This window comes from Epinephelus moara, chromosome 22, assembly GCF_006386435.1.
Source record: "Epinephelus moara isolate mb chromosome 22, YSFRI_EMoa_1.0, whole genome shotgun sequence".
Taxonomy (NCBI): Eukaryota; Metazoa; Chordata; class Actinopteri; order Perciformes; family Serranidae; genus Epinephelus; species Epinephelus moara.
In genome coordinates this window covers 20,742,172-21,030,096 of record NC_065527.1, presented here as the reverse complement: position 1 = coordinate 21,030,096, position 287,925 = coordinate 20,742,172, and the positions used below count along the sequence as shown (strand labels likewise).

Genomic DNA, 287,925 nt, shown 5'->3' with positions numbered 1-287,925 from the left:
TCAAAGTACCGGTATTTTCCAAATGCAGTATAGTACCGTTTGGAATACTCTAGTACCGCGGTACTATTTTAGTACCGGTATACCGTGCAACACTACTTTATATTTACCTGTCCTTCAGTATAAATGGACCTACATTTGTATAGCGCCTTTCTGGTCATTCAACCACACAAAGCGCTTTAATATTACATGTCACATTCACCGTAGGAGGTGCTACCTGCTACTCAGCTTAAATGTACTCACACTCCCATGGAACAGCAANCTATTTTAGTACCGGTATACCATGCAACACTACTTTATATTTACCTGTCCTTCAGTATAAATGGACCTGCATTTGTATAGCGCCTTTCTGGTCATCCAACCACACAAAGCGCTTTAATATTACATGTCACATTCACCGTAGGAGGTGCTACCTGCTACTCAGTGTCACATTCACCGTAGGAGGTGCTACCTGCTACTCAGCTTAAATGTACTCACACTCCCATGGAACAGCAATCGGGAACAACTTGGGGTGCAATATCTTGCCCAAGGACACTTGCGCATGTGGACTGGAGGAGCTGGGGATCGAATCACCGATCACCACAGCCATCAAATGTAAGGCATTCTGCCCACAATTTGGGTGGTGTCATGTTTGACTGAGATGTGTTTCAGCATATAAATAACCAAGGTAGTGCAATCATTCTTTCTTCAAATCAGAAACATTGCTAAAGTTCAACATTATTTATCTCAAGCAGACCTTTAAAAAGTCACCCATGCCTTCATCTCATCAAGATTGGATTACTGTAATGCCCTGTATTAGGGGCTCAACCAAAAGGCCAGTTCCTGTCTCCAGCTTATTCAAAACTGCCTGACTTATAACAAATTTCAAGAGACAAAACCACATCACCATTGCCCTTGCAAAGCTACAATGAGTACCTGTTGGGTATAGCACTGGGTTGGGTATAGCATATACTGATACTTTTTAAGCCCTACATGGCCTTGCTCCTACATACATTATAGATTTACCCCTGCGCTCCTCAGGTAGGAACCTCCTAACTGTTCCCACAGCCCATCTAGTTACAAAAGGAAACTACATATTTTCCTGTTAGAGCCCTGCAGCTGTGGAACTCCCTACCTGAGGAACATAAGTTAGCAAACTCAGTATCTTGTTTTAAATCTCTCCTTTCTACAGAAAGGCTTTTTTTAACAGTAAATCTGCTGTTTGTCTTGTTTATATCCCTTTTTTATTTTTTATTGTACGCATTTTTATATGTTGTAATTTATGTTTCTGCTATTTTTATCCTGACTTTGTATACTATTTTATCTTGTTCTGTAAAGCACTTAGTAATTTATTTTTGAGCTATACAAATTCAGTTTATTGTTATCATTAGTATTATTATTATTTAGACATGAGAGTAGTATCAATTTTCTTATCTAGCTCTTAGCAAGAAAGCAATGATGCATGTTTCCCAAAATGTCAAACTATTCCTTTAACTTGAAGTCTGATTTTTAATGACTGACCACATACAAAATTTTATATGTAAAATACTGTAATACCTTTAAAAAATATAAAGCCACAGACTGGTGATATTACAAACCATAATTACGTTTTTTTTTTTTTTTTAACTGGCCCACAATTCATTTTAAATACATTCATAAAATATAATTAAATGTTTCGCCATTTAAAAAACAGCCAATCAGATTGTTGCCTTTAAAATAAATAGACTGTTAACAGTTTATACAAAGTAGCAACACAAAAAAGTAAAATAAATAAAAAGCATTAGATGCCCAGCGAGCTAAATGGAAAAAAACTGACCTGTGACTAAAGCTAACATATCTATCTCACACACACACACACACACACACACACACACACACACACACACACACACACACACACTTATTGCATTTAATCACATCGGACATGCACACGTGTGATGTTTGACATGATGTAGAGCTTGTCAGGCTGCAAAGTGGAACATGCAGAGGCTATTTAAACAACCACCACAGACTGACGAGATGTCTGAATCCTAACTGGCTTGCTGGCCAACCGACTACCTGAGTTACAGGCCTTTGATTGATTGATTGACTCTCTAACACAATAAGTGACTGATTACCACCAATCAAAATAAAAGCAATTGGCTGAAGAGTGCCTGAAACTGACAACTTGAAGATTGAATGACAGGTTTGTTAACTACTCAGCTCAGCAATCCTTCTCCGATCACTGGAGGCTAGAGGTTACATTTGTACAACGCGTACTGTCATTTCATTCGAAACAAAGATTTGAATTCATGCGCTACAAAGCAACTAGAATCAACAGGGTAAATTTCACATCCAATCCGACTGTGCAAAGATAACACACATTTATATGTGATGACGGAGGAACAGGAGGGATGAGAGTATTGTGACTCTGGTGAAGGTGTGTTAACAGATGCAAGACGGCAACATGCTAGTAAAAAGATAAATATTTTAGAGCACAAGTCGATACACAGAGCATGCATTGCTGTTTGGGCAAACCCAGCACGCTGTACATACCGTGTGTATGTACCTTAGTTGGAAACAACCTCAATTATTAATATTCACTTTTCAGGCGCTGAAACTCAATAATTATGTTTGGTCCAACAGTAACTACAGGGTGTGTGTGATGCAGCAGGTAGTTAACTTCTCCCACTAATAGAAAAACAACATCACATATGTTTAAATAATCACTGCAGCTATAAAATGCTGAAGGGAAACATGATGCAGAAGAAGAACTGAGTCCATGTAGTTCTGTTGACGGCTGTTTAGGGTGGATGTTGACGCAAACCTGCTAAATATTTCAAGAAGGTAAAAGTACTGGTGTCCTCTCCATATTCATTCAGCAGTGAGCAGAAACAGCTACAGAAAATAGAAAAACAACATATTAAATAAATTAGTATTTCAATAACTACTGCAAAATATATCTGCAAAAGGCCCACTGCTTGCATTGCGTGCTAACTGTGTGTCATGTTCACATTTTGGGTCGGCAACAGCTCGTTTTTCGTGTGTCAAACTCTACTGCAAATGTAACTGGCTGACACCTGGAGTAAAGCAATTAATACCAGTGACTCTCAGGCAAAATCTCCCCCTCCATCTTTCCCATTTCTCTCCCGCTCTCCTTCTCTGCTCACAACTGGAAGCTTTCAGCAGGAAAACCCGCTCTTTAATAATTTGTATTCATGTGTCATTGCGCTGGCTACGGGCACTTTTGGCTCTCAGATATGGCTGCTGATCCAACAGGCGCACTAAAACACCATCAGCTGAAATGCAACGAAACAAGCATGACAGTCAAAAACGAGTTATCAGCAAAAATAATCAGCTAACAGCAAACACACAGCGACACGTGTAAAACGTTACACCGACGGTACCGTGTGAGCAACAGCCTGAGAGAGCAAAATGTGTTAGTGTCTCACATGCATGGATGGATAATGAGACAATGGGCCCCTGGGCACAAACAAGTAAAAGCTCCCGCTCCTCCTACATAGGAGCAAGACCCAACATTGAGAGAGACTTTTTCCATTTCTCTGTTGCAGGGTTGCAACCAGCAGTTATTGTCATTGTTGATTACTTTCTTGATTAAGTGATAAGTTGTTTGGTCTATTAAATATTAGAAAATTCCGAAAGCCTAAGATGATGTCCTAAAATGTCTTACTTTTGTCCACCACTCAAAGACTTTCAGTTTAATGTCATAGAGGAGTAAAGAAACCAGCAAATATTCACATTTAAAAAGCTGGAATTAATTTTAAATTAAAATTACAAACCAATTCATCGATCATCAAATTAGATGGTGAAAAATGTTATAGTTGACGACTCATCAATTAATCATTGCAGCTCTACTGTCTGTGGTCGTTTGCATCTCTCTGTGGTCATTTTTGCATCTCTATGGCCATTTTGCAATCCTTTTAGGTCATTCTGCGTCTCTCTGAGGTCACTTTGCATCTGTCTCTGGTTGTGTCTGTTTATTGTGGTTTAGTCTTCTTTCTCTCTCATTGTGACCGTTTAAATTACTTTTCATAAAGAAATGTTGACAGTCACTTCACACAGAAGCTCTGGCCCAGGCGCCCAAGATGTTAGAGGCCCCAGCAGGTGCTTTCATGCAACATGCAGCACACATACACCCACTCACACATGCACATACATCCCGAGGCTGGCTAGTGGCTAACATATGTTCATCGTGGTTGAGTAGCAACAACCTGTTTGGCACTAAGATTACTGACCTCCTCCTGCTTTTCTCCAATGTTTCCTCACAGCAGGAGAGACGAGTTTCAAGTCTTCCACGTCTTTGTTTGAGTATGTATGTTTGTTTATCGTAAATCCGTCTGAAGAGCAGATATGCGTCTGCTGTCACCATGTGTTAATGTGTGTGTCTAACAGCCCAAATCCCCACCGCCACATCAGAACAGTTGTAGTAACACGTCAGGTCCCCAGTCCATAGCTGTCTGAGCCACTGCGAACACGGCCGCCCCGAGCGTAGCGGACAGCCCCCACACTGCCATCTTCACCATCCTGTTCCCCTTCCCCCACAGCTGGCCTCGGTCTCGGGGCAAAGCTGCTTCCAGACCTGTGTGTCGAGAGGCTACGAGCACAGAACAAGGAGGAGGGGTCAGACTGTGAGGAGCGGAGACATGCAGGGGTCAAGAGGATTCATGATGCTGGAAGCTGAACCAAAAGGAGGATCAAGCTGCATTCTGTTACTAGGACTGAAAACAAAATGGGGGTCAAGGGATGTCAAAACACACGGAGCAGAGAGAAGGAGGGGGCAAAAGTGTTAAATAACCAATCCTGCTCCATGATCTTTACTAAGCATTGCTCTCACTTTAATTAACTAGAGGCCCAAATAGTTATAAACTCCACTTAAAGTTTCACTTCACACGTCAACCAACATTCCTCCCATGTAGACAGCAGGTTGTCTCTTACTGACTCCCATTTATTGTCTGTTACGCACCTCATCCTGAATGCTGCTAATTGAATTTTGATGAAACTGCAGGGAATGATGTGCATCAATTTTAATATTACACTGTTTGGCCTGAGGGGAATATTACAGCATATTTTTTGATTGCCTGTATATCACAGACAATATGTCAGACACCTCTGATCAGATTGCCAGAAAACCGACGGGAATAGAGCCACTCTTTGTTCTGTTCTGGCATATTTAAATATGCACTTGATTGGTCTGATGGGTGTACTACATCAGTTGTTTACTTGTTATTGATTGGCCCAAAGGGGGCAGCGTTTGTGGGGGATGACATATTTATTGCCTTGTTCTGAGGAGTTGGGTTCCTCACTAAGGCACCAAAAAATGTGGAAAAATGTGAACCTATCAAACAAATTTCATGTTTGAAATGTTTGTTTTTTACAATCTCACAGTCGATAGTCACTCATCCCAAACTTCAAAGAGCATCCAATAATAATTCACTTTTATTTCACTCATCTGCACGTGTGTCTGTGCTGTCTGTGCATCTGCAGTCCTTCTTCAGAGTCAGTAATAAAATTATAGTTACTATTTTTACCGTGTCTGGAGGTGGTGGAGCCCTGGGCCTTGGTGAGGCGTTGGAGAACAGAGTCGGGCCTCTGGTGGAGGGTGGAGAGCTGAAATGCTTGGAAGGTGCTGATTGACAGGCTGTAGAAAGATAACAGAGGAAGGGAGGGATGGAAAGAGGAAGGGAAAGTTAGTCAGAGTCGGGTTTAAGGTGAAGCACGGACAGCTGGTTTGACATGAAGGGATGGATTGAAGGATCAGCTGATGGATAAAGACGTGCGAGCGGAAAAGTGAGAGGCAACGTGGGAGTTTTGCTAACTCAGTTGCTCCTGTATATAGGAAGCTATAGGAGTAATGCATTATGGGACATCGTTCAGTCAAGGTCTTGTGTAAGTGATGTCACTTCCTCTCCTGAACAATGACTGTGAGTAACACTGAAGGACAAAGAGAGGGAGACTGATGAAGAGAAAATGGATACACTGAGAGAAAGTGTAGTTGTGCATCTAATGTTTCCTCCTCAACAATAAAAACACTCTCTCACACACACACACACACACACACACACACACACACACACACACACACACAAACACTAAATGGCCTGTGCATGTCAGCAGCACTATGTCTGTAAATGTTTGTAGAGCACCCCCTCTTGGTGACTGAGCGAATTACATCACACCTCCAAAAGTCAATATAACTGGTGGAATGTAACAAAATAAATTTACTCAAGTACTGTACTTAAGTTCATATTTGAGGTACTTGTGTTTCACTTGAGTATTTACTCATCATGGCACTTTATACTTCTACTCCACTACAGTTCAGAGGGAAATATTGTACTTTTAACTACACTGCATTTATTTGACAGCTTTAGTTTACAAGATTTTTACACAGGAAACAAATTAAGAGTTTATAAAATGTGATGCTTTGTTGAAAATTAAACTACCCAACAGTATATTTTCAATGCAGAGCTGAAGCAATTAATCGATTGACTAAATTGGCATATATTTTGATATTTGTAATTTTCCTTGCAAAAATGAAAAACATTTCATGGTTCTAGTTTCTCAAAGGGGAAAATTTGCCAATCTTTCTTGTAATTACTTTAGTTTATTTTTAATAATTGAGAGGGAGAGTTCTGTATTAAATACTTTTACTTTAAACATTTCTAAATACTTAGTTTTACTTAAGTTACACTCACAGTGTGGTATTCATACTTTTCTAAAGTAAAGGATCTGAATACTTCCTCCACTGCTGTTCAATACACACCACCACAAAATATCTGAGTAAACTTGTGGTTGGACTTTTGTATTTGAGTCTTGTGTCTCAAACTGTTGAGCAAAAAAAAAAGTAAAAGTACAGGAGCAATTTAAGTAATTTATTAGCTGTTTGACCCACACTAACAGACAATAGTGATTATGGATCATAATCGTTTGTCATTTATAAGCAAAAATGCCAAAATTTGACAAGTTACAGCTTCTTCAATGTGAACACTTACTAGTTTTCTCTGATAAAGTCATTTAAAGATAATATGGGAGAATGTGATGAGCATTTTTTACAGTTTTGTGACATTTTGTAGACGAATCAGTTGATTGTGTAATCAAAAAATCATTTACTGATTCATTTATAATTAATATAAGCCATTGTGCATCAAGCTCTGCCAATGATGGCAAGAGAAAAGTAACATGTGTGCCTGTACTTTTATATTTTGCCAACTTGCCTGGACAGATTTAAGTGAATCGGAATGCAACAAGTAAATTTTATTTATGTAGCACAGTGGGTTTTACATCCTCTGTCCTTAGACCTTTGATTTAGATCATGTAAAACTCAAACATATGGATGTATGTGCTCACAATAATGATTAATACTGAAGTATGTGACCCAGCATGAAACGTTTTTAAGCCTCATGTGTCCATTAAGCACAAATCGCTGATATGTTCATTGAAAAGTATTAACATTATCATTACTAATATCCATTTTTATTTCAGTTCTTGTCCCCTCACCTCTTGCGAGACTGCAGTGCTGCACGTTTGGCGAGTACAGATGGAGGGTACTGCTCAAAGAGGTCCTGGGCCTGACCAATCAGAAGTTCGTATGGGAGGTCCTGGGGGATGCGCGAGAGGAGGTGGTGGACCATGGCCATGTCGCACTCTGTCTTCTTCACCTCCTTCTCTCTGTACAATACAATCTAAAGACAGGAACAGGAGTTAATTCTGAACAAAGTGCACTCTGATTAACCTTGGAGCAAATGTAAATTAGAATCTACATACTGGGCTACTTCGGTAATACAAGTGAGGCAGTGAAATAGGCAGACGAAGAGTTAACCCCCCATGCTGTGCGCTGCACTCAGCCTTGGAGGAAACATGAACTACATTCTGCTTTGTTGTTTCAAACACTTCAAACAGACCTCTCCCTCTGCCCAGCCCCTGCACACAAACACTAAAACATCCTCAACTGCAAACGAGCAAAATGTGCTCAATTGTACAACTAATCAACGTGCCGTTGAAAAGGCCTTTTCACACTCAAACACTTGAAAATAGGATGCATGTACACACACATAAATCACATACATGTTCCAGTAGTTAACATTTTCCACAAAACAGCTGGTGTGAACACACAGAGGAACAAGTTTCACAGAAAAATGAGTGTAAACAGTCACAAATCAAAATGCTTTCCCCTTGTAATCTGCTTCTCCTTCTGAGTCAAACATGAGTCGGCTCTCCTTGTCATTCTGTTTCCTGATGCAGTCCTCGTCCTTTTCCCTCTCTTCCCTCTTTTATCTCTCCCTCTGTAACCCTCTGTCACTCTCTCTCTCATCTGTTCATTAGGAGGTATCTAATTAACTAGTCCAGTGACTCCACAGTACTCTGCCTCACTGTGCGCATGAGTATATGAGTGTGTGTGTGTGTTTGGCAGCATGTATTCACATGTGAGTGTCCTGGATTACTGACAAAACAAAGTCGCTGCCTCTTGTTCATTTCCTGTCGGCGTCTATGCCTTCTTACCGCGGCGGCGAGGTAGATGGGCATCAGTGGGTGTGAGGCTAGGAAGAAGTCGTACAGTCTCATGGTGTGTTTGAAGTCTGACAGCACGTGGCCGTACCATGTGATGAGCCAGGACAGCGCGAAGATCGTTCCCACCTCCGCTCTAATAGAGAAGGCAAATATATGAAGAGATGTAAACAAACACAGGCCACTAACAAGGACTGTTTCTTTTTTATCTTCTGTTTGTGTAAATAATCTTGTTCAGTTTACAATATATATATGTATATATATATATATATTTATTTACGTTTATGTTTGTTAATAATTCCTGTTTATTTAACTATATATTTGTTAATACTACTGTTTAAATTTCTTATATTTTCACGTATCTTTCCTCTCTTGCAAGGAGCACCTGTAACATAAATAATTTCCCCTCGGGATCAATAAAGTATTTCTGATTCTGATTCTGATTTAACCAGGAAAGCCTAGCTGATATAACAAGCTCTTTCTCAAGAGTGTCCAGGCCCAGATGAGCAACAGTAAGTTACAGATAACACAAAATACGTAACAAGAGAGCAATATGAAATAAAAATGCAATTATAAAATCACAAAGTAAATGTCTGGTGGGAATAATATGAAGGTATATGTACAGATTACACTGTTTTCCTATCTTCCAGACAGCAAGTGGCTTCAGTTCATTTCAAGCTGCTCACATCACAAAGCACAAATAACTCTGAATACTGCACACACTGTAATTAAAATGAATAAAACCAATGGCTGCATCGAACACAGAACAATCATTGTGAAAACTAAAGGCACACCAACAGGTGTACAGTAATGTCAAGGATAAGCAACTAGTTAGTGGGATAAAATGCCCCCCCAGAAAGTGTATTATCTGGCTAACCGACAGAATACACCAGTGCAGTCGCAGTGTAGATCCATGTCTTTCCAGACTCATGGAATATATGTAGTAAAGACTTCGAAGGAATTTAATAAAAGTAATGGTGAAATGTAAGTTTTCACTATATTGACATGTATATTTCAAGTAAATAATTTCCAGTGAGAAATATGCCACCTTCACTTACAGACTATTTCTACAGAGGAGTCGTCACACGGTGCAACAACAGTCACCTAAAGCTCAATGTCAGCAACATCAATGAGCTTGTGGTGGACTACCAGAGGAACAACAGAACAGAACACAAAGTTGTAGCCATAACAGTAGACAAAGCTTTAAATATGGACATTGCTGCAAAGATGCTACATATTCTAGAACATGGACACTTCACACACATCTTCAACCCAGCAGCGCAGAAGATCTACACAGTCAGCACAGTTTCAAGGTGAGCACCCAAGACTAGTGTCACCAATTCAGTTCTTGACCAAATGTCTTGTCTACTGTTCCTGAGTTATGGCGTTGAATAATGGCCAGAAACATTGTGATGTCACAATTAACTTGACCTTTGACCTTTTGAATGAAAACTGTAATCCCATTATCACTTCCTCCTGTTAGACATTTGTGTGAAATTTTAAACTGTTGACTTATGGCCAAAAACTTGTTTTTTGAGGTCACAGTGACCTTTGACTTTTGACCACGACACCAAAATCTAATCAGTTCATTGTTGAGTCCAAGTCCAAGCGTTCCCGAGATATTGGTGTATAAGAATGGACAGATGGACAACCTGAAAAAATAATGCCTCTGTCCGAGGCTGTTTCCGTCACAGAGGCATAAAATAATAGTCAAAGCAGAAGCTGAGATTCGATGACTTTTAATCCCAGTATGGTTCGAGCTCCAGGTATGTTGCATCTAATGATTCCCAAAATGCAATTCAACTGTGTGTTTTGGTTGGACCCTCCCTGAGAAACATAGGCCTAATGTTTTTTTAAATGATCAATTGAATTGGGTATCGAGAATCATGGATCTCGCTGGTCTTGTTATCGACAACTAAATTTATGGTATTGTGACATGCCTAAATATGACTAGTATTTTTCTTGATTTATAAACTGATCTTAATTTGTTTGGCTTAATCCAAGGATGATGAAACACAGCGATTTCTAAAGAACGGCCTTGTGAATTTTAAAGAATAATCCATTTTCTTTACCTTCACATACTGTTTAAAACCCTCCTGTGCTCTTCCTCTGTATTTCTTTGTTGTGTGCAGACATAAATAGGTTGATATTGTTGACAGAGTCTCAAGTAAATTGGATATTCTTAGAGGTAGTTGATAAATATTAGATAGGAACATTCAGGGAGGAAGAGGGATGGGTACAAGAGGAAGCGAGTGACAGGCGAAAGGAAATGGGTGGGAAACGTGATGGACAGGGGGAGGGGTAAAGAGAGGGCGCAAAGGGCAAGGAGCGCGTGTGATGAGAGGGACATAAAAGAAATATGACGAAGTGGGAGAGAGGGTGAAAACAAAAGGAACAAAAAAGAAGTGGGAGCGACAGAAAAGGGAAAGAAGAAAAGAGGCAGAGATAAGAAGGCAGGTAAGGGGAAGTGGAAGTGCTCAAAAAAAAGAACGTTCCAAACTTTGAAGTTGGGTGTTGTTTATCCTGCCGTTTTTCCGAGAGTGCAGTGTCTTGTTCTTTTTTTTGTGCTTTTTGTGTTTGTGTGAGCTTGTATGTGAGTAGACGGGTAATTTGCAAATATGGAGGATGCCAGCACAGCATCAATTATGAACAGGCAACAAGACAGCAAAGGCACTGTCAACACACACGGGCACGCACACACACACTTATGCACATATACTGAAATACCTTTGAGGACAATTTATTGAGTTGCAAACGTCCCAAATCCTAGTCGTTGCCACACACCCCAACGTTAACCTACAGTAACTGGTTGTATCTTAGATTGTTTTTCTGTTGGTGTTTCAATAAAAAGCAAAAAGATCATGAATCATTTTTTGGCTAATTACACCTCACAGATAAAGGTAAATGTGGTGCACACCTTGGTGGGACAGAAAAGACTCGGAAACAGCTGTTGGACCATCTGACATGAGAACTCCCAAATGAGACCACTACTGATGTACTGATGAGTTCCAGTTCCAACAAGACACTGAGCTCTTTGTCTTTCTGTGAAGCTCACAGGTGAAGATCAACACATCGATGCCCTCTAGTGGTGATTACTTACATTACAGCATGTCCAAAGTGACTTACAAAGGTACACCAATCAGCCAAAACATTAAAACCACTGACAGGTGAAGTGATTAACATTCATCATCTAATTACAAATGCAATGTCCTGCTGGGAAACCTTGATTCCTGGCATTCAGGTGGATGCCACTTGACAAACATCACCCACACAACCACCGCTGCAAAACAAGTCCACCCCCCTCAAGTACGGCACCGTTCGGAAATGGCCCGAGGAAAGAGACAAAAAGCTCAAGGCATCACCCAGGCCTCCATATTAGCCAGATCCCATTCCAATTGAGCATCTGTAGGACACGACACTACACCATCTTGCAACCCACAGGACTGAAAGAATATGCCACCAACACCCTGGAGCCAGACATCACAGGACACCCCCAGAGGTCCTGTGTCCATGCCTCAACAGGTCAGAGCCAAGTCTGAACCAAGGAGGCTTGACCCTGGATCAGGGGTACCCCTAGAGTAACAGCACATCTCATGGATGCTCTAAGCATTGTGCATTCAAATTTGAGTATGTATTTCTCCTCAAAAAGACAGGCAGAAGTGCTTCTTGTATCAAGAAATGAGGCATAAGTGCTAGCGATTACTGGGCAGCAACAGCACGTTTTAAAATTGAGTGTATGTGTGTGTTGGTGTGTGTGCATGTGTGAGTAAAATGAGCACTTTGATGATAGATGGAGCAGATTGCACATTTGTCATTCCCACGATCAATCGCCAACACTCACAGCCGTCTGCTGGCTTGGATGTGCACTTATTCAGACAGTCCTTCCATCCTTCCGGTTTTCTCCTTCTCTCTGTCCTCCACGTTGCCTCCCTCTCTCACCTTATCCTCCCTGTCCCTTTCTTGAGTTTCTTTCATCTTAATCCTTTCTCACACTCCTCTCTCTGTTTCCTCCCTCCCTGTCTCTTTACTCCACTCTTTTTGAAATACTTCCTGCGTCTTGATCCTCTCATTATTGTTCTGTGTGTGTGTGTGTGTGTGTGTGTGTGTGTGTGTGTGTGTGTGTGTGTGTGTGTGTGTGTGTGTGTGTGTGTGTGTTTACCTGATCATGAAGTCATGGAGTTCTGTATCAACCTGTTCCAATATAGGCATCAGGTAGTTTAAAATGTGTTTAGTGCTGTCCATGGTAGGATCCATGAAATCCCTACAAACAGAGAAAACACACAGACGTTAAAGAAATATTACTGCAAAATAATTTGAATTCTAAGCTGATTAATATGCCTCAATATATGGATTTATTAAATGTGTTTTCAACCTGAGATGGTGATTGGACAAAGTGTCCAGCATGGCGATGGCCATCCGCTCCCCGACAACCAGCAGCAGAGTGACGGCCACATCATGGTAGCCTTGGTAGTAATGGAGCTGAGGGGTGCGTTTCAAAACCTCCAGTATGATGTCAATGAGCTGCTCCTGAAGCACAGATCTCTCTGCGGCTGGCATACCTGAGGGACGGCCAAGGATCATAAATATATAACATCTCAATACAGAGAAAAACACATCCAAAAACAATTTAGAAAGGCTCGTGACTGTCTGTGTGGTGAACAGGTAAACACAGATGATCTGACTCTATTCTGAGTGCAGATGTGGTATGCTGCATGGTATACCTTTAACTTCTTAGTTTTCTTGCACCTTTTAACAGCAAAAAGACAAATCAAATACTGACTTTGTTGAGCGGCTTAGTATACAGACAGAGATCAACAAGTATCTAATGTTGTGAGTCCAACTTTACTTCATTCCCCGCTGTTTCTTACAGTTGTTTTTTCTGATAATGTGTTGCTTCCTCCTGGCATAAATATTCATATATAGTCAAAATCACAATTACCTGGGACTGAACTGACAGCCTCTCTGTTAAATAAGACACTTTTATCTGTCTCTTTCCCCACATTGTGATTTTAGCTGACAACACAGGTGTCTAGTGACACAAGAATCTTCCCCGGTGCAGCTTTTACTCAGTTCATTAAATATTAAACCTTGTCAGATATCTGCATGTTGATATATACGCACGGGGGTTACAGTTTGATAAATGGCACTGTGAGCTTCACTGCTGTCTTCAGAGATACAACACAGACACACACACACACACACACACACACATTCACCTTTAGGGAACCGCTTCATGGACCTCCTGACATCCAGGACTACTTGGTTGTAGTCCTTGTGGTCCTCCCTAACATCTCGACCTATAACAGCAGAAATGCTATTATTACTGTTGTCAGTATTAGTAATGTTAACAGTAATATGTAGTATACATCTACCCAGTAAATACCAGTATCAATCAACCACTTACCAGGTTTATTTGGTAGATCGTACACATTGATGTTCAGTAGTTTAGGCCAGACTTTCCTCCTCAGTTCATCAGTGAGCAGTCCTCCCTTACTGGCTGCTGCTCTCCTCAGGGTCTCAATGTCGACTGGATCACTGTCAATTCAAAAGTCAGATTAGGACACTGTTCAGTTCGATGCACTACTTTTAAGTCCGCCAACACAGCAAAAACTCTGCAAGGTAACTGTGTCCATTACGAATAAACTCTCTTCAAGAGTTAAGTGCAATTTCTATTGATTTTAGTGCAGTAATGTTACATACCTATGACTCTTAAAGCATGATGTGACAATAAATTACCTACTGAAATGGATTTTTATGAAGCACAGAATGCTTTAAACTTGGGTGGTATTAAATTCTTCTACAAAGACAGAATCTGAGCATAGATTACCTGCATTCAGGATTTCAAGACTGACTAAATATAAAAGGCATAACATATATATATAACTTAAAAACTGAATCTAGCTCAAAGAATAACTTGTATAAAAAGCAAAGATCTCTTTGTGCTCAGCTGAGATCTGGTATTCCAACTTTGTCTGTTGACACCGGACGTAACATTAATCTGGACACAGAAAAGCGGATCTGTCACATGTGTTGTCTGAACAATATACAGTAAATTTCATTTTGTTTTCTACTGTCCTTTTTTATTATGAATATTTGGTTAGTAATATAAAAGTTGTAACAGATTTTGTAAACAATAGACGCACAAAAGACTGATAACTATTCACATATGAAATGTATAAATTAGCTGCCTGGGAGAAGAGGAAAAAATCTTGTTACTGAGATTGAAATCTGTAAATATTTGGTCGTTCCTTATATGAACATTTATTTGGGATATTCTTTTTGTTTTGTTTTTGGTTATTTGTAATTTTCCCCTTTCTTTTTGCACATTTTGTATATTCAAGACTGAGAAGGTTTATGAAAACTAATGGTGTCTTGTATTCCCATATGGAATTGGCAAAATGTTTGGCATGACACTAACAATCAATCTCATTTCTACATAATAGATTCTTCTAATGCACTTTTGCACACTTTCCCATTCGACGCGCTTTTTAAAAGGATTTTTTTGACAATTTCACACTCAATAAGTCAAATTCCATTCATTTATCAATTTCTTTATTCACTCCACATCTGCCTGACACTGTGGCAGCACGATGTGTGTCCACATGTCTAAGTCATATGGACAGAGAAAACTGTATTTCTTGTGCAATTAAATGTGAATTCACAAAATCAGCCTGCTCAGTTCTGCATTAGCTTTCCTGTGCCATTTCTCCATCAAGTCCCACATCCTTCCTGACACTAATGTCTTCATGATCCTCGTCACACTATTCCTCTGGGCTCATGTGAGTAATCTTCATGTGTGAAATTAGCTTAGCAAGGAGTGATGAAGGTCACTAACTAGGGATAAATGCATACCATCTAATTGTGGAACAGCAAACACCAGAGGGAGGAGCTTTCCCACCTGGGAAACACATCCTGTGGCCAACTGCTCTAGTGCTTAACGGAGGCATTTTGTATGATGGAAACTGTCGATTTTTTTTTTTTTTTTTTGAGATTTGTAGAAATATATCAAGGCAAATTTTTAAGGAAAGCTATTGTGGGGTGAGAACCTTGTATCTACTGGGCAAACCTGAACACCCAGAGTCTTGTGTTCATTCACTGTTCTGGTGCTCTTTCAGTTTTATTAATCACAATAGCTAAATTTTATGTATTTGTTTGTAAGTATTTCTCATAAATCTTCTCATAATAAATATAACTGCAATCCAGAACATGTTTTAACAAAATGTGACAAATTCCTGAAAGAGAAAAATTAATTAATTAATCGTGAATTGATTAATTAATTGATCTCTTCCTGGATGCCAATCAGAGCACAAGGAAGAGAAAGCATTCTTAACAAGCAACTGCAGCAAATAATTATCATTTTAACCTGATCAAAGCCTGATGGATCTCAGCCAACTTCTGTTTCCTCCCACAGTCCTGTTCTGTAAAAAAAGGACAGAGATGAGGAAGAAAGAAAAGAAATACATGTCAGAAAAGGAGGGATGAAATATAAAAGTGAACATTTTGGAGGAATTAAAAAGGACAGCACAGTATCATGTTGATGTCACAGAGGGTAGCAATCACATACTTGAGACACACATACAGACACACATTTACAAAAACAGTTTTTAGGTTTGGGACAAATAATAAACACACAATTAATGGATGTAATACATTAACTGTAAAGTGTCACTGTTTTTCTTCAACATTTAAAGCAGTGGTTCCCAACCTTTATCCTTAAGAGACCCCTTTCCTGGTGCTGAGTGAACTGATGACCCCTGACTAAGTGACTTATCTTATGGATATTTTATATTATATTCAATGCATTACAATAACAGCACAGAAAAAACTGCTAAACTATGCAATTAAACCAAACTGTGAATGCATAAACTGCAGAAGTTTGTGTAAGACACGCAATTTGGGTTAATTTTGAGCAGAATATGTCCTGTGAGTGTTGCATTAGAGATTAGTTTTCCTGATAATTTTACAAACCTTTACGTCTTCTTTTTTGACAAATTAAGTTTTTTCTTCTCCCTGATGCTTTCCCATTGTTCTATTAGCTCTTTGACTGTTTTAACGGTTTACTTTTCTAATGCTGAACAAGGCTGTGTAGCAGAAAGTGAAAGCTCTGTGACTATAGCTTGTGTTCACATCATCACTGCGCAGTTATCCTGTAAGTTTATATCTTGAATAATAAACTTACTAATCTTCTCTTACATCCTATAAAATCAAGACGACCTCGTGGCCCCAGTTGGACCCCCAAGATGGGAACCAGTGATTTGAAATATAACTTTTACAAGAACATTTGCTAATTTTGTAGAACAGACAGAATAGATTTGAAATGTTACCTCGTTCAGTTACTATTGAATGATTCTTTTGACTAACCCATTTAGTCATGAAAACAATGCTGCCATAGCAATGATGAATTACTAACTGATCATAATGACTCATTAATATAACCACAGTTATCATATGTGTGCTCCTGAATGCAGTGAGTTTGGAACACATTCAAAATAAGGTGTTAAATGTTAACATAGCTTAAAGAGTTCATCCTAAATTCAGTGTTGAGTGCAGCCACTTTCGTCTATTTATTTTGTTTTTGTTTCAGTGAGTAAAATCATGTCCATCTTCCTCTGTCTGTCTGCCAGATGCAACTTTCCCAACTGTACAAGTTGGCTGACAGGCTGCCACGCAAGCAGCAGTGGCATACAAGAGGCCAACGTTTACTTAGGCAACAATGTAAACAAAAGGGCAACAAGCGGTTAGATACAGGTTAGGACGACAGTTGACAACTCGTGATTCGTGTTATGTGGTTTGTGTCAGCTGGCTGCAGTGATAGTATTAAGTTCACTGGCATTTCGCCACATAAGACTCGACTGGTCAAATTTCTGTCTGACAACTACACGCACAGAATATAGATATATGAATATACAGGGTGGTTATGATGTTACAACTAGCGTTAGCTTTGCGTGGCTAGCCTGTATGTATGTTTAGAGTACGTTTATTAAACACTACCTAACGTTAGCTAACATGATCTGTTGATTGACTTACCTCTTGTGACAGATCCATTCCCATTCACTCCAGCTCCTGCGTTTTGTTTCTTTCTCTTGAGCCTTTTCATCCCCTTTAAAAGTTCACAACCAAATGACGAAGTCTGTGTTGTGCCATAAGCAAGTTAACAAATAAAAATATGTCTCTTAATAGGTAAAAACAGTGATTATATTTGGCTATACGTGAACGTTCCCCTCAACAGCTGTCCCTGAGAGAATCAACCTAACTTGGAATCTCCACGCTACGCGGTGATTGGACGGAAATGACATGTGACCCAGTGCACGACTACTATTGGCTGTCATCGACTAGCACTGCAAGAAGACTTGACTGTAGTTTTGTAGTGCTATTTGAACAACGTGGGCAGTGCTTATTGTATTTAGTTTAGTTTAGTTTTATTTTATTTTATGATGACTTTCACTTGATGATAACGTGATTAGAGACACAATTATTTAATCTATGTTTTCACCATTTTCATTTTCAAGACGACAGTACAATGCTAAGTAGCAGCTGACTGCTGGGAAAGATAGAATATTAGTGTGAACAATAAATAATAACATGTTAATGTGATGGACACATGATGGATGTAAATGGACCTCTAAGTGCATGTGATATGTGCAATGTTTTTTTCTTTTTCTGTCTCTTTTCTTAGTGAAAAAATATACCTAATCACAACGAGAAAAAAAAATAACACTGACATGAAGCACTTGCTTGTGATACACATGAAGCACTTGCTTATCACAACACAGCAAAAACACAGTACCTACTGAAATTACTGACATTTTTAAATTGGTTTATGTTTGATTAACCTTAATTTACTGGACTGGATTAAAGTGCAAAGGTGCGATCTGTGTTGCAAAGGCATGATTGTACTCACAGTAAAGCTATGTAAATAGAGCCATATAGTGCTGATGCAGGGGAAATCCATGGTCTGAATACTCTCAATTTGCTTCTGCAAACCAGTTTCCTGGATGTGGGGTGAAGGGTCATTTAAGGGCATACAGAAGCCTTACTGCAGTTTAATGCTGCCCTGAGTGTTGCCTCTCAGGTCATGACTGGTTGTCCAAACACCATCTACAGCTTTGGATCCAATAAACAAATACCACATTTAAGTAAAGACAGGACTTCTTCTCCAGACTACAAGAAGACCAAAACTGGAAAAGGTGTGATTCTAGGAGGAACACGTGCATAAATATGCAGTATTTGCACAAGTATTTAGGTCTAATGGGTGGATTTAATGGGTCGTGGGGATCCTTCAGTTACTTGCCTCCCGTGCACATACTATTACCAACAACTTAATCAGATGCTTATTTGTTAGTTGGTGGTGGTTGTGTTGGGAGTAATGCTGTCTGAGCGGCTAACCTCATGAAACAATCAGAATCGGATTTAGTGACTGTAAATAAGGTTTAATGCCAAGGAAGTTGCCTTTGTGTTTGATTGCAGGAGAAAATAACAATAATAAGCAAAGTCAAGGAGCATGAAAATAAAAGAGAAAAATCACAATAAAAATATGAAAAAAATACCATGAAAAACAAACAGTGTACTTATTTAGTGTTTATATGATCAATGAGTAAATAATACAACAAAATCACCATAAATGCATACATTTAAATTAGCTAAGGTATATTTCCTCTATGATAGGCTGTCAAAGGATTATGGGAGCTGTAGCTGTTGACGGTTGATGAAATCATATCCTCTATCAGTTATGTTACACACACAATAAATGTCATTGTCCATACCCCGCAGTTTATATGCAGCCTATGTTCATGGGCTAATCCGGAAGTGGGTTCGGATTTATGTTCGATGGGGGGATGTCAGTTGAAAACACAGACCTGGCAACCCTTGTGACAATTGCAATTTGAACTGTAGTGGTGATGAAACATCTTATCATTCATAAGCAGCACCGCCGACACGACTTGGGACTATTCCTTCAGCTCTGGGTGTAACGCAGCGGATGGAAACAAAGACACAAGTGACCGCAGGCTGACCAGTGATGTCAGGCAGGTAAAAACTGCGTGATTGAAGCCGCTGAAATGAGCGATAGAGCCGAAATGAAAGGGCCCGCAACCCGCCGGAGGAGGACGACCATCTCCGGTGCTGCTGGTGCTGCGACGCCGCCAACGGCCAAACAAGCCAACGGGAGCAAGTGGCACGATGCCGGGCAGAAACCCCCACAGTGTCCCGCTAAAGCCAAAACAGGCGAGGTGTCCAGGTATGCGAGTAACAACGGGAAGGTGGACAGAGAGGCGGACAGACACATGACACACAGTCCGAGGAGACAGAAGACTATGGTGGAAGAAATTAACGAGAGACTCAGGTAACGCTTAAAGCTACGGTGACTTACAGCTATTTTTCATATTAACATTAAAGCTGTGCTACTGTGTTCATTTACAGCATGTCTCATGTAGACCAGTGTTACTTATCCCCATGATATCTCGATTTATTTTGGATATTCTTGAGCTAATTACCTTTATCACAGAGGTTTAATTAGCCTGTCTGTCAGAGGGCTGTCCTCAGATTAAAGGGGGGCACTTTAATGACAAAAACAAAGATACTGTCACCTTTAATTGCATACTGATATACAAAATAACTTTGCCTTGAGGACTGGAAAATCATCTCCCATGTCCAACACCTTCCTTTGAACAAAGTAGAACTTTCTTATCCACATGTTAGTGGTATTTAACTACCACAGCTGTGGGTTAGAGCCAGGCAACATGGAGAAAATCAAATATCACAATATTTTTGACCAAAATACTTCAATATCAATATTGCAAACATACTGTAGGGTTGACTGTTGGTGCTTTTGCACAATTATCACAGAGATTTTTAATAAGTTGTCACCAGTAATGTGGATAAAATGAGTGAGTAAAGGCAAAAAATGGAACAGTTAGATCAGTTAAATTCAGATTATTACTTCTTGCATAGACATGTCAGTGTAGCACCTGGAAATAATAAGGAAATGTAGACTTACTTATAAAATGCTATGATAATCAGGCATTGTGGATTTAACAGTGGGTGTTCGTGTGTGTGTGTGTGTGTGTGTAAAGGGAGGTATTATTACAGCTGCTTTGCTTTCCCTGAAACTTTTACTCTGTGAAACAGAGAGGGGTAGCTGTAAGTCTGGATACATGTCAAGAGAATAAATAGTTTGTACAAGTGAGACAGTCACAATAGCCTGACCCTTACCCTAAACAATTTATGATAACACACCCACTTCTCCAGATAAGTCTTTACCTTTGAAAACATGCATTTCTATAGGATTGAAGCCGGCTCCTGTGCCTGCTTACTACGGTTTTGGCTGCACGTTCCTCTGCTGGTCTGGTCTTGCTGTTTGTGTCCTGGTACTCACTGAGGAAAGTTTACTCTGTGTAAACACTTCTTCCCTTCGTTACTGTACTGAAGCCACCCCTGTCTCTTCACCTCATTTTACCTGGCTTCCTTGTGTACCTGTCTCTGTTTAATACTGCATTATCCTCCACCTTATCTATCTGTGTACTTTCTCCTCTTACTTCTTTTCAGATTCTCCCTCCTTGCTTTACATTCTTTCCTTCCTGCTCCTTGATTGACTCAACCTTTGCTTTCATCTCCTCTCTGATTTGTCTCTGTCATCTGTGATTGTGTAAAACTTATTGCCTGATGATTGAACCCACTTTTCACAATCCCCTGTGGACAATTGGGTCAATACCTTTGACCTGAATTTTCACAACTCTTTGATTGCTTGATGCACTTTCAGTACTTTTCACTCCATTATATACATTTTGCTGCAATAAAAATGACTGAAGTAAGACAAACAGACTGAACATTTTACCTTATTAGATAAAACATTTGACAAAGTTCTCCACTGGGGACATAATTTGCAGTTGGGAAAAAAAGTAATGGTAATGGAAAGGTAATAATCACAATATACCGCAATATTTTTTTAATCTTTTATATTAAAGCAATACTCAGTATATTGCAAAACATTTGAAATTGCAATAATATTGTATTACGACTTAACTATTGTGATAATATCATATCGTGGAGCCTCTGCTGATTCCCACCACTAGCCTCTATGTTTAGAAGTGCTGCCAAATTCTTGCTTTACAGCCAGGAAAGTCTGATACAGTGCATGTGTCAAACAAACCAACACAAAACAGACAGTTAATGAATAGAAATACTTAAATGTTTTACGAGCATAAGGTCTGGTAAAATGTGCAGTTTATTTTTACCATGTTGGTCAGTACATGCCACACCCTAACTTTAACTGTAACCCTGACCCCACGAGTGACTATTGTGCAGCCTCTAAACTGAATACGAACATCATACCAACATCAAAATTAATGTTTAATTTCAAGATACAGTTGAATCTTTCCTTAGCAGTGGTTTGAGAGTGTCCAGAGGGTTGCACCCAGTTACATAATCCTCGAGCTCATGGAGACAAACAGGCAGAAAGGAATGCAAAGAGCTTGATCGACCCTAAAAACCATCAATTAAACTGTTGACTCTGTGTTTCCATGCAGTTGCCACGTCCTCCAGGAGTCTCTCTTGAGTTCGGCCAGTGGCTACAGCAACTACAGAGGAATCCTTAACTGGTGTGTTGTCATGCTGGTGAGTCAAACTACGTGTCCGTTCAGAAGTGAAAATGTGCTGCATTGTGACTTCCACAAACTGCATGTCATTAGTAATGCAGTACCCCGGCACATCTGTTGCTCCAAACGCCATCAAACTGTGACACACACATCTTGTCTGTTTGAGTTGTCTGTGAGGAGTCTGATAAGTCGTCTTTAACGTTATCTCATTACATACATGCACAGTTACTCCCACATGGCATGGTTTGCTGTTTCCTGTACATTCTCATTTCTACAACTTTGATTAAGAGGGTTGATTAGTTACAGTTAAAGAGTGTACTTTATGAGTCGAAATTTCACTCTCATCACACTTTTTGTCAGATGCACACATATTCTGGGTGTTCTGGTGTACCCACAGTGACTATTCCAAGGATTGCAGTGACAGACAAGGTGTATATATCAAGCACAAAATAAGGAACATCATCTCTAAGTTACAGGAGCGAGATGATTACAGGATGCAGAGTATGAAGCATCTATGAATACAAACAAACATAAAAAGTGTTGAAGTTTTAGTGTCTTCTTTAATTCGACCCATATCCATTAGTATTATATAATAATACTTTAAATCCTTGGTTATAATAGTCACATGGTTTAATAGAATATAACACCACTTGCAGTACTTGCATGCCTGATTGATGTTTTTCTACAGTATCTTCGGCTCAAAGCGGAGTTGGCATGCTTGGCCAGTGAAGTTGTTTTTCTATGAAATTCTAAAATAAAACATGAAGCCAAAAGATTAATCGTCTAGCAGGAAATTGTTATTTATAGCTCTGGGAAAAAAATCCCCTGTGTGCATGACAGTTTATGCTTACAAATCTTAAGCTTGCTAGTACAAACCAAGAGGAAAAACTTGAAAGCAGCAACAGAAGCTGGCTGCGAAAATATGTAAGAGCAGAGTAGCACTCTATATGACAATAGAATAAAGTAGCAGAAGCTCTTGTTAAAACGAGCTATGCTGCATATTAGGGCTGGGCAATATGAAGATATTATATTGTTACAGAGATATGAGACTACTATCATCTTATGTTTTGGATATTATATCATGATATGTCATAAATGGTGTCTTTTTCCCTCATTTTAAAGGCTGCATTAGAGTAAAGGGATGTAAATTTATCAACTTACCAGATTTTTCTATTTGTTTTAATGCTTGCCTTTACCCACTTAGTCGTTATATCCACATTATTGATGATTTTGTCTCCCAGTCCTAGCATTAATGAAATGCTTCTGAGAATTAAAAATATAGAGATATACATCAAGTATCTAGACACAGCTGAAAAATATTGTGATATGAATTTCAGGTATATCAGGATATCACCCAGCCCTACTAAATACACCGATCAGCCAAAACATTAAAACCACTGACAGGTGAAGTGAACACACTGATCATCTTGTTACAATGCAATGTTCTGTTAAGAAATCTTGGGTTCTGACATTCATGTGGATGCCACCAGACATGCTCCACCCACTAAAACACCAGTGCAGACCAGGCACCCCCCATTATTGCAACAGCACTCCCCAGTAGCTGTGGCTCTCCAGCAGGATAATGCACCATGCCATATTGCAAACATCTCTCAGGAATGGTCCGAGGAATGTGACAAAGAGCTCAAGGCATCAACCTGGCCTCCAAATTCCCCAGATCCCCATCTGATCACACATCTGTGGGACATGCTGGTACCCCACTTCACAACCCACAGGACTCAAAAGATCTGAAACTAACACCCTGGTGCCAGACACCAAGGGACAGCCTCCAGAGGTCCTGTGTCCTTGACAGGCCAGAGCCAAGTCCAGTCAAAGGAGGACCCACTGTGGACCGGGGGTACTTCTGGGGTACCAGCACATCCCTCAAATGTTCGATCAGGTTGGGATCTGGGGTATTTGGAGGTCAGTTCGACACCTTGAGCTCTTACTCCCGTTCCTCTTGTCATCTTGTCAGCATTTTTTTTTCTTTGGTGTGGTAGGGTGCATTGTCCTGCTGGGGGGCACTGCCATCAATAAGTGCTGTTGCCATGAGGGGGTTTATTTTGTCTGCAACGGTGATCGGGTGGGTGGAGCACGTCAAGTAGCATCCACATGAATTCCAGGACCAAAGGTCTCCCAGCAGAACATTGCACCGTAAAAAGATGATCAATGTTATTCACTTCACCCACCACTGTTTTTAATGTTTTGGCTGATCGTTGTATACTGTGCACATGTGCAGCCACTGTTCTAGACGAGGTTAAACGTTGTTAATGGGCCAGGATGTACGGTGGTCCGTGGCATTTATTGCAGGGACTCCGGCAGTGGCTTTTCTTTTTTTTTGCCTTTATTTGATAGGAAAGCGAAGTGTGAAGTGGGGAGAGAGAGAGGGAGTGACATGCAGCAAAGGGCCACAGGCTGGAATCGAACCCGCGCCACTGCGGCAACAGCCTTGTACATGGGGCGCCTGCTCTATCCATTAAGCCACCGACGCCCCAGTGGCTTTTCAAAACTATCATAAAACATAAGGATGATGGAACGCTAGTTGGTGTGAGATCTTGACTGTATTGCCCTCCCTGACCTGCCTGACCCCCATCTTTGACAGTTGTGTTAGATGCAGAATATTACAGTCTCTGTTCAAGTTGCAGTAGTGATCAAAGACATGTCTCTGTCATGTATGTATGAAAATATCCAGTTAGCTATAATCCTAATGAAACTGATGAAGACAGCCACTACAAATGGAGCTCTATACATGTGTGCAATGTGCATGCTTTGCATACATGGTTGCATGCACAAGAGTCATTTTTCCCTGCATTTGCACAATAATATGTCAGCGTATGTATGTGGCTGCTTTGTGGTGTATTTCTATGTTTTTTTTCCCAAATCAAGCCTAATTTTGCAGTTCTGTGACAGGATTAATCCCGTCTTTGAAAGTTTCTATTGCTGTGACGACCACGTCCTCTACTTTGTGGTCACCAGGGACGGCTGAAACCGCTCGGTTCAGACTGTTTTTAGGAAGCCTCAAGGATTAGGCTGTAAGAGTGTGAAGTGGAACCACAGTCACTCTGTGTGTGTGTGTGTCTGTGTGTCTGTGTCTGTGTCTGTGTCTGTGTGTCTGCAAGTCTGTGTGTACAGTTTAGGAGCTTAGTTGTGTAATTTGTCCTCAATAACCAGGACCGTCGGCTAAATTCTTAAAATGTCAGCTGCAGGAGCACATTTCTAGAGATCAGAGATTACATGTGTTGTTATACTTCCTTGATTTTTACGCTCTGGATGTTGAAGCTAAGTGTTTACAGATATTACTAATTCAGTTCATGCACAACCTCCTGCAAAATAATTTAAAAAAACAGCAGCACTTCTTCTTTCAATTCTCTTAAAGTGCTCGTGCAGTGGGCGTGCATGTTTGTGAGTGATATCAGACTGCTCTTGTTGAACAAGACTTTCTCCAGTTGTTTGGACGATGAATAAAAGTGCAAACTGTGTGCATTACTGATGTTTCCATCTGGCAACTGGGGAATCCATGAAGAGGCTTTGACTTAATTAGGGCGTTCATGGAAGCACTCTTGAATCTTGTTATCTAAAATGGCCCCACGTTTCTTGTTTCTTACAGCAGCCATTGTCAGCCTGTAATGACATGTCAGGATGACAAACAGCATCCAAACTGTCTTTGGACTGCTGGCATAAACCTGCCCATTTCAAGGTTTAAAGCACCCACTAAAAATACACACACACACACACACACACATACACACACACACACACACACACACACATTGTTAAGCAGATTTGAATTGGTGCTAAAACATCTGAGCTTTGAATCCACAAAAACATTAGTGTTTTAAGACACTGTGTGCCTGGATGATAGAAAGATAGGGTCAAACATTGATACTTTCCCTGATGAGCAAAAAGTCATGCCAGGATGTGGTACAAACAATTGATGCTTAATCTGGTTCGTATCATTGTTTCCTCTGATGTGCAGCCAAACAGACCATGTGAGTAGCTTAAATGACCACAGCAAAACTTAACGGTGCTAGCTGCAGATTTATCACATTCAGTTTCTGAGCATATACCAAAACTGATAAGACAGGTTTGCTCAGAAATAAAGGAAAGGCTAGTTTGCTAATTTAATTTACTGGTCTTTCAACAACTTATATAATGAATGCAAACTTCTAAGTGCTTATGTAGATGCAGTCTTTGCTGTGTGTTGAAGGAAAACCTCAAACAGAAGACCTGAACCAATGTAAAATGTTTGATCATTCAATCTTTGCTGGCACCAGGTCATCTCTCAGGTCTGCTTTGTATGTCGGGCTCCTGAAGTTCAGCCAATCCCAACAGCTCTTTCTATTTTTAACCTTACCTACCATGTATTTGATACATTGCTTCTATCCACAGCTAAGGACACTGAGATACAGTTTAATTAAGTTAAATTACTGAAACTTTATCACCATGTGTCATCTGGTTCATACAGTGTCATAACTGTTGTTTAAATCATATCAGATTATTCAAAGGTGGCATAAAAATGGCCTATATATTGTGAATTTTGTGTTACTTGGATATTATTTGATAAGCTGAGACATCTTGTCCTTCAAAATAAGGAAAAAAAAACTATTTTAATGTCTTATCATGTGTGTTTTATTACTGAGAAAATTGCAAATGATTACAAAGGTAATTAGATAAGAAAACGTGTTCAACTCAGAGTATAGATATTCTAATCTTTGGGTGCTAAAAGACTTGATCTAACAAATCAAACAGAAAGATATTCATTTTTAATTATTGACACAAGATAACATTCCTGAGACTGAGCGATTGAATGAGCTCTGCTGACTGCAAGACAGATAACAGCAGAAAAACACCTTACAGCAATTACAGCTGGACAGAAATGTTTCTGTAACCAGGCAGCCTGGGTTCAGTTACTAGACCCGCTGCTGAAGTGTCTTTGAGAAAGACACTGATCCCTGCTAAATCCCTGGGTGGTGCTCTGTATCTGACTTTGCACACTGACCTCCCTCAGCACAGGGACAATATACAGTTTGTACAGACAGGCACAGTTGTACAGTTAAATCATTGTGAAATCACATTTTGCAATGTTCTCTTTAAATGCTCTGCACAGGCCACTGTCCCAATAATGGCGTCCTAATACGTGATGGTCCACTCTTGTCCATGCTGAAGGCTACTAAGGCAAAGGTGACTGGTTCGGACAAAAGACATAGTTGAATCTTAACCACATTGCTGCAGGATGTTGGCAGGCCAGTGGGCTGAGGTGTAACATGCCACATAATTACTACAGCATGACCTTATCGCGTGTCATACCCTCATTGTACTCGTTATCTTATCTGTGTCTTTATGTATTGAACGTGCCATAAAATGATCTAAAAATACATGTATACATGCTATACATATGCAGTGTTGGCTCTGTGTAGAGGGGTTGGTGGTTAGGTTTATCTCAGATAGCTCAGATAGCCAGAGCTGGACTTGGACCTTGAACTTTAATACATAATATAATGATAAACTCATTTTACTTGACAGATTTTAACAGAGTTAGCAGCAGCAGGGTCAACAGATCATGTGGATATCACCGTCTAACTATGTATCGCTAATTTTGCTGTTTCCGTAAGTTTCTCAGCATAATGGCAGCTTTCACACAGGACAGGTGTGTGTACCTGTGTGTACTGTGTGTACTGTGGGCAGCGGCTCCTTAACCATCCAAAATCACAGTTGTTTTTCAAGGAAACATTTTGTTTTTGTTTTGAACAACTCACTGAAGCACATCGCAATCTGCAGACTAATCACGAGCAGAGCTGTGGGCAAAGAAAATGATAAGCCAGATTTATAGCAGATTGCTGAAAATATTATTTGGGTGTTAAACAAAGGCCAGATTTAGTGAACGGCCGAAGAGAAAACAACCTTGTTGATACTGTGAACTGTGCTCATTACCTCCTGTTGGCTGTTTTGTCCTCTCTTGCAGGTGCTTAGTAACGCACGCCTCTTCTTGGAGAACATCATAAAGTGAGTAAGCTACACAAACCTACATTAATGTTATGTATATACTGTGCACAAGCTGCTGCTGCTACAACTCACTCCCATTACATTACATTAACAAACTTCACAGGAACAGGATCTAGATGTCATCATCTAAACAAACAATTAGAAGCATGTTCTCTTCTCCTGTCTAGATATGGCATCTTGGTGGACCCAATCCAAGTAGTGTCTCTCTTCTTGAAGGACCCCTATAGCTGGCCAGCACCTTGCCTCGTCATCGGTATGGAGCGTTCATTTGACTGCATGACTGTTGTGTAAACAGATGTTAAATGACTTGTAGCGTTTGTCCTTCTGTAACCTCTGGATGGATGTTTAGGTTTAACTTGTGTTGTACCTGTTATTCTTGTACTTAAATCAGAGAACACTAGTCTTTATCACTGTAACACAAAGTGTTATTGTTGTGATAAAACATGTTTACAGGCTTTCCATGTCCCAAACAGGTGATCTGGTACAGGAGATTTATTAATCCAGATGGTCAAAGACAGTATATAAAAGCACTGTTAGCATGAGTTCCTGTCCTGAATAGTCTACCAGGCTGTTATTGATTATTTACCCAAAGAAGGTTGACTCCTGACATTGTCTTTTTTGCGGCAACAACTGGCTTTATCCACCCAGGTAAACAGGTTATGCAAAGGTGAATGAATATAGTTGTCCTCAGGAGGGATACAGTCTGACCTGTTGTACAGGGTAACAGTAAAGACAATCAGTTTGCTGTAGCTGATGAATGAGCTCTGTGTCTGCTCTGTGTTTCAGTGTCGAATGTGTTCATCTTAGCAGCCTTGTACACAGAGAGGCGCCTGGTTGTGGTGAGTACAGCGACTTGCACACACATTGTCCTAGGCTCAACTCTTGGTGACACAAATCTAATTCCTCAGTTCAGTTTGCTTTTGCAACATTTACTGATTAACTGCTGTGACCTTTGACTCCACCTGTGGATCACAAAGAAGTAAGGGTGAAATTATAACTGTGTTCATGGTTTTGTCACAGTTAGATGAACTGTTTCAATCACTGTTTAGGGATTTCTAATCAAGGATGTTTGCCTGAGACAGGGACATTACACATCCTGGAGTCTACGCAGTAAACTCAGTGTCACAGCACCTCCCTTCTTTATACCTGCTCTGAACTCTGATAAGAACGCCACTCCTGGTTCAGATTAGATTAGATACAAGATACAAGAACGCTTCCGACAAATGCAATATTTTAATTGTAAAAGGGACATTAGATCCAAGCTGTGTTTCTCTTATTAAAAGAACAAATAATGAAAGCGTTGTACAGTCACAGGTCAAAGGACGCTTCTGTTTTCCTTTCTTCATTTCTAGGGTACCATTTCCGAATCGACAGGACTTCTTCTTCACTTTTTTAACCTGTCATCATTGATGATCTTCCCCACAGTCACTGTGCTCACTGTGGACTCCATGACCCCAGGTACACACCAGATATATCCATGTTTACTTACTGTGATAAAAAGACATAAATAAAGCATTCAAATAAGAATTTTTTTTACACACACACCAGAGTGCTCCTTTCATCCGTTATTTATTGCTCTTAGTCAATGGTCCATTGTTTGTGTGTGTGTTCCAGTGGGTGCTTTGCTCTCCCTAACAATCGACACAGTGCTGCTTCTCAAGCTGTACTCCTACCAAGACACCAACAGGTGGTGTCGAGAAATCAGGCAAGCGAAAGCCAAGAGACTAACGCGATCATACTCATGTAAGTATATCAGCATGAACTGTCAAAGAAATGTTACCTACATTGTAAGCAGGCACACATGTCAAGTACAGGACAAGAGCAAAGGTATGAGAGGCTCTTGAGCAGGACCTTTAACCCCAGAGTTGCTGCAAGGAAGGTTTAAAAAATGGATTCACACACACACGAATATCAGAGCATATTAACAGGATTATTTTGTTTGGGTTTGTTTAATACTGTGCTGCTACTACCATCCAGTGGTGACAAGACAATCTGCAACTTTTGGCAATAAAACACTGTCATCCACGCAGACAGAGATCAAAGTTGTGTGTTTTAAAGCTATTTTAATCCTAAAAGCAACACGATGGCTTTATCTCCTCGCTGTAGCAGCAGGGATAAACCAACTACACACACAGAAACCCTTGAAATCCAACATGCTAATCGTCTGTTGTGCTTATAATGGAATTTGATGGGTTGTTGTAGAAAAATAAAGGTCTGGTAGTTTTTGAAATGAGCTCGTGATGTTGTGTGTTTTAGGTCCGTCCGTGGCGCAGTCCAATGGATCAGCAGTTCATAGTCATGTCTCCTACCCAGGCAACCTCACCCACAGAGGTAACTGTGATGTCTGCAGCAACATAAACAGTTTTTAAATGAAATACTGGAATGATCAATAAGCTTAAATTAACATTTTGTTTCTGTGTTTGTCTTTAGACATGTACTACTTTGTCTTTGCCCCAACGCTTTGCTACCAGCTCAACTTCCCACGGTCATCTCGAATACGCAAAAGGTTCCTGATGAGGAGACTTTTTGAAATGGTGAGAAAGAGAACACACACACACACACACACACACACACACACACACACACACATACATTGTGTATGTTCTCCTAACAAACATTTGGATAATTGATTGTTGACATTTGTGAATTGATGCCGATTCGTTCATGTCTGCATCACGATGCATCTAAGAAGTGATTATTTCCCCTTCTCTCTCTCTTGTAGCTTTTCTTCACGCAGCTGTTGGTGGGATTGATACAGCAGGTAACATTAGCATGACTTGAATCACACAGACAAGAGCTCAGAAAATTCTCTTAACACACACACATTGAAACACAACGTTCAACAGGAAGTCGTGGAAATATTTGTGTATTTAAATCTGTTTTTACCTTTAAAACAATGTAAAGCAATTTTCATTTGTGTTTCCCAGTGGATGGTTCCCACTATACAGAACTCAATGAAACCTTTCCAGGTGCGTACACACCACGGCACTGAACTGTATATGAAGATAAATAATCCTCAGGAGAGCACGAAGCAAGGGATCATAATTAATTTTGTGTTGAGGGCAAAACATTGTTATAAAAAAATGTTGTTGTTTGTGTCTCTCACAGGAAATGGACTTTTCTAGGATGATGGAGCGCCTCCTAAAGTTAGCTGTGAGTATCAGTGCTTTACACAATAAAAACAATAACCATAGTTAAAAAAGTAAATAAGTAAGTTAAAATAAATAAGTAACGAAGTGAAGAATATGCCAGCTAAAAAAAAAATTTAAAAAACAGATTAATAAGAATAAATAAATAAATACACAATAATCATAAATACAAAATTTAAAAAATAAAATAAACTGAAAAAATAAATAATAAAAAATAAAATTAGATAAAATACAATAAAAGACAGCTCAATTTAAAGCCAGGCTAAAAAGGTAGGTTTGAATTTGCTTTTTAAAATATCAACCCTTGTAATTGGGGCTTTTAATATATATTTATATTATTTTTATTTCAACACCTATTTTTTTCACATACTTGTGTACATAATAGTCCTGTTTATGTTTTACCTTTTGTGTCCATATTTGTTGTTCTTGCTCCCAAGCTGTTGTGCCTATTGAGGTATTAGTACATTAAGAGCAATGCAAAAAAATAGAAAATAAAAACCTACACATACTTGGCCAAAAAAAAAGGAAATTTTGATTCTGAATTTTGTCCTGTCATAATTTTATGAAGAGCAGGGTTGAGGGTGTGCACATCCAAGAAACTTTAACAGGTGCTGGATCAGAAGGTCAAACTAAGGCAAGAATCAGAAAAGAGATCCGCACACTCTAATCATATGATAATAATTATGCAATGTTTCGATATAACAGAGATCTTTGTCAGGCATTTCCAAATCAATTCCTAATGAAGATCTCTGTTAAATGGAAACATTGCATAATTAAAATTGCTTTGGGCTTTTAATACAGTGTTCGGATCTCTTTACTGATTATAACTTCATAATTAAAAATCTTAAAAGAAATTAAAGTGAATAATACCGTTTAATCTTGCAAATTGAACCCTGGGGTCGTCTTGTAACTGTCTCATGTGTATCAGGACTTTGTGTATGAGAGAAGGGGTAGCAACATGACAACTATAGTGTAACCACACCAACCCAGGCACCTCCTCTTTCCTAACTTATCCCCTGACCCTGTCCTTTCCTCTCCTCTTCTCCCCCTCACCTCCCCTCTGCTCTCCTCCTATCCTTGTCCTCTCCCAGGTCCCTAACCATCTGATATGGTTAATATTCTTCTATTGGTTTTTCCACTCTTCTTTGAACTTTGTGGCAGAGCTGATGCAGTTTGGAGACAGAGAGTTTTACAAAGACTGGTGGTGAGTCAGAGGAACATTGAGTCACTCATCAGCCATCATCCAGATCACTCAATGCCAAATTCTCACACTGTGCCATTTTTGGTCACTGCAGGAACTCCGAGACTGTCACATATTTCTGGTCCAACTGGAACATCCCAGTTCACAAGTGGTGTCTGAGGTGAGCACACACACTTTCTACATCTCTCCATGGCATTGACATCCCGTTCGATGTTTTGGTCTCGCATTCTTGTTGTAATCTGGGTAAAATAAAATCCAAAACTACAATGATAAAAGAAATCGAGGTGTGGGCAGGCATTTATCTAAAAGATAAAGATCAGTGTAACTTGTCGAGTGTCTGTGTTTGTGCTTAATCATGTCTCTGTGTGTTACAGACACTTCTATAAGCCCATGTTGAGGAGGGGGGTCAATAAGTTTCTGGCTCAAACCGCCGTCTTCCTGGTGTCTGCCTTCTTCCACGAGGTAAACCAGCAGCATTAAGTGTGACACAAATCACTACCAAAGTCTGACAGTTGTGAGGTGCTGCTGCTGAGTCAGTTTGAATATGTTTTTCAAAAATAATTCAGTGTATTTCTTTCTCTATCTTCTTCAGCTCCTGGTGAGTGTTCCGCTGAAAATGTTCCGACTGTGGGCCTTTATGGGAATGATGGCTCAGGTAAGATACATCGAACGGTCACAAACCATTTTGCCTCCTCTGCTGTAGACAAACACACTTTGACCTCTGCACTTTAATCTCCTCAGGTGCCTCTGGCGTGGTTTGTGGGTCGATATTTGAATGGAAACTACGGCAACGCTGCTGTGTGGATGTCACTCATCATCGGCCAGCCTGTCGCCGTGTTGATGTACGTCCATGACTACTATGTTATTCATTATGGGAGCACTGCGCATGTTCCCACAGCACACACATAAACATGTCTGAGTCATGTTAGTAACACACACACACACACACACACACATATATATACACCAGCCTGGACAACTCAATGACTGAATGCGGAGTAAGTTAAGGTAACTTTAATAGGAAACTCTGCTAATATGGACCTGTCTGTGAAGAGCAGCAACTGCAGGAAAAATGTTTTTGACTTGTTGATTTTTGCACTACAGAGAAATGAACCATGGTTTATCAGGATATGATTCCAACAACATGAGAAGTACTTGCTTTAAAGAGGTAATCCACCTTATGTCATCAGCCAGACCTTGAGATCTCGAGTGAAACAGCACTTGGATCTCTGGTATTGAACTTGATCCTTCACTGTCAGACTAAAAACAAGTAAATGTGTGGTGCTGAGGTTTCCTGAAGTGTCTAATATTAGTGGTTGATGAATCATGAGCTCAAAGATTAGGTGCAGTTTCTTAAAACTTTAAAAGCACTTCAAAAATGGAAACTGCTTCTTACCAAACACTCCTCAAGTTCCGGAAAATGCACCTTGTGTGCAAGAAATGTGAACCACTGCCGAGCGAGCGCAAGCCAAAGGAGGATCCTGCCTCCACAGAGCTGATGTGAAAATGTTTCTTTTTTTTATGTGGTCGAGAAGTCACTTTTTCCCAAAGGCAATAGAGAAATGATGAAGCTGGATAAACAGGCTTAAAAATTGCCATTTAGGATGTCTCCAGGTTTGAAAATTGACCACAGTGAGGTCTTTTTAAACATACATTCTGTCCTGTATCCCTGTCTTTCTGATGCAGTGCAGTTGTTCAGTATTACAGAAGTTTATAATAAAAGATGGTTAAATGCGGTAGAGGCTAAAAAGTGAAGGAGAAAGTGTAGACGGACGTTTATGTGACCTTAATTTGTACAGTCGTGGAACTCCAGGCAGCCTCTCCTCTTCTGTCAACTCCAAACATCAATGCAAGCTCTTGTTAATGCAACACTACATGCTACTGGTGTGATTTGTCTTGACTTTAGTGTCTTCTTTGTGTTGCATTTGCATCGGATTATTTTATACTTTAATTTTATGTGTCCGTCTGCAGTTATGTTGTGCCAAATTACACTTTATGTTGTATTTTATTTTCAATGAATGATTTAATGCAGTAGTTGATTTACTGATTTGAACCAATGAATGTTATTTGCACTTTAAAGCGATGCATGCCATTGACTAAAGCAATAGATTTCTACGAATGTATACTTTAAGTTATATCCATCGTGCGAGGAAAATATGTTTTGTTCAAATGAGTTGTATTTTTTGTAATTTGCATGTTGACATTTTGTTGTCATGTAAAGTTGGCTCAATTTTTATTTTTGTTCAAAGTAAAACAGCAGCAGCAGAGGTAATACTAAGAGTTTCAAACAGCCCTTTACTGCCAGAGGTTTTTTTTAGTATTGAAATTCTAAAGAGTCCATTTCTTGGTTGAAACTGTCTTAAAAGCTGCCAGTATGGATGTTGCCATATATTAGTTAAATTTTATGTTCTTTTACATTATTTTTTGTTTTATTTGTTTTAATTTTCTTTCCAAATACACAGTAACAGCTGACTGACCATGGTAAATTGGGAGTCTTTTCACTATAAGATTTATTCTTTCAGGGAGAACACTGTTCTTAAATTATAACACCAGTTACCAAAGAGACTGTGTGTTAGCATTTCTTATTAAAATTAACAAGTGCCTGCTGTAAAAAAATATGCTTCACTTCAAAATATAAAGAACTATAAATACCCAAAGTTTCATTTAAAAAGAAAAGACAGGCCGAATACTTACAATGGACATGAATTTCCTAATCTTGTATCATCTGTAGCCAATTGATTCAGAATGCTTTAATATTCATGGTGTTTAGAAATGTTTGGGAATTGAAGTCTTATTGCCCGTAATTTAAATTCTTGTCTAAATGCAACCTGACCCTTTAAGAGTATAATACCTTTTTGTTAAAAGTTCATTTTTAAAGCAGTGATTTCTAAGTTTTTGTAAAAAAAAATGTTATGTTAGAGGAGAGCCTTATTGAAGAGTCGTGCATTAACTTTATCATGTTATTGTTTTTTCAGTGCACACATGTCACCTTTAATTTCTGTCAGTCTGACACTGCGACCGTTAAAAATCTGTGTGAATTTTGTGAACTGTGCAATGGTGAGCTCATGACATTCGTCCAACCTTTTAATGTTTTAAATAGAGTGAACATCTGAGGATTATATCTAAGGCAGCACATGTAGCAATGACGTCTTGAGAACTATATTAACTACGGTGTCTCAGTGCAGAGAGCTGCTGTCTGGGCAGCAGAGTTTTGGTGCATTCTCCTCTTAGTTGTGGGAAAAACTAAAACACTAAACAGTAAAATTACCTAAGTCAGTTGATGTAAGAATATAATGGCAACATAAACAGAAATCAAATTATTAAAACTTTAGTCGTTTACTTTTAATTCTGCCTTGCTTTATTTTGTTTTTTCTGAGTTTCCTCTGAGTGTAACATGGAAAGCATCATCCCCACAGCTTTAAATGGGACTCTCAAAAACTCTTCAGTGAATATGTTGCATCTCCCACTTTGTTTTAATTCACCTTGCACTTCCTGTTTCCACATTAATGCACTGTGTCTGCTCTTGAAATAGGAGTTGAAAATGCTGAAGGTGCTGCTTTGTGTTGAACTGTATCTAAGTATTTTTTTTTCTTTTGGGGTTGTTCACTGCAATATGTAGTAAAAATGAATGTATTACTGATTTGTTCATACTGTACACAGAAATCCAAAGTGAAACAAAAATTATATGTTTTGGGAATGCAAATCATTTTCATAGCTGTCCACTTGAAATTATTTGTGTCATTTGATAAAGATTATTTATATATGATGAATGGACTCGTCTACTTCCTTGCCTTCAGTATTTAATATGTCTTAACTGATACTATCACCTTTAAACAACTACAGCATGCATTAACCGTGAGGACACGAGTCCATAAAAAACTTTATTGCGCAGGGAGCAACACAAGACAGCACTCAAAACTCATACTTCCAAAATTAAAATATAACCAAATTTTTGAATGTTTTTTTCAGAGTCTAAACACAAAACAATCTCACAGCTCCATGTCGAATCTGGGGGAACACTGCAGGGAGAGACTCTTCACTGCTGCAAGAAACAAACACACAAATGGACAAGTGTTAAGACAGACATCTAGACGTCCAACTATCCACTTTCTAATCTGCTTATTTGACTCTTAGTTGTTATCATGATGAAAATATTCCCATAAGTAACATTACTGTGACATGCAAACGCAATTAGGTGGTTATGTGTAGTGTTTGTTTGTGTGTTTCACCTTAGCCTTCTGGTTCTGTACAGGCAGGTAGAGTTTAAACTCTGCCGGGAGCTCCTCCTCAGAATACAGCCTGTCTGAGAAATACACTCTCCTTATGCGACAGTTGGCGTGGATCTGAGAGGAAAACAGGTCAGACATGAGCAACAGAGAGACGATACAGTCTTAGAAATTCACTGTGGGGATTCTACAGTAACGCTAGGAGACAGCTGGTTCCCCATCTGTCTCTGTTCACTAACCTGTACACGCAGTGTTTCAATGTAGTTGGTCCCATAGGCCCTCCTGGTGAAGTCCGACAGGTTGAACTGAATCTGGTTCCAGCCGTCATCCAGTCTCATAGGCATGGTGCAGATAAACGGCTTCACCCGTGTCGTGCTCTGATAGTTACTGGCTCGAAACCGCCGGCGAACATTTTTATCATCTAACACCTACAAGTTGTAAAAGATGGGGAGAAAGCGTTGAGTGACCATGAATCCTAGGACACATGCTGTAGGTTGTGCACAGATACACATGAGTATATGGAAAGGGGGTCTGTATCTGCAGGACTGCCTACCCTACCTGGACTTCGAAGGTGAAATACTTCTTGAGATTTTTGATGATCATGACCAGAAAAGGAAGCTTGATGCCCAATGTCTTCTTTGGGTCTGCGGGACATGTTATATATGTGGTACTGCAAGGAGTAGAAGAAATGAAAAGATGAGGGGTGCCGATGAGGTGTGTAGAGCTCGAATGAGCCGACCTGGGCTGAGGATTCAGTTCAAACACAAACTCACCTGACATTTGTCCCTTCAACCTCCAGCACCAGTGAATGGATGTCATTGTCTGTGATTCTTTTGATGTGACCATTCCTCACCTGCGAACAAACAGAAATATTGTTTTTCTTAAAGTTTATATGGAGAAATCAAGCTGTATCTCACTGGTAAGGAGCGCTGTCACCATAATAAACGTCACAGATATTAGTTCATCGCTGATATATCCATTTGATATATACCTCTGCCTGAAAATTACAAGATTGTATTAGCCTCTTAAATCTTTCATCAGTCAGGCTATAATTCAGATGCTGATGTGGGAGTAGTCAATCAACATGAAGTCTGCGAATACTGTCAGGACTGTCTACATATTAAAAGTGTTGTAAGTTAGCTAACCTCAAACTGTCTTTAACAAATTATGACGTTCTATATTTTACCATTCTTAACTGTTGCTTGGCAAAGCACCTTTGGGCCCACCTTGAACCCTGCTGTAGTTACATTTTACAATCAGTGGGAACCAGGAGCTTTCTGAATTCGTCACTTTATGTATTCGCCAGCATCATGGTAATACAAATTTCCATATTTTTTCAGCGCCACAAATCCCCAAACTCCCAACCAGGTAAATACCACTGTTTCAATCACTGCTGTGACCTATATCTAGTTTCAAAATATCAACAACGGACAATGTTAACTGGGAAGACACTTGAAAAAGCCATTGAGAGTTTGCCTCATAACTAAATCAGGGAGTTTGTCTTACTTTTTTCTTTTGCCGTTGCAGATTAACCCCACTTATTAAACTGAGTGTGAACGGCATATGCAACTATCACAGGCTTATTCAGTCGTTTGAACAATGCATCCGAAACACACTACTACAGAAAGGACAGTTTTCCGCGAAGCCCAACAAACACAACGCTAGCTAGCGTTAGCACGACTAGCTAAGGAAGCTCGATGCCCCACACAGCATTCAGTCTGAGTTGCTGCTCACCTTTTTGTCCCATATCTGCAGTGGTTTGCTGCCAATGCTGTACAATATAGACAAGAATCCACTTTGAAATGTGTTTTTAAACATATCCTAGTCGACCGTCGCTCCACACATGTGTTTACACCGCAGTAAAGCTGTTGCTAGCTAACGAGCGTTACGTTTGTTTGCGGATGTGGTTTCCGCCCCTGAAGCTACCGGCCCCGTGTGGAACAGAATAAACCGTTCCGCTGTCAGAGATTGAAACGTTTCGGTTGGATAAAAATCAGACTAGTCGTGTATTGTGATATTACCACACGCCTTTCCGTGGGGCACGTAAAAAGAAAGAAGACAAGTCGTACTTTCCATGTTATTTTGGTCTTGCTAGGGGAGCGGAACCTCTGTGCGCTACTCAGGCCGGTTCTTAAATGGTGACGCACCTCGGTCGCCGTGGTAACCAAAAGCCTGTCAAACGTTTTCTGAGTGTTTTGTATCAATCATCATTAAACTATATTCATATTATGCTATTATTAATTATGACTCATATCTTTATTATAAGACCATAATGTAAATATTCCACCGATGGTATGGACCGTATCACTGTTTATTCCCCTGTATTCGGTGCCTATATATTATAAAGATAAATCAACACGCAAAATAATGTGTCAAACAATCAAGTTGATTTTTATTCCGAAATTATTCAAGAAGTTGTTTCAAATGTAATTTTGAAAATATTGTGATAACTATTATCTTTTTATAGGACATAACTGCGTGTCACTATAACTTTTTCCACTTTTTAATCTCCTGTATTGAATTTGCCAGCCTGAGGCTGCATTAGCCTACAATGTGAGAACAAAGAAAACCCCCCAAAAAAGTTTTGTTTTTTTCCCCCCTAGATTTAAATGGAATATTAAAGCTTAATTTTCCCTAGAAGAAGATGCATTAAAAACGAAAAAAGTTTAAATCTCTGCCTCATTTAGGCAGTTCTGTAAATACATCCCTGCTTATATGGTCATAATTCTGCTACTAGCACTGCACTTTCATGAAGTTTTGGAGACACAGATTTGATGAGAATTGTCAAATTAATGAATTAATATTTTAATAGACTTAGAATAATGCAATTTGATGACTTCCTATATTACAGTCTCTCTGGCTGGTAAACACCTGCAACTTTCAAATTCTATTTGTTACAAAGGCTTTCCGTTAAAAGGTGAACCAGTCAAAGGTGAACCAGTGTATACCTTTTAGGGCCATTTAGTGGCATCTAGCAGTGAGAATTGCAGACTGCAAGCAGCTGAAACTTCTCTCTGGTTAGAATTCCTTTAGTATTCATTGTTGAGGAGGTTTTGACCAGGAGCTGAATTATCTGCAAATGTGTCTTCCTCTCCAAAACAAACATACCCTGTGATGCAGATGTATACCCTGAATAAAGCAGTTCACATCAGTGTTTCTCTGATGCTGATTGGCTCATCAGAGATGTGTGATCACCCTTTTCTCAGATAACTTAAGATGTTGACATTAGGAAGTTTTTATCAGGAGCCACATTAGCTGCAGAGGTCTCCTCCTTTTCGGATCAGGTAATTTCAACAAGTAAAAACACTGATTAAAGCAGTTTTCATGTTTTATGTTTACTGTTTGTTTTGTCCATTCTGGGCTACTGTAGAACCATGGTGGTGCAACATGATTATATACTAAATTTTTCAGTATATTATATTCCATTTCTGCCAATATATCCCCCTAAATCCTACACACTGGACCTTTAAGTAGCCTAATTTTCTCAGACTATAAAGCTGCTACAGACCCTCAGAAGACATTTGTTGTGCAGCACTAAATTGACTTTTACATGTTAAATTGTTGGAGTGCCCCTTTAATGTAAAAATACAAAAATAGCAAAAGTTTCTAGAAATAGACTTCCTACACACAACTATATTTCAGAACTCCTTTCACCCTCTAAATCCCACTGACGTGTGAAGTGGGACATCCTTCCTCTCTCTCTCCAGCACTTTAAACAAGTCGGGCCGGGATAGATCCGACAACGGTTTCAAATATTTGAACAAGCCAAGAAACATTCAATCAAACATTAGCCAGGACCTCTGAGAAATGACATCACCAGCAACGCAATATAAATCAAAAATCCTTCATTAGTTTCATATGAAGTGAAGATGAGGTATGTGCTGTGAGAATTTATGTGACATTTTGACATGAACAATACACAGCCTCACACACGTGCACCTGGGCATACACAAACACACACAATCTATGGAGTGGTGTCCATCTCTCTTCTTGTTTATGTGACTGTGGTTTATGAGGTGCTGCTTCACTCCAAATAGTATATCTCTGTTCAAATAAATGTAAAAGACCCCTCTCTCTCTCTCCACATGTGCTCTTTGTTTCTCCCTCTGTTCCTAGAAGTGTGTGTGTAAATTTAATTAAACTGGTACACAGGCTGGCAGCTTTATAAAAACATCTACAGAAACAGTTTAGATTTCTTCGTCTGTTTCTTCACCATTATTCTCCCGCTGCTCTTCTCTAACTGAGTCAGGTATTTATACAGAGACAAACAGAGATGGAGAAGGACCTTTTTCCCCCTTTCAGACACTTTCAGTGTGGGACCACCCCAGAGACAGCTTTATATAAACTTTATTGAAAACCTAGTGGGTGTTGGTCTCTCCGTCCTTTTGTCTCACCAAGACAAGATAGTGTTTTGGGCTTTAATTTTTGCACGTCTTTTTTGTCTACTTACTCAACTGTTATTTCGGATTGTGTTATAGCCGTCTTCAGTGTACACAGTGGTCTCAGAAAAAGTTCAGACCCCTTCACTTTTTGCACACTTTGTGTCGTAATTTTAAATAAATGACATTTTTGCACATTAATCTAGACTGAATGACCCACGATGACAAATGAAGCATGTTTTTACATTTTTTTGCTAATTTATTGAGAAAAACAAAGAAGAAATCTCTCATTTACGTAAGTAAACAGGTCTTAAATTCAGTAGTTTGTAGAGCCCCCTCTGGCAGCAGTTACAGCTTTAAGTCTTCTTGGGTAAATTTTGCAAATGTTTAAGAAGTTTATCCCATTCTTCTTGGCAGATCCTCTAAACCAACTCTGAACAGGACCAGGTCGTTCCAAACTTCTTCCATTTCACAAATATTGACGCCACTGTGTTCCTGGGAACACTCACAACTTCAGATCCTGATCCTGTCTTGCAAAATAATTGTCGCAGAGGTCTACAAAGCACTACTTGGCTTAGTTTTTGTAGTGAAATGCAGTGTGAATCAGAGGACCTCATATAGACAAGTGTGTGCCTTTGCCCAATCAATTCAATTTGCCACAGGTGGAGTCCAGTCAGGCACATCTCAGTGATAATTAAAGCAAACAGGATGCACCTGAACACATCATGAAGTGCTGCAGCAAAGAAACAGAATGATTCACTCTATTAATGTGGTCTGAATACTTACGTGAATAAGAGATTTCAGTTTTTGATTTTTAATAAAATTTGAAAAGCATGTTTTAATTTTGTCCTTGTGCGTACTGAGTTAAAATTAGGGCAAAAATGTCAAGTGTATTCAGTTTAAGTTACATCCACAACACAATAAAGTGTGCAAAAAGTGACTCAAGAATAAATGTATGTCTGCAAACCACAGATATGTTACATTTGTATGTTTCATATGTAGCAGATATGAGGTTTCTTTACATTTCAGTATTTAATTTAATGTTGTGACAATGCTGTGGTTAAAATGTGGTTAGGTTTAGGTGCTAAAAACATTTGCTGTCTTTTGCTTGGCAGCCATCTTGCGTAGATGTCACACCATCCACCGTCCTCTCCTCCTCCTGATGAGAAATGTAGCTCATGGACATGTTGAACGTCATACGTATATAATGTAATGTACAATACCATCATTTTATTCTGGCAACTTGGCTGGAATACGTTCTGAAGCCACTGCTGCGTTTCTTGTTTGCCTTTTTGTTTGGTCTATCTTTGATCACATATGTTGCCAACCTTTGCTTGCCTCAACAACCAAATTATTTGAAATCTTGTTTTATTGAGCCAGTACTTCTGTTTTCCTTCCACTTCCTTTCTTCCATCCCTCCCAAACCATTATTTTAAGTATACAAAAAAGACTGAAACAGTAAAACTGATTTAAAGCAGGGAGGCAGAGGGAGGGAAGGTAAAAGGGAGTGATCAAAAGAGGTTGAAAAAGGAGAGTATGGGAGGAAACTACAGGGGGGAAACTCTTCTCTGTTGTTTTCTATTCTAATCTGTATTTACTCCTGTATCCTACCTGTGGGATGAGGTATGAGATGAGAAAGAGCTGAGAAGGAGGTCCAGCTGATTGATTGTGCACTCTGCTCTGCTGGAGGACTCGTCCCGCCCAGAGAGGTTCACACCCCATCTCTCTACTCACTCTCCTCTGTCTACTAACTGACTACAGAACGAATAGAGGGAACAAAGAAGACGGAGAACAGCAACCTGCCACTTTATTATAAGGATACAAACATTTTAACTTTAACAAGTTGTGGGTGGACCTACTGAGTAAGGGCTTTTTCACTTCAAAAGGTATGTTTCAGAAACATTTTAAGACATAAAAAGTTCATTAAAATGTCACACTGTGGCTTGTTTTCCATCAGGGACTAGATTACTTTAACCCACGGATCCCTCTGCAATTTATTTCAGCTTCAGCTGTGTTTCTCTCACCTTGTGCAGCTTATTGATTTTTGATGGGACATTATGTGAAAACAGGAGCTTTCATTCATTAAAGATTACTAAATGAGTTGAAATTTACTGATGTAAAGTTTAGCTTAAAGGAATCTTTAAAGATTTGATAGTTGACAGCCCTTAAATGTGCTGGGCGCTGGGTAACAATAATCTGCACAAATCTGTTATTATACATTGACATGACATGTACAAGAGATGGTCAAATCAGGAACCAGAAAGCAGCATGCGTCTTTTAATCCAGGCCCTCTGCAATGTTTTATTCAGCTGTCTGTATGATGATGAAGAGTGGAAAGACCTTCCTCGGCAGGACGTGTGAACAGATAGGAGCTCATCCATCTCTGGTACTTATGAGGAAAGGAAAGACATTTTTGGAGTCAGTCAAAAAAGACTTTTTACAACATGCCGCAGGGCTGTGATTTAGAGAAAATCCATTTGGTGTTCTGCCTGTTTTTAGTGAAGAAAAACATAGTCCAGATCACTTAAATAGTCCAGATAAAAAATGAAACTATAAAACATTCACTCAGGTGCATGGATGGATTTTAGAACGGGCCAACCCATGCACAGACCCAGGGACCCAAAGTGTCAAGGCCCCCCTGACCTTCACCTGCAAAATGACCTGACAGGAAGTGACACACACACACACACACAAAAACCACACAAAGAGATGCAAAGGAACTGCAAAACACACAGAATAATTACAAAAAGGGGCAAAACAACCATAAAGAGACACAACATGACAAAAATATGCATAGCTACGACAAAGAGATGCAAAACAGCAACAACAACAAAAGAGGCAAAACCACCACAAAGTCTGTGTGTCTTTCTCCTATGTGGGAGAGGTGGTAAGGTCTTTTGCACATCTGCGCCCAGGGGCCCTTGTCTCATAATACAGCCCTGCTCAGGTGTCAAACTGGTAAGATTTCAATTATAACCTTTAACTGTTTTTCCTCAATCAAACTCATTTGAATTTGTTTAAATATCTTATTTCAAGTTACATTTAAGTGCTCATTTAACTGTCCTAGTCAAACCTGTCTTATTATCATTGTTCAGCTGCTCTTATAATTATCATATTTTTTAATTAAATACCAAAAACATGTCAACACAATTTGATTGTGACAGGAAAAGTTTTGTTTTATGTTATGTAAAAACTGTAAACTTATATTACACATACACTTGGGCATCTTTTGCAGCTGTAACAATGATGAAAGCCAAGATAAGTCTTATAATTCATCAAACTAATACGTTAGTTTGATGAAGCATCAATGTTCATTCTTGACTTCAAAATAATCTCACCAAACAATCAAACCATTATTTCTGAGCTCACGTGTCGACAGATTCATCTCCATGACAACAGAGCAAACTCCAACTGCTGATGAAGACGTGTAAATCTGAAAGTCCAGAGAAAAACTTCTTGAGTTGTTATTATTTTTCCAAACTATTGTACAACTTATTTGGGCGTTGCCTACAGAACAAATTTACATACACATTGCGACTTCACTGTATTAGTAGCTTACTCCCCATGCAAGTCTTATTTTCTACCATTTTAGCTGTCCTCACATCCTCTTAGTCAAACCAGTGTTCCTTTAAAAAGCATGGTTTATTTTTAGGTTAATGTATATTCAGCTAACTCTTGAAAGTGAACAGAATCTGCACATTGGGGATTTTAAACTCTCTTCTCCCATAAACAGGACGTGTCACATTCATCAAATATATGTGACTCATTCAGGACAAACGTATATCTCATGTTCAACACAACATGTGTCGACAGTGTGTTAGATAGTAGTGCACACTGACATGGTTCATATTAATGCTGTGTTTAAAGTAACAGACGAGGTCACGTACTTAACTTTGTTGAAAGTGTCACATCCTTTTAGAGCGCATATGAAGATGGATTCAGTCATCTCTACAGTACGAGAGGACGTTGTTTATAAGACGAGGATTTCTGAAGTCTCTCTCTCTGGATTAACTTCTGCTGATGTTGACCACTTTTCATCCCCAGGGGTCATTACTCTTTCTTTTAGTTTTTAGTATGTGTGTGTCTGCTCACTACGCTGGAATATGTTGAGTTGTTTTAAGCCAGTTGGAGCGCATTGCATCAATTTAGACTTGAGCTGTTTAAGTCTATTTATAACACAGTATCAACGGCTGACTCCAGGGTATAAGGTTAAGACGTCTGTCTCCTGCAAACATGATGGGAGTCCCTGTCATAAGTGGAAATTCCTGCTAAGTGATGGTTAAACATAGACAGCAACGCCACACATCTGGAAACAATCCTAACATGCTTTTAGCCTTTAAACTACAAACAAATGAGTCTGGGACAAGTGTCAAGTTTATCTCCTCAAAATCACAAAGGCACACATGAAGCAAAAGTCATTTCAATGCTATAATGACCTGTATAACTGCCAGTTGAGAAAAGCTAATAAAAGTCTCAAAGGAATTCAACACAGTAAACACAAAATAAAATGGCCCTGTATGCAGACGATGATGCTGAAATGCTTACAGCATCATTTCTTCATAGTTTCTCAGTGGAAACAATAACAGCTTGCTCTCAGGATAAAACTGATTCTCTATACATATATGAACAGTGCATGCATGGTTTAATTTCAGCCCATTATTTCCCGAGCTTGCAACTGTATAACACAGTCTTCATCAGTGGTTTGAGCTTGCTCAGTTTATTAGAAACATATTTATTACTGTGTGAGCTCAGTGGTTACAGAGTTTTTTTTAGGACTTCTCACCCATGTTGGTTTAAAAGTCAAGCAGTTTCTTTTCAACCTTGGAGACGTGTACACAGCTCTGCAGTAGTTTGCCTTTCTGTTTTTTGTTTCTCTGGTGTGTCACATTTGATGTCACAGACAGGCCGGAAAACAGTAGAAGGCAACATGGAAGCCAGTGGTTATTTCTGAAATCTTAGGTATGTCTCAAATCTTAGACATACCTAAAACTTTGCTACTTACTATTAATTTAGAAAATAAATGTAAAGCTCTTACTGCCACTGATATTATCACTAAAACTAAATTTGACTTAACAGAGATTTATAATGTGGCACAAACATATATAGGCCATCCATGCAGCCTTGTGTTTCCAGTTCTACCCATAGCAGGTTTGATATTTCTATGTTATGCACAAGACTAATATCTTCTTTCTTCACTTCTCCCACCACTCAGACCCTCATCTATTTGTCCTTTGCAACCAATGGAGAGCCTTCCCACCAGTATCAGCTCCCCTTCCACTACTGAGACCCTCCTGCCCCTCTTGACCCCAGATCCAGCTAACTGCAGTGCCTGGGACCAGCGATGGGGGGCACCATACCTGCATAGGTTGGCCCACCTCGATGTGAAGCTTTACCAAGACTTCTATGCTGTGTGGGTCTCTCTCATGGTAAGATGAGACACTGTTAGTCCACTTAAAAATAAACTCAATTAATCAGAATCAGAATCAGAATCAGAAATACTTTATTGATCCCCGAGGGGAAATTATTTATGTTACAGGTGCTCCTTGCAAGAGAGGAAAGGAAATAATAAGAGAAGAAGTTAATAAGAACTGAATAACTAGTATAATGTGACTTTACATTGTTTTAAAATACAGCCACGCTGGTTACCATGACTGACTCTGTATGAACTTTTCAACCAGCGTGAATCATCCATAGCTGTATTTAGAGCACACCATTCCTCCTACTGCAGGTGTGTAACTGTCTGATGCTGGTGGTCGGTGTGGTCCTCAACAGTCTGGCTCTCTATGTCTTCTGTGGGGCCTCCACTCACTCCTCAGCCTCTGTGGTTTACACCATGAACCTTGCTGTAGCTGACCTGCTGGTGGCGCTATCGTTGCCCGCTCGCATCGCTCTGTACCACAGTGGAGGGCGCTGCGTGGCCTGCTCCTACGTTCACACTTTCAGCTACTTTGTCAACATGTACTGTAGTATACTGTTTCTCACCAGGTGGGTAACTTATTCCTTCATTCATTATTTGAAATGAATGAACACTGCACAGCAAAACTCTTTTTACCTCTTCTTTTTTCTGTGACTCATCTCCTCTTTCAGTATCTGTATAGATCGGTACCTCGCTGTCGTCCATGCATCCAGTACTCTCCATCGATGCAGGACCACAGGGACAGCCAGGTGTGTCAGTGCCACAGTTTGGTTCATTGCAGTTGTGGTCACCTACTCGTTCCAGGTGAAGTCACATGCACGACAAACAACACAAATGGATAAGTTCACAGACGTTACATTTGCACATTCCATACCAGCCATTTCAGCTTTTTTAAAGTGATATAATACATGAGTCGACTTAGTCATAAGGAGGTGGAGGGGATGATGATATCATGGCATCTCTGCTTTTCCTGCCAGGATCATGCCCCTCAAACCAAGTATTTCAAGCCAAAACATAATCTTTCCTAACATAACCAAGTGGTTTATGTGCCTAAACCTAACCACACATTAACCACAGCGTTGTTGAGACATTCAACATACCATCTTCATAATAACATCCAAATGTAATGTATTCATTTTTTGTAGAAACACTCAATGCCAACATTTATTGGGTTGTTTTGTCCATTCAGGCTTTTCAAAAGCCTTAAAATTCAACAATCTAAGAAGCAAAAATCTGTCTGGTTGAACTGATAACAACTGAGAACAGCTTGTGGGGTCACCCAAGGGGTCTATCCTGGGTCCCTTCTTATTTACTGTATACATGCTAGGGTATAGGAGGATCTCAGGCAGGCGAACTCAGTGTTCTTTTTTAAATCTTACTTTTATGTCATGGCTTTATCTTAACAGGTGGTATTTGTTGTAATTAATCTTGTTTTATATCTTATTTGGGTTTGGGATTTTATTTACTTTATCATTTGTTTGTGCTCTAAAGGACTTGAAAGCTGCTATAAAAAATAATGTTTTGTATCACACTTGTGAAGATATTGAGTATTATTTGAAGCTGAAAGAGCACTTTAAGACTCAACGTGTATCCTGTTCTCTACAGACCACTGCGTTGGAGTTCAGCTCCTCCTGTGTGCTCCTCCCTGCCCTCTTCTACCTCACCATCCTCGAGTTCCTGCTCCCCCTCCTAGCAGTGGTGGGCTTCACTTTGCGTGTTGCCTGTTTTCTCTCCTCTAGCCACGGCCCAATGCCCCAGCAGAGCAGGGCGAGGAGGGCACGTGCGGTCCGCCTGCTGGCCACCGTCCTGGTGGTCTTTACCATCTGCTTTACGCCATTCCATGTCCGGCAGGTGCTGGTTTACTTTCGGGTCAAAGTCAGAGGGGAGGGACTGAGTCAGGCGGGGCACATACTTGCCTATCACATCACAGTTACTCTGAGCAGCCTGAACAGCTGCCTGGATCCAGTTGTTTACTGCTTTGTGACGGACAGCTTCAAGAGAGTATGGAGGACGAGGAGGGGAGTGAGAGAGGGCGATGGGGAGGCCGGGCACACTAGTGGGGGAGAGGGGGAGAGGAATTCAGTGAATACATGTCCAGGTACGGCGCTGGCAATAGCTCACAGCGTGGCTACACTCACCTTCACAACCTCTCCCATCTCTGCGGCCAACATGGAGCACTCCATTTAAGGACACCTGTAGGGAGTGACTCAACAAGAGTGATGGATACACAAAGAGAAAGATTCAGAGGGTGGAAAAGAATGAAATTCATCATCAAAGACAGAGGTCAAAAAACAGAAATTAATATAAATGCTGCAAATTTCTCTTTAGTATGGACAAAACACATCACTTCTAAGGATAAACATCACTTCGGGTCCTTTCGTTCGTCCATCCATCACGTTATCTCTCCATGTCCTTGTCTTTTATGTCCCCCATGACCTTGCTTGGATGTTGTCTTGAGACTGGTGAACAAATACTGGACCACAGAGGGATGCTTTTGCTGTGAAATCAGTGAGCTCGTACTGTTGGAAAGACCACATTTAATTGTGATGTTGAAAACAGAAAAAATGTTTTTGATACAGGAGACCTTGAATTACAGCTCAGTCTGCCAACTCACATGAAGTGCAGTACTATAACTGTACAGAGTTGATATTTTGGTGTCTTGGTCACTTTATTAGGTACACCTGTAAAATTAAAAGCAATTCATTATATAATCTCTATATAATCTCGATATCTTTGATATCAGAGAGTTGTTTATTTAACGGTATGTTTATTATTTAGTTTGTAGTTAACGGTGACATTCTACAAGACTAAATTATATTTAGAGGTGTTTCTAATGTTTTGCTGATTCCATTTACAAACATGGGGAGGAAAGAACATTTGCAACACATTTCAGTATAATGCAGTCCAATTCAACACCACCACGAACAATGACCTCAGTGATAAATATAGCCGAGTTGAAGGTCCAGTGTGTAGGATTTAGGGGAACATATTAATAGAAATGGAATATAATATGATATTTTCTTTGGTTTATCTTCACCTGAAAATAAGAATCGTTGTGTTTTTGTTTGCTTATGAGCCGATTATATCTACATAGGGAGCAAGTCCTCGTCCATGGAGATCATCATGTTGCACCTTCATTTTTCTACAGTAGCCCAGAGTGGACAAACCCAAAGCTGGCTCTAGATAGCGCCATTCACATTTTCACACTGACCACCATAGTTAGCAGCCCCTCTGGACCAAGACGAACAGCATCAAACAAACACCAACTTCTAATTTGTAACTGCTTTATTTAGTGTTTTCATCAGTTGAAGTCAAAGAGAAGGAGACCTGCAGATAATTCAGCTCCCGGTAAAATCCTTATGAACAATGAACACTGAAGGAATCCTAACCAGGAGTTCATGCTTGGCACATGTGAGAAGTTTCAGCTGATTGCAATCTGCAGTTCTCACCACTAGATGGCACTAACTCCTGCACACTACTCCTCTAACACTTGTAAGAAAGTTTTAACAAAATCTCCATATTATCACCTTCACAGCAGAAGACTATATGGCAGAGCTGTTGTACTGCATTGCATTGTGCAATTTTGTCTTGTTTCTTAAAATAATCTGTGACATATTCCCTGTATTTGAAGCTGCACCATGTAACCATAAAACTCCAGCATCCTGTCAGGACTCAGGACAGACCCAAAGGCAGAGCAGCAGGCAGGTTTGAGATTAAACAAAAAGCAATCTTTAATGACGCTAATAAAAAAGAACATCCAGAACAGGCAGGCAACAGAAAGTCCAAATGACAGAGGAACCAAAACTAACTGAAAATCAACCGCGATAATACAATGAATTCAGGTAAAAAGTCTGAACAGAACAATATACACCAGGCAGGAAACGGAGCAGGGAACTACACAAAGAACACAGGGATGAGCACAAGGAATGAGGGCAGACAAACTGACCAGGAACAAAGGGAAACTCTCAAATATATAGACACAGAAAATTAATCACAAGAACGAGACACAGCTGGAGTAGGAGGACACGGGCAAGAGGGAAATGGAGATAACAAGGGTGCGGAGGGGAACACTAGGGTGGAGCAAACAAGTAACTCTCTGTCCCTATGTTTCCTGCCTGTACCTCACTGTAACCTGTCCGATAAAGGTGAAAAATGCAAAAGTTGTATTTTAACACTCCATTATGTGCTGCCCTCCCAATTCTTTCACTATACTGTACTACTTGATTAGTTTTGCTGTGTAAAGCCAAAGCAGAGAAAAAACATTCATCTGAATCGCCACTAAAATGCAAAATGACAGAAAGAAGGGTTAGAGAGCGAAATAATGGGACCGTGTCTTGAGTCAACACATTAGATAAGTTAGAAGCAAAGCTCTTTTCAGAGGGATAAACACTTGTAACAGTTACTCTCTCAAGTACACAGTGAAGCTCTCTGTTTATCATTTTACAAGTGTCTAAATGGCGGGTTGCCGTCAGTGTCACACAGAGAACTTGGATCTCTGTAACACTGACTTTAAAGGGAGTTAGGAAAAACAACACCACTAAATGAGTTTCAACAAATGTTCAACTTTTTTCTGATATTTCAGAGGACATGAGATCGTCAGGAGTGGTTTTGTGGAACATTCAAAATATGATAAGTGCTTAATGTGGACATTTTGTGTTGTTTTAGACAGTGTAGTAAAAAAAAAAAAAGTTCTTTTATTATTTTTCTATTTATGTAAACTTGTAAAAGCACTGAACTGAGTCAAAGGACTAAAAACCAACGCAATATCTACACAAACTTTGGTTCTCACTGTACACTGGTATTAAAGGGATGACTTTCTGAATTTTTCATTTTCTTCTGTGAACTACAGCCTCACCAATATTGCTTGTTTTTGTCTTTTCTTACTAATTTATATGCTTTTTTCTTCCGTTTATTTCTTGCCATTTTTCCTGATATTTATGATTTGTCAAATATGAGATTCTTTTTTATTTGATTTGATTTGTTTTCACTTTATTATCAGAAAAAAAACAGGAATTTTTCTTGCACCCCAGGATGTCGACTGTTTCACATTTAGCGAAACATAAAAAATAACAAAAATACAAATGCCATAAATTAAATCAGACATAATGAAAAGTGGATGAAGTGCAACAAATTAATCAGTCTTATTACATTCAGTGTGCGAGCCAGGTACACTTCATTTTAAAACCTCTGTAAATGAATTAAACCTATGCCTTGCAGTAGTACAACTAGAGTTGTTTTGGCAGCTTTAACACCTCTCTTCCCCTTATTAATTTTATATTATACTTTTAATTGTGGGATTTACCAAGAGACACCCTTTTGCTGCTGTTGCATTCAGTGTAACTCTCAAACACTTAAACTATTCATGACTAAAACGGCCTAAAGTTAGAGCGAATTATTTTGTGTAGCAGAAAGATTGTAAAATCAGCTTGGATCAGATCTACAGAGCTCATCTGATTTGTTCCACCAGAGGACAGTGTCTCACCACAGCGATGTCTCACCACAGCAGTGTCGCACCCGCTAGTATGTAACAGTAAATGAAATGAACACTGACTGTGGTAACAAATCAAATATAGTAAACAAATTCTATCCCATGATTGGAATAAAAACATACATATTGAACACAGATATTGTCCTCTACTGCATGAAGCCTCAAGAAGGGACATGCACAACCAAACTTAATCCAAATTATTGCCCAACATGGACTTCAGCTGGAGTGACTAAAATAAGACGTGGTAAATATGTGTGGAAACTCTCAAAATGTTTTCATTTTTATTTATAATATATATATATATTAAAGAGGAGCTGCCCAGTTTCACAGATATTAAATAAAGTGCATAAAGTGCCAGTCACAGCAGGAATATAAGTGAAGTCATTAATTTGTGTGGTATTTCCCTTTAATCCCTCCAGAGGGTCAGCAGGTCATTATAGTTCATCTAATGTAATGTTCTGGTCCTGTAACTTTATACCTCTGCATCAGTACATTACAAACACTCACATACTTACCATCAGCTGGTCCTGCAGTCACATGATGAGACTGGGTAAAACACACACACACACACACACACACACACACACACACACACACACACACACACACCAGTTTCAGGTTCCTTCTCTGGTTTCCCTGTATGGAAAGAGGGAGGGGGGGCTGTGACCCTGAGTGTGTAAGAGAGAAATCTGATTCTGCAGGAACAAAGTTTTCTGATCTTCTTCCCCTCTCTCAGCGGTCTGACCACACAGCATCATGGGAAACCAGTTGGCTGCTTTGTAGATGCTGAGCTAAGATGTTTTTCCCGTGAAAAAAAAATAAAAAATGTTGAAGTCGGCCTGAAACTGCAGACCAGCAGGTTGCTTCACCAGCAGTCACATGAATCGTTATTATATGTAACACTCAAACTTTTCTTTTACTTAACCTCTGCAGTACTGACCACCTCACAGCACACTATTTGGTCCCTGTGAGAATAACACCGGTCAGTTTTAAACCATTATGTCAATGTTGAGTATCACTGTCCTACATTTGTGGGACAAATGGGCTTCACTTCTGCAACTTCACCACTAGATGCCACTAAATACTACACACTGGACCTTTAAGTACAGTTTTAATGTACTTGAGCTTTAGGGCGTGTGTAGTGTTTTTCTTTGGCAGTTAAGTGGCAACAGGGCACTGGGGGTGATTCTTATCCTAGAGCTTCATAAAAAGAGCGCTCCTTGTGCTGTTTTTATGACTCCGAACCTACCAACAAGCTTACAATGCACCCCATCAGTCAGTTACCAGAAATGGGCTTTTCTGTCTGTTGTAGCAGTTTCTCACTGACATATCAAACAGCTCCGGACAGACGGTAGAGGAGCAGCAGCAGAAAGGTTGCTGCTGCTCCTTGCCTTTCTGATAAGTTCAGTGATTTTCAACTAGAAGCACTCGGAGCAGCTGCACAAAAAAACTAGAGCACTCTGAAAAAAGACGTTGGGCGCTGTGCTTTTTGCCAAGCTTTTCTCTCCTTATTGGGAGCAACTGAAAAAGATGCTGATGCTCAGAAAAAAGCCCTTACTTGAGTATTTCCATTTTTCTGCCCCTTTACTTCTACTTCCATCTCACAGGAAAATATGGTACTTTTTATTTGATACCTTTAATTACTAGTTAAATTGCAGATTCTGATTTTTAATACAAAATATAATCAACTAATGAATTATGATGTATTATTGAGAATAAAGATAAGATCTGACTGCTACCTAGGGGTGTATGTAGTAACAAATAATCCCACATTAACAAGCTTCAACATTTAAGTGATGAACAAAATAGTAAGATTTTGAATGCAGGTCTTTTACTTGTAACAGAGTATTTATACTGTAGTATTATTACTTAAGTAAACGATCTCACTACTTTTGACAACTAAATCAAGGTTTTTAATATAACTTCTTTCTTTGCTCTGCCTGAAAGTGTCTGAGTGTGTTTTGTTTCTCTGTTATCAGTATTTCATGGGAGCTTATTTAATTGACGAATTCCTGCATCATCTAACATGCAGTGATAACACTGAGTGAAATTTACATGCACTGTTTAGATCTCTGTGTAAAATCAGTGGAATTAAGAGTCTATTATGAGAGAAAATGACCAGTTCTTACCATACACTGGTAATAACTTCTTCAGAACATTTCTGTCAACAAAATCTCTTCTGAACATCTGCATCCTGTCGTCCCACACATTGACTTAAATCCTTTTTAAACCATTTAAATAAAGTAGAGCGATAACAATCAAATCAGACCAGATACTTTGATGATATTGAAGATATTGAATACTTTTCTGAATTATTAATGATACCTACAGTCTTTCTGGAAACATCTTTCATGTATCTAAACTAGCAAAAGAGAGCACCAACCTAAAGTGCATGTGTATCCAATTTTCTATGAGGTCAACTTTAGATTAAATGTAAATTGTAAATACCTGAATTTAATTTCCTTTATATGTTTACGTCCCTATAGTTTTCTAAATGATTTATATTGTATCTAATTTTGGAAGTTTTGGGGTATAACTGTGTATTTACTGTAATTTTAAAACAATCAGACTTTGTGTAATGTGATTATGATTAAGCTTAACCAAAACCAAACCAAACCAAAATGTATGTGGAGCTTGTAATCATATTCCAATTTCCAACAGCATAACTGGCTAAACTCCTAACTTTAGCACACTTGTGATGCACATATTTGTACATATTCCTTACTTCTATTTTTTTTTTTTTTTTTTTTACATGTTTATGTAATGAGTTATATATTGTGGCAAAATTGTTACCTTTGTCAAATGCTGATGCTGTCCCTGGTTTTATATGAGAAGAGGAAAAGATCGCTAGCTGCTAACCTAATTTATGCAATGTAAAATGCCATAGGCTTGTGCTAATAACGTTAGCATATTATATTTGTTTGGAAAACGTGTTAAGTATAAGACAGTTGTTTTGTCAGTGAACCTTGTGAGTTGTAATGGGACAAAATTATGAACTGTTACCTTTGTCAAATGCTGATGCTGTCCCTGGTTTTATATGAGAAGAGGAAAAGATCGCTAGCTGCTAACCTAATTTATGCAATGTAAAATGCCATAGGCTTCTGCTGATAACGTTAGCTTGTTGTATTTGTTTGGAGAATCTGTTCAGTATAAGACAGTTGTTGTGTCAGTGAACCTTGTGAGTTGTTATGGGGCAAAATTATGTACCCTTACCTTTGTCAAATTATGTTGTTGTCCCTGGTTTTATATGAGAAGAGGAAAAAAATCACTAGCTGCTAGGCTAATTTATACAACGTAAAATTCCATAGGTTTGTGCTAATAACGTTGGCATGTTGAATTTGTGGGGAACTGTGTCCAGATAAAGAAGTGTTGAAATAAATACATGACATAAATATATGTGTATGGTTTGCTGTGAATCCCTTCTTCATTACTGATTGTTCTCACGTTTTGAAATGTTAAATAAAAACAGGAGTCATTTTTAGTTTAATTCTGAACAGATTTAAAGGTGCGTTCCATACAGTGTTCATCCAGAGTCCTACATATGAAGGCTCGAGCATATTTACAGAACATAGAGATATATACAGTCTTTATATAGAAAACAAAACTACTAACAAAAATAATCATCTTTTTTATAGCAGCAAAAAAGAAGAAACTAAAAGAGAAATATGTATATTTACATCTTTTTTTTTTTTTCAAATAACAAGGCATATTATATATAGTACACTGCGCATACTTGCTTTCCCATTCTTTAAGTATACTTCTTGATTTAATCTCTGTGAGGATCAAAGTATATAGGCATCTCTCTCCTCCGTCATTTACACACAGTTTACCAGAGGCAGAGCCACACACACACACACGCACTAACATACACTGAGTCTGACCAGGTTGGACTAACTGCATGGCTGCCACGCCGCTGCCACTGACAGCTGCTGGCTGGAGACATGAAACAGCATCACCACGTCGCCACATTCATTCAATGATCAGGACGGTGGAGCCAACATGGCTGCCACTGAAAAAGTGCAAAGGCCAAACTCTTGTGTGTGGCTCTGCCTTAAAATTCAAAGAGATACAAAATAAAGAAGACATTTTCTAGTTGAGTTAAAACACCAGAACAGAGACAATAAAGACTCGTAAATAACCTCCGGTATTGCAGCCATCGATTCCAGAGTTAAGTGTAAACCAGGTGATTGCAAAGAACAGAGAACATGAACCCAAAACAAACACTGAGATGACGTTTTTTAACACACTCCTGCCTCTTGCTTTAGATGTGAGCAGCAGAGACGACTGCTCACACACACGCACACAAACAACCCAGTCCACTCCTGTAACATCTGTGGAAGCAAATAAGAGACCTAAGTATTTACATCTTAACAGCCACTGAATATTTTATTTTGAAATTTAAATGCCACTGAATTGATCATATTGAAATCATTTATTCTGAAAACCATGTACGGTACCTTAATTTGTTCTAAATTTTAATGTCCTTGATTTGCAACTCCAAAAGCTGAAACTGCATTTGTTTTTTCAGCATTCACAAATACAGACAAAAAAATTCAAGTTGCATTATTTATTTATTTTTAAATCTTTAAGAAAAGATTCACGCTGCTTAAATTTGATTGGGCATATTAAAATCTAAAAGCCTGAATGTTTTGACCAATCAAATTTGACTGATGTTTTGTTATTATTAGCATTATTTTTAGATCTGAATTGGACTGATCGCATTTGAGCAACTTGAATCTATTTTTTTAAATAATTAAATTTTTTGGGGATCTTTGGGCTTTTGAAATTGCAACTCAAGAAATGTTATAATTTCAAAAAGGTAAAATGAGGACAAATACATGGTTTTCAAAGTCAAATATTTCAATGACTTCAGCATTGTTTAAATTTCAATAGTATTACGTAGTCAGTTGCTGTAAAATTACGAAAATAAAAATATTTTTGTCTCTTATTTGCTTCCATAAACATCTCCCGTAACAGCAAATAGAACAGCTTAATTTATTCTTTTGGAAATTAAGTGAAAAGTGTCCGTTATAGCCAAGAAAGCTCAAAAAAATAAATATCAACAGTATTTTTTTCTTTCTCTTGCAACACACCTGTTGTATTTTTGTTTTTTTTTCTCACTATGTGCAAGTTCTGTGCAATGTAAGACACCCCCTGCCCCCCCCACCGGCTTATCGAACATCAAAACAAAAATGATTTCGGCTGAAATCACTTCACATTCATTGACTTTGTTTGTTTAAAAAACATTTAAGTCACAAGATGGAATCAAAGTTAAGAACTCAATCTCCCAGCAGGCCATGCTGCTGACTGAACATTCCAGAGTCTACGGTAAATAAAAGGCTTGAGAAATGAGAATAAAGAAAACCCCCCCGAAAAATCAAAGACTTCAGAAACACTCAAGTTGCACTTCAAGTATTCGAGGCCTGGAGTTTCTCGACTACACTTTAAACAAGGAGTGTCGCTCAGGACGGCGCGCATCTCGCCTTCTTTCCACACACACCTCGTGCTGAAAGGAAACGAGATGTGTGCCGTCTGAAACTTAGCTCAAAAATGTGCAAAAATGTATTTAAAAAAAGAAAGAAAGAAAGAAAGAAAAAGTCACATGCTTGTTGAGTGTACTGACCCAGACGGAGCACAATGCTTCAGCTTAAAGAGTACATGTTGGTTTTTCTTTACACATTTATGTTCAAACAAAAAAGACACAAACACCCAGCCATGCATTAGAAAATACATCCCTGACCTATTAGGACAATAAAGAAAAGAGCTCGAGTGATTTGTACAGAGTCATACTTTGGTGTTCCACACATGCATATTGCTGTTGTCGCATGCAAACCTCCCAATCCCAAAGTTGTTTTTTGTTTTTTTTTTGCTTTTTTGTTTTAATCTTCATGTTTGTCATTAAACTGAAGTTGCGTGTCCATTATTCAATCCAGAATGTTTTATTGCCCTAGTGGTTTCAGAAGCCATTCAAAACTCTGGCATCTGTACCTCCTCGTCTTTCGTCATCGTCCCATCCCTGCTTTTTTTTTTTCGTCCCAGCACCACAGCCAGAGCAGGATCAACCCAGGAAGCTAAATACTCTCTATTCTACTCTGCTCTGAGTCTGACTGAATGTACCTGAAATTATGGAAGGAATCTATTCTGTTAAAAACAGGGTTAAACTCTGCACCGACACCCATCTAAGTGAAAAACAACCACATCATCAGTGAAACCTCTTCTAAAAACCAAAAATTAAAACAATCTTCTCTGCTAAATGCTCCGATACACACTAAAATTAAATGTTCTTTCACCAGTAAATTAACTCACTGCCATTTACATTTCAATTCCTTTCAGTTTGCATGTTTCAGCTGATTGAGGTGAAAGGAAAACCGACCCAAATCGCCACCACACACAACCCTGCAACCCTTAACGGAACCCATTATTGCAACGAAAAATCTGATTTGTCCAAAAACAGAAGACACGATAAATTGTTAAATTTTTCATTTCGTCTTTCTAACTACAAGTTTTTCTAAACACGTCCAGCATAATCAGCTATTAAAACATTCCAAGATTATTTTACCTTATCAGTCTATACTCAGCATCATTCTGTATTAGTAAAGGTTTAATTTATACAATTTGCATTTAAGTACTTGTTGTGATTAGCCCATTAGTCTTATCATCATCTGTGTTTAAATGTTAATAAGGTTGAAGTAAAGCTAAACTCAACAGTTTCACTTCCTCCTCCACCATCGTTGTTGCTGCTTCTTGCCTTTATTAAAACAGCAGATGCAGCATTAAGCGCCACAGGCATCTCTTACCACACTTTCAAATAATATATTCTGGTCATGGGTGGATTTTGGTGATTAACTTTTTTGTTTTTTTAGGTCATTTGATGAATTATTCTGAGTATTTTGTATCTTTTTCAGGAGACGTGGTTTAATTTTCCATGTTGGCTTTCTATAAAGTTGTGGTTTTCAAGACTTTAAGTTTGATTTTGACATCTGCAAGGACTCTGGGAAAAGTCTGCCTCCATTTTTTTTCTCACCCATGATCCACAGATTGGATTAAGTTAAGACATGCATTTCCAAATTTGTAAAAATCCAACTTTTGCTCGGGTTCAAGCATTTTAAAGACTACTTTGACATTTCAGGAAATACGCACTAAATATTTGTATCTATTTTAAAGTGAATACATTTCTCCACTCCTCCTTTTATCCCTCTATCCTCCTCTATTCTATATATCCATTCAGCATACAACACTCAGATGTAATGAGCATTGAAATTACAATATCACACTTATATTTGGCCCAGTATGGTGGAACCAAGACATCTAAACCAGGAGTGGAAATTCTCCATCGAGGCTAAAGCAACAAGCCTAAGCCTGTTATAAAGGTTAATAGTTTTCATCACTCTGTCTTTCTCACGTTATAAAACTCTTCTTTAAATATATCCATTAACCATTCTAATATTGTTGCGTCCCATTCCAGACTCTGATGATTACAAGTAGAGTTACTGGACCCACTGGACCAGAGGAGTGTCAGGAAGCTCCGTCCGAATTCGACATCCTCTGATCGTACTCATTTCAAAACTTTTCTAACTCAATGCTATTCGACACTCTTTCAAACAATGGCTCAACTAATGTGCAGTTAGTGACAAACATTGTGCTAACAGCATTTTCTAAAAAAATAAAATAATAAGCGAGAAAGTTGAGAGTGAAAGAGAACAACTCCTCCTCTCTCTTCTTCTCTGGTGTTTGGTTTGTCTCTGCTCCTCTAACATGCAGCATGTAGGTTAGTTTAGATTATTCCAAACAAACAGAAGCATCATTCTGGGCCCTCGATAAATCATGAAAATAATATTTGGGATTGTAATGCCCTGTATACTGCACATATTGCATCTGCGCTCTTTCTTGCCTGGAATTTCACTCAATACACATCCGTATTCTTGACCCTTAATGCACATACAACTTCTGAGCAGAGCCTATTGTCAACTTAAAGGCTAAATTAAAGACTTCAGCGCTCCTGCCATGTGGAGGAGGGTGAAAAAAATAAACATTTGCAATGAATCCAGGGACTCAATATCAATCATTTCCCCCCAGTGACCAGGCTTCGGGCTCTTCAGAAATGCCACTTCCAGGAGTCTCTAGAGTCTTAAAGCTACTGTCGACGAGTACTGTAAAAGTCCCGCAAATCCGAGTGTGTTGGGATTGTTTTGGTGAAAATGTCAACAGAAACACACACACTCTCTCGACGATCTTGTCGGCGTCATTTTAGCAAAGATGCGATCAGGCTGATTCCACAGTGAGGAAGAACAATTTTCAGCATTTCTGAATGATTGCAGCTTCGAGGACTAATGTTCATCAACAACGTTCATTATTAATGTGTTCATTCGATTGTGTTGAAGAGGTGTGTGTGTGTGTGTGTGTGTGTGTGTGTGTGTGTGTGCGTGCATGTCCCCTGAAGTTTCCTGCCCAGGCAGCTGCTCAGTAGCACCTCCTAGAGGCCCTGAGAGACAGAGACAACCTCTCCTTAAAACCACGACTAATGGATTAGTCACTTCTGGACGACCCTGACGGATCAGTCAAATGTCCACGAGGGCGAAAAGTGGAAGGAATTTCTGTGATGGCTGAAACAGCTCTGGGACCAGAATGCTTATTTTGTAGTTGGTCTGGTATAACACTGGTCCCTCGTCAGATTGAGGTGTTTCCTTCAGTAAATCAAGACACGGCAAAGCAGAAAAAAACCCCTGTCAATTCAAAAACAGACATCAAGAGTGGACCGCCAATTGCCCTCCTCTTTCTTTGTCTGTAAACCCCAGCACCACGAGGACGGTGATATCCAAATGTCTTTCCATCTGCGTTCAAATTTGAATTTAGTTGTTGTGTCGACTTAAGCCAGCCGATCACAGAGCAGACTCATTCTCCATGTGACAGGAAGTGGTGGTGGTGGTGGCCTTGCCCTTCTTGTTGAGTTTCAGGAAACTGGGTTTTTCTGCCACCACGGTGACAGCCACTTCGTTGCTGTTGGAATTTTCCAGCTTTGTCAGGGATCGTTTCTCCGAAGCTTTGGCTGATTCCCCATCCCTGTCAAACATAATTAAGATCACATCTGTTAGGACTGTATTTTGGGCTAAAAGGAATAGTGTGACAACCTGAGAAATGGGCTTACTCGCTTGCTTGCCAAAAGAAAGAGGCCAATTAAGCTGGGCTTAGACTACAGGAGTTTTGGGCCAATTTATCCCCAATAGCCCTACTGACAATTGGAGGAGAAATCTGGTCTGGGACCTTTGTCAGTACCAATGTTCGGCCCAGAATATCTAGTAGTGTGAGGCGTTCAATGTCTTAATTTAGGCATAAAAACTGGAAACAGTCAGAACAACTCCCCATTTCCAGTCTTGGTGCTAAGCTAAGCTAACTAGCGGCTTACCATGAAGACACAACAGTGGTACTAGTCTTTTCAGCTAACTCTTGGCAAGAAAGCTAATGAGTGTATTTCTTAAAATGTCAAACTGTTCTTTTAAGGGTTAATTTTCTTTGAAGTGGGGTTGTATGAGATACTAATTCATAGTCAGTGTATCACCTACAGTAGATGCCGGTCGGCATGGCCCAAGTTTGGAGAAGCAGGCTGGAGTAGACAGCTCTTTCTGACGGGATACTTTCTCTATGCTCTGTTCAAAGTTGCCAGACTCCTTTGAAGGAAACATTAATTTTACCTTGCAGAACACAGGAGCTGCTGGTCTATACCACTGCCTCGGTTGGTTAGTTTGCGTTATTGTGTGTCTTTGGTAAATCTGACCTAACCCTTAACACCAAAGTCACACAAATAAACCAACTGACTGAGGCAGCAGTAGAACCCCAAACCCCTTTCTTCTTTGAGGTAAAATTACTTTTGGTTATTGGCTTCAGTTCCCTGTTGGAAAGGGCTGTCTGACGGCAACATAAAGTGGTGAAAATATTATAAATACAGTGTACACTTAAACTGATATTGATGTTTTTTTGGTGGCTAAAATTGATTTTGCCGCTGCCCCTATCAACAACCGTGCATTGCTTAGCTTCCGTAGCAGTACTCCAGCCTGCCTCTCCAAAGCGTAGGCGTGCCAACCGCCATCTACTGTAGGTAACACACTGACTATAAAGAAGTACCTCATATAACCCAGTGTCAAAAACTCCGAACTATCCCTTTAATGACAAGCCAGGTAATGAGAGGCCAGGTGGTTTTCTCACCCGTTGGGAGTCGGGTAAATGACCAGGAAGAAGGCCGTAAAGAATCCAAGGAGGGAGCCCCCAGAGGCCACCATGGGAATGACACGGACGCTGCCAACAGCCTCCACGACAGCACCCAGAGCCGAGGCCACCAAGATCTGACTGATGTACACCTGCAAAATCACAAATGATTACAAAATAACACAGTGCTTTCAGCATACTATAGCATACATACATATATAAGAGTGTGCCACGAAGATTTCATGAAGACAACATGAACACTGACCTGACAGGATAAGATAGCACAGTCGATACCAAAGCCTCTGCGGGAGTTACCAGGACTGTGCCTGATGTACTGCAGGAGGCAGAGACAGTTACAGTTAATGAAAGCTACATATTTCAAAAATAGATTTACAGGATGTTAGAAAAATACAGACTATCACCAGAGCAAAACAAACAAACACAGATGAAACCAAGCAGCTGAATGTGTCTGTACCTCTTTCATTTCGTGATACTGTCCCAACAGAGCATACGGACAGTAGGAGATACTCATGGAGATGATGCCCATGCTGCTGATCATCACCATGGCAACATACACGTTAGGGAACATTGCCATGACAGCAGTTCCTGCGGAGGGAAGAAGAGAAAAAAATTACTTAGTAGACACTCACAGTTATTTTGTTTTACTGTGTTGCTGTGCTGTGGTTCATACCGATGGAAAATGCAAGTGTCCCCATGATGTAGATGACTTTAATGCTCAGGTCAAAGTTGTCCAGGTACTTCTGAAGGATAGCTGGAAAACATGTATATGGTGATTGATTAATACAGAGCTAACAGTCAGAGAGCTTGTTGAAAGTGTGTGAATGCATGTGCTTTCTATGACGTGAACCAGTGTGCTTGTGTGTTACCTGAGCATGTGGCAGCAGTCATGGCATATATAACCAGCCCCCAACATCCCATCTGAACTCCTTTGTGATAATCCTCCAACAAAGTTGAGTTAATAGGAGCCTGAGAGAGAGAGAAAGACAGGTTTGGTTTTTAACTGAGCTGTGAGACAGAGTTCAGTTCATCTTGAACCTGCTGTAGACAAGATGACGTGACACATGAGAATATTAGACAAAAGGACAAAGAGAAAAAGACATGTTTTGTGGTGACTTTTTTTTTTTTTTTAACAAATACTCAAACTACCAATTATTTAGGATGTTTCTGAGCAAACATTCAAACACATTTACACATGTTTAATGGCTATCAAATGTCTGATAAGATGATGCTGTAATGGAGCTATCATTTTCAGATTAGGGGTGACCCTCAATGATTCAATCTCAGAAGCCCGACTCCAACGCCAATCTCACAGTCAAATCGTCGCAGTTGTTGAAAAATGTGGTTATGAAACACAGGATCATTCCATCTGGGCTATATGGGGGTGCTGGATGTCTGATTTTACTTAGAATTGCTTGGTTTCTCCCAAAAAAATCACAATGTAAAGCTCATTTTACGTATAAAATAAATCAGAGCAGTCACACAAAACTGTAACGCTTGCAGAATGCTAAATATTTTTGAATGAATGATTATCTGTCAAAAACAGCAGAGGAGGCAAGCACAAAAAGCTGTTTGCAGCTGCTTACAGCACTCTCTCTCTCTCTCTCTCTCTGTCTAAGAATAAGTCGAAAGTTGTTTACAACCTCAGAAAGCAAGCAGTAATAAAAACTTAGGAGTGTGTTCTGTCTGTCTCTCTATCGATCACTTCTGCTCCCTGTCAGTACTGACAACAGCGCTGCTTTGGCACCTACACGCACGAACAAACACACCCATACCTACTCCCAACACACAACAAACAGTGCTAGATTAAATACGTCCTAATATAAACTAGATTCTTATGCCGAGTCAAGACGACAAATTGTTCAGTTCCGTGTTTCAGCTCTTTCGTGTGGTGTGGAAAAAATGGAAACTAATGTCATACATATTATCGTATATTAATCAAAGAGCAAATAAAAGAACAAAAACCATGATTTGACTATCAGTCAATAGGTGACACTGTAAATACTTAGTCCAGGACACCTCCGCTTTAGATATTACAGATTATGTGATGCGGCAGAGAACAAGTTTTCTGGTCAACTAATGATTCATCTCAATGTGTTTTGTATTGTTCTCAGTCTCTTTCTGAAATTTTACATCTCTAACTGTGGCTTGGACGAGCCATCACACCATTAAAGTAACTGAACTTGAGAGTAATGCGGGGATCTATATATACAGATATAGTGTAGGTCTGTGTGTGTGTGTTCCCCTACGGTAGGATCTCCATGGTAGATGACTTGTCCCATGAAGTCAGTGAAGAAGACGGCCTCAGCGATGATGGAGAACCAGGTGAGCAGGTGACAGACACACAGTCGCAGCAGCTCCTTGGGCATCTTCAGCATGGAGAGCCACAGCAGCCGCACGGTGGTCTCAACCTAAAGACAGATAACATCAGACAATATCCACCAAAAAATAAATAAATAAATAAGAGACAAATAACATGTAGGCAAGAATAATGGGGCTCCACTGTTGCCATGGTTACAGGTGAGTAAATTCCTCCTCACCTCTCCCTCTTCGCTCTCTGTGTCTCCGCTGGAGGAGTTGGTGTTTCCGCTGCGGTGTCTGTTCCTCTGTTTCTGCCTCCTCCTGTGTCTGGCTTCCACTTCATACAGGTCGTTCATGCTGCGAGACGGCTTGATGAGGAAAGCGGCATTGGCACGGCGGTAGCGGTAGCGGTGGCTTCCCACTCGACCGTAGTAGGAGAAGGTGCAGGACGGCTGCCGGTAGAAGATGTGGCGGTGACGTGACTGTCGCATGGGTGCTCCAGTACTGGCAGCTGGAATAAAAAAACCATTATGGGTTAACATTAGGTGACTGTTTTTAATTAAGTTGTATTTATTTGTATTTTATTTGATATAGAGTTGCACAGAGTGAAATATAACATGAAAACACTGACCTTTGACCATTCCAGCGCGATGTGCCTGTCCTTTAGAGCTCAGCCTGTTGGCGCCATCTCTATCAGGATTCGTCACACTGGCTAACAACCGGCCGTTCAGTGTCCGCTGCTCATTCAGCTGGTTGTTCAGCAATGCCTCCTGACCGTCGTCATTTTCCATTTCCTGTAAGAAAGCCGAGAGGCGGGAGATCCTGGGGTTTGTAGCGTGCGTTTGGTGGCTATTGCTGTGGAGCAGATCCCCGCTGCCCGCGCTGCTGCTGCGTCTGATGTTGCCAAAACGGGGTGGCGGAGTGCTGCGATGCTGGTTGAAGAAGTTACTGGTTAAAGGAGGTGAGCCGTGATAGGGTGAGAGGCGGTCAGCAAAGATGGAAGGCTCGATGTGGCACAGGAACAATGCATCATGGTCCAGGTGGTCGAGAGTGGCGTCAGCCATGGCGAGAACACTGTCACTTTTACCTGGAGACGGATGAGGAGAGGGCTGATCAGTTAAGAGAAAATGATGATGAAAATGAAAACTGAAACCAGTGGCCGTTGGCTTATGTTGCACATTATGTTGCCATAGCTTTTTCCATTGGATTTTGAATTACTGCAGAAAATAAACTCTGTGGCAAACAAATTTTTATGATGCTTATGTGTTTTGATCATATTCACAAGTTACCACCACTTTCATGGTTTTTGAAGCCAAAATGCAATGACCAGAAGTAAAAAGCTAACAGTAGGCTATAAATGAGCTACACTACAGTTTCATGACTTAACATCCCCACCATAACGAGGCTGTAAAGCCGTGTTTGATGTGATGACGTTCTGTAGCCTCATTCAGCCACTTGCTAGCAACCACCTTTTTTAAGACTCATAAAAATATTTATTGACGTATTTAACGCTTTAGAACAAAAGTCTCTTCAGCTTGTGTAACCACATACTTTACTTGAGGCATCTAACCAAAAACTCATTGAAAAACCCATTGAACATGAGACAAGGTGACCGGGCGTGCTAAAACACTAACTCATTCCTACAGCACTCTAAACAACCTTCAATCAAACTACTTTCACTCTTTCTGACTATGAATATGTTTGCTAGATTAATTACACTGATCTTTCACTAGTGATATGAATCTATAATAAGTGAATCCAGTGCCCTTGTTTCTGCGCTAATTACTTTTCAGTCTCTTGTAAAACTTTATCTTTGGTCTATCTGTTGTTAATGACAGCTAATCTTTTTCCAATTTGCTATCACTATAATCTATTTTTTGCCAAAATTGTTTTCACAGTTTCAACACTGCTTCCAGTAAAAAGTTATTGGAGGTGTGTTTTGTTTTACATAACTGTCCCAGTGTTTGGGAATAAACACCTCCAAACATGTAAGTCTCTGTAGGACACAAGATCAAAAGCCGCTGAGCTAGATCGTCGATAATACCACAAATATTGTCTCTTTTCAGGAAGGGACAGAGACACAGATAACACATAAGATTCCTGTGTTTTTGTTTGATTAGAAAATCAGTTAATCAAAATGGCCTCAAACTATCTACTGTAAGTGGCAGCTGATAAAATCTCTAAATAACAAGACAAGGAGCTTAATTGGTTCCTTTCAAGTTTCAGGAGCAAAGGACCACCAGATATTCTCACACCTCATTCTCTTTTACATTTTTTTGGGATTGGAAGAGAAAAAATTAAAACACGCAATTCAGATTCTGCAAAAAGGCAAGAGTCTGTCAACTTACTTCTCACAAGCTCCATCTCTAGGAAGTCCATGTCAAGATCTCCGTGCTCTGACAGGTCATCTCCGTAGGGATCATGCAGGTCGTAGCTGTCCAGTGTTTCATCCTCTCCGATCAACTCCAGCTTGGGAGCGAGAAGTCCAGTCCTGCCATTGGCCGATGGCTGTGGGTTGGTGCGATCTGGACTCTCCTGGTGAGAGGACAGAAAGGAAAGTCTTAGGGTTTGGTTTTTTTTTTAAACTAAAATTGAATTTCACAGTGAGCACACACAAAGACACACACTCGCTGTACCTGATCCAGCCTGTCATGTTGGGGCGAGTACTGCTGCTCCTCAATACTAAGGAGATGTAACACCACAGAGATAGTGAAGAGGACGGCAGCGAAGAAGAACAGAATCTGCTCCTGGGACTTGAAGGCTGCTCCGAGGAAGGTGTGCGTCCAGTCTAAACCTCCGAGGGCGTAGCCGACCGCACCACCAAGACCTGCACACATAGACAAAAGTTTAAACATACAGAAGAGGCGTTAGGAGAATGGGATTGTGTCTGATCTCATTTTCTCTCTCTGCAGTAATTTATGTCAAATTTCTGTCCATATAACTATTATTACTAAATATTTACTGGAAGGACCAGAAATAATATTATCATAATATCTTGTTAAAGTTACATGGGTGTTAGATGTCAGCGGTACCTGCTGAGGCGGCGTGAATGTTAAGTGCCATGTCTTGTTCCTCCGTGTCCGCCACGTCTAGCAGGTACGCCCTGATTGGTCCCTCTGTAGCGTCCGCACAAAAGTCCAACACCACCACCCCCAGCACGGTCAGAACTATACCTATTGGTTGTCTCCCCTGCTCGTCACCCAGCGACAAACCTAAAGGGGAAAGACATAAATGGAAAAAGAGTTTTAATGATAAATAGTGTTTGTCTTTTTAATTCAATAAACACACCAATAATAAGTTGTTTTTTTTTATTAAAAGGTCATTTTTATTGCAACGTAAGTGTTTTTAGATGCTTTTATTCAGCTATTCTGCTAGAGTTTATGTACACAGTGTGTATTCAGCAGCTTGAAACATCCTAAAAATTTTAAATAGCAATTCAGCTAAATCGTAAGGCTCTGACACACCAAGCCGACATCCATTGTTGCACTGATGTGACCCCATTCAGAGCTGCGTATGTGATCAATAGCTGATTAGTGAGTTACAACAGCTGCGTAACAAAAACACAAAGATGTACAGAAATGGGTCACTGCACATTTCCCATATTGCTTTGCAAAATGTGAGTGACCTTGTGTGTCTCATTACATTTGGCGACCCGGTACTGCAATCAAGCTGCTCGATATGTGTTCGTGTCTGAGAGCCTGAGTGTGAACTTGTATCAGTGTAAGAAAACAACACAGAGTGACATGGGAAAGCTTTAATAGCCTGTGTGAAAATGTGTGTGTGTGTGTGTGTGTGTGTGTGTGTGTGTGTGTGAGAGAGAAAGAGAGGGCAGTGTGACGAAGCATGACTTTACAAAATGAAATCCATTAACGTCGGGGAAACAGCACAGTGTGTGTGTTATGTGTGTGTACTTATATATGTGTGTGTGTGGGACAATGGGGCTGTACAACTCACTAGCCTGGCAGACAGACAGGAAGTGAATTGTGATTGGTGGAAAGGGGGAAGCAAACAGGAAGCATTTCCCTGTGAACTGCCTGCTCCTGTGTTCCCATGTCAACACACACACACATACCCACCCACCCACACACACACACACACACACACACACACACACACACACACACACACTCATACACAGGTTACTACAGTTTTCCCATGTCATCCTGTGTTGTTCACACACATTTATATATTTACAACCATGGAAATGTGCACTTTCTCTCTTTTCTCTCACACTGATACAGGTCACTGGTCTTTTCCTATGTCAGGCCCACTGGCAAGGTGCTCACACACACACATACACACACACCCACACACACACGATGCCCTAAAATGACCTGTGTGCCAACCTCTGTGCAGAAGAATGGAGGTAGAACAGAATAGAATTCAATAGAGGAGAATAAAATCTGCTGACAGAAAACAGTTCACACAGCTCTCCTTGTTATTTATAACTCCTTTGACAATTCATTTCACTTTGTTCTATTTAGAGACATTTAAAAAGGCCCAGTCCCAGGCTATTGTTGCACCGTACATGCTTCACCCATTTGGGCCACATCTGAATATGCAACATGTACGCTCTACAGTGTTTCCCCTCGGCTTGCGTCCAGCAGCGGTGACTTTTATTTCACGCCAGTGTGTTGGCTCACACTGAAGAGACAGAAGAGCTTTAGACACATGTGCATGTCCGATTACATTTAGTCAAATGCTTCCAATAGCCAATATGCTGTTGGAATAAATCCTGCATTTAACATCTATTGTTTCAATCAGCTTAGTGAAAATTGCTTGTAAAAACAAATGGCTGCTAACAAGCAGAACACAGATACAAGTTGCCGACCTGTGTGTGTGTGTGTGTGTGTGTGTGTGTGTATATGTTTGTTCACGAGTGTATAGACAGACATAATTAATGACATTACACCTGGAACTACGCTAATGAAGTTAACCCAGAGTTCAATATCTGTGCGGCATGATTGACAGCTGATCAATTTGATTGATTGGATTGGTTGAATATGACCTTGGAATGACTTTTAGATGATGTAATAAGCTGAGGGTCAGACTGAGGATAACATCGGTCTCTGTCTGTAGACACGAGTCTCAGTGGGGAGAGCTTTGGACAAGGGATGCTCCACTGATTCTAGGAATAAATAGGTCCTATTCTTTTTTCTGTTTTCTGTGACAAAAGTGCATGCTGGGTAAAACAACAGTGCCTGCATTGTCATAGTTTGCGGTTAAATTCCCACTGCAGCCGTGATAGTCTCAGGTGGTTTAGATAACAGCGTTCAGCCGATGGCACAAAGTAAACATCTGTATTTGTAGGCTAGGTTACTGTGAATATCTCCCTCCTGTGTGTTCTTATTGTTTGATTTGTATGTATGAGTTCATACTGGGAAAGCACTGTAACAAATTAGTTTATTAAATTTGATGATATGAGTTTGTTTTTCTACTGGCATGTTCTGTTTCATTGTTTAATAAAGGCCCAGACACACTAAACTGACATCAGAGAACTACTGGTGATGAAGGCTGACTGTTGTCTTGGATGTGTCTCATCCAAGAAGTTGCACCCGAACACACCATGAAGACTACAGCTAAAGGCCAATTAGCATGTATGTTCTGCGCCTGCATGAGAGAAAATGAGCCTCCATAGCAGCAGGCGTCTGTAGTCTGTATTCCTCATTCATAAAGGGAAACTGGAAGACCAACACGGATACAAGAAACTACTTAGCCAGCAGCACATTAACCACGCAACTTCATGTTGAAAGAACAAAGCGTATTTACCTTGCGCTAGCTAACAATAACACCTCTTCCTAACATACATCGAGCGAGCAAACTCTGGCGGATGGAGCGTGATAAGGTGTCCTGATAGACTATGAGCAACTATATTCATTTGGCTTGCTAAAAAACTGACACGCCGCTTAGCATGTTTGCGGATGCACAAAGCAGGTTAGGACATCTTCAATGGGAAACATTTAAACATTCTGATGTTCGCTTGCTCGCTCGTTCGCATCACATCCAGTTGGTTACACAGACAATTACGAAGCGTCTGTGCTAAAGAGCTTAATGGCTAAAAAAAATAATGTACGTAATATGATACATTTGTTTTAATCTGACTCCTTCTTGACTTAAGTTCTTATTTGCTTTTTTTTCTCCATCTCCACAAAAACTTGGGTGACAGACACTCACCAACGGCCCGACATAGATGGACAGCCGACCGTCGGCCCTGTGTGTGTCAGGGCCTTAAGAAAAAAGGTGAAAAAAATTACCTGTTCATTTTTAGAGGTAATAATTTTAAATCTAAGTGACAAGCACATTATTGTGAAAAAATTAACCATACATTTCCACACCGTACTTTCGATTTAAATATTTGATAATGCTTGCATCCCCTTTAAACCTGACAAAAACAATGTTTAACTATCATTTAAATGAAATGATAGGAGAACTTATTTATCACACAGAAGTTTACTGAGACTTTTGTAAAATATTTATGTACTGCTAACAGTTAAAAGACTGTGGATTTGTCTGCAATTCAATCCTTAATACCAAGTCACTGCTATTACCGTGAAACACAAGATTCATAGTAGCTTTAGTTTACTTGACTAACAAGATTTTAGCAGCTGATCAAAGGGCCAGGGAGCAGAGATAAACTGCTGATCGATATGTCCTCTCCTCCTCCCTGACACACTTACTTCAACACTTTTAATATCCAATAACACACACTCACCTATCAACGATCCATTCAGAAACAGCGCCACTCCTATCAGTGTCCCGATGCAGAGAGCCAGGATGAACGGTCTCCTCCTGCCCCATCGCAGAGTGCAGCGGTCGCTGGCCGAGCCGATCAGAGGGCTGAACATGAGGCCGAGGACGGGACTGAGGAACCACGTCAGGCTGTAGTACTGCTCTGGAAGACCTGCACACAAACAGACAGAGAGACAGACAAATTTATAGATAGGTAGAGCGAAGTGTGAACTCTCGCAACAGAGATTTAAGATTAAGACAGATGCCAAATGATAATCACTGAACCACTGAAATTTGACGATGGGAGTCTTTTTTTTTTTCTTCCACCAGGGGGTGCAAGTGACATCCTAATTGTAGTGGTGACAGACATCATTTTATAATTTGATTGGTCTGATTAAACAAATTCTTTTTTTTATTGGAATCAGGCATTAAGACGAAAACAAGCACATGCATTTGATTTATGCAAAACTGCAATCATGGGATCTTGTATAACTCTATTTCTTTCATTTTATTGGTTATCTAACAGGGACAATGCACAGCCCATTTACTGTACCAGCTGTAGGTAAAAGCACACTGGAATCGGCTGTGACAGACTTGCATTTAGCTGACTGGTTATGACACAGCATTGCTCGCTTTTATCAAAGTGATGTTAACAATATCCTGCTGTTGTGATGTTAGTTTTTACATTATTCATAATATGACAAAACAAAATAGCAACATGTTCGGTTGGTTGCTCCGTATGATAACAATGTAGTCGAAGTCACAGCTGAAGTAAACAGCAACATAAAGACTGTTGTGTTTGTGTTGTCACCTCAGTTACCTGAGAGGTGACTTGAGGCTAAATTTTTCACACAGGTAAAAAAGAGAATGTCACGGCAACCGTGCGCGACGGGAGGTTTTTATCTTGTGTCTATTGGGCGTCTGTGTGAACATTAGCCCCGGATTATCACACAAAGGACTTTTAACAGCAACACCTGCGTGCTAATGCAGAGAAAATGAACAGGAGTGTGGAGACTCAAGTTTCTTGGGCTTTTGTGATTAACAGTCACCAGAAGAAAAATCCCCAACTGAAGTTTGTCTGTCAGGATTATGAGCCCATAAATGGATCAAACAAACGTCTTTCTGCTGCGTCTTTTCAAAAGTGTCAAAAGTTTCAAAAGCCATGTTGTCATTTCTGACTACTGTTCTTCAATAGACTCATTTAACTTATGAGCTGGAAAGCAGGAGCTCATAAGATGTAACTGAAAGTGATGCTGGATAAAAGAAAAAACAGAGCTAACCTTTTAAAGCCTTTGTTGAATATCTTAAATTATATTAATTTCCTAAAACAAGTGGATTGGAATTACCCTTGACCTTTATGTGCATGTGACTTTCTTTTATCATCTGTGTCTCAACTTTCCACCGTCGGAAACTAGGTGAGGATTACAGACACGCATGTTGAATGACAGGACCCTAAATTAGTACGGATCTATAAAAACACACACCCACAGGATGCAACAACATAATGGAAACACATACGGAACACTGTTCAGTACATATGCTTTCAGTAGCTCTGAATAATATCAGACAACACCTTGCACACACAAACCTGTCACCAACAAAACCAGTTCATTAACTCCTCATAAAACCTCATGAAAGGGGCCGACAGGGCCGGAGACACACCATTTCAGCACCGCATACACACACACACACACACACACACACACACCCACACACATTTACATTAGACATCAGCTCGCACATGACCCGAGCTCATAATGACAGTAACTGATAACATAACGTTTCTTAAAAACAAAAACATGTACATACTTGCTACATATGATGGAAAATGAAACACTGTAAAATTGTTTTTGTTTTCTATTACCACCTCATGACATTCGCACACTGTATAACCCCAGATTAAAAGGTTATGAGGTTCACAAGTATTATAGGAAAGACTGTGATAAATCTGTTTAGAAAACCCATATTATTTCTGAATCAGAATTAAAAAAAACAAACAGGAAATTAAAATTTCTCTCTTAGCACTGATTAAATCCCTAAAATCTCATCTATGTTCATCAAAATTACATATTTAGATTTTCTCCATGAAAAATATCCTTCCTGCCCTAAAAAGGCTTGATGTAACTCTACACCTTTGCCTCATTTAGTATGCACAGAGCCATGAATATGCAAATTAATCAGTACCTCTATCTCCCCCTGCCCCCCAGCTGCTTGCCTGCAGCTTGAGCCTATCTTTGACTCTGCTCATCTCACAGACAAACCTCTGCTTGTTTTCTGTTTTGCAATCCACTTTACACTACACACTGGCACGTGGTAATATACAAGTTAATCAGGCATACTGTACATGTACGAACCGGAAACTGATTTCAAAGAAGGACGATGAAAGAGATAAAAGAAGAGCTAATTATAAAGGGTCTCCTAAAGGTCAGCGTATCAGAAAATCAATGTGTTCCATGCATCGTTCTCAATAACGTTATGCTAGGTACACACTATGATATCAGCCCCCGGCTCGGATCGTGAACGACAAAGAGTGTCGTACGCGATAATCCATCGTTTCATCTCATGTAGTGTGTCAACTGTATGGCAACAACACCCCAGCCTTTTTGATAGTTCCTCTAGAGACGTGTGTTGCTAATGTTGGATAAAATTTGCTCCCAATCACCAGTTTGACAGGTTCAAGTGAAAGTGAAACCTAGCTTGCAAAAGAAAACGAATCGCAGCTACACTTGGCTTCTCCTCTGATACCCCACAAGTTGACGAGATTAGTTTCTTAGGTTTGTGATCTAACAAACCCTAGAAGTCAGAATCCATGTTTTTGAGACTGTTATTGATTCACTGCATCAGCAGGTTTGCCTAATTTGAATCACAAGAGTCATCTGCCAATCAGGGCCAAGTATTGTGGTTGTAGTTGTACACCTGTCACAGTTAGGTATTTCAAGTGGGTGAGTTAAAGCTGAGCTATACTGCATTTACCAAAGCTGTGAGCCAAGTACACAGCACGCATCACCTCACCTCTACAGCACATTGTTTGCTTTGTCTTCACTCATGCAAACTTTGCGAGTTTGTTTTACTTCCAAACTGTTTTGCCTGACTGAAATCTGACAGGCTCCACGTGCTCTTATTTCTCGAGGTTTAGGTGCCCTGAAGTGTTTTTTGTTCCTGACAATTGGAAAACCTCATCTACATGTAGCTGACAGCAGCATCCCAACTAAAAATACTTCCTAAAATTACATCATGAGGAGGAAAACCATATCGGTAGCACCTGCTGAAAACTGGAGGATGTCAAGTAAATTACATTTTTATACATGTTTACAACTAGTTTGACATAATCTGCAGAGTATAACTTTCATGACTTCCTTCAATTTTCACACCAGCAGCAACAAGTCTTCTTCTAATTCTATCAGTGAAAAAAACACAAAGACCATCATAACCATCCTGCCAGCTGTAAAAATAGTTTAAAACCCACTCTCTGAAGTTAAACTCATTGCCTGAGAATACTAATTTGCAAGTTTGTTCTTGTCAATTGAACGCATAAAGAAAACATGCATGATCAATGCCAAAATAACAAAACAACAACAGACTACACCCTTGGACACATTATTTCACGGAGCTGCTGAGAGAAGGAAGACGAGAATGAAGATGCAGCAGAGGCAGACGGTCTTTTAGCTGAGTGAAGTCAGCTGAATCTCAGATAATTAAATTAGGACTTTATCATTGTCTCACTGTCAAACTGTCGCTTAATGCAGCTCAATGAGAGCAGACAAATACATTAAATGCCATTTGGCCGCCACACTCACCTTCTCATATCGAGAGAGAGAGACACTAAAGATATCTGCTCAAGGTAATCCACTCTTGGTAATGTCTCTGCCTGCAGTTTGAAGGTATGCCAGCCCACGTTGGCTCAAATAATGATCAATAGCTCTGCTTAAAGTTTGGGAAATGCACCTTTGAACAACCTTAAGAGCTTTGTATACTTAAAACAAAGTCATCAAACCTTAAACCTTGTAAACCTTAATCACTGTTGAAGATGCATTTCTCTGCTACTGATCACACAAACAGGAATTATTCAAAAAAACAGATTGACCTTTTTGCTCAGAAACAGCACAAGACATAAGGGTATTTATGTTGTTATATGTATCTGTGTAAGAAGCACAAAGTAGTGCAACTTCCAAAGAGTATCCCTTTAAGTGATTTCAAGCTATAATCCCCTCTTACTTTTATTTAATCTACAGTAATCCCAGAGGAAGACAGACATTAGAGACAGCTGCAGGATCAATATGAGGAAGATAAAACTGATGTTTCATTCCTCAGTCGACAAAAGAGATGGAAAGACGGACGAACGCTGGAGAGTGAGAGCTAATCGATGGCAGCTAATTTAATTGAGACAACATTAGGCTCTTAAACACTTAGAATGCACATTCATATTTCAACCATCATCAATAACTGAGTCGTAGTATCTAATTATCAAGAGCCTTTGTTAAAATGTCCCCATGCCCTGCACAAGTTTCAGTCAAAGGTGTGACTCAGTCCGTCTGGATAGTTCACCTGCTGACTGAAGCAGGAAATCCAGTTCAAGAATCTGAGTGGTTCTTGGCTGCACGGGAGACCTAAAGCTTATTTGTTTGGTAAATCCAGGAAAACTCTGAATGACTCAACATAGCGAGTATCCGTGAGAGTGATGTTGCTGAAGCTTTTGTAAGCATTTGGCGTTTTCTGGAAGTTTTTGGAAGGGTGTTGTTTGTCTGCTAAACGTCACAGTCATGTGAAAACCTCCCTGCTGCAATCATGGTAATTTTTCATCACATGTTTCATGGTCTGTAGACCTCTCACAGTGTGTGACACAGAGCCAGAAAATTAACAAGGTCATTTCTTTTTATTAAATTGTGTTACATCATTAGATGAAGCTGAGTATTTTCCCTTCATGTATAAATGATGTTGACAGTCAAACTTAAGGGGCACTCAAGGACAAAATGATTTGGTGTGTCAGGCCTGAATGTAACTTAAGTGTGTTTACAAGGACCCAAATATCCATGTTTTAGTCAAGACCACCTAAACTAAGACCAAGTGATGGCCAAGACCAGAGTCTATCAAGATGAAGTGATGACCAAGAACAAAAAGGGCAGACTAGAGTAAGTCCAACACTACATGACAATACTCGAACCCATGCACAAACCACTTTTCTTTGCTGGGTCATGTGCAAAAAATCGGATGGACTTCCCAGATACCATCTAAGCACTGAACTGTCCTCGTGTGCTCTACGTCTTGTGAATGTCGTTTGTATTTTAAATTGTGAGCCGCAGCCGCCTTGTTGTTCAAGACAAATTTCCTCTCTGAGGACAATAAAGTTATTCTGATTCTGATTCTGATTCTGACAATGAAAATATTGAACATGCAAACCACGGGCACTCCTCAAACTGATCTGAAATATCCACAGTCACAATGAGTTCCAGGACATTCTCATTGTACATATGCACATATACATGAGAACGTCTTGAAATGTCTTGTTTTCTATGAGCAAATAGAGCTGAGTTTAACTCAACCATCATTATTCAACACTCCCTTTTTGCACAGGCAATGTACTGATATCCCTACAGTTGTGGTACTGACCAATCTTACAACAAAATCCTGAGTTCTCTTTGTCCGAGACTGAGACGAGACCTTCATAAAGTTGTCTTGAGACCAAGCTCGATCTTAAGAACTACAACACTGCGTAATGTTCCACTAGTAACCAGAATAATGGCCCAGTAAGAAAAAAAATGCTTCTGTACCCACCTCAATCAGAGGAGACTGGCTCAATCGGAGGGAATTTTCATTCTGGTTTAACTGGGGTGGTGCCCCGCATGGAGTTAACATGGCGGTAGCAAGACAAAATTGGTCTGTGGTTTATGGTCTACTCCTCTGGGGACATACACCTCTGCCTTAAGGGGTATACTTTCACGAAGAACTGCTGTGTCATTCAAAAATTTTGCCTCCATTCCTGAAGCAGTACACTCCATGAAGACGATCTTTGTTTTGGACTTTCCTTTATTTGCTCCTGGTCTTTGGCGTAGGAAGAGGCAATTTGTCAATGTCTTGTGTTGTATTTTCAGCAGATTATACGCTTCACAGAGAGCAGTACCACTTTGCACAAGTCAAAAAGTTATATTCTGATTAAATGCTTTGGGGCATGTTAACGCACATCTTAACATGACTTTATTCTGCCAAGTATCTGTCAAGTACATTAAGTTAAATGTCTGGTTAAAAGTCTGCCAGGAGCACAGGTGTATGAAGCGTATTACGTGAGAATCATACACGCCAGGAAAACATGTTTTTTTAAGATTTTTTTTTTTTGCCTTCATTTGTTAGTCATCAAGTAGAGAAACGACAAGAAACACGGGGAGAGAGCGACACACATCCCCTGCAGGAATTGAACACATGCACCTTACACCACTTGCATTGTGTCCCACTGGCTCCTGTCGCTGACTGTCGACCTCTGTGTTTCTCATGAGCAGGCCATAAACAAGGCTTGACCCCTGTCGCCGTGGTGACCAGGTCTTGGGAACCCTGTCACCACAGAGACTCCATCACCTTCGCTTCCTGGCTCCTAATATGGCCGTGTCATTCACACAGGGCTTCCTGTTGTGGAGTTTGTTCAATCTAAGGAAAGCTTTGTTTCTCTCCGTTTGTCTCGCATTTATTTTTTGTCTCCCCCTTTATGTCTCTCTCACTCATACACACACCCGGAAAAATAAGATACTAGTATGAACACAGACACAGACACACACACACACACAAAAGGCACAAATGTACACAAAACCTGTTAAACCAGCAGCATAGCCATAAAGCATGAGACAAAGCAGCAGATAGGAATCTGTCTGTCTGTAGGTTTGTCAATATCAAAACAGGAAAACACTTTCTAGTGCACAGTTCCACCCGACACACACACACACACATACCCACACCCACACACACACACAGTCACAAATGATACAGAAAAAAAACAAACTTAGTAAATAAAGACATGTCTCTGTTCCCACAAACACACACCAGAGACATACTGTACAGACTCGTAAGAGACACACACACACAGCTGAGGTTCCCACACACTCCTAGTACTGTAGGTACAAACACACACACACACACACACACACACACACACACACACACACACAGGGAACAATACTGAGAGAATCAAGACACAGGAAGTATTTCAGAAAGTAAGAAAAAGAAACGAGTGGAGTGAGGAGACAGGGAGGGTGGAAACAGAGAGAGGATTGTGAGAAAGGATTAAGATGAAAGAAAATCAAGAAAGGGAGGACAGTGAGGAGAAGGTGAGAGAGGGAGGAAACATGGAGGACAGAGAACCGGAGGGATGAAGAAACTGACTAAATAAGTTCATATTCAAGCGGGCGAGCGGCCGTGAGTGTTAGTGATTGATCGTGGGAAAGAAAAATCTGCTCCATCTATCATCAAAGTGCTCTCTCTCACACGCACACGCACACGCGCACGCGCACACACACACACACACACACACACACACACATACACACACACACTAAATATGGAGCTCAATGTGTGACTGTTGGAGTACAGACTGCCCATTCATCACAACTGCTGCACAGCCTTCATGTGTGTTCCTCCACCTTGTGCCTGCACTCAGGACTAAACAGACAGGGAAACTTTATGATTCCAATTGTTTTCTAAACATTAAAGTTTAGATTAGATATAGTATGTTTTAACTGGGGAGAGAAATCACTCAGATATTGTGTTTTTAAAACAAAACAAGGTCTTGTAGAGGCACGCGACTCAGAATTTGATGCGACGCGACTCAGAATTTGATTTGAGCTTTTTTACCCTTAACACCATTACTTGAGCTTTTTCTATAGTCTACAATATTTGTATAAAACTTTGTTTTGCAGAATAATTCAAAAAATGATGCCCACTGTTTCAAAGAGAAGTCTGAGATCAGTTGATAAGAGTCTTCCTACCTAAGCTGCAAAACTTCACACAGTCCTCTCCTTGTTTTCAGAAGTCCTGAACAAGGATTACTGTATTTCTGTTTTGCACTTTGCACTTCAGTTTGGTTTGAAATTATTTTCTGAAGCTAAATCAATCTTGGAGGGGAATTTTTTTCAAAGTTTTGAAAGGGCCATCTGTATTCTGTTTTCCTAGAAAAGACTGTACTGTATAAAAAAAATATGTTTTTTGAACTGTTACAAACATGCTGAAATGTCACTGGAATATTGAGGTGCGTGACTTAACTGGAGAATACTTATATAAACTATTGTTAGTGCCAATTCTAATCATTGAGAGTGAAATTAAAAAGTTTTAAGAAAAAGGTATTATGGCTTATTAGTGGGCAGTGATGTCCAATTATTAGGAATTAATGTCAGCTATCTCTTGTTTGTGCAGGATCAACAGACAAGACGTCAGGACCAGCTGAGATTTTTATCGGACTGATGGACAATCACAATCATCAGGTTAGAGACACAATAATTTCTTAATTTGTTTTCTCAGTTTAAATGCTTAACTATGTAGGAGACTATAACCCATTTTACACTTCCTACTTAAGGCAGGAATGTTGCACCATCATTCCGACTCGCTGTTCTTCATAAAAGGTATAATTGCAGAATTGGGTAACGGAGTTGTTTCACCTTTACGCCGGCAGCAGAGGTAGTAAGAGCGCTGAATTGACATCTGTGTGAAAGGGACAGTTGGCAGGAAGGGACGGATGTGACATTTTGACGACTTTCTACATGTGTAGCCCACCAAAAGAAAATTTAAACAGTGGCTGGTGGCAGTTAGCAGCTAACTAAAAGAAGAACAGCAGCCGAAAATGTCTGCAAAGTGGGAAGACAGTGAGGTCCAGAAGCTCCTTACCATCCGAGCACTGGGAGAGATCAGCCGCCACTTAACATGGATAGTAAATTACATGTCATGGCAATGTTATTGTTTAGAAAGTGCCGCCCGGCACATACTTTATAAGTCATGCTAGAGACCATCACACTTCTTCTAGACGCTGGCATGTTGTCTTAAATCACACCCTGGAGGGGTGTGTTGCAAAGGCTGCATAATGAAGGGTTTACAATCAGCCCTATCGCGTGATCTTTGTGTAAGAAGGGCTTATGATTAATGCATCCAGTGCACTCAGCGATAGTATTTGTTTTATTAATAATAAAGACTGTAGGCTTTCAAGATTAAGGCTGGCATCATTTCACATTTTCTAACTGTGGAAAAATCCCATGAAAAGACAAAAACAAATAATGACTGGATCCTACTAACAAGTGCTGTCGGTGTATCCGAAGCTTTATATAGCTCTTTCCTCTGAGCCATAGAGCTCCATTGTTGTCCCAAACACTATTAAAAACAAATCTATGCGTCACACCTTTGCACTGGGTGACATGCTGATTTATTACCATGAGCACTTTATTTTCAGTCAATCCCACATTATCCCGCTGCCATTCATTCTCACCTTTGCACTTAATGTGTATTAATCCACCACTGAAAATAGTTCCTTATAAATGCAGCGTTTATACTCCTGTTTGAGTATCGTTGGCTAAGAACTACAGAGCCCAGCTATTATAGAGCATTACTTGATTTTTTTCTTTAAAATGAAACTAAATATTTGTGATCTCTTTGTTGCTGTCAATCAAAAATTATACACTATATATTGCCAGTGCTATGCTCGACTTATATTTTCTTGTTGACATTTTCTCCTCACAGCATAACTGCCTCATCCAACATGTTGACTTAATAACATCTCAAACCAATGTCTATACTTTGGGTAATTTTAATTACAGAGTGAGTAAAAATTCAATTTTAAAAGCTGTAATCATGTGGCATGAGGGATACATCTTTTCTCCAACCCCTCCATTCCTATCTCTAACAATGTTGTGTTTCTATCCAGTAAACAAAACGCACTATCAATCGCATCTGCATCTCTCTCTTCCTATCATCCCTCTAAACAAAAGACCAATGTGTCCTTCCAGCCTCTTTAAACTCAATCTGACTTTTTCCTCAATAACCAACAAACATCTACCTTATTCTCTCTTTCCTTTCCCTTCATCTCTCCTCTCTCTGTTTCCATCCCTCCCGTTCCCATTCTCCCACAAAACACAAAACAATCCTTTCATATCCTGCGCAGGCGTGAGAAAACCGCAAGAAATATGACAAGCGTCCCCAAAAAACAGCCGGAGAAACGGTGTTAAAGTGAAAAAGCAGGGCAGGGGTCATGAATGGAGAAAGTGGGCAGGAAGGAAGGAGGGTGAGAGCGAGAGAGTGAGAGACGGACGGCATGAGGAAAGGAAAGGAGGAAGCAGGTGTTTTTGATTAAACAAAACAAGTGAACAGAGTCAGGTGCAGTGTTCAGAGAGGAGGAAAGAAAGCAGATGGGCTTTGGGAGCAGATTTAAAATATTAACATTGATATTTTATTATTGATAAGAATATGGTTGTAAGTTTTTTTGCCAACATTGGCTGAAGGCTGCAGGCATATTTTGTCTCTGCAGCTAACAATCGCTTTTGTATTCCTCTAATTTAAACATGTAGCTGTTGCACCAGTGACAATTCAGTCAGGTGTAGTATTGGATATTGATATCTGATGCTGTTAGAAGTTGTTTACATCAGCACTTTGTGAACAAAGTAGGAAAAAACCACATGATAATTAATATTTCAAATATACAAGTGAGTGCATCTCAAATGTATACGCTCCTAAAATTCCAACTTATAGGGACAGTTCACCCCAAAATCAAAAATACATATTATTCCTCTTACCTGTTATTCATCAGTCTAGATCGTTTTAGTTTGAGTTGCAGAGTTGTCTGCCTTCTCTTCAGCACAATGGAACAAGATGGCACGCTTGCTTCTGCACGGTGATACGATTGGCAGGTGTAGTTCGGTAGAAAGATAATAGTTCCTACATGAAACTGCTCACAACAAGGTCTGTGGATTATCTTGAGTAACTGGGTCATGATTTCTGGAAAGAGACATTGCTGTTGAGTTTCTCAAATGTATTATTTGGTGCTTTGAGCACCACAAGCTGAGTGCCATCTAGTTCCATTATATTGGAGAGAACGCAGACATCTCCACGACCGATATCTCCAACACTCTGCAGCTCATACCAAAACAATCTAGACTGATAAACAGCACTACAGGTAAAAGGAAAAACATGCATTTTGGATTTCGAGGTGAACTGTCCCTTTATGATTGTTGGCATGACAAAGTAAATGATTTTATCCACCTTCACGGGACATTTTTGTTCTGATTTAAGGTACTGTAACAGTGTACCCATTCCCCCTTAACCCCTTCATTTCCCAGAATCCTCTTGGACTAACTGTTTAGTTCAGCCCAGTACAATCTTGGCTTCTACAAACACAGTTTGAAAGGCCAATAGCTCAGCAGCCACTTATTTGCCACTGTGAAATGGTGGTTTCTGAGGCTTGTTAGTACTCTTAACCAGGAAGTTACAACAAAAAGCAACTGCGGTCAATAACAACAATGACTGCGTAACGTCAGCTTTGAGACTGGGTGATAAAAATCTGTTCTCACAGAGAGAGTGATGGTGGAGTTATTAGATAAAAATCTAAATGAAAACAACAATATGACCAAATAACAAAACTGGATGCTGTATCACATAATATTAATAAAAGTCCTGGTCTCAGCGGGCGACAGTAACTCTTCTACTTCTCCTGTTTTCATTTTTGTGCCTTATTTAACTCATCTTGTACATTTATTTCTAATGATTTTTGTAATAAAAATCCTCTGTAAATTCACTGTGACTGACAGCTGAGAGCTTTCTGCCTCAGAGCATCCTGCAGATATTTGTAAAACCTTGTGACACAAATGTTGCTGAGGTAAAAGCAAATATAAAGCCACCAGTTGTTTTCCACTCCTACTGACAAGGTCATTTGAAGATGTTGCATTGTTATACTTCTCCGCCTCTTAAAACCTTTGAATATACCTTTCTTCTTATTTTCTGTTTTGTTGGTTTTAAATGCTATATAAAGCTGATATGTGCTATATAATAAACTTGCCTTGCTGTGTTCCACCTGGAACTGTAATGCTCTCATGGACAGTAGGAGTGGACGAAGGAAGGGAGCGGAGACACAACGTGAGAGACGTTAAGAAAGGAGTGAGTCATTGTGCTTCCCAGCAGTGAGAGATGGCGAGACCATCAATCACATAACAGACACACACAGTCTCCAGCACCCACACACACACTCATAGACTCACAAGCTGCACAAGCAAGGTCATCATTAACAAAGTGCCCAGCAGAGTGAAATACTGAGTGATGAACGGCTGTGTGTGGCTCTGCTGATGACAACATACTGCCAGTGAAATCAATGCAGGAAGGAGAATAGTAGTGGGGGAAAAAACTGCACAAAGCAATGCTGTCATTGCAGACAGTATTTCCCAGTTAGAATTCCTTTAGTGATCATTGTTCAGGAGGTTTTTACCAGGAGCCGAATTTTCTGCAGAGGTCTCCTCCTCTCACAAACAAACAGACCAAATGATTAAAACCAGTACAAGCACTGAATAAAGCAGATTCACTTTAAAAATCGGTGTTTTTCTGATGAAGTTTGGCTCGTCACAGAGGGGCTGCTAGCCCAGCCCCTGCTAATGTGTGCCCACCTTTTTTTTCTGATAACTTAAGATCCAAACATTTAGGAAGTTTTTTTCAGGAGCTGAATTACCTGCAGAGGTCATGTCCTCTCCAAAACGAACAGACCAGGTGAATAACACTGGTAAAAACACTGAACAAAGCAGTTTCGTTTTAAAATTAGTGTTTCTCCAATGTTGTTTGGCAGTTTCTCTGATAACTTCAGATTCAGATGACTGAAACATGAAGTGAAAAATGACAAAATCTAAAAAGTGTATCGTAAAAATGTGACTTAAAACTGGGTAAAAAAAATGTATGAAAGCTTCTGGCAGACAACGCAAAGAGATGAGACGCCACTGACAGGCGACAGCAACCAAATCACACGGACCATGTCCTTTTTAAAAACGCTTGTTGAAAACGTCGGGATGATCTAAGTACACAACTGAACAAAACATGTAACATTAGTCCAGTCATTTTTTAGACTGTTTAATGCAAAAAAAATGGCATATTATATCTTTAACTGGTGGTGTTTGTTGTAACTGTTAAATATTGTTTTGGAGTTTAATGCCTTTATTCTTTATATCTACTGTAAAGCTATGTGTTTGTGTATACATACACACAGACTGTCAAGGTCAGTCTTTAGAGGACACGGAGGATGATGGACTTTACTTTGCACAAAAACACACATTAGGACAAACGCACACGCACTCTGCTTTATACTGAGTGGAAACTGGTTTTAAAGTCGTCCTTTCAGCTCATTTAACACAAAACAGGGTGGTGTGTGTGTGTGTGTGTGTGTGGGGGGGGGGGGGGGGAGTATGTCTGTGCATAGGGGTAAAAAAAAGAAAAAAGAAACACCACCACCACCACCACCAACAAAACATCCTCTCTATGCAAAAAGGTGGCATTAAAATTGCATGACGCCTGCATGTATGTGAACACACACACACACATACGAACGCAGCTGCTTCCAGTCAGCAGAGTTATGTAACACCACTGCAGTAAAGTGGCCGCCTCCTGCAGAGAGAGACACAGACAGACGGAGAGATCAAAACTGAGAGGGAAATTAAAGCCGTGAAATCTTATGAATGCCGATTTACAAATGTGTAAATGTATTCATTCAGCTCTGCTTTAATGCCTCTACCATCTGCCACTTACATTTACATTCACCATATGTGACTGACAGCAGGGAGGCGGGCCCTCTCACCGAGACTGACCTATCACACAGAGGAAGCTGCAAACAGCATCGCCGACTGCCCTTTTGCTACCACAGAGGCAATCAATAAAGCCAATCAGCAGCAATCTGTTGGTTATGTAACCACAAATACAGTAGGTCAGCAAAAAGTCTTCTTAATAATGGTGCGTTCAAGTAGGGCTGGGCGATCATACGATCTCAATTCGGGATCGCGATAAAATTTTGATCAATCTCAATTATCAGCATGGGACGTTTTGAATCGATATCATATAACAAAAGTAAGAGCAACAACAGCATATCAGAGTCTGCCGGCTACCGTATGCCATGTAGGCAGGATACGCCCACTTCTCATTGTAAGCGTGGCTACAGTTGTGACGGGAGGTAAACAGAGAGAGAGAGAGAAGTTGGAAAAAGGAGAAAAAATGAGTGAAACTGAAGTCGAGGATGTAAAAATAAAGCAGAACCTTAAATCGCTTAAATGCAACTATGGGACAAGAAGAAGCTAAACGGATTTGATTATTTTTACACTCAAGAGGTCATCGGGTAAAAAGATTTTTTTTAAAAATTACATGCAGCAAGTGAGTGAAATTAACTTCCAGTATCTCTATAACTCATTGAAGCAGAGAAAAAGTTTAGGAAAGACATGAAGAACTGGCCAGTGAGAAGTTTCTCAGAATATGGACCTTGCACAAATTTTGTTATTGTTGTCTTTTTTGTTATTTCTGTTATGTGATTACGTTATTATTGTCTTTACCAGACATATGATTGCACAAGATTAATCTGTCAGTGTCCATCCATCCTTTCAGTTATATACTGTCAAAGTGAATAAGCAGCAGTGAGAGAGAGCAGATGTTTTTCTACTCTCCTCCTTAAATACACACACATATAATAACCCCGAGGCCAGCCATTACTGCTTCTCTCACTGGCTGCTATTAGGGACCGCTGTGTGTGTGTGTGTGTGTGTGTGTGTGTGTGTGTGTGTGTGTGTGTGTGTGTGAGTGAATGTTGTGCTGTTGGGTTTTATGGATTTTCTTGCCTGTTTAGTGTGCTACAGCCCAACTTGTCTGTATTTTATGATAAATAAACTGATGTCAAGTGGAAAAATTAAATGGAAACAGTAATTATTCCTATGAAGTGTATATTCCAGACAGTACAATCCACTTGGGTCCAATTTTGTGGCAATTATTATCATTATTTGACCATTCTTTTAAACATATTTTATACATTTTTCTTAATATTTGGATATTTCCCTGGTCTCATTTGACAGTCAGAGTACTAGGGTGCAGTTATGATTTACTGTTACATACGTTGTGACTTGTGAAGTTGTCAGAGTGCCTCAGGGCAATTCACACACTCTGTATAAGGAGAATTACGTGTCCCATCAGCCTTGTTGTTGTGCTAAGATCACTGTTCAGCTCCAACGTTAACGGCTGCAATGTTGCGAACGAGCTGTAGGTGAAGTGTTAACGTTGTGTGTGTTGTGTTTACATCCATACTGGATATTCTTGAGGCCATGGGATTCTTAAAACATCTGTGACAGGACCTCACTAACCCAAATGGCCAACCTGCACACTTGCACGTGTTAACACAGAGAAACATCTGACTTATTATAACAACACATGGAAAATCCACCTGGATGTATAGACTGAAACAATTACTTACCAATTTAAGCTGTAGCAACAAAAACCCTGACTGTATTATTATGAGAAAGGACATGCTTTGATTTTGATTACGAATCTAACTATATATAGATTGATGCCGTTGCTGACATTCAATTTTAAATATTTTAGGATACTCATATTTCATATATTTCATAATTCAACTTGTTTTTGAATAGTTTTAACTTTATTCTTCACTCGTTTTACTAAGAGTCCCCCTCCAGACACGTTTTAAAGTGAACACTCATACTAATATTTTGTTTAAAATGATTTTCACAAATATCAGTTTAAAAAAAAAATCTGAATCTGGTCTCCCTCCTGCCCGTCCCGACTGCTTGCCCTAGATTTTGCTTTCTGCTTTGTCCAGTGCTGCTCTCGCTACATTGACCGGTGAAAGAGCAGTGCGCCTCAAGATGGCTAACGTTAGCGTTGGACGAATCATCGCAGAGATTCAGCCATACGTTTGAGTCTCAGTCAGACCCAGGGTGCTTTTCAACAAGCTAACTCATGCCTCCTCACGTCCTCTCTCGTTCCCTGACCCAGAAATCATTCCCTCTCTGCCATCAATGAGGAACCTTCAGTCCCTTAAAGGCATCTCCAGGAGACAAGAAGCAAGGACACATGAAGCCCCTGGAGGAGCTTACAGGTTCAACCTAAGCGGAGGTCTTTTATCAAGTGGCATGACATATGAATGCCACACTGCCACATGTGGTGCAGTAACTGACATCGCTTAAGACTGACGCTGTAAGATTTCTTATTTTGCGGCTTCAGCTCCTCCGCCCGTGTCTCTTCCTCACACTTCTCTCTAACATCCTCGCTAGGAGAAGCTAAGGTGCGAGGAAGCAATGTGAGAAAGAGTTAGTGTATTGAAAAGCACCCCCAGACTAAGATGAAGATGTAGTTAGCATCTTCCATCTGTTTCTGTTGTTTATTAGCTTGTTAGGTTGTAGGCTAACTGACAGATGCTGACAAAGCATTAGTGGTCCATATCATTGTATGTTTATTGTACTTTAACTTACAATAATCTCAGCTGCGATGGCGTTTTTGGTAGATAGTGGAAGGAAGTTCCAGGGTTTGGTGTACAATCAAAAACTACACCCACTACCATGTTTGCTGCCAAACTTTCACTATGCTAATGCTAACTCCGCTCTCTGTACTGACAAATCCGCTCTGTGCTGGAGGTTTTAGGTTTTTATGTCGGTGTCGTGTCTAAGTTTGTTCCCCCTTCGATATGCGTTTCAATATTAGACAACAACTGGCTTTCATATACATCACAGACATCACCTCCCTCAGTAAAAGAATGTTAAAACACTCTAGTGACAAACTATGCGCACATACAAGTCAGTATAGTCAAGGTCAGACATTTTAGGGTGCATAAACAAAAGATAAATACAATTTTCAGAAGACTGGGACAGTAATATATCTATATGATGCGTTTATGTGCCTCCCATTTTATCCTGCGTCTATTTCACTGCTTTAAAACCAGCTGCTCTTTGAGGACAAACAGAGCCAATGATTGATTAAACTATTGAATAAAAACAATAACATAACATTACAACAACAATAATTGTTATTTGCAGCCTCTGTTTAAAGAATTTGCTTTTACTGATGTTTCTTTGTCCGTCAACATCACCTGAGAGCTCTGTGGTGGCTTGTTTTTGATGACTTCACCTCCCTGGAGGGGGGGGGGCGACAATGTGCTGACAAACAAATACACACACACACACAGCTCTGCATTCCTCACATATCTTACACTAATAGCACACACATACCTTGCTTATCGCCTGTTGCATGGAAAAACACACACATCCCTGTCACACACATAACATGGCTTTGTCTTAAGGTTTCTGCTGACCCTGCATTTACATCACAAACACAAACAAACACACACGAATGTACCACAGTTCTGATTACCACAGAACCCTCACCACGACTCCCTCGTGGTCCGCGCACCGCAGTTTGGGAACCACTGGCTTCAATCATCACATGCTAGTGTTGCTGTTTGTCTTGTCTTTCATTGCATCACTATTACACCACTCACTTTGCCCTGCGTCCACGTGATGTTAGCAAATAATGCTCTGAAACCTTTTTGTGTCTCCGTGTTTGTACAGTGATAAAATTAATAAATGAACAAGGTTACTGCAGCGATTATATAAAGAGCTATGAATAGGAAGGCTTTAAATAACTGACTAGACTGGCGTGTTTGTCTCTCCCTCCCTCTGCAGACACACATGCAGAAGTGTAAAAAGATAACAGAGGAGCTGAAGATTGTGGTGAAAAGGGCTCGCTGGCTGGCGGGAACACAATTCACACTGTCAGTAGCTCCTATTTCTCACCTATCTCTATATAGATGTTTTTCTCTTTTCTCTTTCCCACTTAATTTCCCTTGATGATTGCTCCTGTCTGTTGCTATAACAGCCATGCAACATTTTATCCACCTATCCACCTTCTCCATCCTCCATCCACTCTGTCCCATGAATGACTGGGTCAGATTATGGTGATTAGTCACTGTGTGACATCAAGCCAGTCATTTATATAACCCCGTATTACGCTGTCTGCAAGGTCATCTGCTAGATTAGACCAGCTAACATGATAGGATCACTCGGTGGATTAGGCTACCTGGGACGCTAGCATAAACAATGCAAGATCAAGCTGATGTGCTGAACAATACTTTGCATGCAACATAGGATTTTTCTTTTAAAATGCTACATTTATTGAAACATTTATGTTAGGTAACAATGACAATTTAGCATTTAAAAAACACTAGATTTGGTAGCATGCCACTGAACTCATCATTATGCACATGACAAAACCAGATGTCATTTTGCATTATACTGAATCAAGTATTGGCTTGTACTTTTAAACCTTCAGGGGCTGCTAGCAGAATCCATTGTGCTGCATGCTAACATGCTACCATCTTGTTCATCACAAATACATGACGGGCACTTTAGTTAAGTTGATGGTTTCCTGCAGTGTTTTAAAGCAAAAATGGACCACAGTGCCTGGAATTAAGACCACCTCTGGCAACATCATTAAAAAATAATACACTTTTGTAAAATAAAACATTTGCATTCAAGAGCTGAGGTGCTATTGCACACCTAAAATGCTATGTATTAAATGAGTGGGACTATTATTGTTTATATAATCATCTACTAAGTTGATCACAACGAGACAAGATGCATCAGGATCTGTTGGCTAAATTTAAAATTATTATTTTATGGGGTAGCATTTACTCAATGCAAATTCTGTTGTAATAACCAGGTTTCCTAAAGATTGATTTTCCTAAAGCTGTTTACTAAATGTTATTTTGTTAGCTTTTGGTTAGTTGTCCTCATGCTTTGTAGGATAACATGCAGTGTGCAGGGGGGTACGCATTTATGCAGGATTTAAAACATAATTTGGTTGTCAAAGATGTGATTTATAATTTCAGATGGCTCATAAAATATATGCCATTTTTTTTGGACAGTGTTTAACCTTATAAATTGTGCTGAATTTTGACAGTTACTGAGTGTTTTCTTGCTTTAAGACAAGTCAACTAGTAGTAGTTTAAACTTCTATCGAAACATCAGGGTAATTAATCATTAGAACGTCCCATATCTGGATGATCATTCAGTCTCGGCATGCAAACATAACAGCTGTGTGGTGTGTCAAACAGTTGAAGCTTTAGCTGAGGAAATGGAATAAAGTTACGGTCAAGACTCTATTACAGTGAGCCGAGGCCTTCGGCAACAGAACCTGAATGAATAGAAGGACATTTCCTGGTGGATTGTAGTAATCTCCTTTAGTAAAGCCAAGACAGCCTCCAAAGAAGGATAACAATGTCACAGGGCTGCCAGCCCTGGACTGCTTTTGGGTACCACATTGGTGGCACGGCTGGTGCTGCATGCACAGCTAGTTAGTCAAACAGGCAAATAAACAGATCTAGATTAAACAAGGCTAATGGTGGTCACCTTCAGACTGGACTGTCCTGATAAGCAGACTCAGGTGGTGAGAAGAGAACGATGTGCACTCCAGGAAGGTCAAAAAGTACAGAAAGCTTTTGCAAAATAAATCATCCATTGCTCATTAACTCCCCTAAAGTCTTTGGCTTCAGGCCTGTATGAAAGAAAATGTCAATAACTCATCCCTAAGAGTGAAAGAAAGTGCTTTAGTATAACTGTCTTTTATATTTCAACTCTGTACATGGATGCACTGCTGTCAGGTTAAGGGTACTACCCAATGTTAGCTAACTTTGGGCATGTTAACACAGCGCTTTAACGTTTAATATTAGTGGACTCCACACCTCCAGACTGAAGACGGAAGATCTGTTGCACATCTGCTGCTGTTTCTCAGTGAGTGTTTTTTCATTTCTCCCCTTTATGTCCTACTATTTTTGGGACTTAAAGTGGCCCCTTTCATTTCCCTATTTGATCAACTGTGATAGCTGCAAACTCACAAAATCACAGGCACCTGTGTTAATTGATTTCACCCTGAGCCTGGTGTCTGCAGGTATTCAACCTGCATGATTTTTGTGTCCAATAACATCTACTCTCTACTCTGAGACTAGTGCATGTCCTAAACTGTAACCTTGTTACAGATAATTCCAGCAGCTAATATGGAGCTGCTGAAATTGAGCATTAATGCATCAGATTGCATCAGTTTGTCCTTCTGATATGTCTGTAATGAGCATCATGATGCTTTAACAGCTTTCTCTGCGTACACTTTAAGCTCAGAGAGCTTGTTGTTATGTAATACACCCCCCTCTGAACCAAAAAGAGCGACACAACACGACATCTGCACTCTTCACCTCCTCCCTCCTTATTCCCCCTCTCTCTCTTTCCACTCCTTATCATGTCTCTTAATCTCCTTTCTCATCATTGACTCATCTCTCTCTTGCTCTTACTTCACTTTCAGCTGCATTAAGTCATTAGGTGATGCTCTTACAAGATACAACTTTCAAAAAGACCAGAAGTTAAATATATCTGGAGGAGAGGCAAAATAAAATCAAAAGTCATTGCACAAAAATCGTTACAATATGGCCCTGGGCTGCACAGGTGGCCTGTTCTCAATCATCTTTTCATTATGAGCTATTTTCTGCCAAATTTAGATTTCTGGGTTTTTTCCTCTGTGCCTGTCTCACCAGTTTGAGGGAGTAAAGGCTCAGTTGGAAGAAGGTCATGTGTGATGTGACTGGTCCATTAGTCTTTATGTTTGTGTGTGCCTTTAGGGGAAAGGCCTGTGTCCCAGTCTGAGTGACTGCTGCCAGGAGCTCGGAGACAGAACAGAGAGCTCTGCATGCTCTCGGCACAGAACCTTGTAAGGTAGAAGTTTCTTATCCTTTCTCTGGGTTGTGTAAATATGGGCTCCTTGACCAAACTGTGTCTCCTGCACACACACACACTAACACACACACCCTCCTTCTCTGACCCCAATGTTGTGGGGTTACACACACACAATGGTTTCACTCAGGGCGAGCCAACCAGCCAGCTATCCAGCTAATTCCAGTAGCTACAGTCAGTCTCCTGCATGAGCATTAACCACATAGAAGGGGGGGGGTCGATATTTGTTATCCTAAAACTTGGACCTCTGCCCACAGAGTTGGAGGGTGGGTTTGTTTTCATCTCACTAGGCCTGTTTGTTTGTCTGTTTGCAGGCTAAAAACATGAATCAGTCTGCACAAAACCAGCCATTGTAGAGGAAAATGCATGAAGACATATAACTTCTAAAAGGATTCATGTGACACAATCACACATAGAGAGCATGGATGTAAAACAAGGACAGGAAAGTGCCGTCACTCCAAAGAAAGTGGCTCAGGACAGAAAGTAATAAGCCACTGGGAGAAGACCTTGAAGGTTAACTTTGGTATTTTCAACCTGGACCCTATTTTACCATGTTTTTGTGTCTGAGTGATTGATGGGACCAACAACAACAACAACAACAACTCACTCAGCGGTATTGAGTGGGAATCCTGCAACCTGCAGCAGCGAATCAGGCTGCAATGTCACCACTCAAAGCAAATATGCACCACCAACAGACGTCCACTAAAAGTGTTTGTTTTTGCCACAAACATGTTCAGATTGTTAATATGATTGTCTCACAACATTATGGAAGGATCCCTACAGAGATAGTCCTTCTTCTTAAAAAATTAGATCCTTTTTGTTTAACCAGAAACAGCCCCAAAATCGCTATCACCAAACCCACCAGACTCCGGCTACAGCGCCGGCATATTTTCACATCTAACTGGGTGAAATAAGGGTTTATATCAACCAAACAGCTTAGGTGATCACTGGAACAGTGGAGAGATTAACCAAGATGGCTTCCCATATTGTTGTCAGACACTTAGAATAACAATCTGAGCCTGTCAGTGACAAAAACAAGCGCTTTCAGTGGACGTAAAATGACGGTGTGAACACACCCCTAATGGAATGCAGCCTGTTTCACCGCTGCCGGCTGCAGCACTCTTGCTAAATGTTGGATTTCAACAATTGTTCCCATTAGTCACTTGGACGTTAAGGTTGAAAAATACACAAGTTATCCTTTAAGAGCTGAACCCACTAAGAATTATCACCCGACTGCAGTTCCCCTCAGCTTTACAAAACATTTCAGCATTTCAAGCTTTGTTTCAGTCTCATCAGCCTTGTTTCCTGTCAGCACCATTTCAAATGAATGATAATGTTGCACTGCGTCTGCTCGATGTGTAAATAAGCAACTGTTTGCTAACAAGATCAGTGTATAAACTTAAAAGGTGATGATATGCAAGTGCTGTGTTGTTTCTCAGCCTATAGTGTAAAAAAAAATAAAAAAGATGATTGCTACTTTCAGGTCTGTTCCCACATCAAATGTGGTGCTGATTCACCTGATCACATTGTGATATTCACGCTAAACAACAGCTGTAATCCTCTGTATCGTATCACATTTCAGGCGCAGTCATGTTAATGTGTGCATCTCCTATCACACAACAATTTAGTATGACAATTAAACACGATGCTCCGCTGAGTGCAGTCTGCTTCATAATTCATTTGGATGGACGGTAATTCCTATGATCAGCATTAGAGGTCAGATTGAACAGCAGTCAATTAGCCTGACACAAAAAGGCCGACATGACTGGATTAACCCTCCACATCAGTGATGAATCTCAGTTAGACACCAAAGTCATTGCTCTGTCTGCTTCAGTTGCATTTATTTCAGTGAACTAATCTGCAGCAGTTGTACCTCTCAGTGGCTCTAAAATCTACTAAGAGGGGCTCAGACACATCCTGATCTAGAAAAAATAGGTTAGCTAAATCAGGGCTAAAATTAGAACAAAAACATGCAGCAGCAAACTCCCCTGGTCTCACACTACCACAGAAGACAAGCCTGGTATCTGGTTGCAGTAATTACGATTACAAGGTACAAACTGTTTCGGAATCCCACCATTAATCTCTGATCTTCACTTCTTCTGCCATAACATAATAGATTTTCAATAACTTTCTTTACAACATTTGGCAGATCTTAGTGCAGTCCTTCTAACAGAAAACAGAACATTTGTCAAAGCGAGTGTTTCAAAGGTCTTTCTCCCTGTGGCAGCTCATCCTGGGTGAGCCAGCCAGGAGTCACGGTGGCCACAGAGTGTCCTGCCACTCATGTCGCCTTGGTTATGTAAGCTAGGAGATCACATTACGCCACTGAGGGGGAAGGAGAGATTTGGAGAGAAAAGGAAAGGAAGCGAGAGAAGGAGGGGGGGATTGCATGGGAAGTGACTTTGAATTATAAGCAAGGTTACGGCTGCTTCAGCCTTTCATCTCCCTCTTGCTCTCTCTACCTCCCCTTCTCACTCTCATGTTGTTCCCCGTCCTCTCCTCCTTTTTACTTCTCACACCTTCGCCATCTCCCCTGAGGGCTCCGGTGTACTCCAGACAGATTTGGACTTGGTGAATACTTCAAGGCCGTCAAAGACGACACTAGGTGCAAATGACAGCGCGCTCACTGTGACTGGATGTCTGTCTCTGTGCGTGTGAGTGAGTGTGTGTGTGTGTGTGTGTGAGCGAGCTAATCTCCAGGCAGATCCAGAGGAAGTCCATCTGAACAAGGTGGACAGCAGGGGGGATATATCTAGCTGCCAAGGTGTCCTCTGAAATGCCAGAACAACATCGGGATCAACAACAAGACGCCCTGTTCCCGCTCGGACACTATAATAAGTTTACACACACTTTGTATTCTGTATGACCTTGTATTGCTTCTTCTTATAACAGGGATGCGATGGTTGTATCCTGAATAAGAATGAGAGGTTTATTCTTCATTAACTAGATGGCTGCAGTGTCTCCATTGTTAGGATTTGCTGCTTTTCTCTTTTAAGGGTGTCTAATGGAGGATTTCCTAAAAAGCAATAGACTAACAGAGAGGCAATCCCTCTCAACATCAGTTATGACCCACAAGAAATGTTTGGTGGTTTGGCACGGAAATAATAAAATTGCTGCATTGACGCTGAGGCTTGGGCTACTGTTTTTCCACACAGAAAATCAATAAAGAAATCAATAAGCAGAACTAATAATGGCACTGCTGTCAATAAAATATTATCAGTTCCCATTCCTACTGCTTGCAAACAGTGCCTGACAATGCCCACATAGTATACCTTAAAACTACACACCTAGCATACGGCTGTTGCCCGGAAAAACATGCACACCAAAATAAACATACACAACATGGCCTTGTCCTGAATCTACTTGAATCTCAGTTTTGATTACAGTAGAACCCTCTCAATGACCCCCTCATGGTCCACCACGCACTACAGTTTGGGAACCACTGACATCAATCATCACATACTGGTGTTGCTGTTTGTCTTGTCTTTCATTGCATTAGTATCACACCAATAACTGTGCCCTGCAACTGTGGCCATGTTAGCAAATAACCCTCTAAAACCCTTCATGTCTCCATGTTTTTGGAGCCAGAAGTGACCATATTTGGTCAAGAGGTTGAAGTTGTGGAGGAGCAAGGGTTGGATCTGACTGTGGCGATACCTCACAGACAGCCTGTCACTCAAGTGGCCCCACCCTTAAATATGCATAACTTTGGGCCTGGATAAAATGTAAATTCACCCCCTTACAGTGGTCATGAAGGGGGAAATTAGCTATAAAAACCAAAACAATTTTTTTGTACCAGGCAGTCAACAGGTTTATTTCTACTATTAAGATGAACATTTTAATACGAGGGTCTACAGCTATTGACTTGATTTTGAAACCAGCCTCAAGTGGCCATTCAAAGAACTACAGTTTTTGGCACTTCAGCGTAGGCTTCACTTTTTAGCCTTGGAGGTTGCCGATTGCTGCAGACCAGTATGCCTTTCTGTTTTTTACACTAGTGTGTCACATTTGAAGTCATGGAAAGGACGGAAAACAGGTTAGTAAATGGTAAAAAGCAGCATGGAGGCCAGTGAAAATGTTACTATGGTTACTTCTTTATATCTTACCTTTTCAGTAGCTCTTTGAAACACAGTGCAAATTAATATGAAACAATGTCTGAGTGCTGCATGAGTGGAATAAATACCATTTACTGCTGCAGAGTCATTTGACCCGGATGTGAATGCTGATTGTAACCTTTCCCATTACATACAAAAGCCAGATGTTAGCAGGTGTTAATGGGTTTTTTGTGCAGTGGGAAAGGGGCTTTACTGCAACAAATGTGTAAAGAGCTATGAACAGAAAGGCTTTGAATAACTGACTAAACTGGTGAGTTACAGAATTAGAATATCTTTGGCTTTTTGAGATTTTCAAACATTTCATAAATCCCAAAAACGAACTGATTAATCATAAAATAGACAAATTAACTGATAATTATATGGCTTGTTAGCTGTAACAATGCAACTTTGTGTAGACTCTGAAACAGACAGCCAATTAGGCGGCTACAACAACAATCAACAAACAATGCAACAATCAATGCAAAATAAACCAACCCCTGTGAGTTCTGCACTGACTGACTCTTAAGGAATTATACAAAAATTGCAACTATTTTTGCTATTTGTTTTTTACTTGCTCACGCAATTTTACAGCAAAAGAAAGTCTAAAAAGTCATAACGTGCATAAGGGGGTGAGGATGGAATGCCTTCCTTTGTTTTCGGGGGGTCAGAGGGGGTGTAAGCACAGCAGGAATAAAGTGAGAACAGCAGCAGGTAGAAGGCGACAAAAGAAAAATTTCCTCTGGCATTTACCACTTGTTTGTTTTTAGAGTGATGCACCTGTGTTTTTATGTAAATACAGAACATATGCCATGAATCTGTGTGTGTGTGTTTGTGTGTGTGTGTGTGTGTGAGACCTCTTTACTGACCTATCTGCAGCAGTACGGGTGTCACCAGCGCCGTCTCCATGGCATAGCAGAACTCCCGCCCGAACATCACAGCCCCGTGCATCAACCATCTCTTCAGGGGTATGCCTTCAACAGATCCCTCGCTCGCTGACTCCTCCCCTCCCCGACCTCCTCCTCCACCTGCTCCTCCGCCGCTGCCTCCCGATCCATCCGTCTCGCCTCCTGCTCCCCCTTTTTCCCCATCCGAGCCTGATGCCGTGGTGTTTTTGGCGCTACCCCCGCCCACCAGAGATCCAACCTGCATAGCGTCGGCCTCTGTGTTCTGGGGAGGCATGGTGGAGGGCATGCACGCAACGAGAGAACAAGTGCACCTCCTCTAACACGCTGACAAATCTGAGAACTACCTGTAGCTACCAAAGGAAAAACAATCCCTGCTCGTATCAAGTCACTTGTACATATATATATATATATATATATATATGTATATAAGTACTTAAAAACTAGTAGTGACTCAGTTACAATCTTTACAAGCTACAAACTGCAGCCTATGGTCGTAACTTAAATGAAGGAAAATCTGATCTATTATCTATAGATCTATCAGGTTAATGTAAAGAAAAAAAATCTCAATCAGCAATCAGTTGTCCTCAAAACAAGTCGTCCAAAAAGCAGGTTGTCCTCCCAAAACACTGCAGCTTCAAATTCAACACGTGTTAATCCTCTCGGCTTTTTCTTTTGTCCCAGAGTTGGAAAAAAAAAAAAAAAAAACACAAAAAAAAGAAAAAGACAAAATCAGCTTTCCAAAGGTTTGTAGAAAATCCAGAAAAATAAAAAGGAAGCAGTTGAATTTTCACAGGAAGAGTGTGCGGTACATTCCAAGAGTGTGTTTACTTCTTTCTGTGTGCGTCAGGTGTGTTTGTGTGTGTATGAGTGTGTGTGTGTGTGTCTGTGTGTGTGTGTATGTGTGTGTGTGTGTGTGTGTGTGTGGTGTGCGTGCGCTTTATGGCTTTTTTGTCATTGAGGTTTCCCCCTCCTTTTCTTACTGTCTATTACAAGCTGTAAAAATCCATATAGAAGACCATTCAGTAAGTTCCAGAGTCATTTTGTGTATGGAGGGCTGGATGGAGGCCTGGATGACAGGGTGGGTGGGGGGGATGGAGTGGCCGCGGGGGGAGAGGGGAGGAGGAGGAGGAGGGAAGGCAGCGAAGGTAGGCGGAGCTCCTCTGAAAATCCCCATCGATTGGCTGATCAATCTGGAAGGAAAACGCCCAGAGAACGACGACAGAGAGGTGGAGAAGCACGGAGCCACAATCCAGGCATCCAGTTGGTCAGGAGGAGAGATGATGGTGGTGAGGTGGTTGATAAGAAAAAGAGAAGAACACCACAGTTAGTGACTTTCAAACAGGTAGCTTTGCTGCATATACACAAAAAGCAAAACTGCATTTTTCTCAGGTGTGTCGATATGAACGTACAAGGTGAAGGTAGAGCGTCAAGAGAAGGAAGAAAGAAGAGGTGGAAGTGTCGTGGCCAGGAGTGCCGCCTGTGTTTTTACCCTTAATTTCTTTATCAATATCCCTATTTAATTGGTACTAAAATTACCAGGGACCTCATGCACCAGAATTCGTTTATAACCCATGTGATCATGAGGGCTTCCATCACCTAACGAACGTGCTGATGAGTGTAAAGATGGAGATAGTGAAAGTATGCGTATGACTTTCCCCCAAGAGACCAATGTTCATGTCCCGTATGAAACCAAGTGAGCTTTGAGTTATTTTAAGGTAACTTTCCTAAACCTAACCCATGTTATTTTAAGTACATAACTTTATGCTAAGCAGGCCTACGTAACATGATGACACCCAACATGAGTCCTTTCTTAAACCAAACTTGCAGGGGCGCTGATTTATTAGATAACATATGAACAATTGTATGAGAATATGATACTGTGGTTCGTGCTGCGCATTAGCAGGGGTTGAGCAAAGTCTGTATTTCATTTGAGTTGACCGACATGATCTCGCAGCTGTGATGCTCACAGTCATCCGTAACTCCACTTGCTGTCACGCGTCATCCATCTCATCATTATCAGATTTTTCACTCTTCTGATGCATCTAAGCTTGCTTGTTCAGTGAATAGCAAGATGATCCTCCTGCACCCAAAATGCTGTCAAACTTTCATTTATAATTACCAACGCAGCCTCTGTAATTCTTGGCAGAAAAGAGGCACAGAGAAAGCAAAAATCTAAAGACCCCACATCACCGAGATGCAGATTTGCACACAACTAAAATTATCACTTGACCTCTGTGTTTGCCGAAAAATGTTTGATAATTTGTGGTGTAACTGTTACATGACAAACTACAGACATGGCGGATTAGCACGCGATTAAGATCTCAGACAACCTCTGCAATTATTACAAATTACTGGAGGTCCCCAGGTAATACCAGTCCCGTGCCAACAGGCTGCCTGGGTAAGCTCGCCAAGCTTGAACTAAATGTTTTGTTTTACCCTTTGTCTCTCCGTTTTTGCACATATGGAATCAAATGGTCTCCGTTTTCTGCATTTAACAACTCCTATCATTTTTTCTTTATTACCAACAAACTTAAGAAGCCTTTTTGTCCACTGTTCATGTGGACCCGTGATTGTCAAACTCCACAAAAACTAATTTCCCACGCTGATCCCCGTGGTGCGCAGCGTCTGAGCAACACAAGCAGCATTTTTGTTGCAATTTGTAGGAAGTAATTTTTTGGCGTCACAGCCATTTTGTTGGTGCTTGCCTTTGTGAGTGAAAAGATAAACATATTTCTCACTTCTTACTTGTGATATTGACCCACACAGTCTCTCCTATGAAAAGAGCCCATTTTTAAACAGTGTAATTGGTCTGAGCACATGATTCATCCTCTCAGACACATGGACAGTCTTTTAGAACTCCATGGGGAGGATGAAAGCGTGCAATGAGCTGAACTGTTTTCAGATTGAACTACTGTTTCAAACAGAGGGCTTGTGTGTGTGTTTGATGAGAAGAAATGAGATATGTGGGTGAAAAAAAAAGAGAAAGAGAGGAGAACGAGACATGAGGGCCATCAGCTAACAACACGCCTCATAGAGAGAAGGAGAAAAACAGACTGCATGTATGTTCAATATGACGTCCTGCAGAGTTAAATTCCAGAGTGTGTTTTTGTGTCCAGCGGGCCACTGGATTATAACCTGTGGAGATGGCACGTTTCCTCACACCCAACACACACACACACTAATGCCTGCCACGTGAAAGGCACACACACACACACACACACACACACACACACACAAATCATAACAGTGCTAAGACCCTCATCAAGCCTCTTAGAGGGAGATTGAGAAAGAAAACAAAACAAGAGAGAGGGAAGGAGGACGGAAGGCAAGAGGTGAGGAAAGGAAGGAAGGAAGGAAGGATGGCGGGTTTGATCAGGTGGGAGGTGGGAGGAGTAAGAGATGGAGGGCGCAAAGTTAGGCAGAGGAAGAGTGAGTAGAGACAGACAGATGGAAGAGGGCGGAGGTTGAAAATATTTGCGTCTCGGCCCGTTTCTTACTTTCTCTGGTTCAACTCTCCTCTCCATTTTCGGTGCTCTCACATGTCCCCATTAACATTCATGATGCACTCAAGATGTTCATGAATATTTTACACACACACACACACACACACACACACACACACAGAGCCCCCTCCTCACCTGACCTCACACACTGCAGCAGATTACATAACAAGGCCCACTCCTTTTCCAGCACTCATATATACATAACAAATACACACTAATTAAAAATCTAAATTACGTTCAAATTAGAGGCCGAGCACAGAAGGAACACCACAGCCTCCCTCCACTGTCGGGGAGAGAGAACATGATGTGCAGAAGCACCCAAGCTGGCAAAAGTCTCTGTGGCCAGATGTGTCACAACACCCGACAACAAAATGTTTAGATGTGGTTAACCAGCGGCCTCAGTGTGATGGGAAGTTAGGATTAAATTGGGAATGGTGGGAACATACACAAACAGGGTGGAGATGCTGACATTATGGTCTTGTTTTTAACAAACAGCAAAGCAAAACAGTTATATGGATATAAATGGGGTTTTTTTTACATTTGATAAGCCATTAGTTTTGCTGCAAAAGTTAAATCAATTCTGTGTGGTAACCTGGAATGTGACAACACTGAGGCTACACCCATGTGGTGATCATCTGCTCCGTCAACTGCATTAACATAGCCTGATAAGAACATCCTGATGAAATGAGCTCAATATTCTGTCTCGCTCTCTCAATCAGTCTGGCATTCAGTGGGCGGGACTCATCCTCACAAACTCCTTCAGCCAATCAGCATTAATGACACAATGGGTGTCATCTTCATCACCAATTGAGCCAGTTAATAAATCAAGCTTTTACCAGATCCAGTCAGAAGAACGGTGAAAAATTTGTTGTTACTGACTCTATTTCTGCAATAACATTTTATGTCATCAACTACAGTGCGGAGCCCTGATTGGCCCTGACTGGATTTTAATTTCTAGAAAGTGTTGGGGGCGGCAGAGGGGCCAAACTGAAAGCAAGACATCATCAGTATGGTCTCACCATCACACAATGAAAAAAAGCTGTGTTAGATAGATAATGAAATTGAGATTCAGTGTGACTTCAAAAGAGTTTCACATCTCTGCAACTGATGGGCGCCATTGGGCTAAAATACATCAAACTGTGAGTGTGGTCTGGAGCATTAAGCATTATTAGCATCAGTGGTTAAGTCTGTAATGCTCTGAATGTGACTCATCTTTGTGAGACTGAAAATACTCTAAGAGACATAACGAACCAGACAAGTCAATAAGAAATGCTACCCATCAAGTTTGACAACTTGATTTCAAATTTATCTGTGTGTATATAAGGGTGAGTCATAGGGCAGGGACTCTCTGCCTATATCCTTCCTTAACGCATCTCAAGAACCGTTCATCCGATCAACTTCACACTTGACAACTGTATTGCTGGGGACCTAAGGATCTGCAGTGACAAACTTTGGACACACAACACGATCAATTTATTCTAAACTTACAATAAATAAAGAAACAGCTGGGAGTGCAGCAAAATGCCGCCTACCTACTTTTGTTCATACGGAATGTGCCTTTTTCGGGGCAATGGGGGGCGTGAGCATGTAACAAAACGTGTAGCTCAGCTAGGCCTGACGCGATATGCAATAAGTCGGTTAATTGCATGGTAAATTAAAAGGGAGACGGTAACTTTTACGGCCGCGATTAATTGCCATATTCATGTGTGTTTGTTTTCCTCGTCTCTCTCCACCAAAGAGACTGGACGACAAGAGCGCTCACTGCCGTGCATCGTCTGGCAGCCAGGTGAGTTGGTTCATTAGCGTAATGAATGGAGGGAAAGCTCTCGTCATCGAGTGTCTTTGTCTCTGTGGGGGAGGCGGGGCTATGGGCTACACACACACACAGTGCGATCTTCGTGAGGGGGAGACGAGGTGGAGAAAAAAAAAATCAGTTGAGCGTAAGAGAAAGACAGGGAACTTGTTCCTAAACCAAATACCACGGCCCCTGTGTGGGAGTATTTGGGATTTAAACCAAATGACAGGGGAGCCCAGTAATTTGGACGAGCCGGTGTGCCACAACAAAAATAGCGAATACGACCAACTTAACTGCACACCTGAGAGTGAGAGACTGAGAATCTATTTTTTGTATTTATTTATTTGTGTCAATATTTTGATCTGATATTTAAATTTTCTTTTTTTGCATTCCTAAATATTCTTGTTAAATAAATGTTTATTTCTCTTTAAAAGGGTGTACTTGCATCGATATGCCTTTATTATCATTATATAAGTTTACAAAATGGTCTAAAAACAGCAAAATTAGAACAATAATAAAAATGGTCTTAAAAGCACAATATTACGCAATATTATCGCTTATCGCAATAATTTCTGACGGAATTAATCGGCCAGAAAAATCTGTTATCATGACAGGCCTAAGCTCAGCATGTGACATAAACAGTGACGTGGGAGGGAAGCCGCGGCTGGTCAGTCCTTCGGCAATTCTCTGGTAAGTCGGCCCATTCCTCACCGTCCCCGTCATCTGACGGTTAATGGCCTCTTCGTTTGCACGGACAAGGAGGGCGCGCAATTCCTTGTCTCCCCAGTTGCTCATCATTACAGTGTCTGTCAGGTTTGTGTTTCCCTCTTGCTACTAGCTGCTCGCTAATTCCTGCTATCAGCTGTTTCCTGTTTATCCACCGCCAGTGGGTCGCAAGTGCGGCGTCATCAACACCTCCTCCCACAACTCTTCAACAGCCCCTCCCGTTGAGGAGGGCCGCCTCGGTCTTTTTAAACTAAAAAGGTTCCGCCTATATGACTACCCTACGATGCAGAAAATTGGGCACCTCGGATCAACTCACCAATCCGGCTCTGTGCGTCTAAACGCTCGCAGCTTGTGACTCTGCAGTGGTGGGGGTTGGGCTTCAGGGCTTTGCGGACTATGGAAATACACGTTACAGCCATCAACAGTCAATAAGCATGCGTGGATAGCCTACAGGAACAGCACCACTCTGCCACTACATCTCAAAGTGTGTACATTATGCCTACTTATAACTCTAAAGACGTTACCACCAGAGAAATATCTCCACTAGTTAAATCCATGTTCTTCTTTATAACTGCAGTGGTTATGTAGAAGCAAGAGACTAACATGCCTTAAAATATTAATACTTTAGCTAAGTGCATTACATCAGTGGTGTGACTTGGGCATGTTTTATAGGGGCGGATTTAGTGATTTGTGGCACCAGGCAAACACTGTCCTGCTTTACATTGTACTCTTTCTCTAACTGGGAATGATGGTATTGGCAGTGGTAGAGGAAGTACTCAAAAGTTTTGTTTTCATGTTTAGTTTTCGAGACAGCGGAAAGCTGCAGGCATGTTTTGAACGGGTACTGCACAGGTGTGATGTAAATATGTGGATCTTTGCTTATGTGACTGTAGTGGTGTGTAATTTTTTTTAAATGAAGAAAATAACAGGTCAGGCGCTGCTGTTTGTCCATGCTTCTCCCTCTCTCTCTCTCTCTCTCTCTCTCCCTCTCTCAGGTGACAGCACTATCTGACCTGTATCTGTAACTCTCAGTCCAACAAAATACACACAGACACACACACAAAGCATCGAGTGCTATCTGATTAAAGGTCTATACAGATGTCGCACCAATTAGTGCCCTATTTTTTCTGTGTGTTTGTGCATGTGTGTGAGTCGGTAACATGAGCTCAGGTTGTATAGAATTTCACCTCAGCTTTTCTGGGAGCCAAAGTAAACAACGTACAGTCTCACGTGAGAGCGGAGAGAGGGAAGGTAAGGAGAGGAGAGGTGGAGGTGGAGAGGATGGAACTGAAGCATAGGGGAAAGCACGGGAATACAGACAAAAAAGGGATGGAAGAAAGACACTTACACAAAGTTAAATATTTGCAGTTTTAATCCACGTCTGTCCAGACTCAGATGTAGCCATGACAGAAGGCAATACTTAAATTGTGGATGTTGCTGCAAAGAAGCTACAAATTCTAAAACATGGATGCTTCACACACATCTTCAATCTGACATCACAAGGGATCTGTACAATCAGCACAGTTTCAGAGTGGGCACCCGAGATTAGTGTCACTAATTCAGTATCTGACCAAATGTCTCCCCTTCTGTTCCTGAGTTATGGTGTTGAATAAAAGCCAGAAAAGTGTTTTTGCACAACATTATGATGTCACAGTGAAGCTGACCTTTGACTTTTTTCAATATAAACAATGTACAAATTCTTGAGTTATGGCCAAAAAGTGTTTTGTGAGGTCACAGTGACGTTTGACCACCAAATTCTAATCAATTCATTGTTAAGTCCAAGTGGACGTTTGTGCCAAATTTAAGAATTCCCTTAAGGTCTTCTTGGGGTACTGTGTTCACAAGAATGGGACGATGGGATGAATGGACAACCCGAAGACATAATGCCTCTGGCCACAGCTGTCACTAGCCCCGAGGCACAATAACAGCCCAAATTTTCAATCATTTTATCCTCAGATGGACAAACAGAATGAAAAAGAGACACACACGGAAGCTGAGAGGAAAATGGTCAGGTGGGAAGGAAAGGTGATGCCTGTGTAGTCCAAGGTCAGGGACAAATAAGTCTGTCGTTTCCTACGTCTCGCAGATAAATAGACACACACACACACACACACACGACCTCAACTCTGAATCTGCGAACACACACACTAAACTCACGCAACCCAGGTCTATTTTAGTGTGCGTTTATTCTTGTGCCGCAGACCAGATTACCTGCGACACCAGTGTGAAATCAGGGCAAGCTCGGCTATTCTCACTTCATCAACACCCGCCTTCTCCTCCTTCCTCTCCTTCTTTTTCTGTCTCTTATGCATGTAAGAGGTAACGTGAGAAAACAGACATGCCTAATGCCTGCTGCAGGCCTGATCATGTTTGACACGTAATGTCAACGTCCAAATAAGCAGTGACATGAATTGCATAAATGCTTTACGTGCTTTCTGTGCTCTTGTGCAACCCTTTAGGACACCCTATAGGAGACATTAACCCATTTCTGCAGAGCAGGTTGACACTACAGACAGTGGAAAAACACAGATGTCACTGATGGAGTGAGATTTTCTGCTTGCAATTATCTTGTCAGTTATCTAAAGGCAACAAATACCAATTTCCTCAGTGGGATGGAGCTCGGGAGAGATGAGTTAAATGTGTTTTTTGTTTTTATTGTTAAGATCCTCTGGAAGAAGTGCACTTGACAAACAAGTTTGTCAAGCTGAAGAAAAGATTTTAATAAGGTGATCATTTCAATATGTTTTTGAATCTAGGATGATGATTCTAGAAAATGAGTGTGTCTTTGTACGTTTGTTTGCCACGACCTTGTCCTCTGACCCCATCACTTTTCCATCAGCTTGTACCTGCTAATTCATTTTGGTGTCACACTCCAGCAAGGTACGCCAGCGTACATGATGCACAGCATACCCCTGACCCATATACTGTAGAGCTGGATATAGATTACAAGGCTGAGAACCTCAGGGTCAAGTTCACATTTAACTGTGGCCTATAGATGTTTGTGTGCATCTGTATGTGTGTGAGAGAAAGGAAATAAAAGAGGGGCAGACAGTGAATGAAAATAAAGAGAGGCGTATTTTGTTACTGTGAGACAGACACTTGACGAAAACTTTTCAAGAAAAGACGGATCAGATGATTTGATGTGGCGCTTTATTTGGTTCGATTTGGGAGTATTTGTGAGATCAATCCTCGGTGAAACCCAAGAAATCACTTCAGGTTGAAGAGAGTTCACATCAGAGGCAGAAAAGATGGGAAATCTGATTATATAAACTGCCGCTGGGAGATATAAGATGTCAGTATCACATTTTGTGCAACCCTCTATTCATTTTACTATCAGTCTGCTCCTGGTGAAACAAGAAGCTACTTTTCATTCACTCATAATAGAGTGTTTACTCTCAAAAACGTGCCATTTTGTCTGTGTCGGTATCAACTGTTATGACGCTTCTATATGTGTGTGGGTGAGAATATGAGGCAATACGTCAGATTATTTTGTATGTGTGTTTCCATCACATCCAGTTGCTCATGACTTTACCACTACATTTTTCCTTTCTCCTTTTTATGTTTCACATTTATTTTTTGTGACTAGAGCACAGAGACTCTTCAGTCTTTAGTCGCAATATCTCTCACTGTCTCTTACGCACAGACAGGTGCAAAAACGCACACACATTTGGCAGCACAGAAGACAGTTTCGGGACATTTACACCCACGGAGAAACATGTAAACACAAAGGCTGCTGACTGCAAAGCAGTGCATGCACACAAACACTTCAGCATTCCCAGGCTGTTGGTGATATTCCCATGAAAAATAACCATATTCCCAGCTTTGGGAGGCAGATGGCAGGGATAAGTAGTGCAGAGAGAGAGATAGAGAGAGGTAAACAGAGACTGGATGTGTGCGTTATGGTGCAGTGCTGCTGCAGTGCAGAGTACGGGGGGGCACATGTGTATCAACGTGCACTAGCGTCAATGACAAATCCCTTACTCCATAACCAGAGCTTATATCACCATACTGACTGGTATGAACATGACATAATATACCTGCTGTGCACCCATAAGTGTACTCTCTCAAACACACACACACATTCACGCACGCACACAGGCACGCACACACAGGCATGTACATATATCTAAACACTTATGAGAACCTCCCGCTGCCAGCTCTAAATTGATCTCCCATCTCCACCTCACCTGAACCTCACAGCTGCCACCTCTCAAAATAGAAGTTAAATGACTTCGATCACTTTATGCTCTGGCTGTCAAGGCTGATAATAGGACAAGAACACACAAATGCCAGCATTGTTTCTGAGTCAGAGACACGACTCTGAAGGCATTCAAGGTCAATCTGTCACTATACTGAGAGGCTGATCAGGTTTAATGAATGTCTGCTGCAATAACGGTAGAGGCTCTGTGGTTGGTATTATCAACATCCAGCCCCATTATCCACCTACTTTTCAAATGCACTCTGGTTATCCACCTTGTTGTGACATATTAACTATGTACTGGAGTAATGTTGGGTTTTTTTCGCCAATGAATACCAAGTATGATCAGATCAGATCATTCTTTTACTCATAAACTGAGACTTCAGAGAACAAAAAACATTGTATCGTTTTCTTTTCAATATCAACTGAAATTTGCGTAAAATTTGCATTTCGCAGCTGCAAGTCAACAAGTAGATAAGTAGTAGATTAGCAAATATATCTAAGGGTGACTCTAGTGCATTAAAAACAAAACCGCTTCACTTGGTTAAACAAGCCAGAGGGCAAGTTAATTTGGGAAACCATTATGCTGACATTAAGCCTGTTGCACATTATACAGCTCAGATCATAATTACTAGGTATGGGGAAAAAAACAACATTCATATCACCCAACGACTGCAGCTGTAGGCTACATATGGTAATTTCTCACAGCCATGACATCGTCTACAAAATGGCTGCAAAGCAATCAACGCAGGAGGTTACATCTAAATAAAATCCTATGCTAACTCTAATTTTGAGTATTTAATTAAATAACTTTAACTTGATACTTAACCCCTGCAGATAATTTAAAAAATGGTGTGACTACAGGGCTAGGAAGGGGGTGTAACCATCTTGGAATTAGGGATGGGCATTTTAAGTTATTTCCATTTTCAAGTACTCGCATGAAATTATTGTACAGTACTCAATACTAGAAAAAAATCTAACATTAGAATAGGAATGCTAATGGGCAAAAAATGGTGAACAAGCACAAATAAAATTTCATTTATTAAAGCAACCAGGGTGCAGTTAGCCCATTAAACCATAAATTCAAAGTTCACATAAGAAAAATTAACAAACTTTCTGTTGCTGCCATTACACAGGTTAGACACAGCACTAAAGGCCCTAAGACATCAAGCCGACGGTCGGCCGTCGACCAAAGTCGGCCCATCTGTGAGCGTCTGTCGGCCTAGTTTTTGCGGTGTTTCCCGCACCATCGGCGGAGCTAGTCAGTGAAAGAGATCACTCTGATTGAATGTTTAGGTTTTATTCCCTCGCTCCTGTAGCGAGTGAATCTGCTTGTAGTAAAACTGGGGCTAACCGGTGCTTCCTCCTCAGGCTCTACTTCACTCAGCTGCCTGACAGATCCACTGCTTCTTCCCACTTTAACCTGAATAACAAACCGGAGCTAGCTGGCAGCATGACGGTGGGACGCACAGCCAGTTAGCCTCCGCTAGTCTCTGAGCTAGCCCCGGCTTTCCGTTTGAATCCAAACGGAGAGCTGGGACTAGCTGGGAGCAGCTGGCGCAGCATGACGGAGGGAAGCACAGCCAGTTATCCTCCGCTAGCTTCCCATCTAGCCCTGGCTCTCCGTTTAGATCCAACCGGAGAAACAAACTGGCTTGTTATTCAGGTTAAGATGAGTGAAGCTGAGTGAAGTGGAGCCTGCGGAGGAAACACCGAGACCGTCTGAATGTAAGAGCCAGTGGAGGTGCTGCGGTGCTCGGCTGCACAGATAGGTAACACCTCGGCTGTCAGGATGTACCACTCTGTCACTCCGCTCTCTCTCACGCAGGCGCAGAACGTACGTGCTACTTGGCCGTCGGATGTAGTCTGTGTAGTGTGTTCAAATGCAACTGACACAGGGCGACGTGAGGCGACGTAGACAACGCAGCAGTTGGCTTTCGTCGCCGCTAGTTCTTTGATGTCGGTTTGGTGTGTCCGCACCTTAAAAGAACCATTTCCGAGCCATTCACCTCCCGCTCAGCTCAATGTCTGCCAGGTTAGCTCAACTCAACACCACAGCAGCAGCTAACATCCGACACCAAGCTATTTAACAATCCCCAACAAACTCACACCAAGACCGAAATGGCTCAACTCTGTGGTTAAACCTGTTAATAACCATTAGGTACAGTTTGCCATGTGATGCTAATAGTTAGCCCTTTCATTGTGTGTGTGGGCAGACTCTCACCAACTGTCCCTGTCATTGGGCTCACACTCCCACAGCAGCTATCTCCAATGTGTCTTGTGATAAACAGAGGGCGACAGCAGGGCACAGAGGCAATAAGCGAAGCAATGCGCTGCAAGCAGCTCTACAATGAAAAAGATTAAACCTCTTTTAAGGTTATAAATATAGTAAAGTCCTGTTTATAAACAAAGCCTTGTAATTGAAGGAATACTCATATCCAGATTGAGCACTCAAATACTAATAGCCATGCCGGACAGCTGGTTTTCTCACTATCCTAAATCTTTTAATATTGTTTGATTGCAGTATTAGATCTAATAAATATAAAGGCAGGGTTCCACTTTAAGGATATTATTATGAATTTTTAGCCTCAGTGTCAGCATTGGGACCCATTATCTACTGTAAACTTGACCTAGCTTCTCTGTTTTGAGGAAAACTAGCTTTAAAAAGGAGTCTGAATGCCACTGTAGTGTTTATGTTTAAATATAGTTTCTACCTTTAAGGTTCAGGACACCTGTGTAGGTTAGAAGTTCCACAGATAAGTCACTACCTGGAGAAAGAGAAACGAAGTTGCTGGTACTAAATAGCACAGTGTTCCTACAGTTAAACACAAGTTAGACTTTTGAGGATTTCTGAAACGCCATTGGAACTAATCTTAACATAAGTTTTATGATAATTAAAGAAAAAAGCCAACATCAGTTACTTAGGGTCAGGGACAATCTTGTCCAAATGCTTATTGTAACATAAAACATGGATTTTCTTGTCTTGCAAAGATGAGGGATGCAGGGACGAGGGAACAGAGCGAGTTTTCTGAAATTTGGCTCAGGTTGAAACAGGCTAAAGAAACATGCAGCTGGTGCAGGCATAACACCAGCAAAAATAAAGAAAGAGAGGAGGCGTGAGGAGGGGACTCTGTGTGTTATCAGCTAGCTTTGCAGCCAGTAATAGCCCAGTCATCCTTGTGTTTATTTTTAGCCCTGGCTAATAGGCTAGTTAGTTAGCACTCTGACCGGCCCACATACACACTGCAGTCAGTTCACACACACACACACAGCAGGTAGCACAACACAACACAGCTAACTGCTTTTCCTTTTTTTATTTTGAAGCTGTAAAAGATTGTAATTAAAGTAATCTTGCTTAAAATACTGGGAAAGTGTCATCTTCAGCTTCAACTTACTTAACTACTTAAATAAACAAGATTTGACCTGGGGTGCCCAAACAGTTGCATGCCACTGTACATTAGCTACAAGCTAAGCTACTGCTACAGGTTTCAGGCTAAACTAGCAACTCTGTGTCACAGTAGCACAAACCCCCTGTGCAGGCAGGTTGAAGGTGACTAGAGCTTCATTTATTTTAACTATATACTTACAATATAATAATATTACTTTGTAAGCACTGTTTGTGGACACTAAAGTTACACATACACACACAAACACACTGTTACTTAGATCCACCTCCTGCTGATCTGAGCCTGTCTAGACAGTTGATGTCATGTAGTTTCTAGTGTCTCCTAAATTTAGTATCATTTTTATGTCATCTGATAACCCAGAAGCTTTTTTCCCATCTAGCATTGCTAGCAGCTAATGATCCCAGACTCCTAATGTAAAAACAGTGTGTTAACTCCTGCAGGTCTGAATGTGTGAGGCTGGATACAGTGAGGTTTTGACAAGCTGCTGACAGCAGCCTTGGCCTGCTTCTACACCGGAGTCACGTTACTGGCTGTGTGTCACCCTCACCACATAACCACACGCACACAAATACACACACACACACACACACACACACATACACAGGACTGTAACTCACCACCTCAAACGTCATCGGTGCCCCCTCTGACTACAGTACCCCCTACCCAACATCACATTACTGCACCCCCTGCCTGCATCCTGTCTCTCTGACCCTGGGGGCCTGCCCCCTTTTAGACGGACTGTGTGTGTGTGTGTGTGTGTGTGTGTGTGTGTTCGTTTTTGTGTGTGTATGTATGTGTGTGTGCAAGTATCCTCCCCCCTCACGGCCCCCTGAGGCTTTAACCCACAAGGGAGCAGCAAGCCAAACAGGGGATAGAAAAAAGAAACTAAAAGAGCGTGCGAGGAGGTGATACAGATCTACTGGATGTACCTCGCCATTTGTGGGTGTGTGTTTTTTTCTATGCAGCCATCAGTGTGACCAAGCTTCGTCTGTCACACTCTGTCATTTGCCTCGCTCTGATCAAAATAAAAACACAACCCTTAAACTGACTCTAAGTCAGCTCAAACCTCACTAAGACACGCACATCAAACTCCCTCCGCTCACCACATGAACCGAATTAAAGCAGCTGAACACCAATGCACCAAAAAAGTGGTGATTTCATCTCATAACGAACATTTTTGTTTCACACCAGCTTGTTCAGAACAAGCCTAAAGCATTATAACTGCCTGCACAGACCTGTTCTGGATCACACAAGACCTCAAGATGTTAAGTTTTAACCCCACCCCCACATCAAATGGAATATTCCACAGTAGAGCAGACACACACAAACACACACTCCTCACGCATACACTCATACGAGATGCTGATAAAGGCCAACTGACATTAGCTGCATCAAACTGCTTGACCACACAGGCAGGTTAAGCTGTCAACAGCAACAAAGTCAAATCATCAATATGTGAAAAAAAACCATGAGCAACAAACTGACACAGAAAATAAATCTTCATGTTATTATTATCGCAGTAACGTCTGAATTAACTTTTTGCTGCAACGCTGCTCAAGCTTGGCATTGGCAGTGCTTTAACCACAGAGGAACTTCTTGTTCGCTATAATTTCCTGTTGTCAAGCTGGTAAAAACAAAACCCACCCATTAGCAATAAAAAGTAACTGTCACAATGGAACAAGAGATGAAAGTTGAGTTTGCTCTGTTGTTTTGTTTTGTTCCTCTCCGCACATGTTGTTTCGGTGTCAAAGCAGGACAGGAATGAGGAATGGCACATGGAACAAATTTAGCTTCAGTTTCGTCACAAACCAAACTGTGTCAAACAGTCTCATCGAACCTGCAGCTTAACATCCCTGTAACTGTCGCCCACAAGCTGCACACAGTAAGTGTCTGATTGAAAACTGGTACGGTGTCAGTGGATGTGTGCCAGCGGCAACTATGCCACATGAAATGCCTTAAATTTGACTACATGAAAAATTTGCCGTGGATGTTTTAGCAAGAATAACATGGTGTCCTTAATTTGAAAAAAAAAATATATATATATGATAGTTACTGTACAAATGAGGATAATTGTATGTGTTCATAACATCAACATGACAACAAACTTCTGTGCTGACTTCTGCAGCCATGACATATGAAATTATTCACACTTCATTATTGTCTATGCTCCACTATAAACATTTTACTACCAGCTGTTCTGCCAGTTAGACACGACCAATATGTTGACCTTTCACAGACTTACAGTACATGACCGTAACCATAATAACCGCCTATAGGTATTGATAGATTAAGCAGATTGTCTATTCTGTATTCGGTTGCTTAGTAACTGGAAATACCATGGAGGAAGAACTGCAATGGCAAAGAGTAAGACCTGAGAATTCTTTGCTTGGACCGACAACTAGGGGATAGCAGCAGCTCAGTCCATAGGGACTTGGCTTGGGAACCAAAGTCACCGGTTAAAGTCCTGTACGGACCAAGTATGGTGTGTGGAGTGGTAGCTGGAGAGGTGCCAGTTCGCCTCCTGGGCACTGCTGAGGTGCCCTTGGGAAGGCACTGAACCCTAAACTGCTCGGGGCGCCTGTCCAAGTCAGCCCCCTCGCTCTGATGTCACTTCACTTAAGAAGTTCAAATACCTTGGAGTAGTGCAGACGCTAGGCATAAATGTAGCAATAGTGAAACATTAAAAACAAAACATATTAACTGTGCAGCCTTGGAATTGGTACTTTCTATGTACAAATCTGCTGAACTGAAACTTTAAATGTGGCGTCTACCTACATTCCAAGATAACTGTCAGTCCAACAATGTTGTAAATCCTTGAAAATGTACAACAATCAGTAAAAGTTACCTTTGTTTTAGTTTGAGCACACCACCCCACAGATAAAACATGAGACAATGAGTAATAAATGAGCTGCGAAAGAAAATGTAACATCAGCAACTTCTACAGAAATGTCAGTTTCAGTCTAGCGAGTGGCTTTCATGTATAATTCAGAGTCTACAACATTATTCCATCAATGCTTTCATCTGCAGCATCCACAACATAATTTTATGATCAAATCTGGCAGCAGGCGGGCTGTGGTGACTCATAATCGTGCTCCACTTTACCAAACGCTTCACCACGATTTAGAGAAAACAACTTTCTCTGAGAATACAACATGCCAAAAACCATGGTGCTCATGGACACAAAGCACAAAAACAATTCAAATATCACATTACAGACCCATAACTGGTCCCCACAAGGACATGATCTAACCATTTGGTGGAGCGTTTAATCTAAAGTGCTTTATGAGAGTGCACATTTCTATATTTGGGAGGCCGCAATAAAACCTGTCACTCTGGCTGGACTCAATCCCACTGAGGGACGAAAAACAAAACAGCCACATAACAAGACAAACAGAGATATGAAAATGTTTCACAGTGCCTCTTATACTAATGCTTGTTTCACTGATATGTGACATTGAGTTTTATCATAAAGTATCAGTCTGTGTTACAGGGTTTATCTGATCCTGTGATAAATAAGCCGTGTTAAAGGATGTTCTTTTGTAGCGCGCAAATCTGCTCAAAAGTGAACAAGTGTGTGTGTCCATTACACTGAGTGCAGTATTACTAACAGTGTTAATGACATTACTGGCACACAGCCAGTCATTGTCTCTCGTCTTTCACCTTGGATACCTGACTAACTGTCTGTCTGTGGAGCCCCTTTCAGATGATAAATACTCTGCCAATTTTGTATGTTTACAGCTAGAGCTGAAACAATGAGTGGATGGAAGATTAATTTGTAAATATTCAATACACCAATAAGTTGTTTTAAAGCCAAAATGTCCAAAAATACACTTTTTTCAGTCTCTCAAATGTGAATATTTGCTAGTTTTCTGTGATATTAAACTGAATATGGATTTTGAAGTGTCAGCTTTGGATATTGGAAAGTGTGATGTACATATTTCACTTTTGGCTGACATTTGAATGACCAACTGGTTAGTCATTTACTTAAAACAACACTTGTCTTCCTGGAAATTTTACACTTTTCTTTGTTTAGGTTAAAATGCTATTAATAAGCTGATGGCACACTAAAATGTAAGTGAATTCCACCAGAGATGAAAACTCATAATTATACCATTCTCATATGGAAATGGATTACATCCGACAATGGAGATCCACTCACTGAGGAGTGAGGGACTGCTGCGTCCTTGTGTTCACTGAGACATGGATGAATGGTAACATATAAGACGCCGGTGTTGAGCTAAGGAGGCTAACACTACACAGAGCAGACAGGGAGGTTGCATCATCTGGTAAGCTCCGCGGTGTATACATAAACAATTCATGGTGCTGTGATGTGAAGGGGATCTCCCAGTTCTCAGGATGTGGAGTTTTTGACTGTGAAATGTCGACCCTTTTCATCTTACTATTGCACTATATCAAACTTATAGGTTCTTTCTTCTATGTTACACAAATTGTTTTTAAATGTTTTTTTCTTTTTGCTGGGGGTATGTAAAAATGTCAGTTCGTTTTTTGTGCTGCGCATAAAAATGACAAATAAAGAAGTTCAGTTCAGTCCATAATGTTATATATGACAACACAGCATCCAGTTGCTAATGGCTAACGTTAGCCTACTGTAGCGTAGCCTCTGAAACATTAATGTTATCTTCTTGTGCGTTTCCACTTACTAGTAACGTTAACATTACTATGTAACGTTAGCACTGTAACCTTATTCTAAAACTCATCAGTCATCACTGACTCCAGTTGAGTTTAAAAATTCCAGGGTTGCATTTGTAATGTTACACTCGCCCTCCTCTTCCATGTATCTAACGTTACCATGCCAACGCCTACGTCTATCATAGACGTAATGAGGACGTAATGGAGGATGGGGTAGTAGGCCTTTGGAGGGAAGTGGAGTTGCAGGAGGAGAAGGATGGGACTTTGGAGGAAGGTGGGAGTTGTGGACGTTCAAATTTTTTCTAAGTGCTGTGTGAAATGCAAGAAAGGTAAGAGTTGCTTTAAGAACTATCTTTCAGAGTAACAGGAAATGAAAATAATCAGTTAAAATCGTCCGTTTTTTCCACTTCCAAATCTGCTTACTCAGCACAAAATAGCATTTCTGAAACATTTTCTACACTGATAAAATAAATACATCTAAATAAAAGCATTCACCTAATCAATTAATGCACACACAAGATTACAAAAGTCCTTGCATATGAAGTAGCAATGTTGTAGCACTCAAGATCAGCTTTGGTCGAAATGCCACTTTCTGAGTGTCTTGTTCCCGCCTCAGACTTGCCCACATTGTAACTCTGTCTTATCTCCACCACAGACAAAGAGGACTTGGAATTTACAAAAGTTCTTGCATATGAAGTAACAGGGTTGTAGCACTCAAGATCAGCCTTGGTCGAAACGCCACTTTCTGACTGTCTTATTCTCGCCTCAGTCTCGACCACATTGTAACTCTGTCTTATCTCGGCCAAAGACCAAGAGGACTTGGAATTTACAAACGTTCTTGCATATGAAGTAGCAATGTTGTAGCACTCAAGATCGTCCTTGGTCTAAACGCCACTTTCTGAATGTCTCGTTCTTGCCTCAGACTTGACCAAATCATAATTCTGTCTTATCTCGGCCACAGACAAAGAGGACTGATTTCAAGATCAGTCGATAACTGCAAGGGTATCACTTTATTTTTTCAGCAGTTCACCTCTGCAATGCCTCTGTAAGACATGTCTCATGGTACACTTAAACATACACACACATACAGGATATGGTAATAAAAGAGGTGAATGAGGAGGAATCTTTTGTTTTTTGTGGGTGTTTTTAGGGGAATGTGGATCTTTCAGATCACTTTGACGAGTGCCTGCGATTAGCATGTTCCACATTTTATTTGAAGTGTGTCATGCAGTGTGTGACTCACACTGGGCTGGTCTTGGTCTTAACTCGGTCTTGGTTTTGGTCTTGAGTACAACACTGCAAAGTAGTGCACAAACCAATTACATGAGACTAAGAAGTGAAGCTTTACAAGCCGTGGCATGACAGTACGATTGAGTCATATGTTAATAGGTAAGGTAAGGTAAGGTAAGGTAAGGTAAGGTAAGGTAAGGGAAGGGAAGGGAAGGGAAGGGAAGGTAATTTATTAATTAAGTGTCATGCACAAAAAGGTGCCCAGCCCACATGACCTTATAAGACACTACAAACACAAACAAGAGCAATAACATACTGCGAGTGAAAGAACAAGTTACAATGCACCTACAGTATGCTGTCTGGACTGATAATATTATATTTCTGTAAGATTTTTGTTTCAATGTGATTGAATACTTTGATTTTTGAGCTATTTACTGGATAGGCCTAACATAACATGCCATTAGAAAAAAAATACAGTGATATTAGGATTTCATTTCCCACCAGACAAGATACACCACATTGCGCATTTGTGTTTATGGCTGCAGACCAGTTGATCAAGACTATTTGGGGCTTTTTTGGACAAAAACAACATTCCAAGACACATAGACAAACTGACAAAAAGTCAAAGGCCCCGTGCCACGCCTATCAGACAACACCAACATCAACACAACGCTAAAACTTCTTGACGTGCCATGTTGGATAAGTGAAAAGTAAATATGAACTGTGACACAATAAGTAAAAGGGAGAGATAATTAAGTGCATGATATCTGGGTGTTTTGTGCACTGGCAAGGGAGACCCAAAGGCAACCAAAGATGCTCCACAACAAAGCAAATCTGATTCGCTGCCAGTCTTCTCTGGCATCCAGTCAGCTCTCTGGTATTTTAATTGGAGAGTGGGAAATCAGTTCGTCCTGGGACAGGATGAGTCGGTGAAGATGAGAACAAAGATTGGACAAAACCCAAGGTGATGTCTTAAGAGAGGAGCTTCAATATTTGATTTAAGAGCAACATTTCTACCGCAGGATAAAATGACTTTGGGAGATAACTTTGGACAAAGAAAACTTTGAGGACTGAAAAATTGGCTCGTAGTGCAGATGTTTCACAACAACTCATTGATTGAGTATTTGAGCAGGCAGTCAGATTTATTGCTTCTTTATTAATAGGTTACCTTTGCCAAGGAGGTCATGTTTTGGGGGCTGTTTGTGCGTCTGCATGTTTGTCTGTCTGTTTGTTTGTTTGTTTGTCTGTCAGAGGGATTACGGAAAAACTACTGACCCGATTTTCATGAAACTTGGTGAAAGGGCGTGGGCCAAGTAAGAACACAGTCAGTGTTGGAGCGGATTCAAATCCCTGGGCAGATACAAAAATTGTATTTCCCTTTGATTAAACTAGCATTATATGCACACAGTGCTCACCTTGGGCATCACAAGCACAAATTGAGCTGAAAAGGCATGAACCAGCCCTACTCTGCCTTGGATTGGCGAACCCTGATATTCTTACCCTCACCAATCTCACTACTCATGCTAAAACCTAGCCAATCCAACCAAAGAAGGCAGCAAGTACTTGCAAATCAGAGGAAGAAAAAGCCGGGTCATGCCTTTGCCTTCCTAGGAAAAAAAAGTTGGCGCCCTATGGGTCCTGCATCCATGGGTTGGGTCAGCGTTATCAGCATTAGGAGTCGTATGAGCACTACTAGCTAGCCAGTGGGACATGGCCATGAGTGTCACTACATTCTCTGCCATTACCCAACTATATCTTTACACAGCAAAAAGTGGTTTGCTGCATAGGCTAAGGTCTGAGCTGTCCCAATACCCTTCTAGTACTTTCATTGTTTTCCGAAAGGTTCTTGCTTGTCCCACTTTTCCAGTCTGGCTGCATTCCTATTTCTGCGAAGGCGAAGAGAATTGTTTCCTAACGCGTAATTAAACAGATCTATAAAGAGGATTTCACACCTCCAAATGAAAAACCCAGGGTCAAATACCAGCTCATTGTTCTGCTCTGACAGCAGTAATTAGAGGTACAGGAGTGTAAAAATCTCTGACAAAGGCCAGTTGTTTTCCACATAAAGTACTCTGGGACCACAGATGACCTTTATTGGTAAATAGGCCACTAAACGTCCGGGAGAAATGAAAGATACCAGAGTAAACAAGGAAGTTGGTGTTGTTTTTTTCAAATTTAACATGAGAGGTATTATTAAGATGATCACAGTAATGGAAAAATCATGTTGAAAGCCACTTTATCAAACACTTTCTTTTTCACCTTAACGGATCGTTTTAATGTTTTGGTTATTGACAAAAGTACTTTGAAATCAACTAAAAAGCCTTTTAACTGTCATCAGACTAATCTGACCACAGGGTCCATTTAGCAGCTGTTCTGGAGCCTTCATAGGATCATATCACTTGATCTTCAGCAGATAGAGTCTGCCCAGCTGTTATGGAGTCAAATCCCCATTTTTCTGGGCACTTTCTCAGGACTTCTTCATTCTTGACCTTGACAATTGTAATCAGCGGTAAAAGGCAACACTGGCAGGCACTGAAGAGCTACTAAATGGACGTTGTGGGAGACATTTTCATCAATGCTGTTTCCAAGGTCAAGAATAAACTGTTTCTGAAATTCACAAGTGATAACATGAATACCAGTCTGTTTTCTTTTTAAGTTTGATGCATTTTTGTAAATTTAGAGCTTTCTTGTGCCTATTTAGCCCCTTTCCCACTGGATAAAAATGAACACCCACTAACATCTGGCTTTTGTCTTTAGTGGGAAAGGTTACTATCAGCATTCACTCCTGGGACAAATGACTCTGCAACAGTCAAGGGTATCAGCTCCAGCTCTGATTAGCAGTGATGGAAACATAACTCCCAGGTGGCATGCTACTTTTCGCCCCTTTTTCATCCAAGCAGCTCCTGAACACCGTTCCAAATTAGTCATCACCAATTTGAAAGAGAGATTTATTAAGTAGCACATATAAAAAAGAGGTAACCACCACACTTTTTAACTGGCCTCCATGCTGCTTTCTACCATTTACTACTCCTTTCTACTGTTTTCCAGCATGTTTCTGACATCCATCATGAAACACCAGAAAAAAACAGGAAGGCATACTCATCTACTCACAATGGGAAAGAAGTCTATTACCTATTTTTAAAAACACATTTAAATAACTTGCATATACGTGCTAATTTGGTTGGAGTAAGTGGTACAAGTGATTAGCTCAAACCATCTGGAACTAACTACAGAGTTGACGAGGCTTCTGGGTGCGACATGGAGCTCAAGCCAAAAATGGAAACAAGATACAAATGAGGAAGACGGGAGACGAAAGAAACGGGGGAAAAAAAGAGAAGTGGAGGACAAGACAGAGTGGAGGAGAGCTGTCAGGGGGGCAAGCAAACAAAGTGGAAAGTCTCTATTCTTAGAAGACGTTTGTGTTATTGACAATCTCTCTGGCTACAGACAGCATCTGTGTGTGTGTGTGTGTGTGTGTGTGTGTGTGTGTGTCCTCTAACTCAAAGCCAGGGCTAAATACAGTACAGTCATCTGATATTGACTTTGATAACGGCCCTCCACAAAGAGAAAACCAACCAGCCATGCATGAAGTGTTGCTGGTCGCCTCAAAGTAAACAAACAACTGCCTGAAGATTCCCAACCACACACACCCACACACACCCACATCCACACACACACACACACACACACACACACACACACACACACACACACACACCTACCTACCTCTTGGACCACAGATGAATCAAAGTGTAACATCTACTTTCTGTTTTTCTAGATATCAATGTTGTGTGGTGTTTTTTTTTACCCACCTAGAAAGTAAACATGCCAGATCTTTACACTCTTCGCATCTGAAATTTGCCAGTTGGATCAAAAAGATTCAGGAAAAAAAGTAAACAAGCAGCAACCTGTCGTCTTTTACTCCCAGCTGTTAAACGGTATGACTCCAAACAACACAACGGCATTTATAACTGCAACAACTATGTGTGTGTGTGTGTGTGTGTGTGTGAGTGAGAGAGCGAGAGAGAGAGATCTTGTAGCGATAAGGGGGGCTGTCAATAGCACTGATGTAAGTAAGACAACACACACACACACACATAAACATACAGTCTTGCTCTCTGATCAGAGGTGAGAAAACATACTCACTCTTTTTCTTTCTTTCTCTCTGGATTTGTGTACAAAAACTTCACACCAGTAGGAAGTGGGTTATCTACGCACAGGATCAGGGCTCAAGATACAAAGCCAGATTAGCTGTGTGTGTTTGCATGTGTGCGATAGACAGAGAAAGGCAAAGATAGTGAGAGAGTGTAAAAGAAACAGTGTTAGGCAGGCAGTATTCCTTAAAGGTATACCAAAAGGGATTTTCCTGAAAAAACAAAAAAAACATGGACCCACTAGGAACGGGTCAGTGGCAGTGTATTTTTCTGCAGAGATTCTGCATTTGCCTGTATTTTCTTATTTCATTCTTATTTTCTGTGTTGGGGACATTTATGGGTGTGTACCGCCACAACTCAAAAAAGGTAGTGATTCATAGTTGTCCGACGCTGTAACATACCCAATTGGCCTACATCATTGTGAGCGTACACTCATGCAGTACTGTGTGTCCCACAGCAGTCACACCTCCAGGTGGCGGTGGAGTTTTTTTGCCACTGTGCTTAGTTTCTGTGGAGTTTGATTGGTTCGACTAACATGTCTAAAACAGACATAAAACATAGCTTAATAGCAACAATATTAAACACAAGTACAAAATTCAGCTCACGAACAAAACAGCTGTCTTTTCCGAGACACGTTTTCTACACAAATACAACACAACGTAACTAGCGTTAGCCTCTAATATTTTACAGAGTTTCCACTCCTCAAATGAATCCAGGATAAATCACACCCAAGACTTCAAATGCTATTTTGTGGGGGCTTTATTGTCTTTATAATTTATTGTTTCTTGACTATGAAATAAAAGAAAATGGTTTTCAATTTACAAAAATAAACAGGAGGTCTGCGACGTGTAGTTACATTTCTGTGGAGGTGCACGTCTGCAGGCGTGCTGTGTTTACACAGCAACTTGCGCGAGTTGCAGACTAACTGACCACGGTGAGAAATGACGCTATAAAAGTGAAGTAAATTACGTCTTTTCAAGTCAATTTTGCATGCCGCGGCTTCAGGGCACTTGGATTACGACGGACGAGCCGTTCTGACGTTTTTGAAATGCATTAGCGGAGTTCTGTTACATTTTCAAAATGATTTTGGACATGGGTTCCATGTACTTCAAGTGTATGGAAAAATCACATGGGTTCCATGTACTTCAAGTGTATGGAAAAATCCTGCTAGCTGTTATCCTCCGATACCCCGAACGAGTTTTGTGGATTAAAAAACTACACTAGACTTCTTGTCGGCATGAGGGTCAGTAAATACTGTCTGTATTTTCATTCTAAAGTGGTCATTTCCTTCATCGAAGAGACACAACGCTAAAAAAATGCTGATATACCGAGGAAAAACGCCAAATGAGAGTGAATCTGGGGGTGTTTTTTTTTTTCAAACAGTAACCAAAAATCGTGCATAGAATCAAATTTGGTAAAATAATGGGTGAAGAAACAAAAAGAGAAACTCCATTTTGTGACACTTAAACTTCTGGCCAAAAAAAATTAGCCTGGCTCAACTTTTGCTGCAGCACAATGTGACATCATCCGGCAAGCAGTAGCATTAGCCAATCAAATACATGCAAGAGCACATTTCTTCCCATAGTGGTTTATTTTGGAGATTTTTGTTAAGCATTGTAGTCTTTACTGGACAGTTCTGCCAATAGAGAGAGAGAGTGAGGACTCTAACCAGGGATGTGGAGGTTGCATGATAGATGTCTTAAATCTCCTCACAGCAGGATGCCTTTTTGTTATAAGGAACCTGCAGGTTGCGTCGCCTCCCGTTGCGACTCTCAGGCTTCATCGTGTGGTGTGGAAACCATTAAACAAACAGATCTGGAGCTACAGTGAGTACACTAGCACAGTATTCCACAGCAGTCTGACAAAATGCCAAAGTCAATTTGGAATATGAGGCGTGTTTTGTGTGTTTGAGCCACAATTCAACCTCTTGTAACAACCATATTCAAAGCAAAAATCCCACGCTAAGTTGTCAAAATGGTAGGTTTCTCTGTGTGCAATACATGTAGAGGATCTAGTTAAGATCCTTGAAGCAAACTACAATATTATTTACATGTTGTTTATGGAAATACAATCCAGTTCTGCATGCAAAGTATCAAAATATTTGTATACGGGCAGATGATCAAAAGCCATTCTCTAGGAATGTATGCATATGGCGGCGTTTGCTCTGTTTGCACAACATCTCTGCAAATCTATGTTTAAGTTCACGAGTCTCATGTGACTATCTGCTCGTGACACGGCTGTATTTTGTAGGTAATAACCCGATGCTGACTCAGCACCAGTTGATAGTCAGCAAGCAATCCATCAAGAGGAAGTCGATTGCTTTCACATCAGCTGAACCGCCGTGTCTGAGGCATGCAAAACCTGAAACTCAGGCGGCATAGCAGCATGTCGAAAACAACAGGGTGACACAAAGAGACAGATTTTTAAGGAAGACGTTTGAACAATATGACCATGCGTGTGTATGTGTGTGTGTGTGTGTGTGTGTGTGTGTGTGTGTGTGTGTGTGCAAACCAAGTCCCTGATCAGATTGCCACATGCTGCACATCTTATTCTCTTTGTTTTGCTCGTGCTGGTTGTGGCTTTAAGCAGAAACATTACACTTGAAAGCAAACAGAGGAATAACATCTGGTGGCCATTTACATCAGTCTTTGGGATCTCTGTTTTGTTTTTGTGCAGATTCACTCCAACACACAGCAGAATAACAGACACAAGGAGGAGTGGCACAAAGAGTTAAGGGCAAATAAAAGAACTGGGTGCTTTCGGATTTGTGTTTGTGCATGTGAGACTCACCAAAAGGCCTTGAAAGCTTCATAAATGTCGCTGAGACATAGACGTTTTGGTCCAGGCTGCAATGTTGAGCCCTGCAGTCGTACCTGAACGCACACAAAAGCAAAGAGTTAAGTCTCAGCAAATCACCACAGTGCACACAGACACACAAGTGAAGTAACACTGCAAGGGCTTAAGTTTGGTTTCAATGCTGGGGGGGGGGTAGCCTCTATTATACTGTACATTAGATCAATACAGCACCCAACAACACAGCAAATAAGCTTGTCTGGTCTCACTCTCTCATGCACAAGAGCATGCTAATAGATCACTAGCTGCCAATAAACAAGAAAACACACGAACCAGCAAAACACTTAACGCTAAGTCTCTCTCACAACACTCCCTTTGCACCAGTGATTTGATGGAGCTGCAGTCGTCCAACACAGATATATTTAAACCAAAACTGTATGCCCAATCACAGGAATGTGTGTCCAATCCTTCAGTAGATTAGCAGCATCAAATGGATGTACATTAAAAGGTCCTCCAAGCTCAATAAAACACAACTTTTACATGTTTTCTGACGTCAGAGAGAAGCAGAGGCTCTGTTGTTGATTTAACACTGACATTGTTGAATGAGTGTGCAGTCATTTTCTGGATAAATCAATTAAACGCTCACATTCTCAGCACAGTCATGTCTTGAAATTGCTTGTTTTCTTTGACTAACAGTCTAAAACCAAAAGATATTTAAGTCAGAGATAGAAATCACAAAGAAAATCAGCAAATATTCACATGTAAGAAGAGTCTTTTGGTGCTTTTGCTTGAGAAATTACTTAAACGACACTATTTCATGGAGCTGCAGCCGTCCGAAACATACGTTTAAACAAAACTGAACGCTGAATCATCACAGGAATGTGTGTAGAATCCTTCAGTGAATAAGTAGCATCAAATGGATGGACATTAAAGGTCATATCAGCAAAATAAAACATGATTTTTAAATGTCTTCTGACAGCAAAAGGCTGGAGGAGCTCTGTTGTCGATTTAACACTGACATTATCATTTTACAATGCAGTTTATTTCTGGATAAATCAATTAATCGCTCGCATTCTATCACAGTGATGTCTTGAAATTGCTTGTTTTGTTTAACCAACAGTCTAGAACCAAAAGATATATAAGTGAGAGATGGAAAACACAAAGAAAATTAGCAAATATTCACATGTAAGAGGCTAAAAGCAGAGGTTTTTTGGTACTTTTGCTTGAGAAAATACTTTAACGGCACTCTGTCTTTGCAGTAATTGCATGGAGCTGCAGCCTTCCACAACAGATATATCTAAACCTTACATTTACACTGAAGTCTGAACTACAGGGTGGTGGCACCAACAACCTTTACAATGAAAACAACAGATGAATAGTTGATTGCAAGTGGAGGACACACCTCATATTAATACTGAGTTAATTGGCCCAGACACCAAACATACCACTTATATTTTTGTTTTAACCAGTCACATGTGTGAAGCTGCTCCTTCCTGATTAACCATAACAAATGCAGTGATGAAGGAAATGAAGCTGCTGTCCAAACTGCAGCCCTGACACTGTTTTTGTTTTTACACCTTCTTTACATTTAAACACCATTCAGCAACCATTCATATCAGCACTTTATAATCAGAGCAGCCTAATTATGCAAGCTGACCTGTGTCGGGCTGTCTGCACCTCCACCCGCTCCTCTCTTTTTGTTTTTAACACAGGCCTGCACAAACTACTGTAAATGCCTCCCCCTCCTCCTCCTCCTCCTCCTCCACCTCCTCCTGCTCTCTCTGCAGCAGCAACCTGAGATGCTGTGTATTCCGCCTCCCGGAGCCGACCAACCTCGGCTACAAAATGTTTAATATCCGTCCCCTCTCGTCGCCGGTGTTTTCACCGGACACGGAGCTCACCTCGCCGGGTGGTGTCAGCCCCTGGCTCCGTGTTTCTGTCCGCTCAGCTGTCGGACGGTCGCTCGTCTCTGCAGCGGCTTTTGTTGCATAGGTTGTCCGCTACTCCTGCAACTGAAGCCAAGGTTTTAAATACGCCTTTAAAGGAATATCTCTCGGAAGAAGAGACGTAGCGCTGACTTCCGTCGACGTCACGGGTGATTTGCATAAAGGGGCGGAGCCGCGGCGGTGGTATACAAAGAAGCTGAGAGGCTGAAATTTTAAAGGTGAATGCCGTAAAAATATTTAGTCACATAAAGTCAATAAGTACGTTTATCCAACTACAATGTTGAAGTGTTTGTTCTTTATTTGAGTATATTAATTGTATAATACTACTACACTAGGCCTATATTTCAGAGTGGAATCTTACATATTTAATTTAATTTAATTTAATTTAATTTAATTTAATTTATTTATTTAATGTAATTTTTCCTTACTTTATTTAATTTTATTTTATTTTACATTATTTAATTTTATTAACTATTAACATAAAGCTGAGGCAAGACAGAAAACAAACTGTATCACCTGCTATTTGGATTTTATTCGCTCATATTGTTTAACTGGATTGTATATGCTTAATTTGTATATGTTTAATTGTATTTTACCACACTATCATATGTTTTTAACTAGTGTACATATTGTATTAGCCTATCTTTATTATTCTAGGATGCCTAATAACATCAGGCAAAGGGACATGCCAATGAAAAGCCTTTCAGCTAACTCAGGTCCATTTTGTAGGCACTGGTTTTACTTCCTCACTGTTCGAGGGTCTAACAGCCCCTAATGCTGTATTTGTAAAATAATAATAATAATAATACCTTTTCATTTATGTATAAACCCCTAAATACATTTGTGAATCCTTTTGTGTGCATTAATTCATGGTGATACTGATCTGACCCCATACATTAGAGCCCATTATAGAAAAGTATTCAATCAATCAATCAATCAGTCAATTTTATTTATAAATCCCAATATCACAAATCACAATTTGCCTCACAGGGCTTTACAGCATACAACATCCCTCTGTTCTTTGGACCCTCGCAGCGGATAAGGAAAAACTCCCCCCAAAAAAACCCTTTAACGGGGAAAAAAACGGTAGAAACCTCAGGAAGAGCAACTGAGGAGGGATCCCTCTTCCAGGACGGACAGACGTGCAATAGATGTCGTACAGAACAGATCAGCATAATAAATTAACAGTAATCCATATGACACAATGAGACAGAAAGAGAGAGAGAGAGACAGAGAGAGAGAGAGATGCAGGACAGACGGTAATGACATTAGCTTACAACAACATTAATGAAAGTAACAATATTATAGTTATAGTTCTGGCTACTGTGGTACAATATGTTGAAAGTATATATTAATATCTGGCAGTATACATGTGTGACAATAATCATATGTGTATAATAACAGTAGAAGTATGACTAATGACTAATGATAACAGCAGCAGCAGGAGGCATCTGGCAGGACCACGGCAGCAGCACAACCACACACGTCACGCTGTCCAGGCACCGCTGCAATATGAGTTAACCTGAGAGACAGTGGAGCACAAAGGCTCCGGAGAAGAAGCCGAGTTAGTGACATCCAGAATAGCCGAGTTAGCAAGATGCAGTAATAGGACACGGTGTCTGCCTCCCGGACCGTAACAGGAAGATGATTCCACAGGAGAGGAGCCTGATAGCTCCGTAACAGGAAGATGATTCCACAGGAGAGGAGCCTGATAGCTGAAGGCTCTGGCTATTGAAATGTTAACCCCACCCTTAACACTTACCTGGATTTGGGAGTGTTAGTGTTGAATAAAAAGTACTGTTAAAGATGGTGCAGGTCCCAAACAGACCAAAAAAAAAATGTGTTGAATGAGGAATTGATTTTGCAGAATAATGACTATTTATGGTGAATATTACTGTACTACACGTTTCCAACTAGTAAAATATGCATATCATTTTCAAGTCAGTAAATAAAGTCACATACTGTATATATCCATAGTCTTTCTGTCTTTTTGGTTATATTTATTTCAGTTCACTAATCAGTTAATCTATTGATTGTTTCAGCTCTACAATCAATCATGACTCCCTCAGGAAAGACTCCACAGCAGAAACAACTGATCAAAGATCACAAAGGAAAACAGTTCAGTGGTTCATTATGCTCTATAACACAAGTCAGCAATTAAGGTCATAAGGGCCTATTTTTTAACACCTAAACTGGATTTGTATTCTGTTTGTGCAAATACTATTCATTTAATTCTGTTAGTGTGACAGATTTATTCAACTGTTGAAGACCAAACATCAATACGAGAACAAAATGTACAAAAGACAAGCTGTGGTGTAACTTTTTATGTTGTTACCTTGAAAGTCACTTGTTGCAGTCCGTCGCTGTATGCGGTAAAAAGCAACATACTGAAGCTTTCCATTAGTCTGTGAACAGATAATCGGTGAACCTGTTTGGCTCTGCTGAAACTTGAGTGCACTTCTTACTTATAATGTCACAGTGTTGGATGCTCACATTGAACGTGGCTTTAGTTTCAAATAATGGGATAGACTAATGTAAAAAGTGAACAAAATCCTTGTTCAGACTGTTCTACTCTGCTTCCAATTGTTTTTTCTACTTTCGAGACAAGCTGACATCAGATCATGACAGCTTTCTTTATGGTCATATGCTCCAGGTACGCTACTGCAAGTGTTTACATTGAAGTAGTCTACAATGCTACATGTAGCTACATGCTAAAGTCAATGAAACATGTAAATGTGGTTGATGATTTTGTTCATTTCTGGCTGTGTTCAGATCATATTTCTGTTGGAACATGTCCGAATGGAGAGATTTTAGTTTAGAAGCCTTTATTTGTGATTTTTTTGCCGTGGTTCCTTCATCACAAAACCATGGGGATTTTTCCATTGAATTTTGGATTATTGCAAACAAAAAAAAAAAAAAAAGCTCTGTAGCAAACAAAAGTTTCTGATTTTACAATTTTTGAGGCATAAATACAATTACCAGAGTTAAAAAGCTAACATACGGCTATAAACAAACAACAGATGCATGACTTAATGTCCCCACCTCAATGAGGATGTGGGGTATCTACTGACATATTTTATGTGGTGGAACAAAACGTGAAAGTCTCTTAAGCGTGTGTTAACCACAGACCTTCAGGACGAGGGAACTGGGAGTACTAAAATGCTGACTTATATCCAGGTTTTAAGACTCATTCGTGCACCGCTCTATGATGTATATATGATGAGGGTAAAAACACATCTGACCTGATCTCTGTGAGCCCCCCTGCAGCTCAGTGGGGTTGGGCCTCTTGGGGAATGTATGACAGCTATAATTTGCTCATGCCATGTGACATTCCAATTTTAAAAAAAAAAACAGCAAAAAAGAGCGGGCAAATGTGGCAAAACTGCCTCTGAGTGTGTGTTTGGAGATGGGCGGAGCTTGAGTAGTGATGTTTAGTTGAGACTTAAGTGCAGTTTTGGCTTGTGCAATAAACCAACCTTACAGCTGAAGTACACCCATACTTAAAGCTCTGACATGTTATGCAGCTCTGGAATTGATGTTCCCTTGATCTCTCTGAGCTCCCCTGCAGCTCAGTAAGGTTGGGTTTCTTGGGGAATGTATGACAGCTATAATTTGCTCACGCCATGTGACATTCCAATTATCAAGAAGAACAGCAATAAAGAGCAGGCAAATGTGGCAAAACTGATGACACGGGTTGACTTCTGAAACCTAATTTGAGGAGGAACTGATACCAAAACACAGACAGAAATGTGAAGAGACAGAAGAAATAGGTGATGTGAGAAAGGACTGTTTCCTGATGTGATGAAAATAATTTCTTCTGCACATTTAGTCACAGTCAACTGACACTGGGTGCCTGTGACATGAGAACAGCTGTTTCACTTACAGAGGCAGGTTTAACATGTTAACATCCCAAATCTTCATCATCATCTAGACTCTGCCTGTTGTTTGGGAATCTCGTAATTTGAAAGATCATTTGTCTTGTCCAGAAGGATGAGGCGTTCTTCTTCTACCCTGTTTGTCCTGTCTGACATGACCTGCACAAACATTATACCACATGTCAAGAATTTAACCTTTGACTGTTTACATTGAAGCGGTGACATGAATAAATGACCTGTAAGCACTCAGTAACTCCTTTTTGTTTACTAAATAAAGTTTTTGATAATGATGATGATTATAAACACTTATTAAAATACAAAAATAAGCTTGTTGCTGTGAACATGCTTTATATTGTGTAAATCCTACATACATCATCTTGCTGCTGCAAAAATTTACTGAAGCACCAAACTTAAACTACAAACTTAAAACTTAAGGCCGTTTCATAGTCGACGCATGCAACGCGAGCAAGCGACGCAAGCAATGCACTTCCTTTCATAGTCAACACATTGAACACAAGCGACGCGGGCGACACTTGAAATGCAATACATCGCTCACGCAACAGGGGGTAACAGAGTCACCGGTGCATTCCGGCTAGCTAGTACTGCTGTTGAGTGCAGGGCACTAGAACTGTCATATAAATGGGGGTGTGCCTGTACGAGTTCACAAAGTTTTTCCTCCTTGCCCGCCATATTTCATACCTGTTTCTTCTGTGAATAAAAAAAAGTGGTTAATTTCAAGTACGTCGCTTGCATTATCCCCCGCTGGCAACACATGGTATTACATGCATCGCTGCGTTGCGTAAAAAAATGGACAACACATTCTGAGATGCAAGCACGCATCATGGCAGCCAATGCGTCCCAATGCATTCGCGTCTGTGTGCCTTTGCGTCAACTATGAAACGGCCCTTAAACTGAACCTTAAACTTAAACTTGAGACTGTATTGTTTAATTTGTTAATGCGACTTATGTTCTTGCATTTTCCTCTATATGTTGTCTTTCAATGTAAAGCACTTTGAGTTTACGTGTAATGTAATGTGCTTTATAAATAAAAGGGCCTTTGCCAAATGTGTATTAATCCACCGCTGAAAGTAGTCCCCCCCAAAAATGCAGTATTTACTTGTGTTTGAGTAACATTTGCTAAAAACTACAATGCCCAGGTGCTTTAAGAAATTACTAAGCCTGTTTTGGAACTCAACCTACATACTCATGAGCTATTTTATAAGGTCAGCTTGTTACGTTGACGAATATGGTCCTGCATGAACACACGGTTTTCAGTTTTGGTTACTTCACATGAAAAATGGTAATATTTTTCATCCTTCTTTTCTTCTTGGTTTCAAGTGAACAGGGAGAGTTTAACAACATCTGAGTCGTAACGTGATAACAGTCGTGGGGTCGTTTGCTTCTATGTTTCGAGCGCTGTCAATCATGTGTGTGTCAACCACACCCACATGGTCCTTATAAAGCAGGTTAGCTGAGTTTTCCATTGTTAAAGTCTTCATAAATAACACTTAAAGATGTTTTCTCTTCCTTTGATTGCTGCTTATTTTGTCATAATACTGTATATAAAAAAAGTAGATAATATATAATAGATAATTTAAAGATTTTCATCCTCAGCAGGACTAAAAAGGCTGAGACACAGGAAAGTTTTGAGAGATAAACAGTGCTGATGATTTTAATGTTTTAATGGTATTTATTGAAAGTTAGAAAAATATAGAATAATAACAATACAATGTCATTTTGTCAAACTAAAGGTGAGACATCCCAGGTGAATAGGGTAAAAATTTAGATTTATCACCATGTAACTTCCCCAGCTGATTGCTTACAGTAAAACATTTTTTTTTTTTTGTATTACAAATTTTTGTTTAAATATGCAAACTAGGCATTATCTAAGTAAATATGCGCTTGTTGCATACATTTCCAGAACAGAAATCTGAACTAAAACAAACACCTAAATGTGTATTTTGGATGTTTTCACCTGGGGTATCTCACCTTAAACAAACAATGCTGCACTAGCTGCTACAGCACTAATGAAGTTTAAGGAACTTTTATCTCTTATCATTTCTTTTTTCAGCACTTACAGCTGCAGCACAAACTGCAATTGTGTTTTTCCCCCCTCTTAAAAATAACTCCTGCTTCCTGTAAGTAAAAGGAATTAAAAAGAAAAGTGATTACGAGCTGCAGGAGACACAGAAAACAACTTCTCTCTCACTGCAGCTGAAGCGTGAGTGGCTCTGCACGCTGAGAGATTAACTGCTGCTTATGGCTTTATGTAACACAAAAATGTGCAGCGCTCACATACACATAAACAAACAGATTTACAGGAATAAAACTGCACAGAGCTGCACATCCACACATGCAGTGTTTGAAGGACTAAAAAGGGAGGTTGAGCTCAGCCCTGACGTAAACAAACATGCACAGGGAGGTCAGAGGTCAAGCAGCAGCCTTGCAGGGATTCAGTTTTTTGCTCAGACACACCTTAGGCATACCTGTCAACACTGGAACGTAAAAATATGGGTTTTTTTGCCTCAAGCTCTCAAACCACCACTATCCACATACCCCTCATATTTAGACACAATGAATCTGTGATGGAAAATGACTCTATAACTGCGTAACCCATCACTTGTGTTAGCTTTGCTCCCATGATATTTAAAAATGCTTACACAATCAAATACCATACAGGATTTGTTATGTTTGTTTCATTCTGTTCTTACATTTTGGTTCTACATTTGTTCAAGGCTGAGTCGACTTGACGTCTTTGCAGCTGCATGTACCTTCTTTATCAGTTTCCTCCCTAACCTGTCTATAAAGGAGTCCCAGCAAGGATACCTTTGTGTCTACACTCTGCAGACTAACTGGCGCAAAGCATTAAAAGATTGAAACATATCTCTGGTGTTTCAGAAATCTTTATTTCAGATCCTCACACGCAAATAAAACAAGGTGAAGAAGAGGAGGAATCATCCCGTGAAAAACTGCATCTGAGCAGGGTGGACTCTGTCTGTTTTAGCTTTATGCTATATCCTTCATATCACTCTGCCACTCTGCAGCCAGAGCAGACGAAGAAGGAGTCTGAAATGATTTATCAAATCAGTCAACTCACAGAAAATGAACTGGCAACTTGACTGTTTCAGTCCTTTTTTGGATTGTCTGCTTTTCTTTGTCATATATGAATAAAAACTGAAGATCTTGTGGTTTTAGACTGATGGTCGGATAAAACAAGGACTGTGAAGGTGCTACCTTGGCCTCTTGGGAATTATGATGGCATTTGTCACTGGTCCAGTTTTATCTTTAGTCATTACTTCAAGGTCCACACAGTTTGATACATTCATCATCATACTTGGTTTGCTGTCTCTGTCAAGCAGTTGTCCATTAGTCACTCACTCTACCAGGAAACGGCACTTCAAAATGGAAACTCTGTGTGGGAAATTCACTGTACTTAAAAATGAAGTGTGTTTTTTACCAACTTGACACGTTAGCGAGTCACTTGCCGAATGTACCTGGGACCCACTTTTGGATCGTGACCCACTGGTTGGGAAGCACTGTTGTAGAGAAAGCAGTTCATCATTTATGATGCCTGCTTAAAAACAATTAAAAACAGCCTGTTTATATTGATATTGTGGGTTGTGATCTGTGAAAGTGAACTTCCACTCATGTGAGAACATCAACTTTAACTTCTCTTGGTATCAAACTGTACCCTCTTCTGGTCAACTCTGGGAAGTGCAGAACGAGGGGCTGTATCAACCAACTGGAGAAAATCATGTGCGTACAGCATGTAGTTCTGATGGGCACAGTAATACATATATGCCATAAAACTTTAAAATGACTTTGTTAAATTGTTAAACGCTGTATATAGTGGTAGCTCTCAAGCTTTTTTGGCTTGTGATCCCTTAAGGTCAGATAGGCAGTTTAAATTTGGCACCACTGGGTAATAATCCCATAACTTCTGAGCATATCAAGTGGTCTGAAGGAAAACCAGTGGTCCGCAACTCCACTTAGCTGTTTTCAGGCTTTAGCCAATCTAGTCCATGACGGGAGGCTTTTCAGAGAGAGCAGCTGTCAATCACTGTTCATGAACTGCGGTCAAACTGTCAAACCAGGCAGCACTGATCAAATAAGAATCAAGTATTGCTTATTTCAGAAACATGTTTTTGTGTACAGTTTAGCTATAAAACGAGAAAATAGTTTGTGACAGACACAACTGCCATGTTGAAAACAGTCGGGCTGAAATGAGGCACTGCCCACCAGCCGGACCAACTCTCTCATTTCACAGCTAAACAGTACACTAAAAACATCTGAGGTGAGAAATGGGCAATGCAGTGACAGAATCTTGATTTATACTTCATAAACGCTGCCTAGTCTGACTGCAATTCATGCACAGATTATCCAGTTCCTCCAGAAAAATCATGATCTTGCGATCGCAATAATTCGCAACGCAAATTCAACAAAAGTCTGCAATATTTGCGGGGGCTTATAATTTTTCAAAAGTCTCGCGATTTTTCTGCATTTTCTGGCCAACCAGAAGGCGTCACGCATGCGACGTCATTTGAAACATCATCAGATGCGTCGTCAAATTGCGCTAATGGCATTGCAGTATAGAGAAATGCACTGTATTGACATAAGAATTTGCACTGTTTAAATGCATACAATATGTGTTAAATGTATTAAATTGTTATGTTTATAGAAGATGAAGCTTGCATGTTTTTTTACAGTCACACTGTCTGGTTTTGAGAGCTACAATATTCACTCAGGATTTTTTGCACCATTATTGGAGTCCATGTTTTGAAACTAATTCAATAAAACTAAAGAGACCTATAAAAAACATTTGCAGATATTTTTGTAATATTCAGAATGATTATTATAGCACGTGATTACATGAATCATTTTTTTTGGAGGTAGTAATTTTAAAAAATCACCTTTTTTCCCTCATCATTAGCCGCATTTTTTGTCATTTGCCGCAATTTCCCCTCATCATTAGCCGCATTTTTTGTCATTTGCCGCAATTTCCTGCAAAAAAAAAAAAAATCACATAAAAATGCTGTAATTTTCATTGCCATTTTTGACAAAATTAACCGCAAATTCAAGGGTTTTTTGCCACGAGATCCTGGAGGGACAGATTATCTGCCTCATAAACTACTGTCAGGATGTAGTGACAGTGTACTAAAAAAGGTACGTACTGTGGCTTTAAAGTGAAGCAGCATCTACTCCCCTTCCTCACCAGTTGCTGTTTCTTGTAGCAAGGTCAAATTTCCCAGTTTTCCCAAGAAAAAGTCAGAGAACGTCTGAAAAGTTACTCTCAACCCCCAGGTTGGGAACAACAGGCACACAGGGAATAAACTGAAACTTACTCCTGTTGAAAATAAAGACAAACTGAAGACTTTCTTTGTAAAGTATGTATTTACATTGTTCACTGTTGGTTAAATATTAAAGAATCTTGTAACGGTCTTGAAGATATTAAACAGCTTTTACATAAAGTCTTACAAAAGTCACTAAAGACAGTATTCATACATCAATGGTTGACTTGCAGGAATTGTTACAAGTTTAGTTTACAAAATGAATGCATTTCATATTCACATAGTGTATAAATACATCATTAAAAGAGAAGTTGAACCTTAAGTTGAAAATTATCCCACTTGTAATTGTTTAAAAAAACAGAGGTATACATCCTTATTTACTCCATGTTTAGAAAGTTTTAGGCAGATAGAATAAAATATAGAAAAAATGAAAATAAAAAATCTTCAGTCTGTTGTGTTTTACTTAGATAATACAAGTAACTAATGATAAACTAGTTAGAAATCCATATAAAATGCACAGTAAGCAAATGCCTACAGATTATAAATACATTTTAACATGACACCGTGGCAATTATGTTACAAATAACTACATTTTTAACATGCGCAAGGCATTTTGTAGCTGTGACTTTTGACTTGGCCTTCATCTCCTCTGTCAGGCTGGACATAAAAACATTTTGCCTCTACGTGCTTAAACCAATGACCCCGTAACACAGGTGAAACTAATCTTGTAGGGAAATAAATAGAGAAGAATGAGGTAAGTATTTGATTAAAACAACATATTAATACAACAAGAGCGAACACTGTGGGGTTGGTGCTTAGTTTGTGTTTTTATCAGATTCCAGTTGTTGCAGGACTAAACTTGTTCCTCTGACACACGTGTATCGCTCTATGTCAAGTGCAGCTCCCAACTTTGTATCATCTTGCATCATATTTCCTGTCACTCTCAACCATGCATTGTCCATTAAAGAATAACCTCAATTAAAATAAACCTCCTTCAAGGCTTTCCCACAGTTTTCAGCGTAGTTTGACTCCTTTGAACTGCAGAAACTCTCCTAAAACACAGTTGGAGGTGAGGCTCAGTTACACAATGTTCCCATATAATACTAGTGTCATCAAACTCAATGTAAAGCAGAGTACAGTATTAAATAAAGCATACAAAATGTATAAACTTCAGATAAGTGAAGCACTTTGGATCTAGTGGAACTTTTCATCCCACTTTTCTTTTTTCAGTCTTCATTTGTCCTTCATGTTCTCCAAAAAAATACCGGTTTAGTACTGTTCCAAAAAAAATCAACACTTCTTAGCAGGCGGGCGAGGCTGCTCTGCGGGTGACACTTTACGTAAACCTGTTGATTCACATGACGCCATGTGAGTCCTTCATGTCTCTGAGATGCAAACAGAAAGCTGGGATTTCGATCAGATCTTTACTCCCTTTTCCGAAGATTCTCAGCTTGTGTCCTTTAGTTCACAGGCAGCCCCAGAGAAGTTTTAAAGGTGCAATCAGTGAATCTAATCCAACACACTTTTCGTCAAAGTCAGCCAATATCTCCACATGGATCCCTGGCTGTTTGTTGTGTGTGTGTGCAGCAGGAACGAGAGGGGCGGTAAATCTGGCACTTGACGGGAGGGGTGTACTTGTTTGGGTGTTGAGTTCAAATATCAACAACCCTTCTCCAGAATCGCAGACTCCACCTTTGAGAAGTCGGGCTCTAACTTGAAGTTGTCAGTCAGAAGCTCTACTCCACCTTCCAGATGGCGATCTTTCCATCATGTTTGCCAGCTCCGCTAAGGACGTACCGATCCTCTGCAGAGCAGAGCGCCGTCACCTTGTCGTTGTGGCCATGAAGCTCCTTCAGGACTTGGTGGCGTTCTGTCTCCAGGATGTAAATCTTTCCTTTGGTAGAGCTGCGGCCAACACCGCCGACCCACACCTGGAGAGACATGAACAAAGGGGACAGATACTGTGGTTTTATTTTATGATACTTCCAGGATTATAGGGCATTTGTAGGTGTTAAGTGTTTAATATGTGTGTGTGCATCAGTACTGTATTAACCTGGTTTTTAACTTTGATCATGCAGTAACATCCAGTGCAGTCCTGTAGAGTCACGCGGTGATAGGGTTTGGCAATGTCCTTAATGTGCCAAATACACACTTCTGCTGAGTCGGCACAAACGCTCCACAGCTCCTCCTTCTAACAAACACATAAACACATAGAGGACAAAAGGGTCACACTTCAATATGATACCAAAACACACCAATACACTGAGAGAAATTGTGTGTGTGGTACCTCAGGTAACAGCAGTATAGAGCTGAATGTAGCTATGGATCCTCTCTGCTGCTCTGGTAGATTCAGACGATGTTTCAGTGAACCGTTCCTCCACACCTCCATTATATTGTCCCTGGAGCCTGGAGAGAAAGACAGACATAAAAAGAGGGTGAGGTGATTCAATTTCACATCATCAGCTATCAAGTTTCCTGTTTGAAGGCTCCAGATAGAGGAGTGTGACACTTACAGCACCACAGCGTCCCGTTACAGCTGTAGACGGACTGCAGACGGTCGCAGGAGAGACGAAAATGCCTCTTCACCTGAGGGATTAGTGACACAAAAATCAGAGTTATGAAGTGAAAATTTTTGTTCTTAAAACGGGAAATGACTCGAATAACAGAGGATTCTTTGACCTTTTTTGACAGTACATAGCACACTGTTTTATTTAGAACTTGACAAGAGAATTTAAAAAAAAAAGTGTTGGTTTGAAACTGACCTGTAGTGTCGAGACATCCCACACCATGATGCTTCCCTCAGCACTGCAGGAGTACGCCACCTTCTGGCTGAAGAACATTTGAGCAATTTACATGTTACTTGGGTGCAGAATTGATTTACACGTACATCTGTATCTTTTCCTCCCTTCAGCTCAGTTAAATCGAACTCAAAACTCCATTTACATCTCAAACACCATCAGTATTGGTCATTTTCATGGGATCTAAATAAGCAACAGTTGAGGTGTGTTTGTGTGTGTTACCCGTATTTGTCTGTGTCCAGGGCCAGTCCTGTGACCTCCGCCCTGTGCTCAGTCAGCTGTCTGTTACAGACCATTGCCACCATGCTGATGATGTAGATAACCGAGTCCTCGGAGCCCATCCACACCTGGTCCTTATCAACTCCCAGCATGCAGTTCTGAACACAGAGAGACAAAAATATGTTACACATCAGAAGTAACACAGCTCAAAGAACATAACAACTGGGTGTGTGGAGATATAGGAGAACTGTAGGTTTTGAGACTGAATATGGAAACATTCAGGGCCGAATTTTGGATGAATAAAAGAAAGTCCACAGAGAGGTTCACATGAACTACATACTTGTTCTAGCATTTTCAGCTGCATTTACATCAGTGACACAAATTTCCTTCAAAACAATGAGGCAAGTGATTAAAAATGAGTCGAGACTAAACACTTGGTTAGTTATTTCTCCAGCACAAAATGCCCCAAAATTTGCTGGCTGTAGCTTTACATCATGAGGATTTGTTGCTTTTCTTTATCTTATGTGACAGCAAACTGATAACTGTAAGGTTTTGGACAGCAAATTGGACAAGCCAAAACATTTAAAGACGTCACACTGGGCTTTGGGTAATTGTGACATACTCTTTCCTGCAGCGGCCGAGAGAACTCAGTGTAATGCAACTTGGGAAACGTTTAAATTTGCTTGTCTTTTCTCAAGGTGCAGTGCGTTAAGCCCTCTTTGCGAATGTTCTTTTCACTTTCTCTGACATTTTATGGACCAAACAATTCACTGACTCAAAAAAAAAAAAAAAAACCTAAGAAGATGGATCAACAGTGACACTAATTGCAGCCCTTAGAGGTAGAAAAGTTTATCTACAGTAGGACCGTTCCTCTCTCTGTAGGTCTCTGCTCCTGAAAGGTACGTGTAGCAGGTATAAACTAGTTCAGGGTATGCATAATGATAAGCATTATATTGGGCTTGGGTTATACAGAAAGTGCTCAAAATTTTGTGTTGGAGAAAAAATTATTGCACAATACTTAGCTTCTCCACTAGGTGGTGACATTGTCTAATAAACTACACTAACATACTGGCCTCTCAACACCAGCACATCTATGACATGGTCTGTTTTTACAGGTTTAACTTAAAGTCATAATCAGGGGTTTTTTTGCTTTAAATTATCATTATGAATTGGGGAAGTTGCCTGTTTCTAAATATATTTGGTTGCAAAGAAATATCACACAGATTTGAAAATGAGTTTTCCGGAAAATTTAACTGTTGTTTTCAGTTGCTATTTAAAACATTCGTCATACTTCAAGTAACCACTATAGAGGAGGGAGCATGGTCCAGATGTTTAATATGTGACCTGGTGGTGAGCTGTGTGCAAATATTATGGTTGAGTCCAGAGAAAACACACGCACAGGCTCACACGGGTTAACATACTTCATGTGACTGTGACCTGCATGCTTGCAGTGGAGGTCAGTGATTAGCACAGAGCCTTAAAACTTAACACTCATCCTTAACTTCATTTACCTTGAACACTCTCCAAAGAGCTTTAAGACACTCCAGCTGACTTTCACTTGTTTATATTTTCAATATAAAAATGTTTTTGTCATGGGGGGGATGAAAACTATTCAAAACACACTTTCTAAAACATGTGCTTGCATGCCTGAAGATAACAGTGACACTGTTTCATGTGAAGCATACAGGAATATAAACCTGAGGAGAACAGTTTTATCTGTATCTGATGTCAGTGGCATGCACGTGCTGCTGATTCTGTCCACTGATGTGAAGACGTCAAACTTCTCACCAAGTGCTTTCATTCACTGATAAGGTAAGTACCACAACTTCAAGTTCACTACAACATTAAGAATCAGAGAAGTATTAGGTATCATTACATTTTATGATATCATATGCAAGGAGGATAAAAAGTGACTTAAGTATCGATAAAAAAAGTGCAAATAAATACACGAATAAATAAATAAATAAATAAACAAATGCATAAAAAAATGCTGAAATAAATACAGAAAGAAATAAATGCAAAAAAATATTTTTTAAAGAATTAATGTTAAATAAGAGTTGCAATAAATATGAAAAATAAATAGATAAATGCATACATAAATAAACGATTGTTGATAATCAAGACAGGACATAAATAAATAAATATCTTACATTTATTCTACATTTTCATACAATTACAGTCATTTATTAAATTAATTCTTATCTGTATGCTGTTTAAACCTCTGCATTTATTTCTTTATTTAGGTATTAATTTAAATTATTTATAATTTATTTATTTATTTAATCTGTCTTTTATTTATCTTGTCTTTATTTATTCTTTTATTTGTTTATTTCCTTGTGTATTTATTCCTCTATTTATTTGTTTACACATGCATTTATTTATTGATACTTATGTAATTTCAATTCTTTTTCAAATAGATGCATGTTTTTCTATAAATCTTTTTCATTTAAAAAACAAAAAAGTTAAAAAAATGCATTCATGTTTTAAGTTGTTTTAACTCGAGCAGCTTGTACAAAAAACTTTGTCTAAATCAAAAAGTCTAAAAATTGGGACAGATAGATACAATTTCAAATACCTGAGGAGGTGTGGCTCTGAAAAACTCAGTTTACAGAATTAGTGTGTGTAGTGTGTGTATTTTCTTTACCAATCTTGCATTCCCAACGTGGCAGGTGTGTGTGAGGGACCAGCTGGAGGCATCGAACACCATCACCTTCCCCACGCTCACAGACACCCATAACTGACCTGAAACACACACACACACACACACACACACACACGCAATATCTATCAGTTATTTCTCAATTCCTTATCACAAACATGTGACCCACAGCTGCCAGTGTTTACTCTTCCAGGAGGCCAAGAGGGAAATGTGAATATCAACCAACACTTTGAATGGAAACACTTCATGTTCAAAACTATTTTCTCTGCTGCCTGACTCCACCCAGGCTTCACCTAACGGTCAGATTTCCTCCAACGTATTCAGCGCTATTTAAAAGCACCGCTGGCGGAAAGAAAAAGAAAGTCACATCCTGTACTTCGTAGCAGGAGGGGCCGAGAGGGGGAAGGAGAGAGAAGTAGAGAGGGTGTGGAGAGGAGAGAAAGAGAGGGGGGGAGAAGTAGGAGTGAACTGGCCATATTCCAAGAATTCAATTCAGTGACCTATATTCAAACCAGAGAGTCAGAGAGAGGCAGCGAGGGTGGATCTGAATAGACAGATTTGTTCTTTTCACTGACAGAAATCTGAGAGCTGACTGCGACAGAAGAGCTGCACAGTGTCTGTACATGAGGGCATCACTGTGTATGAGTGTGCATGAGGGTGTTAGTGCTGGGGGTCAGTCTGCCACCAGCCGGGCATCTAAGTGGCCCCAGATGGTCGGTCCACTGAAGGCAGTGGCTTTGTAGTTCTTTTTAAGCTGTCTTCCTGCCACGTAATGCGCCAGCCTGTCTGCCCCAGCACAATAAAGTCAAAGGCCTGTACACAAGGGGATAAACAACAGCAAACAAGTCTGCTGTTTTAAGGTCAGATGTGATTACAGGGATCTCCTGATGGGCGACAGATTACAACAAAAAACATATAGAGTTTAGGTAAGGTTTTGTGTGGAGGCACAGAACAGCCGTGTTTGCAATTGTTTTTTAATGCTGTTCTCTCAAGATCATGGGTTGATTAATCCGTTACTGTGAGTAAACAAGCTTTGTTATGTCAAGATAACAAGCACCCCTTGCTTTCATGCTGCTCTCCAGTACAGGCAGCTGCAGACCCAGACCCAGGGTGAGTCTGAGTGAGATGGAGACAGCTGCCCGAAGGAAGAGAGGCTTTGCCCGGTGAGGCTCCAACATAATGTCATCTTCTGCCCTCTGCTTTGAGGTGGTGAATTTACAGCTCATGGCAAATAAATATGATACAGTCTCTGGCTTTTGTTTGATGTCGTTGTTCATTTCCGACCCAGTGTTAGCATAATTAGCATGCATTAGCTTGTAGGGCTAACTTGGCTTGCTGCTAGATTACTTGAACATCGCTGTCACCTTAAATATCCCACCGAAACCGATTCAAACTCAAACTGTGTATGGGAAAAGACGAACAAGCAGCCAAATATCCGTATTAAACAGCCAAATCTGATTTAACAGACATAATTCTGAGTCAGGCACAGCCCCACACAGCTAAAAGGCTGACTTGTGTATTTAAGACAATTTTACCTTGAGGAGAAGCTTCCCTCCCTATACATTCTTTAAAGTCTGTCTGACTTCCTTTTCTAGTGTTCCTGTAAAGAAGACCAGAGGAGGAAGTGCTGTTGAGAAACTTTATGGGCAGCTTTATGACGACCTGTCTTTTTATGCTGGAGTGAAACTGTAGAAGGGATGACAAAGCAAAGGTCATGTGTGTATGTTTGCCAGTCAGTGTGTGTATGTCAGTGATTGTGCAACTCCCCTGAGAGAGACAGAGAAACCTGACAGTTGTCATTGTGGCGATAATGAGCGGACTGAAAGGACTGCTTGGTTACAGTTGGTACCTGGTGTGTATAGAAGTACATCTACAGCCTGAGGTGCGGCGAGCTCCAGCGAGGGGTTGATTTTGTGCTTCAGTGTCTCTGCGGTTGTCTTGGGGACCATCATCGGCACTAGAGACACACAAACCACTGTTAACGAGAGGTAACTCGCCTTTCACAGGTGGTGAATGCACAAACACGCACTTAAAACCCTCCAAAACGGCAATGAAAATCTCTATGCAGCCTCTGATGAGTCATTATGTACTAAGTTAAGTTTCCAAATGATCTCAAACCAGTCTTAACTGAGGGTCTTTAATATTGAAACTGCAACCAAAAACAAGTCTCTACATGATAAAAGTAAAGCCTACAACAATAATCATCACTACCTTCCATCTTGATGCGGTCAAAGTGAGCCAGCTTCGAGGCAGCGTAGATGGCTTTACTGCTCTGAAGGCTGCCAACTACTGCGTCCATTAACAAGGCGTTGGTCAGAGCCTGCTGCATGTACTGTGGGTCCTGGAGACAAAGAGACATTATTCAAACTTCAAAAAGGCGTCAAAATGAATTTCTAGATGCATTTAAAGTCAAACAGATGTGCCCTCTGATACTAAAAGTTCACAAATATAAAGATATATTTTTAAAAGACATTACAAAGATGGCCACTTTAAAGAACTCATGTTAAAGCAAGTCTAGAAAAATAGATTTTAGGGAATAACAGTGGTACCGATTCAATTATAAATGTAAACAGGCTTTGATACGAGCATGCTACAGTAGAAACCTCTTTTAATGATCACTATACATGGATGATATTATAATCAAAAAAATGTTTTCTTTGTCTTTCATGCAGATTACCATCCACTTGACATTTGTATATTTATTACAGCAATATAAAGCAACAGCTTTGCTATTTAATGTAATCTATTTAGTGTTTCAAAATACAGTAAGTGCACAGCTGTTTCATTATTAATCCACTTAACGAGAGTGGCTACAACCACAGGTGCTTTCCCCGTGCACACTCATTTTGTCCCCATCACCAACAGCCATGACTGTTTTTCGTTTGATTAGACTACACCAGCACCGGCCTCAGATTGTCGGCTGGAAGCACAAGGATTACTATGAAGCAAAGTATCATGGGCGCAGAGTAAAAAGAAAAAACAACAGAATCACCCTACTTTTAAATTCTTTTTCTATAAGTTGTCATGTCTGAAAAGACCCACAATGAACACTGTAAATAGATTACTTGATTAGTAAATGTGAGTTATTTAAAGAGCATGTGTATACAGGGTTTCAAGTGCCAAGTATCAAAAACTGCAATTCTTTGAATGGCCACTTGAGGCTGGCACCAGAAGTCAGTCAATCCCCATAGACCCCCATGTTAAAATGCCGAACTTTACAGCAGAAATCAACATGTTTACAGCCTGGTACAAAAACAGTTCTGGTCTCTTTAGCTAAATTCACCATTCATGACAACTGTACTTTTTATGTAACTCAGTTTGCATTTTATTAGGGCTGAAAGTTATGCATAATTAAGGGCGGACCACTTTGGGTGACAGGCTTCTCAGTCGGAACCACCCTTTCTCCTCCACCTCTCTCGTTTAAATATGGTCACTTCTGGATCCAAAAACTGGTAATGGAGTGCCAAGTGCCAAGCTCGAGGCTTCAAAATGGGGGTCTACAAACCAATAGGTGATGTCACGGTAGCTATGTCTATTATTTTTGGTCTATGGTTTCCACATAGTTTTATCAATGAATTTCCAAAACCTTTCCATAATATTTTACCCCATTTGCATGAAAAACAGCTGTTCCTCTCCTTACGTGACAGCGTGCTTCAGAAAGGGGCATGGCTTTGGCAATAATGCAATGCTGGACTGTTGTAATGACGGTCTGAACGGCCACACAGCACAGCACGGCACTAAATTTTAAATTAGTTATGAACATACATACAACATATTTCGCATAAAGTTACATATTTCCTGATTTTTATGAACATATATTAAACAATAGTGAAAACGATGTAAACTCAAATATTTTCCCAAATATTCTGTCAATGTCAAACTATTTCCCGGCCTGGAAAATAGTTTTTCTAATTTAACAACTTTAACAGGAATTTCATGTCTGGGAACCCTGCGATCACTGTAAGTGGTTTCCACTGTATATCATGAGAAAAGACAGTAGAGGTGAGAGACAGAGATGTTACACAAAGGAAACCCTCTGTCTTTGTTCAAGTGTGTGTTCGTGTACGCCTCAGGGAATTTCAACCACACCTAGCTAAGGTCACTTAAGTTCAAAATGACTGGTATGCGCACACACGCACGCACGCACGCACGCACGCACGCACGCACGCACGCACGCACGCACGCACGCACACACACAAAGAGAAATGAAAATTAAGGCAAAGTATGAGTAATACAGGCACATAATGACTCAAAATTATCTTTCGTTTAGATGCATTTATTCCTCTCATGTCTGATTCCCCCACACATACGAATATCTCTCCCCCACACATACAGTACACCCTCATACTGGCTCACACCTACACCCTACAGTTACAGCTTTACCTTGTGTTGGTCAGCCATGTTGCGCCCGGCCCACATTTCTTTGACCATGAGGTTCCACAGCTCGGTCTCTGTTTTCAAATTGGCCTCAAACGCCTCCTTCCTGCCCCGAACACGCAGCTTCAGGCTGGGGATTCGCAGAAGCAGGAAGGGAGCCGAGGACACTTTCACCTCCTGCAGGAAAACAGAGGAAGATAGGATGTAGGTCGCTCCGCAGGATCAACATACTTAGATTGACTATGGTGCTTTGACAGCACATTTTTTCAGGCTCCTAGTTCTGACTGAAGCACTTTTTTGAACTCCCCTCAGAACCTTTCCTTCTCCTCACTTTAGTTTCATTTTTAGAAAAACGAACCTCTAAATCTCGATACTGTGCCACCTCCACGTAACCTGGTCGTCCATCAGTCAGCAGAAAGAGCCGTCGCTGAGTCATGGCGATCTTCCCCACGCCGCGGCTTGTCTTGACAGAGGAGGACAGCTTGAAGACGCACTCGCTGGGCTCAATGTGCTCCAAGACGGACGCTGGCAAGCATACCTGTAAATCACATATTAAGTGTGTCAATTGGTCAGGGAAAACCTTTTCAAAAAAATAGGTTTCATTTTATTGACTTCGATGTTAAGGGACATTAAAATAATACATTAATGCATTACTACATTAAAACTATTTATAAAATTGCACCAGAAAATGCATTTAACACCCTTAAAAGTTATTATAATTTAAAATAATTCATTCAGTTTATCAGAAATCACTGTATCTTTAAACTCTTTGGTGTTTTACTTGATGAAAATTTGACTTTGAAGAATCATTAATTCAATTTGTAGTTAAAAAAAACAAACAAAACCTGATCATATCAGTTAAATAGTTTTGTTCATTGCTGACCTTTAATTACAACTGGCAACTCAAATGATATTGCCACTTTCTCTACCAGTCTTTTTAAGATCCTTTCTTTATGACATTTATCAGATTTTTTTTAAGGCAACCCTTGACATGTGAATCATTTGCATCACCAAAAGACACTGGGTTCTCTATCAGATACAGGAGACCTCAGCTGTGGATTACCATCACACTGCAACTCAATCTTTCTTTCTCACAAACTTATAATTAGTTTAATTATAATTAAACTAAACTAATACAAGCTCTACTGCTCAACAACAAAATGAATGTTTCCTGATGCCGTTGCCTGTACGCAGACGTAAAATAAGCTTATAGTTTGAATTATGATCAGCTGATGAACACAAAATTACTGATTTTCCACCTACATGTCACATGACCCCATTACAACTGGGGTATATTCAAGAGTATATTCAAGATTTGGGGCTTAAATACCATTTTCCACCAAAATTAGCTTTTTGAACGTGGGAAAACATGTTAAAAAATAGGCCATAGACTGCTTTCCCATTGCCTGTAGACCAGAGCTGTGCATGGACAGACTGGACAACAGGTTAGTAAACAGCAGAAAGCAGCATGTAGGTCAGAGAAAATGTTACAGTGGTTTCTTCTTTTTTATATCTCTTACTGATTTAGTCTCTCAAAGTCGGTGCTGACTACATTTTAAACATCCACCTGGGTATCGTAAGTCCCTCACTGCAGACTGAAGCAGATCGGATCTGATAAATACCCGTGAGTACTGCAGTGATTTGACCCAGGAGTTAAAGACTATTGTAACCTTTCCCATTAAATACAAAGGCCAGATGTTAGAGTTTTCTGCGCAGTGGGAAAGGGGCTTAAGCTGTATAATACAAGTAAAACCTATACACAGACCTCCTGTGCCTCCGCCTCAGTCTCCTTCCAGATGGTGTAGAAAACTCTGAACAACTCTGGACCAACCTGCTTCTGATGACCTGCAAGAAAACAAGCAAACACACTTTCACTGAGTTTACAAACTATATTTTGATCTTCATTTACCCTGAAATGGTTGACTGAGCAACATTTATCTCACACACACAAACATGCAAGAATCTGGCAGCAGCTCTTTTTTCTATTCTGCCAGCACGCCTGCAGAGCGATCAGTTGGGGGTTGTCGTCATTACTGTACATAATGACTACATACAGTCCACAGTCTGTGCTCTGCCCCCTGCACCAACCTCCCATACATACGCAGTCCTCTGTCAATGGCTGCTGAGCAATCGTAAAGTTTAGTTTTCACTATTACTTCAGAAAAGCACAACAGGACAATGACTTCATATTGTCCAAAATCTCTGATGACCTCTGATTAAGAGGAGGAAAGGAAAGGAGGAGGAAACGTTTGCTTATTATACCTCAGGATGTTCATTCGTTTTTTCCAATCACATAATGTGGAAGGCAAGATAAGCTCGCACTCTGGTCTTTTTTTCCTGAAGAACGTTTTCCAGCACGCGATTTTGGCTGAAACCTCCGCTTTTGAGAAAGTACCTCATCTCCCCCTCTCCAAATTCCCTTCCTCCACTTGCTCTTATCTTAGGCTAAAAACAAATATCCCTCCTTACTCAGTTCACAGCGTTCTTATGACTCAAATATCTTGTCAATCTTGTTTACGTGCCTTTGACAAATCTGGGATCACAGGAATGTTGTCAGGTCACTGTGGCTCTCACGTTGGCTGGCATTACTTGCTACTGGCTGCTCATAATGTTTGAGCAGTGCACCTTCAGATGGCTAGCGTTAGTATTAGAGAAAACATCAGAGAGATTTAGCCATGCATGTTCAAGCCTCAGTTAGATCAAGACCAGTTGTGCACCAAAATCGGTGCCTAGCAGATGCATCAGAATCATTAGTGTGGTTTGCATCTTTTATTTGTTTATGCAGTCTGTTAGCTTGTTAGCTTGTAAGTGGCAGTGGCTGACACAGCGTTAGTGATTGTGAAACATACAATGATATCAGCTATGATGCGGAAGGAAGCTCCAGAGTCTGGTTTACATCGAAAAACTGCACACACACTATCCTGTTTGCTGTCAAAACTTTCACTATGCTAATGCTAATTCTGCTCTCTGTACTGACCAGCCCACTCTGCTCTCAGTACTGATTTCAGGTGTCAAAAGTCTGCCCCCCCATTGATATTTGTCGTCGATATCTGTCGTATAAGACATTGATTGGCTTTCGTATTAGTTAGGTTACTGATGATCTATCTTACCCAGCATATGTTTCAATCTCAGATTTTCAGTAGAGGAATGTGAAAACACCTTTCTAGTGACAAACTTTGCACAAATACAAGAAGACATTGTTATTTATAGATATTTTAGGGGATGTGGGGTGACCTCTAGCTCACCTGGTAGAGTGCGCGCCCCGTATAGGCTGAGCCATTTGCAGCGGCACAGGTTAGATTCCTTCCTGCGGCCTTTGCTGCATGTCATCCCCCCTCTCTCTCCCTCAATCCCTATCTATCTTCAGCTGTACTGTCATTAAAGGCAAAAAACTGACCAAAAACATAATCTTTAAAAACACATTTTAGGGAATGTAAACATAAGAAAAACACATTTTTGAGTTGAGTTGACTTTAACTTTTAAATGAACCATTAGCCACCACCTAAATGCCAGTAAATGACCACTGGAGCCCTGGTTACACCCACAACACCAAACAGCCCTGCATGACAAACTCTCCTTCTTCAAGAAGTGGTGAGGTAATGATTAACCCGGGGAATAAATGTTTGCCTGGAAAAAGGGAGAAGGAGGTGTGTGAGTGTGTGTGTGTGTGTGTGCATATTGAGGCCGTTTAAGACACCCTGGAGTTGAGAAAAGTTTTTCAGGACAGCCTGTTTGACCAGAAAAAGTGGGAAAAGCCTGAGCTGCTCTCACAAATGCGCATTTACATAACATAATATGGTTTTACTGTATAAACACACACACATATGCATCTGCAGCACACTGCACTACTTACCTACAGTGAGAGCGTCAAAGAGTCTATGTATGGTTCCTTGGTCTTTTACGATGCCAGACTCCTGGATACATTTCACAAACTCCTCCAGTTGCATGTATTTTTTCGGCAGCTGGAAACGCTTCACGGCACCTTCCTCATGCCCGTTGCCGTTGCGTGCACGTTCCCGCTCCTGGTCCCTCTTGACCCGACTGATGAGCCGCTTCAGTTCTGGTCGTCCGTCCGCCTGTGGAGAGATTCTGTCAGTTGTTATCACAGTGCTAATCAATAGGGTTATAATTACTTCTTCTTGAGCTGGCGTTTCTTTGCCAAATGATTTTTTAATGTGTTATACACCTCAACAAAAATATGACTGCTTTAACTCAATGTGACCAACTTGTATAAATCAGGTGCACTTGATGCAGTTAACTGAGGTGAATCCAGATAACAGTATTTAAAACTAGCACAGTACATCACAGTGTTTTAAATCATGATGGACTGACCTGTAACCGTTCAGCTTCTGGCAGAGAGTCAACCAGTGACTTAACCATCTGAGATGGGAAAATATCTGAGTCGGTCTTATAAAGACTCTGGAAGTCCTCCAGTGCATCCAGACGCCTGTTGGACACAGTGTTTACCAAACCCCGCAGGTAGTGGTACCTAGAAAGACAGACAGACAGACTGGTTTAGATGTCTGATGAGGGTTATTAATCTGTCTAGAAGTCAGATGACATTCAGAGCATTACTATAGCAGCAAACAACTATTTGCTATGTAAAGTTATAGTGGAGTAATGGCGTCCTGAGCAGAGAATGAAGGCATGCTACCTGTGTGTGTGTTGTAATCCGAGCTTCTCTGTGCTTTGTTGTGGTAAGGCAGTCCGGCTACACTGACATATTCGTACATATGTGTACCCCAAGGGCTAGTTCATTGCAGCGGCTCTGCGTTGCACTTACACAGTGGTTACCACTGATACTGGGAGTGCTTGCCCTAAGGTTCCCCCCCACCGTTTGCAAAGTTTGCTTTGTCTGCACAGTTGCCATTAGCTGCTAGCCGCCACCTCAGCCACCTCCATGTTAAGAACCATGTGTGTGTTTTGCTAAATGATAAATGGACTGAACATGTATAGCGCCTTTTTAGTCCTCTGACCACTAAAAGTCACATTCATGGTGGCCGAGGCTAACATACAAGATGTCACCTACTACTCAGTTTGAACTTCACATGCAGTTGCACAATGATGACATAGGCATCAGGAGCAATTCAGGTTCAGTATCTTGCCCAAGGATACTTCAACATGCAGAGTGGAGGAGCCAGGGATCGACTACCGATCATCCGATTGGTGTATCTAACTGCCTTGCCACAGCCACCACCATTTTTATCTTGGTCGATGATTTATTCCAATATATTAGTGTAATTTTACTTCAGTAAAACTTGCAATTGTCAAACTGATTTCTATTTTCCCTGAATTATTCACACAAAATGACACTATCACTCACCGCAGTGTGAATGCTTTAAAAATGTCACAACTCATGGGATACAACACTTTATGGTTCAGGAATTACAAACTGTTAAAATAAATCTGAACGAGTCACACGCAAATACTGTTCCTGAAGTACTAATACACTGTATCAGCATTTCTTTTTTGAAAAAAAATAAATAAATAAAAATCATTCAGATATCAAAACTGAAAGTACCTGGCCAACAGTGCAGACTCCTCAGGTGGTGTACCGTTAATAGCCTTCCCCAGGGAAGCAACCATGTCAGAATAATAGTTCTTGACGTAATGATAGGCCAGCGGAGGGGGGAACTCTGGGAGGCGGAAAACCTTCACCGCTTTCTGAGGAAACCTCAACCCTGGAGGGTGACAAAGGAAATAACAAATAGTTTGACTTTGTATTGACTTCCACTTTCCATTAACCAATTTCCTTCATCAGCACTCACCAACATCAGGCGACATCTTCCTGAGGGAGGCTGGTCTGTTGGAGCTGATGGCAGTCACAGTGTCATTGGCAGAATGCTCCAGGTTAGGCAGGCTTGCTCCCAGCCTCTTGCTCAGTCTGTCGTTAGGGCTGGCGTAGCTGCTGTAGCCAGACCTGGACAGATCGGACATGAGAGGACGCCGAGGAGACTCCGTCATCGCACGATTCCTGGGGAAAGACGACGAGGTTTAATTATCAGCTTTGTCAACATTGCATAATCAATATTGAAATACAATGTAAAGTCAATGTAATTTTCACACATGGGGGCTGTGCTGTGAACTACAACTACTTTACATGACTGTGTCTCATGTGATGTCAGCATTTTTACTCAATGTGTAACCTAAAAAAAAGGAATTAACATAAATTTCAAAATGTACTTGTTTTAACGTTGCAACAAGCACTATTTTTCTGCTTAGCTTTCAACTTTCTCCCCTCATTGTTGCCTGGTTTCTGTCCCTCAGTCATGACATCATGCCAGCATCATACCTGTGTGCATGGTTACGTGTGTTCTGCTCCATGCGGCTGAAGGTGTCCCGTTTCCTGTTCAGCCTGTCTCGCAGGAATGAGTGAAAGATATGCGTTTCTAATACCTGGGGACAACAACAAAGAGAAGCATGCAGCACAGGTTGTCAGAGTTGGTGTGTGTGTGTTTGTGTGTGTGCTAGTGTGTGTGTCTGTGTTTTTAAATCTGTGAGTGTACCTTTTTGTAAAAGGGCTGGTCTGCTGGCTCCCTGGTCCTTAGAAACTCCTCACTGTTAAAAACTCTGTGTTCATGGTTTAGAAAGTCCTGCACGCCTCTGACAAAGTGATGAAAAATGAGAGATGGACAGAACAGTTAAAACATACAGAAACAGAGAGGAAAGATTAGTCTAAAAGAACCACACACACAGTGATACCTGAAGATGTTGACCACTAGCTCCAGAGCAATGTTTTGTATCTGTGTGTTGAGGCGTGTCTGCCAGTCTCTGCGTTGGCATCGCAGGGTGTTGGCATCAGTGCCCGCTCCAAGGTGACACAGCTCCAAGTCATAGTGAAGCTGGAGACACTCAGCCCTAGACACACAGAAGTATGTGAGCCTCAAATGGTTCAGGATGACCTTATAGGACTATTTAATTCAGCTGTTTAACTTGTGTTCCTTTTGTAATTTGATTTGGCAGGTATTTAGGCTAGAGATTTAATTTTAGTTCCAAATCTGCCTACAGTCTACTGTCGCGTCCAGTGCCAAAATGATTTCTAGTAAACCTAAATTCTGCACCATAAAGTGGTGCTACACTGTTGAACATAGTGTTTCTGTCCGTGAGTAGAGAGAATTTACAACCAGCAGTTTACTTTAACAGTGTGTGTGTGTGAGCGTGCTACCTTGACATAAAGCTCTCAGCCGCAGCCAGGGGAATAGCTGGTAGGTCAATGGTTTCAGACCATGACGACTGAATGATGCCGTCATCAACATTCACCAGAATTAATTCCTCTGTCTCCTATACACAAACATAAACATACACACACACGCATGTATCGTAGGAACAAAGAGTACAATTCATTCATTTAACACAATCAGACTGTGCCCTGTTCTGTCAGACTAACAGACAGCCACTGTTAAATATGTGAACTAAGCTACTGTAAGACACTGAATAAAGATGAATGCTGTGGAGAATGTGAGCTCTAACAAGACTGCTACAAAAAGACTGGTCATTTGAATGACGCAGTAGCAATTTAAACAATACTTAAAGGTATACTATGCAGGATTTTCCTTAAAAAAAACCCCTCTCAATCATCACTTATGACCCACTAGAAGTGTTAGGCAGTGTAATTTTCTGCAGACACTCTGCCCTCTGCCTGTATTTTCTTATTTTCTGTGTTCGGGACGTTTATAGGTGTGTTCCCCCACAACGCTCAGGTGAGGTCAGGGCTTTATAGAAAGGTAGCGACCAGATGACAGACTGTAAACAGCAGGCAACCAAAAGACAGAGCACTGGGAAAATACAAATATTGCGAGGCAAAACGCCAAACAAAATCGAATTTTGGGTTGGCTTTTACTTTCACTTTTGCTGGCGAGCATGTTTGCAAACAGTAACCGACAATCTTGCGCAGTATACCTTTAATGACAGCTCTGATATTAACTAGACAGCCAAGAGCCTTGCACTCTTTGGGAAATGGTAAAAAGATGATAGGTCAAAATTGTAGTAATAGGGGTTACACTTCCATATATTGCCATGCTGTAGGCAATGCAATATATTGCAATTATTTTATTTAAATTTAGGAAGACTGTCAGTATTAACAGTGCACACTTCATGACTCTGGCTGTTTCACTGTCCTGTGTTCTTTGTGTTTGCACTTGCAATATCTTGTCACGTTGAAGTGGAAGAGTCAAACGGCTGAAGATAGTTTACAACACTGAAGGATCAAGCGGCCAGGGTTTAAACACAACACAAAATGAACCACTGCCACTGATCTAAGCCAGACATTACAGGATGGATATTCACTTTATATCAACTAAAGCCAAAATCCTAAAACATTGCTCCCATCATTTTGTGGCAAGAAAGGTCAGATTTGCCAACATAAGCCAAGATGGTAGCCAGGCCTTGATGCTGGTAAGAAAGTCTGTAGACAGAGAATTGTTGTACTCACTGCAGCGACTTCTTCAAAATGACTGATGTGACAGCCCATCAGGAAGGCAGTAGGAGCCATGAGGAAGTCCAGCATTCCTCGGGACAAGACAGGAACATAGGGCTGCTGCCAGGACAGAGGCTGAAACAGATGTCAGAGGAACAGAAGACAGATTAAAAGACGACGAAGTGGATGCTGCAGGAAGTTTCAGAATATCCTTTCTGAGCAAAAAGAAAAAAAAAATTCCTGCAAATATAAGACACAATGTTCCATCTCCACTGACCTGCAGGTACAGAAGCAAACTCTCTGCGACCAGAGTGAGTCTGGCATAATCAGCAGAGAAGAATACCAGCCTCTGCTCTTGGAGGAGGCAGGACAGCACCTAGAGAGAGATGGACCTCATTTTAAATATTTAGTATGTAGTTTATAAAAAGAAGGACCTCCCTTTGCCTCTTGTACCTCTAAACAGCACCCATAAACGCAATAAAAATACCTTCATATGAATTACATAAATAAGTTTAACATCACATTATAACTTTTTCTTGTGCTTATATGCCATGCAATACCAGTCTCTGTGTTCTACATTACCTGGAGCAGCGTTGTGTGTGTGAAACAGAGGAAAGGAAGATGCAGGTCGATGTCAATAACAGGGCTGTCTTGATCCTCCCTTGATGAAAGAACCACATGAAGAGGACGCAGGCTGAAGGACTAACACACAGAGACACACACACATTTTACTATCAACATCTAGCAACTGAAACTGGTCTCACACAGAGAGAAGTAAAGATAGAGGGTGAGAGACAAACAGTGAGATGTCTCAACTGAGACAGAGAGAGGGAAGAAGTGTTTTCTCACCACATGTAGCTGTCCAGGAGGTGGTAAAGGGACCAGGGACAGCTTGGCTGAGAATTCCTTTATTGTCTCCTCAAAGTCAGCTTGTCTTGAAGGCCGCAATTGGACCGAGAGACTGAGATGAGGAGGCAGAGACAGGTTTGACTCGTCATCCAATCTCCTTAACCAAAAGCTAGGTTTTCAATCAGCTGTATGTGTGTGATAGAAATTATTACCATGACAAGCAGTCTTTTAGAGCGTTGTAGTAGGGGAACTTGGAGATGACACACACAGCAAAGGGTGTATAGAGACGGACCTTCGATGAGTTCCACCTGTGGCCGTTCTGGACAGCACCTTCCTGATAGAACCGACAGAGTGGACAGACAGTGAGAAACAACTGCCTGCTTTCATTTGATTCAATATGATTTTCTGTTTGCGTGTGTGTGTGTGTGTCTGTGTGTTTGCACCTGTACAGCTCTGTAGTACTGCACGACAACTCCATGGGTTCGGTTCCCAAACAGGTCAGTAAAAACCAGGAAGTGATAACTGTCTTCCTTCTGCTCATTCGCTAACTGAAGACCACCTATCCAATGGAAACAAAGAAGTCTCAAGATACGCCTTTTAAGCAGAGTTAAGCTGAATGTGGCGTTCATGTCATAAAAGGAGACACATTCAGATGAAAATCCAAGTCGCAATACCGACTGTGGAACTCAGATTTTTGTCATTTTATTAAAAGACATATGGCTGGAGGGTAGGAAGGCAGGACAAGTCTGCACACCAGTGGGTGGATCTGATGTGTCATCTACACTGTGGACTTTTAGCGAGACAATGATTCATGACGGTAGCTCAAGATTGTGATGTGGGACTTTGTTCAGGCAAGATGGTGATCCATGATGGTAACCACAGTGCAGCAAGATCAGTCACATCATGGCTATATCTTTAGAGATCAAGGTTTCGACATGTCACGTCTTGCACTGAAGAAGTAAGTCTAGCACACCAGGCAAATGTAAGAACTTGTTGCTTATCATACAGTCACCGTTGGCCTTATTGAGGTAACAGACTGTTGTATTTACAGAAGAAACAGATGTCTCACTATTGTTATAATGTTATTCAAAACAAAACATGGTCGTGTTAAGGAAGAGGAAACACAGTATACCAGGGAAACAGAGCTGCGGCAAGGCGATGAGGTCCAGATCCTTTGGAACACTGATATCCTCTGTCGCAGAGGGTGTTTCACTACGATTGGTTGTTTCTCCATTGGACAACGTCTCTGCAGCACGATCTCGCCTCTTCTGCAAACAAACAGAAAGACAACAAATATGGATTCTACTTTTTGAATGTGATAAGCAAAAATGTTGCTAAATGTGATCTGAAATGCCCAATCCTTTATCCACGTGTATGATGTTTGAAAGACCAAAAACAGTCTCAAATTTAATTCAAAACTATTTTGTTTACCTTTTTGATGAAGCTCCTTCTCCTCTGGACACGACTGAAAGCTGGTCCAATCAACTGGCTGGAGTTGGTCTCCTTGGAAACAAACGGTGGGGCATGGACCTGCAGGACCTCTGCTTCTAGCACGGGGGGTTCGGTTAACTTACTCTGCTGATGAAGCTGTGACACAATTTGGAAATAGTTAGGGTTATAGGTTTGACAACTGAGAAGTCAGAGTACATATTTGCACCCAATTAAAATCTATTTTGGTGTCTTTTTTTGAAGTTGTATTAATAATTCAGTTACTTCAGGATAAAATGTTGAAGTGTATGCAAATATGAAGCTGTGAGGAACGAATACATAAATATAAGAGGAAGAAACCTTGACCGCACATAACACTGCAAATAAATATTCTAAAATGCGTTTGGTTTTTTGTTTGTTTTACTTTTTTCAGAATTAACCCCCATTGTAGCCATTGAAAATGTCTAATGCATTTTTAATGCATCTGACCAATCAAACCTGTTGCATGCCACAGATGGTTTGGTTTATATTAGAACTTAATTGTTTATTTGTGTCAAATCATAAACCTTTATTCATTGTACACTGTTAACTATTTCAAGGTACGTGTGTTAACTGTTAGATACCATGTACACCTGTTCATATTGTCGAGATTAACTGCCCAGGTGCAAAAGGTCCATTCAATAGTAACCTCATAACAGAAGAGCTAAAATATGGAAGTATATTTCAGTGATTTGGAAACCTCAGAAATGTCTCAACTGTAACTGAAATATAGATGTCGACATCTGTATGTCTACATACTGCGTAGCTTATGTGTTTGACAGTGTGCACATGGTTTTTCTTCTGAATGTGTATATATACCTGGTTTATGTCTCGAAGCTTATCGCTGGAGGCTCCAACCACCACACATGCCTCCAGCAGTCCAGACGGGAGCTCTGCCATCTCACAAACTGCCAGAAACACACACACACACAAAGTGCATTTATATGAGGTGAGGTCATTATCACATAGATGTGTCAACCATCAGCAATTTTCTTAACATTTGTACTGAGGTAGATTTTTTTCCTTACAGTGTCTCAATATAATATCAAAAAACAGACATTTGATTTTATCTCTAAAGCAATCCTAAACTGAATTTCCAAATAATTTACTAAATCATACATATATGTATTAATAAAATTACATACAATGTAACAGAAGAGATATATAAAGATAACACCCACACCAGATATAATTAGAGAGAGCCGCTGTTAAAAATGACAACATCAGTGACGGCAATAGCAGAAGGAGCTGTGGCGACAGTTCAAAGATTTCACATTATGGCCATGACTCACAAAAGATTCCCAAACCAGATGCTGATATCATCTAAGGTCAAGTTTTCCAAATGACAAAAGTGGAGCTTGAGCAATCTAATTAGTAAAAAACATACATCATCAGCTAAATTAAAACCAGCAGAATCTTTGGGTCTTACTTATAACAATACTCTCTCTCACTCACACACACACAAACACGCACACACATGCAGACAAATCTCTTTTCCCGCAACTTCCTCCAGATGTGTGCTGACACACACAGACGTTCACATGCAAAGACATAGCTATAAACATCTAACTCACCCTAACACAGTCAGACGTTAGGGTTTGGTCACTGGTGCAGTAAACCAGTTCTGTCGTCAGAATCACAGATGGGAAACCCATGTTAGTATCACTAACTGTACCAGAGAGTGAACACAGAGGAAAACACTCTCCTTCATGAGCCCATCCTTAAGAAGAATCACTTAATCCTGCTGAGAGAGAACCCACATTGATTCTGATCACTACCTTGTTGTACAACTGCTCTATCAGATAAGCTCAAGTGCCCTTCATCTACAGCACCTGTTGAGCTCCGAATAAATTCTTTTGAACAGATTCACTTTATCCTTTATTTTGGATATTTCTGCTTTAAGTGGTTTTCGGGCACTCTTAATCTGACACCAAGCCTCAGACCAATTTGTATTCCTATTTGCAAAAGCATCATTTCCACAGGGAATGGGGGCATGTCACTTTTGTCACTTTTCAAAATCCACTTTTTTATCCCCTTATCTTTTATTGTTTCAGGTTAATTTTCTCACTTAAGTTTCTCTAATTCATTCATTTTCCATAAGCACTTATCCTGTTAGGGGTCGCAAAGGGGCTGGAGCCTATCCCAGCTGACATTGAGCGAAAGGCAGGGTACACCCCGGACAGGTCGCCAGACTACCACAGGGCTGACACATAGAGACAGACAACCATTCATGCTCACATTCACACCTATGGACAATTTAGAATCACCAAGTAACCTGCATGTCTTTGGACTGTGGGAGGAAGCTAGTGTAACAGGAGATAACCCACGCTGACACGGGGAGAACATGCAAACTCCGCACAGAAGGGCTCCCCCACCCTGGGTTCGACCCAGGAACCCTCTTGCTGTGAGGCAATTCTTATTTACGGTTAATATTTTCCTAAAAATATGCTGGTATGATAAATCAGTGCGAGCTCAGCACAGTGCTCTTTGTAGTAAAAATGAAACTACAACATTATTCATTAAGTATCTTTAGGTATCTGGAACCTAAAATGAATCAGAGTTGGGATAGCGCATCAACAATACAGAGGTTTGCATAGCCTATATGTGTAAGTGTTGTCAAAGTTACCAATTTATCAATACATATTGATTCTAAATATTGGAAACGTTTTGAATGCTCATTTTCCGCAGAATCGATAAACTGGTTACTGCTGCGCAGGTGTTACTAATAATACTAACAATGGCTCCGCTCTGTTCAGCTGCTCCAGTGAGCCAGCATGCATAATTGCAAGAACATGAAATTAAAGTAGCTAAATTGAATTCAGCCATCGTCATTGTCATTATTTACACCTGTCCTTTTCCTACTGTGACAATTGAAAATGTCTTCCATGAAAAAGGCCGATCAACCCACCTATCTACCTACTTATCTATCTGGGTTAGGCAGAGCCACGAATACACATCTGACTTGCATTAGTTGCAGCTACAGGCAAAACCCCAGGAACTGTTCTCTGTTAAACTATCCTGTTTTTCCTCAGCCATTCTCTTTCATGTCTTTCAACTCTCCCCCTCTCTTCTCTCTACCCTTCTTTAATCTCATCATCCTACTTTTCCCCTTTTATCTACTTTATCACCTCCTCTTTCATCCCACATTGTTCTCCGGTTTTGTCCCCCTTCTCTGTTTTGCCATTTTCTTGTCTCTCTTTACCTTCGACACGCTTGCTTGCTTTCTTTCTCTCTGTCTTCAGGCCATTCCGGGCTCTGACTAACTACCCTGCTGTGTCACGGACACACACACACACACACACACACACACACACACACACACAAACTTTAGTCATTTACTCCCTGAAAACCCCTAAATTTGGAAACCCAGTGCGTGTAGGAGTGTGTGCAAGATTACAGTTCTCATAAACTCAACCAGTGTCCATCATTATAGTACATTTATAACTTTTCACACAAATGAAGTGGCAGGACAGTCTCTTGCACACACACACACACACACACACACACACACAGAGTGATATAAACACTTAATAAAAAGCAGATGTCGTGCATGTGAGACTGAGACAGACTGAAAGAGTAAAAAAAACAACAAAACAAAAACAACACTTTTCTGAACAAAAGCAGTGCTTGTTTTTGCTTCATTTCTTCATTCCACATTGTTTGCAAAGATTCCACTACCAAAACATCACTGAGTGGAATAACTTTATCATCAGTATACCTCACAATAATATAGTTGTGACTTGAGTGGAGAGCGTAGCCTCCATGCAGACACGCAGAAGCTGTCCAGGAGCTTTAACAAACACGTTTGGCTTCATATACTTCATAGTGGAAGCTGCTTTGATGCAGCCGACAATTTCACCAAGCAACTGCAGGGTAAGCAGGTATATTATAGAAGCGAAAATACATTTTGAAGAAGTCTGCTTCCAAAGCTTTCTGTGCTTTGAGACAGACCTGCTAGTGTTTGCAAACTTGCACCAATCATTTCTAAATTTAGAAGTCAGATGGAGTTTTAAATTGCAAATTGGCACAGTCCAACAGACAGTAAACGGGTCACTGATTCTGTTGACCCATTGCATTTCTTTGCAATTACTGTTGTGTACAAATACATTTTCTGGTCTAGACCTGCTACCAAAGCTAGAATTTGAACTTCAGACTGGGAGAATTCATCTACTCCACCTTGCATCTTAGGGCTGCACAATAAGCACTGCAAATAGAGTAGCCTCTCACTTCACATCCCAGTGAAATGACAGCACAGTGCATGCTCTCAGGTGTTTACTGAGCTCTTCTGGGACACAGGAGGAGGGTGAACTCTTAAAATGGGTGGCATGCCCCTTTAATGGGCACCAAAATGTACTAGCTTTCGGTTGGTGTGGGAAAAAACTAGAGCTTATCATTCATGACCTGAACCAGTAAACAAAAGAAAGACAAACATGCTGTAGTAAATCTGTCTCTTATCAACCTGCCTTCCTCGGTTTGTAACATTGTTCACTAGATAAATACCTTTAAAATTAATGTTGACACAACCTGTATGTCGCAGATATTAAACTAGGGTATGTTTATGATTTGGCGGGCAGGTGGAAAAGTGCCAGAAAATGAGCAACATGTGGTTGTGAGCCAAGGCACATCCCTCAGATTTACCATGTAATTATACAGCCCAAATCAATTAGAACAGAGCAAACGGGTCATGTTAGCATGCAGGATCAGTTTCACCCAACTGTCAGCAGAACAAACCGTCCGCAATGTTCACATAATACACACAACGTTTTATAACTACAGTTGACAATGCTGTAAAGTTAGTTAAAGGACATGAAACTGACTTGTTAAGACCAGTCGAGCAAGATTCTTGAAACAGCAACGTTAAAATCAGAGACTCACCTTGTTTCACTCGGTCATTTCCACTGGACAGACGGTTAAGTCACACTGACGAGAAGTAAGCTAACGTTAGCTCCAGCTAGCTATCATGAATTTATTATAACGTCTCAACGCTACATTACTTACTTCAATGCTGTCTCTGACTTTTACAGTATGCTGTGATTCAACTTGCTGACACACACACACTGTGTGGGTTACCGCGGGTCTGTCAAACTCAACGCAGCGCCATATTCACTTGAACTTCCTATACATTTCAAAATAAAAGTTTTTTCTTTTACACTTCCGGGAGCTGGGTGAAGAGTCACGGCGCCATCTACTGTGTGTTTAGTGAACTGCTTTTTGTAAATACAACACTAAAAACCCTCTCTGTGCGTTTGAAATAAACATTTACTGATTGAACATACAAATAAATTATTGCAGCCCACTTTAATATTGTTATAATTTCTTCTTCTGCTTCTTTTTCGTCATCTTCTTTTTCTTCCTCTTTTCCTCTTTATGTGTTCTGTTTAAAAGTTTTTATGACTGATTTATATTTTGGTTGTTTTAGAATAATTTATTATTTTGGATGGAATTCTTTAATATGCCTTTTCACTACTACACAAAGGATAAAAATAAAAATAAATAAATAAAAATAATCATATTTGTTGCATTACTCTGTCATGGCACTCTCTTTATACAAGATCTCAGCTTTTCCTTCCTCACAATAAATATGCTTACAAACGTTATTTCACTGTTTGTTTGTTTTGAAATAAATATTGATCTGAAGCAGAGACATGCAACTCTTAAGTGCAATTAACTGATACACACACCAAATGCACCCACACCTCTAAACACATCACTGTCCCAGGATCCTACACACTTATTCTGTGACACACATAAATAACATACATACATACACAGAACAATTATACCCTGTCATATAAATACAGATCTAACTACTGGCACATACACACACATCGGCCTACTTCTAGGAATTGTGAATCCACCTGCAGATTAGAAACGGGGATTATGAAACTGTGGCTCAATACAGATTAAGGTACAATACAGTGATACGAGGTACAATACAGTGATACGAGCCATATGCCATGATTTGAGTCCAGCCTTTACATGTATAGCATGGTATGTTACAGTATGTAAATATAGTATGGTGACATCTGTCTGTTATGTTGTCTGACTGCCACTACCTGGTCTCTCTTCATGGGATTATGTGAAATTAAGATGTGAAAGAAGTGTTGAAGACTTAATCATTTGCTTTGTTTGCACCTCTGCTGTATTGGTTAACTATGACACAATGGCTCAGCAGGAACTGAAAGTCTATTTATAAGTGCTGGACAATGAACATAAAACACACCTTTTTAAATTAGCCTGTGTGTCTTAATCTCTGGCCTTATTTCTTCAAAGAGAGGGAGGAGAATGGCCATGCAAAACTCCAGTTCATATTGTTTTTCATCTAAATCGTCCACAGGCAATATGTCTGCTAAGTTCCCAGTATCTCAGTGTAGACCTACTTATAGTGCCAAAACAAACGTACCCTTCAATTTTTGATTCCCATAAATAAAGAAAGAGAAACTGGCAATATTACATATTCCTGTGTGTATGCCATGTTGATTTTGCCTATGGTAATAATGTGGTCCTGCAGAGGAAGTGGCCAGCCGTGATCGTATAGTGGTTAGTACTCTGCGTTGTGGCCGCAGCAACCCCGGTTCGAATCCGGGTCACGGCAGATCTTCCTAAAATGCTGACATCAGCCTCTGTATTATCTAACATCATGGTTGTCATTTGGATCTTGGGCTTGAAAGGCATACGGCTCATTTATGCTCAACGTTAAATACGGATCCGGATACGGACGGATACGGACGGAACCTTCTGTCCGTGCACCGCGTTCATTTCGTCCGTATTTCTGCACGTTTCCATAAAGCTTACGGATACGGGCCAAACGGAGCAGTACCACCGGGAACCGTGGGGGCAGTGTTGCTGTCACTACCCGATACGTAGCTCTAGTGAGACACGAAGAAGAAATAACAACTTAACAATTTCTCTCATCGGCAGTACTAGAGAAAAGAATTCTCCGTCCTCCAGTCGCGATGTATGTAACGGCCTCACCGACCACCGCCTCCTACAACGCTGTCTCTGTTTTTGTCTTTTATTACAATTAATATATTACAGTTAATAATCAAAATGTAAGTGATTATAAATGGGTTACATCTGAATATCTTCTTTTTGATAAAAAGTTTCTATTTAAAACATTTATTCTGTTGCTTTCCATCCATTTTACAGCTTTATTGCACAGTTTAAAACTTTTTTTTAATAGAAAAGTAGTCAGTTATCCTCCTGCCACATTATTTTTAAGCCGAATCAAAGGTCCCTATATTACATTACTTACGGTAAAAAAGACTTTCACTCTTCACTTCCACTCATACAGTAGGTAAACTATAGAGAGGGGCCATAGAGAGAAAGATACAGCTTCCAGCAGACACTCAATTGTGCGCACCTGTTTCTGCCTCACCAGCCCGGTAAAGCCTCGAGCATCCTCGGCAGGCTCCGGGTAGACTCTCAGCCGTCTGGCTCTATCCAACAGCACCTAGCAGTAATCCCCACTAACCCTGGCACCGTATTGTAAGAACTCTCCAGTTATAAAACATAGAAATAAATCATCTGGTTCGCAATCAAACATTTCTAGCGCTGGTGTGTTTTATTTTTTTCTCAATGCCCCTCCGCGGCATAAAACAAAACATAAAACAAAAAATAAAGAATCTGAATTTAAACTCAATTTGTCTGACTTACATTTATCTCTTTCATATCATGTATGCATATCATGTATGCTTTTGATGTGATATGCAGCCTGCCTGACTACATAGACTACAGAGGCCCTGGACCTACTGCGCACAGAGGTGGAGCGGCGTTTTGATCAGGAGGGACTCCGCGTTGCTGCAGGGCGAGAGCAGGCACTTCTTGAGGCGGCTCAGGGGAAACGAGAGCGGCTAAGAGAGCTTAGATTGGGCCCAAAAAATCCAGCCCGACCCGGCCCGAGCCCGTGCACGTTATGTCCGGGACGGGATTTAAATTATGACGGGATTTTAATTATGACAGGATTTTAATTATGATTTAAACCCGTCATTTTTCAATAAGTTGGCTGTTATAATTAAGAGTATTAAACCACAGTTCTTGTTATTTGAATGACAGAAATATGATCTTTACAATCTGGAAATCCATTGGAGGCACAGCCCGGAGTTTTTCGACTAACGGAAGTGCAGTCGCTCACACCCTGAACTTCCGGCGGTGCCCCCAGGGAATCGCTGTGTTGTTTACAAATACTTAGGGTAGAAAACCAGCAGAGTTTAGCTATATATCATATTTTTCACGTCACTATATCACCGTGTAGACTAATCTGATGTTTGTTAAGTCTATAAACACAATAATTGAACAAACGTTACTATTTCTGTGTGTTTTGTAATCAACATGGTTATCGTAGATTAGCTTGGCTAACCGTTAGCTGTTAACGTTAGCCATGAGCGATGTCTGTAATAACCATAGGCTGTATAAAAATAAGGTAATAACTCAATAAACGGTCCGTGAATAAAATCTTTTTATTTATGCTCGAACATGGTGTTAGTTATGGCCAAACTGCGACCCGCACAGAAGTCCAATAACTGCACACCACTCGGGTTCAGATCGGGCAGGCCGTTCCTCCCAATCACACCCCTCCAGGTCCTGCTGTCATTGCCCACGTGAGCGTTGAAGTCCCCCAGCAGAACAATGGAGTCCCCGGTCGGGGCACTGTCCAGCACCCGTCCCAGGGACTCCAAAAAGGGCGGGTACTCTGAACTGCCGTTCGGCGCATAAGCGCAGACAACAGTCAGGACCCGTTCCCCGACCCGAAGGCGCAGGGACGCAACCCTTTCGTCCACTGGGGTGAACCCCAACGTACAGGCAGAGAGTCTGGGGGCTATCAGAAAGCCCACCCCGGCCCTCCGCCTCTCACCCGGAGCAACTCCAGCAAAGGAGAGAGTCCAACCCCTCTCAAGGACTTGGGCTCCAGAGCCGGAACTATGTGTCGAGGTGAGGCCGACTATATCTAGCCGGTAGCGCTCAACCTCTTCCACAAGCTCTGGCTCCCCGCCAGAGAGGTGACATTCCATGTCCCAAGAGCCAACTTCCGTAGCCGAGGATCGGACCGCCAAGGCCCCCGCCTTGGTCTGCTGCTGCACGATCCACACTGCACCGAACCCTTCTGGATCCCTCTGCGGGTGGTGGGCCCTAATGACCCTAGGGTCATTAGGGCACTCAAACTCCTCCACCACGATAAGGTGACGGTTCTCGGAGGAGAGAAGCTATTTTAATATATTTTAATGCTAAAGCAGATATCTGATATAAATGGTCCAAGGGGCCATATATAGGCCTATATATACATATATCTTCCCACGAAAACTGGCATATTAAATTGATATTAAAACACTTTAAAACGTGCACCTCTGTCGGGATCCTTCGGGAAACGGTGGAAGGCCAGGTGCGGAGTGTTCCACCGATAGTTGTTGCAGTTAATTGCACTACACTGTTTTCTTTTCCTTTTTTTCTCCTCTCTCACTTGACATCTTGCATGTTGTCTGGGCGCAACAGTCCAAGCTCAACAGTCCAAAATGGCGGTAGCGCCCCTAGTGGCTGTTGGCAAAAATTCAACGGAGCTTCACCTCTTGGTATCCATGCTCTTTGATGAAACTACTCCAGTTCACGTTGATGAGACGGCGTTTTGGGTGGAGCGGTCGCTATGGACGCGGAGCTTGCTGTTTCTGTAGGTACACATTTCCTGAGGACACTTGCACGTCTCGGCCACGCCCCCTCCATTGTGATTGGCTAAAGCGCAGCATGTTCAATCTCAAAGCCCCGCCCCCCCCCGTAGTCGTCTTTCACACAGGGCTGCAGACAGATTCTACAATGTAAATTGCAGAATCTGTCTTGAGAGATTAGGATCTTTATGAATGGCGCAACACGGAAGCATGATTATGTAATAAAACAGGTGTTTATTTTAGGATCCAGGTGGTGAAGAGCTGTGCGCGCACAATGTTCCAACAGGGGACAGCCTTCCATTACGAAACACCGCCGTTCCGAACAAGCCCCACTCCGAAATTGATTTTCAATCAAGTTTGAGAATTGTATTGAGGAGTTTTGCACAGCAGCGACCGGATCTTTGCTCTCAAACCACAAAAAAATGTGATGGCACAACAGTCTCCTTCAGTACATTATTCTGTGCTTTCTTTTGATTTTCACATTGGCTAGTCATCCTGTTTAATTTGTCTTCTGATTAAATCGGAACCGTTGAAACAAGTTGTAGGAAGCCTCTGCAAGTAACTGGTTGCTGGCAGACACTCTGTGCTGCAATAAAATGGTTAATCAGCAGTGCCGTGCACTGTAGAGCCGATGCGCTGCTGCTTCTGCCGGCCTGAATAGAATATAATGTCTATAGCCTTTCTGTTGTGTGTACAGCCTTTATAGACTGAGCTGAGGAGTGATGCGCGGGTCGACCCGTAACCCGCGGGACCCACATATGGACCTGCGGGTCGGGCAGCAGTGATCGTCTGGTAAATCGGTCTGTAAATGATAGTTTGACATTATTGTTATTACCTAGGCTATAGGCTAATCATTAGGCTATTACTGTCACGGCATCCAAAGGTAATGATGCGTTGAGCAGGTGACAGTCCGCGGTCGTTTTCAAAACACACTTGTGTCAAGCACTCCAGAAACTTGTTGAAACTTTAAACAATAATTAATTGTACAAAACGGGGGAAACAAACGTTGACAAAAACGGTTCCATAATTCATATTAAATTCAAAAGATAACGAAAAAACAGCTAGGCCTATATAAAAATATGTAAAAAAAAAAAAAAAAAAAAAAAATATATATATATATATATATATATCAAATACCAAATTTTCATAAGGAATACCTACCCATAGAAACGAATATTCGAATATCCAAATATTTGGGTACAGCCCTATCCATAAAGGGTTCAAAGTGTTCAGGTTTCATGCAAACACTGTTAAGAAATAAACTGTTTGCTTTTTTCCTCCCAAGATAAAGTTCGTGATTAAATACATTATGTGACTCTTTGTCTTTCTTCACCATCTTTTTAATGAGAGAGGACGAGCGTTTAACTTGCTGCAAGATACTGCTGCTTTCACTAAAACACACTGTTGCCCAAGCTCACACTCAACTCAGGCTGTACTTCAATCCCTGATCACTACGCACCTGTAACTAGTCCCTATTATTAACTGGACATTACACAGGTAGCCACGCCCACACGGTGACAAGCCCCAGATGCACACCACTTTTTGCCCCCCCCCACTTCTGAAATGAATCCGGCGCGCCTCCATCTATTGTATGTAATATACTAACTATGGATAAGTATCTCTTACAACCCCACTACAAAACATCGGAACTATCCCTTTAATGAAGTTTATAATGTTGAGTTTTCATGACTATAATGATTCAACTGTACTATCATTTTAGAGGACGTAGCCTACTACTACAGGTTTCTTTTATTGTGTCCACCCCATTTATATCAATGAAGAGAGGCTACATGACAAAAACACTTCAAAAAAAGTTTAAACAAACCCTGCATGAATTTAAATTGGGTGTCTATGGCAATCTTTAAATAATTGAAATTTTTGGCTACACAACAGTCACTTCATCATCATCGCAAAACAAAACGTCAGTGATCTGCGAAACCACATAGTAGCATGAGGCGCGGTGGCCAGCCGTGATCGTATAGTGGTTATTACTCTGCGTTGTGGCCGCAGCAACCCCGGTTCGAATCCGGGTCACGGCAGCCTGTTTTGAAGGGGAGATTAGCACCCTGATAGGGTGGTGGTATGTAGATGAACCAGATAACACAAGCAAAATTCGGCATAGAGTCTCAAAGGAAAGGCTCCACCTGAACACCAGATTTAATGTCATCTGTTCTTGGACATAAATGATTGAAACCACAAGGTCTTTCCAGCACTATCAAACAAGGATCCTTTTCAAAACTAATTGCAAATTTTTTTAAGAAGCCTAATTTAACTATTGTGAGAACTGTCCAGAGGTTCTTCACTCTGCATTCCAGTGTAGCCTACTGTGTGGCCTAAAGCCAACATGTGGCCATACAGACTTGTGTTGTGATATTCCCCTCTACTGACAGACGTCAGCACCAAAAACCAAAGATATTAATCTATTGGAAGTGTTGGCCTGGTGGAAAGATTGAGGGAGCACTGAAAACCACTAAAGTTCATGCACTACAGAAAACACACATGGCAAAATATGCTAAATGCTAAATATGTGGAAATCCATACCCTCAGGGCAATACGTAAACCCAAATATACTGCAGTGGCAAGTAGTGACCACCAGGTGTCACCTTTGGACCTGTGTAACACGAGCCGATATAAACTGTACACCATGCAGAATACTACCTGGCATTAAGATGGACAAATGAGAGTGTCAAACAAGGTAAAGGGTGCAAGATTCAATTCATGATTCAGTGGTCTTTGACATAAAATATTCTCTGTGCAGAGGATGTACTCATTCAGCCAGATAGTCTTTCAGTCGTGCAAGCATGGACATCCAGTTCAATACCAGGCCTCGCAACTGATCAAGGGCCCCAAAAGTACATATGAATTAGTTGTGCTAATTTGATTGATTGCAGATTTGTTTAAGTACCAAAAAAGTGCAATAAAGAATTATATGTGTTTTTATTATAACCCAATCTTGTGGCTTTTTACTTGTTATTCCACTATTTGAAAGTTAAGGTAACTTTGCAGATTCAGATTACACAAACTATAATCAAGTGACGTGATATTAGTCTATAGACTAAGATAACGACTTCATTGATCCCTGGGGGCAACTTCACATGCCAGCATTAGTAGTAGTAGTAGTCGTGGTAGTCCACATATAATGTATCAATAATTATAATCCAATGATGTAATATGCATTTTTCTGCATAAACACTAGCCTATTTTTGGTACTGTATGCATATACTGATGGTGTAAACCTCATATTTTTACTTTAATATCCTAAAAGTTTGAATGTATGACTTATATTTCTTCACCAGTTTTGGGGAGTAACACATTGCATGTAGTTAAATTACAAAACAAATGAAGACTACTAGTAATCAGTTACAGTTGCTGAGTAAAAGGTGATTTAATTACAGGTAGTAATCAAAATATATGAGATTATAACTGGGTTACATCTGAATATTTTCTTTTTGATAAAGAGTTTCTATTTAAAACATTTATTCTGTTGCTTTCCATCCATTTTACAGCTTTATTGCGCAGGTTAAAACTTTTTTTTTTATAGAAAAGTAGTCAGTTATCCAATGTAATAAGTTGCATTACTTTGATGAAGTAATTCAAATAGTTACATTACTTAGACCCATTACATTTTTAACTGTGTAACTAGTAGGCTACTGTAGTACTGAGCAAGTCATTGCAATGCAAAAGTAACCTTACTACAACAATGGCTACTGCTGCTCTCACTGTAGTATGAATGCCTGATGATAACATGTAAAGTATGTACACATTCATTCATTCATTCATTCATGGGCTGCAGTTTGCTGTGCCTGAGGCGAGGCTTTCCTCAGAGGGAGTAGTTTGCTCTGTCTCTCCCTCCCTCTGTGTGTGTGTGTGTGTGTGTGTGTGTGTGTGTGTGTGTGTGTGTGTGCGAGTCGCTCCCTGCACTGCAGCGGCCATATTGGAATGCTGGATGTGGAGAGGGGAAGCAGGAACAGGCGACGGGAGAGAGGGAGAAGGGGGAGATAGGCAGGAGCGAAAAAAAAGCACTAACTGTAACTACTCCTACCTCTCCAACTGAAATAACGGATTATTTACCGACTGTAAACAGCTTCCCACGCCGGTAAAGTCAACACAAACCTCTCGGACGTCTCCCGGAACAAGTCAACGTGAGTGATGTTGTGTTTTTGGGGATTATTTCAAGAGCTAACCTTTAAAGAAAGTAACGTTATGGGATGCGGTTGGTTTAATGTCCGTCCTGGCTGGCGTTGGCTGTTTCCTCCTTTAGTTTCTAAACCACACACTTTTTTGTAAGTGGGAAAATATCTAATATATAAGCTTAGTTTTGCAGCACCATAACTCGGACGTAGTTTTCCTGTTAGTTAGTTGGAGCAGTTGAAAGGAAGAGTGACCCACTGCCACCAAACTCGTCGCCACAGTCACATGGAGTGAATGTGGAGTAACGTTAACTCCAACCAACGGTGAATAAGTGCACAGGATTAACCTACATTCAGCTCCTAAATCTGTTTTTAAGCACTTTTATGTTCCCACTGTCATGAAATCAAGGCTGTTTAGTCACCTTGATATCCTCCCAAACAAACTAAACCCACTGAACTCTTCCTTTCTGTCTTAATATACCAGTTATGCTTCATTTGTTCCACATAACATTACTTGTTTCTAAAGACTTTCATAAACCCAACCAACCAATATGGCCCAGTTATTTAGGTTATTGGCTACATGACTGTGTTAATTAGTTGGGTGTATGATATGATGTGCCTGCCTACATTCCCTTTCATTTAGCTGTCATAAATAGGTGCGTATTAGTTATGTTGAGAAGTATTCATCCACAAATGCAATGTTTCAAATTAGGGCTGAAACAATTTTTCAAATAATCAATTAGTTTGCAACAATTTGCATACATTTTGACAATCAAATATTTGTTTTAGTTATCTAGTCAAGCAAAATGCCAAATTTTCATGGGTGATAGCCTCTCAGATGTGATGATTTGCCACTTTTCTATTGGCAGAAAGTGGTATACAATATTCATAACTATGTTTATGAGTTTCTAATCACCTCAAAATATGTATTGTTGTGTTTTTGATACCTGAGAATGAGCCGTTTATATCTACATATGGAGCGGGTCCTCTTCCACAGAGTCCGCCATGTTGTTTCTACTGTAGCCCAGAACAGACAAATCAAACACTGGGTCTAAAGAGGGCCATTTGCGTTTTTGTGTCAAACACCATAGTTCTCTGGTTTTCTCCAGGTACTCCGGCTTCCTCCCACAGTCTAAAGCCATGCAGGTTAACTGGTGACTCTAAATTGCCCGTAGGTGTGAATGTGAGTTTAAATGGTTGACTGTTGCCCGTAGGTGTGAATGTGAGTTTAAATGGTTGACTGTCTCTATAGGAGACACACTGCCAGATTTTTGTCGAATGTTGGGTCGTTTTGCCGGCAAGCTGCGAGCGTTTAGACACACAGAGCCGGATTGGTGAGTTGAACTGAGGTGACCAATTTTCCACCTCGTAGGGTAGTCATATAGGCGGAACCCTTTTAGTTTAAAAAGACCGAGGCGGCCTTCTGCAACGCGAGGGCCTGTTGAAGACTTGTGGGAGGAGCTGTTGATGACGCCACACGTACGACCCACTGGCGGTGGATAAACAGGAAACAGCTGATAGCAGAAAAAAGCGAGCAGCTAGTAGCAAGAGGGAAACACAAACCTGACAGACACTGTAAAGATGAGCAACTGAGGAGACAAGGAATTGCGCGCCCTCCTTGCCCTCGGAAACGAAGACGCCATTAACCGTCAGATGACGGGGATGGTGAAGAACGGGCCAACTTACGAGAGAATCGCCGAAGGACTGACCAGCTGTGGCATCCCTCCATGTCACTACGCGTTTTGTTACTTGCTCACGCCCCCCATTGCCCCGAAAAGGCACATTCTGTATGAACAAAAGTAGGCAGGCGGCATTTTGCCGCACTCCCCGATTTTGATTTTATACTGCCAATGCTGAAAGAAGACTGATTGGGCTTTCCTGCAAATTTGCACAATTCCTGTTTAAAAAGGGCTTATGTGTCAGCCCTGTGATAGTCTGGCAACCTGTCCAGGGTGTACCCCGCCTCTCGCCCAGTGTCAGCTGGGATAGGCTCCAGCCCCCCCACAACCCTCAAGAGGATAAGCGGTTACGGAAAATGAATGAATGACACCATAGTTCTGCTAAATCCTTGGTACATGGGAGAAGTTCAGTTCTGCAACCTCACTGCCACATGCCACTAAATCCTATACACCAGACCTTTAAGTTGAATATCTTTTGTTCTTGGGCAGTTAGTCAGAGAAAACAAGACATTTAAAGACATCATCCAGTGTTCCCATAACGTTCTCATTTTATAGAGTAAACAGTTCATCAACTACTCCATGGAAAACATGTCTTCTGTCTTAAGCTATCATAAACAACCTCAGATTGTTGGTGCAGTTCATTCATAATTCCTTGCATATTGGAGCATCTTAAAGTTCTCTCTCTTTTAAAAAAACAAAACCCTGGTCTAAAAACATGTTTTCCATATTTCTCCTAGATAACAAAATGCTTATGTGGATATAAGTAAACACTCAAACGTTTGATGTCACTAAGTCCAAGTGAAACATCCCAAAAACATGCTGCTCCTGTGTTCTGCATTTTCTGAACCGCGAAAGACTGCTGGAGCCTGATTTGCCTCTACTTCATATTCAAGATGTGAGAAAATGCTAATGAATTGCGGTATCCTGAGGCCACTGAGGCTTCAGACCTACAGTATACTAATAGGATTGCTGTTCTGCACATTTATAGTCGCAATTCTGCGAGCAAGCTAAACCCAAAGCAGTCATTTATGTAATGATCTGATCCATTGCTGTTAGTGCAGGGAATGCAAAGTTTCTTTAAGGTCATGGACTTGTTTATGATTGCACCTGTGCCCCACAGTCACAGTTTGGCACATTGTAGGTGCAATACCAATACTGTGAGTTCACTGTCCTTTTACAGTTGATCACTTTTCGATTGAGGCATTCTGAATTCATATAGGCAGTCGTTTACCGAAACAAGCAAAAAAAGGGGGTTGCGATGCTAAAGCCAAAGTTTTAATGGTTTGTCTCATATTGTACTTTTTTTAAAAAACACATTGCACTAAACGCTGTCAGCTGCAAAACCATATCGTCTAACCCAGCACTTAATTAAAATGTAATTGATTGGGAATGACATTCACAGAGCTTTCCACCGGTATGAGGGAGTATTTCTTAATTAGCAAACAAGGCTCACACTGCTAATTAGCTTATCCACTTGGTAAGCTTGTATTTAGTTCCACTCCGGCTGCTTTCATTCAGCTCACTTACCGTGACCAAGTGCTACACCACATGCAGAACTGCTTCTTTCAGTGATCTTTGAAGCTGAATTTGTGCGGACAGTGACAACCTACTGTGGCTGCTTTTTGCTAATTATCACAGATGATAGCACACAACCTTTAAGTAAGTTAGACATAACGATTTTCTGACTTGATTACGCTGAAATTTGTCCCATTCATGTGTGTTTGAACCGTGTGGTGAACTCCAGCCGCAGTCTACTAATTTGGCATCATAAGACCAAAATGAATGCAGTGTAATCCTTTATCTGGAGTAGAAACATGTCATTATCTTCAGCGTGTGACACAAGCAGAAGACGATGCTGCTTTGCTTTGTGACATACATCATGTGGCTGTGGGAAATCCCTTCCTATGGACCCTCTACTTTAGTTTTTAGTGTTTTTTAATTTTTGCTTTACTGTGGAAATGTTAATTTAGGCTTTTGTGATAGATAGCAGTAAGTCGGTAGGAAGAAATACACTTCACAGAGAGTATAGTAAATGGCTACACCTTGAATCCTGACACAACTCTTCCTGTGGCTGGTCCTCAGCAGGCTAATACAGGCGTGGCAGTGGTGTGTGTGTGCGCGCGTGTGTGTGTGTGTGCTTGTGTTTCCGTGTGTGTAAATTGCAGAGCAGTGCAGGAGGCCTGTATTTATAGCAACACTTGACTACACTCAGAGATCTTACAGGAGCAGTCCATTACATTGCAGAGAACGCTACCGTTTGTGGTCTGTCTTCTCTTTTTTATTTCCCGCAAGGTTTGCGCTCCTTTTTGGTCCCAACTCTATTCTTTGCCGACATCTACTATGTATTCTATTCAAGTTTGTTCCACTCCAGACAGACAGTCAGAAAACATGTAGAGAAAAAGACAAGAGGGTAACAAAGCCAGCAGTCTAGTGTCAGTAGATAGCAGAAATGTGGTGACTCAGAATGACTCTAACTAGTGATACCAATCACTCGGACACATGCTGTGTGTGTGGAGGTATGTAGAGGTCCTGAATAAGAGTGTGTCCTTAGTGTGTGTGTCATGAGGAATTCATGATACCTAATGAAATAATTTGTTTCCAGAGAAAAAGAACAACTCTCGAGTCAAGATTTCAGTTTGAGCATTTTTGAAAATAAGTTGTTTTCCAAGCAAACATGGTGGCCGTTTTCCCCCCAGTGATTGGCTACTTCATACCTACTGTGTAAATACTCACAGCTGTGTGGAGGTCTATGCTGTTTCCTCACCTCTTGCACAAATGTATGAATGTTATTCGCAAGCTCACCTCAGGAAGGAAAACTTATGAATGAACAGTCGACATGAGCGAATGGTGTTCTTTGTTTTGCCCCGGCCACTTAATTTGTAAGTATGACTAACTTTGTGTGTGTGTATGTGTGTGTGTTTGTGCAAGCGCAGGCATGTATGCGATTGTATGTGTCCTATAAATGCAGCTTTTATCCTCTGTGGAACTAATTCCCCTGCATCCTCCTGCATGTGGTTTCAGCTGTGAAGGAAAAGGAGTATGTGTGTGTGTGTGAGTGTGTGTGTGTGTGTTTGTTTGGGTGTTTTTGGAGACAGGAGGCGGAATGAAGGTCCATTCCCTTTGCTTCTGGATTGGTTGCATTCAGGAAGCAGCCCCCACACCCCTCCATGAGCACACACACACACACACACACACACTCACAGAGCACTTACTGTACATCCTAAAGCATGCTGCGTCCCTCAGGAGCTGAAAGGAAAACGCCTTCTTCCTCTCAGCAGCAGCAGCAACGCTGCTCAGACCTCTGTGGGTTTGTGTGTGTGTGGGTTTNTGTGTGTTGGCATGTTTGTGTGTACCTGTGTGTGTGTGCATGTTAGTGCATGCTTGTTTGTGTGTCGCTCTGCTGTGATAATGACTATGTTTACTAAAGATAACATGAGTGAACACTGTCTTGGTTTTGTCAGTTGCAAATATTTGTGCTCATTATAACTTGGTTTAGTGATGTGTGTGTGCATTCTTGAGGTTGCATTTGTGTGTTTTCAATAAGACAGTAATATCCGCATCACGGCCACCTGCAGTTGTGTGTGTATAATTGTGCGTGAGTCATCTTCAGTGTATTCATTTATCCCAATAATTAGAACTGCAGCTGATACAGGCATTTTTTGGATGAGTTATACAAGGTTAGATCCATTACTAATCCATTGTTTTTTCTGGGCCAGTGGTCAAAAACTCCCCAAACACGAGATGATGTTGTTAGTAACGCAATGTAGCAGTACTAGTGTTTAGTAGTAATGACATAGAATATACCTTTGGGTCCATATGTCAGCTGTCAAACTCCCCACAGTGGGAGTTCCCAAATATATGTTGAGGAATTCTCTACCTTGCTGTACATACATGGGCCAGCCATTTCAGAGATAACATCTCTGCTAAACTTAAATTGGTCCCAATGAACCAGAATGGTCCATCTCTAAATAGTTTTTATAATCTGAAACTGTGTTATACTTCTGTAGAGTTTGATTCCCCAAAACAATGTAACTCAATGAGTGTGTGTAGTTGGATCTATTGCAGTTTGTATGCCAGTCTGTTTAAACAGATAGCGTTGTGCTAAACAGTATACTTTATTTCTTCTGCAGCTGTGGTAAAAACTTGCTTGAGTTTAGTGGAAGACAGTATACACGAGGAGGTTTCCTGATCTTGTACAAATACAGTTGTTTTAGAGTGTGTCTGTGTGTAGACGAGCCACTGTGCAGCACAGCGTTCTCACTGTGTGCACTGAAATTTGCTACAATGGCAGGAAATGACATCGTAGTTAATGACTTGTCCCTCCTTGGGGCATGCACACACAAGGACACACAAACACACACACACCCACACTTATGCACTTAGAGCGAGCTACCTTCGGTCATGCAGGTCATTGGTGCAGCATGTCAGCTAGTGATGAATGAAACTGGAGCACAGTGATTCCCTCTGGTGTGTGTATATATGTATGTATGTGTGTGTGTGTGTGTGTTAGTGTGCAAACTGACTGCTTGACTCAAGCAAAGTGACTCCCAAACTAATGACCACTCTCTTGCTCCCTCAGTTTTCTCAAAGCGAAGCAGCGACTGAACTGCAGACTACAAAAGAACAATTACAACCACAGATATTGTAAATACGTCGGCCCTCTCCCCCTGTGTGTGTGTGTGTCGTGAGTGTGTGTGTCGTGCTTGAGCGGACAGTCATTGTAATTACATTGCAGTGAGTCAGAGAGTGAGAGAAAGAAAGAAGTAATTGTTGGGCTTTGTCATATAGACACAGAGAGAAAAGAGGTGGGAGGAGCGGAGAGCTGGGTGGAAAATAAGCGTGGAAAAAAAACAGAGAGAGAGAGATGAGGCAAGAAGAAAGGGTCTCAAGATGTACTTAACCCTAATTTTAAACACATTATTTTACCTGTAGAGAAAATGTGTCATTACCTACATCAGTCAATCTTCTTTTATCTTCAATGGTAGCCTTGGTCGCAGGTTTCTTTTGTCCCCTACTGTTCTTTTCCATTTGTTCAGCTGTCCACCAGTTATGATCTCAGGATGTGTCTCAGACATCAAATGCACTTTGTCCAAACAATAAAAATACACAGATTGAGGCAATTAGTGATACTGCAGTTAAAGGAGCAGTTTGACATTTTGACAAGAACCAAGAAGAGGTGTCGATTTATCATTGGTTGTGTATAATAGTATTGAGTGACTGGTTTCCAGGTTAAAGCTGGACACAATGCATTTAAATTGCACAATCATGAGACAGAGAGAGAGGGCGGGAGAAAGACCAAGGCAGACATCAGTGTCTGCTCGGCCAATCATATGACCTCATCCCTTCACTCGATTCATGCACAGCCACACAGCCACAAAAACACACAGTCATAGTAGATCACGGGGAAACACACACACACACACACACAGACACACACGCACATACAGATCGGCAGTGAAACACCTGGATGCGAGCCATAGGTATGACATCACACACACTCACATATATTCACAGACTGGTCTGCGGCCATAAACGAGTGTTGCTGAGGTCAGATGTGGGTATAATGCCACAGTGTGTGTCTGCCTGTGTGTCAATATGTGTCTGTTTGTGTGATTAGTCAGCAGTAGGGACTCTCCTGTAACAAAGGTTCATTGAAGAATAGTCTCTGGGCTGTCTGAGTCTTAGTCTGCTAAAATGTTTTGTCCTGTTTTTAGATGGTTTTAACACGAATGTCAGCTATGGCAAACACCTGAAAACTGGCATAGGCTGATTTTGAAAAGGAATACTTAAAGCTGGGTTAGGCAAAAATCTGACAAAAGGCAAAAAAAAAACCTGACAGAATTTGAAAATACATCCTCCTCTTTCAGCTTGCCTTTGTCCCCTCTCTATTGTAACACCCTCCCACCGGATGACCACGGGCGTATGCACACACTTCATAAATTAATCTTATTTAACTGTCTCTTTTTCTGTTTACCAGACAGAAAATGAGACAAGAATTAGAAAGCTAACGTTAGCCACCCTACCATTCCTTTGCCTTGCTCCCTGTCACTGTGGACTGCCTCTTCACAAGGAGAGGTTGCAGCTCAGGAAATGGATCTTCGATCGGTGGCTGCACGAACCCCCCAGCACTGGGTGTCACAGCAGGCTGGTGGCCAGCGGTAGTGCCAGGTCTTACCTGTTCATTGATTTGGACGGGAGTAAAGGCTGTCCGATCTCTCATTTCTGGGGTTTGCGCTGGCTGGATTCGTGTTGCTCAGGCCACTGACTAGCTTTCAGCTATGCTTTTTGCGAAGTGGTGTGTAGTGGCGGGGAGTGAGGCGGAGGGCACAATGTGATTCGAGGCTCTTGCTTATGTTAGCTGCATAAATGTGAGCTTGATGCTGCAGCTCTTGAGCCTTTAGCTCCTGTCAGCAGAAGGCTAATCTGTTTGCCGCATTTTCTCTCCATCTCTGAAACACTTGCGCCAATATTGACATATTTGTTTAGTTTATTGTCAGACTCTCTTTTAAACAAGTCCATCTTCCATTTCCAGGTTGCTTTGCAGTGTAGGCAGTTGATGCCAATGCTGGAATAGGAACTCTCTCAGCTGGATTCTCCACAATTGAATTAGGCTCTCACTAAAAGGACATAAATGCGCATTGGCATTTGTGGAACATTTGTAGGAATCATCTGTGATTGGCCCAAGTCTCCTGCCACGGCCTGGATTTTATAAAGCCTGAAAACAGAGCTAAGAAGAGGTGCAGAAGTAAAGTGTACTCTTGGACCACCTGAATTCCAATATGCTCAAAGTTTATTATGGGATTTTTGCCCATGACTAAATCAAACTTTAACAAAATGTCAGCTGATGTCTTTTTTCTTGCTGTTTGAAGCTGATGGGATCATTTATGCACTGATGGAGAAGTTTACTAGCTATCAAACAAACTACTCTCAACTGGTACATTTGTTGGATTTGGTGAATTTTTGGAATCTGGCTGATTTGTTAACTTTCCCAACGTTTAACTAATGGATTGAATAGGAGTTTTTTTTGTTAATGTTTTGATGTTTAGGCAAAGTACAGAATCAGCCCAGCAGACCCAGTAATGGGAAATAGATTTTAGTGGGAAAAAAAGCAAAGTCACAGCAGCAGGGTTACGTTAGGACTGTGTGACACATGACTTTAAAAATGCATTGCCACTAGAGGGTGATGTTAACACACTGACTCATCAAGCACCGATATGAGGGACAGAGCAAAGATCCACCTTCTACATGAGAGTCAGTATAGCTGGGGCGTGTGTGTGTGTGTGTGTGTGTGTGTATGACATCTTGGCCTACTAATCCAGTGGCCCATTAATCTGCTTTACTCCTGAGCAACTCTCGTCTCTGGTCTTGTCCGTCTGCCTGTTTGCTTACTTGTGTGTGAGAGAGAGATCATGTCTCCATCATGGCTCATTCATAGTAAATATACTTTGTCAAACTGGTCATAATATCAAGGATCAGTGGCAGCCAGTTGATTTTATGGCACTTGGAGCACATTTTGTGGTTCATATCTGCAGGCACAAACAGTGGAAAACGGCCATAGATAGGAAAGTTTCCAGCAACAACAGATTTCTGCCTTTGGGATAAGGATGTTCAGGCTCCCAATTGCTAAACTCTTCTTTGTCTTGTGTGATTTACGACACAAAATTGCTGCTTTGTTGTGTCAACCAACAATGTGTCCCATCTTTAGAATCTGCTTTATGAGTCTGGGAATATGATAAGTGTTCTAAAAAGCCAAAAACACCCGAGATTGCTGACCGTGGCTGACGTTATTGTGGTAGGTAATTCACTACATACTGCAATCATCATTATTAGTCCTGACAATTTGAAGTACAAAAGTATTTTGCTGTATATCTGGCACAAAATGAAATAAAATGCACAAGATCTTTAAATGAAAGGTGGGCTTACTTGAATATTAGTTGTAGAAACGATAACTCAGGTTAAACTTACTGCATCATTGTGCATCTGCCCATGTTTGCAAGGATCTACACTACGGATGGGTATCGGTACTCAATACATCGAAATTAGGGCTGCAACTAACGACTATTTTCACTGTCGACCAATCTGTCAATTATTTCTTTGATTAGTCGACTAATCATTTTGTCGAAAAATGTGTTAAAATGTTGAAAAATGTCGGTCTGTCTCTCCCAAACCCAAAAACTGTCATCTAATGTCTTGTTTCGTACTCATGCCAAAGGGTTTTAGTTTACCGTCATGGGAGGGTGTGTAAAGCTGCCAATATTTAAAGTAAGAAGCTGCAATAAGAGTATTTTGGGGTACTTTTATAGTACTTTTCTATAAAGATATAAAGACTCAAACCAATTAGTCGACTACTAAAATAGTCGATTAGTCATTGATTAGTTGACTAATCATTGCAGCCCTAATCGAAATAATCCAGTACCAAGTGGTATCGAAACTTTACCCTTTTGTACCCTGATCTTAAAAAAAAAAAAAAAAAGGTCTTTGGTTTTGCGTGCAGCCAATCACTGTAAGCGCTGAAGTGGAGCACAGCGTATTTGACAGAATCATTTGAACAGTTTTTTAATAAAAATTGTAATAATGTGAACACTGTCAAAATGTTTTTAAAAAATGTAAAAGGTTATTTGTATGGGGACGAGTGGTGGTGGCATTTTACACCACTGCACGATGCTCCCATTCATATGATGGGTAGCAATTGAAGTGCTTTATTGGTATTGGTATCACTTCAAGGGTACTTGGAATTTTTTCAAATGTGCATGGACTAAACATCATATTCCCATAACTTATTTTCAGTTTTTCAGGTTGAGTAAACCATTCTGTCTCAAAATATTGGTAGAAGGAAATTAGTGTTGGGGTGGTTTACCTCTATATCCCTGCATGTGATTTGATTACACTATAATTGGATTAGATGTGCACCCCTTACCAAACAAAGTCAGTGGAACAATTGACTGTGTTTATTGTTCTGAGGATTGATGGTTTCCATAGGACAATGTTGAGTTGAGAATATTGTAATATGATTAATTGAGTAGCTCCTCAGGGGTGCGTTTGTGTCACAGAGGCAGAATAGCCAAAGGCAACACAGCTCACACTCTCCTGTCTTTCTCTTATTTTATTACCAAATCTATATTCTCCCTATATATTTTTTTACTCCTCACTTTCTCTCCTTTTATTCCCCCATATTGCTTTGTTGGTGTTTCTGATTTTTATGCGTCTTTTCCTCCCTGATTATCACTTCTTTTCATGAAGTTGTTGCATCATTTCTTTTCATCTCTTCTCTTGTCTCTCCCCCTGAGTCCTGTACATCTGGCTCCCCCTCTCCCCCTCCATCCGTCTCCTGGGAGACAAAGACACCCCCTCCTCCTACCTCCTTTTCTCTCGTTCGTCTCCCTCCCCCCCCTTTCACTGTCATAGGCTGCATCCTACCCCTGGCTTTCTCCCGCCTTCCCTCTTCCCTCCCCTACTCCACTCCCACCCGTGCTGCTGTGTATCTGAGTGTCAGGGTACTAGGGGTAGTTGTAGTAGTAGTAGTAGAGGGAGGAGGAGGAGGCTGGGTTGTAAGCTTAAGCCGACATTAGCCATCATTACTGAGTTAGCTGACTACCACATCTCAACGCTAGCCCAAAGACCACAGGAGCCCAGGATTTTGGATTTTCCCAATTTAGCTGTCTGTCAGAGGGGATTACTCTTCTCTTCTCTTCTCTTCTCTTCTCTTCTCTTCGAGACTTTAAATGGAAGGACTATATCATGGTAAGAATTCAAACATACAGTAGTGTGTGTATTTGTGAGTGGGTGGTTGCATGTGTGTGCATGTGTAAAACTATGTTAATTGTGTATTTGTGTCTAAAAATGTATGAATGAGCATTTGTGTTTTCATCCTGTAGTCTCTAAACTCAAAATCTGGAGTTTGTGTGTGTGGCAAACAGTTATGATAGTGATGTCAATGAGGATGAGGAGGAAAAGGAAGACATTTTTCAACTGAATGGCTGAATAATTGAGAAAATAATGCCACATTAATCAATAACATATCTGAATATTTGAAGTGCAATTTTTGTTTACCATCTGCCACCCTTATGATGAGAGACGGTGTTTGTATGTGAAAATCGGAGGTGTAAGTGTTCGTTTGACTGTATGTAGGAGGTTTATACTTGAAGTGCGTGCGTGCGTTTGTGTGTGTGTGTGTGTGGTGATGGGGGGTTAGCGCTGCCTGTGCGTGCGTGTGTGCTTGTGTGTGTTTATGTGCACGCGTGTGTGGGAGAGAAGCAGTATGTGTCAGATGATATGTGTGTCAAATTAGTGGGTTGTGTTTGAACACAAGTGTGCATCCTCATGTTGAGTGTTGCCCACGTGGCTCCATGTGTAGGTGTATCTCAGTGTGTTGTGTGTGTGTGTGTGTGTGTGTGTGTGTGTGTGTGTGTTATACACGTAGGCAGGAAGTAACAATCCCCCTGCGGCGTTTTGTTTCTAGGTTAAATCATCCATATTTCAGTGCATTTTAATATTTCGATCTTGGTTCATAATTGATGGAAATTTGCTTCATAAGAAGCGTAGCGATACACAAACACACACTCGGGACGCTGCACCTTTACCTGCTTCACTTCTTCAGATGTGATGATTGACCCTGTGCTTGTGCTCTGAGTAGGCCTCAGAGGGCGTTATAATCTTCACCCTCTATCCCAAGACCTTCAATTTGTATACAGGAAAATGCACAGATATATAAAAGAACTTGAACTTGAACTTGTGTTTATCCATTTGAGCATAATTAATTATACATATATTAGCCTTGTACTACTCAAATCTAACAGAGCATAGAGCTGAGCAAGTACGGATTAGCTTTCATTGGCCAATCAGAATCGTGTATCCACTTTTTAGCCTTGTAAACCAGTGCCCCCAGTATTTGCTCTCATACAAAATGAAAGAAGGATTAAATATTTAATGCTGCGTTTGATTTTCTTCTTACTCAAAAAGACATGTTTTCATCGCATGTGTAAATGTATACTGAAAGCCACAACAAGGACTGCGATTAAATTGGCCATTAATGTCAGATGTGTTTTGATTTATTTTAAAAATACAGACTGGTATCATATGAAAAAAATTAAACGTAGAGCTTACGCTATCTCACCGGTTCACTCGTCCTAAATCTGCTGTGATGAATTATACACAGCGTATCTGGTGTGAGTATGATACATTAACATGTGTGCCGCTCCAGTAAGCCAGTTAGCTTTATCACTGCACCTGAACTGTACACACTTGAGTGAATGTGTGTGTCCCAGTGTGTGTGCTTGTGCAGATAAATGTGTATGAGCAGTCATGCGTTCACGTGACCTTATTATGTTGCATGCATGTAGGATTTATCTGGAGTATGCATCATCTGTGTGCTGGTGTGTGTCTGTGTGTGCAGTGCATTTTTATCTTGTGTTTATGGGACAGACAAGTTTTGAATGATTGCTCGGTGTTTATCTGAATGTGAATAATGAGGAAACGCACATGTGCTTCTGTTTGAAGTCATGACCTGTGCAGCTCACCATGGCAGTATTTTTTATGTTTCCAATTGAAGTTGAGTCATGAAACACACACACACACACACACACACACACACACACACACACACACACACATACAATATACAGCTATCAAGCACATGCGTCACTTTCAAAGTCAAAATGGTGCTGAAACCTGTTCTTGGAAAATGAATTTTCAAGGACAAAAACTGTGTGTGTGTGTGTGTGTGTGTGTGTGTGTGTGTGTGTGTGAGATTCTATTCATTTGTATGTATGTGTGATTGGCAGGTGTGATTGGTGCCTCAGGGGTTATGTTGTTGCATCGTAAGACTGCACGCTCCAGTAACACCCCATTGTCCAGAGGGTCACACAGACACACAGGCGTGTGCCAGCTCAGCTTTAACCATTAGACACAGAGCAACGAGGCAGAACAGCTGACTGCTCTCATCAGGTTAATTCAGTTGATTGTTGCAGTGAAGTGTTTCATTTTTTTGTGGGGAAAAAGAACATCTGGCTCTGCTCCTCTTCGGCCTGCTCGATCTGTCACTGTTATGTTGCGCTGCATACACGTTTGTTAAATTTCCCTAACTTTTATTTCCATCTTTTGAGCACAGCAGCTGTTGTGAGAAGCTGCGTCAGCCTTTCTATTTTACATGATAAATCGAACTGGTGTAATGTCTAGACATGCAAAAACAAGGATTTCTGGACTTGCTGAAATGATAATGGAAAACATCTGGCTGTAACGTTAAAATGCAATATTGTGCTCTGATAACAGTCATTTAATTTTGATGATGGGAATTTGTTCTTCAGCTGAGCACACCTGTTTCAGCTCTTGTTTTTAATAATAATGTCAAATGCATAACAAAAAGATAACTTTGCTTTTAATCTCTCCGTTTAAGAGGGTATTGTCTTTGATTTGTGACTGCAGCAACGGAAAATGTGTGACTCTGACCTCCCTCGGAGTTTTGGATTTTATTTAACTACTGATCTGAGACCAGTAGTTTAGACATCATTGCATAGCAGACTCTGCCTTGATTGTTCCGTCTAATTACTGCCACCAAAAAACCTGTGATTAACGTGCAATTATACACAGCTTGCAGACATGGAGGCTTTCAACAGCATGTCTGTGTGTAAGTATACTGTATGTAAGGTGTGTGAGATGGTAGCTGACAGATTGTTTTCCGTTTTTGGACTAGTGTGCAAACCTAACAATGGCAGAGTGAGAGTACCCACATACTTACCTTCACTAAAGTGCCAACAACTATAAAACAAATGCAAAATACTGAATCTTAAAAATTCGGATTGTGGTGACATCAATCTGAATTTGTCTTTTTCAGTTAACAGAGCTGTAATTCTGAGGGCAACTGTTTGTGTTTTGGCACAAGACTGACTTTTTGTTTTTGTGCTGCCTGAACTCTTCTATATATTTTGCTTTTACTCCTCCACAATAGCTTGAATAGGTCACAAACCCACAGTAGAAAAACACTCAGAGTTGCTGAGAGGGTATTATTTGTGGATCTTATCTTCAGCAACACAAAATTGAATTGAAATGAATTTAAGAGCTGCCTTTTGACAACATTTGTGGGATAGGGAGCAGTATATCTGCATAGATCTGTGAAATGAATCCTTGCTCTACTCCCCTCCTGCGTGTCTGGTTCTTGAGGACAGCTTGAGGAGCAGGTGTTTTGGGCTGCCTGCCAGTCTACAGGCCGTGTGTGTGTGTGTGTGTGTGTGTGTGTGTGTGTGTGTAAGAGCCATGGCCCTCTTTGATATATGTGCAGTGGAGGCTGTTAAACAGTCTGGTATGTAATTAGCACCATGCTAGCACTTCTGCAGCATATTCTATGAAGAGAAGAATCACATAGCAAGCTAAAGTTAACACTTTTTCTCAACACGGTGTTGCTAATGGTTTCAAGAAATTGTACATGAAAAAAAAACATACATAAAAGAGCTCTGGGCTGAAAATGCACTTTTATAAGAAGTGTTTTAACTGATTATTTGTACAAATATGGCAATTTTTCCCCTAGCTCTTCAGGTGCGGTCTCATCTTGTCTCTCAGACATGAAAAGGCCACAGTCTCCAATGGTTTTTGAGTCTAGACTGTAGCAACACCACTGCGGCTGCAAATGTCAGGCTACATAGCACTTAACTTGCATTGAGCTCTCACAAGAGAGACAGTGAAAGACAAATAGTCAGTGTAAGCATCCATGGGACAGATGGTGTGTGCAGGGTTAAGCTCTATCTACTGAAGATGTCATTATAGAATATTCGACACTTGAGCAGCTCCAGATCTGTGTAACTTGGTCCATTTGATCCATGTAGGATATGGTTTAGTCCAGGGCTCATCAAAGCTTCAGTGAGAAATATCCAAGATCAATCAAAGCACCAACAGGGGAGATGGGGTAATGAGAGACGAGGACACAAATTGGCCTTTTTAGCATGCAGGTTGCCGTTATATTAGCCATTATAGCTAGGAAGAAATAATACTTTGCAATATGGTTATTCACAGTTTTCAGGCAATCTGGCAAGTTCGTTATATATTTGTGCTATGCCAGTTTCCTTTGGCATTTCTGGCTCTTGAGTTTTTGGGGGTCGTCTCTGCAAACAAAGTCTACAAGTCTGTCACAGGTGGTCAAACTGTCCCCATTTCAGTGCTGCTGTACTGCAAGTGACTCAGAATAATAGTAATAATACTAAGGATATATAAATGGAGCATTCAAATACTGACTTGGACATTGATTACCATGGCAACTACTGAAGTTGTGAAGCATTTCGGCCACCCGTAGTTTAGACATTTAGACATTAATCATCGAGGTGATCCATGGCAACGTGTTATATTTTGCGGGGTAGCAGGCTTGATGTTTGCATTCCAACGCAGCGGGCCAAGTCAGAAGGACAGTTTTCATATCGGAGATGAAGGTTAAGATAAGACTCTTTTAACATTATCTGACCTTACCGCCATTTGACATAATAACCAAAGCGTGACATACAAATTTTTCCCACTGTTTCAGATGTGTTTTGAGAGGGGATGCGTTTAAATGAATTAAGTTGTCAGATGAACCTAAATTTAAATGTTAAAATTGAAACTGAAATTGTATTACCTGAAATTAAGATTGTTTGCGGAGAGAGAAGATGAGAAGTTCTCAGAATATATTATGTAAAGATTTAAATAAAAATCTTATTGAGGTATTGTTAATATTTATCTTACTGTATTGATGTTATATTTCAATCCCACAACCACTAGCATGTGCATACAGAGGCACATACACACACTAACTGAGGGGTCTTGGTTTCATATTACAAAGGGTTGTCGATAATACACACACCATGAGTCACCTTTCTGGTATTTCCTTTTGGTGTGTGGAGATTCTTGTTACCATTACATCATTTTTGTTGACAACCCCTGCTGTCATTTCACCCTGTGTGTGTGTGTTCGTGTGTAAGTGTGTGTGCATGCTAACCCAGTATTTGTGTGTACATCAGGGTGTCTAAAGCACTTCAGCACTTATCCTCTTGACCTCCTTCTGCACACAGCCCTATCACTGCTCTAACTGGGTGTGATAGGTCTGGGTGTCAAGTTTTCAAAAGGCTTCTCCTGCACTTCCTGTGGGAATTTGAGAGCTGTGGTATTGTTATGTACCTAGCCTCGATGATAAGAGTAGGACTGTTTGTTTTACTTTTAACTTGGAGGCAAATAAGCATTTTGTGCACTTTTTAGCATCTACAACTTTCTGCTAAAACATGTATTCTCTTCATATTCAGTACACATAGATGTGAGTGTCAAGCAAGCACAGCCACGTCATTTTGTAGTTTACCAACCAAACAAATGAAAGATGGTGGAATCACCTGAAGCCCGCATCACCGTCCTCATCTCACAGCTGCTGAGCAAGAATCCATCAACATCTCTCAGTTAGCTAGTTAGTTTAATCAATAGAGCTTCAGCATATTGCGGGTGGGGGTAAATCATGTAACCATGGGATATTGATTTTTTTTCCCAGAAGCAATCAATATCCTGTTGACTTTATCAGGTTATTGATTGATTTAATGAATCTATTAAAATTGACAAACATCATGCAGCAGACACTGGTGTCCCCTTTGCAATCCACATTAAGTAACTGATCCGAGAACACCTGCTGTGGAATTTGTTCCGACCTGATGATTGCTTTATTCAGTGGCTCATACTTAAACAAATCAGCTAACTTTGTTTATTATCTGTGTTTGTCTTTCAGATATTTCCAGGATTGCCTACTACACAGGTGAGTCACTGACCTTTGTGTTTTGTACACACCTGCTGCAGCACTGATGAGCACTCAATGGCTTCATTCACTCATTTGGTGTTTGTAGCAGCTCAAGTGTGGTCAGGTCAACACAATGGGTCCCTAAAAGGGAAAAGATGAGATGTATTACTGTAAAACTACATCCAGTGCAGTGTTTTACACAGAAATGCTGCATCCAGGTGCTGTCTTACTCCTTCTTTCTCTCCCTGCAGCTCTTGTACTCATATAGCTGAAGTTACGTCCAGTAACCACTTTTACACAGCTGAAACACTAGGTGTTTTTGCAACTTCAGTGTAGAGGATTTTGATCTCATTTCAACGCCAGTAATGTCTGCTGCCTTTCACACACAGCACCACTCATTCACCAGATCAGCCCCAGTCGTCAGCCGTGGCAGGGCTGCCTTCAGTGTTAATAGGCTGTTACTTGTCATGTGTAACCAATCAGATGTGGAAAGGGCATTGAGTGAGGCAACAGAGTGGTCACACTACACAATATCAGCCCAATTACAGCCAGTTGCAGCGTCTTACGGTGTCGGCCCGGATCTTGAACGACAATGAGTGTCAAACGCGATAATCCATCGTTTCATCTTGTGTAGTGTGTCATAGTAGACAACAACTGATGCTACGTCTGGGACGCCTCACGACATCCAGACAGAAAGTCTAGCATGTTTGATTTTCTTATGTCATTCACGACTGCTCCTGTCACAGCGTCTCTTTGACCAATAGAAATAGATATTATTCCCTCTGTATTTTGATACTTTCTACTTTTTATCCGCTCCTGTTTGCCTTCATGAAGTTAATGTATTGCAATGTAATTTCAAACTCAACACTTCCTGTATCTGTAAAAAATTAAAAGCCCATTATAACTTCAGTTGAGAGAATCCCTTCATTGTCTAAAAAGGCTTTTATTGTGAAACATTTGCAGGAACTTGTTGTGGAGGATTCAGTGACTTGAATGTTTGCATGCGGTACTTCAAATGTAGCTCCTGCCATCTGGTGGCACTTTTTATGTTACTATAACAACATTTTGGCTGGCACATGAACTGAAATAATAGTAAAAATAATAAAAATAGGACAAGAATAACCCGATGACATCCCACACGTTGTGAAAGACAACTGGGGATGATCGGTGTGGACCATCGTGTAGTCTGTCATGTCTGTCGGCCAAGTCACAGCACGATTTTATGACTCCACAATCACGTAATCTAACATAGTGACTGTCAGAATGGACAAAAATGTTGTGTAGTGTGAACCAGGCATTACTAGTGCTTTCTGTTTCTGGTGCTTTCAACCACATGTCATAGTCTTCATCAGGAAATAGAAGTTGGCTTCATTGTCTCGATGTCCAAGTTTGTAAATTCCACACTTAAATCATTCGATTACAACTTAACGAACTCTATGACAACTGAGCCTACGTACAACTCACTGCTTAAGACCATGACATGCAGTCTATATCTCCAGCGGTGGAAAAGAGACATAAATGGACCCTTAATTTTCAAAGATGAGGAATAGTTTTATTTCAGTATTTTATTTCCTACAAGGGATTGCAGTCTAATGAAGAACAAGTGTGATGAGAATAAGTGAATGTGTTGTTTTATTGTTTGACATCCTCTTATGAGACGTGAGCTGTTGAGATATTCTCAGGAGCTCAGGCTAATAATCTGTGTTGGTGCTAATGAGAAGATAGACTAATTGCACATATTTATGTGAGTCATATTATTAATGTGTGAGACAGTTACACCAGTGAGAAAACAGACAGAATGGGACTATCTATCTGTGTGTGGGTGTTTTGGTCTTATTAGTGCAGACAGGGGTGAGGGAAAGAATGAACATTGCTGTAGTTGGAGTGAGTGACTAATTGTAATCTTCACTTTGTAGATAGCAGAAACAAAATATGCTCTTTGAAGATAATTGAAAGTCCAACGCCCAACCACCTGAGGGTGTGTTTTTTTCCCCTTTATGTTCTACAGAAATAAGATAAGCGGGGAAGCATATGTATGTGTCATGGCACTCTGCCCTGAAAGAAGGCCTCGCTGGCCAGTAACGTCAGATAAATCAAGTTGCCAGTGTCCAGCAATTCCTATTTGTTGCCAGCTGCGAGGAAGTAAGAGAATAACAATGGAATCGTCAATACAGAAACAAAGTTGGACAGGATGTTTACAGGGTAATTCCAGCATGTGTGCAGGCATTTTGGGGGTTTACGAGGCAAATTAAAACACTTTTTGTTTTAGTTTTTTTTCTTCACACCTAAAGTGATAACTATCAGGTGTGGGGTCTTCATCAACATAATCACTCCACAGTCTTCAGATACTTCATTGGACCGCTGATTTATGCATTTATGTCATCAGTGCATATCATAAGTAAAACTTCTAAATATTAGCTCATGTTAAACTATACCAACAATCACTCGACTCAGACACACGAAGAAATGGCAATTATTTGTCCTGTAGGTCAAGGAAATAGTAACATTACAACAACAAAAGGCCCTGCAAACATTAATGAGATATCCATTTGTGTTATTATAGGCAATTTTTAGATTCCAAAGTATGTTGACACTGTAAAGTGTGTGTTTTAAGAAGAATAGAACCTACGTACAACCTCATTACAGTATTACAAATTGATAGAGGGAGCTGTAAAGTTGACATCGTCAGTAGTTAAAGGGCCTGTGAAGGGTACAAAATTAGCACCATCCAATAGCCAAATGTGGCTAATAGGTTTGCTTCACTCACTAGCCAAAAACAACAACATCAACAACAAAAGAAATAATGGTAACCCATTGAGTGGTTGATAAAATTTGAATATTCACTGGCCATTTGGCTGTTTGACAAAAAAGTGAATTTTGCAAACTGAGGCTGTGACTGTATGACTTTTGACATGCAGGTTTGAAAACAGTTATTGTTACACATAGTTCTGACAGGATCAGCAACAAAAATAGTAATGTAGCAAATAGTGATTTGAATTACAAGCAGGAAGACTGTTTAAATTTATGAGATGAAATACGTGTCTAATTCAAATAGCTTTTGAAGTTTAACTTCAAGGCATGGATGCGAGCACATGGATTGTTCACTAATAAAAACATATGCACGCATACATCAAAGTAGCTACTACACTTCTGAGGTTTACCTGCATCTTTGATTTTTTTTTTTTTTTTTTTTTTAGTAGGTGGTGGGTGTTGTGTTTCCCTCCTCTGGTAAAATAATTATGTGTTCACAACATACAGTGCAAGAGAGCGAGAGAGAGACTTTGGCAGAGTCCCAAAAGAGCGCTTCCCATTCATGGCAACATCCGGCTCTCCGACAAAAGGCTTTCAATAGCACACACACACACACACACACACACCCCCTCCTAAAACCTCCTGGTCCCACCAGATTTTCATAACAATGGCCAATGCCTAAGATGGAGCACAAATTATAGGAAACCCACGTGCGTGCGCACACACACACACACACACACACACAAAGGTACCATCAAGATTTCAAGTTTCTGTGACGTTGCTGTGCGCATTTATGTTTGTGTGTGTTCAGTAACTCGCTGAAGTCTGTTGGGTTCCTCAGTCGATGTGTTCGGCCATATAAATGTCCGTGTGATTAATGGAGGTTGGCATCTGGTCAGAAGTAACACTCGTGGTGATAGGTGCCACTCGCTCACAGGATATTGTAGGCATGTTGCCTTGGAGACGAGCCCTCAGGGCAGCACCTCCAGCACTCTGAGAGCTAGAGGGAGTATGACCCCCAGTGTACAGGCTGAATGAGTTTGAATGCTCAGTATGAAGTGCGATTGATTAAGACCTTGTGGTTTGGAAGTGGATTGGTCGGCATGTTGTGTAGAGCTGCTTGTTTACATGCTGGGCACCGCCAGGGCAACGGGCATGTTGGCGAAAATGTACTTTTCTTCTCATGTGTTTTTTCTAGGGGTTGGGAAAATGGTTTTCGTTTGAATTAATTATTTTTATTCGCAATATTTTGTTTGGAAAAAGGATGTTTGTGTTCCGATAATTTCATTATTTGTGATAGCTAACTTGGCCATTTTGGACTAGAGCTGCGACTAACCATTATTTTTATTGCCGGAAAATGTCAGAAAATGGTATAAAATGTTTTTTTTTTTTTTTTTTTGTTTCCAAACGTCCAAGATGACATCCTCAAATTAATTTTTCTGTCCAGATATTGAGTTTACTGTCATCTGGGAATGAAGGATTCAGAAAACATTCACATTTTAGAAGATAGAATCGGAGAATTTTGACTTTTTTTTTTATCACTCAAACTAATTAATTGCTACTCAGATTAGTTGGTGAATATATTAATAGTGGAAAACCAATTAATCAATCATTGCAGCTCTATTTTGGAGAGCCAGAAAGAGTTCAGGGGATTGTGATAACTTGCCCAAAGACTTAAAAATCATGAAATAGGGTTGCAATTAACAATTATTTTAATTGTCGATTAATCTGTTAGTTATTTTCTTAACTTACTGATTATTTTTTTGGCCTATGAAATGGTAAAAAAAAAAATTATCCAAAGCCCAAGATGGCGTCTTAAAATGTCTTGTTTTGTCCACAACCCTGAAATATTCAGTTTACTCTCCCAGAAGAGCAAAAAAACCCAGAAAATATTCACATTTAAGGAGCTGGAATCAGAGAATTTTGACAGTTTTTCTTTAAATTACTCAGATAGTTGGCACTCACTTAAATAGTTGACAACTGATCAAATAATAGTTGCAGCTCTATTGTTAAATAGTGGTCAGTGTGAAAATATGTAGCTTTAAATGAGCTACAGGAGGAGTGTAGTGTGGGAGATGATGGAGATGTAAACTGGTTTTGATCACTGTTTCTGTCCTGGCTTCTTTTTACATGTGTGTTTTGTATTTGCTGTTATCTTCAGCAAAGGAGGTGCTGTAGATGTGTATCTCAGAGTACTTACATAAGGAGATTTTTATCTTGCATTGCATTTACCATGGTAGCAATATTGGCACAACATAAGGGCTGTTCTGAGGTCAGCTTCATAAACAGAAGTGGGAGGGTTTTTTTTTTCATTGAACACAAGAGACTAGTGAGATTAGCATATTAATAGTTTCTAGCTCCTCCTGCTTCTCCTGCAGCCCCTGTGTGTGTCTCTCTCTCTCGATCTCTCTCATTCCCCACTCAACTTTCTTTCAGTTGTGCAGCTCTGTCCTCTTCTTCCTCTCATTCATCCTGAAACAATCGCTGCATTTCTCTCCCTCTCTCTCTCTCTCTCTCTCTCTCCCCCTCTGTCTCTGTTCGCTTTGTTTTTCTGGCTCCCTCTGTTCTCTCACTTTCTTTTTCCAAGTTAACTTTCTGTTTGTTTATCACTGAGCGCAGAATTTGTCTCTCCTTCTCTGTGACCACTAAATAACTGTCTGCTCATTGGACCAACACTGTACAAGTTGGATTTGGCTGTGAACTTTTTGCTGGAGGGACAGTCTTCTCACCATCACAGGGACTCCACTGAGCGAAATAGCCCGAATCCTCTCCTGAGCGACGGCAGCTTGACTCTTCCTCGGCAACTGCGTAACTATGGAGTGCAGGCATGGGGCAGAAATTGGGCAAAAAACAAACAGTGTGTTGTCATCAGAGAGGGGCCACTGAGGAGTACTTTAGAAGTGGACTGAGACAGAAGAGGAGGGAAGCTTGTGGATGAAACTAGCTTTACATCTCAGGGGATCGATCTTGACTTGTGCAACTGTGGATAACAGGAACAGGATTACACAAACAAAGAAGAGTTTTTTCATTTAACTTTCTGCCTGTTGATGTGTTTCTCGTTTTGTGGCGTCTTCACACTCCATACGACGTGTCAGAGGACATAAAAATTGGCCTTTTCGAGGATTACCCCTCTGGAAGTAACTGCTGGCTAACAAAGCTGTTGACAAAAGTTGGAGACAAAGATTTCAGCCTTGGAGACAGAGTGTGTGTGTGTATCGCAGTGTTTGGGTTATGTGAGCGTGTTCTTGCAGTTGTGTCAGGACCTTGGGGTGTGTGTGTGTGTGTATTTATTTATGTAGCTTCTGTACACAAGAAGTTTAGTGTGTGCGTGTGTGATGCGGGGCTGCGAGACTGCTAGCTGTGTGTCTGTCCTCGGCGCAGACAGACACAGGGAGGGACAGACATGTGTTTCCATGGCGATGAGTGGCTGCAGCCCCTTCCCCATGTGTTGGGACAGAGGTGAATGAAATCTCCTTCACACACACAGAAAAAACACACACACAGTAGCATGAAGCTCCTCCACAGTGTGACATCTGACTCCATGGGAACTGACTTGGTGTACAGCCAAAGCTACTGTTGCTCTGTGTGAGCTGTGTGTGTGTGTGTGTGTGATTTGTCAATATAAAAGTCATTTGAAATGGGCAGAGTGACATGGAAGTACATATTTATCTTACTGTGATATGTCCCTCAACGACATTATAGTCTTTCCTCTGACTTATGCGAGAGTGTGTGTGTGTGTGTGTGTGAGTATGCATCCGCTCTCTCCGTCTCTTTCTCTCAGGTGTAATTACTTTCTAGAACATATCAATTTTCCTTTAATGGAGGAGAGAGGAGGAGAAGCACAGGGCAAAAGGGAAGCAGAAAAAAGATAGTGAAAGCGATCTCGTCTTTTTTCCCTACAAAGTGTCATTATTACAGACAGCACACACACACACACACACAAAACACACGTCCTGCACACTCACACACGCAGACACAGAGAAGGTTCTTCTTGTCCGGCATTCCCAGATGAAGTTACCATGGAATTCCAGGAAGTGTGTCAGTGTTGCGACTTCTTATTCAGGAAAAACGTCAGCCCGAGGTGCATTGTATTCTTCTTTGTGTCATAGACACACAGGTGCCTATGAGCCTTGACCCTGACTGTACTTCTCCGTCTTTATTTCTCTCCCTGGGAAGATGAAAGACACGAAACAATGAAATACCAAAGAACTATCTTGCGAAAGAACGTCACATCCAAAGCAGACTTTTGCTGTACAAGGTTTATTCTAAGGAAGACAAAAGCAAGATACAAGTCAACAATATTACAAGGGGAAGGGAAAACACCTAGCATCAGTCTATTATCATATTCTACAAACTAGAGCAGAAATAATTAGTTGTCTAATCAATTAGTAGAACGACAGAAATACAAAACTATTAATGACTTGTTTCTGTCAGTGTTTCAAACAGAACTGCCAAACGTTATCTGGTTCCAGCTCCTTAAATGTGAGGATTTACTGCTTTTCATCGTCTAATAGTGGATTCATTATTTTTTAGTTCTTGAAATGTTGTTTGGACAAAACAAGCATTATGAGGTGGAGCTCAAACCATTGATTATTTGATTAACTGAGTGCCAGAAAATTAATCTGCAACTATTTTGATAATCAATTTGCTTCTTCTCTCTGTTTTATATTACTGTAAAGTGAATACCACTGGGTTTTGGACTGCTGGTTGCATAAAGCAAGCAACGTTAAGATGCCACCTTAGACATTAGGATATACAGTATATTGACCAAATGATTAGTCAAGATGAAAATCTGCAGATTAGTCACTTCTTTGTTGTTAGCCCTAATGCATCCTTTTCCTGTGTATGTGATAGAGTTGCAAATCTTGCGGATATCCGCGGGTGGGTGGGCCAATAAAAAATAACATTGTAATTCATTTCGGGTGGATTGTGGGTGGATTTGTCAGTTATATTCACATTTAATAACCTTTTTTTATATAGCACTTTTCAAAAAACAAAGCAACAGAGCAAACAATATTAGGCTAGAGTAATTTTTTTACATTAGAAATGTGACCACTTTCGAAAGTAGCCAATAATCTTTGAATTGTTTAAGTCAAGAAAATGCACCTATATGAAAAGCGAATGAGCACCAACGGCTGGACATAATTTAAATGTAAATACAATAACTTAATATTTGGCACGGGTTGGGTGCGGGTCTCTAAATTTTAGAAGATAATTACGTCGGGTGGGTAGCGGGTGGATGATTGATGAGTGCACGAGGATTCGGGTGCGCCCAAACGCCATCTGCGCATCTCTAGTATGTGAAGCAGTGGTCAATATTCGAATAAGCTAAGTTCACCCTACACGACTTTCAAAGTCATCAGATCGCTGTACCGTTTACACAACTTGCTGTCTTGTAATCAGGAGTCTTGAAGTTGTTGTGGTTTTCACACTACATGACTGAGCGGTGTAAGAGGGTCACACACTTCAAAATCTTTCACCAGGAGAAATCTCAGATGAGTATGTTATGTGAAGCAGAGTTGCTAGTAAGCTAATAATAGCCTAATACTCACAGAAACATTGCATGCAACAGTCCAACTTCCACTGTCTTTTAGTCTTTCTCTGTCACTTTCTGTCTATCCCTCTCACACACACACATACACACACCTTGGAGCGTGTCGCAGAGCCACTTGTCTCTCTCCTAGACATGTCTTGCGCTCTCATTGGCTGTAGCTCGCTGACAAGGTTCCTGACAAGTCCAGATATTTAACATGCCAGATATTTGGGGAACATCTGCGACACAACGATGCAGCATGCAGCCATGGAAGCGGCAGTTTGCAAATGTCGAGCCAACACCAATTTGTTTCTGATCTAGGACTTTTGGCGGGGAGCTCCAAAAACTGTCTGCGAGGAGAAAATCAGGGCTCAAGTCAAGTAGTGTGAACCAGGCATCACAGGCTAAACTCTCACTGGAAGGATTAAGTTAGAAATATTCTTTTTCCTTCTGATTCAACTCTTTATTCTCCCTCATTTCACCAATGTCTGATTTTCTCTCTTCTCCTGCCCAGAATATGACAGACACCTAGCAGCAGCAGTGTCAGCAGGGAAAACCATGGCGACGGCTTACCTGGACCCCAACCTGAACCATGCCCTCCTGGGTGGCGCCAAGTCACGGCTGAGCGCAGGGGGGTCGGACCGAACCATGACCGGCTCTGTGGACAGGGTTCTGAAAGTCTTCCATCACTTTGAGAACAACTCTGAACAGAGCTGCTGGTCCTCCAATATCAGATATGGAGATGCAACCGATGTCAGGGTAAGAAGAGAAGTATTTTTTTCTGCCATCATGTTCTAAATGTATATATGCTCACAAAATACAGGAGATGCCTTACATTTCAATACAATCCAAAACTCACAAAGTCAGCCGGATTCTCAAACAAGAGCAAATAGTGCATTTGCTGGGGACTACAACACATTTGGTGCTCATTTGGTGTCCCGATTTGTTGCAGTTTATCCCAAGCAGTGGTTATAAGGTGGATTTTCACAAGGTCCGAGCTGTCTCCTCTGATAAAGGACACTCTGCACAATGAGAATATTTTGCAGGCAAATACATATAACCTCAGTACACTGTGTACTAGTGTATGTTTATTTAGTATCCTTTTAGATCCACTCCCATGACACGGAAACTACTTAGCACTGCTCCAACTTTAGTGGTTGCACGGGATACATCACTGCAGACGTCCTCTCCTCTCCTCTCCTCTCCTTTCCTCTCCTCTCCTCTCCTCTCCTCTCCTCTCCTCTCCTCTCCTCTCCTCTCCTCTCTCCACTTTCTCCTTCAGTATCTAGGTCAGACCCCCTAGCGTTTGCAACACACATGGTTCTGTGAGCATTATCATGTGTGTGTATGATGTCTGTCAACTTGTTTGGGTGGGAACGTCGCATTAAGTCGCTTGAAGTCACCTACACACACACACACACACACACACACACACACACACACACACACACACACACACACACTCATGTCCTCATTGACCTGATGCAAAATAGCAAACATAAACATTAGCACAGTTAGCACACTGAGGTATGGCAGACTGACTTCTTTATAGACTGGATAACTGTCTTTATCCACTGGGCATCTCTGGTTCACTCACCACATTGATATACAGTTTAGCACATGTGTTGAGCCACCACAGCTACTGATGAAGGGCAAATGCTTTGTAATTTAGCCCAGTTTAGCCTAATACACCAATAATTAAAGTAATATCTGCAGATTTTGCACTTAATCCCAAAATAATATTAGTGTTTAGTCTCACAACAGTGTCTTTAACTGTGCAGGGGAAGAGGGTAAAAAAAGTATAGTACAATAAAACTGTTCCCTTTTTTGTTTCCAGGGAATCATCCAGAAGATCCTTGACATCCACAAAGTGCGCTGGACGTCTTGTTTTGGTCTGCGTCTCAGCAACAGCCAGTCCAGAGACCAGGTGCACTGGCTCCACCCCGATATGGGCGTGTCCCACGTCAGAGAGAAATATGACCAGGCACGATCAAACGAGGAGTGGAGGTAAGAGAAGAAGAAGAGTGTGTGTGTGTGTGTGTGTCATATACTAAACTATGTGTTTAATAAGCTGCTGATGTAACATATCTAAGATTCTATCAAACACAGTAAGCTTGAGGTATGGATACCTTTTCGATACCACAGCCGTAAAATGCAACAATCTTTATTAATTATATATTTGATAGTATCAAAAGTACCAGAGCTTTAAAAAAAATAAAAGTCCAATCAGAGTTTTATCCCAAAACTGCACAGACAACCGTGAAGAAAAGCACCCGATCCTCAACCTGTGGCTGTTGTGACATTCTCTTCAGCAACAAACCCACCATACGACTGGATTCGTGCGTTCAGTGACTTTTTTTGGTACCAGCACTGTGTGCAAGAAATACTGTTTTGTTTGCCAGACATTTTTTCCTTTTTCCATGGTATGAAAGAGGTACCAAGTCTTGTTTTCTATACTTACATTGACGTTTAAAATTGTGTATTGTGGCAACCCTAGTTCAGTGTCACTGCCTCAGGCTAAAAATAAGAAGCATGTCTGACACAGAGGTGCTGTTTTGCTGTGATTTTATTTGCTAACGTGCTGAGTGGTTGTAAAGGTGCTGTCAGACTAGATTTTCCTCTGTTAGATTTACTTGTGTGCAGACAGGAAATAGTGTGAGAAGGGTTGTGAGCAGAAACCTCGGGTATTAGCGTGGCTAGCGGGCTAACAGCAGCAGTCCACAAAGCTGTAAATCACAGCTTCTGATCAGCCAAAGTAGTGTCCCTTCTTCTCTGCTGCTTTTATTATTTCCCCAAGTGTATCTCTATAAATGAGGTTATAGACAGAGAGTATTTGCAGAACACAAGATCAGTCTCACCTTTTCTCCTAGAGCCTCACAATGTTGTGTGTCAAGACTGAACTCTGGATCAATATGCAGTCATTTCTTATTGCATAGAAGTGAACGTGAAGCTAAATCAGGTGTGACTGGACTTAAATTAAGGCAGCCAGCATGCAAAGACGTTGGATAGTATATAACTGAGGTGTTGTCTCAAACGTTTACCAGGCAGAGTAGCTTTATATATATCAAATACAAAATGAACTTGGCTTGAGATTCTGTGGTGAAAGGGAGTAAAGAACCTTGGAGAAAAGCTGTGCAGTTACACTTCATAACTGGTTTCCTAAACATTTAATAGTGACTTATTTCGCCTTGTGCATTTAGTCAAATTTACTGTCTCCTCAAACGGCTAGCTTCAGCAGTCTGCCCTATTGTGCAGCAGAACAGCAGAAGTGATTTATTGTAAACAACGTCATGAAAAACAGTGCAACCCGTGTGGTAGGACGACTTGTATGTGTGTGGTGCGGCGTGGTTGAGTTGGTTTGGCAGTTTGGATGTTAATGCACTGGTATATATTACGTTTATTGTGGTGGTCTCTGTGCTGATGCTATTGTGAGGTGGAGACCTTTTGCACTGTGGACATAAAAAGAGCGAGAACCAGATGTCTGCTTTGTCTGACTAAGTCAACAACCCTTGCTGTCTCTCTCCTCCACTGATCCTGCAATCAGTCTCCTTATTTGCATTCTTGCATATAATTTTTTTCCTTACCACCTTCTGTTTTTCCTCTCCCTACTCCTTCTCTACATCCTCTCTCTTCTTCTCCTTCTCATCATACTCTTTTTAATTATGTCTACTCCTTGATTAATCTTGTTCTCTTATTTGACTTCACATCCTTCCTCCTTTCCTCTCCTCTGCGCTGCTTTTCCCTCAGTTCTTCATGTTTTTACCCCACAGAAGGCATCTCAAAGACATCACTGTATCCCAACACTTCTTTCCAGTAGATACAGAAGCTGCAAATTATTGTACAATATGAAGGCTCACTCTGTCTTTCTCCCTGTCCTCTGTAGGTATGAGTTAAGGATCCGGTATCTTCCAAAGGGCTTTGTGCAGCAGTTTACAGAAGACAAACCTACACTAAACTACTTCTACCATCAGGTATAAACACACACACACATTCCCAGAGGCACCCAGACACACAAACATATTTAATTTTCTGCCAGCAGCAAGCGAGCGCTGAGACATATGGCTCCGCTTGAAGGACTGTGTGTGTTTGCCTTTGGGTAATCTAGGTCAGCAGGACCGTGTGTGCATTTGTCTGTGAGGTAGACGGCTTGTTGTTTGTAGAAATAAGTGTTTAATAAACATATTTCTGTGGTGTGTATTTGTGTCCCCCAGGTGAAGAGCGACTACATGACGGAGATCGGGGAACAGGTGGAGCAAGATGTAGCTCTCAAACTGGGCTGTTTAGAAATCAGGTGGGACTTGTTCACACTGCTAAACTGTGGCTCTCTTTCAGGACTTTGTGCATGGATAACTGCATGTGGATGTTTGATGGCTATATATCAGTGTTCATTATTTAAAGGAACACCTACTTCTTCGACTAACATAAAACCCCCAGTTGTAATTCCGATGTAGGTCAAGCCAAAATGTTCTGGTCTCATAAAGTCGTGCTTTACCCTGCAAATGTTACTGAAGTTTTGACCTCTTCAGTCTTTCTGGAAGTAGATGTTGTTCCATGAATCCTTGTCCTGGTAAAATTTAAAACCTGAAACGTTTTAGGAACTCATTTAACAAGTAGTCTGTTTTACGTGTGTGCATGTCTGCAGTGAATGTATCTGACCTTGTTCTCTCTGTCTGTGTCCTGCTGGTTTCAATTCCAGGAGGTTCTTCAAAGACATGAGAGGAAACGCCCTGGACAAGAAATCCAACTATGAACTATTGGAGTAAGTATGTTCTTCATGAGCGAAGTTGCTGCAGCACTGCACGTTGTCTTTTAATAATTTCATTCTTTCTTTCTCACACTAAAAAAAAACCTTTGATAACCATTTTACAGCCTGGCTCTACCAGAGGTGTTATTTATAACATAAGCTTTAATTATTTATTTATAGTTGAACAAGGGAAGCTTTCACCTTAGATGCTGCAAAGGGTTGAAGGGGAGAAAAAAAGAATGAAGAGTGAGCTATTAGATGGATACAATAATGTAAATCACATTTGGTCTCACTCATTCGATCAAGTCTAACTTAAGTCTAACCTATAATATACACAGCCGACTTGGTCCAAATCTGGAAAGAAATCTTTTCGGACTTTGAGGGAAAGTGAAAACCTTTCCATTATATAGATTTTTGTATGTTATTTTAGTCCATTGATCAACGTCTCTGGTACAAAGCATTCTCCCATGACCTGGAAATATGTTTTGTATCCCAGTAGTAAGAACAGAAGAATAACACAGTGTCTCAGTTTTTGGTACAGAGTTCCTAGAAATCTGTGAAGTGAAAAACAAGAGTTTGGGAATTGCACAAAAGTCTGGAAACATTTAAAAATTGCTGTTCGATTTTTTTTTTTTGCAGTCCAACTGTGATTTGACATTTTTTTACATGTACTTGCGCCAAAAAAAGGCTACAGTGTAGCTATAGTTATTTTTATCCCTGTTTCCTCAGTCACCTGATCACATTCGCCATGTTCTGTACTCTGTCATATTTGGAAACTGATTCGGGTTTGGCTGCTCTGTCTATGGTAGCTCCCTTGTTTGCTCCATGTGTTGCTCCCTGGTAGATGGATGTCGATGAAGAACATTAACAAACTCCGGCCCTAACGAGGCTTGGCTCTAACATGCTCGGACTCTAATGAGCTGCCCTATTCCAGTGAAGTCTTTCTTTCAGTCCATCAGCCTAACGAGCTCTCCAATTAACTTAGAAGAATGCCTTCTGTCTTTCCACCAACATCTCTTTGTCTCTCTTCTCCATCCTCTCAGTCCGTCTCTTGTCTGTCTCCTCCAAGCTCTCATCCTCTTTTTTTGTCAGTTCTTTTTCCTGAGTTCCTCCTCTCTTTGTTTTTTCTCCATCTCCCTCTCGCTGCCTCTCTCGTTTGATTGGAAAAAGATGTTGTGTCATGCATATTTTAAGCCAAAGAGAGACGGAGAGGGAAAGTGCTGTCGGGGCTTTGAATACACCAAGCTGACAGTTGGCCATCAAGGCTCTTGTTGAGTGTCTGTGGTCCATCACCGCCCATACATTTTGGCAGTGCTGTTGTTTCACCCATTTAATTTCTCCATTTTTCTCTGCTTTTTCCTCTTTGTTCCTTAAAGAGCAAAAGACCACACAAACACTTTGTTTTCAGGGTCCATTACTTCTGATTAAGTTCCTTATAAATTTCAAGAAGTTTCCTGAAGAGTTTCGTTTTTGTATGCTCCCTCTGGAGGTTGTGCTAGCAATTAATTGGAATTAATTAACTGGAAGTGTATCAACTGAGCACTGTCTCTATTCTCCCCATAATTTGTTCTGACTACATAGATCTTTCAAGGAAACCTCTCAGACATTATTGGGAAATTAAAGACCCATATTTTCAGTTTGTCTTCCAAGTATATACAGTAATAAGACTGCCTCAACAGATTTGTGTCAGTGTGACAATGTTAGTGATTTTGGTTGTATTTCCACGCACTTATCCCCTGTTTGGTTAGTTCCTCTTCTGCAGCCAATAAACACAATCTCATTTTGGAGATCAGCTGGTCGGAGTTGGCTGTAGTCCTTGTGGTTGTGAGCTAATGCAATGCGTGTAATCAGTGGCTTTGTCAGTGCTCGTTCTTTGAGGTCGGCGTGGTGTGTCATCTCTGAGTCCTTTATTCACTGTATCTGTTTGTGCTTCCTGTTCCTCCTTTGATGATAGCTTTGATTTTGAGAGAGAAAGTGAACAGTTTTACAGGTAACATGCAGCACATTTTATAAAATGATCCCCTCATAGACATGATGATGGGCAGCCCCAAGCATAGTAGTGGTATTTACACTTGTTTTATTTGCTTAAGAGGAGAATACTTTATAGGGACAGTTCATTCTAAAACCTGTAGTGCAAATTATTTATCTAAAATGTTTTGGTGTTAGTTGCAGTGTTGGAGATACCGGCTATAGAGATGTCTGCCTCCTCTCAAATTTAATGGAACTAGATGGCACTCAGCTTGTGGTGCTCAAAGTGCCACAAAAATACATTTGAGAAACAATGTCTCTTTCCAGAAATCATGACCCGGTTAATCAGGATAATCTGCAGACCTTGTTGTGAGCAGTTTCATGTAGGAACTATTTTCTTTCCACCTAACTGCATGCGCCAACCGTATCACAGCACAGAAGGAAGTGTGCATCTACTCATGAAGGAGAAGCTTGTGCTTGTGAAATTGTAAATTGTAAGCATCATTGGCTTCCTCCTTAGCTGGGCGCTAACATAAGCTAGCTCAGTGGTGCTAGGTGAGCTAGCAGTAGATGCACTCTTCCTTCTGTGCGTTGATGCACTTAAGTGAGCATAGTTCTGTAGGAAGAGAATAGTTCCTTCATAAAACTGCTCACAACAAGGTCTGTGGATTATCTTGAGTAACGGGTCATGATTTCTGGAAAGAGACATTGCTGTTGAGTTCTATAGAGATGTTTTACAGCCAAGTGCCATCCAGTTCCATTATATCCAAGAGACGGCAGACAACTCTTGTGCCGATATCTCTAACACTCTGCAACTCACACCAAAACAATCTAGATTGATAAATAGCACTGTGGGTAAGAGGAAAAATACTTGTTTTTGATTTTAGGGTGAACTGTCCCTTTACAGCTGGGGCAGCCTGAAACTAAAACCCCAACCCTGTTGTACACCATGCAGTGTAATAATACTATACTACTAATTGACTGATATTTGACCTATGTTGGAGAAAAAGGGTGATGTAAGCTCCCAACCTTTCCCTCACTCTCTCTCTTCTTGTTCTCTCCTACTCTCTCTGTACTTGTCTTTTCTCCAGAGGAGTTTGAGTCATTAGCCGGCTTCCTGTTTTAGCTCTGCACATCTTTCTTTGTCTCTGTGGTCTCTCTCTTTGTACTCCTCCCTGCCTCTCTTTCTATCTCTCTCTTTCTGCTCTCCGTTTTTCCTCAGCCCCGTCTCTTAGGAAAAGATGAGTAGTGCTCTCTGTAGTCAGCACTTAGTCATAGCTTTCTGTTTCTGTTTTCTGTTTCTTGTCTTCAGTTGCCTGTCCTGCCTAACCGTGTCTGTCTGTAGCTGTTGTTGGTAATTTCTCTGCAGAGGAACAAATAAGCTCCTGACATCAGATAAAGGCAGAAGTGGTTGTCGATTAACATTCCTCAGTGTAATTACAGCATAATGAACATTCTGCTCTCTTCCTCTTGTCTCTCTCTGTCTCTCTTTTCAGGAAAGACGTTGGTTTGAGGCGTTTTTTCCCAAAAGACCTGTTGGATTCAGTCAAGGTGAGAATAATGGGTTTTGAATGGAGATCAAAAGGAGGTGGAGGAGTACTCACAATAAATATGTCAGGTTGCTGAAAGAAAACACCCAGGAAATCTAGTTAAAAATAGTTGAATTAAAGGGTTTCTGATCATAATTTGGGTGAGTGAGCATTCGGCAGCTGCTATCATAGTGTCCCATCTGCTCCACTGGAGCTGCTCAGTAACTCAAAGTAACCAAAGCGTGTGGTTTATAGGCAGCTCCCTGGTGTAAGTAACTGCTGCTTTGAGCCAGTTTTCTGAATGTGTTACTTGACATGTTGTCAGACTCAGGCTGGCCTGGCTGAGAAAGTGTGAAGCAATCCAAGACTCAGCAAGATTGAAATGAAATCTTGGCCAACTAAGCGGCACAGTTTAGATGAATGGAGACGAGAAGGAGAACGAGTAGGAAAATATGACACTTTTACCAGAGAACCCACTTACATACTATATATAGATGAGTGTGATGAATGTAGTTTTCATCAGTGAAGAATCCATGCTCTGCAAGCCCCACTGTGAGAGGAATAGGTAGACATTTTGGGAAACACTCTTATTTGCTTTCTTGCAGAGAGTTAGATGAGAAGATTGTTACCACTCTCATGTCTGTCCAGTAACAATGAAGCTACAGCCAGCAGCTAGTTAGCTTAGCTTAGCAAAAAGTAAGGCTTCATTTACACCAAATGCAGCGTTGCAGCGAAAAGCCCACTCTGCCCATTCATTTAAATGTGGGTAGTGCATCTAGGCTGCGGTGATGTGGCTCCAACGAGAAAACAAAGCAGTCTGTGGTGAAAAGTTGAAACAGATTCAGCTTTTGGAGAGACACAGCACGATGTCACAGTGTGGTGGCCAATCATGTAATCGGCGATCAGACTGGAAAGTCACCCGCAGCCCATGGGAACAAGCAATACAATCTCTTTCTATCATTAAATGTTGTACAAACTTATCAAAGACAAATACTCCTACACCGTCGCACAACTCTTTGGCTAATCGGCACAATGCCAGATTTGGTGTGAATGCTTGCTAACAGCTAGCCTGGATTTATACTGAAATTTGAGTTTCCTGATCGTCAGCACCCTGCAAGCACCGTTTTAATAACTTTGGTTATGATATGAAGACACGTTAAATAAGCTTTTGAGTTAGAATATTCAGTTCATTTGTATTTTGGCACATTTGGTGGTGTGTGTTTGTGTGTGATGGCTCGGTGGGCTCGCTCAACGAACAGTGTCTGTGTCAGTGATAAATTTACGGCACGCGTTTCTGGGGAGGGTCTTGTTGTGTGCGTGTGTTTGCGTGGGTGTGAAAGAAAGGCCCCAGTGACCCGAAAAGGTCTCGATGTCAGCAGGCGGGCGGACAGATGCTCTGCAGAGGGACAGAAATTGTGTTTGTGTGTGTGTGTTGTGTGTGTGTGTGACCCTCAGGTCATGTATAAAACCCACTTTCTCTTTCCAACAATGAGGAGGGAGGAGGAGGCGTCAGTGTGCGTCTCCTTCTGGGGTCCCCCCACGTCTGTCAACCCCTGCTGACTCCCCCCTCATCACCTACTTTATCTCCTCTTCTCTTTCTCTCATTCTCTACTTCTTTGGCAGACATGACAACACACACTCCCCTGAGTCCTGTTTTATAAGACATCATATGTGGTCTGTTTTAGTTGCATTTAACACCATGTTGTTTTTTCAAGCAAAAATGCCAAACATTGTCTGATTCCAGCTTCTCTGTTGTGTCAATGTGATAATGAAAAGGAATATTTTTGGGTCCTTGACTGTTGGTAGGACAAAAAAGGCGATGTAAAGACGTCACTTTGGGCCATTTTTCAGTTTTTTGCCATTTTAGAGACCAAACGAAAAATCGTGGACTTGAGAAAATAATCATTACCTGCAGCCCTAATTAGTTTCTTGTGTCTGCCTTTTAAAGTATTTTTGTTTGCATAATTATATCATGTATTAGCAGTTAAAAACAGTTATGTTAATGTTAATCAAATAACTGTCTGACACATCTGCTCGCACATACATTCAGTGAGAGACGCAGAGAGAGAGAGAGCACAGCTGTCATTTACGTCTCTGTCGCTCGCTCTGGTGAAAGAGAATGGTAGTCATTTAATGGGATTATGCACCCTCAATGGACTCTACTTCCACACACACACACACACACACACACACACACACACTCAAACCCCAGAGCAGATGGCTGTGGTAGTAAACAGTGACTGATGTTAGCTGTGGTGAAAGCTTTATAAAGAGCAGAGTCTGTTCATTCATATTGACAAGCTGGGCAGCAGGTTTAGTAAAACTGACCTTTAGAGGCTTTAAGGATCAAAGTTCCATCGACCAGCTTGAGCCGTGGAGTCTGTTGTCCCCTCGTCAGATTCATAACCTATTGAATCCCTCTCAACTTTAATAAACCAAGGATTAGGACAGAAAGATTTGGTGATACCTTAGTGAGATTTATTGCCACTTTTTGAATTAGAAACTTGGTTAGACCTTCAAGTCTATTCTACAGCAGGCCTAAAATGTGATGAACATATGATGATGATCTGAGAGTACAATCATCAATGAAATGTCCAAAAAACAAGTACACAAGTACAAGTACTGTGTGGATTTAGAGATGACTGCATTTGTGCCTCCCTATTAAATATTGAGGTCTTCTAGCTAACTTGAGAATAAAGACTAAAAAAGATTGTTAGTATAGTCTCCTCTGATTTGTATTATTTACATGATGACTGCTGTTGTTGCAACAATGTTTGGGTTGATAAAATTTGTTACACAGACTTGGTGCTAAATTTAAGCATTTTCACTGCTCAAGAACTGACAAAAGATATGTGCTACAGATCTTTTCAAAATACCACAGTAGAGACACTAAGACGTTGATGAACACTACAGAAAAATCCTTGCTGCTTAGTTACCAAAAATTTCGACATTTGGAGATTACCAGCGATCGGATAGGGAGCACATCTGTTTTGGAAATGACAGAGAAACACCCTGTCAGTATACATATGAAAGCCATACATCCTCTGAATGCTCGTGGTCTCTTGTTTGTGGTTGTAAAGTTTCACGAAGCTGTGATTATCCTAGAGGTCACAATAGGTCATTTTATACGGTGAGGGCAAGTTTCAAAAAGTGATCTGACTATAATGAAAGGGCTACTATGGTGACTGACATCGTCATGCAGTAATACAATATGTCTCATTGAATCCACAAGAGTCTCAGCTTTCTATTCATACCTAATTTATGCAGTTCCAAGACTGTTTAAGAGACCCAGTATGCAGACATATTCAAATACAATGGGCAAAAATAACACAGTTGTAGTGTATGAGGAAAAACAGCATGGGCCCAAAACTGCATGGGACCAACATAAAGTGGGCATGTCTGCAAAGGGGAGACTGGTGGGTATCCAGTGAACCCATTCTCACTCATATCTTGAGGTGAGCGGTAAACGGACCCATGTGAAACAGTTTTACCATTTTAGAATATACTGTGAAAGAATATACTGTGTGTGACTTGTCAGCAGAGTGACATAACTGTTCAGGCCTGTTGCTCCACTGACGGTCAACATGGTGATGAGGGGGACGATAGCCACTCGCAGGACTTCCTCTCAGGAAGGGTGGACACTTTGGACTGACGATATCTCTGTGCGTTCATACGTGTGTGTATGAGTGTGTGTGAGTCTGTGGTGGAATTCGAGGAATTTAAACACTGATCCTATCAAGAGTCCACATAAGCGCACAGACATTATATTCTGTAATCATTTGTGCGTTATGACATGACACACACACGGCTGCACACACAGGAGCATTGTGGATAAATGTGTGTGTATGTGTGTGTGAATGTTTCTTGATTCCTCCAGGCTTAATGAGTAGACAGCTGGCGACGGGGCTCTGTAATGCTGAAATGAAGTGTAGATATTCATGCTTTTATTTACAATTGAGTGATAAATATAGCAATAGAAATGGCAACAGAACAGATAATAAATTTAATTAAGGCTTGATAGTCATATAAATGATTCTGCCTTCAATAATGTTAAAGATTTCTTTCGCACGGTATACGTTTTATACATACTTTTCGTCATCTTGGCCTCATTAGACTCATCTGACAGTCAGCTTGTGTGTAAAGTCACATTTAAAGTCAATAAATCAATGCAATAGATTTCTTTCTGGTTTTGATTTTAATTGTGCAACTGTTCATTTATTTTGTGTAGAATGACCTTAATGTGAGTGAACTAGACTACTGTAAATCCACTCATGCTTTTTTAAGCCTGGTTCGTAGTGAACTAAATCCCCTCTAATCTTGATCTTAATCTATATACGGAGAGCTATTTATAGTTTGTCGGTACTGTACGTGAGCTTGTGTGAATGTGTATTTTCACTGACTGTACTAAGTGTTTCTGTGGGGCTGGGTAATATATTGACATTATATCAGTATTGTGATATGAGACTAGAAATTGACTTAGTTTTTGGATATTGTAATATTGTCAGTGTTGACTTTTCCTGGCTTTAAAGGCTAAGTTACAGTAAAGTGATGAAATCCTTTGAATTTACCAGACTATTTTAGCTGTTTAGAGTTCACAATAAAAATATTATCACAATATCTATAGAAAATCTGGAAAATAACAACATAGGGCTGCAACGATTAGTCGGCTAATTGATGACTAATCGACTATTAAAATAATCGGTTACTGTTTTAGTAGTCGACTAATCGGTTTGAATCTTTTTTCATAGAAAAGTACTATGAAAGTACCCCAAAATACTCTTATTGCAGCTTCTTACGTTCAAATATTGGCAGCTTTACACACTCTCCCATGACGGTGAACTATAACCCTTTGGCGCGAGTACGAAACAAGACATTAGATGACATAGTTTTGGGGTTTGGGAGAGACAGACCGACATTTTTCAACATTTTAACACATTTTTCGATAAAACGATTAGTTGACCTATCGAAGAAATAATCGACAGATTAGTCAACAATGAAAATAATCGTTAGTTGCAGCCCTACAACAACAGCAAAAAATTCTATCAGTCACATTCATCTTAAACTGTGTTTATTATGTGTTTTGTCCCTTTTTTGAAAAAAAAAAATTACACTCCAAATACGAGTGTACAGAGGTGAGAGAGAGTCCGTAACCATAACTGTGCAAAAGCGTGCAAAAAAAGCAATTACACCAATGGATAGTTTAATGGCAACCCAAGGTTTATTAACATGATATCAACATTTCACTTGTTTAATATCACAGTTATTGTTAATGTTAGTATATCTCATCACCCCTAATATCCACATTACTGATGCTTCTCTATGAAAAATGCAAAGCCAAAGTCAACCTTACCCTAACCATTGCCCAGCCCTATGTGTTTAGATAACACATTAATCCGTATGTATTTTAATATCCTTGATACTGAATATTTGACCATAGCTGTGTATAAAAGCTCAGATCATATGAGGCTGAAAAGGGGTTAAAAAGGTCGTTTTGTCAGGCGTGTATTCCTCTTCATATATGCAATGTTTTTAGATTAGGATTATGTATATGTGTATAAGTGTGTGTGTGTGTGCTGTGCATCTTTATGTCTAGAGTGATGAAGTATAGAGAGGATTGTAAATGACAGAATGATGTTCCTAGATGGATTTTCTTTCTGTCAGCTCTCCATCTGTCTCTGTGACATAACCGACCTATAAAACTCTGCTCTGAGAAACACAACTGTCGCACTAAAAGTCTCTGTGAGCACTTACACATAGTGAGGTCTAAGTTTCGCTACACATGAACGGACAGGCTGATGTTTAATTGAGTGGTAACCCAGCACTATCAATGTGTCTTTGTGAAGATATTGATCTGAACTAAGAGTGCGCCTGGAATGAAGTGGTGAGGTCAGTTTGATTAGAGCCAAAGTGGACGATTAGTCAATCAATGTTTTCCTCGCTTAGTGTCTCTGTCACTCTGCACCCACACATGCAAATACACCGCACATACACACACACATATCCTCCTCTTTCCCAGTTACAGATTTTGTATGGGCTAAATAGCATTTTTTAACTGTAATGTTCTTCCTTTTCTCCCCTCTCCTCAGGCTAAAACCCTCCGTAAGTTGATTCAGCAGACGTTTAAGCAGGTAGCCAATTTCAACGATGAGCAGTGCATCCTTAAGTTCTTGGAGGTGCTCGCACCAGTCTACCGCTACGACAAGGAGTGCTTCAAATGTGCCCTCGGGGTAAGTTTCTTCCATTCTTGCCTTCAGTGTACCGTGTCCTCGTGAACTCTGAGAGCTCTGGTTAGTTGTGTTAAGCTGACCCCGTTTGGTGACATCAGGTACTGCATGTTTCCAAGATGATGTGATTATGCCATGACCTTTTCTAAAACCGTTTCCTTTGTATTCTCTCCCTCCTGTGTTGAACTTTTCCTCTTTTCCTTTTTTAATTCGTATCCTTTCTCTTCTCTATTAACAGTCCAGCTGGGTGATCCAGGTGGAGTTAGCTATCGGGCCGGAGGAAGGGATCAGCTACCTCACTGACAAAGGATCCACGGTGAGCTCCTACTTAGACCACATCATACTATGAAACCAGGTTTAACATAAGTTATGAATGGCCTCTGCATGTTATGTTCTGCTTCCACAAAATATTTAAATGTTTCTCAATATGCAGAAGGAAGCCATTATTTCACATGACGTACAGGCTTAACTCCTGAGTTAAAGATAGACATGGATATTTTAAATTCTGGTTATGAATGAATATTTATGTTTCCACTCTTTCTGTGTTCCTCTCTCTGTCCCCAGCCCACACATCTAGCTAATTTTAACCAAGTTCAGTCCATCCAGTACTCGGCTATGGAGGAGAAGGACAGGAAAGGGATGCTGCAGCTCAATGTAGCTGGAGCTGCTGAGGTACTACTACCCTCTCTGTCTGCCTGTGTCTTTGTATAGATATAGACTTTGTCTCTGCTGCATTATGTTTGAAGCACACCTACTGTTGGTTCCTTTTAAATGCTCACTTTGTGCTAAAGATTCCCAAATTCTAAGCTATGAAAAGGAGAATGCAAGGTACAACAGTTTTCTTAACGTCTAAAAGCAGTTTGTATTTGTGTAGTCAGGATGAGCACTTCTGCCTCTAGTGAACTCTAAAGAGTGATCATAAGCTGGAGCCATCGTGGCTTGGTGACTTGGCCCACTGTGTGAGTGAGTGGCTGAGATGGATACAGACATACAGATACTAGTTGCTTTTCATATATAGATACTGTATAATGGTTCTGCTCACAGAGGATGGGTTTCGTAACACACAATGCTGTATGGAGTCTTTCTGTTTTAATGGCTTTTATAGTATTGGATTTATTCACACACGTACACACACACACACACTGTGTGACGTAGGGAGCAGCTGGAAACCCCCACTATGTTGTTATGTGTAAGAGTGTGTTTGTGTCGCTGGAGATAATGGCTCTTTGTAACAGGCCTGCCATTGTGTCTGTGTGTGTATGTGTGTGTGTGCAGCCTCTCACAGTTACGACAGCGTCACTGACCATGGCAGAGAACTTGGCTGACTTAATTGATGGCTACTGTCGGCTCATCTCCATGGAAACGCACTCTTTCATCGTCAGATTTCAGAAAGGTATGAAACAGTAGATCCAACCTGCAGAGCGCTTTAATTGTTTTGTGCTCCAAAATATACTGAATCCATCCAAAATCCATGAAAGTGAAATTTGCCACTGAGTCTCCACTTGTTAGTTTTGGGAATTAGATTCATGCCAATATCAACAGTATATATTTGACTTGCAGCAATCAGTATTGCTAAGTTATTTCATCTAGTATTGTTGATTCTGTAGTTGTGCTGTGCTCCTGTTTATTAATACTATGTGATAAACTGAACTGTAGCACTAGTCCTCTACTATAGACATGTTGATTGTATTTGACATATACCTATTCTAATGCTGTGTGAGGACTGTATTTCGTATGCAGGGAAGTAACAGCCTGTATGTAGTCTTGTACATTGTGCTTCACATTTCTCATTCTGATCTGATAATGTGTGTTTTTGTCCTCTAGAGGGAGAGAGAGCACTGCCCTCCATCCCAAAGTAAGTACCTGTTTCATCCTTGGTGTTGTTACAGTAAACCTAACGTTACAGAGGTCTATAAACTGGCTCGTATGACAACTGTAAGTCATCAGATCTGTCTCGGAGATAGCTTGTTGGCTGTTTGAGGTGATTTACCTGTAGGTAATACCACTCCTGTCACAGAAATCTGAAATTTCAGGGTCAAAAAATAATTTTCTTACTCAGTGTTTAGTGATAACAGTATAGGGTTGGCATGCTACCAGGCTAATAATGATATTTTTATGACAACATTAATGTAAAATAGCTATTCATCTTGTAACCATGTGTGCTGTATAGCCTCAGTGCAGCTCTGCTTCAAAATGAAAGAGGTTCAGCCTCCTCATCAATATCTGGGGAATACTTAAAATTGCAGCTAAAGCTCCCTGTTCTTTCATTTTTCTGGTCCAGAAGTAGCCTCCAGAATGACGATTCTGAACTTTGTGGCAGATTTTGTAAAGACTGTAAGCACTGTGTACCACAGGAGGTTAGCATTTCAACAAATTAGCTAACAGGCTATTTCACCAATTCAGGTGCTTGACTATGTTAAATAGTTTGATGGTGCATTTAGCTCTCACTGGTAGCACTCTTGCTGTGCAATGTACAGTATATAGAGTGCATGCACAGTGGTTGTTACATCTTATAACAACATATTTCACATACTTGGCAGGCTAACCTCCTCACGAATTTCTCATCATGTATTATTGGTCCTTTTTTGTCTCCATAATGCTTCATGAGGATATTCTATAAGACGAGACAGCAGAAAACAGGAAACACATCTGTGGCGGCATTTCTATCCATCCACAAAGAGATGCATTCCCATGCGTTGAACACTAGGGGGCGGACTCTGTATACTATACTGGATTACGGACACTAAACGGAACTGTGCCAGTGAACTCAAGTTACTATTTCACAGCATAAGACATTTTGACAGTAGGAAATTTCATGTGTCATGGTTCAAACTTTGTCACTTCATTTCACTCAGCTTGCTTGGCAGAGTGGTTTGACCGCTAAGTTTAGGAAACCATTACAGGTGACTCAAAATAACACTCTTTAGTTTTAAATGTGTCACCAAACTCATGTAAGTAGTACTGAAGTGTGGGACAGCTGCCCAAACAGCTCAATGTCGAACAGGAGTTGCATCATATGTGCAAAACCCTCTGTGGGAACACTCCTCTGAGTACTTGCACTCATACTCAGTATAACAGTAGGGCCAGTGTGAATTCATGTATTGTGCCTCTAGTAAATAATATAGCCAGAAGCTTTTCTTATACTGGTGCTGTACTGTGGAGATCATTAATGGACATAATCAATTGTTTGATTGACAGATAGTTAATCACTAACAATTTTGATGAATGTCAAACACTCACTGTTCGCTGCTTCTCAAATTTTCTGCTTTACTCTGTTTCATATTATAAGTTGAATATCTTTTAAATTAAGACCTCATTTTGGGCTCTGGGAAATGTCGATGGGATTTTTTTGTAGTGTTTTCAAACATTTTATTATTAAAAAAACAACACTGCAGCCCTGTGGTCTTACATCAACATGGCGGGTCATTGTGTCCTTAAAAAAATGACTTCAAACTCAAAAGACTTACCAGTTTTTAGAATAAGAGAGAAACTAAACCGTGACAACTTAATTTGAGCTCTTTTTACGAGATGTTTGGCTCAAAACTGCAGGGTCGTTAAAAAGACTTTAAGAGGAAATACTTGTACTTTGGCACAATGTAGGGCTCATTGTGTGTCTTAATCTGCAGCCATAGCAGCCTGGATGTGGTGTGTCCACATCTCACTGTCTCTAGATCAAATTCAAACACAAACCTTTTGCTTACTTTCGGTCATTTCGACTCAAATCTCTCTCTCTTTTTTTCTCCCCTCTCGCTCTGTCTGTGGTCAAATAAGGAGATAAGTTTAGGAGCCAAATATTTTCCACTTACGGTTTTTAAACACTTGGGCAGTCTCCTCCTCTTTCTCTCGGTCTCTCACTCTAAGTTTCTTTTCTTTGCTCTGTGTCTCTCGCTTTCTCTCTCTGCCTGTTGTGGTCTGTGATGTGAAGATCGTAGTAGAGCTCAGATGACACAGACAGAGAGACCATGGCGAAGGCAGAGGGATAATTGAAGCAGTGAGGGTTAGTTTACAGAAGCAGTTTCAGCTTAAGAATCACTCATATGTTTGGTAAAGAGGCCTCGACTTAACCTAAGTGTGTTTGTTTGTTGTATCTGAGTGTTAACTGCTTTGACTGTTGTGTAATTGTTGTCTAATTTATTCATTTCTCCTCCAGATTGTCCAATAATGAGAAAAAATTAGAAGCTGTCAGGAGTGGAGTAAGAGCTATCTCCGTCTCAGGTAGGATAAGAAAATCATGCACACACACTCACAGATCGACAGGTTTAGGAGCAACATGAACACAGTTTGATAGCTTCCTTGGCTCCGAGTACCGTCTTTCTTCCTGTCTTTCCATTTCCTCCAACATCTGTTTTTTCTCTCACTCATCTCTTATTGTTTTCCTCTCTGCTGGGACTGCCTCTCCCTCTCTCTCATCCTCTGTTCCTGCCTTTCTTTTGTTTACTTCCTCCTCTCCCCCGGGTCTTCCACACGTCTACGTCCTCTGTACTCACATCCATTCACTCTTTTCTTTTTTCTTCTCTCACACTCTGGTCGTCTTTCCTGCCTGATTGGCTGCAGACCTAGTGACATCGACGCCTCCTAAGCCAACCAAGGCGCGGCGTTTCCTCCTCCCCTTTGTCTTCTGTTCAGATTCACCGCCCAATGGTACCCTTGGCTCTCATTGGACAGTTAGTGGAGGAGCGTGTCCACAAAATTGTGATGTGGCGGAATAAAATGCCTGATTTGATGATCATTGGGTAATGTTACTTTGCAGTAAAGACGGTGTACGGAAAAACCTCAGGAACCTCTGAAATCTGAAATAAAACTGCAGAGTAAATGCATTTTAATAAGTAAGAGATGTTTTGTCTTCCTGGATTGATTTAAAGCGCTAAATTGCATCCAGCAAAGGTACAAATATATATATATGTGTTAAAAATATTGACATAGTTTTGGCACCTGTTTTGGATTTGTCCATTTTTTTTAATATAAAATTAGATTGGTTTTGTGGATTTAATCACTTTTTCTGCTGCATCGCAATCTATCAAATTCTTAAGGATGCCCCCCTCTGCTAATCTTTGCCCTCAGTGCCTTGTTGCTTTGACTAATTCAGTCTTGCGCACACACACAGACACACACACATGCCTCAACCACAGTAACTGCTTGTGTGCTGCCGCTTATAACCAAGCCAATGCTATTTAAATAAGACTGGGAAACAAATGGAAACGAATTGTGCAGCACAGGCTTTAAAACCCGAGCCTTACGTGTATTTTTACCATCAGAAATCAGTATTATTCTTTCTGTATTCAAGAAAGAGATTTTCTTCTTAGTGAAATATATGCTTTCATTGATGTTCATTGAATTAAGTGGTACTGACATAAAGAGTGAAATGGTTCCCTTGAGTCTCAGTTCAGCACATGCCTCACTGTTGAGGTCACAGTTTGGTCATTTTTAATCATCATTTTCAGTGTTTTATGTCAGTTGATTCAAAGCGGCAGAGCTAAACTCATAGCAGGGTGGCCAAGTGGTTAGAAAGATTGTTGTTCCATTTTAAAGATTCGAGTTCAACCACCAAGTATCTGCCTCATTAAAGTGTCCTCAAGCAGCCGATCAGCAACAGCTCCGGGTCATGTTTAGTGCATTACGCAGGGAAAAACAGTTTAAATGACTTATTTTAATTAAAATGTAAGCATATAAATGTGACAGAGTGTCGGGATTCTACCAAAATTGTATCCATGGATTGCATGCATGTGATATACCAAGATAAAAGGGTGACTACGTGTCCTCGTGTCTCCCTTTATGGGTTTGGCAGTGTTCCTCAGTAGCTAGCAGGACTGCTCAGAGAAAGTCATGGATCTGGACAGCAGCTGGTTTGTTGTTGAAACTTTAACAAACGATCCAAACGTTCCTTGCTGGAGGCTCCGAAAGTGACACGCAGGCATGGTCGACAGCCTTACTGCGAACTACTGTAAGTCATTAGAGCTGGTGGTAACAGTGTTAGAGTGATAAAGTATCTCACTGGATTAAAATGAGAGAACTACAGCAATAAAACAATGCATAGATATAAAGTCAACTAAGATGGACAGCTTTATTAAAAAGGTGAGAAACACTTTATAGCAGAGAATTAAACCCACACTAACCAAGTGTGTTTTAAGATATCATAAAAGCGCTTAGTGTATCAATAGCCTTCAGGATATCTGAAAGGGAAAACACAGTAAGAATATAATTTATCATTTTAACCAGATAAAATAGAGGGATTTCAGTAAAAGAATGCAAGTAGAGCTGAGGGCGAGTAGCAAAGTGTCTTCACTGTGATAAAGTGTAAAGCAAAGCAAAGCTAGGCTAAGGAAACAGGAAGCCACTGCAAGATTTAAAAAAATTTTTGGGGGGAATTTTCAGATTTTGCTTTCTTGCTAAGAGACAGATCAGAATGACACCACTCGCCTGTGTATCTGCTTAATATGAAGCTACAGCCAGATGATTAGCTTAGCTAAGCAGAGGTGCTAGTAGGTGGATTTGATTACATTTGGACAGACCCAGTCAAACAGTGCCCCCTGTCTGCTAAGCTAAGCTAACTGGCTGCAGACTGTATGTTTGCAGTAAAGACATGAAAGTAGTATCGACCTTCGAACACTCTGCAAGGAAGCAAATAAGTGCATATCCTAAAATGTGGAACTCTTTCTTTGAGAACCTCTTTTGGGTTAAGATTCTTAAGAGACCATAACAGTAATGCAGTCTCATCAAAACCTCTGTGTAGATCCACATTTCCCCTGATAATAAAATATATGAAATAGGCTTGGGTGGTTCTCTAATTTTTAATACCTTCATACCTTCCTGAAATTTCACCAGGGTATATGGTATATGATGGTATTAGTGTGTTGTGCCACCCCCCTCACTACTTTTCCAGAGCTCTCACAGTGTAATAAATACACAACAGAAAAATATCAAGAAAGTTATATTTTTACACTTATTTTCCACATTAAACACAGAAATACAACTGTGTACCTTCTGAATTCAAGTTTCTCTCTTTCACCGAACTATGTCGAGCAAGTGCTGTTGCTGGCTGTTTACAGTCCTGTCACATTATCCCCACCACCAGCTGCCTTTTCTACCAGTAGAGACCAGAGACTGACCCCTGGTGGCGCGTGCTGTGCACTACAAACAGTGTGTTTAACAGAGAAAGGAGCACCTGTGTATTTGATGGTGCAGAAAATCATATTGTCAGGATTTTTAAATACCCGGGTATACCTTAAAACCGTGATATCGCCCAAGCCGAATATGAAACCTTAAAAACATACATCTAATGAACCTTTTTTAGATACGTGAAACACCTTGATCAAGGAGTAAGTGTTGAAAATCTAATGACGTGTCCATATAACATTTGTCTCTGGCAGAAAAGTGCTGGCAGGGCACTGGGGAGCACTGGACACGTTTTTGATGAAGCACTGTGAGCGGGTTTTGTTTCCGTGTTAACATTATCTTGACATTAATGTTAGCTAGGTAGCTAACGTAACCCTATGTTAACCAAGGGTTGACTACACAGCTTAAGAAAAGCTAGAGGTGCGTATGATGTCCATCTGATCTGCCCCCACAAATGGACTTTTCTGTCTTTGTCGTGATGGTTCCTGACTGACATATCAAGCAGCTCGGGTAGTCAGTAAAGGAGCGACAGTGATGACACTGATGCCTCTCTGAAAACCTCGGAGAATTTAAACGAGAGGCCCTTGAAGCGGCCGTACAAAAAAAACACTGGATGCAATGGCTTTCTGTAGGTGGCAGCATGCAACTGCAAATGCTCTCTCCTCATTGGAAAGAACCAAAAAAAGACGTTGCGCTATGTGGGCACTCAGCCCTACTATGCTCACTGTTTACATTGCACCACTGGATCTCACATGTTACACACTGCTTCATCCTCTGCCAACCATACATTAACTCTCCAACTCATAAATATTTACAGCTTGACGCAGACATCATACTTCATTGAAACCATACTGGAGTTCAAATGCTGCCTTGCATATTGCTGCTATCATGTATTAATTGAATTCATCTCCATGCGTCTGCACAGCATTAATAAAAGTTGTTAACTCTGCTTTTTTCACCAGAGATATTTTGGGTCTTAGCTAACTGCTCGCTGAGTGTTTGGCTTTGCATCTCTCATGTTGTTTCAAGGCTTTTCATGCTCTAACCGCTCTCTTCTCTCTCCCTCTTTTCTCCGCTCTGCCTCCTGCTTTTCTCTCCCTCGCCTCGCTGTTCTCTCTCTCTCTGTTCTCCTCCTCCCGCTGTCCCGTTTCCTGCATGCTCTCCTGGACCCTGCAGAAGATCTTAGTGGGGATGGTAAAGTTGCTGTTGTTTGTCACTCTCTCTGTTGTCCCTTCTTTATAGTCCTCACTCCACCAACACAACATGCAACCTCCTGTGGTAGGGTAGCGTGTGTGTGTTGGTGTGTGGGTTGATGTTTACGCATGCATTCCTACAGCTTTAACAATGGTGCTATGTGTTTATGTATGTGCTGTATAATGATTCTGTAGCCGTGTTGTTTCCCATGTTTCAGTGATCGGAAACATGAATAAATTACCCGTAGCTTTTATGAGTTTGATCTGTTAGTCGCTACTGTGGTTATGTGTTTTTTAGATGTTTGTGTCTGAGTCTATTTGTGATTATTTTTAAACTGGGTCACCCCGAAATTTGAAATATGTCTGTTTTAAACCACAAGAACGACACAAAAAAAATTAGAATTTTGAAATTAAGTGCTATTTCTCTTTAAGGGAACTTCTCCAGACCTTTCTCTCTCCACACACACACACACACACACACACACACACACACACACACACACACAGGCAAAATCATGCACACGTGTACTCACATACATTCACGCACACACTCATGCACACACAGAGTGGAGTAGGGAGAGGTTTGCTGGATTCAAGAGCGGGTGCATTCCTGGCTATAATGGGCTAACTAGATCTCTCTCTCTCTCTCTCTCTCTCTCTCTCTCTCTCTCTCTCTCTCTCTCTCTCTCTCTCTCTCTCACACACACACACACACACACACACACACACACACACACACACACACACACACACATACATACACAAACACACACACGCAAACACGCATTATCCCTCCACTGAGAGCAGAAACACAGAGTTAGAGCGGTCAAACTTAGAAAGGGTTGATTCTTTTAAACAAATCCCAAACCACATTTGAGCGGATATACAGCAATACAAACAATAGACTCCACAGTTCAAACTAAGAAATATGGACGTAAAAGTCTTAATATACAGAAGAACAGAAACCATTTAAGTCATCTGCAGATTTAAAGGCAAGAAACAAACCAGAAAACGCTGAGGAAATGGTTTAAAATCAGGAAGCTGGAAGCATTTTTACAGCATGTGTGAAATCACTGACGGCCCAAGTCAGATTCAAAGACAAAACAACAAAGAAGTTTTCCTGTTGCTTAAATGTGATGAAAAACAACTTTTATCGAAAAAACAATTTAATTTATTTCGTCTAATAAAACACATTTTAGTTGCAGCGACAGATCGAGGAGAACTGTTGCTTTTATTCCAGCGCATATGAAGATATTTTTAGAGGAGCATTAAAGGCTTGCCTCTCCTCTCATGTGAATCATAAATCATGCACAGCAATAGTTTAGCAAAAGTCATGCCCGTTTGATTAAAAGTTTCAACTTTTTCCAACCTCTTTTCCTCTGGGATATTGTACTGATAAAATAAGACTGGGAAAAGTTGTATCCTTAAAGGCTGCAGTGTTTCATTCTTTCTAGTTGAGAGTTACAGTACATAAAATGACTGGTAGCACCTTCATGTCATGTCTGCTAAAAATGAAGCTGGAGACAGTTAGCTTAGCTAGGTTAGCGTAAAGACTGGAAATGGGGAAACAGCTAGCCTTGTTCTGTACAAAGATTAACCAAACGTGATATAACATGTTAATTAGTGGACTTTAAGATGCTGGTTGGAGGATTTTTTGTGACCTTTGGACAGTGAGGCTAGCTGTTTCCCCCTGCATACAGGCTTTTTCTTTGTGGTAAGATCCACTTCTGAACCGTGTCTCGGCCGCTTCTTTGGGTTCTTTGCCATGTTGCTTTTTCTTTCTACCTGCGCTCTACCTCTTGCTATGAGACTCTCCGCTCTTCCTCCCCCTGCCCTTCATTTCCTGTGCGCCAGCGCGGGAATGTCGCCGGTCGACATGCAAACTAAAAATGATATATATTGAAAAATACCGTGAGATGTTAGAGGAGCTGATCGGCTTAATCAGCATTGTGTCATCTCCTCTAGCAGTGGCTTGGGTGAAATGGACATTTACGGACCTGTAAAAGTTACGCACTATAGCTTTAAAGGAGCGGTGTGTAAGATTAAGGGGGATATAGTGGCATCTAGTGGTGAGGATTGCAGATTGCAATTAGCTGAAACTTCTCTCGGTTAGAAGAAGTTTTATACCAGGAGCAGAATTATCCATGGAGGTCTTTTGTGTTGCGTTCAGGCGTTGTCACGTAAGAAACAAATTCCAGCACTTGAATAGGCCATAGCAAAACACAGCAGCAAGTCAGTGTTTATGTAACGCTAGTGCTAGTCACAGAGAGACAGCTTACCGTGGTGATAGAGTCATTGTTTGGTTTGTCTGTTCTGGGCTACTGTCAAAAAAATTGGTGCAACATGGGGGACTCCATGGATGAGGACCCGCTCCCTATGTAGATATAAATGGCTTGTTCTAAGGTAATGAAAACACTACGGTTTTTATTTTCAGGTGATTATACACTAAAGGAAATGTACTTATCATATTACCATCCATTTCTGACAATATATTCCCCTAAATCCTACACACTGGATCTTTAAACACTTAACAGTCCCCTTTACTACCATGCAGTGTATTATTTATCTTGCTTTACTCTGACATCTAAACTTCCAGCCACTTGTGCTGTCTTCAGCTTGTTCTACATGGCAGTCTCTACATGGCTGATTATCATGAGAAAATCAGCCGCGGGCATTAGGAGAGGATTTCTGATAAATTTAGGGACACGTTCCCACAGAGCTTGATAAATCCTGGGCAGAGCTGCGAGGGTAGCGTTGAGGACAGCAGATGTTTGACTCTTGTTTCCAACAGCTGAGTCTGCACGCTGATTTTATTTTAAACACCACCATCTGGTTAGGATAGACTCGGTCCATCCTTCCCTTTCTTTTTTCCTGCTGGCTCTCTCCTCTCCCCGTCGCTCTGCCTATCTGTCTGAATCTGCACAGATTTGATCCTAAACGTTCCCATCTGCTTACATGACAGCTAGACCCTCGATTTCTTTCTCTTCTTCTCTCTCTCTGTTCTCTCATCCTTCCTCCTGGTTCCTCTATCTTTCATTTTCTACTCGTCTCTTTCGAACTCTCTCTCCTTTCTGTCTCGGTTTCTTTTTCTTTCCCTCCTCTCCTCCGCCACCACAGTTACTCCCTGCAGCCCAGCTGCTCTCACACAGACAGATATGCACAACACATGCTCAGCTGACACTCTCCGCCAAGTGTGTGTGTGTAGAGAGAGAGAAAGAGAGGAGCTACGTGGGTGTTGCTTTGCGCAGGAGTTGCCGAAACTCTAAGTCAGCTCCATGCTTTATTTCTTTATGAGCAGTTTTGTTTTTTACTGCATATGTGTTTGTGTATGTCGGTGACCCTTCGTACCATAGCGGACGCACGGTAAACTGAACATGTGCATGACTTTCCCATTGTTTATGTTTGTGTGAGTGTTATTTTAGTAGACTTGCGTTCCTGTGTGTGTTCCTTTTTTTCATTTTCTTGTGTGTGGTTTGTTTTTTACATCGTTTGTGTGTATCTCATGTTACAGAGACCGATGACTATGCTGAGATAGTTGATGAAGAGGACACGTACACCATGCCCTCCAGTAAGTAACTTATTCAGTCTTGTCTCTTTGCCTAACATCTACCAACTCAAGAAAATAAGCTTCTGTTGCTCTGTTATTCTTCTGTCTGATGCTTACGTTCTCAAACAAACACTCATTTCGTTCTGTTATCTAAAAAAACAAGTGTTGTGTGAATCTTTCCCAAGAAACACACACACACACACACGGAGAACATCAGAGAAGTTGCATTAAGTCAAGAAGCGGCTAATCAAATTTAAGCCAGTTTCAGCGTCTTATATAAACAGCCGAGACACCAGCTGGAGGTCAGAGAGGCTACAACTCATACTGTGTAACTCCGGCTGGTTGGACGCACATTGCATCTGTCAAATTCATTCATATGTTAGTCGAAACCCTGAATGTGCTGGTAAGTTTGGCTGCAGCCCTGTGAGTAATGGTGGTTTCAGCTCTCTGTTCCAATGCATTTAATGTGGATGTTTGGGCCAGTACAAAGTATTCATGTATTTGATTGCGTGGCCAACTTTGAAAACGGACTGTGTTCTCCTTTCCTCCCACAGTCTTTTTCTATCTTTCTATGTCTGGCTTTATTTCTTTGTCTCTTTGGCTTTGCGTTTTTTTGGTCTCTTTCTGTCTGCGACTTCCTCTAAACAGACGTTCTGCAGACATATTTTCCTACTCTGTGCCTGAGGTTGTATGTGTGTCCATGTCATACTGTCTGCTGTGTAAAATGAAGCCGAGTTACAGTAATGGCTGTATAGCAAACCTACTCTTTTAATCATGTGGCAGCATTTATTCATTAACTTATTAACTGAACATCAGGAAAAGAGTGAAACAGGTCCATTATCTGTGCCTGTAAACGTGTGTATGTGTGTATTTTCTGAGCTGATTTCAATCTTAAAGCAGCTGTCTGGCTCTCCCTCTCTTCATCTCTCTTTCTTCCTCTTTTTCCCATCGCCAACACAGTCAGCTACGGAGTAGTTGAAGGTAAAGCTCCCTGTCTCTCTCTCATTCTGTCTTCTGAAATCCTTGAGATTTTACATTTTTGTCTGTATTTTTCTTTGCTGGGCGCTTGATCACATCGCAAAGAAACATTTGCCTTGTTAGGGGATCTTCTTGCAAGTTAGTTTGTTGATTTAAACCTAACAACACCCATTGATATACGTGAGTAACTATCAATGATATGGCATTTCTATAGTTAGGAGCTATCAGTGTCTGGCAAAGAAAAATACAAAGACTCAAGGATCATGATATCAAGACTGTTGTTGACTTGTGGTCATCAGCGTTTTGTAGAGTTCATTCGGGTCTTGTGTTAAAAATGAAGGGGAGGGCCAATCCATAAACAATGCAAGATGTTACTTCATAAATACTTTAATCAGAAGTCTCCCCAGACCTCTGGAGCTAAACAATCTCACAGTGCTTGTGTTGTTTATTGGCGTGGTTCTTGTTTCAACATCATGTTGGTCATGACATTTTTATTTCTCAATCGTGATTTATTATCATGTTCATATGATGTTATTTTTTGGTCTGTCATCTGTGGGTTCTTTTGTATTTGAGGCAATTATTAATTTTACTGCAAATGAACTGCCGTATGGATTAATTGGAGTAAATTTCTTCCTTATAATCGAATGTGTTTTGGTTATGCTGCTGGTGTTTATCTGTTGGTTGAGTCAAATAGTTGAACTTTGTTTAGAGATAAGTAAACCTTAAAGGAATACTTCTCTAAAAAAATGTTTATTTATGTACCAATTACTCACTTTGTGTTACGTTGTTTTCGTGATGAAAACTTCAGAGAAGAAGAATCCAAAAACAACAGCAACAGCGAACTCTCACACAACTCATGCAGTATAATCCAAATATCAGTACTGCTCAGTAATTCCCAAACATATGCATTTTTCACTAAGGACGCATTCACACTGGCCCACTTTAAACGAACCCTGGTCCGCTTCCACGGATAGTTCAGTTCGGTTGGATTGGTGTGAACGCTCATTCGAACTCTGGTGCGGACCAAACCAGCCAACCCTGGTCCGCTTGAAAACTGGGGGTCTTGGTTCACTTGCAAGTGAACCCTGGTGCGGTTCGCTTACAGTAGGAAATGCAAACGGACTATCCAGCAGACCAAAGAGAGGAAGTGAATCAGAGAGAGGTAGTAACGTAGAGCGCAGTGCATTTTTGCGTTTGGTGTTTTTGTGGTGAACAAACAAGCCGGCTGAAGGGGATGGATTTCTGTTTTCGGTCCTGGCCAATCGATGAGCAGGGATTTCTTCTTCCTCATGCTTTTTTTCTTCCTGGTCAGTGGTCGTTTCGCACAATATTGCCCCCAAACGAGCAGCTGTTGTAACTGTGTGACGTTGGCAGTTTGGTCCACTTTAAAAAGTGCAGTGTGAAAGTGAATTGGTTTCTTCACAAATTCAGTGTAACTCGGGATGAGTAATTAAAATAAAAATGATATTTTTGTGGGTGAAGTTTTCCTTTAACAGGATAAATTTCCGCTCAGTGTCCAGGGTAACCTCTTGATCTCAGTATCTAGTCCATTTTTACGGCGGCTGGTTGGCAGCTGACATTAATGCACCACTGTAGAAATGTCTCATGACCTTTTCAATGAAGTGGAAATATTGATAGCACATAAATGTCAAAGCATGCGGATGTCAGTTGCAAAAACAACCGCTTTCATTCAAATTCTTCGGACATACTCACTGAATATAAAAAGGTTCCTGCAGACACACACTTTATCTAATACGCCTCAGATCCAGTGCATTAGTTTGTATCAGCCTGTTAGATATTTCACTAAAGAGATCCGGGCCCTGGCGCTCTTCTTGGCTTTGCAAAGCGTTTTAGAAATGGGCTCTTGATGTTTACATGTGCAGAGCACTCTAGGTTTTCATCTCAATTAGTGATCTTATTTAGAACAGCTTGTTTATGTGTTTCCCTGCAGCCCCTCACTTCACTGTGTCAGTATACAGGAATAAACAGAACTTCTAAGGGGACTCTGGTGTGCATGTAAACAGATTCTTATGAGCCTTACAGTTTGCCTGTTAAGTGGGTTTACCGTATGTTGGTGTGTTTGTAAATGTTGTGTGGCTGTGTGCATGTTGAGTCAAGCTTTATCAAGTTAAAGGTGTTAGTGGAGGGGAATATAATCTGAATGTGCAAATCTGTGTTTAAATGGGGTTTTTTGTACATTGTAATGACTTATTTTAGTCTAATCTGATTGCCAGTGGCTGGGGCTTACCAAAATGACAACAATTCCATTGCCAGAAACTACAAACAAATCATTTCAAAGTATTTTAACTTACTTTTCTATTATTAAAAACAGTCACCCCAGATACCTTCCAAACTGTATTGTCCTGGTAAGCCCCATCCATGTGGTCTGAGAGAAGCATGTCAAAAGTAATGGGTGTTTTCAGTGTTTCCAGTGCATGAAAAACAGCAGGTAAACGTATAAATCTCGCTCTTTTTGCTTCTTTTCTTCTCCTCTCTCTCAGCGCGGGATTATGAGATCCAGAGGGACAGGATAGAGCTGGGCCGCTGCATAGGAGAGGGTCAATTTGGAGATGTACACCAAGGAGTCTATAACAGCCCGGTATGTGGAAATACACACAAACACATGCACAGGCACACTTTTGTGTACCCACAAATAAACCACCAGACATATGTAGGACAAACAGAAGGTTCAAATAAAGCATAGTGTCAGTTTTGAGGTCTTGGGAAAAGTCTGGTAGTTACTCCTTTGTAATTTAAATAAAAAGTATTCTCAAGTCTTCACCCTAACATGTCCTCCTAACTTGACACGACGCGAACATCTGACTGTTTTAGTTTTTTCCAGTAAAGATGCCTTAACCTGCTCCATGTGTCAGTGAACAGGCTTTTGTAGCTTGTTCAAAAAACCGCTCGCCCTGGATCTGATTTTGCAAAGTTTCACGCACTTGCTCCATCTCCAGCCTGTCTTCATTTTTATCCTGACATCCTTGCTATTTCCGATTTACCTCCAGTCAGTAGTCAACATGGGTGAATATTACAGCCTGTATTATTATCACAGTGTACAGATCACAAAAATGAATCATTCTAGCTGAGAAAATGATTAAAACTTAAGAAAATTACATTTCTATTTCTCTAGTTTTGTCTATTTATTGCATTAAACATTAAATATTTTATTATCTTTTCATATATTTGCTAAATTGAGACATAATGTCAGTATTTAAAAAAATGTAATTCTGATTTCAGCCCCTTCATTGCTGCAACACTGGTATGTATAACCTGCTAACTCGTGACCTGTTACACTGTGTGTTCTGCAGGACAAACCCTCTCTACCTGTCGCCATTAAGACCTGTAAGAACTGCACATCAGACAGCGTCAGAGAAAAGTTCCTACAAGAAGCATGTAAGACCACACTGTGTTTTCATTTTACTTGACTTATTAGAAAACTGTGACTCATTTCATATGTGCTGAGTGTGTTAATGTGTGTGTGTTTCACTTGCAGTGACAATGCGTCAGTTTGACCACCCTCACATCGTCAAGCTGATTGGAGTGATCACAGAAAACCCTGTGTGGATTATCATGGAGCTGTGCACTCTGGGAGAGGTACGTTTTAGGATAACGTTCCCACACGCAGATTGAGTAGAGCGTGTGTCAAGTCTTATCAGTTTTTAAAGGAAACTGTTCGGGTATAAGTTACTGGAAAGCCTGCACATTAAAAAAATCCATACACCATACACCGTAAAACGATTTCTCTATCTTTACCTTACACCTGTTTATCATCTTTTTCTTTCTGTCCACAGTTGCGTTCGTTCCTTCAGGTGAGGAAGTACAATTTGGATTTGGCCACTCTCATTCTGTTTGCTTACCAGCTCAGCACAGCGCTCGCATATCTGGAGAGCAAACGCTTCGTACACAGGTAAACACACACACACACACACACAAGCATGCACACTAGTGGGGCACGGCATGCAGATATATCAGCGGGCACTGCCATTAATCCACGGACTGAGAGGGTCAGGTCATAAAAGTTAATGTTCTGATTAAAAGCAGATGGGCTGCAGGTGGGAGAAATGATATATACCAGTAAAGAAGAACTTTAACTGTAACCTCTTCTACTCTTCCTCCCTACAACAGACCCATGGATTCCATAGGTCTTTTAGTTTCAGGTGATACCAGTATCATCACCCTGGCAGTTAAACTCAGCCCACTACAGCCTTCGAAAGCTAGTAATAAATAAACATTCATTTATTTAAAACCAGCCCACTTCAGTGCACTTAAGTGTTATATGTCACCACATCATCACGCTTATTAATAATATTGAGTTTATTAAATACTTAGTGTAACCACAGCAGCAGAAACCATAAGTGTGTCATCATTTAAGAGAGTCGCTGGTGTATGAGTGACTTCATTGATTGTTTCAGAGGATAAAAATGTAGTTCTGTTTCCTCTGTCAGGTTTGTAACTACAGTTTTTAGTTTTGCTGCTTAAATGTCTCGTGATCTTTGCTGCAGTGACGTTATTGTGCACAATGAAATACAATTACTTAAAGCAACCTCTCTAATCATTAAAGTAAACCGGTGAAGAAAACTCATACATCAGTACAATACATAATTTAAAAGCATCATAGCCTACAGGGACTGGTAGAGGTAGAGGGGGAGTGACAGGTCCATGTAGCTGCAGGTCTCTAAATCAGAGATGATAATTCCTCCGGGTGCGAGGCAGGTGGATGATTTAAGCGTACATGTGGATTCAGATGACGTCAGAGGCGATCCGTGCATCACTAGCACACTCATACAGAAGATTAGGAAGACTGACTGTGCTGGATTCACTTTATTATCATGGCAGGTTTATAGTATAACTCAAAATAAGTAACCAGGAGCGCTACAGGAGTTTTAATTCATGATGTAATCTTAAATAAAGAACAGAGGATAATGTCTTGTTGCTTGTTACAGAATGTTTTGTTCTGTTGTGCAAATGCTTGATGGCACTATTGGCTGCATACATTGAACTTACTGACTGAAATAAAGTGGCAGAAAGGACATGTAGTGCACTTTGTAGTAAATATGCAGTGGTTTATTTACAGTATGTCATGCTCTTTGATGGATGCTTTTCATCCATGAAATGATGAATAGCATGTATATGATTCAGGCCTGATAATGACAGTTAATACTGACTTACAGGGACATAGCAGCACGTAATGTGTTGGTCTCCTCAGTGGACTGTGTGATGCTCGGAGACTTTGGTCTGTCACGATACATGGAGGACAGCTCTTACTACAAAGGTAATGATACTCGAACACACACATACACAGCTTTGCAATATTTTAATGACACAGAACTTGATTCACTAATGTCCAAATGTATCCAAGACAGCTGTTAATGTTGTTGAGAATTCCCTGAGTAGTACTTTAGCACCACCAACAGGTTTCATCAGGGTACTGCAGTTTATGTGGACTCACTGCACATGTTTGCATGACATAAAAACAGCATCTTCTTCTTGTCTGTGACCCTCTGAGTGATTGAAAAATTCACCAGTAACCAAATAACAGAAATTTTAGCTATATAGTTTAAGAAAATGTTCTGTACGTTTAAAGGTAATGTTAATTCTGTATCTGTGTTTGTCTCAGCTTCTAAAGGCAAGCTGCCCATCAAATGGATGGCTCCTGAATCTATCAACTTCAGAAGATTCACCTCTGCCAGTGACGTCTGGATGTTTGGTGAGTTGTGATAATTTATGGGTTTGTTAGCTACAGGAAAAGTATGATGAGATCCAGCCCTGAAGAACTGTCTCTGTGTAGGTGTGTGCATGTGGGAGATCTTGATGTACGGCATCAAGCCTTTCCAGGGCGTCAAGAACAATGACGTGATTGGCAGGATAGAGAATGGTGAGCGGTTGGCCATGCCCCCTCAGTGCCCGCCCACCCTCTACAGTTTGATGACCAAGTGTTGGTCGTACGACCCCAGCAAGCGACCGCGATTCACCGAACTCAAAACACAACTCAGGTAGTAAAAATGTTTTGTCAGTTTGTGCTTAGAAGTGCTGTCGTGTTTTCCTGTGATGAATATTACTTACACTTAAGGCCATTATGGTAATACTATAGTCATGGCTTTGCAGTGTTAGTATGTGATTTTGCATTCATTAACAGATGTTCTATGAATTAGTCCTTATTGTCCAGCCCTTGTGTCCTTGGTGTTAGAGCGAGGTTTCCTACAAATAAAGAAGAATTTTCCTTTGGATTTAATTTCCCCAGTCATAAAGTTGTGTTGTTAACTTTTCCCTCTTTTGATTTATTTCCCTGCACTGAGAAACATTTTGGAAGATATTTTTTTTTTCCCATTGGTCCACCTATAAAGAAGAGGACCACTCAATAAGATGTGTATAACTTTTGCAGCACCATACTGGAGGAAGAGAAGCTCCAACAAGAGGAGAGACTTCGAATGGAGATGAGGAGACAAGTCACCGTGTCCTGGGACTCTGGAGGGTCTGATGAAGCACCACCTAAAGTAAGACTGAATGACACTGTGCTCTTCCCCTCTGATTAACTCAGTATATGCATTTGACATGGCTAATAAACAAACTGTTGTCTTTCTGTTTGCAGCCCAGCAGACCAGGTTACCCCAGTCCTCGTTCCAGTGAAGGCTTCTTCTCCAGCCCTCAACTCAACCACTTCTCGGTACAGCAAACACACACACGGCCACACACACAAACACCAACACACAGATCTCATAGTGAGAAAACTGTGCTCCTCTGTTCCGTCTCATCCACTGTGGCTGCAGTGGTGTTTTCCTCTGACTTCCAGAGGTTTCAGGTGGCAACAGCAGCAGAGGATGATGGGGGAATTTAGGAGTCTTACGGGAATCTTAAATATATTGTAACCTGTTCAGAAACAGAGATAAAGGAAAACTCTTTTTTATTATTAATTTAAGATCGTTGATCAAATATTTTCATTGGTTACATGTGTTCACTACCACAAACATTTTTTTCTGACTTAATGTTAATCCTGCAATGTTGTTTAACTGAGCAGTTCAAGCAAGTTAAAAGATATTTTTTTGGCTCTTTTTCTACAAAATATATTTTTTTTCTTCCCCTAGTCTCTCTGACTTTTGCTCAGATGTTTCCTGTTTGCTGTTCTAATTACTTTTCTGTTGTAGTTTTAAATTCTAAGAATCATAAATAGCTTAATTTAGTAATACTGTACATATTTATCCAGTTAATTTTACATATTTCTGCTGCAAAAGAACTGGAGACATTCCTTTTATTTTCCATGGAGTACTTACAGAAAAATTTGCCATTGAAAGCTTTTCAAAAAATGTGTAGATGTTAAATATTAGAAAGAAAAAATCTTGTTTTTCACGTCATCTCCATGTTTATACTGTGTTTGATGCAAAGATGATTGAGGCTGGGTAGACAGCATAAAATAAAACTAAACACTGACCAAATTAAGGTGTGACAAACGTGAAAGTTGTATTAAATCAAAACTTTGTAGGAATGCTGTTTTCAGAAAAGGTTTATCAAACACAAATCCACCAATAATGTTCCATTCTACAATACTGGAAACATCTTTGATGAGTTCCATAAATCATATTTTTAATTCAGTCTCTGAAATGTTCTGGTTGAGCACTATCGTCACAATAAAGGCCGACCCAGTAAAGTCAGTATGGAGTCTGAGTAAATGCACAGACTGCTGGAAGCGTGTGCTGCGTGTGTCAAAGTCAGAAAAGAGAAATGTGAAGGCAGAGAAAATGAGAGAGGCTCTCAGTGCAGTTATTCCTCTCCTCATAAACCGAGCAGACAGCAGGCATTTCCTGTAGTGCTAAAAGCCACACACACACACACACACACACACACACACACACAAATCAAAGCCACTCTCCAGCCCTTATGGCGGCGAGCAGCTCTCTCTCTCTCTTGTCCTTATAAGGAGTGTATAATTTGAACTGCTATTTAAGTCAAACTTGATCATATCACATGCAAGAATAACTTCTGTATATTTTGGTAGCATGTGTTACACACGAGAATGAGAGCAGCTGAAATGCTGTACAAGAACTCCCATGATTCTTTGAGGCCTTGAGCCAAATCAGTGCTTGTTATTACTAACAATGCTTAATAAGTGTTAGCGGGATTAGCGTTATTATTTCATAAAGATTCCTCAATTATTCTCTCTATGATTCAGAGAGCCTTTCTAGGAGTCCATTTGAAATGTGGGTGCACTCTTCACTCTGCTGTTTTCCATCAGTTTTTTTGACATAACGTTTACAAAAACTGACAATTTAAAGTGACAGTTTTTGAAATATGACTTTGTGATGTAATCCGGACAGAGAAAATTAAAGCACTTATTATATTCTCTAAGATAATATCTGTCACTTTACACTCTTGTAACCTTCACACATGTGCCTTTACCATACCAGGTTGTTTGCAGGTCCTTTACAAGGCTTGAAAAATTAGCACTTAAAGGTCTAGTATGTATTTTGGGGCATCCATTGGCAGAAATGGAATATAATATTCATAACCCTGTTTTCATTAGTTTATAATAAGTCACCAAACAGTCTTAAATTGGAATTTGTGAGGTCTTCATTAGCACAAACATTTTATCTTATTTCATTTATCCATCTTTTAATTTCTTTTTGTCAAAATGAGTCAAGCTCTTCTGCATGAAAGTGCCCAAGTTATGTTTTATAGTTGTGATGTCTAAGGAGCAGGATTGTGTTTGCTTTGACCTGCATGGAGGTGTATTTTTTTTCCCTGTTGCAGTGTCTTATAAGCCAAGTGTTGATCCTCCTTACCATTATTAATGGTCTTTGATATTCTCTCCATCTGTGTCTGTCTCTGTATGTCTGTGCACCTGCAGCCGACAGCACATGGCGGTGTAGGAGGAGTAGGAGGCAGCTACCCTCCCACTGATTCCTGGAATCAACACAGACCTGAACACACGGCACTGTGGAGCCCGAACATGGAGGTATGCACACTCATTGATAAAGGACATCTGACAGGAAAAACCCCCTGAAATTACATCTACTTTTATTTCCCGACGTCTCAGCCACTTGAATCACATACTGTCCATTGGTGAAGTGTTGCAATTTTCTTGAACTTTCACCTTACTGCATGCTGCATCCAGCTTAGCCAAAAAAAACAACAACAGATATACCTAAATACAGTTAAAGGATGACATCTAAGACAGCATTTGATCCTAAAACAACCTAGGTTTTCAGTTTCATATGTATTTATGTAATTTACTTTTCATTTTGATTAAACATAGCAGGTGACATGAGGTGCTGGCACTTCAGCCATATATTAAATTTGGTTTTTCCAGCGGACCACAGCGCTCTGTGCAGGGGAATAAAGTAACTGCAGTCAGGGAAATGTTTAAAACTTGATCCCTGCAGTCATTTTTATGAGCCGATGGATTTAAGATTATCACACTGTTCAAGCAGCTTGTTGTCAGCATATAAAGATAACTGAGGTGCTCATGTTGCTATCCTGATTGGACTTTTTAACAAAAGTTTTGAATGTCGAAAGAGCAACAGTTCACATTCAAGCACTGGTGTTTTCTGCAGGACGGTGGATGTGTAGGCCAGGCCATGATGGAGGAGAGGCTGATGATGCAGCAGCAACAGATGGAAGATGACCAGCGGTGGCTGGAGCAGGAGGAGAGCTTCATGGTTATGGTAATGGTTTTCATACACTGTAGGAATGTTTCTAATGACTAATTTCCCTATGTTTAAACAGATGTTGAGATGATGAGAGGACATCTCTCCAATTTCCCACTGTGCCGTTTTAAAACTCAGTTTTACTCGAGCGTTACCGTGGTGACAGGGACTGCTGTCTGACAGCTACATGAATAAAACACTAGTTTAACAGACTAATATTTCGACGTTTAATCGCTTTAATTGACTAATTTCGCGCATCCCTAGTTAGGTTTGGACATACTTACTTAACTGAGTAGTAATTCTGATGCCGTCAAGGAGGGTAGCGATGTCAAATTTACTAGTTAATTAATCGAGCACATCCCTAATATATAAGCTACAGTTTTCAGTTTTTATTTGAAGACAATAGACACATTATGAGCAGAACATCACCTCTAGAAACAGATGGAAAATTAAAGGGAACTTACAGTACTCCGGTCCAACTTCTAGCCCTCATAATACATTGCATTCAGCACCTCCTTTGCAGGGCTTTAGTGCAGAGAGACTGTAAATAACATTTATTGGGGTAAGCAGTGCAACCCCAAAAAGTTTTCCAAACAAATTTCAATTTTAATCCTCCAAATACTGGTCTCTTAGTTCAACCGAAGGAAAATTCGATTCACTATTGTAGCTACCTAAATAGGGATCTTCTTCTAGGTCAACTTGACAGCTAACCAAACTATTCGCTGCCTGGTTCGTTTATATGTGTGAGGCTGTGGGGCGCTCTTTCGACTTAGTAAAATGTCTTTGTGTATTGCTGTTGCCAGATGAGCTGCACAATATCTTTTTCAGATCTTTGAAATGGCTCAGTTGTGATTGATTTATCTCATCAGACAGTGAAACATCCCCAAAAGGAGCCAAATCACTACTTTAGCAAAACAAGTCTGTTTTTCATCTCTCTTCAGGTCAGATTGTTTCTCCTCTAGCCTTAATCTGCCGCTTTCTTTTCTGAGCCAGGTGTAGGAGAGCTGAAATAGAGAGAAAAACACAGAGATGAGTGATGGGGCGAGACGTCCGCTCTCTTTATTTATTGCTTCACAGAATAGGAAATCTCTCAGGACAGAGCTGGCGGACGGCATTGCTGCTATCTTATTTGTTATTTGGTGAAACCATGGCGTCATTTATTTTTCCTGGCCTGTGTGCTCTCTTAATGCATCAGTTCCTCTGTGCACCCACCTTCACAAACTTTTGGTGAGATTTAATGCTGGGGATGCTAAATGGCTCACTACATCCCCAGCTGTTTTACGGCTCAGACTTTGGACCCTCATGGAAGTTGACAAGTAACAGGAAGCTTCCTTCACAGACGTGAATCAATCATCAATAAATACCTGTTATCAACCTCATTTCAGACACTTGATACATTTGAGCGGCACTGCCAGGGTATTTTTTACTCCTCCTCCTGATGCACCGCCATTTTAAGACCTAGAGTCAGGTCATAAAAGAAGAAAGTCAGTGAGGTGGACTCAAAGTCTGTTAAGCTTGTTGTAATCTGATGTCACAGTTGAAAATAAAACCATAAAGTGAACTGTGTACTGATCTGATTTAACCACAATGACAAAGAGGATTATTTTTAAGGCAGTGTGGTTTATGAACTCGGTGTAGCTGCAGCCTACTGTATCATCACAAGTGTTGACTAAGCCCTTTATCATTGTGTTGTGCACCGACAGCCCCAGAAAGAGCTCAGAGACATTTTTTTTAACAGCCATTTTTATTGCGTACTAGTATGGAGTATCATAAGAGTTTCTGAGCTCGCTGATGATTTGATTTTAAAGAGAATCCTGGAGTCCTCGTCCGTACACTGAACCCTTAACATGTATGTCTGTATAATGCACCAGTTTTAAAGGGGTAATTTATTAAAAAACTGCTAATTTAACTTTAAATTTCATAGAAAATGACCTCTAAATGTTTTTATTTATCCAGTAGAACATGATCTTAAAGTTCAGGTCTAAAAGACTATTGAATCTGGAAGTACATTTTTGTGATAATACCTATGCATATGTACTTAAAGGAATACTCCATCCCCCAAATGATCATTTATTTATATTATTAATCACCCCGTGTTACATTGATTCAGTGAAGAAAACTTTGGTTTTCTCTCCACAGTGAACAAAGAATGCAAAAACGGAGAAAATTCTTAATGAACTGAAAGGGGAAAAAAAGGGGGGCTGTGTTAAACAACAGCAAACTATTTAAAAACTCTCACAAAACATGTGCAGTGTAATCATGTCTCATTAGTTGAGTATTTGCCAAACAGACAGCTCTTTCTGACAGGGAACTGAAAGTGAAATTTATCTATGCTCTCTTCAAAGTCAGACTCCATTGACTCAAGCAGTAATTTTACCTCGCTGAACACAGGAGCTGCTGGCTTGTCTACCACTGCCCTCTGTAGATCGTTTGTTTGTGTCATTGTGTGACAGTGACACAAACAAACAAGGCAAATTAAACATTATTGAGGCAGCAGTAGACCAGCAGCTCCCATGTTCAGCGTGGTAAAACAACCATTTTTGTAAATGGAGTCTGGCTTTGAAGAGATCATCAATAAGTTTCACTTTCAGGTCAGTTCCCTATCGGAAAGGGTTGTCTATTTGGGAAGTATTTATTATGCAACTGGATAAAAGAGACTTGGATTATACTGCATAAGTTGTGTGAGAGTTTGTAAACAAATGTTTTGATATAGTTTTGCTGTTTTTTTTAAGGTGGACCCCTATGACTTCAGTTAATCACAAATTTCCTATTGGATTCTTTGTTCACCATGGAGACATGCTAGAAAAACAAAGTTGTCTTCTTGAATTCAATGCAACACAGGTTGATAAACTGATAAACAAATGATCATCTAGGGGGTGAAGTATTCCTTTAAGTAAATCATGACTGCGGGACTTTAACTTGAATGTCAGTATTTTTACATTGAGCTATTAATACTTTCACTGAAGTAGAAGATCTCAATACATCTACCACTTTAGAGAACTGTCTGAATGAAGCTCTATTAGTGAAATATGTACATACACTTTGTGATAAACTGAAAGGAGGATCAACAGATGAATTAAAGAGAACGAAAAAGCAGTAAGAGAGAAGGAAGGAAAGTAAGGCCTGAAAAGAAAGAGATGGCGAGGAGGAACAAGAGTGGAGGACAGAAGGAGGGAGAAAGGAAGTGGGATTGGCATGAGCCCTTGAGAGGGTGGAACGAACAAGGAGTCACCCATCCAAGAGAAAGAGAGAGAGAGAGAGAAAGAGTAACAGAGAGAGGGGAAAACAGAGGGAGATGCAGAGAGATGGAAAAAGTGGGAGGGAGAAACAGACTGAGGGAGAGAAACAGAGACGAGAGTGAGGCGGTTGGATCTTTTCTTTGCAGGATTTTGTCTCTGTGGCTCAGTGGAGCTTTTCCTCCTCTGGAAAAACTTCTTCTCTTTCTCTGTCTTTCCCTCTCCCTCCATTCTTCTCTGACTCAGTTTTTCTGTCTTTCTCAGTTCACTTCTCTCAGTCTCATCTTCCACGTTCTTAGATTCCTCTCTCTCTCTCTCTGTCCTCCCCTTTATGATATTCTTCATCAGTCTTTCTCTCTCTCTGTGTCTGAAGTTTCTCTTTGCTCGCATCTCTCTTTCTCTCATACTTTCTGTCCCTATCTCCGCCCTCCTTTCGATGGCCTCCACTCTCTGCTTTCCTCCTCCCGTCTTCTTCAGCCTCTACTCTCCCAGGATGCATCTCTTCAAGGCGTGCTTCACCAAAACGGTACAGAAACAGAGAGAGAGATGGAGTTTGGAGTCGTGCTTGGGTTTTAGTGGTGAAAATATGGACAGGATTAAGTAATGGTGTGAGCTGCAGGAAGACTGTCAGGAAGTTATATGTGTGGACAGGTGTTTATCTGCTGCTCTTCTTCTTTTCTGACGTGATGATGATGATGATGATGTTCACGTTTTCAGGCAGTTCAGATGGAAAAATGACCTTCGGCAGATCGTAGACATTGGTGGAAATCCTATTGTGCAAAATACGTTTGCTGGTTCTTCTGTTGAAATGTGGTGCTTGGCTAGGAACAGATAACTGTGGCTGCTTTGCATAGACTTTTAATTTCTCTGACCTGCAGGTGACTGTCAACCTGTTCACTGGTTGTGTTTTTCATATTCTCTGTTTGTTTGTGGATGCACCATGCTTTTGTAAAGTGAGTCCTATGTCAAATAACAATGTGATTTTATTGTACTTTATTTTTTCAATAACCTAAAACTACCCGGAACTTTTGCAGTGATTGAAATTGCTTGTTTGTTGTCCATTAAATCCATCTCTCTGTTTCTTTGCTGCAGAAGGCAGAGTCCAGGAACAGCAGAGGAAGCATCGACAGAGAAGACGGCACACTACAAACACCGGTCAGTCACTCTGTGTGTGTTGACACTCAAAGTATAATTGTAGAAATGCTGAAAAGAGAAGAAGCACGGAATTGGATAACAGGACAAGGAGAAGAAAAGTAGCAGATCACAGCAAAGATGAGAGAGATAAAGAATTTAAAAGTGGGAAAGTATTCAGTCCAACAGACAGACTGACGGACAGACAGGGGAAATACAGAGGCTGGGAGAAGGAGAGAAAGTATTTCTGTCCGTGTGCCAGGGAGGGTACTGCCTACACACCAACCACATGACCACAGAGGGCTCATGGGAACTTTAAACCTAGAAACACTGCAGAGTTTTACTGTAAATGTGTATTATGTCCTAAAGCTATTCTAAGCACTGACCTTATCGTCTCCGCACTGTATCAACTGTAGCTGAGCGGTGACAGTGCTGATGGGTGTCGATATGATAGAGTTTCTTATATTTAGCTTGTGAAATTACTATCACTATTAGAAAAAAATTTTGGCAAAGTTTTTCCTCTTATTCAAAGAGCCTGTCGTGTTTGTCTTTGCACAGGGTGGAAGTCAACACATCTACCAGCCTGTCGGGAAACCAGGTGAGAACACAGACACACTTAAAGGAATACTACACCCACAAAATGATCCTCTGTGTATCAAATTACTCACCCAGTGTTATGATGAATTTGTGAAGACAAGTTTGCTTTTCTCGATGCCTCCACAGTGAAAGAAGAATCCAAAAACAAAGAAAATCCTTGATGAATTGAAGTCATGGGGGGGCGCATTTAACAACACCTATATACAAACTTTCACACAACATTTACCAAGTCGTATGCTCAGTACTTCCCAAACACATGGATTTGCTAAAACCTAACTATTTAAAACACTTTTGCATCAACAGTCTCACACACTGGGGATCTCATTGAAGTGCACGAGCAGAGTTTAAATGCATGCGTTTGCCCAGGCCTGCTGTGCCATCTGTGTTTGGGAACTACTGAGCAGGCAACTGGATAAATGAGACTTGAATTATACTGCATGAGTTGTTGGACCCCTATGACTTCGATTCATCAAGAATTTTCTGTTTTTTGGATTCTTTGTTCACTGTGGAAGCATGCGAGAAAAACAAAGTTTTCTCCCTGAATTCAGTGTAACATAGGGCGAGTAATTGAAATACAAATGGTCATTTGGGGGTGGAAGTATTCCTTTAACTTAAAGAAGAGCTCATACATTGTAAAACACTTGAAAATAAATGTCCTGCATTCATGTAAAAGTTCACAATTATTGTCAGCAAAATGTACCTTCGGCATTAAAAGTAAAACTACCCATAGAACAGAACTGTCCTTTTCACAGAGTTAATAATTACTGTAGTTCCTATTGCAGTATTAATGTTGATGTGTTAAAATTAGCTCTACCTAAACCTGCATGTCAATTAGACTGTGCACTGATGGAAAGTTGTGTCTCATATTTCATTAAACTGATGACGTTTTTTATATTTAATCAAGTTTAAAGTAGCGTTAAATGGAAAAACTCATAGTACAAGTGCCTTAAAGTTCTACTTAAGTTGTAATAGTCACAAACTTTCCACCTCTGCACACTAGCATAAAGTAGCTGTTAGCATGTATTCACTTAACTCCATGCTACATCTCATACTGTCATACTCCTTTTTTCAGAACACGTGGCTCCACCTAAGAAACCACCCCGCCCTGGAGCTCCTGGTCACCTAGGTAACCTGGCCAGTCTGTGCCCCGTGGACAGCTACAACGAGGGAGTCAAGGTATTTATGCACACATCACGCTCAAACACATACAGAGCTGTGAACCATTAATATTTCTGAGTTGACTTCAACCCTATGAACACATTTTGCTGATGGGTTGCATGCAGTGCCAATACCTCGCCTGTGGTCGGCTCTGGCCTAATGTGCTGTCCCTCTTCTCTCCCCCTTCACTCCTTCTCCCCCCTCTCTCTCTTATTAACATCCCTGCACTCATTCTGTTTGTTTCCCTTTCACACCTTGCCGTCTTCCTATTACTCATCCTGCTTTTCTGACCCCTGCATCCACCTATCCATCAATCAATCTGTCACACCCTTACCCTCTCATCACGACCTGCTGCACACCCCGATCCCCTTCTATCACCTCCCTGTCCCCAACCACACCTCCCTCCCTCCCATCTCCTCAACCTCCCCATAGCCGTGGAGGGTAAGCTGATCTTTGTGTTGGTCTGTCGTCGCTGTAGAGCTAGTAATAGTTGCCATCATTATTATGTGCAGAGAAGTTTCCTGAATTGTACTCAAGTTATTTTTCTTTACCAGAGGCTGAACAAAATATCACTGTTAGCATGACAAAATCGTTTTTCACAGAAATACTCTTGACAAAATAATCTCATCTGGGGCTTTCAAATGCATCTCATGAGGACTGTGAGACGTGGTTGAAAGCTCCAAAAGTTGACTTTGGAGCTGTTATTACTACGAGCTTGTTCCACTATTTCCCATTCAGTACAATGGAAACTTCTCATCCCATTAATAATAAGGTGGCTGTAGGGTTGTAGCAGCCGTAGCCAGAGTTTTGTGAGAAATATCCCTGGTAAAGAAAAATAAAACCAAAATGTAAAAGTCATCGTAGTGTTTTTTCATAGATCAGTAGAACCATTAATAAATGATGACTGAATTTCTTGTGTTGCATCTTTAGATAATAACCTAGTTACATTAATGTAGTTAAATTAGTTACAAACATTAACTGGTTACATAAAACTAATTAAAGCTGTGGGAAATGTTTGTCTCCACCATTACACAGAAACCTTTCCTCAGTGTGGCTTCAGGTGATTTATTTGTTTAAATCTCTTTACTGAGGCTTGTCTCTTCTCATTGAAGGGGCGGCCTACAAATCACTTCAGCCGTGCTTTAATTATGTCCCCACATTACTGGCTGCAGCTTAAACAGAATGGAATTAGCTGGGTAGTTTTGTGAACATTAATTAAACCTACACTGAGGGGTTTTTGACTAAGATTAAAGGTGCAAAATGACTTTAAACATTCAGCAGGTACACAACCCACCCTTTGACATGACAGGTTATCATTTAACATCAGTATGAAAACTGTTGCTTAAGGCAGTCTGTCACTAGAGAACTGACCCTGTCTGTCCTGCCATCATACTGTACTAACAGCCCTACACATTCCTCTGTTGTAGTAGAAAAATCAAGGTGTCTAGTACGTCGGTAGAAATGCATGTAGACGACAATAACAATCTGAGGCTTGTGTGAGAGTGTGTGTGTGAGAGTGTGTGAGAGAGAGAGAGAGAGAGAAAAGGGGGAATGGCGTATGTGTGGATCCAGTCAAATACTGCCCCCCAGTGTTTTGTCTGTCTAACTACAGTCACCTGTGTTGACACCAGTAGCAGAATGAGCTTGTTTTTAAGAATTAAAATGAATTCAAAATACATGAACTAAAAACCAAACAAACAAAAAAACATGTAAATTTCTTTTTTTTTTTTTTGGCGTCTTACTCTAACGCTCATACTTTCCTCATTGGTCTAGCTGCAGCCTCAGGAGATCAGCCCACCCCCCACCGCCAACTTGGATCGTTCTAACGACAAAGTGTATGAGAACGTAACAGGGCTGGTCAAAGCTGTGATTGAGATGTCAAACAGGATTCAGCCTGCAGCCCCAGAGGAGTACGTCCCAATGGTCAAGGTAGGATCAATATTCACTCTCTGACAAAGGTCATAGAAGGTACAACAGTGTGGTACATGTAAACACCTGCACTGTGATCAGTTTATCTTCCTCTAACATAGAGGTGATGTTATAATGATACACTTTACTATCCCATAAGGATAAAATAATGGAAAATAATTGCATGTTTCTGTGTGTGTGTGTGTGTGTGTGTGTGTGTGTGTGTGTAGGAGGTGGGACTGGCGCTGAGGACCCTGCTAGCTACAGTTGACGAGACACTTCCTGCGCTGCCAGCCAGCACACACAGAGAGGTAAACACATACACACTCAGTAAAATTTTTAGAATTGAGGTTGAAAATACAAAACACCTGAACACTGTAACTAAATGCGCCTCAGATTGATTTTTTTTAAAATAAAAAATAAATGGTCTCATGAGGCGAAAGTTTCGATTTACTGGTCCATCTATGTCTCAACCTTCACCTATGGTCATGAGCTCTGGGTAGTGACCGAAAGAGTGAGGTCGCTGATACAAACGGCTGAAATGAGCCTCAGAGATATAAGATTAGTCGGGTGGAACGTGTACCAAAGTGGCCCAGAAGCTTTATTCTATTGATCTGATGATCTTTTCCATTTTGTTTGTGTCATCACAGATTGAGATGGCTCAGAAGTTGTTGAACTCAGATCTGGCCGAATTAATAGCGAAGATGAAACTGGCCCAACAGTACGTCATGACAAGGTATGTACACATATGACATGTTTTACTGATAATGATGATTCATTTTACAGTAGTGGTGACACCGTGATTGTTTTCTGTCTCCTGGACAGTTTACAAAAGGACTACAAGAAACAGATGCTAATGGCAGCTCACGCCCTCGCAGTCGACGCCAAGAACCTGCTGGATGTCATCGACCAATCACGACTCAAGATGATTCGCCCGCATTAGTTTCTGTCGCCATGGAGATGGAGAGCGCAGTAGCTCTTAGCCAATCACAAAGAGAAGAGAACATTTAGATGGATATGAGAAATGGATGGATGAAAAAAAGAACTGATGGACAGCAGACATGACTGAAACAATCAGCGCCCTCCTCTCCTCCTTCAAACATTCATCGCTTCCTTTTTCTCTCTGGCGACGCTCATGTTTCGCTCAATATTGTGTTGTTTTGTACTTTTGTTGCATTATTTGCTTTTGTATCCAGAGGAACGCTCCTGTCCCCCATCACGTATCCTCAGAGATGAGTTTTTAAGAAAAAAATCATCCATTACTACTTTTTAATCTTTGAAGAAAGTGAATCAAACAGGTTTCAGAGGCTCGCTTGAAGGACTGCAGAGATATTTTGGTGACACACGATGCAGGACGTAACAACTGGAACTGAAGAGCCAGGATGAGGAGGATAATGAAGATGATATGATAATGTTGTTGTTTAAACATGCTTTTATATCATTATTAATTATTATTATTGCTATTTTCAGCCTCTGCTCTCGCAGTACGTCTCTACGTTCAGTCTTCCTCTTGAATATTCAGTGGGCAAAAATAATTGATTTACAGCTGCTCATAAATGTCGTAACTTCATCTCTATTTTTCCATCTTCTTCTCTCTAGCTCTCTTTATCTCAGGCATCAAGAGATGGCATAACGATGAAATATAAAAGCTGTATTTTGAAGAACAAATTAAACGTCACAGGCCACTTTTTAAGTTAACTTGCATAGTAAATATACAAAGAAGCTATATTTTTAACACGTTTCTGAAGCATGAATTGTTAGTGAATAAGGGAGAGGGATGAACAGGGGGAGTAAAGGGACAGAGGGGTGAGAGGTGGAAGGAGGGTGGTTATTTTGAGTTACAACGGAGGTCCTAATTTTACTGTGCTGCACTGCAACTGACTAAAAAGTAACATTTCACTCAAATTATGTTGGTTTACTTAATAATTCAACATTTTTAGCAGCAATTCACATGTTATTTTTGCAGAAAATTCATGGTTTCTTTGTTGCATGTTTTGTATATTGAAGCCAAATTGTACTGACGCATCAGCCATGTTTTGGGCCCCCTCTATCCAATTTATCCTCTCCCAAATATCATGCAACAATATGCAGTGCAAGATACACCCTTGTTACATTTCCTTCACTAAAGTTGATCCAGGTTTTGGAATTTTAGGGACAAATTATGAGTCAACATACATAATCATCTTTATTGCGCAGTGAATTACAGTTGCATTGTTTTTTTACTCCTCTCAAAACCAGGGACTGATACACACAGTTTGTGATGGAGGCCAAAAACTGGCCACAGGTCTCATTCATGTCCAACATGATTCTCCTCTTTTAGTCCCTCTGTTTTCCTTCCCTGTCTTTCTACCTCCCTCCACTGGAGTTATTTATACCTTTATCCCCTCTCCTCTTCTGCTCCGTCACCCCCCACATTTCTATGTTTTCCTCCCTCTGTTGCCACCCCTTCCTCCCTTCAGCCTCGTCTTCCTCTCTCCATTCCACTGTTCCCTCTCCCCTGAGGTGAGCAGTATTCTCAGGAAGGAGTCACATGTACAGTTGCTAAACCAAGCAAATAAAAACACTGTTATCATTATGAAATACTGCCGGCTTCAGTCTGCTTCTTTAAGGGGTTTTGTCCCTAGACTATGTGTGCATGTGTGTGGCCTTAACTAATTTCAAGAGATAAGATCAGTTTGCTGTGGCTTCTGCAGTGATGCGGGCACTGTGCCGGACCATTGTGGTGAAGAGAGTTTTGATTTACTGGTCCATCTACGTCCCAACCCTCACCTATGGTCATGAGCTTTGGGTCGTGACTGAAAGAAAGATCGTGGATACAAGCAGCCAAAATGAGTTTTCTTCGTGGGGTGTCTGGGCTCAGCCTCAGAGATAGGGTAAGGAGCTCGGACATCTGGAGGGAGCTCGGAGTAGAGCTGCAGCTGCGGACACATGAATGACATTTGCTTGCTTACATGCTTCTTCCAGAGCTGGTTGCATACCATCATAAGACAGGAAGATGACCCTCGGAGCACGATTTGCACACTCCTGATCCAGGCACAGCATTCCTCAATTTACTTTTAATTCCTAAATTCACTTTAAGGTTTGAATTCTGCAAATTCTGGTTTCTAGCTTACTGTAGGGTGATGAGCTAAACATGGAAATGAGTGGAGAGAGGAGAAATGCTGTTAGAAAGCATCATAAATAGGCTATTGGCTTAATAAATCCAACATAATTTGTTTAAAAATCTGTTAATAATTTTCACTTTAAACATTTTAAAAGGTTAAATGCAATTGTTTTGTGTCATGCAGACACACTGTAGCCAAATATGGGGAGTTTTGTTTGGGTCCAGCGGGATTCGAACCATATCTTTCTGTGAAGGGCTTCCGGCCGAGAGGCGCGGAGCGTTCACCTCGCCGCCATCACGTGACCCTGTGTAAAGCTGTTTTAAAACGCATTTTAAAGCGAGCTGTTGTATATTTTGTACAGCATTGGCAGCAAACCACTCGAGCAATGGGATAAAAAGGTGAGCAGCAACTCAGACTGAATGCTGTGTGGGGCATTGAACTTCCTTAGCTAGCCGTGCTAACGCTAGCAGGCTAACGTGCTAACGCTAGCAGGCTAACGTGCTAACGCTAGCAGGCTAACGTGCTAACGCTAGCTAGCGTTGGTTTCTTGGGCTCAACGGTTAACCTAGTGTATGCAGAATGTAAAAACTATAGAGATACATTTGATAAATGTAACAAACTGAAGTCTTTGTTATTTCAAACCACTTTCCACACATGCCACATACACATTATTTTATCCATGTTGCTTTTTTCAGTAAAATGTGGTTGTAATTATAACTTTAGACGACAGGACAGTGCCTAACCATTTTACCATATGAGTGTGTTATCATAATATGATTCATTTAGAGTTAGGCAAAAACAGGATAATAAACATTATTTATTGTTTAGACCTGCAGGAGGCAGCACTACTGCTCATAGCCTCCTCTCCCCGAGCTGCCTGCACTGGACCGATAAAGACAGGAGGTCTTGTTCAGGTCCTGGACCACAGCTGGTGGACAGAGGCCATGAGATCTGCCATTGACAGGCCCAAAGACATTGGGGCCAGAGACATTCTATAACAGGTGGATGCAGGCTGTGCTGCCATGGTTCAGCAGGCATGCGCAGACCCTAACAGCCTTCTTCATCCCACCACATGCCAACATATCTCCACATATGTAAAGCACCTGGATAAACTGTAAAATATCAGCTCCTCCTTCAATACCAGCCCAGAGAAGGATTTGGAGACACAGTAGCTGTGTGCCTGTCGTAACCCTGCCCCCTGCTACTTTCAACCCTCCATCTGTGGCTCCCCCCCAGGAGAAGTCACTGAGCCGGGCCACCGTGGAGAAGATTGTGAAAGACATTCTGGAGAAACATCAGCAACAGCAACATCAGCAGAAGAAGAAGACCAGGGACTGTTTAGCCTGCAGTCAGCCAAAGTCATGATATCTTGGTGACAGCTCTTAAGTTCATTTTTTTTTTTTACCAATCAAAAACAGTGAAATACTTCCAGTGCTCCACAAAGGTATTTAACACCCATGCAGCTGAAGGCCTCACAGACCCTCAGATGTCTTTTGAGGACTTTGCTGCACCAAACAGAAGGTCGCTGAGTGAAGGAAGGTGGCAGAGGACAGGGCAAAGAGGAAGTCCGCGGTGCAGCTGCCAACAGGTGGCCTGTGCAGGTTCTGTCACTGGCCTCTTAAGCAGGGCCCCGACAGCTCTTATATTTACACCAGTCCCTGGGGTGCCAGGAAAATACATCTACTGCCCCTCCAAAGTGTTCTCTCTGTACAAGGAGCAGGGCATGGCAAAGAAGATGAGATTATTATTATTACTGTATTGAATTCCATATTATTATTCCAAATTATCCAATAAGTACAAATTCGTCAGCTCTCTTTTCCATTTATAGGGCTGGTACCCACTTTGCTGTGGTCCTGTCAAAAACAGACAGCTCTTCTCTTACACTTAGAAAGTTTTGGCAGTGCCTTTCCCGTTTGTCAAGAGCTGGAGAGACAAAATTTGACGGAGGTTGCCGCCTCTGTTTTCTCTCTACACAGGATAAACACTGATATTTCAACCTACTGTTTAACTGCAATACAAGATTGTTTGTTAACAGCTTGCCGCCATATTGTTTTTTTGACGAGCAAACCCGCATTTACAACATCCTCCAGCCAAAGCATTTAGTGGTCCGGTGTGGTGCAGTGCATTCTGGTAATTGAAGGGTTTCCACTGGCCTTTTTCTCTGTTTTCTCTGGTCATAAAGCACCAACTTCAAAAGTATTTACATATTTCTACTGCAAAGAGCCCAGTTTTGTAAAAAAAAAAAAAAAAAAAAAAAAGAGCTTTTTTTTTCATTCTGGCAGAGATATTGTAAATATGTTTTTGGATTAACTTTGTACTGTGTCTGTAGATTGTGCATTCCATTCACTGTTACTGTGTTCTATTGGGCTATTATCTTAGTTTTTACTTATTGTGTTGAATTCTTCAGAATTCAGCTTCATTTGTCAAAATATCTTGAAAGCATCACTCTTATTAATCATATTAGAGGTAGTGATAGAAAATAAATATTAAATAAAAATGAATAAATATTCATGTGCCCAGCTGTACACTTACACATATTTGCAATAAACATTTATTGTACTTTAACAGAAGTAAAATTGGAGCGCAATTGGGGAATTTTGCATCTAATTTGCATAATTATTCAAAGGGCATTTGATTCTTTGCCTTGACGTGAAGCACTTTGTTAGTATTATTATTGCTATTAATTAGTTTTACCAATAGCAGCATGATAAGTGGCCTTATTGCCTAACCCTTTAAATCATAAGGTCCGTTATTGTATCTGCAGAGGGAGTAAATGTAGCAGTGTCTCATATTTGGACACTATCTGGTAAGAGAGACTATCTATCATATAACATAAGAGCAAAGCACTTAAGCATGTGATACTGCAGGCAGGACTTTGACATAGAATACAGCAAAGTGTACCCAACGTGTAAGACAACAATTCATCCAGTGCAGCTGTAACGTGTTGAAATCTCTTGGTGGTGACAGGTGATGTTTGTGTTTGTGTGTGTGTCAGAGGTCACCATGGGAGAGGTCAAAAAAGTCAGACAAAGCAGCTGTCGTTTTTGTACTTTTATTTTGTTTTCTTACAAAAACATCTTTTTTAATCAAAGAGACCGAAGCCCATGTCATCGTCGGACTCCTCAGACTCTTCCTTCTTCTCCTCTTTCTTCTCCTCCTCCTTGGCTGTAGAGGTAAAGAAGACAGGGTATGGTTAACAAAGTCAAAATCAACAGTGTGCACAAACTATTCTTTCTAGTTAAAGCGAGATTGGCCTTTCACAATGGCTGTAAAAGCTCACAGGAAGCTGGCAGTTACGCAAAGAACCTTTGCTGGAAGGATTTAAAACTAAAAAGGTTTTCCCTTTAAAGTGAGAAAAGGTCATTCCTGTCACTTTAAGAAAAACCTCAGCCAGGACTAAATTAAGAAAGGCCAGGCCAGATCGATTCAGTTAAACTGTTCCCAGGTCGACACGTCAAAAGCAGACCATCATTAAGTATATCCTAATTTAGTGTTGCTGTAACACCAACTTTAAAATATCTGCAGAATTTAAAACCTGCTTTCCAACTTAAACCACTGTCTGTCCAGTTACCTGGGGCGTCACCAGCAGCAGCAGCTCCTCCAGCAGCTGGGGCTCCAGCTGGAGCTCCACCACCGGCTCCGACGTTGCAGATCAGGCTGCCGATGTCAACACTGGACAGAGCCTACAACATTAACAGTCAGAGGTCAGTCACTTCGTTTACATGTCTGGGGCTTGTTCTGATGGGTGATGCACAGAATCAAAGGCATGACACTATTGTTCTTGTGTAGTGCAAGCTCTTGTGCAAGAGTGCTGCAGGGATGACTTTTCTGTAAGCCAACCCTTAAGTTAACATTGCTCTGGTTCCTTTGGCAAAAAGCCGATGGGATTTTTCCATTGGATTCCGATTAGTGCAGATAATAAGCTCTATGGCAAACAACAGTTTATGACACTTAAACGTTTTTGCAGCAAGATATTCTTCACAAATGAGCACCACTTAAGTGTAAATGCAGTCGCCAGGTGTAAAAGCTAACGTTAGGCTACAAACAAACTACACAATGGCTGCATGACTTCACATCATCACCACCACCACCACAAGGCTAAAGCCATGTCAAGCATGATGACATTCTGTAGTCTCATTTACCCACTTGTTAGCAACTGTCTCTTCTAAGACACATAGAAGCTTTAAAATTCCAAACTGGGGTATTTACTTCCCCACTGAGGCACATTCACTGAATGTGAAGTCTCTTAAGCTTGTGTTGACCAGACCTTGTTGCAGGCACCTATCCAAAAACCAATTCAAAACACCCATTGACTTCGAGACAAGGGAACTGGAAGGGTAAGGATGCTGAATAATTTCTGGGTTTTTGGACTCATTCTTACACCTCTCTGTTCAGGTCTGTACCGCCAACTTTGTAATACTTAGAAACCCGACCACAGTACAGTCAAATCTTCTACACAGGTCCTTTGCAAACGTAATTCAGTATGACCTACCAGTGCTTCTGCCATTTCTAATTTTGATTGAGTTGTCAGCAAAGGCAGAACATCTTCAATCCCAACTCTTGTGACTACTTACTTCACAATGCGTTGCAAAACTAAATCAGATTTATTCCTAGACATGATAAAAAAATTAAACCCTTTACAAGATTCAATTTTTTCCCGTTGTGGCCGACTGAGCCTTAACTAACGCACTCTCAGACACTAGGACACAAACACAACTGGAGCTACTTCTTTCAGTCTACAGAAATCTTTGACTGCAAAAGGAAGCAGCACAATCCAGAGTACTCTGTCCACAGCAGTTTGATCAACTATAAAATGGCACTTTAAAAAAAGGCAAGTGAGATTTTAGGAAAGCAACAGACACTACTCCATCCAACTGGTTTTAACTCTGCATGTGCACCACCCAAACAAAGAGTGTAGTTTTTCTCTCACCTTGGCGAACAGACTTGGCCAGAAGGGCTCCACGGTGACTCCGGCAGCCTTGATCAGAGCATTCAGCTTGTCCTCCTGCAGACACAGAAAACAGCACGTGTTACAAAATGTGCTTCATTCATACTCACATAACTTGTATTAACATGATGCACATCATCAGTACACAATTTAGAAATATCACAAGCTAGGAGCGAGACAAATCTTGCATTAGTGCATCACACCACTTTATTACTGATGACCGTTTCTCCTTTATTATCCATATGACATGTTAACTTGTGCTTGATAAAATAATGAGGGATGCTGAGTTGATCAACAGAAACTTAGCTGAAACTACATGGGTAATAAATTGATCATTTTTAACAACGGAGCTGAAACCCTTCCAGTGATCATGATGTTTTATTGCTACCTCACAAGGCTTATCACACTATCATTTATGGTTTGCACGTCACATCTATGTTGCATCCACGTGCACCAAACATGGCAAGATAAAGTTTGGACACCTGACTGACATTCTCAATTAAACAAAGCAGGCTTACACTACGGTTAAAAATATGGTAATACATTGAAGTCACCTATGGCACCTTTCACTGCAAATCAAAGCATGACTGCTGTTGTGTAGATTAGCTTAGCATTAGCTAGCACCTGTCATTTGAGTGACAGATGAAGATAACTAGAGCTTCAACTGTGAGTTTAGATGTGCAAGACATGTGGCGAGGAGCAAAACTAACGCCACATGTTGCTGATACAACTCATGAGGTCACAACACAGTGAAGAGCTGTCTTGATAGAGAAACGTGGCCTTACGCTAGCAACAAGCATGCCGCCATCTTGGCCGGTAGATGGGACTGTTTAAACGTCTGAACACCTAAACTCCAATTTTAACAGACATATAACTGTTTTAATTTGTCAGTTAAGTCTTAAATATCTAGATGTTATAATTTATGACTTTAGACACGCGCACAACACTTCCAAAAGGTGCAGTTGACTGGTATTGTCCGAGCTGTCGGGGACAAGCCGGGGCACTTACGGTGACGGTAACTTCATCGTCGTGGAGGATCAGAGCGGAGTAAATGCAGGCGAGCTCGGACACGGAGGCCATTGTAGATGTTAGATTTTATGTTTGTCGAGGTGGATGCCTAAATTTGACGGTGCTAGTCGCCGGATTGCGGGCCTTAGCTTCTGGTGAAGAACCAAACACCTTAGGCACGTTCACTTCCTGTAGTGGAAAAGGGAAGGCAGAGGGCGGGAGCTTGCATAATATACGATGCGTCAGGACTGCGTGACTCACACGTCATCACGTACACGAAGTGACGATAGACGTAATCAAGCTCCCTCCATTTTTTTTATTCCAATAACAACTGATTTTTCTGCTAATTTACAGTACGTATACAGTATTTGAGTTTTATCATTATTATTATAAATAATAATAATAATAATATGAATAATAATAAAATCATATCATATTTATTGTATCTTTTATGTGAATGTACATTTTTAGATTTTTTTTTTAGGGCTTTTATTGTCTTTATTACAGAACAGCCAGGGAGTGACCTATGTACATATGGTGCACTTTATCAGTCCTCTAGATGGAGGCACCTTATTTTTAGGAATTTTACACCATGTTTTTTTGCTTTCTGTAGTTTCTGCTGCTATTATCAGCTAAAAACCAAAACTGTGACAAAAACGTACAAAGGAAACATGTTCAGAGGTTTTAAATCCAATGCAAACAACATATTCAGTCGGGAATTTTATTTAATCACAATCAAAAACACAAAAATTACAGTGAGTAAAACCATTTCAAAGCAATTTTCTGACAAATCTCTCCTGGCCACTTTTACACAGGAACAGAAAACCTGTGCTTGATCTTTGTGCACAGACCTAATATATCCATATATCTTTCTACTTTAAAAAAATCAACAAATTAAAAAAGCAAAATAACATAACATTAAAATTATGGCAAAAAAATAAAACATGAAATCCAAATGTAGTAATACTTTCCTCAAGTCTTACTATTTACTGTTTTCCCTCACAATGTCAGTGTCTGTTTAAAAACATCAGATGGACCGTTTATGGTGAACTGAACATACAAAGCTAATAACAGTTTAAAGAATCATTCTCACATTTGGCACCAACATATTTCCTTGGCCCTGATATGTAGAAAATACTCGAGCAGGTAAAACTACAAAACTAGAGTGGATGGAAAGGACAGAATGGCTTTCAGTGGCACCCTCCTGTGTTACAGTGAAATAAAAGTAAATATCGTTGTACCATGTGTGGACAGAGTGGGTTTAACTCAATAGATTGCAGATGTTTAGGAAAGTTATCCCTACTTCCGTGGCAAGAAATCGGAATTTTCTAGAGATTCTGTGACAATCAGGCAACTCATCCCCTTCACCATGGCAACATATTGGACTCTGATATGTCGCTACTATTACAGCCATCATTATGTACATAGATGGAAAGTACGTTATAAGTACGTTATATAATCTAAAATTAAGAGTGATGCATTTGCTCTAACTTTTTAGTCCTTTTTGATTCCTACCTCTGTCATTTTTTAAGAAACAGGGTCTGTCAACCTTGAATTTGTCTCATGTTAGCTTTGTCCACATGATAATCTGGAAAATAAAAAATTGAAATGCATACACATTGACACTTTTTAAGAGGCAGATTGTTAACAGCCTTTTCACTGAGCAATATTGACAGATAATTAGCACAGTTTCATAGAATTTCTAGAGAAACATTCAAATTCTGCATCAGGAAGAACTAACTGAGTCAACAACACATCCACTTATGATTCGGAAACTCCTCTGAAAGTTCCGATGTATCAGACTTTGCGCTTATGGAATAATAAAATGGAAAATCAATATATTCAGATATAAGTTCTTCAAAGCAGTCTGACCCAGGCTCAAATTGTACTCAGTCAGTTAACTGGAATTTGTAAACACAAAAATTATTTAAAATTATCATAATCCCTTTTTGACACTGCAATTAAAATTCTGAAAATACAGTATTTACAATGGTCCTCAATAGGCGGGTTATGAGCTTAAAATGGGAGGCCCACCCAATGCTGGAAAGCTGGAAATCAAGGTAGAAAAAAAGCCCCAATGGCTGTCCCAATAGAGGAGGAATGTGGCTGGCTCTGTGGACTGACCTGATGTTTGATAAACAGGAAGAGCAGAATTTATGGCTGACAAGACTCAAATTTGCCACCGATATTAATGTACTCTTTCTGACCTGTTGTAGATTTGGTCATAGTCATGAGCAGGGTGCAAGCCATTCACACCAGGTTGTTGTGTCAGTCTGAAATGGAAAACTTGCGGTTTACCTAATTGATGTTTCTGTCCCGCCACATGGTGCAAAAAAACAAAACAAAAAAATCCTCTCCCGATTGCAAAAGGCAAATAAGCATATGTTGACCTTTCAATACTTCGCACTATGGGACGGAGTGAAAAAAGCCAAAAACCAAAAGGATGTTAACGCGCCTGGTCCATTTCCAACTAACTGACAAGAAACAAAAACAGTTTTCCAGGCGCCTCTGGACCGTTAAACCAGCTCAGTTGATATGACCAATACCAGTCAGTGGATACTGGTGGACTGAAGACAAAACCCGCAGATACCAGATCAGGGAAGCCATGACTCCTCTTTCCTCACTAGTCCTTGTGAGTCTTTCCTTTGGGCTTTTCGTCGTAAGAAACTCCATATTCATTTACTCTCGTTTTGTCCACTGGGTAGAGCCTGGGGGAGGGAGGAGAGAGTTTTTGGTTAGAATACTGATGGGTGTGTTTTGTTGTCAACTTGGGAATCTGTGTGTGTGTGTGTGTGTGTGTGTGTGTGTGTGTGTGTACCATCTCTGGTAGAGGTAAATGAGAAACACCACATCGTCCCTGAAACAGGCCAGTCTGTGAGACGTTGGCATGGTGATGATGAAGGCAAACACATCGTCGATGAAGGTATTGAATGCCTGGCAAAAACCAATATCAAACAGTTAATAACTTTTTTAAATGCACTAATAACTAATGAGGATCTTAAGTGACTTTAACCTGAATTAAATATTTTATGTAACATAGAACACCACCGTTTCTAAAATGAAACTTTGGTGATTTATCAGGTTATATTAATATAACAGCAGATCTCTAAATCCAGACACTCAATCGATTTATTAAAACATATTAATAGGCACTAACGGAATAACTAACAAACTGGAGTCCTGTTCTCACCTTGTACATGAAGGCTTTCCAGGGCAGGTGGGCCACAGATTTCAGCTGTTAAATTAAGCAGAATAAATCAGTAGGACGTTTGAAAGACAAAAACGGTATATCAAATTAATTTCAATGCTGCGGTGCAAACTTTCAGGCAATATCTGAACAATTTCATATTTTAGGGAGCATTTTCCCATAAGATCTGGAGCAGTTAAACGATCCCTGTGGAGTTTTAGATCTCTCGTAGCACTGTGGAGCTATTTTTCTACCAGTGCGTTTACCTTAAACTTTCCCTTAGAGCTGAGAGGAGAGTTTTTATAATAATGCATTTTATCCATTACCACATTTTAAAACTGTATGACGGGTAAGACCATTCTCACATACATAATGACAGTGACAAACTGACCTTATAGTTGACAAACAGTTGAGGAAGCATGAAGAGGAAGCCGAAGGCGTATACACCTGCAATAATCAAAAACATGTTAAAAAATCTTTTTCTTTTTGATTAAATAATGGAAATCAATGGCACAAGAAGGAGGTAATCAACTTGTAATTCTGTCAATAATACATTAGTTTACAGTGTTTTGTCCACAGTGTTCAGAGTTTCAAAAAGCTTACCATTAACCAAACTGTTGATCAACCACGAGTACCAACTAAAACAGGGACACATTAACAGAGAGAGATAATGACTGGTGAGACTGATGACAACAGCATAACATGATTAGTAATCAGGTTATAAAAACTGTGCACACAGACCCTTACCTCTTATATCGTAGGAATATTAGAGCATAGACAGCCCCTCCAATACACAGCGGGTAGAGGAGGTATGAGAGATACTTCATGGCCTACACAGAAACACAAGGTAGTGTAAAACCAGTTACAGCACAATCTATACTGTGCAGTAATAAAAGTACAGTATGTGTTATGGTTTATTATAGTGTACTGTAGTGTGTGTGAGTCTATAGTGTCTCACCAGAGTATCGTACTCCTCTGTTCTCCTCTCTGATTCGTCTAATTTCCCAAACTGTTGCACAGAAAAGAAACAGAAATGAACTCTGAGCACTGTAGCATATTCCACTTAAATTTATAGCAAAGCCAATCATACACTGCTGCATGGAAACACTTGATTCCTTTATTTGCTTATCATGGTCACAAACTGTCGCTGTAGCTCTGAACTTTCAGTTTCAACATTAATTTAGTAGAGAGCTGCGTTACAGCAGCAGGCAGAGAAAATGAATATTGGCTGTGCACAGGAGTTAGAGGAAATGGTGCTGATGGTGTAGAGCAACCTAGACAGACATGATTTAATTTATACTGATCTATTACAATAAACGGCAGATGATTGTAAAAAGATCAACCCGTTACACACACACGCACACACACCTACCAGGAACGTTGGTTTGCCTCCTTTCCAGAAAACCTGAATTTTAAAGGCCTTCTTCACCTTCCATACCTACAACAACAAAGCATTCCCAAAACACACACCATTACACATTAATCAACAATATTCTGATCCGTATAAACTCCACGTATCATCCACAGAGTTTTTGAATTCATATACGTTTCTATTCAGCTCTGAATGGACGCAGAGGTATGTTTTCCACTTTGTGTGCACTTACTTCAATGATAGAGCCGATGCCTGCAGGTATGAGGACAAGCAGGCTGGTCTGCTCGTCAAACAAATAGAGGAAAATCACTATGGTGCTGAAACATCTCCACAGCACTGGAAAACAGAACACAAAATGTTTTACTGCAACGTTGCTGTTGTGCATTACACTAATGATGAATGCATTTCAGTCATTTTCTTCCAATTCTGTCCGCACCAATGTCATTGTATTTCCTACTCTAATAATCCTTAAATTAAGTTGCCTCCCAGTGCCAGAGCTGTGGATATACACAGCTCCAGTGCAGAGGAATTGTCTGGGTGAACAATTTTAAGTACAGGCTTCTTGCTTATATTGCTGCAGGTGAAATATTGCCCACCAGCATTTTGTAGATGGCTAATTCTTGCCATTACCTGACAGCAAGCATGCAAGAGCATACTTCACTCTGTTGCTGTTTTTGTTGCCAAGCATAAGGAAGCAGAACGCAGCATCTGGCCACCCAGCAGTCCAGTCAGATTCACCTGTGTTACATATTTTTCTAAAGCACTGACAGTTACATGCTGTGCTGTAATGCTCTTTTTAAATCATTTACAAGAAGTTTACAGCAAGCACCTGAATCGCCAGACTTTTCCAACTTTGTCATCTGTTTTACATTTGTTTCTTTTCCAATAGTATGTTTTTCATGAGAACAAAGTTGCCCACCTGCTTTGCTGGACATTCCCACCATGCTTTTCTTCTGCTTCCAGAAGCTGATGTCATTCTTGAACGCCAGGAAGTCAAAGAGGAGCTGAAAAAGCAATAAATATAAACATATATCTGTCAAGCTACAGTCTATTGTTGCCATTCATAATGACACAGTGAAATTGGTCACTGTACACTGACAATTGCTATACTGCATTCAGTGGTTATACAACTTCAGTATTTAGGTTTGATTCAACCTCATGCTGATTTTGTATGCTGGATAGAAAGTTCCACGAGTCAGGAATATATCCACATGCTATTGTATCAAGAAAATGTAATCCGGAGAATAGTGCAATGCTCAGAATGTTGCATTTATTTATGCCTTACTCTATTTTATTCCATTCTAGTGTAATCTCATGCGAAGACTTACATGGAAGGCAGCTACGAAGAAGGTCAGAGCCAGGAAGTACAGGTTGGTATCCACAAATATTCCCTTAATCTCATCAGCATCCTTTTCTGTGAAACCTGCATCACATCCCGGGAGACACACAAATATACATGACATTAGAGTGCAAGGTTTCTAGGCTATGTGTGTGTGTGCATGTGTTTCTGTGACAGATTAACATACCAAACTGCTGCAGAGAGAAGACAGCGTCTTGCATGTGGATCCAGAATCGGAGCCTCCCCAGAGAAATGGAATCGTAGGAGATGGTCAGAGGCAGCTCCATGGAGGTACTGTTGATCTCCTACAAGTACACACACAGAACCACACTCTGGTTCACTCTGGTAGTGCTAGTGTTTCCGTCTTCCTCTAAATAAGTTTCATAAGAAAATCTGCCACATATAAACCACCTGATATATAAAACTTACGACAAGGTCCTTGACCCGGTTGCTGAGCTCATCAACAAACAGCAGAGGTAGATAAACCATCTTCTTACCATTTTGGAATCTGAAACACAGGAAAACAAAACATCCTCTGATGCCTCTGAATCCTAATTAAAGTCTGTGCAGTTCATTATAAATGAGCTTAAAAATCTGTACGTATGTCTGTCTTACACTCTGAGGTATCTGTGGACATCGCTAGGCAAGTATTCTCTGTCAAACAGGAAGTGGTCGCTGACAATGTTGAGTGTCAGGCGAGTGCGCCAGTGGGAAACTGGGTGATCTGACATGGAGGTGGCACCACCTCCTGCAGCAGGGTTTCCGTCCAGCCGTTTCTTCTGCTGGGCTTCTTCTTTCTGACCCTGTGTGATCACACAGACGAAGAAATAGTACTCTCAAACTCTCAATGCCTGATTAGTAAATTAACTCTTCTGTATCTATCTTCATAAGATACAGATACTATAAATATTAATAACATTATCACTAAATAAAACACCTACTACAACTAAAAATACCTAATGATATTGACAGATTCTCAAGGTGTCAAACACCTTTCACTCAAAAACAGAACGACTCAATACCTGTGCTTTATCCTCTCCGGATATCAAAGAGATTTCCGGCAGTTTAGGGACCATGTATGTGGTGAGCTGAGCCACCAGGTGGACCTGTCGTGGATCCTGCCATGGAGTGAAGCCGGCTTGATGGACAAATATTAGTGCATATAAAGTTCCATTGTTGCGGGTCTTCTTAGGGAGGGGGACATTTACTATCCTGGAGGAAAAAGAGAGAAAGAGGAAGGACAGCATTACCTTTATTGATCTACGGTGATCTGCTCTTCATGAACCTGACCAGTGCCTAAAGAAGTTGGAGACTGTATACCATTGTGTTTTACAGTTTGTTTCTGGCTGTGTAAATCTCATACACCGCTGTACAGTGTATGCTGCTACTAAATGGCCATCTCTTTGTATCTGCAAACTTTTGCATTGGTTGGTTTTTGTCATTTGTGGTGTGTGACAGTTGTATTTGTCTGTTTGTGTTCATTGTTGTAGCGATGTTTATGCCGCCCTCGTGGCCAGGTCGCTCTTTAAAAAGCATTAAGGCTTTAGGGTTTGTTAAACTTCAGTGTCCCATCAGTCAGTTTACAGCTTTTCTATTCTATGTAAAATATAAAAAGTTACTCAGAGTCCCACCAACCTCTCGAACTTGCTGTTGACATCAAACTTCTCCTCTTTGTGGATCAAGGTATGTCCTCCCTCTGCATTGGGCCGCAGTGCAGTGTAGATACTCAACTGGATACACACAGGACGATATTATAGATATTACTTCAATCATACAATGTACTACTGGCAACATGATGGATTCAAACTGAGCAGTGCAACCATCCGTCCCTGAACATCACTGACCTGTAGTTTCGGCTCCCCTGCCAAGAAGGGTGTGATACAGTTGTCACCTTTGGGTCTGTCGCAGGGCTTAGTGTACACTATCCCGTACATCACCCAGCAGGTGTGGAGCACGTACACCACAAAGACCCCCACGATCAGCGTGGTGAAGGATGTTTTCAGGAACATGATGCTAGTCTTGTCGTCTCGTTACGTCGTCTACCTGGGCTAGCTGAGGAGCAGGGCCATGCGTCTGCAAAGTGAGAGTCATTCATGGAGGGTCAGTATGATGCTTATCCAAAAATCCATGCTAACTGTATGATATGAAAGAATGCTGCTGGCTAACTAACAACTAGTTGTCTGAGAAATTAAATTACTGGTACATCTGCATCTGCTATATAGCAGCCTCCACTCTTCTGAAATGGCTTTCCACAAGATTTTGGAGTCTGGACATAATGCTCCAAATCAGCCACAAAAGCCTTAAAGGTAGAAAACTGATATTGGGTGATAAGGCGTGATAAAAACATGTTGAACAGGACTGAGGTCAGGGCTCTGAGCAGGACAAGTTCTTTCAGTTGAACAAAAAAGTATATCTTTAATGATTTGGCTTTGTGCATGGGGACATTGTCATGTTGAAACAGGCAATGGCCTTCCCCAAACTGAAATTATTTATACAGTCTCGTAAAATGTTTGACACAAGGCAGTAATTATGGGGGACACATCCTCCCAAATATTCCAGTTCTAGTATTATAGTGTACTGCAGTTCAGCATGTGGTTTGTCAGTTAATTAATTAATTAGCCAAACATTTATCCAGTGACTAACATTGGTGTAAAGGAGCGTATTCAACCAATGTTTATGTCTTTATTACGTTATATTTGTCTGATAGCCCATGTGAAGTCTGAGTAAGGATCAATAATTTATGTTGCACAGCACGTGAAATTTATGTGGATGGAGCGAGCTTTAATATATTGCATATTCCTGTAGTGTATAGTATAACTGTACATGCTTATAATAAATATATTATTATTAAATATTACAGGAAATTGATTTGAAATTTAGAATTTTTGCAGATTTGGTGTCCCCCCCCCCCCCCCCCCCCCCCAACATTGACTCCATGGCTACAGCCCTGGACAATATGCCCTCATGCATGAAACAGCTCTTTTAACCTTTTAGTGTGGAAGCAACAACCAGATACAGCTGGTGNCAGATTTTGTGTCCCCCCCCCCCCCCCCCCCCCCCCCAACATTGACTCCATGGCTACAGCCCTGGACAATATGCCCTCATGCATGAAACAGCTCTTTTAACCTTTTAGTGTGGAAGCAACAACCAGATACAGCTGGTGAAGAACATTTACCAGAACTTGCCCATCCAGTTTTGTTATACTACACTGTAGAGACAGCCTCACATCCAGACACAATAGATGGTGATAAGAACACAGGCCTGAAATTCTGGGGAAATCAGGTTCACATAAATTTTTGATAATGTTTCAAAGTAACAGACTTACTGTGAACACTTTGAGTGTTACTGGCAAAGCTGATTTATCCACCACTTGTTTGCCGTAGGTTACAGTAAATAGCCACCACTGCCAGTATTTACTAGTGGTGGTAATGTACCACCATTTGATTGATTGTGAGTGGGCTGAAAGCAAACCTTAGCCCTTAAATGTAGATAAAATCAGAAAACTGTCCAGTGCATGATGTTTACTAAAATCTGCTCTCTTCAGTTCATGTTAACGGAGCATCAGTGCTGCCAGATTTTAAGACTGTATACTTGTTCTTCCTTCATGTGTTGTGTCGTAACGTTTAAATCAAAGTAAAAATCAGAAGTTAACGTTAAACCTACCGGTGTTTAATGTGGCTGGCTGTCAGTGACAGGACACTCTCAGCTGGCTATCCGTCCATTCACCTCACAGACCCTCCCGGGTAGTTAGACACATCGTTTCTTTAAAACCGTGCACCTTCTTTGGCTGGAGACATCTGCTGTCTACTCCAGTGGCCTCTCCATCCAGGAAAAAGAAGACAGCTCAGCCCCAAACCTGCTAGCTGAAAGCGTGAGGTGGATCTAAATTTCCGCCGTTTGCTTCCTGGTTGATTTCTTGGACGGGATTTGGGGGCTGGTAACGCGAGACTTCACGTCACAGAGCCACTTGAAGAATGACGAGCATAAACTGTATTTTAAAATAACAAACAACAAACAGTTATTTAGCCATAATAGACAGATATTATAAATGATTCACATTTATCAAATATTACCTGTAAACATTAAGACTTTTAACAAAGGTTAACCACCTGTTTTCAGTTGTGATAACAGGTCAGATTCATGTAAGTGGTAATCAGTGGGGTTGCGGTTTGAGTCGATATCAATAGCATGTATGTAACAGTGTTGCTCATGTTACATGCAGTTTCATTTTTATGCAGGCTGCTTATGTGTGCACGCTTATCTCCTCCTTAAAACAGGCTGCCGTGACCCGGATTCGAACCGGGGTTGCTGCGGCCACAACGCAGAGTACTAACCACTATACGATCACGGCTGGCCATCTGTTCGGATGCTGTAGAGTGGATTGCGTCATGGACGGCTTCAGGTGACTGATGTTGAAATAATATAACAGCTTGTTCTAATTTCTCCCACATTACCTTAGGGCATATAACAGGTATAAAAGTCTATAGGTGATTTTTTTTAAGCCTTTGCTTTCCCGCTGTTTATTAAAAACAACAACACATTTGGACTTTGTGAACCAAATTAAGTCACGTGTTTTTCTTTCTTTCTTTGCTTACAGAGCAGGGAAGTGAGATCCGATTAAGAGGTCACTTTAGACCCATTTGGAAATGCACACTTATGCTGTGTGGGAACAGACAGACTTAGAGCTGTCCACTTGTGATCAGATGTATGATGATGCCAGGTCTGAGCAGGCTCGCCCAAAATAGGCTGCCGTGACCCGGATTCGAACCGGGGTTGCTGCGGCCACAACGCAGAGTACTAACCACTATACGATCACGGCTCGCCACCTGTACTGATGCTGTAGTGGGTATTGGCTCATGGAGGTGTTCAGTTGCCTGATGTCAAAATGATATAATAGCTTGAATTGATTACCTTAGGGCACATAACAGGTATAAAAGTCTATAGGTGATTTTTATACCTTTGCAGTTCTGTGGGAAGCTACTAAGAAAGCAGAGCTTTGCAAACTACCAATTACTAAACAATGAAAGACGTTGAACTACAGCCACTTACAGAAACACACAATTTAACAAAATGTAAAAAACAAAACAAAAAAAACCCCATGGATTGACTTACTCAGTAATCAGGATTGAATCTATTCAATCCAGTAACTGGACAGTCTAGAAGAGACACATCTGTCCTCAGCATGAAGCTCACACCCCTGCAGCATTATAGGGAATTTATACTTCTGCATTGAATCGACGTCGTAGCTACAGTGTAGGCTCCTCTTTTTTCTTTTTCTTTTTTTTTGCTTACAGAGCGGGGAAGTGAGATCTAATCAAGTGGTCACTTTTGGAGATGCATTCTCATGCCTGGTGTGATCAGACAGACATGGAGTTATCTCCTTGTGATCAGATGCATGATGATGCCAGATCTAAGCAGGCTGATATCAGGTCAGGTTTATGGAGGGGTGATCAGTGCCTAATGCATCACAGATGAGAGTGCGTTTTGGGTCCATATCAATTACAAGTAAGTAATAGTGTTGCTCATGTTACATGAAGTGTCATTTTTATGCAGGCTGCTTGTCTGTGCACGCCTATCTCCTCCTTAAAACAGGCTGCCGTGACCCGGATTCGAACCGGGGTTGCTGCGGCCACAACGCAGAGTACTAACCACTATACGATCACGGCTGGCCATCTGTTTGGATGCTAGTTCCAAGATTGGCTTGTGGAGGTGTTCAGTTGCTTGATGTTAAAACAAAATAACAACTTGTACTGATGTCTCCCATATTACCTTACAGGTCTAAAAGTCTATAGGTGAATTTTTTATGCCTTTGCTTTAAAGAAAACAATACATTTGAACTTTGTGTACCGAAATAATTCACGTTTTTCTTTTTTTTTTTCTTCTTCTTCTTTTCTTATAGAGCAGGGAAGTGAGATACAATCAAGTGGTCACTTTAGAAGCATTTGGAGACGCATTCTCGTGCCAGGTGAGAACAGACAGACATAGAGCTCTCCACTTGTCATCAGATGCATGATAATACCACATCTACACAGGCTGATAATAACAGGTCAGGTGTATGTAAGTGGTGGTCAGAGCCTAACGCATCACAGATGGAGCTGCGTTTTGGGTCACTATCAATGACAAGTATGTAACAGTGTTGCTCATGTTACATGAAGTATCATTTTTAAGCAGACTGCTGGTGTGTGTACGTCCAACCCCTCCTTAAAACAGGCTGCCGTGACCCGGATTCGAACCGGGGTTGCTGCGGCCACAACGCAGAGTACTAACCACTATACGATCACGGCTGGCCATCTGTTCTGGTATTGTGGTCACTGCTGTCACTGCTGTCTAGATTGGCTCATGGAGGCCTTCAGTTGCTTGGGGTTTAAATAACAGGAGGGTGACTCAGTTAGCACAGTTAATTCTAAAACAGCATGCAAATACCTCTCTGAATATTTGTAAATACATAGCAATAATCATATAGGTACTTCTGACACATGATGTTTTCAGATTTGGTTTTACAAATTCTGCCTGATGAATGCATTACCTAGACATGCCTTCACAGCAGTTCGTATGAAAGAAAAGGGGGGAGGGGTTGATCGAAGGCTCAGTTACAGTAGAGAAGCTGAGGTAAAATAAAACTAAAAAATCATTCCTTTCCTTTTACAGCCCAAAACTGTTTGTAGTTTCAGTAGTTAACGACACAGAAAATGGCAAAAACATGAAGTAATACTTGAATCTATGCAAATATGAATGTAGTTGAGCTACCAGCAAGCCACTGTGAAATGTAATTAAACTAATGATTTAAATACATGTAGTTTACTACTCGCTAATGCTGCCCAAACTATTTTTCATATGATACAGCCATTCGCCTGTATTTGCCCAAATCTACAACAGCCACAGTGACATTTAATCAGTGACCTTTAGACACTGTTTGTCCCTAAATGACATCCTAACCTACTTTAATCACTCCTGTGCTGAAGAAGGTCAAGCTCACCTGTGTCTGTGAGCTCAGGCCAGGCAAATTCATTTCTACACAAGCTGAAAGGTTTACTAAACATCCCCCATTTCTTAGCAGGAATATATTCCACTCAGTCTATAAAAAAAGAAATGCATTAAAATATTGGACTCACAAACAGTATGTCCTTTTTTTCTTTACCCCCGTAATCCTCTGATTTATTACTAAGCTTACTTAGTAGATTACTAAGTATCAGTCTCCTTGTCATCTGCTGTGATGGAAGCCAGGGTGAAGCAGTGCTTTATAAGACAAATCATCTGTGTTTTTCTGGCCCTGTTTACAACTGGTACAAACATGTGTCCTGGGTGATCATTCAGACCACAAGTGGACAGCTCTAAGCTCTAGTGTTCCGATCACTCAGACCACATTCGGAGGAGGTCTGGCCACATTCTATTAGCAGTGTGTTGGCACATGTGTCCTGAGCCACACTAAAGGAATGCCTACTCAGCTGACGTTCTTGCTTACCTGACGCCCGACCAGATAAGAAAACTTTTGTGGGTGCAGTCAGTTCAGCATCTGCCCGGTTAGCTCAAGCTAATACAGCAGCAGGCCCCCAGGAAGTGCAGCGGGCTTCAAAGCCAATTTGTGGCTTAAGTGGTCAAACAGTGGAATTACACCATCACATGATGCCCTGTGGCCCAAAAAGACTTTGTCCATTTGACTTACATTACATCCCATGAAATGACTCATTTCATTTTCGGGATTCAATCCATCAGTCCAATTACATTTGAAAAGTCTGAAGAGACGTACGCTTGAATCATTTTATCTCTGTTAAAGTTAGTAGAGTGCTAAACCACAAGCCATCTTTGCTAGTGGGAGTCTCTTGTGTGCCTGCTCCATGGGCCACACAGTGTTGAAGCAGTGTCGATAATCCAGATAATTATTTACGCAGCAGCTGAACCTTTTTGGCGTCATGCGCCACTAAGCAACTTTAATAGTAATGAACTGGGCTCCGCCTCCAATGCTGTATCCTGTTCTCTTTATGCAAACATGACCCTTAATGTTTGCCAAGTGATGTGTGGACTCTTACCAACTGTCCTCAGCATAGAGCTCACACACCTGCAGCAGTAGTCTCCTTGCAGTGCTTGTCTCATAAGTAATGCCCCTCCTTAAAACAGGCTGCCGTGACCCGGATTCGAACCGGGGTTGCTGCGGCCACAACGCAGAGTACTAACCACTATACGATCACGGCTGGCCATTGAGTCTGACTGACCTAAAGAGTGTGAAGAAACCAGCCTGCTACACTGACAAGCTAAAATGTCTCTTATAATTCTCAATGATTCTCATTTTTAGCAAAACCAGGTTATTGAACAATAAGCCTATAGGTTTTAAAGAGTGTCCTCTAGGTCAAAATAGCTAGAGCAAAAAAAATGAGTAACCGACAAACAACATGAGGTCACAGACTGATTAAAGCAATTTGACAAACAAAGTTGCTTTTCCCATTCTTTGAACAGTGCTTAACACATTATATTTTACATTTTTAATGTTTTTAAATCCCTATTGTGAAAAAAGTTGCATCTTTTACATGATATATTACTCTCCATACATATTTTATCAGCATCCATTGCGAGGCTACTCTCCATTAACCATGAACACAAATCAATGTGGTGGTAGTCATGAGTGTGTAATGACTCCTTCACAGTATTTCAGAAATGATTATACTATTAATCCAAGCTCATCCAGCTTTGGAGTCAAAGAGATATGCTGCACATTTTCCAGCTTCCCACCTGGGTGTTTCCCAGCAGACACCAGAACTTGGGAAATCTTTTCCTTAAGTTAAATCAGTTATAAACAGCAGTATTCATTTTGAATTAAATCTTCCAAGAGTTTTACAGAGGTGGTGTGTTGAACTGTGAGAATAATAACCTTGTCAATACGGGCTCATGGAGGGTTCTAGTTGCCTGCGGGTAAAATGATTTAACAGCCAACATGACTTTCTCCCACATAACCTTAGGGCATGTAACAGATATAAAAGTGCATAAGAGATTTTTTTAATGCCTTTCCCACTATACATATAAAATATTCTCAGTACTGTGAAACAGCCCAAATCTAACAGTCACAGTGACATTTAATTAGTGACATTGACACTGTTTGTCCCTAAAAGACATCCTAACCTACTGCAGTCACTCCTGAACTGACGGAGGTCAGTCTCACCTGCCTCTGTGAGCTCAGGCCAGTGGCACTGACCTCAATCTTAATAGAGTACTTGTATCTCTCAGTTTTTTTTCTTATCTCAGATGTAGTACAGCCTCACTCCTTGACCCTCTGCAGCTGGCCCACGGGTTGAAGTGTACCGCTGTGTCAACACGGTCATAATTTGTTAAAGAACTCCTGTGACCTTAAAGACTCTGCCAACAAGATATTATATGTGGAACATACATTAGCTGTGAATTCGGCACCATCATCTTAAAAGTGCTCTGTGGGCAAATTTCCCAACTGAACATCACTTCATAAATCTGCTGCTGGATATTATTAGACTTCCTGTATCAGGCGTGACCCCACCTGTCTTTGCTGTATCACTGTGAGAGATGTGCGCTTTATCCACGACTTTACTCCCCGTGCACAGGTGACACCTCATCTCTTGCTTCCCGTCTGTCAGATTGCTTACGTGCCTTTTGGGTGTCATCAACACCAATGAAATGGACGATAGCAGCTGAAAATACTACAGAAACTAAAGGCGAAGATGCAATTGCAAAGAAAAGTGCCATAAAAATATTTTTTTACGATTATCCTTCTAAAGGGTAATACTAACCTTGACTTGTGTGTCCTATGGTCATTTTTCTTGTTGTTTGGTTGTTTTTGCTGCCCTGCTACATTTGTCCGTTATGTTTGATCTTTGATCATATTGGCAGCTGAACCTTTGCTGTTTTTCATGACTTGATACCAATCACTAGGTTGTGGAAAAAACAGATAAATGCATCAAAGACCATGTGGTGGAAAGTAACCACAGTAATGCCTCAAGTGAGGGAGTTCAGGTATCTCGGGGTCTTGTTCACGAGTAAAGGTAGAATGGAGTGTGAGATGGATCGGCGGTTTTGTTGTGGCTTCTGCAGTGATACGGATGCTGTGCCAGACCGTCGTGGTGAAGAAGGAGCTGAGCCAGAAGACTAAGCTTTCGATTTACTGGTCCATCTACGCCCCAACCCTCACCTATGGTCATGAGCTCTGGGTAGTGACCAAAAGAATGAGATTGCGGACACAAGAGGCAGAAGTAAGTTCTCCTCTGTGGGGTGTCTGGGCTCAGCCTTAGAGATAGGGTAAGGAGCTCGGACATCTGGAGGGAGCTTGGAGTAGAGCCACTGCTCCTTCGCGTTGAAAGGGGTCAGTTGAGGTGGTCCGGGCATCTGATCAGGATGCTACGTCCCACTGGTAGGAGGCCCCGGGGCAGATCCAGAACACGCTGGAGGGATTATATAACTCATCTGGCCTGGGAACGCCTCGGAGTTCCCCAGGAGGACCTGGAAAGTATTGCTGGGGAGATGGATGTCTGGGGTGCTGTCCACCACTGTCCAGATTAAATGTCCTTAGTTTGTATCATGCAGTCTGATATTTGGTGTCTCGAAAGTTTTGAGTTTTATTTTGACATTACTGAACCTTGAACCAAAAAGAGTGCATGAATAAAAGGGATCTGCATTACAATCAAAGTTCCCAAAGTAATAAAGTACTCAGTCAGTGTTCCTGAGCCTTTAGGCTGAGCAGCAAGTCAAGAACAGTGCGGAAAAGTGAAATGCAAAAAAAAAGGGCATCATTTCAGATATATGACCAAGAGAAGGGCAGAACTTTCAAACTTTCCCCTGATGTATTCCACGCCCATTCACTTGTCAGATGTGATTAAAAGGCCTCAGCCGTTCCCATACCAGTGATGTACTCGTTCCCTTCCCTCAGGAAACCTGAGTCACATACATTAGCTAAATTGCTGGATTTTTTGGTCTCCTGTGAGCCGGCGAGCAGGCGGAGATCCTCAGGCAGGTTCTTCCAACCGTCCCTCAGTCCCAGTTTGAGACTAAAGGTGACTCGACTTTTTGCTCTTAGGGCCTCCAAACTCTGAAACGCCCAGTTGGGGAATGAGCACTGGCAGATTCAGTGTCTTTTAAATCACTTCTCTTCTTACTTTTATTCATACTAAGTTGTCGGTTAATTTTAATACAGCGAGTATTTCCATTTTCTGCAACTTTATACTTCTACTCCGCTACATTTCAGAGGGAAGTATTTCACTTTTGAATCTGCTCTATTTGTTGGACTGGTGTAGGTACCTTTCAGATTAAGTTTAGATACAAACGTGATTAGTTTACACCAGCGTTAGTTTAATTTTTATTTCATTTTACTAAGTACACAAGTACTTACTTTATTTCAATTAACTAAAATGTTTTTTCATGTCTAATTTTAGCATTGAGTTTAGTTTAAGCTAACTATACAGGAATAAACAGCCCAATAGCATGTAAAATTTTTTAACATGAGCGACATATTGACAAGCAGCAACATCTAAATGCTACTCACATACATTGGTAATAATCATTCAATAATATAATACATGATAAGATAACTCTGAAAGGGAACATTCTGCTGAATAATGAGTATTGTTGCTTTAGATACCTAAAGTACAATTCTGATAGTTTGTGATTTTACTTAAGTAAATGATCTGAGTAACACAGTGTAGTAGGGGCTGACCCTGCTGAAAGGGAAATGGAAAAAAAATAAAGAAATTAATTAATAGACTTTAGCTGTTTTTAAACGTCATAAAATCAAACATTTTTTTAACTTTGAGATTGAGTCTGATGTATTTCATCTATTTTTATGATCACCTTGTTGGCAGTAGTTAAACTTTCCACCACTCAGTGGCGCAACAGCTCCATCTACAAAAACACAGATGGCTTCAATTCTTTCATTAACCATTCTGAGACTGCCATCGCCTCTCTCTTCCTCAGTTTCTGTCTGTCTGTCGCTGTCCTTCCTTGATACTCTGCGATGATCCATAATCACCACTCCGTGCGTCTCCATCAACATCCATCACTCTTTATGGAGTTTCGCAGTCAGGGGCGTGGAGGAGAGAAATCGAGAGTGTGAAAAAAAAACAGCCTTCTAGTCAGGGGCAGAGAGAAGGCTACTCAGCACTCTATTTCCAAATGACCTCCCAGATAGAAAGAATGTGTCCCTGTCCACACATTTTCAATTGCCAGTCTTGGTGTATTAACCCGACACCTTTTGCTCTCCTGTCGGTGGAACCCCACTGACCTGCTCCCTTTATTTGAATAAATCGCTGTCTCATATCAACTTTCACTTTACTTTTTTCTGAACCACGCCATTGCAGTCAGATATTGAATAACATTTAGTTTCATCCAGATACAGGGAGTATGCTCTGCTGGGTTCTGCTCAGCTTTGTTGTCCTTGTTCTTTGCTATGTAGGCCTATGTACATCAACAAAACAGATTCAAATTCCTTCCTGTGTTTGCAAATACTTGGCCACTGAAGGTGATTATGCTTCTGAAATATGTCCACAGATGTGAGGAGGCAGGTGTCATTGTATTTAGAATTAAAGCTGCAATATGTGACATCAAATTTAAAAAACAATTTGGATACGTCATAGATAAAGTATATTAATATAATGCATTGTGATTCTGTTTCTGGGAGGATGTAATGTAATTATCTGGTGGAGAGGCCGGGGCTGAGCTCAGCAGTGAGAGAGCAATCGCAGAGAACAACAAGAAACTATATAACAGTAAAGTTAAATGTTTCTATAGACATAATAACAAAAGATGCAAGTTAAAATCAGCATTGCAGTTTTTAAGGCTCCACACAGCAGCTGGGAGGTTATAATGTGTGTGTATGTGGCACACAGCTACAAATATCCTCCCTACATGTGCCTGACCACTGCTGCAGTTTGATTAAAGCTTAGGTGGTGGTTAGTCACAAAGGTTAGTCACAGCAGCAGGGGAGACAGACCCCGTGGATGTCGGAGAATGACTTCTTCCCTTCTCTAGTATGACGGCTGATCTGTAAGTTGAACTGTATCAGGGGTGCAGTCACACTATATCAAAGGTAAGGAAAAAATTGCTGTTTGTTGTGCTGTGTTAGTCTCACCTCCAACATACTGTAGGTGTGTAACTCAAAAATTCATCACATCAGTCACAGGCAGGCTGCTCTCACTGACAAAATGGCCATATTGGTTGTAAGCAGCTTATTATGGTCATAGACTGTATAACATAATGGATGTAGCTACTGTGACATCACCCATTGGTTTGTGGATAGCCATTTAAAGAATCCAGTTTGGCATTTCAGCCTGCGCCATCTTGGTTTTTTTGGAGCCCAAAGTGATCGTATTTGATTGGTGTGGAGGAGGGAGAGGTGGATCTGACGCATAGACTGTAGCAACACTTTGCAGACAGCCTGTCACTCAAAGTGGTCATGCCTCTAATTATGTGTAGCTTTAGGCATTAATACAATGTTTAACAGATGAGTGATATAAATATTCTTCCCCCATACAGTGGTCAAGAATGTTAGCTATCGAAATTAGCTATAGAGACCAAAATCGTTTTTTGTACCAGGCTGTAAAAATGTTTACTTCTGGTGTAAAGCGGGACGTTTTAACATCTGGGGCTTTAGGGATTGACTAGCTTGTGGAGCCACCCTCAAGTAGCCATTCAGGGAACTGCAGTTGGCACATCTGCTTTGGCTATATTTTTCAGCTCCGGAGACTGTCACTTGAATACGACCCATACTTACATTTACTGTAAGGCAGCGCCATGTAGTGGCCATAGTTATTATAGGAGCAGAGGAGGAAGTGAGGTGACGTACTATAAAAAGCAATTAAGTCCTTGTGATGTTGTATAAAGATGGAAAAAGGCCCTAGGGTGGGTGGATGGGTCAAACAAGCACAGGACTTTCACCCAGGAGACAGGTGTTTATCGCCCATAGACATTGTTGACTTTTAATAGCAATGTAACACAGTATGCTAGTATGTGCAACATACTACAGTAGGTATGTGGCCTATGTGACATTAGGTATGTAACATCTGTCGTATGACATACGTGACATAACATTAGTAGCAAAAAGTCCGATGTGAAAGATTTAGGAGAATATGTTGGCGTGTGTAATATGATTCAGCAAGTACCGTTGTGTTTTTGTTACCTTAGAATGAGCCATTTGTATCTACATAGGGCCCTCATCCATAGAGATCGCCATGTTGCACCAACATCTTTCTACAGTATCCCAAAACAGACAAACCAAGCTCTAGATAGGGCCATTCGCATTTTTGCATGGACCACTGTAGTTAGCAGCCCCTGCACGATGAGCCAATATTGTCGGAAAAACAGATTTTTATCATGAAACTGATTCATTCAGTGTTTTTACTGGTTTTAATCACCTGGTCAGTTTGTTTTGGAGAGGAAGAGATTCGATTCCTGGTAAAAAGCTCCTGAACAACGAACACTGACAGAATTGACGTTAAGTACGTGTTTAAAACTGCGACCCTTAGCACAGTAACCTATGCCATTTTGGAAAGGTCATATGTGTAGTTTTGGAAGTCAGTGGAAATCAACCCATTCTGTCGTAGATATGAGAAAGTGTTGATCATAGCAGTCCTTTACTAATTGGTACATCATACCCATCTTCTGCTGAGATGACAGAGACACCCTCACTGCAGAACATGTGACCAAGTTGGAAATTATTGCAGAAAATGAGCATTCATGAAACCATGTGGAAAAAAAAGGGTCACACAAAACATGTGTTAAGTGTCTTTATTATATATTCAAAAGGTCAGTAATAGAATATGTTGAGGTTTCTGGCTTCATCTGGCTTTTAAAGTAATGTCTTTTGTCATTTGTCATGGATACCTCAAATAAAATCTAACCTATCCTTTGTATGTTCTCAAATACAGACTACATTTTTAATATTACTCTGTTCCACATTATGAAAATCTAAACTTTGAAGAAAACAATGCTTTCTTGCTGCTTCTTAGCCCAGGACCGCATCATCCTGTGCAGTATTTGGGGAGGTGAACTGAGCCTTCCACGATGCAGAGAGTCCTGCCAAGTGTACAGGCGCATTAAAGAATCTCTCTGTGACACGTACACTGTAGAGATAAGGCTGGAAATCATTGGAGTGGTCCTTTAGGCAAGACAGCTTGCATCAGTCAAGCTGTCCGGTGCCCAACATTGGAGGTTCTGGTTGTAGGCTACTGAGCAGCAGCTCTCAGCTGTGAGGGAGTGTAACTTTGTGAGTTAGACGCAGGGTGGGGTGTTGCTGAAAAAAGAGCGAGCGTGTTCACTCAACCTTTTCTGGGTCAATAACACTAAAAAAGCCACCAGTCTCCCTCCTCTCATCTCAATCAAAGCTATTGCATTAGTAATTTAGAGCGGGCGTTAAAAGGAAAATAACTTGCCTCATTTAAATGCTAATTTGTCTTGAGCTGAAGATTCAGTACAATGGCAACAGGTTGGCAGAATATGGAATATATTGTGTGAGAGCTCATAGATCAGACACAAAGACAGTTTCCCGACCACGTTTCCCCATAAAAATCTTTTATTTCTTCATGCATCTTTTGTGGCTCAGCAGTGCTGCATAAATACACAGGAACCAGTGGTCCGCACTGCTGCCGTGACTGAAAATCATTACTGATGCTTCTTTTTTCAATCACACCTTCTCTGTCAGTGGTGACAGTAACCCACGGCTTCTGTAGGCAGGCTGCAATCTGGCAGTCATACTGTACATGATTCTTTTACCATGACGCCACAGAGCGATGGTTTCTTTGCAGTCAATTTTAGGAGCATAATTACACACACATTGCGTGTAGGTGCAAACCTAGTGAGAAACAGCATTGATGAAAAGACAGTATTCTGACTCCAGACCACAAATTTTATTTCAATGAACAACCAATAGGCTTGTACATACAATAGCCACAACTTTGCACATGTATGTTAGCATGTGTTAACATAAATTATGATGCAGCTTACAAGTTTTTTGGCAGCCTGGTCTCACTCCCAGAGCGTCAAAATATGCCACTTGGTTAGCGTCCCCACTGTGTAGCATCTGTGTGAGAGACAGCGGGCGTTCCACCAACTCCAGTGTAAACCCATCCATGCCATTGTTAGACACTCAGAACAATGAACATAGTTTTAAGAGTGTAAAGTCTGCTCAGGGTGGATGGTAGGGGTGCTGGATGGGTCTGACAGACAACAACCATGGTTGTGGTGTTTGTGCCACTCAAAGCTGGGTGTTTTTTAGTTACATCCACAATCTTTTCCTAACAATAACCTAGTAGTTTTTTTGCCCAACCCAACTGCCAACCCCTTCTTACTGCCACTTTGGGGCCATACAAAGTAGAGGATTTTTTTAGTGACACACTGCAAACACCAGACCAGGAGACCGGTGTTTGAGACCAACAAACAACATCGGCTGAGGCGTTTTTGCCACTCATGATCATGTGTTTTCTTAAGACACTCTTCTGCCTTCCCAAGCACATTTGTGCCAATCAAAGCCAAGTGTTTTTTGGTGACATCAGCAATCTGTTTCTAACTATAACCAAGTACTTTTGTTGCCTGAACCTAACTGCCAACCCCTTCTTACCGTTGACCCGTTCTGCATCAAGACACAATGCAAACGGGGTCATTTTAGTAACACTGGGTGCGATGTACCTTACGGGGTGGGTGGTTAACCATTGCTCAGATTTCCTTTGGTTGTACCTCGCCTCCTTTCCTCTTCCCTTCTTTCCCATGTCTGCCATCCTTTTTCGTTCTTAACTTCTTTCCCTCTGTTCTGCCTTTCGTTCTTCCCACCTGCCTGCAATCTTTACGTCATCTGTCTTCCTCCAACACAAAATATTTCAGTTGATTTTTGTCCTTTCCTGTTAGTTCCTTTCTTTCTTTTCTCCTTCCTCCCATAATTCCTTCTTTCCCTCCTTCTTATCTTCCTGTATTGTTTCTTCTCTTTCATAATTATGTCCTTTTTTCCCATCCTTCATCCCTCCTCTCTTCTGCCTCCTGTTCTTCGCACCTGCCTCTCATTCTCATCATTATCTTTCTATATACTTTCATTGATTTTTGTTCAAAACCCTGACATATCCTCCTTTCTTCCTCCCCCCATCATTTCTTCCTTCCGTCCCATCTTTCATGATTCTGGTCTTCCTTCCTTCATCCTTTCCTTCTGGTGATGTTTCGCCCCTCTATTTTTCAATCCTACTTTCCTTTCCTTCATCCTTCATTCCTCCCATTATTTGTTCTTTGCTTCCTCCCTTCTTCTCCTCCTTCCTTTCTTCTCATCAGCTCGCCTTTGATTTTTGCTCAAAATCCCTTTATAAACCCTTCTTCCTTTCTTTCCTTCTCTCTTTCCTCCATGTGATTAAACAATCCCCCCCCCCCCCCCCACACACACACACACGTACACACACACACACACCGAGGATATCTGTCTAATGCTGCCACTCTCCCACAGTCTCCCACACTCTTCTTTTTAATTTCTCCCATCTCTCCCTCTTTACCCCGCTCTCTCACTGTCTATCTGAATCTTTAACCTCTTTCAATCTGTCTCTCTGTGTCATCCTCCGTCTCTGTCACTATTTCTCTCTCTCCGTCACTCGCCATCCGCCTCGCTCCATCTCTCTCATTCTCTGTCGCTCTGCAGCCACCCTCGCTCTGTCTCTTTGTGATTGAGCGAGTTGAGAAGTTGGCTGGATACCCTTCTACTGTCCTCCAAGGTTAACCACATACACACACACACACACACACACACACACACTGACCTCTCTGTTTATATCATTGGCTCTCATAGACCTTTCAGCTCTTTTTTTTTATTTGACATGCTTGGCTTAATGTATGGCCAACATCTATTACAACCCAATTACCTTTTGTAAGTGAGTGTGCAGGTGTGTGTTTGCATGTTTGTATGCATATGTGTATGTAGGTGAGGGAGAGTATGTGTGCCTTGCTCATTTAGACTGCGGACCATATGAATTTCCATTATGCAGAGTTGACAAGGAAATGGCCCAATTTTTAATTGGCGGGGATTTGCCTGTGACACAAGGTCATTGGCTAATAATATGTCAATTATGTGTTGCCCAGCTGAGAGGGAGAGAAGGGAAGTAGAAAAGTAGAGGAGAGCAGAGGATGGACATAGCCTCATTTGACTTGTCAGCTATCTATCCCAGTAGTGATCTCAGACACCAACCCCCCCTCCAAGCACACACACACACACACACACACACACACGCAGGGCAAAGTCACCTCCAGGCACAACAGCAGGAACTCTTCAAAGCACCAGTCAACTCTCTTTCTTGAGCTCTCCTTCCTCCCTCTATTTTGTCCACATGCACTCTCAGGTTAAGACGGCTGTTTAATATAGGCTGCTGAGGAGATACAGCGTGATGTGGGTTTTCAATTTCATGGTTACCTGTTAATGCAGCTTCATCTATATTAACCCAGATCACTGAATCATCCTTAAAAGTACCCCAATTACATCAATATATCTTCATAAACAAAAAATATTGCATGTACTTAATGTTGTATGTACATAACATGAAGTTCTGTACTTAACATAAAGTTACGGAGGTTCGGTTTAGGCAAGTAAAGTTACATAGGTTAGGTCTAGGAACATAAACATGTGATGATGATTCCTAAAATAACTCACTTGGTTCATTTGGTTTCACAAGGTTCACTGGTCTCCTTGGGGAAAGTCCTGTGTGTGTTTGACCCACTCACCACCCCAACCTGCCTCCTTACATGGACTTTCGGTCTTTACACTACTTCCGTCTTTACTCTTGACAGTGCATTCGTCACATTGTCGCAGCCTTCCTGATTACGTGGGTTATACACGAGTTACTGGCTCATGATTACGTGGGTTTTACACTAATTGTGGTGCATTACTTCTCATAGGTATACGTACGAACACTGCATGAGAACAGACTGAATAAATACCTTTTTTTCATCTCTGTCTCTTTTCTGTCTTGTTCTGTTTGTTATTTCTCTAAACAGGCATTTATTTCCCCCATTATCAATATTTATTTGTGAAAACAAGTGAATTTGGAATCTGTGCATGTACCTTTCCTCAAAACCTGGTCTTGGTCTCCCGCTTTGCTTTGTGCTTTGAGAGCAGGAACCCAAAGGACATCCTTGTTTTCACTGTTTTTGTCCAGAGGCAAAGTATCATAGTAGTATCTGTTGGGAACAAGGTGACTGTAGCTGAACACCTCGACAAAAACCTTGATCTCTGACTTCTTGTGTGTCTTCTTATCTGCTTGTGGTCACCTCAAGGTAGATGCCTTCAATGGGTGGATGGTTGTAAGGGCAGTCAGTCATGCCATCTGTGTTCTTGATGATGACACCTTTGCTTTTTCTTTCTCTCTTTATTCCGTCTCTATCTCTCCACCTTTGCACCGGTAAATGTCTAGTCCACTGGCCACTGGTCTGATAGAGAGGTAATGCATCATCTGTCCACAAGAAAGATGGTCACATCCATGTCTCCATAGCCACCTCGCCTGTGTCTCCGTACAAGGAAATGTCGACATATCAATGTTAGTAGTCCAGTTGACGTTCTATATTTGATAGAAATCCAGACATGTCTTGCCTTTTTTTAGCCGTAAAGTAGAGTGAAGACATGTAACAGTAGGTGGGAGCAAAACATCAATGCGGCACATTCAATGTTAGAAATAAAGGAAGAAGAAGAAATAAATCCAGGTCGTGCCAAAAACTCTCTCCATCACACTTTTACACTTTAACTTTTACATCAAAAAGTGAACTTCTTTCCACAAACTATAACTGTTCACATTAGAAATATGCATTAAAAACAAACACACTCATGTTTTCCGTCTTTACTCTGTTTCCTTCCTCTTTATTTTTCGGTGCTGCAGCTCTTTCGCCCCGCTGAGCTTTCACTGAGATGTGACTTCAACACTTTCACAGACCGCTGGCGTCCATACTGTATCTATGAGTGTAAAGCTTCGATTGTTTCTCTCTTCATCTCTCCTCCTACTCTCCCCTTCACTTCCTTCTCCCCCCCTTCCCCTCTCTCATCCTCAGCCCAGCTTCACGTCTTTTACTCCTCACCTTGTTTCTCTACATCTCACACTACTTTTTTCTCCTTCCTTTTTATTTTCCCTTCTCTCTCTCACCCTCTCCTCTTCTCTCCTCTCCCAATCTTTTCATCACGACATGTGTGTCAATTTGGATGAATTGGCTCTTGTTGCTGTGGTGATGCCGTAACGGGTGGATCATGGAGGGAAGGCGCGATGGAGGGCCGAAGGGACAGATGCACCGAGCGAGAGATAGTGGAGGAGAGATGGAGAGACATCTGATGTTCTCTCGCTGGGGCAGCCATGAGTGTAGTTACAATCTGTAAACACACACACACACACGCACACATACACACACACACACACACACACACCCACACACACACACACACACACACACACACACACACACACACACACATGCACAGTGGGGAAATGAACACAGGGGAAATCTGTGCCCTCTCAAACAGAGAAAATTAACACAACAGGAAATTGGTTTTTGCTTTTTGTGCATCTATGACAGTATATCCTTTGATGAATGATAAATAAATGATATGTGTAATTTATTTAGTTAGGAATGATGGATAGGATAAGGACTGAATGGGAGTGAAATAAGTAAAGAAACTTTAATTCTTAAAAGAACTGTTTGACAATTTGAGAAATTCACCTCATCGTCTTTTTGTGTTGGGAGTTAGATGAGAAGATTGACACTTTTATTTCTTCACAGTGAATATGAAGCTACAGCCAGCAGACGGTTAGCTTAGCTTAGCACAAAGACTGGAAATACAGGGAAACAACTCGCCTGGTTAGGTCTGAGGGTAATAAAATCTGCCTACCAGCACCTCTAAGGTTCACTGAGTAATGTGCAGGACTATTTCTTGGATGGGGATAGTAACTTCCTGGAGACTCTGTGGTTTCCTGGCAACTGTATACTGTAGTCTACTGTATTGATTAGGCTACACAAATGAGACTTAAATTATTATTAGTGAGCTTTAGAGGCAGTAGTAGGTGGATTTTTCAACCTTTGGACAGAGCTAGGTTAGCTGCTGGCTTTAGCCATTTGCTGCCTTTAAATGGAACTTGCAAGCTTGTGGTTATGAGATAGGAGGTCGTGTACACAAGAGACTGAATCACTGTGACATCGCACGAACAGCAACAATCACTTCTGGGTCCGTAACTGGCAATTGATTTCAGTTGCGTAGACGTGAGAAATCAGCAAACTTGTTGTCATTTTCAGCTGTAACTGTAACATTTAAAGATATGTTTTTATTTTATGTACTTTATATTGCTTTGCTAGCGTCTTTGATAAACCAAATCTATCGACACAGAAGCTAAACAATGTACCATTGTGGATGGGGGCCACTGCAAATGTATTTTAGCCACCTAAAATGATCCATATCAGTTTACGTTAGGACTAACTAATCGGGGCAGCAAAAGACAGGCAGCTCTGGTATACTGCGAAGTAAGATGACGGCTTTGAGATAACTGCTTCAGTTTTCCGTCAGAAAACTAATATTGATTTTCTTTAGGTGGCTAAAACCTGACCAGTTAAGGCAGCATTTGTATTTTATATTCGTGACGCGGGGGGTTTTCTACCTGGAAGTTATCGTAAACAAACAATGTGATTTGGTTGATATGCTTGGTGTTTAAGCGGTTGAGTTTTGAATGGCATCATAAATGTCACTGTCAGCATCTAGAAGCCACATAGGCTAACAATTTAGTGAGCTAGCAAGTGGGTTATGTAACAAAGGAAAACAAGGAAGCCGCAGGGACTATCAACATTATTCTCGGACATATTGTAAAATTATGAAGAAAAAACTATTAAAATTGTAATATATTAATCTAATATCCACTGAAAAATTATTTCAGATAACGTCAGTAAAAGCGCCACAACTCATGAACTCTGAGCTTTCCAAAAATTTGCCCTTAGAAGGTTGCCAATACCACAAGAGGTGGGCATTCATACATACACAACCCCATTTGAAAGCAGCAATATACTTGGTGTACTATCATTAGAGTTGCGTTTCCTAAAATGTCAAACTACTCATTTAAGCTCTAACAAACAACACAGCACACAACACACATATGTAAAAACACACACAGTTTTGTCTTTTTTTTCGTCTTTGTCTTTTCACACTCTTGCAAGACTCTGACAGACTGTTCAGGCAACCATGCCAACCGAGAGATCAAACGCCATGGCAACAAGTGGTTTCTGTGATCACCGCGGATATGGTGAGACAGCTGACCACTTTGTAGTGTCCGTTTGCATGTACTTTTGTGTGTGTGTGTGTGTGTGTGTGTGTGTGAGTGATTCCAACCAGGTTTGTTGTACAATAATGTGAAAGTGTATATGAATGATAGTGTTTTCTTTTGAGTGTGTTCATAGAAAGAAAAGAAAAATTATACGTATGTGTGTCTTCATTCTAGCGTATATAACTGTGTGTGAGTGTACGTGTGTGTGTGTTTGTGTTTTTCGTGTGTCCACATGTGTGACTGTCTGCGGCTGAGTGTCTCCCCAGGCTCTTTTCTGATAGACCACTACTGGATGTTGTGGAGATGAAAGGGATGCTGGGAACTCATCTCACGCTATGAATCCTGGGTAAGTAGCGTGTGATGTGAGTACATCCTCATCACTCAGTGAAAGAAGGCTTTCATCCCTTATCCGTTCCCTCTATCAATATCCACTCGTTCTGTCTACTCTCTTCGTCCTCGCCCCCATTTCTTTCTTCTCTCCCTTGTCTTCAGTTTCTTCTTTTTTTCTATTGTATATTCTTTTCTTGTCTTTTTTCTTCCCCTACTCATCTTGTCTCATTTCACCACTTCCTCCTCTCCTTTTCGCTCAAGTCTCCTCTCCTTTGCTCTGCTTTTCTCTTCACTCAACTTTTTCTAATTCCTCTTCACCAGTCCTCTCTTTTCCTTTCCTTGTCTTTCCACTCATTTCCTTTGTTTACTCTCACTCCTTTTTCATTTCAACTCAATTCCTCCGCACTCTCACCTTTCCTCTTTCCCTCTCCTCCTCTTTCTTTTCTTTAAATTTTCTATTTTCTCCTCTCCTTCTTCCAATTCCAATTTCCCTTAATCTTCTCTTATCTTTTCCTTTGGTTTCCTTTTGTCTTTTCTACCTCCATCACCTTCCTCCTTCCCACTTTCCTTTCCTCCCCTAAGTCTTCCCTCCTCTCCCTTCTTCTTTAATTTCCTTTAGTTTACCTCTCTCCTCCTCTCCTTTCCTCTCTACTTTCGTCCCATCCTCTCCTTATAATTCCCTCTTATGAAAGTGTTACTAAATTTATTCTCTCCCCCTCTTTCTCTCCCTTTCCTTTTCTCCTCTCCTTCCTCCTTGCTTTCCTTTCCTTTTCTTTCTCCTCTCTGCTCCTTTCTCCTTTCCTTTTCTTTCCACTCCACTCTTGTACATTCTTCTCTCCTCTCCTGTGAACATAAAATGATCAAAGTGCCCATTCTGGCCATGACAGTTCAATTTTACCAGGGCGCACACACACACACACACACACACACACACACACACACACACACACACCCACACTTGTACGTACTTTTCAAAGGGTGTACATGCAGTTAGAGAGCCTATATGTGTCTAGATGGCAGATTATGTATGCCTCTGCTTGAGCAAGATAGATAAGTCAAGTTTCAAATCGTAAGTCTTATGATTATTCTCATAAAAGGGAGATTTGACTTTGACCTTTTATAACCTCCAACTTTTAGATTTTATGGACAAAACCTGGGTGAAAACTTACTTCATGAAATGGCCACAAAGTTACCGCCTTAATCCCCTTTTTCAGTCCACCAGCTGAAGTGCTGCTGGGCAAGACAGTTAAACCAGTGGAGCTGCTCGTGCAATAGAAGACTGGTTATGAGGCGCAAGACACAACATATGGTTTTACTCATGAAAGTCATTGATATTTTGTTAAATACAGTCTAACAGATGACCAGCTTTTCAGTTTTCCCCCAATTTTATGTTTTGGCCTAAAGTTGCCATGTGATTGATCATTTTACTCTGTCTTAATTTTAAGGTGCATCATACACATCAGCGTTAATAATGCACATGGCATTTAGGGGGCAGGCCCAGGCAGACTTCACTAGGAATCAAACTGAATTAAGTCTTCAACTATGATGCCATGATCCTTGGTTTGTTTATATTCTGTTGCCCTATGGATTTTGTTTTGGAGGTTTCTGTTTGTGTTCCTTGTTTCATGTTGTTCATTCATTCAAATTGAATCTGCTTCCTGTTTTATTTTGTAGATTCTCTCCTCATGTGCTGTGACTGGTTTTACTTCCTGTCTTTGTGTGTTCTCCGTCACACCTGTCTCGTTAGTCCCTCCCTGTTCCCAGAGTCTTCCCTTCACACCTGTTCTGTATTAGTCTTGTTTGCTCCACCCTAGTGTTCCCCTCCACACCCTTGTTGTTAGCCAATCTCCATTTCCCTCCTTTTGCCTGTGTCCACCTACTCCAGCTGTGTCTTGTTCTTGTGATTAGTTTTCTGTGTATATATACTTGTGTGTTTCCCTTTGTTCTTGGGCAATTTGTCTATGTTCCTCCTGTGTGCATTCTGTGGTTATTCCTGTGTGCACCCCTGTTTATCATGTTTTTCGCGATTGGTTTTCAGTTTGGTTTTTGTTCTGCTTTTGTTTGGACTTTGAGTTGCCTTCCTGTACTGGATGTTTTCAATCGGCTACATTAAAGCTCACTTTTTGTTAGAAAGTCAGACTGTCTGTTGGTCTGCATTTGGGTCCTCCCTTATGTGACATATGCATTATTTATATACACCAATGCATGGTCAGTAGCCCTGTCTGTCAAACCAAGACATTCTAGGTACCCAGCAGCAGCAGTTTTAGATGCTCAGGGATGGTGTGTCAATTTACGCTTGTTACAGGCATTGTGTCTTTTCAAAATAAACTTTGATCTTTAGAGGAAATTTAGAGTTCCCACCCAGTAAATGTATACTGTCTCCAAAATAAACTTAGAATGTAGATAAAACACTTCTTTTACTTTTTACATCTACTTCCTGAGGTCTCATCAATAAAAGTTTGCAGTTAGGTTTAGAAAAAACACATTGATTTGGCTTAAAATTAGCATGTTTGTTACTTCTATAATGTAACTTTCAACCACAAGTGTAACATGCTACACATACTAGCACACTACATTGTTATTAAAATAACTTGCCTGTTTTTTTTTTGTTTCTGTCTACCTGAAATTTGTGAGTTTATTTGACCCATCCCCCTCACTTCACTTCCCACCCACCACATGCAGACTTTCTCTCTTTATACAACAGCAGTTGCTTGGAGTGCCAAAAAATGCCACCTATATTGCTGCTAAAGGGTGCCTCGGTATGTGATGCTGAGGGCCACTGACCAAGCTTTCAGATTTGATGAGTTGGGGAGTGAGACCCACAATTTATCAGAACTCAGGTCACGGCTCATTTTGTCTGACCAGCAGTCCAAAAACAGAAAGATTTACAATGGTATGAAAACAAAGAGAGAAGCAACAACCTTCACACTGGAGATGACCAGCAAAGGTTAAGTAAAAAGCAGCAACACCAAAGTGTGAAAATGTTCTGTTGCAAGATAAAGCAATCAAAATCTTAAGTAAAAGTACACAAGCAGAATTGGCATTAACATGTACTTAGCAAAGTACTTTATTATACTTACTTATTATGTAGAATGGCACAGATCAGAATACATTATACCCTAGGATTATACTGTAAATTAATGTTGCAGCTGGTAAAGGGGGGCCTAATGCTGGATCACTTAATACGTAATAAAACATCATGATTTATGTTAATTATCTGAACCTGCAAAATTAGGTGGAATAAGAACAGTGCTTGGAATAAATGTACTTTTGTATCATTTTCTTTGTCATATAACATTGTTTTATTATTTATCACATTGTGGTCATTTCCTCACTAGTTTGTGTTGAGTTCCTACTCTACAACATCAAATCCACTTATGTGAATGTAACTCCTGAACCTGAAATCAATACGTGAACTGAGACACGGGCTTCAGTAAAGAGGATTCAACAGCCAGTGTGGGTTCTCTGCCATAACTGGCCATTTATTAATAACATTTAGTAAAACACTAAAAAAGAAAAGGAGAGGACAGACAGCAAAACCACAGCCGGAAAGCCACCCACCCACTGTTGGAGCACTGGGAGTACTCTACCTTTGAGAAATATAACACAAACCAAAACACACTTCAAATATAAATACCATGCTCATAAAATGTGCAGCCACAAACCATTATCGCCACCAAAAGTGAGTAAACTCCCAGCACTCCAACCACACCCGTGACTGGAGGCCACCACCAGCCACAGCACCATAAACAAAAGGAGACAGGAGGATTAAAACCCTAAACTATATAAAATCAACCCAACAGTGAACACTAAAACAGCAAGATAAATAAAACTAACACACTAAAATACTAAAACATCAGTCAGTGCGCTGCTTGTAAACAAAGAGAGCACTGTTACAAATTTGCTGAGTCAACCATTAATAATTTGTTATTTGTTGTTAAGTTGATACTTTACATACCAGCTGACAGCTTCTGACCCCACAATAAAAGCTATGGCAGAACCATTATATACAAAATAAAAATAAAAATACAATACCTTGGGGTGTTTGCACCCCTACATTACCCAAACAATAAAAATACTAAAATGAATATAAAACATAATTGACCCTGAACCAACCACGTGTTTGGCAAACCAGAGCCACAACTGTACAGCATAACAGTCTCAGCAACACACAGGGAGCACACAAAGCATCTTAGTCTCTGAGTATGCCTGCAGCCTGCAGCTCATGAGCCTGTTTATTAGTTTTAAGCCTGCACCTGATTGGCTAATGATCCCTACATGCGTCCCCATGTCCATTAGTGCCCCCAGCAATTTTTCATACGGGTGACCAGATGGGGACACTGAAAGTCTTTGTTCTGCTAGTGTCCTTGTCACTACTGGTAGCATGAGGCGGTACCTGCAGCCAATCAGGTTGCACAGGTAGTCAGCTCCTCCAGAATGGCACATCCATATGTGCGGTCGCAAGGAGGTTTGCTGTGTCTCCCAGCACAGTCTCAAGAGCATGGAGGAGATACCAGGAGACCAGCTGTTACATGAGGAGAGCTGGACAGGGCCGTAGACAGGTTCCTCCTGGTGCAGGACAATGCCCGGCCACATGTGGCCAGAGTGTATAGGCAGTTCCTGGATGATGAAGGCATTGGTGCCATTGACTCATTGGGAGCAGACGTTGTCGGGAGTGTATACAGGCATGCTCGGCCCATACACACTACTGAGTTACATTATGAGTTGCTGTGATAGGCAAGTTAGACGCAAGTTAGATCAGCCTGTGATTTCAATTTCTTACTTTGATTTCCAGTGCAATTTTGAATCCAGCCCTCATTGGGTTGATGATTTTGGTTTCCATTGACCATTGTTACATCATTTTGTTTTCAACAAATTATACATTATACATAAGTAAAGATTTTACACTAGAATCATTTTTTCATCAAGATCTGATGTATGATTCAAGTGTGCCCAATCTGTGACGCCCCAAAATCCAGATGTCTTCTACATATATTAAGCTATATATGTACCAAATTTGGTGCTTTTATCACAAACTGAACGATTGTCTTGATTTTGTTAGCTATGCCGCACCACTATATAGTCACCTTTCTTGGTTTGGAAGGCCCTTTAATGTTACCCTGAAACCACAAATGGACTCTAAAAACTGTGACGGGAAGCTGATGAAACCAAAGTAACTTCGAAACAGAAACAGCCAGTAAGCAAGTTTCACTGATAGAATTAATGTTAGCCAGCTAACCTTACCATGCTTTTGTAAGATTAACGTTACTTACTAGTAGTTGGCAGGTGGATTTTTGGACTTTGGTGTCTGCGAATAAAACCCAGAGGCCAAGGAACACTCAAACTGGACACGGAAAAGAGGACTAACTACATGGACATGAAAGAATTGGAAGTTTTACTGAAACACCAATGAAGTCCTCTGTGGCAAAAGACCTCAAATCCAGCAGGAAATTACATGACCTGATTATGATTACCTTTCCACCATGAAGGATGCCTGCTGTCTTCTTTAAATACCTGTAGGTGAGACAAACACAGTCCTAGTATTCTCTGCTGGCTCTGTGGCTTTCCTGATGGCAAAACAGCCCGCCGTGGCTGTCTGTGTGAAGGATGCTACTATGCAATATTGATGTGATTATATTGCTTGCAATGGGTAAAATGTAATGCAGCTCATTTGCCTTTGTCACAGGATGAGGTCCAGTAACTGAGTACTATGGACAGGACCTGCAGGGCTTTGCATTATGTAATAGTATTTGGAAGTCTGGTGGTTGCTTATTGGATTGGATTTCTTGCTTTGCTTTTTAGTGAGTAATTATTTGGATATTTATAGACATTATGCAGCAGTTTACAGTTAACAAATTCACAGAAATAGTTGGATTTATTTTCAGTGTTGAATCAAAATCTCTTGGGGTAAGGAGGGCTTGGACTTGGGGTACCCATGGGTAATGGAGATGTGGACTACATGTGCCTTTATGTTAAAGGACTTCCTCACAGTTTTCAGTAGTCAGAATAAACCAACACTTAGACTTCTGTCTGTACGCTTTATTTAGTTTATTATTAGTTTAACATTATGATTAAATGTTACAGACCTGCTTTGCACTACCGCTTGTGTCAAAGTTACTTTAAATGCATGTATTGTGAGGTTAATTAGATCATGACAAGCCCACCGGGGACAAGGAAGTATTTTTGTGGAAGTTGAGTCGGGCTGCTCTGGGTCAAACTCCAGGCGAAAGCTGCTTTTATCTCCTGGTCTGTCAGTTAAAAAGATGATGCTTTCTTCTATTTTATATTTTCCAGTGCCTTCCCGCTCTGCCTGCTCATGTCCCTTTCATCCTCCGAATCCAAAAACAGTAAAGCACATCCACGTGTACCTCATGTGTCTTGCAGGCTTTGCACACTTATTCAGTGTCCTTCCAATAGATATCTAACACACTCTGTTGGTATTAATATGCATGACCAGCTACACTCCAGCTCTTTAAACTCAGCAAGCACACACATATTTCTTAAGGAAATGTGGCTTCTCCAGGTTGTGTTTTTCTTTCCTCCTCCTCTCCTGTGCCTGCACTCACTTGTCTCCCTTTCTCCATCGTTCTCTTACCCTGCCATCCTTGTCTTCCTCCTCTGTTCCTCTGCGTCACTCTCTCAATACTGATATATGATGCAATGACACAAAACGTGACAGTCAACTTTTTTCCTCTTACTCTATCCCCCTCAGACCTGTCTCTCCCATCCCTCGTTTCTTCTCTCCTCTTCATATTCTTTAATTCTCTTTCTTTACTACCTCTTTTTCCCCCTCTCCTTGTCTTTTAGCTCTCTCTGTTGTCTGTCTCCCCCCTCCTCCCTCTTTGCCCTTCTCCCCTCATCTCTCTTCTTCTTGCTCCTCCCTTCCCTCTCTAGAGTCCTCTTCTTTCCGTCTGTTTCATTAACAAGATTTATCTTCTCTAGCAATAACAGTACACACACACATACAGGCGCGCGCATACACACACACACGCTGCTGTATACCAGTCACACCTCCCGGCGTTGCAGTACCACTTTTTAACCAGTCAGGGTCACTGTGGTACTGTGACGAAAACAGCAAGGTTGGGGGGGAGGAAGAGCGAGTGAGACCAATTGGAAGAGGTCTGTGTGCGGCTGTGTGTGTGTGTGTGTGTGTGTGTGGGGGGGGGGGAATATGCTAAATGCATATATGTGAATGTATGTATGTATGTATGAGTGTGTGTTTTCATTTGGGCTGACACCTCCTGAGCAGTCAATTAGTTGGTTGATATGATCTTGTCAAACCATGTTCTCAATGGTCTGTGATCGCTAGTGTTACTTTCATGAAGCCATGTGCCCAGCAAAGACTTTTCACCAGCGAAAAAACACCAGGTGCTCTTTTGAAACTGTAAAGCTGGGAGTGGCTGAGCGCCTATGAGACACAGCGTTGTTTCAGCTGAGACCAAGCCACAAGGAACAGCACCATGGCTTTGAAGCCAATTTTACACAGCGTCCAAACTTGAAATTATAATATCCAGATCCGTCATGTCATGCCATGGGACCAGAAAAAGACTTTTTCTGATAGACTTACAATGTGAATCAGTGAATTGATTTTTTAAGCGTCACAACCCCAGCTTTCATGTTTTATCTGAACTGATTCGTTTATTTCTCAGTTCAGTTGAGCTCAGCAGTGAACGTGCAGGCCGGGAGTGGAACTGCTGATTTGGTCCGTGCGAACGATGAAGCACTCGCGAGTCGCGAGGCAGCCAGGGTGCAGGGAGGGACTGCCTACCGTGACTGCCTCACTCGGTGAACGAATCACTCGGTGAACGAATCACTCAGTGAACGACGTAACTCCGATCCCTGAGTGATTCAAATAATTTCTTCTCAGCGATACACTTAGGGACCGTTTTCTCCAAGCTAACAGCTAATGTAGCCAGGAGTCAAGCCACATGAACACAATCACACACCTCCCCATTGTTTTAACAGACTTAGTTTCCAGATAAACAAACTTAAAACGTTAGGCTAGCCGGTAATGAGACTCACCAGTGCAGGGCAGACACAGCAGCAGCTCAGTCGTGTATCAGTTCAGTGAGTCGGACTACACAGTACACAGTCAGGGCTCCTCCCGCCAAGCACTGAACGATTCGGTGAACAAATCTTTTGAACGAATCTTTTTAATGAACTGATTCTAGTGATTCAGTAACATCCAAAGAACTGCTTTGCCCATCACTACAGTCCACTAACAGTTCGAAAGTCTAGAGGGGCACACGATTAAACCATTTTTATTCCCATTCAAGATAGGGCAAGGCTTAACTGGAAGTCAGCTGCCACAGCTTTCCAGTGCACTTGCCCTGTGTGCCCCATGATGTGGAAGATCCAGGTAATTTCATACAGTGGAAATTAAGTTTTTTGGCTTCATGCGCCACTGAGCAACTTTCATAGGAATGAATAGGCCCGCTTCTAATGTTGTATCCAGTTCTCTTTATACATCCATGGCTGAGAAGCTTTGGTTGCGTCTGGTTGCTATGATACGGAATATCTGCGAAGTCAAAAAATGTGGGTGCACGGTAATCTAAAGTTCTGACAGTAGCTCTGGTTAAAGGGAAGGCTGAAGCATGTAGGGAGAGAGGACAGACATGCTGGTCTGTGTGGTCAGCAGTACTGTGTTTTTCCAAATGTTGAACATTTTTCAGCTGTCTGTGACGAGACAAAAATCCGCCAACTATGCAGCAGTCAGTGCAGAATAGATGCTCACTGTGTTGTCACACTGTTGGCCTTTGTAGTGTAGTGTAAATTCAACACAACTGTACTGAGAAAAAAAAAACCCTTTGGTAGACACATATCTACCAGGTAGAGTACACTTAGTGCACTGTGGCCGATCAATCTAGAGACAATGTGCAGATTTTTTCCCCCACTGACCAATCGATTGGTTGCAGAATAGGTAGAATTCCAGGTTTGCTACAGCCCTAGTTTCCATGACACTGCCAGACTGCGAACTGGCATCAGGTTCCATCTAGATGCGATCACACTAACATAATTTGAAATGAACATCATCCACACCAAATAAATGGCATTCTGTTGTAACCTCTTCCTTTATTTTCCAATTCATTTATGTTTGAATCCATAATACACACGCATACTGCCTTAATGCCTTCCTGAAGGCCACAGCTCAGTCTGTGTGTGTGTGTTTCTGTTTGTGTGTAGATGAAAACCATCAAGGTCCCCGCTTTTCTCATTGCGTGCAAGTACTTTAGATTCAGAAACAACAGGCTTTATGACTGCAAATATTTGCACAGTTAGATGGGCTGGATGAGGCGTTAATGGAGGCACTTTTCAGAAGTTCAACATTTATTTGTCTCTCGGTCTGTTAGCCCAGAAGACTACGATCTCCGATATCATAATCCCTCTAAAGTAATGGGCCTCGCTGCTGACAGAGCCTGATTGATGCCAGTTTCCCCTCCATGCGGAGCTAGCTAGCTAGTTGACATTGACAGAGTGACTGACAGAGAGGTTGACAGAGTGACAAAAGCAGAGTGACTGGCGTTCATCATCGCAACGTTTCTGACTGACACAAAGACTTGGTGAGAATCATGAGGATCAGTGGATGCTTTTTTAAATATATCATTTCCCCTCCAAAGTAACAAGGGAAAAGTATTATTTTATTATTTTACTAAGTTTGAACTACATAAAGCCTGTCTATTGACAAGGTTGAAATAGGAAACTGTAGTGTATGAACTGTGTGTGTTTACGGTGGGAAACCCCCCCCCCCAAAACACCTTTTCTCTACATTTCCTCTTCTCTTTTTCTGCAACTAAAAAGTATGGGATTATGTACCAAGCCTCTTTACAATGAGTATAACATCAATATTGTACAATTTTGGACATTTTTTCTGTTCAATATTAAAAAAACGAAAAAACAAAAACAAAAAAACAAACAAAAACCCCACATATTTTCTCCTGTACCCCACTCCCCCCTTTCTTACTACCGTGACAGATTAACAGAATACCTTACTGCTTTAAAAAAAAAAGAAAAAAGATTATTTCCTTTTTACTCATACAAACTGTGAGCTATTTTCAAACCAGCATGAGCACACTTCCTGCTGCGTGCATCACGCAGTGGTAGACTGACAGATGGATCGTCAGCACTGAACACACTGTGATCACAGCAGAGTTTGGCTATAGATATGGACAACATGTATATAAATAACATGTTGCATTTCACTGCGGGTTTTCAGTCTCAGTCTCGGCTGTTTATTTTATTTTTTTGTGAAAGAGATTCATTCATAGCTACGTGTTTAGACGTGGGTGTACACTGTTTTACCATGCACTGGTAAATTGTTTTTGTTTATTTTTTGCTTCAGTATGTAAAATGCGTAATACGCTTAGTGAGGTGGATATTTATCACACGTTTGATTGCCTTCTGTCCTGTATTTTCTGGTTGGATTAACTGCAAATCCTGCACATATTATATTAATGATTCACAGATTTAGGATTAGTTATTTAGTATTTAGACCAGGGATGTCAAACTCATTTTAGTTCATGGGCCACATACAGCTCAACGAAACCTTTGCTGAGCCCCGCACCTTTGTGAGGGGCCATCAAGCTGTTGAAGCTTGCATGGAGCCCACACTGTCAACATGCAATCCCTGAAGAAATATTATAAATAATAAAAAAGAAAAATCAATTTTAGAGA

At 40.8% G+C, this 287,925-nt stretch overlaps 9 protein-coding genes and 7 non-coding genes across 29 annotated transcripts; 5 read left to right on the top strand and 11 right to left on the bottom strand.

Moving 5' to 3' along the window:
- Positions 1-18,631, bottom strand: zgc:63863 (uncharacterized protein LOC393372 homolog). 6 transcript variants are annotated; one of them, XR_007569148.1, is made up of 14 exons: positions 18,380-18,631; positions 17,506-17,578; positions 15,842-15,896; positions 13,883-14,013; positions 13,695-13,775; positions 12,851-13,037; positions 12,638-12,739; positions 8,473-8,614; positions 7,471-7,655; positions 5,505-5,614; positions 4,212-4,570; positions 449-2,853; positions 326-410; positions 1-129 (listed from the first exon to the last, which is right to left on the bottom strand). XR_007569148.1 is itself a non-coding variant. In XM_050033899.1 (11 exons), exons 1-11 carry the CDS (start codon positions 18,500-18,502, stop codon positions 4,389-4,391), a joined length of 1,371 nt encoding a protein of 456 aa, XP_049889856.1. In that variant the 5' UTR covers positions 18,503-18,631; the 3' UTR covers positions 428-4,388. The 6 variants fall into 6 exon arrangements, 1 of the variants encoding a protein (XP_049889856.1); XR_007569145.1 differs by having other exon boundaries at positions 449-4,570; XR_007569149.1 differs by lacking the exon at positions 18,380-18,631 and having other exon boundaries at positions 449-4,570; positions 17,506-17,746.
- A 749-nt stretch (positions 18,632-19,380) lies between these two features.
- Positions 19,381-36,186, top strand: dgat1a (diacylglycerol O-acyltransferase 1a). The gene is made up of 17 exons (XM_050033898.1): positions 19,381-19,819; positions 22,002-22,089; positions 28,030-28,070; positions 28,238-28,323; positions 28,857-28,909; positions 29,423-29,528; positions 29,685-29,813; positions 30,327-30,401; positions 30,501-30,604; positions 30,793-30,831; positions 30,998-31,039; positions 31,179-31,223; positions 32,311-32,423; positions 32,515-32,580; positions 32,795-32,882; positions 33,013-33,075; positions 33,162-36,186. Exons 1-17 carry the CDS (start codon positions 19,536-19,538, stop codon positions 33,327-33,329), a joined length of 1,590 nt encoding a protein of 529 aa, XP_049889855.1. The 5' UTR covers positions 19,381-19,535; the 3' UTR covers positions 33,330-36,186.
- Positions 36,187-36,269: 83 nt separating this feature from the next.
- On the bottom strand, positions 36,270-38,586 carry LOC126383417 (cilia- and flagella-associated protein 20). Its single transcript, XM_050033900.1, has 6 exons — positions 38,381-38,586; positions 37,420-37,499; positions 37,205-37,316; positions 36,886-37,074; positions 36,650-36,763; positions 36,270-36,462 (listed from the first exon to the last, which is right to left on the bottom strand). Exons 1-6 carry the CDS (start codon positions 38,462-38,464, stop codon positions 36,457-36,459), a joined length of 585 nt encoding a protein of 194 aa, XP_049889857.1. The 5' UTR covers positions 38,465-38,586; the 3' UTR covers positions 36,270-36,456.
- A 7,679-nt stretch (positions 38,587-46,265) lies between these two features.
- Positions 46,266-48,628, top strand: LOC126384240 (G-protein coupled receptor 20). The gene is made up of 4 exons (XM_050035202.1): positions 46,266-46,451; positions 46,754-47,010; positions 47,113-47,245; positions 48,047-48,628. Exons 1-4 carry the CDS (start codon positions 46,266-46,268, stop codon positions 48,626-48,628), a joined length of 1,158 nt encoding a protein of 385 aa, XP_049891159.1.
- A 6,776-nt stretch (positions 48,629-55,404) lies between these two features.
- LOC126383451 (solute carrier family 45 member 4) lies at positions 55,405-125,426 on the bottom strand. Of its 2 annotated transcripts, XM_050033940.1 has the most exons (16): positions 125,281-125,426; positions 123,377-123,459; positions 96,885-98,113; positions 71,161-71,349; positions 67,481-67,660; positions 67,085-67,275; positions 66,797-66,983; positions 65,080-65,535; positions 64,688-64,959; positions 64,397-64,558; positions 63,017-63,116; positions 62,821-62,901; positions 62,605-62,735; positions 62,395-62,463; positions 62,130-62,281; positions 55,405-60,989 (listed from the first exon to the last, which is right to left on the bottom strand). In XM_050033940.1, the coding sequence occupies exons 3-16, from the start codon at positions 97,207-97,209 to the stop codon at positions 60,809-60,811; spliced, it is 2,676 nt and encodes an 891-aa protein (XP_049889897.1). In that variant the 5' UTR covers positions 97,210-98,113; positions 123,377-123,459; positions 125,281-125,426; the 3' UTR covers positions 55,405-60,808. The 2 variants fall into 2 exon arrangements, with proteins under 2 accessions (XP_049889897.1, XP_049889898.1); XM_050033941.1 differs by lacking the exons at positions 123,377-123,459; positions 125,281-125,426 and adding an exon at positions 116,446-116,464.
- Positions 125,427-134,572: 9,146 nt separating this feature from the next.
- On the bottom strand, positions 134,573-160,390 carry dennd3a (DENN/MADD domain containing 3a). Of its 2 annotated transcripts, none has more exons than XM_050035087.1 (30): positions 160,272-160,390; positions 156,093-156,181; positions 155,238-155,393; positions 154,939-155,074; positions 154,250-154,365; positions 154,019-154,140; positions 153,807-153,918; positions 153,540-153,659; positions 153,235-153,333; positions 152,973-153,092; positions 151,707-151,822; positions 151,244-151,399; positions 151,048-151,144; positions 150,834-150,937; positions 150,310-150,515; positions 150,063-150,222; positions 148,874-149,030; positions 148,395-148,617; positions 146,307-146,386; positions 144,900-145,079; positions 144,548-144,718; positions 142,376-142,505; positions 142,014-142,121; positions 140,150-140,247; positions 137,509-137,663; positions 137,251-137,317; positions 137,002-137,074; positions 136,776-136,894; positions 136,542-136,679; positions 134,573-136,419 (listed from the first exon to the last, which is right to left on the bottom strand). In XM_050035087.1, exons 2-30 carry the CDS (start codon positions 156,171-156,173, stop codon positions 136,225-136,227), a joined length of 3,795 nt encoding a protein of 1,264 aa, XP_049891044.1. In that variant the 5' UTR covers positions 156,174-156,181; positions 160,272-160,390; the 3' UTR covers positions 134,573-136,224. The 2 variants fall into 2 exon arrangements, with proteins under 2 accessions (XP_049891044.1, XP_049891043.1); XM_050035086.1 differs by having other exon boundaries at positions 160,149-160,363.
- A 1,406-nt stretch (positions 160,391-161,796) lies between these two features.
- Positions 161,797-161,868, top strand: trnah-gug (transfer RNA histidin (anticodon GUG)). The gene has a single exon. It is a non-coding gene; the product is annotated as a tRNA-His (tRNA).
- Positions 161,869-166,896: 5,028 nt separating this feature from the next.
- trnah-gug (transfer RNA histidin (anticodon GUG)) lies at positions 166,897-166,968 on the top strand. Its single transcript has one exon. It is a non-coding gene; the product is annotated as a tRNA-His (tRNA).
- Positions 166,969-168,861: 1,893 nt separating this feature from the next.
- On the top strand, positions 168,862-242,301 carry ptk2aa (protein tyrosine kinase 2aa). Of its 7 annotated transcripts, none has more exons than XM_050034137.1 (35): positions 168,862-169,071; positions 186,460-186,486; positions 195,267-195,511; positions 196,590-196,759; positions 198,636-198,723; positions 198,964-199,043; positions 199,449-199,511; positions 202,961-203,015; positions 209,080-209,220; positions 209,456-209,533; positions 209,782-209,889; positions 210,493-210,610; positions 211,042-211,072; positions 213,368-213,432; positions 217,507-217,524; positions 221,035-221,091; positions 222,031-222,051; positions 224,550-224,647; positions 225,360-225,444; positions 225,545-225,645; positions 225,843-225,958; positions 227,223-227,323; positions 227,669-227,758; positions 227,840-228,044; positions 228,434-228,545; positions 228,641-228,715; positions 230,891-230,998; positions 231,597-231,707; positions 236,018-236,080; positions 236,615-236,654; positions 237,726-237,829; positions 239,585-239,740; positions 239,950-240,030; positions 240,370-240,455; positions 240,545-242,301. In XM_050034137.1, the coding sequence occupies exons 3-35, from the start codon at positions 195,311-195,313 to the stop codon at positions 240,660-240,662; spliced, it is 3,144 nt and encodes a 1,047-aa protein (XP_049890094.1). In that variant the 5' UTR covers positions 168,862-169,071; positions 186,460-186,486; positions 195,267-195,310; the 3' UTR covers positions 240,663-242,301. The 7 variants fall into 7 exon arrangements, with proteins under 7 accessions (XP_049890094.1, XP_049890093.1, XP_049890089.1 ...); XM_050034136.1 differs by lacking the exon at positions 168,862-169,071 and adding an exon at positions 180,237-180,479; XM_050034132.1 differs by lacking the exons at positions 168,862-169,071; positions 186,460-186,486 and adding an exon at positions 191,686-192,678.
- Positions 242,302-245,861: 3,560 nt separating this feature from the next.
- On the bottom strand, positions 245,862-248,997 carry rplp1 (ribosomal protein, large, P1). The gene is made up of 4 exons (XM_050035085.1): positions 248,780-248,997; positions 247,754-247,828; positions 246,395-246,506; positions 245,862-245,988 (listed from the first exon to the last, which is right to left on the bottom strand). The coding sequence occupies exons 1-4, from the start codon at positions 248,849-248,851 to the stop codon at positions 245,906-245,908; spliced, it is 342 nt and encodes a 113-aa protein (XP_049891042.1). The 5' UTR covers positions 248,852-248,997; the 3' UTR covers positions 245,862-245,905.
- A 489-nt stretch (positions 248,998-249,486) lies between these two features.
- Positions 249,487-258,597, bottom strand: clptm1l (CLPTM1 like). Its single transcript, XM_050034946.1, has 18 exons — positions 258,341-258,597; positions 256,522-256,750; positions 256,313-256,407; positions 255,700-255,889; positions 255,293-255,480; positions 255,107-255,185; positions 254,865-254,982; positions 254,667-254,761; positions 254,258-254,342; positions 253,571-253,674; positions 253,339-253,404; positions 252,925-252,975; positions 252,714-252,796; positions 252,570-252,604; positions 252,358-252,413; positions 251,970-252,014; positions 251,598-251,713; positions 249,487-251,487 (listed from the first exon to the last, which is right to left on the bottom strand). The coding sequence occupies exons 2-18, from the start codon at positions 256,684-256,686 to the stop codon at positions 251,403-251,405; spliced, it is 1,656 nt and encodes a 551-aa protein (XP_049890903.1). The 5' UTR covers positions 256,687-256,750; positions 258,341-258,597; the 3' UTR covers positions 249,487-251,402.
- A 359-nt stretch (positions 258,598-258,956) lies between these two features.
- Positions 258,957-259,028, bottom strand: trnah-gug (transfer RNA histidin (anticodon GUG)). Its single transcript has one exon. It is a non-coding gene; the product is annotated as a tRNA-His (tRNA).
- A 396-nt stretch (positions 259,029-259,424) lies between these two features.
- trnah-gug (transfer RNA histidin (anticodon GUG)) lies at positions 259,425-259,496 on the bottom strand. The gene has a single exon. It is a non-coding gene; the product is annotated as a tRNA-His (tRNA).
- A 775-nt stretch (positions 259,497-260,271) lies between these two features.
- trnah-gug (transfer RNA histidin (anticodon GUG)) lies at positions 260,272-260,343 on the bottom strand. Its single transcript has one exon. It is a non-coding gene; the product is annotated as a tRNA-His (tRNA).
- Positions 260,344-260,889: 546 nt separating this feature from the next.
- trnah-gug (transfer RNA histidin (anticodon GUG)) lies at positions 260,890-260,961 on the bottom strand. The gene has a single exon. It is a non-coding gene; the product is annotated as a tRNA-His (tRNA).
- Positions 260,962-262,794: 1,833 nt separating this feature from the next.
- trnah-gug (transfer RNA histidin (anticodon GUG)) lies at positions 262,795-262,866 on the bottom strand. The gene has a single exon. It is a non-coding gene; the product is annotated as a tRNA-His (tRNA).
- Positions 262,867-287,925: the final 25,059 nt, after the last annotated feature.

What these genes read in the sequence shown, in the direction of transcription:
- clptm1l (XM_050034946.1), bottom strand. Translation starts at nt 256,686, where the DNA reads ATGTTCCTGAAAACATCCTTCACCACGCTGATCGTGGGGGTCTTTGTG. An exon ending in GCATCGGCTCTATCATTGAA is followed by an intron (nt 253,405 to 253,570) that starts GTAAGTGCACAC and finishes TTGTTGTTGTAG; the next exon opens with GTATGGAAGGTGAAGAAGGC. An exon ending in CAGAGGAGTACGATACTCTG is followed by an intron (nt 252,797 to 252,924) that starts GTGAGACACTAT and finishes GTTTCTGTGTAG; the next exon opens with GCCATGAAGTATCTCTCATA.
- LOC126384240 (XM_050035202.1), top strand. Translation starts at nt 46,266, where the DNA reads ATGGAGAGCCTTCCCACCAGTATCAGCTCCCCTTCCACTACTGAGACC. An exon ending in CTGTGTGGGTCTCTCTCATG is followed by an intron (nt 46,452 to 46,753) that starts GTAAGATGAGAC and finishes CTCCTACTGCAG; the next exon opens with GTGTGTAACTGTCTGATGCT. An exon ending in TGGTCACCTACTCGTTCCAG is followed by an intron (nt 47,246 to 48,046) that starts GTGAAGTCACAT and finishes TGTTCTCTACAG; the next exon opens with ACCACTGCGTTGGAGTTCAG.
- LOC126383417 (XM_050033900.1), bottom strand. Translation starts at nt 38,464, where the DNA reads ATGTTTAAAAACACATTTCAAAGTGGATTCTTGTCTATATTGTACAGC. An exon ending in TGCAGATATGGGACAAAAAG is followed by an intron (nt 37,500 to 38,380) that starts GTGAGCAGCAAC and finishes GTTTGTTCGCAG; the next exon opens with GTGAGGAATGGTCACATCAA. An exon ending in ATTTCACCTTCGAAGTCCAG is followed by an intron (nt 37,075 to 37,204) that starts GTAGGGTAGGCA and finishes TACAACTTGTAG; the next exon opens with GTGTTAGATGATAAAAATGT.
- dennd3a (XM_050035087.1), bottom strand. Translation starts at nt 156,173, where the DNA reads ATGGCAGAGCTCCCGTCTGGACTGCTGGAGGCATGTGTGGTGGTTGGA. An exon ending in ACATGGCTGACCAACACAAG is followed by an intron (nt 142,506 to 144,547) that starts GTAAAGCTGTAA and finishes CTTTGTCTCCAG; the next exon opens with GACCCACAGTACATGCAGCA. An exon ending in TAACGGGACGCTGTGGTGCT is followed by an intron (nt 136,895 to 137,001) that starts GTAAGTGTCACA and finishes CTTTCTCTCCAG; the next exon opens with GCTCCAGGGACAATATAATG.
- rplp1 (XM_050035085.1), bottom strand. Translation starts at nt 248,851, where the DNA reads ATGGCCTCCGTGTCCGAGCTCGCCTGCATTTACTCCGCTCTGATCCTC. An exon ending in GGCCAAGTCTGTTCGCCAAG is followed by an intron (nt 246,507 to 247,753) that starts GTGAGAGAAAAA and finishes TTAATGTTGTAG; the next exon opens with GCTCTGTCCAGTGTTGACAT. An exon ending in TGCTGCTGGTGACGCCCCAG is followed by an intron (nt 245,989 to 246,394) that starts GTAACTGGACAG and finishes TTACCTCTACAG; the next exon opens with CCAAGGAGGAGGAGAAGAAA.
- zgc:63863 (XM_050033899.1), bottom strand. Translation starts at nt 18,502, where the DNA reads ATGCCCTTAAATGACCCTTCACCCCACATCCAGGAAACTGGTTTGCAG. An exon ending in CGATCTACCAAATAAACCTG is followed by an intron (nt 13,776 to 13,882) that starts GTAAGTGGTTGA and finishes CTGCTGTTATAG; the next exon opens with GTCGAGATGTTAGGGAGGAC. An exon ending in CTCCACCACCTCCAGACACG is followed by an intron (nt 4,571 to 5,504) that starts GTAAAAATAGTA and finishes CTGTGCTCGTAG; the next exon opens with CCTCTCGACACACAGGTCTG.
- ptk2aa (XM_050034132.1), top strand. Translation starts at nt 192,555, where the DNA reads ATGCGGGGCTGCGAGACTGCTAGCTGTGTGTCTGTCCTCGGCGCAGAC. An exon ending in CAGCTACGGAGTAGTTGAAG is followed by an intron (nt 222,052 to 224,549) that starts GTAAAGCTCCCT and finishes CCTCTCTCTCAG; the next exon opens with CGCGGGATTATGAGATCCAG. An exon ending in CCAGCCTGTCGGGAAACCAG is followed by an intron (nt 236,655 to 237,725) that starts GTGAGAACACAG and finishes TCCTTTTTTCAG; the next exon opens with AACACGTGGCTCCACCTAAG.
- dgat1a (XM_050033898.1), top strand. Translation starts at nt 19,536, where the DNA reads ATGAGCGATAGAGCCGAAATGAAAGGGCCCGCAACCCGCCGGAGGAGG. An exon ending in CAGAGAGGCGCCTGGTTGTG is followed by an intron (nt 28,910 to 29,422) that starts GTGAGTACAGCG and finishes CTTCATTTCTAG; the next exon opens with GGTACCATTTCCGAATCGAC. An exon ending in TTATGGGAATGATGGCTCAG is followed by an intron (nt 33,076 to 33,161) that starts GTAAGATACATC and finishes TAATCTCCTCAG; the next exon opens with GTGCCTCTGGCGTGGTTTGT.
- LOC126383451 (XM_050033940.1), bottom strand. Translation starts at nt 97,209, where the DNA reads ATGCCCTCCACCATGCCTCCCCAGAACACAGAGGCCGACGCTATGCAG. An exon ending in TCTGAATGGATCGTTGATAG is followed by an intron (nt 67,661 to 71,160) that starts GTGAGTGTGTGT and finishes TTTCCCCTTTAG; the next exon opens with GTTTGTCGCTGGGTGACGAG. An exon ending in GACTGCTGCCACATGCTCAG is followed by an intron (nt 62,902 to 63,016) that starts GTAACACACAAG and finishes CATGTTTTCCAG; the next exon opens with CTATCCTTCAGAAGTACCTG.